At 46.6% G+C, this 288358-nt stretch overlaps 2 protein-coding genes, 2 long non-coding RNA genes and 2 pseudogenes across 4 annotated transcripts; 3 read left to right on the top strand and 3 right to left on the bottom strand.

The window, feature by feature from the left end:
• Nucleotides 1-43613: 43613 nt before the first annotated feature.
• On the bottom strand, nt 43614-63760 carry LOC123184389 (uncharacterized; annotated as a pseudogene).
• A 48449-nt stretch (nt 63761-112209) lies between these two features.
• LOC123191374 (uncharacterized) lies at nt 112210-208496 on the bottom strand (annotated as a pseudogene).
• On the top strand, nt 151788-153502 carry LOC123187136 (putative methyltransferase DDB_G0268948). Its single transcript, XM_044598912.1, has 2 exons — nt 151788-152137; nt 152591-153502. The coding sequence occupies exons 1-2, from the start codon at nt 151988-151990 to the stop codon at nt 153221-153223; spliced, it is 783 nt and encodes a 260-aa protein (XP_044454847.1). The 5' UTR covers nt 151788-151987; the 3' UTR covers nt 153224-153502.
• Nucleotides 197800-198498, top strand: LOC123187138 (uncharacterized). The gene is made up of 2 exons (XR_006493838.1): nt 197800-197844; nt 197964-198498. It is a non-coding gene; the product is annotated as an uncharacterized lncRNA (long non-coding RNA).
• A 17205-nt stretch (nt 208497-225701) lies between the features above and the next one.
• On the top strand, nt 225702-226641 carry LOC123184391 (uncharacterized). The gene is made up of 2 exons (XR_006492961.1): nt 225702-226049; nt 226135-226641. It is a non-coding gene; the product is annotated as an uncharacterized lncRNA (long non-coding RNA).
• Nucleotides 226642-227817: 1176 nt separating this feature from the next.
• On the bottom strand, nt 227818-228656 carry LOC123184392 (defensin Tk-AMP-D1.1). Its single transcript, XM_044596527.1, has 2 exons — nt 228471-228656; nt 227818-228320 (listed from the first exon to the last, which is right to left on the bottom strand). Exons 1-2 carry the CDS (start codon nt 228532-228534, stop codon nt 228148-228150), a joined length of 237 nt encoding a protein of 78 aa, XP_044452462.1. The 5' UTR covers nt 228535-228656; the 3' UTR covers nt 227818-228147.
• Between the last annotated feature and the right edge of the window lie 59702 nt (nt 228657-288358).

A 288358-nucleotide genomic window follows, 5' to 3' on the forward strand; every position in this document is an offset into this window, starting at 1 on the left:
AGATGAGGCCCAGAGACGTGAAAACGCTGTGAGGAGCCGTAGCTCAACGCGTTATATATTATAAAATGGATCATATCAACTAATATGAAAGCACATAATATGATATTATAAGATAACCATTCTCAATGAAGACGGTATTATGCTCCAATTAATGCATTCACAAAGAATAATTTTTTAGATTATTACTTCGATCAACACATACGAGGATGATTTCTGAGTACACACAACTCTTTACAACCATTAAGGATTATACAATGTCAAGACGTTATAAACTCTCACAAACTCTATTAAGGTAGTAGACATTCATATAACAGCACACCAACCTCAGTATTATAGTTGAGCGCACATAAGCTGCCATTTGTGGCTTGCAAAATGGATTGCGATGCCAACTGGATGTCCCTGGTTATGATTCTGTCACACTTCCTCCATGAGTGTAGCAGTTTATCACATTGTCATCATCGACTGGAGTCGAGTTAGTTGTTAACTGCGTTTGGATTTCTGATGATCCCGCAGCCTTCCTCTGGGCTGAAGCTCTTTTCGGTGAAGTGAGGTCTTAGGTTTCAAATTGCTGGGCCTACATAGACAGAATCACGAAAGCATCATGCCAGCGACTGAAAGTTGGAGACTGAAGACGACAATGTTGCTCACGTAAGGAAGATTATAGGCAGATGTTCCCAGTTCTTACCTAGTTCTGCAGGTCCTCCACTTTGAACGTCAATCAGAGTCTGGCATGTGGTTGACTCCAAGACGATTTCTTCAGAGTACAACACATCCTTCACCTCACTGGTGTGTGCAGCAAAATACCCACAATGTAGTGATTTTTGATTAATTTCTTTGTACTGCATCTATATCCAGCAATTCTGAATGTACAATGTGTAGTGAATTGGAGAGGGGCATGTTGCATACGTGACCAGTAGGAGATATTTTGTGAAGGATCCTACCCTTTCGGCGTCAAGCCTAGTTGTTAATGATTTGCAAAGCTTTTTCTGTAATTTCTTTAACCTGCATAAACAAGGTCAATATTTTTTAACAGAACATATTAACAACCAAAATAATAAAGAGCTAGTAAAGCTACTAAAGACGAAGCAAGTAAATTGAAGGAACAATAATAATCTTTGTTATCAGCCTATCTTTGAGAGCTTTAACTGCCGGTTGCTGCTCAGCCTTCTCAAGTTCATTATTCCCTGCAATGCTGAACACTGGACAACACAAAATATTGGTGTTGAGCGAGATATTATCAGTTCACAAGATTATAAGAGAGCTAAGAAGCTGGCAATCGATCTTAAAAGGAGAAGAAACCTCTGTATGTGTGATCTTTTGTTGCTGGCCCTTGGCCTCGGCCTTTTCTTTTCTCTGATCTCCTTTCAGATCCCCATGTAAATAATTTTGCTTACTGATCTAATCGAATGGCAGAGAGAGCGCCTGCCTTAACCCTAGCCTAAAAAAAAGGACGGGCAAGGTTCACGCTCTTTCAGCAACACTAATGGATGAGAAGCTATTTCTCTTTGTGAACTGCCAATGAGGCCCTGAGCTATAGTGGCCATCTAAGACGGTTGAACAATCTGTAGTGCTGCAGGGCCTGTGTCACCTCTTGAAAGCTCTAGCAACAAGAACAATGCAACTTGTCGTATGTTAAATATGGTCACATATGGACAGAACCAGAACATGTTCTTATTTTGCCTCCATCTAGGACAGACTGATTACATTCTTTTTTGCATTTCACTGTATTGTTCTAAGCAACCTGTCGTATACAGTAAAAGGAATACCATGCCATGAATGACAATTAAATGCCCTAAATTTATGGATAACAAAGCATGAACATATGAGATATGGCAGTACACTTGAACTAATTATCTGGCTGGCAGCCATCGCAGATTTTGAGGTTAAGAATTCCATGGAGCAATATATAAGCCTACAAAATTTTCCAATATTGATTGACCACTATCTGTTGAAAACTGTGATTGGGAAAGACATTAACACAGTGAAATCATAGGGTGGAAGAGGGGATTGTAGGGGAGGGGGAAGAGGAGGGGAATTTCCATCAAAGATGAAGATATAGGAAACCTAACCGATAAGCATAGGTGCTCCACGTGATTCTGCCGGAATATGAAGTGAGGTGGGAGAGCGCACGCGACGAACATATATACAGGTGCACAAACTCAAAGGCTGGCGAAACAGAAACTGACCTCCATTAATTTCAGCGGAGGCCGGAGAGATAAACCACAAATGGCCTAGGTAAGTCTGCAGAGTAGCAGCCCAACAGACTCCAGATGAGGCCCAGAGACGTGAAAACGCTGTGAGGAGCCGTAGCTCAACGCGTTATATATTATAAAATGGATCATATCAACTAATATGAAAGCACATAATATGATATTATAAGATAACCATTCTCAATGAAGACGGTATTATGCTCCAATTAATGCATTCACAAAGAATAATTTTTTAGATTATTACTTCGATCAACACATACGAGGATGATTTCTGAGTACACACAACTCTTTACAACCATTAAGGATTATACAATGTCAAGACGTTATAAACTCTCACAAACTCTATTAAGGTAGTAGACATTCATATAACAGCACACCAACCTCAGTATTATAGTTGAGCGCACATAAGCTGCCATTTGTGGCTTGCAAAATGGATTGCGATGCCAACTGGATGTCCCTGGTTATGATTCTGTCACACTTCCTCCATGAGTGTAGCAGTTTATCACATTGTCATCATCGACTGGAGTCGAGTTAGTTGTTAACTGCGTTTGGATTTCTGATGATCCCGCAGCCTTCCTCTGGGCTGAAGCTCTTTTCGGTGAAGTGAGGTCTTAGGTTTCAAATTGCTGGGCCTACATAGACAGAATCACGAAAGCATCATGCCAGCGACTGAAAGTTGGAGACTGAAGACGACAATGTTGCTCACGTAAGGAAGATTATAGGCAGATGTTCCCAGTTCTTACCTAGTTCTGCAGGTCCTCCACTTTGAACGTCAATCAGAGTCTGGCATGTGGTTGACTCCAAGACGATTTCTTCAGAGTACAACACATCCTTCACCTCACTGGTGTGTGCAGCAAAATACCCACAATGTAGTGATTTTTGATTAATTTCTTTGTACTGCATCTATATCCAGCAATTCTGAATGTACAATGTGTAGTGAATTGGAGAGGGGCATGTTGCATACGTGACCAGTAGGAGATATTTTGTGAAGGATCCTACCCTTTCGGCGTCAAGCCTAGTTGTTAATGATTTGCAAAGCTTTTTCTGTAATTTCTTTAACCTGCATAAACAAGGTCAATATTTTTTAACAGAACATATTAACAACCAAAATAATAAAGAGCTAGTAAAGCTACTAAAGACGAAGCAAGTAAATTGAAGGAACAATAATAATCTTTGTTATCAGCCTATCTTTGAGAGCTTTAACTGCCGGTTGCTGCTCAGCCTTCTCAAGTTCATTATTCCCTGCAATGCTGAACACTGGACAACACAAAATATTGGTGTTGAGCGAGATATTATCAGTTCACAAGATTATAAGAGAGCTAAGAAGCTGGCAATCGATCTTAAAAGGAGAAGAAACCTCTGTATGTGTGATCTTTTGTTGCTGGCCCTTGGCCTCGGCCTTTTCTTTTCTCTGATCTCCTTTCAGATCCCCATGTAAATAATTTTGCTTACTGATCTAATCGAATGGCAGAGAGAGCGCCTGCCTTAACCCTAGCCTAAAAAAAAGGACGGGCAAGGTTCACGCTCTTTCAGCAACACTAATGGATGAGAAGCTATTTCTCTTTGTGAACTGCCAATGAGGCCCTGAGCTATAGTGGCCATCTAAGACGGTTGAACAATCTGTAGTGCTGCAGGGCCTGTGTCACCTCTTGAAAGCTCTAGCAACAAGAACAATGCAACTTGTCGTATGTTAAATATGGTCACATATGGACAGAACCAGAACATGTTCTTATTTTGCCTCCATCTAGGACAGACTGATTACATTCTTTTTTGCATTTCACTGTATTGTTCTAAGCAACCTGTCGTATACAGTAAAAGGAATACCATGCCATGAATGACAATTAAATGCCCTAAATTTATGGATAACAAAGCATGAACATATGAGATATGGCAGTACACTTGAAACTAATTATCTGGCTGGCAGCCATCGCAGATTTTGAGGTTAAGAATTCCATGGAGCAATATATAAGCCTACAAAATTTTCCAATATTGATTGACCACTATCTGTTGAAAACTGTGATTGGGAAAGACATTAACACAGTGAAATCATAGGGTGGAAGAGGGGATTGTAGGGGAGGGGGAAGAGGAGGGGAATTTCCATCAAAGATGAAGATATAGGAAACCTAACCGATAAGCATAGGTGCTCCACGTGATTCTGCCGGAATATGAAGTGAGGTGGGAGAGCGCACGCGACGAACATATATACAGGTGCACAAACTCAAAGGCTGGCGAAACAGAAACTGACCTCCATTAATTTCAGCGGAGGCCGGAGAGATAAACCACAAATGGCCTAGGTAAGTCTGCAGAGTAGCAGCCCAACAGACTCCAGATGAGGCCCAGAGACGTGAAAACGCTGTGAGGAGCCGTAGCTCAACGCGTTATACTGTTTTGTAATATCCGCTCTTTCGATGCTCGCTTTTGTTTATTCGGTTTTTGAAACTATGGACCGTGGAGGCGTACCCCCCCCCCCCCCCCCCCCCCCCCTCATGTTGTGTCTTTTGGGTCGCCTGTTCGTGTAGCATATCTTGCTTTGGTGTGTGGGGACGTGGCGGCTATATCTCTCATTAAGCGAGACCATAGGAACTCGCTCTGTGATCTCCAACAGTAACATGCATGTGTTTGACACGAGAAAAATCTTAAAGCAATCCGTTAGAAGGGAAGAGAAGGAGTATGGATTTCTCTCATACACCGGGGAAAGATAATACGTGCGGGTGTGCCAGTGTACCATAGTACACGAAGAAAAGTGGTACGGGAAACAAGTATTTCATTTATCTCTTTGGATGAACAAAATTACAAGATCACATACCATGAATGCGCTCCATGCCCTACTAGCGTACTATCGCGATGTGCGGTCTCCTGGTTCCCGGGGTCTTGAAAAGCTCCTGGTTAATTACTCCCGTGGGTTGCTCCGTGAGATACCTCCGATTAAGCCATGTGGTCGTCTTCTTCGTCTTCGCTTCGCAATCTCCATGCATGATGATGATGGTGTGTGTAGTGTGGGTGGCGGCAAAGCCCGTGTCCTCGTCGGTACACATGCCGCTTAAAACGTGACTTGGTGCTAGCCACGCTTGCCCTTGCTGTCACGCCTCGTCGGTCTTGAAAGCGTTGGTGTTGGAGTTGGAGTAGCATGGGTCTTGCTTGGCTCAGACTTCTTGACGATGTAGCGACTTCATCAGGGTACGCGAGGGGTTCGCCTCGCGGGAGTATCCTTTGGTGGAGACCGGAGTCAGTGTAAAACCAAGGCACACTCGGATCGGCAATGCCGGTGTGGTTGGCGTCTCGTCTCGTCTAGACGTCGAGTTTACGGCGGTCTGCCAAGACAAGGGCGCCGCCTCACGGGGCCACAATAAGATGTTGGCGAAGTTGCGTGGCCTTCCCGCCGTCGCGCCTCATGTTCATGGGCTCCGGGGCATGGACAACCCCATGTGGTAGTGCCTCATCTTGACTGGACGCTGAGTTTACGGCGGTCCGCCAAGACAAGCGCACCACCTCACTGAGCTGTGTTAAGGTCTTGGTGAAGTCTAATCACCTTCCCACCGTCGCACCTCGTCATCATGGGCTCTGGGTTGCAAATAGCATCATGCGGCACCGTCTTCCCCACCGGTTCACGGACAGCACCGTGTAGCTCCACCTTCTTCTCCTCGTTGCGGTCTCCATGTTGCGGGCAGCACCTGGGTGTGCATCCTCTTCGTGGATCCGGGTTGCGGGCTCTGTATTGATGAGGTAGACATCGGTGATGTCGTCCCGCGAGCTCCAAGCCTCCGTCCTCCAGGGCACCACCTTGATGATATTGATGGACATCGTTCTGGCAAGCTCTGTGTCGCCATGCATCGCCACACAGCGGCGGAATCCTCGCGAGCTCCATGATACGTCTCCAACGTATCTACTTTTCCAAACACTTTTGCCCTTGTTTTGGACTCTAACTTGCATGATTTGAACTGAACTAACCCGGACTGACGCTGTTTTCAGTAGAATTGCCATGGTGTTATTTTTGTGCAGAAATAAAAGTTCTCGGAATGACCTGAAACTTCACGGAGAATATTTTTGGAATTAAAAAAAATACTGGCGAAAGAATCAACACCAGGGGCCCACACCCTGACCACGATGGTGGAGGGCGCCCCCACCCCCTGGGGCGCGCCCCTGCCTCGTGGGCCCCCTGAGGCTCCACCGACCTCAACTCCAACTCTATATATTCACGTTCGAGGAGAAACAAATCAGAGAGAAGGATTCATCACGTTTTACGATACGGAGCTGCCGCGAAGACCTAATTTCTCTCGGGAGGGCTGATCTGGAGTCCGTTCGGGGCTTCGGAGAGGTGAATCCGTCGCCATCATCATCAACAACCTTCCTCCATCTCCAATTTCATGATGCTCACCGCCGTGCGTGAGTAATTCCATCGTAGGCTTCCTGGACGGTGATGGGTTGGATGAGATTTATCATGTAATCGAGTTAGTTTTGGTAGTGTTTGATCCCTAGTATCCATTATCTTCTCAGATTGATGTTGCTATGACTTTGCTATGCTTAGTGCTTGTCACTAGGGCCCGAGTGCCATGATTTCAGATCTGGACCTGTTATGTTTTCATGAATATGTGTGAGTTCTTGATCCTATCTTGCAAGTCAATTGTCACCTACTATGTGTTATGATCCGGTAATCCCGAAGTGACGATAATCAGGACAACTCCCGGTGATGACCGTAATTTGAGGAGTTCATGTATTCACGAAGTGTTAATGCTTTGGTCCGGTACTCTATTAAAAGGATGCCTTAATATCTCTTAGTATCCAATAGGACCCCGCTGCCACGGGAGGGTAGGACAAAAGATGCCATGCAAGTTCTTTTCCATAAGCACGTATGACTATATTCGGAATACATGCCTACATTACATTGATGAACTGGAGCTAGTTCTGTGTCACCCTATGTTATAACTGTTGCACGAGGAATCGCATCCGACATAATTATCCATTGTTGATCCTTGCCTACGAGCTTTTCACATATTGATCTTTGCTTACTTACTTTTCCGTTGCCACTGTTACAATTACTACAAAACTGCCACCATTACGTTTGCCACCGTTACCGTTTCTTCCATACTACTTGGCTACTAAATACTTTGCTGCAGATACTAAGTCTTCCAGGTGCCGTTGAATTGACAACTCAACTGCTAATACTTTAGAATATTCTTTGGCTCCCCTTGTGTCGAATCAATAAATTAGGGTTGAATACTCTAACCTCGAACACTGTTGTGATCCCCTATACTTGTGGGTTATCACTCCACGTCTCGATCATCCATGGCGTCGGCTTGATGACGGGCACCGTCCTGGCAAGCTTCGTGTCGCCATCCACCGCGGTAACACGGCGGCATCCACGCGAGCTCCATGCCTCCGGGCTCCACCTTGGTGAAGTAATGTTGGTGGGTTCATGAAGAAGACGATGGGCATCGTCTCGGCGAGCTCCGTGTCACCATCCTCCGTGGCACCATCTTGACGAATTGGACGTCCGCGGCGTCCCTAGTTCCAGGACGCCGTCCTCTGCGGCTCCATCCACGATCTTTCGCAGCACCGGGTTGATGATGTTGGTAATGAGCGTCGTCTTAGCGAGCTCCGTGTCGCCATCTACCACGACACGGCGACGACATACTCGCGAGCTTCGTGTCGTGGGGATGATTCCAACAATAGAGAGGGGTAGTGTAAAGGAGCATGATCTATCGAGATGCAAATGGGTGACATGGTGTTTTAGCGAGTTCGGGCCTCTCGCGGTGGAGATAACAACCCTACGTCTCATGCTTCGGAGAGGCTTTGTTTTGTCTGAGTATGTATCCGGAGATTACAATATGTGTGTGAGAGAGGGTAGAACGGGTCTCCATGCCTGAGCTAAGTCCTGAGACTAATGGCGAGAGAGCCAAATGGAGAAGAATGAGGGCCTGCCCGCTGAGCTACGTGGTGGAGGGTGGCTTATATAGAGTGCGCCACCCCCCCTCTTATGTTACAAAGTAGGGCATGAATGCCATAATGCCAGCCCACTACGAAACCTCCACTATGAGAATGATGCTTTGACTGCCTTGCTGCCTGCCAGTCTTCGCATACCCGAGTGGCGGACTGTCATCCGAGTGGATGGTACGTTTCTTGTCCGAGTGGACAGTATGTTGCTTGTCCGAGTGGATAGTATGTCTGTATGAAATTCGTCTAGACCCACCTGATGTGTGGACCCCATGCTTTAATATATTTTGACCTTTCGTGGGCCTACCTGTTATGTGTGTCCCCAACATTAGCCCCCGAATCGGTTGTGATTTTGCAGAACGAGTTTGTGAAAGACACAATTTGGCCCGAGTGGTTACGGAAATACTCGGTACCTGTCGTGGGTTTGTCACGGCAGATGTCCTAGCAAAAGGACTTAGTCGTGGAGCCATCGCAACGGGTTAACTCGAAGGGGTTAAAGCGAACACAAAGGACACAGGGAGTTTATACTAGTTCGGCCCCTTCGATGAAGGTAAAAGCCTACGTCTAGTTTGTGATGGGATTATAAAGTCTCGATGACTAGGGAGCAAATCGCTTCACCTAGGCCTCGAGTTGTGGTTGTCTGTCCCTGAACCGCTATCGGGTCGTCCCCTTATATACACGGGTGACGCTCGTCGGTTCATAGAGTCCCAACCTCCGGTTTATACTCGTACCTGGGTTGGCCTCTTTCTTATTCCTAACTTACAATACAAGTTATACACAGGCCGGTTCACGGCTTAGGTTTTAAACCGACAACGGCCTTGGGCCTTTACAATGGCTTCTGGGGCTTTAACCTCCTGGAGCTCCTGACGAAGTCAACCCGGCCCAAATGGTCCAGTTTAGGCCCAGCAGTAATATCCCCAACATTAGGCCCCAGGTTGATTTGAATGAGTTCATGTCAACCCTTAGCAGAAATCTTCATCTTCAGCACCTGCTTGTAGTCGCTGAACCGTTGTGTCATCATCTTCTCTGATTGTGGTAAACCGGGATGACGTCAACTGTCACTGTGAAATGATACTTTCTTTATTTAATAGACCTGCGACAATCGAGGCGACTGCTCTACTTCCGAGACCTGCGGCTCCTGGATTCGCGCGCCCGACACATGTGTCTTGCCTCATAAATAGGGGCGAGGGGTCATTTCTTTTTCCCCTTCCTCCCTTTCTTCTTCGTCTTCTCCGTGCCGCCTGCTTCGGAGCTCCGCCGTTGTAGCCGACCTCTGCATCGTCTCGGCCGCTGCATCAACCTGACCGGACCAGAAAAACGCGGCTTACTTCCGCATCCCTCCGAACTCCGGTAAGACCTCCGCCTTTTCCACTTAGATCTGCCACTTAGGGTTTCCTGTGTTCATGGTGTTCTCCGCGTTCCCCACGTTCTTCGCGTTCTTCGCTCGCCTTGAATCTGGACTAGGATGTACCTTCAGATAACCCCCTGACCTTTGCTCCGTCGAGTAGCAGTTTTCAACATCTGTTTCACTATACCTGGCCCATAGATCTGATCCATAACTTGACCTTGCTGTTTTTACACAAGGTATCTTAAGTCATGATTACTTATTTCTTTTACAAAGTCGCTTAGATCCAATATCATACTGAAGTAATGTGAAACCTGTTGTCGCACCCTTGCTCGTTTCCAATTCCATTGTTTCACGGTTTTAGGTCCAGCGGTTTGACTTTGTTTGTAGAAAATCACCCAATCGGTACATACCATTAGTCCCCTTGTTGAACCGCCAGTAAACTCTTGATGAACCGCATTAAATTACCAACATCGGTTTGTAGTTGATCTCCTCCGGTTTGATACCGATAGCACTAACATTAAAAATCTGTGCACAACACAATCCTGAACCGGAATCATTTCTGTTTTGTAGATTTTCTCATGGCCAAGCAAGTGTATGAATGTAGCTGGGCTCCTTCCCGGGTCACAGAGACTCAACTGAACAATCTGGTTCTGACCGGTGCTTTGAGCAGCAAAAATGCTATTCATTGGAGAGTGCCAGGCAAGGAATGCCCCCTACACCTCGAGACGGAGAGGTTGTTGTGTTCGCGAATCACCTAGCCCGCGGTTTCAACCCGCCCGGTTCAAAATTTTACCGTGACGTTTTGGCTGATTTCCAACTCCATCCGCAAGATATTGGTCCCAATTCTATCACCAACATATGCCACTTCCAAGTGCTCTGTGAGGTATTCTTTCAAGAGGAACCTACAGTGGAGTTGTTCCGAGATTGCTTTCACCTAAACCGCCGTACTGAATTTACTGATGGCTCCAACATGGAATTGGGTGGCGTGTCTATCCAAAAGAGGAAAGAGGTCACCTATCCTCACGCAAAACTGCATAGTCACCCCCAAGAATGGAACAACACCTGGTTCTATTGTAAAGACACTTCCCCAAAGAACGAGAACATCTTGCCCGGTTTCCGTCCAGATCGGATCAGCAACACTCACCCTTTTCCTCAGAGGTTGTCTGCTAAAGAGAGAAGTAAATATGCTCCCCAACTGTCCAAACTTAGAGCTTTCATGGCCAACGGTTTAACAGGAGTCGACCTTGCTCGCTGTTGGATTGGCTGGAGTATACTGCCACTCAGTCAGCGCTCTGGTTTATTGTGCGAATATACAGGCAGCGTTGATGAACCGTTGCGTCATTGTAACATCCAGCTTACGGATGATGAGATCACCGAGGCTGTAAAGAAAATTCTAAATGAACCGGGACGCGTCTGCGCACAAACCGGCCTACTTCCCTTTTGCACCATCAATAAACCTCCAGCGGTAAACCGAAATTTCTTCTCATTAAATCTGACGTTATCTTGTATGTTTGACTGATTTCAGTATCTGTCGATATAGGGTGATGATCCATTTTGGAGCAAAAAGCTTCCTCAAGAAAAGGCAGATAAACCGGAGAGATCAACCCGGCCCAAGACGAGGGTTGTCAAGAAGACTGCTCATAAGAGGAAAACTACGGCCTCCTCTAACCCTGCTAATGATGATGTGGGTAAACCGGATCTTGAAGCTGAACTTGATTCTCTAGGTTTACTGTTTATGTAATTTATTGATGATGCAACTTGTCAGGATGATGCTGAAGCGAGCCATGCTGATGACGTAGAGGTAATTACCCTTTCTTCTGATTCAATCCTTCCGCCTTCACCCAAAATCCATCAAGCAAACCGCAAAGTTAAATTTTCCCGTCCTCTTGCTTACCTGGATCCCAACTTTCTTATGAAGACCCATCCGCATGAGGTGCGACGTACAACCCGGCACAGCGGCCAGGTAGTTACCTCCGCCGGTTTACCGAACAGTCCGGTTCGGAGGCGTCGTTCAGAGGTTTCTAATTTGCTTGTCAAAGTTTGTCCTAAAGTGGGCTGTTTTCGTCAACTACTTAATCCGTCTGACTCTGATTATCAGGTCACCTCGCACTCATCCTCTGGCGAGTCAACTGGTACTCAGCTTCCTCCTCTCAAAACCGTGCTTGGGTAAGCTTTTGCCTACCTCATCAAATTTGTCAACTGCTGTAGCTTGCAACATATATTGTTTTTTAACTTGGTGCTTTTTTCAGGGCTAAATTGAGGTCGAGCAAAAAAGCTTGCCAAGAGAAGACTGCTGAAGAAAATGCCCCTCCTGAATCGGACACTGTTCCGAATGTAAAGGCGACCATCCCTGTAGACTTGGCTGATGATCCACCAATAAGAGACGAAATTGTTGCTCGTGAAGAGGGCTCTGTTAACCCCTCCGGGCATACGGATCAGCTTGTTAGCCCAATTCATACTGGGAAGACCATCAGTTCCGCAAAATCGGCTGATAAACCGACCGGGCCAGTTCAAACCGGCGATCCCAAAGATGATGAAGTTATAATAACTGGCATAGGCCGTACTGAACCGGGCAATCCCATCGCTTTAGCCAAGCATACTGCTAAAGAAGATCTTTCTGCTTTAAACAAAGGCAAATGGGATGTTGATCTGGCAACATATTCTGCTCTTAGTGCCCAAGATATTCACTCTGGCTACTTAAACCGGCTATACACTAGCCGTGACTATGAAGCCAATCTTGTGAAGATGATGAAAGACAAGTTCGAGGTAATTTCCATGCCTTCACTCCTGCTTCTTACCACCATAGCCCCCAAGGGTCGGTTTAATTTTAGTATAATTGAATCGAGACTTATAGCCTTCAGATCATAGCATCCAAATTATCATAGGAGCAAATAGCCATTAGCCCCCAAGTGCCAAGTTGAATACTTGTATTGAGCTTGGGACTTTGACGATTAACTTATAGCTGGAGATCAAATAAGCATTAGCCCCCAAGTACAAAGTACCTAACTTGTTATGTGCTTGGTACTTCCTTTATTTAAACCGTATAACTGTCGGACTGCAGGCTGAACTGAAGGTCAAGGAAAGCCAAATCACTGATCTTCAAGAGAATGTGAAGTCCCAACAAGCAGAAACTTCCAAAGCCAAGGAGGAGCTAACCCTCGCTTTAGGCAGTATGGAATAACTGAAGGAGGGCTTTAAAAAGGAGCGTGCTGACTGGGTCACAGAAAAATCCGCTTTAACAAAAAAGGTTGAAGATGCAGAAGCTGCCCTTAAACCGATAACAGAAGAATTAATTGGCGTGAAGCCACAAGTGCACGCAATGACTGCAGCCATCTTTGGTAAGCTTCCTCTGACTTGTTCAATAATCTCAACTTTTGCATAAAAAACAGCTCGGTTTATCATCTGCTAACCATATTTTCAGGCACTCGCGTCCATCACTTGGGATCAGATGTGCGCATGAAGCTGAAAGCCGTCTATACTTTAGTCGAACAGCTGTATACGGGTGCACAACGGATTATCACCACTGCTTCATATAACAATCCAGCGCCTACATTGATCCAAGACACGCTGAAAAGGCTGTCGATGCTGCCTGCCCGGATTGATGAATTAAAAAGATCTGCTGCTCGAACCGGGGCCATTAATGCCTTAATCCAGGCCAAAGCATGGGTGCCCGATTTTGATCCCGTTGAAGCGGCTCAAGGCTACCCGAGCTTGAAGGAGGATGGCTCCGAATTCGATGAAGAAGAATTAAGGAAGATAAACCGGGAAGTACGCCCTCTGGCCTGCCAATTGGTTGAAGAGGCAAACTTGTCTCATTATCAAGCCCAGTATAACGATCAGAACAAGCGGGTGGCTTCACCGATCCCTGAAGCAGAAAATTTAATTCCTCCAATCCGTAAGCACACCTATGCCCCTGATATTGAACCGTCTTCACTGATACATGAGGAAGCTGTTTTTCAAGCATTAATGGGGATCGACTGGACCACTGTTGACTTCCAGTCGCTGGGTAGGGAGGAGGAGGCTGAAGCGGCGCAAGATGATGCCGAACCATCAAACCGGGATAACACGCAGGCATGAACCGAGGGCAGTCTTAATCAGCTTCCTCTTGTTACTCTTGTCAAGAAACAATCATCTTATTTGGGCACCATGTTGCCTTGTAATAGGACAGACCGTACTTTATGCTTCATGAGATGCCTTCGTGCATCAGTATTGATACCATCCTTTGGAAGATCATTATTACCAACTTATATCTCCTGCAATCATGAAATTTTAAACTACCCGGGCGGTTGTACCGTCCTCCGGTTTGTAAATATTCACATAGATACACAAGGAAATTTTGCAAGTATGATCAACCTTTATGATACGAAATACCTGCCATGTAATGGGCATAAAATAGGCGTTCGTGGCCAATGTGGAAGCGGGAGTTGATAACTCTTAAACCGTCATGGGAGAAACAGGCTCCTGGGTATATAACTCCGGTTTACAATGTAAACCGTGATTTGATGATAGTAACCTTTTGTTACTTTTTTAAAAAGAATGATGCTTTAGCACAAAAGAATCAAATCGAGCCAATAATCTCAGTGTTTGAAAAAGAGGGTCGTGTTCCGCCAAATTGGCTATGTTGAACCGGCACAAATACTGTTGGTGCAAGAAAAAAGTGATGAATTATCAACTCGTAAAAAAGGGAAAAGGGCAAAATCAGCAACAAAAACCTTTTGCAAAAGAAGAGCTCTATAGAGCTTGGTCATATGGAATTACCATGGTCAGACGCAACCAAGCCCCCCGAAGGCGTAGCGATGGTGCCGGTCAGCCAGGACACCAAAATGACGCGTGGCATTATGCCGGCCAAGTGGCATTGCTATGGTTCGGGTTCGACCAAGCCCCCAAATGACTCTAGGCCCGGAGGCCGACCAAGAGGCGTGACCGTTTCAGACGTGACCGTGTCCCCAATTGATTCTAGTGGCTTTCGCCTGGCCAAGAGGTATTGCATCGGTTCGGACACGACCGAGCCCCCAAATGACTCTAGGCCCGTAGGCCGACCAAGAGGCATTGCATCGGTTCAAACATGACCGAGCCCCCAAATGGTTCTAGTGGCTTTCGCCGGCCAAGAGGTATTGCATCGGTTCAAATATGACCGAGCCCCCAAATGACCCTATAAAGATAGCTATGTTCTCTTTGGTTCGAATACGACCTATGTTTGAACAGGAAGCTTCAAGCGATCTTGTTAAGACGTGCGAGGGGTAAACCGGATGTTATTTGAAAACAACTCCGTGTAACCACACATGATATAAAAGAAACAGATACCCCGCTTTAGCTGAGGATCCGGTTTATTATAATATATACACTGTCATGATATGTACATAAGCAGAGCCCATGGCTCAAGTATAGTAAGGTCGGAGATGAGCTATGTTCCACGGCCTGTCGGTCTCCTGCCCTGATTTGCGTGAGTCTTTGTGCTCTCGAACATCTATCAGGTAGTATGATCCGTTGTGCAGATTCTTGCTAATCACGAAAGGCCCTTCCCAAGGTGGAGATAATTTATGCATCTCGGTTTGATCTTGAATAAGTCGAAGCACCAAATCTCCTTCCTGAAAGGCTCTGGTCCTGATCCGACGACTGTGGTAGCGACGAAGGTCCTGTTGGTAAATCGCCGATCGGGCAGCTGCTATGTCTCGCTCTTCATCCAGCCGGTCCAAAGCGTCCTGTCGAGAGCTTTCGTTGTCCGCTTCAACATATGCCGCAACACGGGGTGAATCGTGACGGATATCACTAGGAAGAACCGCCTCTGCCCCATAAACCATGAAGAACGGCGTATATCCAGTTGACCTGTTTGGAGTAGTGTTGATGCTCCATAGTACAGAGGGCAACTCCTCAACCCAACAACCCGGCGTCCGCTGCAAAGGAACCAGAAGCCGGGGTTTAATACCTCTCAAGATCTCCTGATTAGCTCTTTCTGCTTGTCCATTGGACTGTGGGTGCGCTACTGATGATACATCAAGGCGGATGTGCTCTCGTTCGCAGAACTCTTTCATGGCACCTTTAGATAAATTGGTACCATTGTCTGTGATGATACTGTGTGGAAAACCAAACCGGAAAATCACTTTCTTGATGAACTGAACCGCGGTGGCCGCATCACACTTGCTAACAGGCTCTGCCTCTACCCACTTTGTAAATTTATCAACCGCCACCAGAAGGTGGGTCTTCTTGTCCTTGGACCTTTTGAAAGGCCCGACCATATCCAGCCCCCAGGTTGCAAACGGCCAAGTAATTGGAATCATCCTCAATTCTTGAGCCGGGACATGAGCACGTCTTGAAAATTTTTGACAACCGTCACACCGTCTGACCAGATCCTCCGCATCAGCATGAGCAGTCAGCCAATAGAAACCATGACGGAATGCTTTTGCCACTAAAGACTTTGAACCTGCGTGGTGACCACAATCTCCCTCGTGGATCTCTCACAATATTTCACGGCCTTCCTCAGGAGACACGCACCGTTGAGATGCCCCTGTCACACTACGATGATGTAGCTCACCGTTTTCAATTACCATGGATTTAGATCGCCACACAATTTGCCTGGACAAAGTCTCGTCCTCTGGTAACTCGCCTCGGTTCATGTACGCCAGATAAGGAAACGTCCAATCTGGGATGACATGTAACGCCGCCACCAATTGAGCCTCCGGGTCAGGAACCGCCAAATCTGCTTCGCCAGGGAGCTGAACCGATGGATTGTACAACACATCAAGGAACAGATTAGGTGGTACCGGTTTACGCTGCGAACCAAGTCGGCTTAAAGCGTCTGCCGCCTCGTTCTTTCGTCGGTCCACATGGTCCACTTGATACCCTTTGAAGTGACCTGCAACCACATCAACCTCACGGCGGTAAGCAGCCATGAGTGGATCTTTAGAATCCCATGTACCAGACACCTGTTGGGCCACCAGATCAGAGTCACCAAAGCACTTAACCCGGCTTAAGTTCATCTCCTTAGCTATCCGGAGACCATGGAGCAAGGCCTCATACTCTGCTGCATTGTTAGTACAAGGGAACATTAAACGGAGAACATAACAAAACTTGTCACCTCGTGGGGAAGTTAATATGACTCCAGCCCCCGAGCCTTCCAATTGACGTGATCCGTCAAAATGAATGGTCCAATATGTGTGGTCCGGCTTCTCTTCAGGGACCTGTAATTCAGTCCAATCATTGATGAAATCCACCAATGCCTGAGACTTGATTGCCGTGCGAGGCACATATTTTAAACCGTGCGGCCCAAGCTCAATAGCCCACTTGGCAATCCGACCAGTTGCTTCCCGGTTTTGGATGATATCCCCCAAAGGAGCAGAACTGACCACCGTGATAGGGTGCCCTTGGAAATACTGCTTCAGCTTCCGACTTGCCATAAAGACTCCATATACCAGCTTCTGCCAATGCGGATATCGCTGTTTGGACTCAATAAGCACTTCACTGATATAATAAACCGGACGCTGAACCGGGTATTCTTTGGCTGCCTCCTTCCGTTCTACCACAATAGCCACACTGACCGCGCGCGCATTAGCAGCAACGTACAACAACAATGGTTCCTTCTCAATAGGAGCGGCGAGCACAGGCGGATTGGCCAACTGTCGCTTTAGGTCTTCGAACGCCTGATCCGCGGCGGAATTCCAGACGAACTGATTCGTCTTCTTCAACAATTGATACAAAGGAATTGCCTTCTCTCCGAGGCGGCTGATAAACCGACTCAGCGCAGCGATTCGGCCTGCAAGACGTTGGACGTCATTAATGCACTACGGTTTAGCAAGAGAGGTAATAGCTGTGATTTTTTCTGGATTAGCCTCAATTCCCCTGTTGGACACCAGGAAACCCAATAACTTGCCGGCTGGCACGCCCAAAACGCATTTGGCCGGATTGAGCATCATCTTATACGTCCTGAGGTTATCAAAGGTCTCCTTCAAATCAGCAACCAATGTCTCCTTCTTCCTTGACTTGACCACAATATCATCCACATAGGCATGCACATTGCGGCCAATCTGTTCATGGAGGCAATTTTGCACACACCGTTGATAAGTTGCCTGGGCACTCTTGAGCCCAAAAGGCATAGACACATAGCAGAAGGCTCCAAAGGGAGTAATGAACGCCGTGATCTCCTGGTCCTTAACTGCCATTTTTATCTGATGATAGCCGGAATAGGCATCCAGAAAACACAAACGCTCGCAACCCGCCGTAGCATCAATGATCTGATCAATACGGGGGAGGGCAAAAGGGTCTGTAGGGCAAGCTTTATTTAAATCCGTATAGTCCACACACATGCGCCAAGTGCCGTTCTTCTTGAGAACCAGCACCGGATTAGCAAGCCACTCGGGATGGAAAACTTCCACGATGAAGCCAGCTGCTAAAAGCCTGGCCACTGATACGTCCAAAACGTATCCATAATTTCTGCTTGCTCCATGCTGAAAGTGCGTTATATCGACTAGAGGGGGGGGGGTGAATAGGCGATTTTTATGAAATTCTTCACTGAGGAATTTGCTCGTGAGGAAATTCCTTAGCGAAGAAATACTAGCAGCGGAATAAGTACTCAGAAGTAAACATAACAGGTTACATACATAGTCATCATGATGAAATGAAGACAAATACGGAGTACAGGAAGCGTAAGCACAAGATAACACTAGATGAAGACAAAACAGACTGAAGAAATTGAAATGAGGAAATTGAGAAAGTCTTCAGTCAAAGTCTTCAAGCACAGATATGAACAACAATGATGAAATGAAAGAGTTGAGGAAATGGAACCAGTAGGCTTGGTGAAGACAATGATTTGGTAGACCAGTTCCAACTGCTGTCTCAGTTGTACGTCTGGTTGGAGCGGCTGAGTATTTAAACTCGAGGACACCCAGTCCCGGACACACAGTCCTCGCCCAATCACTCGTGGTAAGTCTTCAGGTGACTTCCAAACCTTCACAGACTAGGTCACCCAGCAATCCACAATTCCTCTTGGATGCTCTAGACCAATGACGCCTAACCGTCTGGAAGAAGCACAGTCTTCAAAGGTAAGAAGCGTCGGATCCACGCAGGATCAATTTCTTCAGTGATGCTCAATCACTTGGGTTTTGTAGGTGTTTTGGGTTTGGGTTTGTATTTCCTCACTTGATGATTTTCACTCAAAGTCCTCGGAGGATGGGTTGCTCTCAAATGACAAGTGTCAAGTTCTCTCGGAGCAGCCAACCAGCTAGTGGTTGTAGGGGGCGGCTATTTATAGCCTAGGGAGCAGCCCGGCATGATAAGACATAAATGCCCTTCAATGATATGACCGTTGGATGCATAAGATATTTTGGGACAGCTGGCGCGCGGCACAGGTAACGGTCGGAAATTTGGGGTTCAAATTCTTCAGGGCTATCATGTTCCTCACTGTATAGGCAATTCGCACTAGCGAATTCCTAACTCCTCAGTCAGAGCAAAGTCATCAGTGACCAGAAGAACTGCGTCTCTGTCACTGAAGAAATTGACTGAACTGTATGACATTTCCAATGGCTTCACTCGAAGGAATTGGTAGGTGTAGGATTTGAGTTGAGCATCACATGGAAATTTTCTCCTTAGTATTTCCTCGACCCCCTTTAACAGTACGGTGTTTCCTATGACTCAAGAAAGAGAAAATGAAACTACGAAAACAAAAGTCTTCACGCTTCATGTTCCTCGAATGAATATCAAGTCTTCAAGGTCACACCAATTTCTTCACTTTCAAAGTCTTCAGAATATCAAAGTCTTCAGTCGAAGAACTTCATTTTTAGGGGTCGACTTTCACTGTATATATCAAACTCCTCATAGACTTATAGACCTGTGTACACTCATAAACGCATTAGATGCTTAACCTATAAGTCTTCAATACACCAAAATCACTAAGGGGCACTAGATGCACTTACAATCTCCCCCTTTTTGGTGATTGATGACAATATAGGTTAAGTTTTCAACGGGAATAAATATATGAAGTGTAGGAACTTATATTGAGGAATTTGATTGCAAGATATAGAAGAACTCCCCCTGAAGATGTGCATAGTGAGGAATTTGCTTTTGAAGCAATGCACACTTGAAGAGTTGAATCATGGAGATCTCCCCCTATATCTTGTAATTCATACACGCATTTGATATATCATATGAAGAATTTAAAATGCATGATGAAATATGGTGCCTGATGCAATTCAGCATGCGTGTGGTAACATTAATGAGGAATAAGCATGCAGAATAGCGCATCAAATGTATCAGAGCTCATCAAGAGTCAGAGCTCAGGCGTAATAAAGCAGTAGTGCAACAAAGTATCAAAGCACCGAGCACCATAGAGTTTAAGATTACAACTCGATCCAATAAAGTTTCGGAAGAACGAGAGTTGCAACTTAAAAAAGACGCCCTTATAATAGACCCGTTTGAAGACTAACTCAGATTTCTCCCCTTTGTCATCAAATGACCAAAAGGATCGAATCTGAGGACTAGCGCCCCTGAAGAAATCAAGTTGATGGAGGAGCGCCAGCGTTGTTGGGGTCGGTTGTTGAAGTAGGGCCTGCTGCCGTGTCGTTCAAGTCTTCATTCTCATCATTGTCGCGTGATGAAGAATAAGAACTGGCCACCAGAGAAGGAACCTTGACCTTCTTGAATTTCTTCGGCGGAGGCGCGGACCAGTCAAATTCTTCCTTGACACCCATGGTCTCCAAATCTTCAGCACTGTATACTTGAGATAAAACAGCCCAGGTGCGGTTGAAGGTTTCATGAATGAAGTACTGATTTTTCTTCACAGTGTTATATGTAGCAGTCATGTTGTGAAGAATTGAGCCAAACTGACGTTTGACCCATTTATGATTGCGATCAACCTTTTGATGAAGACTGAGGAGTAACTCACGATCAGTCATCACCCTGGGTGCTGTGGCTTGAGGATTTTGCTTGACAGTATTGGCAGCAGAGTCATGAGTGGCAGAATCATCATTGGTGGAGTAAGATGCAGCTTTGCGAAACTGACCATCCAATGGACGAATGCCTTCATCTATCACAGCAGTGGCCTTGCCTTTTTCTTCAGCTGAGGAAAATGTCCTTTTGAGGACTTCAATGGGAGGCAGGTAGCTGCAGTGGTTGAGAGTTTCAGCTCTGTAGTTGAGTGAAGACCTTGCCCTGATGAATCTCATAATCCAAGGTGCGTAAGGCTTCAGCTCAAATGGGGACATAGCAACGTTGGCAAGAGTCCTCATGAAGAAATCATGGAAATTGATAGGAACGCCATGACAGATGTTGAATAGCATATTCTTCATGATGCCAACAATTTCTTCATCAGAAGAATCATGTCCTTTGATTGGACTCATTGTCTTCGTCAGAATGCGATAGACAGTTCTTGGCACGTACATCAGCTCTTTGACGAGGAATTTGGTACGAGGGGTTTGTCCTGGCTTCAGCGGCTTCATGAGCACTTGCATGTAGTGATTTGATAATTCAGGTTCATCATAGACACAGCGTGCATCTTCAGTGGGTGGACTAAGGGAAAGGCAGCGAAGCAATTCTGTTGCTGGAGCCTTGTAGTGAGTGTTCTCGGTCATCCAGTCCAAAACCCATGAGTTAATATCAGCAGGATTTCCAGTGATGTGCACAGTTGCATAGAATTGAAGAATTAGCTCTTCGTTCCAATCACAGATGTCGGTGCAGAAGTTGAGCAGTCCAGCGTTGTGAAGAACACTAAGGACTGGCGTGAAGCATGGCATAGACTCCATATCCACGTGAGGAATATGGGCATGATCGAAGACTTTGTCCTTGTTAAACAGCACTGAGGAATAGAAGTTGGCTTGGCTTGCTGTCCAGAAGCGTCTCTTCCTTATGCGAGCAGAATCATAAGGATTGTATGCAGTGAAGAATACATGCTCGGCATAGAAATCTTCAGCCTTAAACTTCTGTTTCCTTGAGAATGGATCCTTTGGTCTGGGCAGTGGAGTGTCAGTGATTTGCATCACAACCTCTGGAATCACAATCTCAGGTTCTTCATGTTGATGATTTTCAGGAATTTCCTCAGGCTCAGTTTCCTTCTCTGTTGCAGCAGCAGTTTCTTCAGCACTAGTGGCTGGAATTTCTTCATTTACAGAAGCAGCAGGTTGAGTGTCTCCAGAGCCAATTTGCACTGTTGGTGAAGGTGAATGAGGAATTTGCTGCAACGGGGTGAATAGTGGGGAATTAGGATGCTGACTTTCCCAAAAGTCATCGTTCATCACAGGAGTGGTGCATCCAATATCCACATCTTCATTGTCAATTTCTTCAACACCAGCCTCTTCAGCATCAAACTGAGGCATTGGTGAGGAAGCTTGTGGAGGTGAAGGGATAACATCCGCTTCAATTTCTTCATCAATCTGCTCTGAGGGAGCAGCAGATTGAGTTTCTTCATCAGATTCACTTGGAATCACATATTCTTCATCGAAGGGGACGAGGTCCTTGGATGGCATGGAGGCGATAGGAACAACATCAATTGGATTGTCAATAGAGCTTGTCATCGGCTTCATCTTCTTTGGAACTGAAGATTCTGAAGCGGCTGATGCTTTCCTTTTCTTCACAGCAGCACGTTCTGCAGCTTTGGTTTTCTTCACATCAAGAGCGGATGGAAGAATTGGACTTGGAGTTGGTGCAGGTGGAGCTGAGGAATCTGGTTGAGTGACTTGAGGCGCAACTGATGCAGTTGCCCTGGTTACTTCAGTTTCTTCAGGCACATCACTAGTGGATGCCCTGGCAATTTCTTCAGCAGTTGGAGCAGAATCATCAGCCTTGGAGCTGGCATGATCTTCAGCATTGTGACTTTCATCAGCAGTGCTGGCATGTTCTTCAGTCGGCTGAATGGAAGCTTCAGCTTGAGGAATTTGGGGGGAAGCTGTGCCTTTGGTGAAAGAGTCAGTGAGCTTCACAAAGCGGACTTTGGCTCCTTGCCAATCAGCATAGTATGAATCAAATTTGGCGCTGAGGGATTTGATCTCAGCTTGCATCTTGATCAATTCATCAGGATTCATTTTCACAACGTTCTGCTTCAGCAGCTTTTCCTTGCGATACTGAGACTTCTTGATGGCTCTGGCCTGATCATATTTCCACTTCTCCTCTTGGATGAAGTGAGTCAGCATGTGACTTTGGCCAGGTGTGAGTTTGAAATCGGCCAAAGGAGTGTTAGGATCCTTGTGCCAGATGTCAATGTAGTCAAGGATCTCCCTGGGATCCAGCAGCATGGGCACAGGCGTGCCTTTGGCTTTGGCAGCCCTTTCTTGTCTGCTTCTGATGAGGTCAGCCAGTTCTTCTTCATCAGCCTCATCATCATCGTCATCAGACGGAACAGAGAATACCACTTGTTTCTTGGGGCTTGGACGAGTGCCACGACCAGCGGTGGCCTTTTTCTTCAAAAGTGACGGTCCAGCTGAGGACTTTGGTGCAGCTGAAGAACTAGCTGAAACACCAGTTGCAATTGAAATGCCAGTGGTTCTTTGGCAGGTTGCCAAATGCACAGGAGCTGAGGATTTTGACGGAGGTGCTGAGGATTTTGATGGAGCAGGAGCAGTGTGAGGAATTTGCTGTGATGATTTTGAAGCTTCGGGCCGTGAGGGCGCTGCAGAGGAACTTGGCCGTGAGGGCATAGATGGTGAAGCACTTGGCTTACGAGCAGGCTTCTTTATCATGGATTTCCTCGGCTTAGCCGAAACCTCAGTGGCAGCAGCAGCAGCAGATTCTTCATTGAATTTTCTTACTGCTTCTTGTGCCTATTTTTGAAGTTTGCGTTGGCGCTTGGCCCATTCCTTTGGAAATTCCTCACCTCTTCTGATGCTAGAGGGATCAGCGACTTGGCCTGGTGCCAGTGGAGGGCGTCGACATGGAGGATTTACTGCGAATTTCCTCATGTACTTTGGAGTTACATATTTGTACTCCTTCCATTCGCGTGCCCATCTCCTTTCTATCCTCTGGATACGGATTTTGCGCTGATTTCTATCTTCTTCAGGAGGTGTGCAATAGCCACCATAAATGTCATCAGGAATTTCAAATGCTGTCATAACCTCAGGCCTCTTTCCACCTTTCTGTGGTCTTTTGCCATCAACCATTTTCTTCAACTGAGGAATTTGAACAACCGAATTCTCTGAAGATGTATGTAACTTTTCTTCGAGGAACGCTGCAAATGAGTTAAGTTGATGAGAACCAAAAGATTCAGCAGCTGTCTGGTGTACCTGTGAATAGAGTATAGGTGCGAAGAATTTGAAGAGGTCACATGCGTTCTCAGAGGGTTTTTCAAAAAGAACAGGTTTGAGGAATTTGACCAGATTCGTCTTGAGGAATTTCACTAAGCTACATATTAATCTTAGGTTCCAGAGTTGTATAGACCATAGATCCACACAATTGAGGAATCTTGAAGAAATGAGACTTAGGGAAATGAATCAAGAGCAGAGAATATGTGAGCTGTTTTGTTTGTGAGGATTTGAAGAAAGAAACACCTTTGAAGATTTTGCAGTAAAAATTTGGATCAAAGAGGGCAGTAAAAGTAGCTTTTAATTACCCTGAGTGAAGAACACGACGAACTGGGAGTTGTAACAGTGAGGTTCGTCAGTGCAGATCTTCCACGCCCTAACTTGGCGGAGGAAGACGACTACGGCGGCGGCGGAGGTGAAGATTTCCGCGGTCGGCGTGAGTACGTCGGCGAGGAGGTCGAGGCAGTGAAGCTTTTCCTCTCCGGCGACGATGAGGTAGCGGTGGCGCTAGGGTTCTGAAGCTCGAGAAGGGAGGAGAGATCGAACGGAGTAAATGAGTGAGGAAGGCAGTGGAGGGGTATTTATAGCCGCGGTAAAAACTGCCTGTCCGAAGATTTAGGACGAACGTGCCCCTGGCCGTTCTCCTTCGTTCGACATGTGTCACCCACGTACTGTGTAGTGGTGATCGTGTAAGATCGTGGGTGAATAGAATGATCCATCGTGGGAAGCGGAACAGATTGAGCGGCAAATCCAAAAGTTTGGATAAGATCAGTTTTAGGATGCCGTTCGCAATTTCTTCAGCTGACAAGGACACAGTGAAGAATTTGAATGAGTTTCAAATAGAACGCATATGAAGAATTTGTGAATAGACTGGATTGAGTATAGCATAGAGGGGAAGGGTCCGATCACATTCACTTAGCAAAGAAAGATCCAGCTTGAAGAAATAGCTATAAGTGAATGCTTTAGAGGACATAAACTCATATATATATATAGTCAATGAGGAAAAACGACGGCTAAAATGAAGAATTTGCAAAGTTGAAGAATTTGAACAACTGAGGAATTTCAAAAGTGAGGAAAAACTCAAATTGAAGATTTTCAACTTTTTGTGGTGGCGCGACCCACCGTGTAAGAATGATGATTTCAGACACCGCGTACAATTGTCGTAGGGTTCTGAGAATCAAATTCTTCATTGATTTCTTCACACTTAGAGTGTTATTCTTCATTGATTGAAGAAAAACGTTTCTTCATGTGTTGCACATCTAAGTCATCAATTTTGCATTAGTGTTAGGATGAGTGCAATATTCAAAGTACATTCGAAGATTCTAAGATATTTAGCTCACACCGCAACTTGCTAAATCTCTTCTCATCCAAGGGCTTTGTGAAGATATCAGCTAGCTGTTCTTCAGTCTTCACATGCTCAATAGAAATGTCGCCCTTCAACACATGATCGCGAAGAAAATGATGACGAATCTGAATGTGCTTTGTCTTCGAGTGCTGAACAGGGTTGTGAGCAATCTTGATGGAACTCTCATTGTCACAGAGGAGAGGCACATTCTTCACGTTGACGCCATAGTCCTTGAGTGTTTGCTTCATCCATAGCAATTGAGCACAGCAAGAACCAGCAGCAATGTACTCAGCTTCAGCAGTAGACAGTGATACACAGTTCTGTTTCTTCGAGGACCAACAGACCAAGGATCGTCCGAGGAAATGACAAGTACCAGATGTTGACTTGCGATCCACACGGTCACCAGCATAGTCAGAATCAGAATATCCAATAAGTTCAAAATCCGAGCCCTTGGGGTACCATAATCCTAGTGTTGGTGTGTGAGCTAGATATCGAAGAATATGCTTCACAGCCGTATGGTGTGATTCCTTCGGTGCAGCTTGAAATCGTGCGCACATGCAAACACTAAGCATTATATCTGGCCTAGATGCACATAAGTACAATAAAGAGCCAATCATGGAGCGGTATACCTTATGGTCGAAGTCAGTACCATTTTCATCAGTGGTTAGATGACCATTTGTGGGCATAGGAATTTTGAGACCTTTGCAATCTTGCATGCCGAATTTCTTCAGAACATCCTTGAGGTATTTCTCCTGAGAAATGAATATCCCATTGGGTTGTTGACGAATTTGAAGACCTAAGAAGAATTTCAACTCTCCCAACATAGACATCTGATATTCTTCCCTCATCATGTAGGCAAATTCATCACTATATCGTTGGTCAGTACAGCCAAAGATGATATCATCAACATATATTTGGCACACAAACAGTTCACCATCATATATCTTAGTAAAGAGAGTAGGATCGAGTGAACCAGGTGTGAAGCCTTTCTTCATGAAGAATTCCTTCAATGTATCATACCACGCCCGTGGGGCTTGCTTGAGGCCATAGAGAGCCTTGTTAAGTCTGAAGACTTTGTCAGGATGCTTTGGATCTTCAAAACCTGGGGGTTGAGCAACATATGCTTCTTCCTCAATCTTACCATTGAGGAATGCACTTTTCACATCCATTTGGTATAAGATGATATCATGATGGTTAGCATAAGCAAGTAATATGCGAATAGCTTCAAGTCTAGCAACAGGTGCAAAAGTTTCATCGAAATCAATTCCTTCAACCTGTGTGTAGCCTTGAGCTACAAGTCGTGCTTTATTCCTCACCACAACACCATTTTCATCTTGCTTGTTGCGATAGATCCACTTTGTACCTATGATGTTGTGCTTGCGAGGATCGGAGCGATCGACCAGTTCCCATACATTGTTGATCTTGAACTGATGTAATTCTTCTTGATGGCCTGAATCCACTCAGGCTCTAGAAATGCTTCATCTACCTTGGTGGGCTCTGTGATAGAGACAAAAGCAAAGTGCCCACAAAAGTTAGATAAATGTGAAGCTTTTGAGCGTGTGAGAGGACCTGGCGCTCTAATGTCGTCGATAATCTTCTCCACTTGCACTTCTTTTGCAACGCGAGGATGAGCTGGTTGTCGTTGAGGAATTTGATCAGCATTTTCTTCAGCATCAATTCCCTCAGCATTTTCCTCAGGCGCATCAGCTCGACGTTCTTCACGTTCAGGAATGAATTCTTCAGCAGATTCTTCAGTGGGGATGATATCTTCAGTGGCCTTGTGTTTGATCGACTCCTCAGGTGCTGGTTCATCTAACACAGAAGGTAGGTGCTCTCTTTGCGAGCCATTAGTTTCATCGAACCGCACATCTACAGTTTCAACAATCTTGTGAAGAACATTGTTGAAGACTCTGTAGGTGTGCGAGTCCTTTCCGTAACCAAGCATGAAACCTTCATGTGCTTTCGGTGCAAATTTAGAATTGTGATGAGGATTTCTAATCCAGCATTTGGCACCGAAGACTTTGAAATAACTCACATTGGGTTTCTTGTCAGTGAGGAGTTCATAGGCAGTCTTCTTGAAGAATTTGTGAAGATATACTCTGTTGATGATGTGGCACGCAGTATCAATTGCATCAACCCAGAAACGATGAGGTGTTTTGTATTCATCGAGCATAGTGCGAGACATCTCAGCAAGAGTCCTGTTTTTGCGCTCCACGACGCCATTTTGTTGAGGAGTATAAGGAGCAGATAACTCATGAGTAATACCAAGTTCATCAAGATAGTCATCGAGACCCGAATTCTTGAACTCAGTGCCATTGTCACTTCTGATGTGCTTAATCTTCACACCAAAGTTGGTTGAAGCCCTCGATGAAAATCGTTTGAAGACTTCCTGCACTTCAGTTTTGTAAGAAACAAGGTGTACCCATGTGTAACGAGAGTAATCATCAACAATAACAAAACCATATTGAGATGCTTCATTAGAGACTGAAGAATAGTGATTAGGACCGAAGAGATCCATGTGAAGCAATTCGAATGGACGCGTAGTGGTCATGATAGTCTTCGCTGGATGCTTGGCCTTGGTCATCTTTCCAGCTTCACAGGCTCCGCATAAGTGATCCTTGAGGAATTTGACATTCTCAATGCCAATGACGTGCTTCTTCTTCGCAAGCGTGTGCAAATTCCTCATGCCTGCATGACCAAGTCGTCGATGCCATAGCCATCCTTCTGAAGCTTTTGCAAGTAGGCACACGGCAGGTTGTGAATCTGCAGAGAAATCAACAATATACAAGTCTCCTCTCCTAAAGCCTTCATGATCACAACACAACGATACTTGCCAAAGACAACAACCATATCAAGATCACAAAGCATTGAGACAGACATAAGATTGTATCCTAAGGACTCAACCAACATGACTTTGTCCATGTGTCGATCCTTTGTGATAGCAACCTTATCTAGACCCAATACCTGACTTTTGCTCTTGTCAGCGAAGATGATATGCTTCATGTGTGACGCTGATAAGGGAGCATCCATCAACAGATTCTTGTCACCAGTCATGTGATTTGTACAACCACTGTCAAGTACCCATTCAGTGGCTTTGGGTTGATCATCCTGCAGATGAATTAGTGCAACTTACGACCTCATATACTTCAGCAGTGAAGAATATGATTTCACAATTCATCAGCTCAAATTCATCAAACAGTAGCATAGATAAAACAGAGGTAGGACGTGTGAAATGAGAGTTCATTTCATCATGATTAGCCTGCGTCCTTTCAGGCATTTTCGTCAGGTCCCCAGCAAATTCTTCAGACGTCACAGTATGTCTGGAGACCTGACCCTGCAGAAGAGATTAGTTCTTTTTCTTCACCACCCACATCTGAAGGGGTGGCAAAGAGTTCATCATTCTGCGAGCACTATATGAGAATGGTGGCAAAGCAGCCAAACCATTTTGTTTCACATAAGAGGGGTTAGGATAAGCATATGCATAAGCAGAGAAATTCTTCGAGGACTTGTGAACATAATGATTTGAAGAATAATGCTCATAGTCATAGCCCTTGGCTCTTCCCTGCGAAACAAAGTTGTTAGCACGATGATGTTCATATGAGGATTTTGATCCATGTGAGGAATTTGGTCCGTATGAGGACTTGGATCCATATGAAGAATTTGGTCCATATGAAGAATTAGATCTGGAGTTCCTTTTCTTCACAGGTGGTGTCATGAGGACATTCACCTGAAGACTTTCAAGGCAACTTTTGGGAACCCAGATTTTCTTCATGGGAGAACCGTTCCTGCAGTTAGTGCCAACATATCTAGCAAATACTTCACCATTCTGATTTTTGAACAGTTTATAGTTGGAGTCAAAAGACTCATCAGAAGAATGAGAAGATTCACAAGTATAGCCAGATAAATCAGATGGATCAACTGGAGGTCCCTTTGCAGCAACCCATGAGGTTTTGGGGTACTGCTCAGGTTTCCAATAAGTCCCATCTGCATTAAGTTTCCTCTCAAAGGCAATACCCTCTTTCCGAGGGTTCCTGTTGAGGATCTGCTTTTTAAGCACATCACAAAGAGCCTGATGCCCTTTGCGGCTTTTGTACATGCCTGTCATGTACAATTCCTTCAGCCCTGCATCGTCAGTGATACTAGCAATATCCTCAGATGAGGAATTAGTGATAGCAGAGACAGATGAAGAATTTGTAACATTTGAAGCATTTGAACATTCAGGTGAGGAATTAGCAGATTCTCGTTCAATGCATTTTAAGCATGGAGGAATAAATTCTTCCTGAGTTGCGCTGATTTGTTGAGCAAGTAATGAATCGCGCTCCTTCTGAAGATCTTCATAACTCTCTTTCATCTTCTCAAAGTCGGACAAGAGAGAGTTATGCTGACCTAGAAGGGAGTCATACTTGGAATACAGTCTCTGAAGACTTTCACCCAAGGCTTCTGACTGATCCATTTATTTATCCAACATATCATTGCTCTTACTTAGCATATCATTAGCATTTTTTAACGCTCTTTGTTGTTTAGCAGCCAGAGAAGCAAGTTTGACATAACTAGGTCCAAATTCATCACTAGATTCTTCATCACTCGACTCAGATAGGTAGCATTCAGTTACCTGTTCACCATCTGCCATAAGGCATGGTGAAGAAGATGATGATTCTGGTTCGAATGTCATTGATTTGAGAGATTCCTGGAAATCCACAAACCACGGATCTTGGCGGGTTCGATGGCCTTCATAGACCTCAGAGAGACGGTCCCAGATAAGCTTCGCCTGATCGAGATGCATGATGTTTCTGAACTGGTTCCGAGACAGACTGGAGCAGATGACGTCCTTCGCTGTGAGGTTGAGTAGAGTGTACTTGCGAATGTCATCAGCTTCCGCCGTCTTGCATACGTCGGCCAGACCAATCTTAGTGACGGTCCACAGCTCACTGTTCATCACCATGAGACGCTTTTTCATCATGGCCTTCCATTTTGGATACTCGTGACCGTCAAAGATGGGGCAAGGAACTTTCTTCATATTTGCGGTCGACATAACTAAAACTCCAGGTGGTTAAACCAAAATCAAACAGAACAAGGGAGTACCTTGCTCTGATACCAATTGAAAGTGCGTTATATCGACTAGAGGGGGGGTGAATAGGTGATTTTTATGAAATTCTTCACTGAGGAATTTGCTCGTGAGGAAATTCCTTAGCGAAGAAATACTAGCAGCGCAATAAGTACTCAGAAGTAAACATAACAGGTTACATACATAGTCATCATGATGAAATGAAGACAAATACGGAGTACAGGAAGCGTAAGCACAGGATAACACTAGATGAAGACAAAACAGACTGATGAAATTGAAATGAGGAAATTGAGAAAGTCTTCAGTCAAAGTCTTCAAGCACAGATATGAACAACAATGATGAAATGAAAGAGTTGAGGAAATGGAACCAGTAGGCTTGGTGAAGACAATGATTTGGTAGACCAGTTCCAACTGCTGTCTCAGTTGTACGTCTGGTTGGAGCGGCTGAGTATTTAAACTCGAGGACACCCAGTCCCGGACACACAGTCCTCACCGTATTCTCCTTGAGCTAAGGACACACAGTCCTCGCCCAATCACTCGTGGTAAGTCTTCAGGTGACTTCCAAACCTTCACAGACTAGGTCACCCGGCAATCCACAATTCCTCTTGGATGCTCTAGACCAATGACGCCTAACCGTCTGGAAGAAGCACAGTCTTCAAAGGTAACAAGCGTCGGATCCACGCAGGATCAATTTCTTCAGTGATGCTCAATCACTTGGGTTTTGTAGGTGTTTTGGGTTTGGGTTTGTATTTCCTCACTTGATGCTTTTCGCTCAAAGTCCTCGGAGGATGGGTTGCTCTCAAATGACAAGTGTCAAGTTCTCTCGGAGCAGCCAACCAGCTAGTGGTTGTAGGGGGCGGCTATTTATAGCCTAGGGAGCAGCCCGGCATGATAAGACATAAATGCCCTTCAATGATATGACCGTTGGATGGATAAGATATTTTGGGACAGCTGGCGCGCGGCACAGGTAACGGTCGGAAATTTGGGGTTCAAATTCTTCAGGGCTATCATGTTCCTCACTGTATAGGCAATTCGCACTAGCGAATTCCTAACTCCTCAGTCAGAGCAAAGTCATCAGTGACCAGAAGAACTGCGTCTCTGTCACTGAAGAAATTGACTGAACTGTATGACATTTCCAATGGCTTCACTCGAAGGAATTGGTAGGTGTAGGATTTGAGTTGAGCATCACATGGAAATTTTCTCCTTAGTATTTCCTCGACCCCCTTTAACAGTACGGTGTTTCCTATGACTCAAGAAAGAGAAAATGAAACTACGAAAACAAAAGTCTTCACGCTTCATGTTCCTCGAATGAATATCAAGTCTTCAAGGTCACACCAATTTCTTCACTTTCAAAGTCTTCAGAATATCAAAGTCTTCAGTCGAAGAACTTCATTTTTAGGGGTCGACTTTCACTGTATATATCAAACTCCTCATAGACTTATAGACCTGTGTACACTCATAAACGCATTAGATGCTTAACCTATAAGTCTTCAATACACCAAAATCACTAAGGGGCACTAGATGCACTTACACATGCCACTTTTGGGTGATATTGCTATGATATTTATACACTGCCATACAATTTTGATCCTATTTGGACTAACCTATTAACTCAGTGAACCCCAGTGCCAGTTTCTGTTTTCTGCTGTTTTTGTATTTCAGGTTTTTCCATTACGAAAACTGTCAGAAAAATTCCGGAAAAAATATATAAAAAATCAGCGTTTCGGAACCTTCCGGAACCCCGAAGCTCAGCCGGAGGGGGGCCACCAGGGGCCGAGGCGCCCTGGTGGCGCGCCCCCCCTAGGCCGCGCCGTGGGGCCGCCTGGGCGCCCCTGATGCCTTCCGACGCCACCCTTTGGCGTATATTTAAAGCACGTCTCGAAACCCTCGGGACGAGAGCCCTTTTCCACGATCGCATCTCTGTTTCGCCGCCGCCGCGCTTCCAAGATCGGGAGCGCCAGGAGAACTCTTCCCGGCACCCTGCCGGAGGGGAGGATCACCACCGGGACCTTCTCCACCACCATGGACGCCTCCCGGACGATGCGCGAGTAGTCTCCCTTGGACCATGGGTCCATGACCAGTAGCTATGTGATGTTCTCCTCCCGTTCTTGTGCTTCACTAATTAGTCCTCGTGAGCTGCCTTACATGATCGAGGCACATATGTAAGTCTTATGCTGTTGCTATGATGAGTTTGCTGGGATCCGATGGATTGTGAGATTATGTTCAGATTGTGTTTGAGTAATATATTTGATTAATCCCTTTTATATTTTAGTTCGTGAGTAATTCTTGCATGTTCTCCGTTGCCGTTTATTGCTTTGGCCGAGTAGTAGATTGTAACTCCAAGAGGGAACGTAATGCTCGATTGTGGGTTCATGCCCCTCGATGACTAGCTTGAGTGACAGAAACATGAGTCTAGGGGACGCGCTGTTGCCACAAGGGGGAAAACAACGGTGCTTGTGCCCGCGGGCGCAAGGATTGTTTACTTTACGCAAAGTTATTTTAATGCAGTTGTCTGTTGCTTTGAGTTTACACTTTGGGTGGGGCTCGCAACTTAATACCAGTGAGATGTTCTGGATAGATATCTCAAGGTGGATGATTAGTAGTAGATGAAGATGCATTTCGGTCTACTTACCTTGGCGTACTGCCCATGCTCTGAACCTCGACCAATCTTGCAATATAGTTAGCAGTCATAATCCTGTCAATTGCCCAGCTGTAATTTGTTTACCTCGCATAGCTGTTTTATCTTCTTTTGGGAGAGACATCACTAGTCAACGTCATGGCGCCCCGGTCCATGTTCACATCATTGGTCACTTTGCTATTTACTTTCCGTTGCTTTTACTTTCCGCTTTTACTTTCCGCGGCACTATCCATCACCATTACCACTTGCGTTTTAACCCTTTGTAAACTACAAGGCCGGAGGGATTGACAACCTCTCTGTACTCGTTGGGGACGAAGGTATTTGTTTTGTGTGCAGGTCCACGTCGATTGCTAATCCACGGTGCCGTTAGCGATTGACACCTTCTCGTTGAAACTTGGAGTCTCTGGGGATTCGATCCTTGGTATCTTTGCCAAGGGAAAACTTCCGCTACACTGCATCTCAAACCTTACACTTGGGGTAACCAACGAGGGGCGAGAAGCCATCAAGGGTGTTTTCTGGCGCCGTTGCCAGGGACTCCGTTCTTCGAGATAGGGGAGTTGCACGCTTTCCTTTACTTTTGTTTTTTAGTCTTGTTAGTTTACTTTTTAGTTTTTTGCTTTAGTCTCTTGCTTGCTCGCTGCTATGGGTTCCACTGAGAACACCAAGTTGTGTGACTTCACTAGTCACAACAACGATGACTTTATTTGCACGCCTATTACTGCGCCTGCCACCTCAGCATCCTCTTATGAGATTAAACCTGCTTTATTGAACTTGGTCATGAAAGACCAATTCTCCGGTGCTGGAGATGATGCTGCTTTACACTTGAACAATTTTGTTGCGCTCTGTGATATGCAAAAGTACCAAGAACTAGATGGTAATATTGTTAAGCTTAAGCTTTTTCCTTTCTCCTTGAGAGGAGGAGCTAAGATTTGGTTTCAGTCTTTGCCTAGAAATAGCATTGACTCTTGGGACAAGTGCAAGGATGCTTTTATTGGAAAGTACTATCCTCCTGCTAAGATTATCCAACTGAGAAGTACCATTATGAATTTTAAACAATTGGATAATGAACACGTTGCCCAAGCTTGGGAACGAATGAAATCTCTTGTCAAGAACTGCCCTACTCACTGTTTGTCTACTTGGATGGTTATCCAAACTTTTTATGCAGGCTTGAACTTTACCTCGCGGAACTTGCTAGATTCGGCCGCGGGAGGAACCTTTATGTCAACTACACTTGGTGCTGCCACAAAACTTCTCGATGAGATGATGACCAACTATTCCCAATGGCACACCGAACGAGCTCCAACAGGTAGGAAGGTAAACTCTGTCGAGGAGATCTCCTCCCTAAATGAAAAAGTTGACTTGATTATGTCTCTACTTTTGAAGCAATCTTCTGTTGATCCTAGTGATGTTCCTTTGAACTCTTTGATTGCTCAAGAACAAGTAGATGTGAACTTTGTCTCTAGAAACAATTTTAACAACAATGCTTATAGGAGTAATTTTGGTAGCAATCCTAGACCGTTCCCCCCTAACTCTTATGGGAACAACAATGCTTATCCTAGCACCAAGAACTCCACTACTGAACTAGAGATTATGCTTAGAGATTTCATCACTACTCAAAAAGCTTTTAATAAAAGAGTAGAAGAGAAACTACACAAACTTGATGATCTCTCTTCAAAGGTAGACAATTTAGCCCATGAGGTAGAATTGCTTAAGATTAAAACTTCTCCTCTTGAGGAGAGGACGGTCACTCCTATGAATGCTATCCAAGTGCAAATTAATGAAAACATTAGGATGTTGGCTAAACTTAAAGAAAGATGGGCTAGAGAAAGGTAGGAAGAAGAAAGAATTAAGAGCCTTCCTACCCACCACACTGTTGCTACTATTAAGGTTGTTGAAGATACCCAAACTCTTAGCACCCAACGCGCTCCTGGTCCCATTGGACCTATTAATGGTGATGCTATGAACATTGAAACTACCGAACGAGTGAGCCTAAAGGACATCACTACCACTTTACTTGATAGTAGTGACCTTGATTTTGATAATTGCACTCTTACTGAAGTTATTGCGTTCCTTCACAAGATGTCTAGAGATCCCCATACTAGCACGCTTAACCTTGCCTTCACAGAGCATATCACTAATGCTCTCATCAAAGCTAGGGAGGAGAAACTTAAGTTAGAAGCCTCCATTCCTAGAAAGCTAGAAGATGGTTGGGATCCTACGATTAAAATTAAACTGAATAACTTATCTTGCAATGCTTTATGTGATGTTGGAGCTAGTACCTCCGTTATGCCCAAAAGGATATATGACATGCTTAATTTGAAACCTTATGATCCTTGTCCTTTTGGTATTCGTTTTGTTGATTCTTCTTTGAGGAAACCCTTGGGGAAGATTGATGATGTGTTTATTGTTGTCAAGGATAATTATGTTCCCGTTTATTTCATTGTTATGGACATTGAATGTGATCCTTCTTGTCCAATTATTTTGGGACGCCCTTTTCTTCGCACCATTGGTGCCATCATCGACATGAAAGAGAGGAATATTAAATTCCAGTTTCCTCTCAAGAAAGAGATGAAACACTTCCCTCGCAAAAATATTAAGTTACCGTTTGAGTCCGTTACATGGGCTAGCTATGCTCTTACTCTTGATAAGACTTGACCTCTATGCATTATGCCTAGCTCAAAGGCATAAAAGAAAGCGCTTTTTGGGAGGCAACCCAAATGAATAAATTTTATTTTTCTTCTGTTTTTGTTGTGTCTTGATGTTGTTACTACTGTAGCATCATCATTGTATCTTTACTTTTCAGTTTTGTGCCAAGTATAGCCTCTGATTGCAGGAAAGATCAAGAGTTGTGACGTGCTGTCCAGGAAACAGATTCTGTCCTCGTACAGAAAAATTCGCATAAAATCACCAGATCATCTTTTTGGTCTGAATTTTTTCCACAGCGTGCTCTATATAATTGTCTTTCAGGCTTCTGTTCTGAGTTTTTTGATTGGAGTTGCAGAAGTGCCCCGAAAAGATCATTTACTGCCTGCTGGTCTGTTTTTCACAGATTCTGTACTGTTTTGCCTTTTCTTCGTTTTGCGAGCCTTTAGCTTGCTGTTTTCTTGCAAAAACTTTATGGGAGTCCAGAGAAACAGTATGCTTGCAAGAATATATTAGATCATTGATGGCGCGCGTTGCCGCACCCATCCATTTTAAACGAAATATGATAGGGTTAGAAATTTATGTACAACATAGAGTGCTTTCTTATTTTGAAATGAGAGAGTGTAGACTATAAGTTCCATCACGTCTCCATTGGCCTTGTTCTTGGACTTATTTGTTTGCATTGCACATGGAACCCAACACAAACCTTCATGTCGCATGTTGTCTCGCCCATTTATCCATATGAATCTATCTTTAGGATTAAATTAACCAAGAAGCAAGATTAAATAGGTGTTACAGGAAGACAAATTCCTGGCAGATTTGTGACGAAATACATAGATTTGAATTCAAATAAAACTAATGAATCAAATATATATAAGTGAGAATGTAAGTGATAATGGAAGCATCAAGACAGAGTAATCTTCCTCCAAAAGCACCTAAATTTGGCTGTACAATGATATTCTACGAAGTAACTACAGTAGGAGAGGTATTAGAAGTGTACCTGAATAATAGCATGTGTATTGTGGACCAACAGAGAATGCTAGTGAGGTCTGAGACAACTATCCTAGTTCCTCCAACAGATCATGACTATACATGTGTTGTGGAAGTGCTAGAAATTTTGCCAACAGAGAATATAGTAGTTAATCAAGAATAATTGAAACTTGATGCATGCAAAATATAGCTGATGGATTGAAAAATGTCATTGGTACTAAAGAGAAGACAGGGGGCAAAAAACACTCCATAGATAGATACTATACGATACATCAGCGACACCAGTTGTATATTTTTTTAGTAAAATGACAAACAAAGATGTATCTTAGTTACATGGCATAGTTTGGCAGAAAAATAGTAGAATCTCAGATCCTGCATCTGCAAGGCTGAAGTGCTCCTTGTGTAACTGAAAATGCTATCATCATTCAACAAACTAACAACAATCTATAAGTCCACTCTAATAAATCAGATAGCTCCATGAATGCAAACCTCCATTATCACATATTCTGCAACAGAGAACCTTAAAGAAAGAGAGGACAAATATATTCATATATTTTCATGTCTCCACCGGCACATCTCACCATACAAATAATGGCATTCCAATGTACTTTGCATAAGGAAAAAAATGTTGGTCCAGGAGCTTTTCTTTACGCTTCCCCCTTTTTTCTTTTCATTAATTAAAAAAGGGAAATTTAATCCATGTAGAAAAGAGAGACCACATTGACAGAATTTAATTATAGATAGAAATAACCACCGAACCAAATAGTATTGGGTTGGGATTTAATTAAAGAGGTTGCCAGATCAGGAACGACAAAGGCAAGGGATAGGTTGGGATTTACCATGTCTCAAAAATCATTAAGGTCACCCACGCCCATCTCCTCTCCAAAAGCTGTCACTGAGAGAAATGTGACACATTACATGATTTAGAATAAAATTCTACTTATATGTTAACTAAATTCTCCATTACAGAGGGAACGCCGTGCTAACATATGGAATTAGACAGAACTGGAACATTTGCATTTAGCTATCCCTTTTTTTCAGTTGATGCTCAAAACTAACAGTAACAGGAGCCATGTCTGATCAATAGTTGCCTCTTATCATGATTCATGAACCATGTATATTCTATTAATTCTGATTCCTTCTAGTTGATAAATGATAGCACTTGGAAGAACAGAAACGAAGTCAGGCTTAATTTTGTACTTGTAAATAGTACCAGAGTCTTACCAAAGCAAACAATCTGTATTCCATGATGTCTAATTAGCTTTAATAAGGATGTACTTGCATTATCACCCTCCTACAGTATACAGCGGGCAAGCAGCCATTGAGAAATCACACAACTAAAAATACAGTAGATAATAGAAAATATGAATAGTTAATAATGCGTAAATGGATGTTTCGGATTTACTAAACACATTCTTGTAGTGTCCACAATAGGAGCCTCTGGTTCACTTGTTCGCATTGTTGTCGTGTGGCCGTTGCCTTCTTGACCATCAACATCAAGAGGTTCACGCATCCTGAAGGACATCATCACCAGGCCCTGCAAAATCAAATAAACATATCACCTCTGGTGAGAGTCTCACTCGGTATTAATGGCATGAACAGAGCTAGCCGAAGCTAACCAAATCAATCAACCGGACCAGAGAAAATCAATTGACCTATAGAAGCAAGGGGAATCTACAGGCGGAGATGGGTGCGGTGGTGTTAGCAGCCAAGGGAGGGGCGGGGAAGGAACTTATCATGCTGGATCCGTTGTCGTAGCCTCATTCCCCTCACACACACCACCGCCACAGCCACCATATGTCATCACCGAAATTGCCTCCTCCTCTTTGTCGCCACAGGCAAACGCCAATCTCTGCCACCGCCTGCTGCAAGGAAAGGAAAAGGGGAACAAGACCGATTCATGTTCATAAATTTTCATGGTTCAGAAAACTCATTATTTCAGGAATCTGCTTACTCCATATCTAAGACCTTGTTCCAATACATTCGTTTACATATCGGTTTAACTATGGCATGCTGTGTAATAAGATTTGCAATTATATGTCAGTACAACCTTCTTTGTTCTTTCTGAAACATGGTCGGAAAAAGTCGATTGCCTTGGCTAGCTTAGAACCGAGAGCAAAAGATGTATTGAACATGGGAACAATTATACGACATGAATGAACCTGAATGCCTGAATGTCGTACATTACAAAAAATTCAGAATTTTGTAAAACACTATCGTACACATACCAAGTTAGCATGTCTCCGGCACCATGGGCGTGAAGCGTGGAAGGGCTCAGGAGTGTGGACAGACCAGGAAGACGGCGGGGTGGGGCGCTTGTGGCCAAGACACACATGGCCAATGGAGGAGGTTAGGCAAGGAGACGGCAGAGCATTTCTAGGAGAGGGCAGTGCTACATGCTGTTGGAGGAAGTGGAGCGCGGGGCAGCTGCACGATGGGCGAAGCGACAGAGGGAGCAGGGAGGGTACCGGAGACTCCGTTGCATCCCGCGCGGTGGAGGTACTGGTTCGGCCGGGAGCAGGGAGGGCACCGGAGACTCAACGCCGCATCCCGTGAGAGGAACGGGCACCCGCATCGCGCGTCCGCCGGATCCGCTCACGGAAGACGGGACGACGGCGCGTCGGCCGCGTCGCCCGCAGCCACGATTTGTTACTGCTCCACGTTGTCTCTCGCTTCCGTGCCCCATCCGGCCGCATCGCTCGTCGTCCGTGCAAGTGTGCAACCGAATGGCGTCGTTGCGACCGAACGAACCAGGGAGCCGCTGTCCGCCGCGTCCGTGCAAATCCAGCGCAGCCGCCGTTGCAATCCAAGACCCCACGGTGGCCAACCATGGTGAGGCGGCGCGACGCCATGCTGCGAGCGAAGCAGACCAGGGTCGCGTCCGTTCTTGTTTTAGGGTTTCGTGTTCGACAGGATCCTACTAGAGGCCAATTAAGCCAGTAGGGGTCCAGGCCAGTAGGCCCAATTGAATGTCAGATGCCCAAAAAAGTCACCGGAGAAGCGGCCCGAGAGGCTAGCGCACCTCTACACGCAATTTAGGTGCGATTAAGAGAAACTTCTAAAAGTGACTATCCAACGGATAGAAATGCTAATGACCTGAGAGGGCAGGAAAAGTGCTCAGTTATAATGTATTTAAATTTATTTCCAGCAAGGTACAATTATAATATTGTGGGTACTAACCTCGCTAATCAGATTATGATGAGTTTTGTATGAAGGGAGTTTTCAAGTGTGCGAGGGAAGATGATAAAAAGATTCAGGAGTGTCAAGCGCTCAAGCTTGGGGATGCCCCCGCGCACCCCCAAGAAATATTCAAGAAGACTCAAGCGTCTAAGCTTGGGGATGCCCCCCGTGCATCCCCTTCTCCATCGACATTATCAGTTCGTCTCCCGTTCCACTATATTGTTATCACTTCATGTGCTATGTGCTATGCTTGGAGCGTCTTGCTTTTAGTTTTCCTTTTTAGTTTTCCTTTTTAGTTTTCTTTAGCTTTCAGTAACGAGTCGGAACTCAGCTAGCTTTATGTGGGAGAGAAACACGCTCCACTTCTACCTAGAACATAACATGGAGTTTTCATGTCTATCTCTGCCGTGTGTGTTCTTTGTCTTTCAATAGCTACTACCTTGCTCAGCTCTAAGTTGCCATGCTTATCTTTTTAAAGAGCTTTTTCTTAGTTGGTTGCTTGAACTCTCTATACTGTCGTGATTATTATTTTTAGGAGAGTTTGCTTCTGTTGGATTGATTGATATGTCTATGATGAAGATGCTACATGCATGATGTTGCTTGGTAATTCTGGTTGCTTATGGTTAGTTGCAAATAGCTGGAAGGTTTCCAATGTGATATTGGAGTATCAAAGTGATTTTTTTTGAGTATGATGTGGTATGGTTAGTGATATCTTCCTCTGAGAATTTATTTTGATTGACTTGGCGTATGCTCACGCATATTCAAGACTGTAAAGAAAGTCTGTCAAGCCTTGATGATCTTTTATTTCTGAGTAGCGATAGAACTACCATGCCTGATTCAATGTTGCTTTGTCGCTCTGCATGATTATGGCCTTCATTGCTCTCTAAGTTGGTCGCTCCCAGTCTTTTGCTAGCCTTCGCCTGTACTAAGCGGACTGACTGCTTGTGCATCCAAATCCTTTAAACCAGTTTTGCCATTTGAGTCCACCATACCTTCCTATACATGGTATTTACCCGCCATTCCTAACGAAGACTTTCGTGTACCATCTCGAAATATTCAAATAAAGTTCCTATTTTGTGCCTCTGTTGTAAAGTTAATGAGGAAGTAGTGGTTGATTCATTATCTTTTTGAGTTGGACAAGCTTCACCCCTGGGATTGCATGTATAATGTGCAACCTATAATATGAGAAGGAATTGGCATTGAGTGCGCCCGGCTCACTAAAAATTAATATAACCAACGAATCTTCCTTCACGCTTTGTTCATGAGAAATCAAAAAACTTTGGCAGTGATAAACCAAGGAGATTAAGAGGGTGTTATGATCCTCACTCGGAAGCCATTCCTCGAACTTGTCCAGTTCAAGAAGTAATTGGGTTAGCTGCTAGCATTCATTGACGAAACATGCACACCAAAAAATTATTATCCCTGTTTTTAAAACCAAGAGCTCTGGTACATGCTTTGTCTTTGTTTCCGACTACGGATTTTCAACTTGCCAACAAAATCCACGGTTCGAGAGTCTCCACCTTCTTCTAAAAGCACCAACTACTGAGAGCATGGTTGTCATTCTGAGTGTAATGTGCATTGTCCCAAAGTAGCATTGTCTTTTGCATGGTTGTGATATCGTTTATTCTGAAGTGATTGTATCTAGTCGTCACTTAAACCTTGGAGGTGCCCCTGCATTTATGTTTTGCTTCACTAAAGGGGGCAAGCGAGATATCACTTGTCATATTTACTTACCATGTTCATTGTAAATCAGTTTGATGCTTCAGTTTCATGTTGAAAAACTTTTAGTTCTTTGAGATTTTCTTGAGGCAACTAAGTTACTTTAGAAGCATTGTTTGTGAAAGCTTTTATCATGTGACTATGAAAAGTCCTATATGGTTGATAGCATGTCACCACAGAAATTATTCTTGTTGTCACTTACCTACTCGAGGACGAGCAGGCGTTAAGCTTGGGGATGTTGATACGTCCAAAACGTATCCATAATTTCTGCTTGCTCCATGCCACTTTTGGGTGATATTGCTATGAGATTTATACACTTCCATACAATTTTGATCATATTTGGACTAACCTATTAACTCAGTGCACCCTAGTGCCAGTTTCTGTTTTCTGCTGTTTTTGTATTTCAGGTTTTTCCATTACGAAAACTGTCAGAAAAATTCCGGAAAAAATATATAAAAAATCAGCGTTTCGGAACCTTCCGGAACCCCGAAGCTCAGCCGGAGGGGGGCCACCAGGGGCCGAGGCGCCCTGGTGGCGCGGCCCCCCCCTAGGCCGCGCCGTGGGGCCGCCTGGGCGCCCCTGATGCCTTCCGACGCCACCCTTTGGCGTATATTTAAAGCACGTCTCGAAACCCTCGGGACGAGAGCCCTTTTCCACGATCGCATCTCTGTTTCGCCGCCGCCGCGCTTCCAAGATCGGGAGCGCCAGGAGAACTCTTCCCGGCACCCTGCCGGAGGGGAGGATCACCACCGGGACCTTGTCCACCACCATGGACGCCTCCCGGACGATGCGTGAGTAGTCTCCCTTGGACCATGGGTCCATGACCAGTAGCTATGTGATGTTCTCCTCCCGTTCTTGTGCTTCACTAATTAGTCCTCGTGAGCTGCCCTACATGATCGAGGCACATATGTAATTCTTATGCTGTTGCTATGATGAGTTTGCTGGGATCCGATGGATTGTGAGATTATGTTCAGATTGTGTTTGAGTAATATATTTGATTAATCCCTTTTATATTTTAGTTCGTGAGTAATTCTTGCATGTTCTCCGTTGCCGTTTATTGCTTTGGCCGAGTAGTAGATTGTAACTCCAAGAGGGAACGTAATGCTCGATTGTGGGTTCATGCCCCTCGATGACTAGCTTGAGTGACAGAAACATGAGTCTAGGGGATGTGCTGTTGCCACAAGGGGGAAAACAACGGTGCTTGTGCCCGCGGGCGCAAGGATTGTTTACTTTACGCAAAGTTATTTTAATGCAGTTGTCTGTTGCTTTGAGTTTACACTTTGGGTGGGGCTCGCAACTTAATACCAGCGAGATGTTCTAGATAGATATCTCAAGGTGGATGATTAGTAGTAGATGCAGATGGATTTCGGTCTACTTACCTTGGCGTACTGCCCATGCTCTGAACCTCGACCAATCTTGCAATATAGTTAGCAGTCATAATCATGTCAATTGCCCAGCTGTAATTTGTTTACCTCGCATAGCTGTTTTATCATCTTTTGGGAGAGAAATCACTAGTGAACGTCATGGCGCCCCGGTCCATGTTCACATCATTGGTCACTTTGCTATCTACTTTCTGTTGCTTTTACTTTCCGCTTTTACTTTCCGCAGCACTATCCATCACCATTACCACTTGCGTTTTCACCCTTTGTAAACTACAAGGCCGGAGGGATTGACAACCTCTCAGTACTCGTTGGGGACGAAGGTATTTGTTTTGTGTGCAGGTCCACGTCGATTGCTAATCCACGGTGCCGTTAGCGATTGACACCTTCTCGTTGAAACTTGGAGTCTCTGGGGATTCGATCCTTGGTATCTTTGCCAAGGGAAAACTTCCGCTACGCTGCATCTCAAACCTTACACTTGGGGTAACCAACGAGGGGCGAGAAGCCATCAGCCACCTCTTCTCCAATAGCTTTTCTTCTCTCCTCATTGAACCGACGGAGGCCGGTTTGTACTTAGGATCCACATTAAGTGTGTTCTTAGCGAGTCGCCTCGGTACACCTGGCATGTCTGAGGGCTTCCATGCAAAGATGTCCCGATTCTCACGGATGAACTCGATGAGCGCACTTTCCTATTTCGGATCCAGATTTGCACTGATGCTGAATTGCTTGGACGGATCACCAGCTACGAAGTCAACCAGCTTGGTTTCCGCGGCTGATGTAAACTTTAAGGCCGGATCATGCTCTGTAGTAGGTTTCTTCAAAGGGGCCATATCAGTCGGATCAACATTATCTTTGTAATATTTGAGCTCCTCAGTGGCACAAACCGACTCCGCATAAGCAGCATCTCCTTCTTCACACTCCAAAGAGATCCTGCGGCTTCCGTGAACCGTGATGGTTCCCTTGTGACCCGGCATCTTGAGCTGCAGATACACATAACAGGGCCGTGCCATGAATTTGGCATAAGCCGGCCGACCAAACAAGGCATGGTATGGGCTTTGAATCTTTACCACCTCAAAAGTCAGTGTTTCTGATCGGGAATCATGATCATCTCCGAAAGCTACCTCCAACGCTATCTTGCCCACAGGGTATGCAGACTTTCCTGGTACTACGCCATAGAAAACCGTATTTGAAGGCCGTAGATCTTTATCCCCGAGCCCCATACGCCGAAAGGTTTCATAATACAGTATATTGATACTGCTACCCCCGTCCATGAGCACCTTGGTGAACTTATAACCTCCCACCTGAGGTGCCACCACCAGAGCCAGCTGACCCGGATTATCCACCTGAGGAGGGTGATCCTCTCTACTCCATGTGATTGGCTGTTCCGACCATCGTAAGTACCGGGGCACGGCCGGTTCAACATTGTTAACTGCCCTTTTCCGGATCTTCTGGTCCCGCTTGTCCAAGCTAGTGGTAAATACATGATATTGGCCACTATTTAGCTGTTTCGGATTACTCTGGTAACCCGACTGCTGCTGCTGCTGCCTATAGCCCCCTTGGTCATTCTGGTTATGCTGATTATCCTGTCCGTTCAGATTACCATGCCCGTTCGGATTACCGTTAAACCCTGAACCGGAGTTTCCTCCACCGTGGTTTGGCCCGGATCTAGAACCGCCACCAGGATTATGATCATACCGGAAAGCATTGGAATTCTTAAATTCTCGCATGATGCATGTAACAATCCTTCCACAGATGGTTCGCTGGTTCCTCCGTTGTTCCATGCTTTGGGCAGGGTTGGTTCAACAAACTATTCAGACGCTCCGGATTGGGACTGGGCCCGGCACCGCGACCTCTGCCCCTGCGCTGTCGGCTCCCGTTTTGTATGTTGGTGTTGGCCACGAAATCCATGCTGCCATCCGCTTTACGCTTGCTTCCGCTGCTGCCCCCCTGGGTGGTACTGCTGACCTTTGGAGTTGCCGTTCTTCTTTCCCTTCCCTGCCTTTTCATCATCAGAAACGGGATCCTTGGTACTATCAGAATCAGCATATTTTACCAAAGCGGCCATGAGAGTCCCCATGTCGGTGCAATGGCGCTTCATTCGTCCCAATTTCAACTTTAGGGGCCCAAACCGACAATTGCCTTCCAAAGTTACCACCGCCGTGTCAGCATTGATGCGGTCTGATGAGTGCAAGATTTGTGAAACGCGGCGCACCCAATGAGTGGTTGACTCTCCTTCCACCTGGACGCAGGCAGTGAAATCCACTATCGACATGGGCTGCTCGCACGTGTCCTTGAAATTATTGATAAACCGAGCTCGCAATTGGGCCCATGAACCGATGGTATTGGGTGGCAGGCTCTTCAACCAAGTGCGGGCCGTTCCCTCAAGCATCATAGTGAAATACTTTGCACATGCATCTTCATCTACGTCAAGCATCTCCATAGCCATCTCATAGCTCTCCACCCACACCTCCGGGAGTTGATCCGCTGTATAGTTCGGCACCTTGCGCGGCCCTTTGAAGTCCTTAGGGAGGCGCACATTGCGCAAAGCAGGGACAAGGCAAGGCACCCCCAAAGCGCTTGAAGTAAGTCCCGGTTCAACCGAGGTGGTAGGACGAACTGGCGTAAGTGGACGGGTCTGATGTTGCGCAGCTAACTCGGCTTCTCTGCTTGCGCGGGCCCGGTCCACCAATTCCTGGGCATCCGGGGCCGGATTGTTACCACGGGGCACACCACGCCGTGTATTGCTGGATTCAGCCTGCTCTTCCATGTGCCTGCTATAGCTCCGGTTTGGGCGCGGAGTAGAATGAATTCGCTCGCGGCTATACGAATACGTCTCCTGCTGGGCCAGCGCCGTTCTGAGAAGCTCCTTGACCCGGCGCGTTTCTATTGCCTGTAACGAATCTCCCTCGATCGGAATAGCCTCCAGACGCGCCGCCACAACAACCAAGTTATCCAGCGGGTTGGAGTAGTGATCCGGAGGTGTGGTCACGATCCGTGGCTCTGGGTTATGAGGGGGGCAGATCTGTCACACGGGGTTGAACCGGCGCACCTGTACCGGGTACCACAGCTCGGTTTACTACTGGCTGATTACTGGTGCCTGCTCCAGGAGTATTAAAAAGATCCCTTCCTTCAAAAACCGATGGCAGGCGAGATCGGTATTTCCTTCTCATGACTTCCTGTGAAGCGTTCTGATCCAGCATGAGCTTATAAGCTTGCGCATCCAAAGCGGCCCGCTCGGCGGCCATCCTGACCTCCTCAGCTGCCAAATCTGCTTTAGCCTGGTGAATTTGCTCTCTCACCTTTGTAATCTCCGCATTGTGAGCATCCTGATCTGTCGGGTTAGCCTCTGCCATAAGCGCAGCCAATGCATCGAACAGATCGGATAATACTTGAGCCGGCGGGCGCACAGAGCCTCCTGCTCCGGCAGCCGTTGAACCGAAGACTATAGCCGTGGTCATTGATGAGTAAGGAGCTGCCTGGGTACCGGCCATGAATATACCGACCCGGCTTGGCAGATCAGAAGGGTTCGGAATACTGTCGCCATCGGAACAACCCCCGATCCGACCCTCTTGCACTTGATAAAGAGATTCAGTTTCCCCGGTTGATGACTCATCACCGGAATAAACAACGGTTTCGTCATCGTAAGCCGATCTGTCCTCATAGCTTCCTCTATGGATAACTCCCACAAAGGCACGCTTCATGGCTGGCTTAACCCGGGCAGGTTGCGCACGCTGAGCTGCCTCGATGAGGTCGGTGCAGGTGTCCAGCTCAGGGCCCGGTTCACCAATCTTGCCGATGAAAACGTGTATTCCACCAAAGGGGACCCGGTACCCGTACTCAATCGAGCCGGCCTCGGGGCCCCAGCCTGCGTCGTCGATGTAGATCTTGCCGCGACGACTCTTGGTCATCCGGCCCACGGCGTATCCCTTGAGCCCTTCGAAGCAGCCCTCCGAGAACTCGAAACCATCGTGCGATAGCCCCACGGTGGGCGCCAACTGTCGTGGGTTTGTCACGGCAGATGTCCTAGCAAAAGGACTTAGTCGTGGAGCCATCGCAACAGGTTAACTCAAAGGGGTTAAAGCGAACACAAAGGACACAGGGAGTTTATACTAGTTCGTCCCCTTCGATGAAGGTAAAAGCCTACGTCTAGTTTGTGATGGGATTATGAAGTCTCGATGAATAGGGAGCAAATCGCTTCACCTAGGCCTCGAGTTGTGGTTGTCTGTCCCTGAACCGCTATCGGGTCGTCCCCTTATATACACGGGTGACGCCCGTCGGTTCATAGAGTCCCAACCTCCGGTTTATACTCGTACCCGGGTTGGCCTCTTTCTTATTCCTAACTTACAATACAAGTTATACACAGGCCGGTTCACGGCTTAGGTTTTAAACCGACAGTACCCGTCATCATGCTTTCAGACAACGAATGTTTGAACAAAATCTCAATTGATTTTGGCACTGCGCTCCCTTGGGGTAAGTGCTTGCAAGGAGTAACTTGGTGAAATTCGTTCATCTCTCGGAAGAGGTTAACTCGTGATTAGAGTATGGGTGTGTCATTAGATCCGGGCAACAAGATTGACACATAGACTGTTCTCTCGGAGAGATTCCATTCTTATCCCGGAGGAACATCAACACGAGCCGGCTCTAGATCCAAACTTATGAGTTTCAGGATTTGAGTCCTAGAAGAAGGCTCAAAACAGGTCCACAGAGGAGCGTTAAACTCACCTTATAACAATTTTATTTTCGTAGTCGACGGGAGCCTTAGAAATTGTTTGTTTGTTGTTCGTCACTCGGACTGGTCAGGCCATACCGAGTGGAGATTACTCCAGTGGGGGCATGCTGAGTGCACCCACAAGGTGTAGTCCCCGAGGCCGCTGTCGACTGGGGGCAGTCGACGGGGGTCTGCGAGAACTAAAAATCTTCTTAGCTGGTGTTGATCGTATTTGTTCCTCTCCGAGTCACGCAAATGTCGGGCTAACCAACTTCCCCGCAGATGAGTGTGACCAACACCACCTCGTCACGAATTCCTTTGTGCAAAGTTTTCATTTTCTGAGTAGGAACAATCCTCCCGAGGTGCGGTTTAATTTTTATGCTGAAACCCATCAGATACTGTTCACTGAATTTTGCGATATTTGTTTGATTCCCTCTGACGGGGAATTAACAGAGCGTAAACCGACAGAGTTCTAGGTTTTTCTTCTCACTTTGAAAGTGGGGGAGGAGATAGGTGTGTCGAAAGCCACCGCCACAGCTATGATTGGTATTTCCCTCGGTGATGAGACCAAGATTATCGAACCAGTTGGAGAACCACGCAACACTATGTAAACGGTACCTACACACAAAGAACAAATACTTGCAACCCGACGCGTAACAGGTGTTGTCAATCCCTCCCAGGTAAAAGATAGATAAAATTGTAGTAGATTGGATAAATAGATCTCGCGGGAACGCGAGATAAAATGAATAGCAAAAATTGCAACAAAGTATTTTTGGGCTTTGGATTAATAGATTTGAAAATAAAACAGGCAAATAATAGAATGGAAAGCAAATATTATAAAGAAAAGACCCGGGGGCCGTAGATTTCACTAGTGGCTTCTCTTGAGAAAAATAGCATACGATGGGTAAACAAATTACTGTTGGGCAATTGATAGAACTTTAAATAATTATGACGATATCCAGTCAATGATAATCATATAGGCATCAAGTCCAAGATTAGTAGACCGACTCCTGCCTGCATCTACTACTGTTGCTCCACACATTGACCGCTATATATCCAGCATGCGTCTAGTGTATTGAGTTCATGGAAAAACGGAGTAATGCAATAAGAACGATGACATGATTTAGACAAGACCTATTCATGTAGGAATAGGCCCCATCTTGTTATCATTAATAGCAACGATCAATACGTGTCTTTCCGCCCCTTCTGTCACTGGGAAAGAACACCACACGACTGAACCCATCACAAAGCACCTCTTCCCATGGCAAGAAAAATCGATCTAGTTGGCCTAACTAGACACAAGATTTGAAAAAGAAATACGAGGCTATAAGTAATCATGCATATAAGAGATAAAAACTCAAATAACTTCCATCGATAAAATAGATGTGATCATAAACTCAAAGTTTATCGGATCCCAACAAACACACCGCAAAAAGAGTTACATCAAATAGATCTCCAAGAGACCATTGTATAGAGAATCAAAAGAGAGAGAGGAAGCAATCTAGCTACTGCCAACGGAACCGTAGGTCTACAATGAACTACTCACGCATCATCGAAGAGGCACCAATGAGGATGATGAACCCCTCTGTGATGGTGTCTAGATTGGATCTCGTGGTTCTGCAACTTGCGGCGGCTGGAATTGTGTTTCGTCGACTCCCCTAGGGTATTTGGATTTTCGGGGTATTTATAGAGCAAAGAGGCAATGCGCGAGGCCACCGAGGTGGGCACAACCAACCAAGGCGCGTCTGGGCCTGCAGGCGCGGCCAGGTGGGTTGTGCCCCCATCGGGGCACCCCTTTATTACTTGTTGTTCCTCTTGTTCCAGAAAAAATCTCCAAATTTTTTATGCCTTTGGACTCCTTTTGGTATTGAATTTCTGCGAAATAAAAACAAGCAAAAAACAACAACTGGAATTGGGCACTATGTCAATAGGTTAGTCCCAAAACTTATATAAATTTGCTATAAAATGATTGTAAAACATCCAACAATGATAATATAACAGCATGGAACAAGCAAAAAATATAGATACGTTGGACACGTATCAGAGTCACGGATGAGATCACGGACAAGACGAGGAGCTCCGGAATGATCCGGAGGTAAAGATTGCTATATAGGATGATATTCTGACACCGGAAGAGTCCATGATCTCTACCGGTCCATGATCTCTACCTCCGGACCATTCCGGAGCTCCTCGTCATGTCCGTGATCTCATTCGGGATTCCGAACAACATTCGGTTACCAAATCACATAAATCATATAACACTATATCGTCAAAAAATGCTAAGCGTGTGGACCCTACGGGTTCGAGAACTATGTAGACATGACTGAGACACCTCTCCGATCAATAACCAATAGCGGAATCTGGATGCACATATTGGTTCCTACATATTCTACGAAGATATTTATCGGTCAAACTTGGACAACATACGTAATTCCCTTTGTCTTTCGGTATGTTACTTGCTCGAGATTCGCGTCGGTATCTTCATAGATAGTTCAATCTTGTTACTGACAAGTCTCTTTACTTGTTCCGTAATACAACATCTCGTAACTAACTCCGTAGTTACTTTGTTTGCAAGCTTCTTGTGATGTTTATTGCCGAGAGGGCCCGGAGATACCTCTTCGATACACGGAGTGCCAAATCTCAATCTCGATTCACGCCAACAGAATAGACACCTTCGGAGATACCTGTAGAGCATCTCTGTGATCACCCAGTTACTTTGTGACATTTGATAGCATACAAGGTATTCCTCCGGTATCCGGGAGTTGCATGATCTCATGGTCGAAGGAACTTTTATTTGACATTAAGAAAGCAGTAGCAATAAACTACACGATCATATGCTAAGCTAACAGATGGGTCTTGTCCATCACATCATTCTCCTAATGATGTGTGATACGTCTCCAACGTATCTATAATTTTTTATTGTTCCATTTTATTATATTATCTGTTTTGGATGTCTAATGGGCTTTAATATACCTTTTTATATTATTTTTGGCACTAACCTATTAACCGAAGGCCCAGTACAAATTGCAGTTTTTTTGCCTATTTCAGTGTTTCACAGAAAAGGAATATCAAACGGAATCCAAACGGAATGAAACCTTCATGAGAATCTTTTTTTTGGAACAAACGCAATCCAGGAGACTTGGAGTGGAGGTCAAGGAAGCCACGAGGCGACCACGAGGTAGGAGGGCGCGCCCTCGGGGCTAGGCGCGCCCCCACCCTCGTGGGCCCCTCATAGCTCCACCGACCTACTTCTTTCGACTACATATACTCTTATACCCTGAAAACATCAGGGGGGGCACGAAACACCTGTTCCATCGCCGTGACCTCCTGTACCCGTGAGATCCCATCTTGGGGCCTTTTCCGGCGCTCCGCCGGAAGGGGATTCAATCACGGAGGGTTTGTATATCAACACCATAGCCTCTCCGATGATGTGTGAGTAGTCTTCCACAGACCTTCGAGTCCATAGTTACTGGCTAGATGGCTTCTCCTCTCTCTTGGGATCTCAATACAAAGTTCTCCTCGATCTTATTGGAGATCTATTCGATGTAATTCTTTTTGTTGTTTGTTTGTCGAGATCCGATGAATTGTGGGTTTATGATCAAGATTATCTATGAACAATATCTGATTCTTCTCTGAATTCTTATATGCATGATTTAATATCTTTGCAAGTCTCTTCGAATTATCAGTTTGGTTTGCCCTACTAGATTGATCTTTCTTGCAATGGGAGAAGTGCTTAGCTTTGGGTTCAATCTTGCGGTGCTCGATCCCAGTGAAAGAAAGGGAAACAACACGTATTGTATTGTTGCCATCGAGGATAAAAAGATGGGGTTTCTATCGTATTGCTTGAGTTTATCCCTCTACATCATGTCATCTTACCTAGAGCGTTACTCTGTTCTTATGAACTTAATACTCTAGATGCATGCTGGATAGCGGTCGATGTGTGGAGTAATAGTAGTAGATGCAGAATCGTTTTGGTCTACTTATCAAGGACGTGATGCCTATGTTCATGATCATGCCTAGATATTCTCATAACTATGCGCTTTTCTATCAATTGCTCGACGGTAATTTGTTCACCCACCGTAATATATGCTATCTTGAGAGAAGCCACTAGTGAAACCTATGGCCCCCGGGTCTACTTTACAGCATATAAGTTTCCGATCTATAATTCTAGTTTATTATTTTGCAATCTTTACTTTTTCAATCTATACAACAAAAATACCAAAAATATTTATCTTATTATCTTTATCAGATCTCACTTTTGCAAGTGGCAGAGAAGGGATTGACAACCCCTTTATCGTGTTGGTTGGAAGGTTCTTGATTGTTTGTGCAGGTACTATGCGATTTGCGTGTAGTTTCCTACCGGATTGATACCTTGGTTCTCAAAAAACAGAGGGAAATACTTACGCTGCTTTGCTGCATCACCCTTTCATCTTCAAGGGAAAACCAACGCATTCTCAAGAGGTAGCAAGAAGGATTTCTGGCGCCGTTGCCGGGGAGATCTACGCACACGTCAAGACATACCAAGTACCCATCACAAACTCTTCTCCCTCGCATTACATTATTTGGCATTTGCCTCTCGTTTTCTTCTCCCCCACATCACCCTTGCCGTTTTATTCGCCCTCTTTTTTCGTACGTCTCTTTTCTCTTCCTCGTTCTGTGTTTGTGTGTTGGATTGATTGTTTGTCATGATGGCTCAAGACAATACTAAATTGTGCGACTTTTCCAATACCAACAACAATGATTCTATTATCACTCCGGTTGCTCCTATTACCGATGCTGAATCTTGTGAAAATAATGTTGCTCTGTTGAATCTTGTTATGAAAGATCAGTTTTCTGGCCTTCCTAGTGAAGATGCTGCTACCCATCTAAACAACTTTGTTAATTTCTGCGATATGCAAAAGAAGAAAGATGTGGATAATGATATTGTTAAATTGAAGCTATTTCGGTTTTCACTTAGAGGTCGTGCTAAAACTTGGTTCTCTTCTTTGCCTAAAAGTAGTATTGATTCATGGAATAAGTGCAAAGATGCTTTTATCTCTAAGTATTTTCCTCCCACTAAGATCATCTCTCTTAGAAATGATATTATGAATTTTAAGAAACTTGACCATGAGCATGTTGCACAAGCTTGGGAGAGGATGAAATTAATGATACGTAATTGCCCTACACATGGTTTGAATTTATGGATGATTATACAATTTTTTTATGCTGGATTGAATTTTTCTTCTAGAAATCTTTTAGATTCGGCCGCTGGAGGCACTTTTATGGAAATAACTTTAGGAGAAGCTACTAAACTCCTATATAATATTATGGTTAATTATTCTCAATGGCACACCGAAAGATCTACTAGTAAAAAAGTTCATGCGATAGAAGAGATTAATGTTTTGAGTGGAAAGATGGATGAACTTATGAAGTTTTTTGCAAATAAGAGTGCTTCTTCTGATCCTAATGATATGCCTTTGTGTACTTTGATTGAAAATAATAATGAATCTATGGATGTGAATTTTGTTGGTAGGAACAATTTTGGTAACAACGCGTATAGAGGAAATTTTAATTCTAGGTCGTTCCCTAGTAATTCCTCTAATATTATGGTAATTCCTACAACAACTCTTATGGAAATTTTAATAAGATGCCCTCTGATTTTGAGACTAGTGTTAAAGAATTTATGGTTTCACAAAAGAATTTCAATGCTTTGCTTGAAGAAAAATTGCCCAAGATTGATGAGTTGGCTAGGAACGTGGATATAATTTCTCTTGATGTTGATTCTTTGAAACTTCTATTCCACCTAAGCATGGTATCAATGAGTCTCTCAAAGCCATGATAATTTCCATTGATGAGTGCAAAGAAAGAACCGCTAGGATGCGTGCTAAAACATATTACTTTGTAAAAGCACGTTCTTCTAGTTTTCATGATAATAATGATGAAGATCTAAAAGTAATTGATGTGTCCCCTATTAAATCTTTGTTTTCCAATATGAATCTTGATAAAGATGGGACTGGAGATGAGTCAACTTTAGTTAAAAGGCGTCCCAATGTTTCCGAGTTTTTAGATCTTGATGCAAAAATTGGTAAAAGTGGGATTGAAGAGGTCAAAACTTTACATAGGAATGAACCCACTATTTTGGATTTCAAGGAATTTAATTATGATAATTGATCTTTGATAGACTGTATTTCCTTGTGTGCAATCCGTGTTAAATTCTCCTCATGCTTATGATCAAAATAAAGCTTTTACTAAACATATGTTGATGCTTTAATGCAATCTTATGAAGAAAAGCTTGAACTAGAAGTTTCCAACCCTAGAAAACTTTATGATGAGTGGGAACCCACTATTAAAATTAAGATTAAATATCATGAATGCTATGCTTTATGTGATTTGGGTGCAAGTGTTTCCACAATTCCGGAAACTTTGTGTGATGTGCTAGGTTTCCGTGAAATTGATGATTGTTCTTTAAATTTGCATCTTGCGGATTCCACCATTAAGAAACCTATGGGAAGTGAGGGAGTCCTGGATTAGGGGGTGTTCGGGTAGCCGGACAATACCTTCAGCCGGACTGCAGGACTATGAAGATACAAGATTGAAGACTTCGTCCCGTGTCCGGATGGGACTTTCCTTGGCGTGGATGTCAAGCTTGGTGATGCGGATATTCAAGATCTCCTACCATTGTAACCGACTCTGTGTAACCCTAACCCTATCCGGTGTCTATATAAACCAGAGGGTTCTAGTCCGTAGGACAACTCCATCATACAAAAAATCATACCATAGGCTAGCTTCTAGGGTTTAGCCTCCTTGATCTCGTGGTAGATCTACTCTTGTACTACCCATATCATCAAAATTAATCAAGCAGGAGTAGGGTTTTACCTCCATCGAGAGGGCCCGAACCTGGGTAAAAACATCGTGTCCCTTGTCTCCTGTTACCATCCGTCCTAGACGCACAGTTCGGGACCCCCTACCCGAGATCCGCCGGTTTTGACACCGACATTGGTGCTTTCATTGAGAGTTCCTCTGTGTCGTGACTTTTGGGCTCGATGGCTCCTTTGATCATCAACAACGATGCGGTCCAGGGTGAGACTTTTCTCCCCGGGCATATCTTCGTCTTCGGCTGCTTCACACTGCGGACCAATCCGCTTGGCCACCTGGAGCAGATCGAAAGCGACGCCCCTGGCCATCAGGTCAGGTTTGGAAGCCTAAACTACACGGCAGACATCCGCGGAGATTTGATCTTCGACGGATTCGAGCCACAGCCAAGCGTGCCGCACTGTCTCGTGGGGCACGATCTAGCTCTGCCTCCGAACAGCGCCCTGGAGGCCGCAAGCGCACCGGCTCTGGCCCTCAATCCAGAGCCAGCTGCGCCAAGCGAGGATGAGCGGTTGGACGTCACCTCGGGGGCTGCAATCTCAAAGGCGATCGAGCTGAACGCCAGCCCCGCACTCCGCATGATCCATGACTCCGAGGATCCGGATTCCTCTCCGGACTCAGAACCCCTCGCGCCCCTGCCGATCGAAACCGATTGGGCGCCGATAATGGAGTTCACCGCCGCGGACATCTTTCAGCACTCGCCTTTTGGCGACATCCTGAATTCTCTCAAGTCTCTCTCTTTATCAGGAGAGCCCTGGCCCGACTACGGTCAGCGAGGATGGGATACGGACGATGAAGAAATTCAAAGCCCACCCACCACCCACTTTGTAGCCACTGTCGACGATTTAACCGACATGCTTGGCTTCGGCTCCGAACACATAAACGGTATGGACGACTATGCAGTTGACGAACAGGAACCAGCACCTGTAGGGCGCTGGAAGGCCACCTCGTCATATGACATATACATGGTGGATACCCCAAAAGATGGAGATGGCGATGGGACAGCGGGGGATGACACCTCCATGAAACGGCCAAACCGCCGGCGTCAGCGGCGCCGCTCTAAATCCCGCCAAAGCAAAAACGGTGATTCCGGCAGGGGAGATAATACTACCCTGGATAGCGCCGAAGAACACCCCCTCCAGCAAGATTTAGCACAGGAAGATGGAGAGGCCAGCCCTCATGAGAGAGCGGCAGACCGAGAGGTTGAGGATGATAACTATATACCTCCCTCCGAAGACGAGGCAAGCCTCGACGACGACGAATTCGTCGTACCATCAGACCCCGCCGAACAAGAGCGTTTCAAACACAGGCTTTTAGCCACGGCAAGCAGCCTTAAGAAAGAGCAGCAACAACTTAGAGCTGACCAAGACTTGCTAGCTGACAGATGGACTGAAGTCCTTGCGGCCGAAGAGTATGAACTCGAACGCCCCTCCAAGAGTTACCCAAAGCGCAGGCCGCTACCACGATCATAGGAGGAAGCACCTACATCACCAGCGCACGACATGGCCGACCGGCCACCTCGCGGCCGCGACAGAGAGGCCTCTCGGCCCTCCACCCAAGCCATGCCCCGGCGCTGTTCAACTAAGGCACGGGAAAATGCGCCAGACCTGCAAGACGTACTGGAGTACAAGGCAAGACAAACAAGATCGATCTACGGATCGCGCAGGCGCCCCACGACACGTGACGGTGATCTTCATTTCGGATACAACAAATCTGGCCGGGCCGAACACAACAGACATAGCTCCTCCGAGCTGCGTCATGATATAGCCCAGTATAGAGGCGCCGCACACCCACTATGCTTCACAGATGACGTAATGGATCATAAAATCCCAGAGGGTTTCAAACCCGTAAACATCGAATCATACGATGGCACAACAAATCCGGCGGTATGGATCGAGGATTATCTCCTTCATATCCACATGGCCCGCGGCGATGATCTACACGCCATCAAATACCTCCCGCTCAAACTTAAAGGATCGGCCCGACATTGGCTTAACAGCTTGCCAGCAAACTCAATCGGTTCTTGGGAGGACCTGGAAGCCGCATTCCTCGACAACTTCCAGGGCACTTACGTGCGACCACCGAATGCCGATGATTTAAGCCACATAATTCAGCGGCCAGAGGAATCGGCCAGGAAATTCTGGACACGGTTCCTAACAAAGAAAAACCGGATAGTCGACTGTTCGGACGCAGAGGCCCTAGCAGCCTTCAAGCATAATATCGCGACGAGTGGCTTGCCCGGCACCTGGGACAGGAAAAGACGAAATCTATGGCAGCCCTCACGACACTCATGACCCGCTTTTGCGCGGGAGAAGACAGCTGGCTAGCTCGCAGTAACAACTTAGCAAAGAACCCTCGTAATTCGGATACCAAGGACAAAAGTGGCAGGACACGTCAGAATAAGCAAAAGCGCTGCGTTAGCAGCAACATCAATGAATACACGACAGTTAATGCCAGATTCAGAGGCTATAAATCCTGTCAGCGGAAAAAGCCATTCAAAAAGAATACTCAGGGCCCGTCCAGTTTGGAACGAATACTCGACCGCTTGTGCTAGATACATGGCACCCCTGAAAGGCCAGCCAATCACAGCAACAGGGACTGTTGGGTGTTCAAGCAGGCAGGCAAGCTAAGAGCCGAAGATAAAGACAAGGGGATGCATAGCGATGACGAGGAGGAGCCCAGGCCGCCGAACAGTAATGGACAAAAGGGTTTTCCCCCACAAGTGCGGACGGTGAACATGATATACGCAACCCACATTCCCAAGAGGGAGCGGAAGCGTGCTCTACGGGACGTATATGCGATGGAGCCAGTCGCCCCAAAGTTCAACCCATGGTCCTCCTGCCCGATCACTTTTGATCGAAGGGACCACCCCACTAGCATCCGTCATGGCGGCTTCGCCGCATTGGTTCTCGACCCAATCATCTACGAATTTCACCTCACAAGAGTCCTCATGGACGGCGGAAGTAGCCTGAACCTGCTTTACCAGGATACAGTGCGGAAAATGGGCATAGATCCCTCGAGGATTAAACCCACAAAAACGACCTTTAAAGGCGTTATACCAGGTGTAGAGGCCAACTGTACAGGCTCAGTAACGCTTGAAGTGGTCTTTGGATCTCCAGACAATTTCCGAAGCGAAGAGTTAATCTTCGGTGTAGTCCCGTTTCGCAGTGGCTATCACGCCCTGCTCGGACGAACCGCATTTGCAAAGTTCAATGCGGTGCTGCACTACGCATATCTCAAGCTCAAGATGCCAGTCCCTCGAGGAGTAATCACGGTCAATGGAAACACCGAACGCTCCCTCCGTACGGAGGAGCACAGGGCAGTTCTCCAGTCCGTCCATTAAAAAGACAGACACTGCCAAGCGCGCCCGGAGTAACCTACAACAAGACCGCCTGGCACGTTCTGAGCAGGCGTAGCAATGCGGCCCCAACCCCAGCCTTCGCAACATAGCGAAACCAGTGCCTCGCGTACATAACTACGCTCTTGAAATACCATGGGCGCAGGGGAAGGGGCACAATAACGGCACGCCCAAAATATGGCTTAAAACATACTAGGGGCTGTCGGATTCTTCGGACTCCATACTTCGGACGGCCTGTTCGGCAATTCAACTGCCGCACAAACGATGCAAGATCCAGGGTGGCAGACAAGCCATGCCGCATTATGGAACCCCCAAGTGGTCTCTGTTACGAGCAGTATACCTGTTTTGAATACAATTCTGCGGCCTGCCCCTGGCCAGGACATGTTTAATAGTCCAATATCTTTTGCTTATCATACCACTTGTATCGTTCTGCTCTCATAGCAGCCTTTTTATAAACAATGCATAGCTTTCTGTCTATTTTTTACATTATCCTATTTTCATACATATGTTTATGACATGTTGCACCCGTACACCATGGTACGGCAAACACGCCAGGGGCTTCCGTACCCCTCAATATGGTGTGAGAAGCCCGTACACTTTCACAAGTGCGGCACCCCGAACTTATAGCACTATATGCATCGGCTCCGAATCATGATTTGGGTCAATAGTTGGGTTTGCCTGGCTCCTATGTTTTGGTGCCTTACGTTCCGCTATATCGGCTAAGGTAGCACTAGGAGAACCACTGCGATTGTGCCCCGGTTGAGCTGGGTTAAGCACCTCAGTGGAGAAAGCTAAAACTGACTGTCATGATAAGGCGAGAGACCGATCGCTGTTCGAGAGGTTTTTCGAGTCCCTAAAGACTCTTGCCGCTTCGAGCGAGGAGCCGGCTTTGTCCGGCCAAGGCGTGGATAGCGCCCCGAACTCGGTCTTCCGAACTAGGGGCTTCGCCGAAATTTAAAATTATAGAGTTCTATGGCTAAGTGAGAGTGTTCAAGCATTATAGTCCGATTGCCTGGTTCGTTGTGCTGAGCGCCTCCCTCGAAGGACCCAACTATGGGGAAAAGAGCGCTCAGGTTTATCCCGAACACCCTAGCACTAGTGGCATGGGGGCAGAAGCCGACGACTGGCCATCTCTCAATATTTTTTTGATAAACAGACGCAAAGAAAGTAATATTTTAAATTCAACAAGCATTGCTTAGCGCCTATGAACAAGTTTTCAGCGCACAGGATAAACACGAGCGAGTTCATTCAAAAATTACATCCTTGGTACATTCATCCGCCACAAGGCGGGCACCCGCAAGAACATCCTTGTAGTAGTTCTCAGGCTTGCGATGCTCATTCCCCGGCGGCGGCCCATCCTTCACAAGCTTCTCACCGTCCAGCTTACCCCAGTGCACCTTTGCACGGGCAAGGTCCCTACGGGCACCTTCGATGCAGACGGAGCGCTTGATGACCTCGAGCCTTGGACAGGCCTCCACCAGCCGCCGCACCAGCCCGAAGTAGCTCCCAGGCAGGGCCTCTCCGGGCCACAGCCGAACTATGAAGCCCTTCATGGCCTGTTCGGCCGCCTTGTGGAGCTCGACCAGCTGTTTCAACTTGTCGCTCAAGCACTACAGGAAACAGGTAATTTGTCGTCTGTGGATCACAGACGGCAAAGACCTAAATCAAGACGGCAAAGACTTTGCCGTCAGGAAGCAGACGGCAAACTCAGACGGCAAAGATAAGTCGGCAAAGAATAATTTGCCTTCAGCTTTTTTATAGAGAAGACGGCAAAGACTTTGCCGTCTGCCAATCGTAATAGCACACGGCAAAGCAGTATCTTTGCTGTCAGCCGAAACACAATCTTTTCCGTCAGCTGATCTAATTTAGAGACGGCAAAGAATTTTTTAATTTAAAAGAAAAATCACTGGAGATTTTCTAAAACATTTCTCATGGCATTCTTCTTAGATCAATTTACACAACAAGTCTATTACAATCTGTTCGCAGAACACCTAACCATTAAACATTGGTAGTTACAACATTGTTTGTATATCCATTTACACAACTCAGCATCAATATTTTTCATAATCAAGAAATACATTCATGATACAGAGAAAAACGGCCAAGAAACTATGACGCCCTGCAACAGACCGCACCGGGCACGGGGCAGCCCCTGTCGACAGCCGCTCGGTGTCTTGCACCCGATGGAGACGAGCAGCGGCGGCCCTCCGCGCCCGGCGCTGCTCCCTGCGACGGCCGGTGAGTGGAGTGAGGCGGGCTCCGGCAGTCGGCCAGCACGGGCGGAGGCAGGCACACGCGGGCGGCGCTCAGTGGCGCGGGCGGAGGCAAGTTCCGGCGGGCGGCGCCCGGTGGCACGAGCAGAGGCAAGCTTCGGCAGGCGGCAACCGGTGGCGCGGGCGGAGGCAAGCTCCGGCGGGCGGACATGGGCGGAGGCGGACGCGGGGGAGCAGCACCTCCTTGTCCTCCTGGCCGTGGACGTCATCGTTGGCGCCGTCGTTGGAGAGCGCTGCTCCCGGTTGGCCTTGGCCAGCGCGGCGTCGAGGAGTGCCCTCATTCCGGCGAGGGGACGCCGCGGGGTCCGGCGAGGGGACGAGGCGGGGTCCGGCGTGGGGACGCCGCAGGGTCCGACGTGGGGACGACGCAGGGTCCAGCGGGGGGACGTCGTGGGGTCCGGCGAGGGGACGAGGCGAGGTCCGGCAAGGGGACGAGGCGGGGTCTGGCATGGGGACGCCGCGGGGTCCGGCGTGGGGACGATGTGGGGTCCGGCGGGGGGACGCCGCGGGGTCCGGCGAGGGGACGAGGCGAGGTCCGGCGAGGGGAAAGTGGATGGGGCCGGCAGCGAGGTGGTGGCTGGCGAGGCGAAGCAAGGTGGTTGCGGGCGCTGCCTTCTCGATTTGGATCACGGAGAGAGAAACGAGAGAGAGAGAGAGAGATCGTGGTGGGGGTGGGCCGCTCGGGTGGATAAGGGCAGAGGAGTGGAGCCCGTGGGTGCGTGGCTGCGTGGTGCATGGGGCGCTGGGGCGCTGGGGCGCGTGGGGCGTGGGGCGCTAGGGATGTGTGGCTCAGATCCTGCCATCTCATCGATCCATGTGATCGATCCGTGTATTGTGTTTCTTCTTTGCCGTCTGTGTTTTTTAATACAGACGGCAAAGAGCATACTTTGCCGTCTGTAATAAAAAACGTAGACGGCAAAGATCTTTGCCGTCTGCGGTTTTTACTACAGACGGCAAAGAGCATGCTTTGCCGTCTATAATAAAAAATGCAGATGGCAAAGATCTTTGCCGTCTGTGTTTTGTATTATAGACGGCAAAGAATGCTCTTGGCCGTCTGTATTTTTTATTTGCAGACGGCAAAGTCTTTTTTGCCGTTAGTTTTTCTTTGCCGTCTTCTGATGACGGCAAATCCACTCTTTGCTGTCTGCTCGACGAAAAGCTGACGGCAAAGACGCCTCCTGACGGCAAATTAGCAGTTTCCTGTAGTGAAGGGCACAGGGTGTCCGGCCTCAGCATACTGAGACCAGAACACCTTCTCCGTCGAGCCGCCCTCTTCGGCTCGGTAGAATGCGGCAGTGTCGGATACGCTGCGGGGAAGATCTATGAATGCCCCTGGAGAGCTCCGGATTCGGGTAAGTGACAAGTAGTTTACTTTTATATTTCTGCTTTGCATAAAGAATGCCTTACCCGCCTCTATCTTTATCATCTCCTCCAACTCTTGGAGAGCCTTTTGGGCTTCGGCCTTGGCAGACTTGGCAGTCTCAAGGGCCGCCGCGAGCTCGGATGCTTGCGTCTTTGACTCAAGGTCCAAACTCTCATGTTTTTTCATGAGAGCCTAAGGCTCTTGCCGCACCTCGCCGACCTGGGCCTCAAGTTTCTCTCGCTCGGTGCGCTCCGCGGCCGCTTTCTTTTTGGCCTTGGACAGCGCCTGCTTGAGGGTCGCCACCTCAGTCGTGGCCCCTATAATAAGCAGTACAATCCTGTTATTTTTTGCAATCACGCCTTTTTATAGGCACTTTTACTGTAAGGTATTTCTTAAATTCTTTCTCCTCGAGCTGCCGCTTGGCAAGGCTGAGCTCTTGCTCGGTCCGCTCGAGGTCCTGTTTCAAGACACCCACCTCCGCAGTCACTGCAGCGGTGGATAGCAGCGAAGCCTGCATACGCATATTGACTCTTTATTGTTAGACTCCTGCGAAATTTAATAGATCATCTATTCGGCTTTTCTTTCCGAACGCCAAACAGAGCATCAGGGGCTACTGTCTATGCGGTAATATTTTTACATATTTTTACTTACCTCGAAGCTTGTTAGAAGGCTAGCGCAAGCTTCAGTCAGTCCGCTCTTGGCAGACCGAACCCTCTGGATCACCGTACTCATAATAGTACGGTGCTTCTCGTCGATGGAGGCGCCGTCAAGCACCTCCAGCAGATTGTCCGGCGCCTCCGGTTGGACGGAGGCTGCCGGCTCAGAAGGCTTGCTCTTCTTGGAAGGAGTTCCCCTGCCGCGGTCCGGAACTGTTGAAGATTCCGGCACGGTGTGCGGCTCAAAGACGGACTTGGAGCCCTGGGGGGTCTTGTCCCCTTTACTTCTGGAGTCCGGGAGGTTGTCCTGCGGCTCCTCCAGGACCACCTCCTCCTGCCCTAGAGCTTGTCGCGACGCCACTTCGGTGTCGTCCGCAGTGCGGGGGGAGACAGCGGGCGGAACTGAGTTCACGTCCGATGAATCCAGGGAGCCGCTCGACGACTCGTCGAGTCCGGCCCGGGGCGGGCTGCATAATTATGTTCGACATTAGGGAAAGCTGTGCCACAAAGGAACGTCATGAGTTACTCTGATATCCGAACTTACGATTTCGCCAGACGCTTGGCCCTGTCTGGCCACTCCTCTTCGTCCTCTTCGGCGTCGGGGGAGTAGTCTGGCGGAGGGGTCTTCCTCTTCTTGGACCCTTCGGCAACCCCCGTTGGGGCGGCCTTCCTTTTCTTTCCTCCCCCCGCTGGAGGGGGAGAGGTTTCTTCCTCCTCCTCGTTCTCACGGGAGGAGAGCGTCTCGGACTCGTCAGACGACGAGTCCGACACCACCACATTACGGGCACTCTTTCGAGTCCCCATGGCCTTCTTCTTCTTGGCCTTCTTCTCCGGCACCACATAAGGCGCCGGAACCAGCAGCTTCACTAGGAGAGTAGGGGCTAGGTCTTCGGGCAAGGGAGCCGGACAATTGATCGGTCCGGACTTCGCCTGCCAAGCCTGTCAAAGGCAAGGTAGTTTAGATCCCGCATAGAGTCAAACTATGAAAAAACTTTACATCCTGTAAAAGGTGAAAATAGCTTACCTCGCTAGTGTGACGCTGCGAGCTGTATCCGCGGTCCTCGGAAGCGGATGCGGGAGCCTCGGCGCCTTTGGTTAGCACCTTCCAGACGTCTTCGTACGTCGTGTCGAAGAGCCTGTTAAGGGTTCGGTGCTGCTCCGGGTCGAACTCCCACAGATTGAAGTCGCGTTGTTGACACGGGAGGATCCGGCGGATGAGCATAACCGGGACTACATTAACAAGCTTGATTGGCTTGTTCACCAGGGACTGGATGCATGACTGCAGTCCGGTCACCTCTTTTTCGTCGCCCCACGACAGGCCCGTCTCTTTCCAGGACATAAGCCGCGTGGGGGTCCGAATCAGAACTCGGGGGCTGCGATCCATTTCGGATCACGTGGCTCGGTGATGTAAAACCACCCGAATTGCCACCCCTTCAGGGTCTCCACACAGGAGCCCTTGAGCCATAGGACGTTGGCCATCTTGCCCGCCATGGCGCCTCCGCACTCCGCCTGGCTGCAGCGCACCACCTTGGGCTTGACGTTGAAAGTCTTGAGGCAGAGGCCGAAATGGGGGCGGACGCGGAGGAAAGCCTCGCACACGACGATAAACGCCGAGATGTTGAGGATGAAGTTCGGGGCCAGATCATGGAAATCCAGGCCGTAGTCGAACATGAGCTCCCGGACAAATGGGTGGAGTGGAAAACCCAGTCCGTGGAGGAAGTGGGGAAGAAATACTACCCTCTCATGGGGCCTTGGGGTGGGGAGAATCTGCCCCTTTTCGGTAAGCCGGTGTGCGATGTCGTTAGACAAGTATCCGACCTTCCTTAGCTTCTTGACTTGGCCCTCCGTGACGGAGGAGACCATCCACTTGCCTCCCGCTCCGGACATTGCTGGAGAAGGTTGAGGTGGGAAATGCGGGCTTGGGCACTGGAGCTTGAGTGCACAGGAAATGGATAGGCAAAGGAGGAAGAAGGCGTAGGTAAAAAAGGTGGAACCTTATCCCCTTATATGGGTGGATGCAGCTGTGCGTCCCCACCAGCCTAGTAAAACTCGCTTGCCTCCCAAGCGCCGTGATAAATGGCGCGGTTGGGTTACCCACGTCCGTATTGATGAGAATCCCGTAAAGGGGGGGACACGATCTCTGCTTTGACAAGACGTGCCAAGGAAACCACCTCGCAAACCGTGCTGAGGTGGAAAAGTAAAAACGATTCGAGTAAAGGACTTGGCCGTAGTGTGATGACGCACTACGGAATACGTCGGCAGATTTGATTTGTGTTAATATTATTCTCTCTATGGCAACATGTGGAAGCTTATTTTGCAGAGCCAGACACTATTCTTGGTGTTTATAATCTTCTTGAAGAACTTGGAGGAGGAACCCGCCTTGCAATGCTGAAGACAAACTGCGCGCCGGACTCGTCGTCATTGAAGCTTGGTTCAGGGGCTACTGAGGGAGTCCTGGATTAGGGGGTGTTCGGGTAGCCGGACAATACCTTCAGCCAGACTCCAGGACTATGAAGATACAAGATTGAAGACTTCGTCCCGTGTCCGGATGGGACTTTCCTTGGCGTGGAAGACAAGCTTGGCGATGCGGATATTCAAGATCTCCTACCATTGTAACCGACTCTGTGTGACCCTAACCCTATCCGGTGTCTATATAACCCGGAGGGTTCTAGTCCGTAGGACAACTCCATCATACAATAATCATACCATAGGCTAGCTTCTAGGGTTTAGCCTCCTTGATCTCATGGTAGATCTACTCTTGTACTACCCATATCATCAATATTAATCAAGCAGGAGTAGGGTTTTACCTCCATCGAGAGGGCCCGAACCTGGGTAAAAACATCGTGTCCCTTGTCTCCTGTTACCATCCGTCCTAGACGCACAGTTCGGGACCCCCTACCCGAGATCCGCCGGTTTTGACACCGACAGGAAGGATTAATGACATTCTTATTGTTGCAAATAGGATTTATGTGCCCATACATTTCATTGTTCTTGATTTAGATCTCAATCCTACATGTCCTATTATTCTTGGTAGACCTTTCCTTAGAACAGTTGGTGCAATTACTGATATGAAAGAAGGAAATATTATATTCCAATTTCCATTAAGGAAAGGCATGGAACACTTTCCTAGAAAGAAATTAAATTACCTTATGAATCTATTATGAGAGCCACTTATGGATTGCAAACCAAAGAAGACAATGCCTAGATCTATTCTATCTTTATGCCTAGCTAGGGGTGTTAAACGATAGCGCTTGTTGGGAGGCAACCCAATTTTATTATTGTTCCTTGCTTTTTGTTCCTGTTTAGTCATAAATAATTCATCTAGCCTATGTTTGGATGTGTTTTTATGTTTTAATTAGTGTTTGTGCCAAGTAGAACATTTGGGAAGACTTGGGTGAAGTCTTTATGATCTTGCTGTAAAAAACAAAAACTTTAGCCCTCATGAGATTAGCTGCCATTTTTTACTGGAGAGTGCTTGTAGGTTGATTATTTTTGGAGATGATTAATCGAAAAATTCCTCACGTCCACCGAGTTATTTCAGAATTTTTGGAGTTACAAAAGTATATGTTTGATACAGATTACTACAGACTGTTTTGTTTTTGACAGATTCTGTTTCTCTTGTGTTGTTTGCTTATTTTAATGAATCTATGGCTAGTATAGGGGCTATGAACCATAGAGAAGTTGGAATACAGTGGGTTTAACACCAATATAAATAAAGAATGAGTTCATTACAGTACGTTAAAGTGGTGATTTTTTTCTTATACTAATGAAGCTCGTGAGATTTTCTGTTGAGTTTTGTGAAGTTTTCAAGTTTTTGGGTAAAGATTTGATGGATTTTGGAATAAGGAGTGGCAAGAGCCTAAGATTGGTGACGCCCAAGGCACCCCAAGGTAAAATTCAAGGACGAGCAAAAGCCTAAGCTTAGGGATGCCCCTAAAGGCATCCCCTCTTTCGTCTTCGTCCATCGGTAACTTTACTTGAGGCTATATTTTTATTCACCACATGATATGTGTTTTCCTTGGAGCGTATTGTATGATTTGAGTCTTTGCTTGTTAGTTTACCATAATAATCCTTGCTGTACACACCTTTTTGAGAGACACACATGAATCGGAATTTATTAGAATACTCTATGTGCTTCACTTATATCTTTTGAGCTAGATAATTTTGCTCTAGTGCTTCACTTATATCTTTTAGAGCACGGTGGTGGTTTTATTTTATAGAAGTTATTGATCTCTCATGCTTCACTTATATTATTTTGAGAGTCCTTTAGAATAGCATGGTAATTTGCTTTGTCTATAAAATTAGTCCTAATATGATAGGCATCCAAGATGGGTATAATAAAAACTTCCATATAGAGTGCATTGAATACTATGAGAAGTTTGACACTTGATGAGTGTTTTGAGATATGAAGATGGTAATATTAGAGTCATGCTAGTTGAGTAATTGTGAATTTAAGAAATACTTGTGTTAGAGTTTTCAAGTCCCGTAGCATGCACGTATGGTAAACGTTGTGTGACAAATTTGAAGCATGAGGTGTTTCTTTGATTGTCATCCTTATGAGTGCCGGCCGGGGACGAGCGATGGTCTTTTCCTACCAATCTATCCCCCTAGGAGCATGCGTGTAATTCTTGGTTTTTGATGACTTCTAGATTTTTGCAATAAGTATGTGAGTTCTTTATGACTAATGTTGAGTCCATGGATTATACGCACTCTCACCTTTCCATCATTGCTAGCCTCTTCGGTACCGTGCATTGCCCTTTCTCACCTTGAGAGTTGGTGCAAACTTCGCCGGTGCATCCAACCCCCATGATACGATACGCTCTATCACACATAAACCTCCTTATATATTCCTCAAAACAGCCACCATACCTACCTATTATGGCATTTCCATAGCCATTCCGAGATATATTGCCATGCAACTTTCCGCCGTTCCGTTTATTATGACATGCTTCATCATTGTCATGTTGCCTTGCACGATCATGTAGTTGACATCATATATGTGGCAAGGCCACCATGCATATTTTCATACATGTCACTCTTGTTTCATTTCCCATCCCGGCAAACCGCCGGAGGCATTCATATAGAATCCGAAAGTGCCTTTCTGCTCCCGAGCTCATTTGAGCTCGGTGAACAGTAAAATAAAAAAAAAATCAAAAAAATTCAACAAATTCCACATTTTTTTGGGAGAAACATTGACAAAAGTTCTAAGTGCTTGCAAAAATTCATCATGAAATCACATTCCTATAAGGCGCAGCAAAAAAAACAAATTAAGTGCTCCAAAATGCTTTCGAAAGTAGCTTTTTCAGAGTACTGATTTTGTTTTTTTTTGACACGCCTTCTAGGAATGTGATTTCATGACGAATTTCTGCAAGCACTTAGAATTTTTGTCAGTGTTTCTCCCCAAAAACATTTGGATTTTTTTGAATTTTTTTGATTTAGTTTTGATTCTACTGTTCACCCGAGCTCATTTGAGCTCGGGTGCAGAAACTCCACGTCCTATAGAATCATACTTTGTTCCAGTATCGAGTTGTAATCTCTGAGTTGTAAATAAATAGACATGTGATGATCATCATTAATAGAGTATTGTCCCGAAAAAAAGGAAAAAAAGAAAGGTCAGATATATAAAAGGGAAGGCCAAATAAAAATAAATAAAATAAAAGGGACAATGCCACTATCCTTTTTCCACACTAGTGCTTCAAAGTAGCACCTTGATCTTCATGTTAGAGTCTCTTATATTGTCACATTCATATACTAGTGGGAATTTTTCATTATAGAACTTGGCTTGTATATTACAACAATGGGCTTCCTCAAATGTCCTAGGTCTTCGTGAGCAAGCAAGTTGGATGCACACCCACTTAGTTTCTTTTGTTGAGATTTCATACATTTATAGCTCTAGTGCGTTCGTTGCATGGCAATCCCTACTCCTCGCATTGACATCAATTGATGGGCATCTCCATAGCCCGTTGATGAGCCGCGTCAATGTGAGACTTTCTCCTTTTTTGTCTTCTCCACACAACCCCCATCATTATATTCTATTCCACCCATAGTGCTATGTCCATGGCGCACGCTCATGTTTTGCGTGGAAGTTGAATTTTTTTTGAGAATACTAAAGTATGAAACAATTGCTTGGCTTGTCATCGGGGTTGCGTATGATGAGAGCATTTTTGTGTGACGAAAATGAAGCATAGCCAAACTATATGATTTTGTAGGGATAAGATTTCTTTAGCCATGTTATTTTAAGAAGACATAATTGCTCAGTTAGTATGCTTGAAGTATTATTATTATTATGTTAATATTAAACTTTTGTCTTGAATATTTCGGATCTGAACATTGATGCCACAATAAAGAAAATTACATTGAAATTTATGTTAGGTAGCATTCCTCATAAATTCTGTTTTTATCATTTACCTACTCGAGGACGAGCAGGAATTAAGCTTGGGGATGCTTGATACTTCTCCAACGTATCTATAATTTTCGATTGTTCCATGCTATTATATTACCTGTTTTTGATGTTTATTGGGCTTTAATATACCTTTTTATATTATTATTGGACTAACCTATTAACCGAAGGCCCAGTGCAAATTGCTGTTTTTTTGCCTATTTCAGTGTTACGCAGAAAAGGAATATCAAACAGAATGAAACCTTCACGAGGATCTTTTTTGGAACAAACACAATCCAGGAGACTTGGAGTGGAGGTCAAGGAAGCCACGAGGCGGCCACGAGGTAGGAGGGCGCGCCCAGGGGGGTAGGCGCGCCCCCACCCTCGTGGTCCCCTCGTAGCTCCACCAACCTACTTCTTTCGCCTATATATACTCTTATACGCTGAAAACATCTGGGGGAGCCACGAAACACCTTTTCCACTGCCGCAACCTTCTATACCCGTGAGATCCCATCCTGGGGCCTTTTCCGGCGCTCTGCCAGAGGGGGATTCGATCATGGAGGGCTTCTACATCAACACCATAGCCTCTCCGATGATGTGTGAGTAGTCTACCACAGACCTTCGGGTCCATAGTTATTAGCTAGATGGCTTCTTCTCTCTCTTTGGATCTCAATACAAAGTTCTCCTCGATCTTCTTAGAGATCTATTCGATGTAATTCTTTTTGCGGTGTGTTTGTCGAGATCCGATGAATTGTGGGTTTACGATCAATATTATTTATGAACACTATTTGATTCTTCTCTGAATTCTTATATGCATGATTCAATATCTTTGCAAGTCTCTTAGAATTATTAGTTTGGTTTGGCCTACTAGATTGAGTTTTCTTGCAATGGGAGAAGTTCTTAGATTTGGGTTCAATCTTGCGGTGATCGATCCCAGTGACAGAAAGGGAAATGACACGTATTGTAATGTTGCCATCGAGGATAAAAAGATGGGGTTTATATCATATTGCTTGAGTTTATCGTTCTACATCATGTCATCTTGCCTCTAGATGCATGCCAGATAGCGGTCGATGTGTGGAGTAATAATTGTAGATGCAGAATCGTTTCGGTCTACTTGTCACGGACGTGATGCCTATGTTCATGATCATGCCTAGATATTCTCATAACTACGTGCTTTTCTATCAATTGCTCAATAGTAATTCGTTCACCCACCGTAATATATGCTATCTTGAGAGAAGCCAGTAGTGAAACCTATGGCCCCCGGGTCTACTTTACATCATATAAGTTTCCGATGTATAATTCTAGTTTATTATTTTGCAATCTTTACTTTTTCAATCTATACAACAAAAATCCTAAAATATTTATCTTATTATCTTTATCAGGTCTCACATTTGCAGGTGGCCGTGAAGGGATTGACAACACCTTTATCGCGTTGGTTGCAAGGTTCTTGATTGTTTGTGCAGGTACTAGGCGATTTGCGTGTAGTCTCCTACTCGATTGATACCTTGGTTCTCAAAAACTAAGGGAAATATTTACGCTACTTTGCTGCATCACCCTTTCCTCTTCATGGGAAAACCAACGAATGCTGAAGAGGTAGCAATGTGATCCCATTATGAAATAACAACTCAGTCTATGGTTAGGGAACCTTAACCATCTTTGATCAACGAGCTAGTCTATTAGAGGCTCACTAGGGACACAGTATTTGTTTATGTATCCACACATGTATTTAAGTTCCGGTCAATACAATTTTAGCATGAATAATAAACCTTTTTTATCATTAAGTAAATATAGTAATAACCATTTTATTATTACCTATAGGGCATATTTCCATCATGTTCATGACCGTTTTCGCTCTCTAGCAGGCCTCTTCTCAATCTATTTGCTAGTCTTCGCCTGTACTAAACGGGAATACTGCTTGTACATCAAAATCCTTAATCCAAAGTTTTTCCAGATGAGTCCACTATATCTACGTATACGCGGTATTACCCTGGCGTTCCAAGTAAATTTGCATGTGCCACCTCTAAAACTTCAAACAAACATCTGTTTTGTGTGCCTGGATTGCTCAGAGAGCGACAAGGGGTAGTCGGCATCTTCCATGATAAGAGGGTTATTCTCATGATGAGTTTTTATTCACTTGTCCTAGCATGAGAGGGGCTGGTAATAGGGATGCCCAGTCCTGAAATAAAAAATTGCAAATAATTAAACAAAACTCCCCCAGGACTATTGTTGGTATGGTGGTACCCGTTGATTCTGCTAGCCGTGGATTGTGATTACTAGTGGAGGGGGTGTAAACCTTTACATTTACAGCTTGGGAACCACCGCTAATGTGTTTAGCATGGAAGATATTGATAACTCTTGGTTGTGACGTAAACAGGAAGGGTGCACCTCCCAAAATGTCATATATCTTTGATTTAAGCTTTGAGCTCTGGCACCTCTACAAATCCCTGCTTCCCTCCATGAAGGGACTTTCTATTTAATTTTATGTCGAGTCAGCACCTTCTCATATAAGCGCCAGACCTGAGAGCACTATTGTCATCCTCATGCATTTTGTATAGTTAATGTTGAATGCATCATGACCGGATCTCTTCTACCATGGATTGCAATGTTTAGTTGCTGCTTGAACTTTGGAGGTGCTCTGCATTTATGTTTTGCGATCTCACAAAGGGATAGCGAAATACCACTATTGTCATATTATATCATGATTGTTTTGACAAAGTATTGGCATTTGAGATATTTTATTATTGCTCGCTAGTTGCTTATGCTATTGATACGAGTTAATATAATCTTTAAGAGTTACAACTGACATGGTTAGTCATGTTCTTTGCTGAAACATGGGTGCTACTTAAGCATATATATATATATATATATATATATATCCTAGTAGAATGCCCGTGCGTTGCTACGGGCCTTTTAATTTATTTTTTCTCATTGCATACATTTAATATTTGGTGGATTTTTGGCACATTCGCACCACAACGCCTTGGGACCCTTGTCGATGAATTCTTTTTGATCGTCGACATAGTCCTCTTAGTTAATTTTTTTCTGTTTTATTGTGCTACACACATTGAACTATGATGATGTGTCTTGGGCTCATCTAGATACAAATGCCTACGCGTTGCACCGGGCGATAAAAGGGGCACAACCTGCTTCATGTGTCATTTTAAACCATTTTTCGTATCCAATTTTAATAAACATCGATAATAATGTCTAACATGGAAATTTCCTAATTTTTAATAAAATTTAATGTATTCATTAAAAATGTAACACCATTTGAAGAATAGTTAACATTTTCATGAAAATTGGAAAATTTCTTTGTAAATTAACATTTTTAACATATTTTTGTTTGGTAATTTTTACACGTAGTTGGTTGTTTGGTTGGGAAGAGTTTTTTTTTAACTATTCGGGTTGGACCAAACAAAATGGTTAACGTACACAGATGGACCCACAAACTCATCTTCCTACCCCTGCTCTAGTACTCCTTGTGTTCTAAAAAAAGCAATAGTACTCCCTATGTGCCGCTATGAGGGCACTTCCTTTTCTTTCCCCATTCTGCAGTACTCCCTTGTGCACCTCCGCCACCTGCGTAGACGATTCACACAAGGTGAGATGTGGTCTGCTTTCCGAGGCCGTTGCGTCCGACGCACCTAAGTGGGGGAGAGTACTATTGTTTTCATTCGTTGCTCATGTCAACTCCATTTATTTTCATTTTTCACCTAGTTCATGATCAACTTCCACTCATATCCAAACCCATCTTCTTTCTTGCCTATGGAACCTTCTAAATCTCCAATGCAACTTTTAACTTCATTTATTTTGAATTCTGGACATTTGAGTCACATTTTAGTTGCTCAAATAAATGTTACATGTGTGCCCATAAATCATATTAATTATATTGAGCCACATCCTTAAATTCCAGCCCATTTGATTCCATCTAAAGGGTCCACAAAATCCTCCAAACCAATTTCATAAAAACCTACAATTTTTTGAGAAATACATTTTTTCAGAAACAAATATGTTTTTATATGGATACATTTTTTCCCGAGTCCATAATAATGTCTCCTTGTGCAAAATCCTATGCAGCCCAGCAAACCGGATGCCTAGCCGGCCCAATTGGCCCAAACTGGCTAGCCTATTTTGGCCAGCCAGCCACCGTATCGAACCCTAGCCCCGAAACCAATCTTTCTCTCCCTCCCGATCCTTTCCCTTGTGGCGCCGTCATGGAGGCCCCCCCTCGCCGGCCGCCTCTCGCCCGCTCCGACAAGCCGCGCCCTTCCTCCTCGCCCACGCGCCTCCCCTTCCCTTCTTGCTCGCCGCCGCCCAGGTGGGTTCACCGGCGAGGTGAGTGAACTCGGGCTCCGTTGCCACGCCTCTCCTCCCTCCGCTCCCTTTTTGTCTTTTCTCTCTCTGATCCCCGCTCTATCTCATATCTCAGGTCCGTGTGCCGCTGGAGTGGCGTGCTCTATCTCATATCTCAGGTCTCATATCTCATATGCCTGAGCGGTGTGGCCATCCCTACTGAGGCCTCGTTGTTGCACGAGAACCAGCTGGCCCGCCCCATTTCCCTCATTTGTGAATCCTCGTGTGCTCGCTGCTAGTACTTGATATTGCAGAAAACTTGTGCTTGTATTTAAATTGGCAAGATTTCATTCAATGAAGCAAGGTGGTACTATTCTAGGATTTGATTAGTGGTGTGTTTGATTCTACAAAATTTTTACCACGGGCGCAGGCCCAGCCAGGCCCGTATGAGCGACGGAAGAGGTCGTGGTAGCCAAAAATCTATAGGGCGGGTTAGTTATGTAAAATAACAGGGACGTTTTTATAAAAACGCCGTGACGGTGAACCCGACAGATTCACACCGTGCTTTATTATTAGGGATATATATATATATATATATATATATATATATATATATATATATATATATATACACATGTAAACAAGAACAAAAGAGTTCATAATTTTTTTTCTTTATCACTTTCAGATTGTTAATTGAATTGCTTGAGGACAGGCAATGTGTTAAGCTTGGGGGAGTTGATACGTCTCCAACGTATCTACTTTTCCTAACGCTTTTGCTCTTGTTTTGGACTCTAATTTGCATGATTTCAATGAAACTAACCCAGACTAACGCTGTTTTCAGGCAATGTGTTGTTTTTGTGTAGAAATAGAAGTTCCCGAAATTGCACGAAGCTTTTTGGAGAATTATTTCGTAATAAAAGAAAATTATTGGAACCAAGAACCATAAGAGGGGGTCCCTGGCTGCCCACGAGATACCAGGGTGCGCCACCCCCTGGCGTGCCTTGGTGGGGCCCTAGGGGCTCCCCTGACCCTAATTCCAATAGTATAAAATCATATTTTCCCAGAAAAAATAGGAGAGGAAGTTTCATCGCATTTTACGGTATGGAGCCGCTACCGCCTCCTGTTCTTCACCGAGAGGCCGTATTTGGAGCCCGTTCGGGGCTCCGGAGAGGGGAACCTTTGGTCTTCATCATCACCAACCCTCCTACATCACTAATTCCATGATGCTCCCCACCGGGAGTGGGTAATTTCTTCGTAGGCTCGCTGGTTGGTGAGGAGTTGGATGAGATTCATCGTGTAATCGAGCTAGTTTTGTTAGGGCTTGATCCCTAGTATCCACTATGTTCTGAGATTGATGTTTGTATGACTTTGCTATGCTTAATGCTTGCCAATAGGGCCCGAGTGCCATGATTTAAGATCTGAACCGTTTATGTTTTCACCATTATATGTATGTTCTAGATCCAATCTTGCAAGTATATGCACCTATTACGTGTTACGATCCATAAACCCCAGGGTAACAATAAATGGGATACTTTCCGGTGATGACCGTAGTTTGAGGAGTTCATGTATTCAATATGTGTTAATGCCTTGTTCCGATTCTTTATTGAAAGGAGGACTTAATATCCCTTAGTTTCCTTATGGACCCTGCTGCCACTGGAGGGTAGGACAAAAGATGTCATGCAAGTTCTTTTCCATAAGCATGTATGACTATTTACCGAATACATGCTGATAACCCACAAGTATAGGGGATCGCAACAGCTTCCAAGGGTAGAGTATTCAACCCAAATTTATTCATTCGACACAACGGGAGCCAAAGAATATTCTCAAGTATTAGCAGCTGAGTTATCAATTCAACCACACCTGGAAACTTAATATCTGCAGAAAAGTGTTTAGTAGGAAAGTAATATGATAGTGTTGGTAATGGAAACAAAAGTAAAGAAAGCAAAAGTAATATTTTTGGTATTTTGTAGTGATTGTAACAAGAGCAACGGAAAGTAAATAAGGGTAAACCAGTATATGGAAAGCTCGTAGGCATTGGATCAGTGATGCATAATTATGTCGGATGCGGTTCATCATGTAACAGTCATAACATAGGGTGACACAGAACTAGCTCCAATTATGAATGTAATGTAGGCATGTATTCCGAATATAGTCATACGTGCTTATGGAAAAGAACTTGCATGACATCTTTTGTCCTACCCTCCAGTGGCAGCGGGGTCCTAATGGAACAAAGGGATATTAAGGCCTCCTTTTAATAGAGAACCGGAACAAAGCATTAGCACATAGTGAATACATGAACTCCTCAAACTATGGTCATCACCGGGAGTGGTCCCGATTATTGTCACTTCGGGGTTGCTGGATCATAACACATAGTAGGTGACTATAGACTTGCAAGATAGCATCAAGAACACACACATATTCATGAAAACATAATAGGTTCAGATCTGAAATCATGGCACTCGAGCCCTAGTGACAAGCATTAAGCATAGTAAAGTCATATCAACATCAATATCAGAACATAGTGGATGCTAGGGATCAAACCCTGACAAAACTAACTCGTTTACATGATAGATCTCATCCAACCCATCACCGTCCAGCAAGCCTACGATGTAATTTCTCACGCACGGCGGTGAGCATCATGAAATTGGTGATGGAGGATGGTTGATGATGATGACGGCGACGAATCCCCCTCTCCGGAGCCCCGAACGGACTCCAGATCAGCCCTCCCGAGAGGTTTTAGGGCTTGGCGGCTGCTCCGTATCATAAAACGCGATGATTTATTCTCCTCTCTTTTTTTCTCCACGAAAGCAAATATATAGAGTTGGAGTTGGCATCGTAGGAGCTCCAGGGGGCCCACGAGGTAGGGGGCGCGCCCTGAGGGGGGGCACCCTGGTGGGCAGGGTGTGGGCCCCCTGGTCTTCATCTTTGGTGAGGATTTTTTATTATTTCTAACTTGACGTTGCGTGGAGTTTCAGTTCATTCCGAGAACTTTTGTTTTCTGCACATAAAACAACATCATGGCAATTCTGCTGAAAACAGCGTCACTCCGGGTTAGTTCCATTCAATCATACAAGTTAGAGTCCAAAACAAGGGCAAAAGTCTTTGGAAAAGTAGATACGACGGAGACGTATCAACTCCCCCAAGCTTAAACCATTGCTTGTCCTCAAGCAATTCAGTTGACAAACTGAAAGTGATAAAGAAAAAAATTTGCAAACTCTGTTTGCTCTTGTTGTTGTAAATATATCAAGCCAGCATTCAATTTTTCAGCAAAGATCATAACTAACCACATTTGCAGTAATTCTCATGTCTCATGATTACTCACATCAATAGCATAATCAACTAGCGAGCCATAATAATAAATCTCAGATGACAACACTTTCCCAAAACAATCATAATATGATATAACAAGATGGTATCTTGTTAGTCCTTTCTGAGACCGCAAAACATAAATGCAGAGCACCTTTAAAGATCAAGGACTAACTAGACATTGTAATTCATGGTAAAAGAGATCCAATCATAGTCATACCCAATATAAAATATCAGTAATGGATGTAAATGACAGCTGTGCTCTCCAGCTAGTGCTTTTAATAAGAGGGTGATGACTCAACATAAAAGTAAATAGATAGGCCCTTCGCAGAGGGAAGTAGGGATTTGTTGAGGTGCCAGAGCTCGGTTTTGAAATAGAGATAAATAATATTTTGAGCGGCATACTTTCATTGTCAACATAACAACCAAGAGATGGCGATATCTTCCATGCCACACACAGGCGGTTCCCAAACAGAATGGTAAAGTTTATACTCCCCCTCCAGCAATAAGCATCAATCCATGACTTGCTCGGAACAACGAGTGTCTCCAACTAACATCAGGTCCCAGGGGGAGTTTTGTTTGCAATTAATTTTGATTTAGTTTGCATAAAGCATGGGAATGGGAATCCCGGTGACCAGCCATTTTCTCGTGAGTGAGGAGCGGAGTCCACTCCTCTTGTGAATAACCTGCCTAACATGGAAGATAAGGGCAGCCCTAGTTGATACATGAGCTATTCGAGCATACAAAACAAAATGTTTATTTGAAGGTTTAGAGTTACGCACATACAAATTTACTTGGAACGGCAGGTAGATACCGCATATAGGAAGGTATAGTGGACTCATCTGGAATAACTTGGGGGTTTAAGGGATTGGATGAACAAGCAGTATTCCCGCTTAGTACAAGTGAAGGCTAGCAAAAGACTGGGAAGCGACCAACTAGAGAGCGACAAAAGCCATGTACATGCATTAAAATTAATAAACATTGGATGCAAGCATGAGTAGGATATAATCCACCATGAACATAAATATAGTGAAGGCTATGTTGATTTTGTTTCAACTACATGTGTGAATATGTGCCAAGTCAAGTCACTTAAATCATTCAAAGGAGGATAGCACCCCACTATACCGCATCATAACCATTTCGATAGCATGTTGGCACGCAAGGTAAACCATTATAACTCATAGCTAATTAAGCATGGCATAAGCAACTATGATCTCTAATTGTTATTGCAAACATGTTTATTCATAATAAGCTGAATCAAGAACGATGAACTCATCATATTTACAAAAACAAAAGAGGTCGAGTTCATACCAGCTTTTACCATCTTAGTCAGTCCATCATATATCATCATTATTGCCTTTCACTTGCACAACCGAACAATGTGAATAATAAATAGAGTGCACGTGCATTGGACTAAGCTGGAATCTGTAAGCATTCAATAAACAGGAGAAGACAAGGCAATATGGGCTCTTGGTTAAATCAACAATAATGCATATAAGAGCCACTTCAACAATTTAATCATGGTCTTCGCCTATCGACCCCCAAAGAAAAGAAAAGAAATAAAACTATTTACACGGAAAAGCTCCCAACAAGCAAAAGAAGACCGGGAAATATTTTTGGGTTTTCTTTTTAATTATTACTACTACAGCAGAAAAATAAACTACTACTAATTTTTTAGTTTTTTAATAAAGTTTATTAAACACAAAAGAAGAAAGCAGAAAAAGAAAATAAACTAGTATGGATAATACAGTGAAAGAGTATGAGCACCGACATCTGGCAATGAGTGTGTGAACATAAATGTAATGTCGGTGAGAAATACGTACTCCCCCAAGCTTAGGCTTTTGTTCTAAGTTGGTTTATTGCCAGGGATAGCCTGGCTGATACCTGTAGGTGTAGCTGGGGTCGTACTGTGATGCACCAGCTATCGCCTCCTGAGCTGCAGCGTGGCGTCGGGCTGCCTCTGCTTCCCTTTCGTACTCATCTGCCTCCTCTCTGGTAATGGTATATATTCCTTTTGTCTGAGAATCAAAGAAGGGAGGAGCAGGGAGAGTCATACGAACAACATGCCGTTTGTTAAAGATTAGTCGATACTGGAGAGGTGATTCAGTCCTCTCGACAAACTGGTGGGAGGCCATAGAATCAAAATCTAAATAAGCAGGAGGCAACTCCATATCTCCCTCACAAACGTCTATCTCAAGAAAATTAGCTAAGCGGGTTGCATAAATTCCTCCAAAGAAATGTCCATTATATCTATTATGATGCAACCTATGAGCTACAATGGCTCCCATATGATAAGATATGTCCCCTAACATAGCACTCCTGAGAATGCTAAGGTCAGGGACACACATGTGACATGCTTCATCCTTACCATTTATGCACCTACCTATGAAGAGAGCAAAATAATGTATAGCAGGAAAATGATTGCTCCCTATGGTAGCTTGCGTTATATCTCTAGATTCCCCTACATTTATACTAGCAAGAAAGTTTCTAAATTCAGATTTATGGGGGTCAATAGTACTACCCCATTCTGGGAGTTTGTAGGCAAAAGTAAAATCCTCTAAGTCCATGGTATAAGATTTATCATAAAGATCAAACATGACTGAAGGAGAATTACGAGAAGATGAAAACTCAAACCTCCTAACAAATGAACTAGAGAGATCATGATAATGTGGGCATTTGTCTGCCTCAAAGTCCACAAGATCGGCGTTACGCAAATATGCATTAAATTCTTCTTTGATTCCCACTCGATCCATAAAAATTTCCAACGGCCATTCACAGGGCCGCACTGGAACATCCCTTGGAGGCTCCTCATCAGCATCACGCATTGCAAGCCTGGGGCCTTGCTTCCTTGAAGAACCACCTGGGAACATCTTCCTAAGCATATTGTTTTTCTCTGAAATTTTTTTGAAATTTTTATTAACTTCAAACAAAAGTAAACAAAGCTCAACAAAATAGATAGCAACTACTCCTACAAGTGCCTAGAGCCTATATCGAGCATTAGAACTACTGGGAATCATATACATTTGACATGCAAGCTCGAGAACATGGTCACCTATGCAACACAAATTTGCAATGAATAAAGCACTAGAACAAAAACTAAATAGACCAATGGAGGAGTCACATACCAAGGAACAATCTCCCCAAGCAGTTTTGCGAGAGGTGCTTTGAGCAAGGAGATCGAAAATCGTAGCAAGGTGAGCTAGAACTCGTGCTTAAGCTAGTTATTCGTGTTTGTGGGAGGAAGAAGAAGACGATGGGTGCATGAATAAGTGGAAGAAGGCCACCGTGGGCCCACGAGGCAGGGGGCGCGCCCTCCACCCTCGTGGCTGTTGGGTAACGTAGTAATTTCAAAAAATTTCCTACGCACACGCAAGATCATGGTGATGCATAGCAACGAGAGGGAGAGTGTTGTCTACATACCCTTGTAGACCCGAAGCGGAAGCGATCACAACGTAGAGGAAGTAGTCCTACGTTCTCCTCGCGATCCGACCGATCCCGGCGCCGTTACTCCGACGCCCCCGAGTTCTTGGCACACGTTCAGCTCGATGACGCTCTTCGGGCTCCGATCCAGCAAAGCTCCGGAGAGAGAGTTCCGTCAGCACGACGGCGTGGTGACGATCTTGATGATCTACCGGCGCAGGGCTTCGCCTAAGCACTGCAACGATATATTCGAGGTGTAATATGGTGGAGGGGGGCACCGCACACGGCTAAGGAACGATCACGAAGATCAACTTGTGTGTGTATGGGGTGCCCCTTGCCTCAGTATATAAAGGATGGAGGAGGAGGAGGCCGGCCAAGGGTTTGGCGCGCCAGGGTGTGGAGTCCTACTAGGTTTCCAAGTCCTAGTAGGAGTCCACCAAGAGGGGAGGAAGGGAGAAGGAATAGGAGGAGTAGGAAAGGTGGCCGGCCCCCTTTTCCCTAGTCCAATTCGGACCAAAGGGGAGGGGGGGCGCACCAGCCTTTTCCTCTTCCCACTAAAGCCCATCAAGGCCCATTACTTCTCCCGTAATCCCGTAACTCCCCGATACTCCCGAAAATACCCGAATCACTCAGAACCTTTCCGATGTCCGAATATAGTCGTCCAATATATCGATCTTTACGTCTCGACCATTTCGAGACTCCTCGTCATGTCCCCGATCTCATCCGGGACTCCGAACTCCTTCGGTACATCAAAACTCATAAACTCATAATAACTGTCATCGAAACCTTAAGCGTGCGGACCCTACGGTTCGAGAACAATGTAGACATGACCGAGACACTTCTCCAGTCAATAACCAATAGCGGGACCTGGATGCCCATATTGGCTCCTACATATTCTACGAAGATCTTTATCGGTCAGACCGCATAACAACATACGTTGTTCCCTTTGTCATCGGTATGTTACTTACCCGAGATTCGATCGTCGGTATCCAATACCTAGTTCAATCTCGTTACCGGCAAGTCTCTTTACTCGTTCCGTAATACATCATCTCACAACTAACATATTAGTTGCAGTGCTTGCAAGGCTTATGTGATGTGCATTACCGAGAGGGCCCAGAGATACCTCTCCGACAATCGGAGTGACAAATCCTAATCTCGAAATACGCCAACCCAACATCTACCTTTGGAGACACCTGTAGTACTCCTTTATAATCACCCAGTTACGTTGTGACGTTTGGTAGTACCCAAAGTGTTCCTCCGGCAGACGGGAGTTGCATAATCTCATAGTCATAGGAACATGTATAAGTCATGGATGAAAGCAATAGCAACACACTAAACGATCAGGTGCTAAGCTAATGGAAATGGGTCATGTCAATCAGATCATTCAACCAATGATGTGACCTCGTTAATCAAATAACAACTCTTTGTCCATGGTTAGGAAACGTAACCATCTTTGATTAACGAGCTAGTCAAGTAGAGGCATACTAGTGACACTCTGTTTGTCTATGTATTCACACATGTATTATGTTTCCGGTTAATACAATTCTAGCATGAATAATAAACATTTATCATGAAATAAGGAAATAAATAATAACTTTATTATTGCCTCTAGGGCATATTTTCTTCAGTCTCCCACTTGCACTAGAGTCAATAATCTAGATCACCATGTGATTAACATCGATAGTTCACATCATCATGTGATTAACACCCATAGTTCACATCGACATGTGACCAACACCCAAAGGGTTAACTAGATTCAGTAATCTAGTTCACATCGCTATGTGATTAACACCCAAAGGGTACTAAGGTGTGATCATGTTTTGCTTCTGAGAGAATCTTAGTCAACGGGTCTGTCACATACAGATCCGTAAGTATTTTGCAAATTCTATGTCTACAATGCTCCGCACAGAGCTACTCTAGCTAATTGCTCCCACTTTCAATATGTATCTAGATCGAGACTTAGAGTCATCCAGATCAGTGTCAAAACTTGCATCGACGTAACCCTTTACGGCGAACCTTTCTGTCACGTCCATAATCGAGAAACATATCCTTATTCCGCTAAGGATAATTTTTGACCGATGTCCAGTGATCTACTCCTAGATCACCATTGTACTCCCTTTCTTAACTCAGTGTAGGGCATACAATAGATCTGGTACACAGCGTGGCATACTTTATAGAACCTATGGCCAAGGCATAGGGAATGACTTTCATTCTCTTTCTATCTTATGTCATGGTCGGGTTTTGAGTCTTACTCAACTTCACACCTTGTAATACAGGCAAGAACTCTTTCTTTTGACTGTTCCATTTTGAACTACTTCAAAATCTTGTCAAGGTATGTACTCATTGAAAAAAACTTATCAAGCGTCTTGATCTATCTCTATAGATCTTAATGCCCAATATGTAAGCAGCTTCACCGAGGTCTTTCATTGAAAAACTCTTATTCAAGTATCCTTTTATGCTATCCAGAAATTCTATATCATTTCCGATCAGCAATATGTCATCCACATATAATATCAGAAATGCTACAGAGCTCCCACTCACTTTCTTGTAAATACAGGCTTCTCCAAAAGTCTGTATAAAACCAAATGCTTTGATCACACTATCAAAACGTTTATTCCAACTCCGAGAGGCTTGCACCAGTCCATAAATGGATCGCTGGAGCTTGCACACTTTGTTAGCTCCCTTTGGATCGACAAAACCTTCTGGTTGCATCATATACAACTCTTCTTCCAGAAATCCATTCAGGAATGCAGTTTTGACATCCATTTGCCAAATTTCATAATCATAAAATGCGGCAATTGCTAACATGATTCGGACAGACTTAAGCATCGCTACGAGTGAGAAACTCTCATCGTAGTCAACACTTTGAACTTGTCGAAAACCTTTTGCGACAATTCCAGCTTTGTAGATAGTAACACTACTATCAGCGTCCGTCTTCCTCTTGTAGATCCATTTATTCTCAATAGCTTGCCAATCATTGGGCAAGTCAATCAAAGTCCATACTTTGTTCTCATACATGGATCCCATCTCAGATTTCATGGCTTTAAACCATTTTGCGGAATCTGGGCTCATCATCGCTTCCTCATAGTTCGTAGGTTCGTCATGGTCAAGTAACATGACCTCCAGAACAGGATTACCGTACCACTCTGGTGCGGATCTCACTCTGGTTTACCTACGAGATTCGGTAGTAACTTGATCTGAAGTTACATGATCATCATCATTAGCTTCCTCACTAATTGGTGTAATAGTCACAGGAATAGATTTCTGTGATGAACTACTTTCCAATAAGGGAGAAGGTACAATTACCTTATCAAGTTATACTTTCCTCCCACTCACTTCTTTCGAGAGAAACTCCTTCTCTAGAAAGGATCCATCTTTAGCAACGATTTTGTCTTCGGATCTGTGATAGAAGGTGTACCCAACAATCTCCTTTGGGTGTCCTATGAAGACGCATTTCTCCGATTTGGTTCGAGCTTATCATGATGAAACCTTTTCACATAAGCATCGCAACTCCAAACTTTAAGAAACGACAACTTTGGTTTCTTGCCAAACCATAGTTCATAATGTGTCGTCTCAACGGACTTAGATGGTGCCCCTTTTAACGTGAATGCAGTTGTCTCTAATACATGATCCCAAAACGATATTGGTAAATCGGTAAGAAACATCATAGATTGTACTATATCCAATAAAGTACGGTTATGACGTTCGGACACACCATTATGCTGTGGTGTTCCAGGTGGCATGAGTTTGTGAAACTATTCCACATTGTTTTAATTGAAGACCAAACTCGTAACTCAAATATTTGTCTCCGCGATCAGATCGTAGAAACCTTATCTTCTTGTCACGATGATTTTCCACTTCACTCTGAAATTCTTTGAACTTTTCAAATGTTTCATACTTATGTTTCATCAAGCAGATATACCCATATCTGCTCAAATCATCTGCGAAGGTCAGAAAATAATGATACTTGTCGCGAGCCTTAATATTCATCGGACCACATACATCAGTATGTATGATTTCCAACAAATCTGTTGCTCGCTCCATTGTTCCGGAGAACGATGTTTTAGTCATCTTGCCCATGAGGCATGGTTCGCAAGCATCAAGTGATTCATAATCAAGTGATTCCCAAATTCCATCTGCATGGAGTTTCTTCATGCGCTTTACACCAATATGACTTAAACAGTAGTGCCACAAACAAGTTGCACTATCATTATTAACTTTGCATCCTTTTGGCTTCAATATTATGAATATGTGTATCACTACGATCGAGATTCAACGAACCATTTCGTTGGTGTGTATAACCATAGAAGGTTTTATTCATGTAAACAGAACAACAATTGTTCTCTTACTTAAATGAATAACTGTATTGCAATAAACATGATCAAATCATATTCATGCTCAACGCAAACACCAAATAACACTTATTTAGTTTTAACACTAATCCCGAAAGTATAGGGAGAGTGTGATGATGATCATATCAATCTTGGAACCACTTCCAACACACATCGTCACTTCACCCTTAACTAGTCTCTGTTTATTCTGCAACTCCCGTTTCGAGTTACTACTCTTAGCAACTGAACCAGTATCAAATACTGAGGGGTTGCTATAAACACTAGTAAAGTACACATCAATAATCATGTACATCAAATATACTTATGTTCACTTTGCCATCCTTCTTATCCGCCAATCACTTGGGGTAGTTCCGCTTCCAGTGACCAGTCCCTTTGCAGTAGAAGCACTTAGTCTCAGGCTTAGGACAAAACTTAGGCTTCTTCACTTGAGCAGCAACTTGCTTGCCGTTCTTCTTGAAGTTCCCCTTCTTCCCTTTGCCCTTTTCTTGAAACTAGTGGTCTCGTTAACCATCAACACTTGATGTTTTTCTTGATTTCTACCTTCGTCGATTTCAGCATCACGAAGTGCTTGGGAATTGTTTTCGTCATCCCTTGCATACTATAGTTCATCACGAAGTTCTACTAACTTGGTGATGGTGACTAGAGAATTCTGTCAATCACTATCTTATCTGGAAGATTAACTCCCACTTGATTCAAGTGATTGTAGTACCCAGACAATCTGAGCACATGCTCACTACTTGAGCGATTCTCCTCCATCTTTTAGCTATAGAACTTGTTGGAGACTTCATATCTCTCAACTCGGGTATTTGCTTGAAATATTAACTTCAACTCCTGGAACATCTCATATGGTCCATGACGTTCAAAACGTCTTTGAAGTCCCGATTCTAAGCCGTTAAGCATGGTGCACTAAACTATCAAGTAGTCATCATATTGAGCTAGCCAAACGTTCATAACGTCTGCATCTGCTCCTGCAATAGGTCTGTCACCTAGCGGTGCATCAAGGACATAATTATTCTGTGCAGCAATGAGGATAAACCTCAGATCACGGATCCAATCCGCATCATTGCTACTAACATCTTTCAACACAATTTTCTCTAGGAACATATCAAAATAAACAGGGAGCAAAAACGCGAGCTATTGATCTACAACATAGATATGCTAATACTACCAGGACCTAGTTCATGATAAATTAAAGTTCAATTAATCATATTACTTAAGAACTCCCACTTAGATAGACATCCCTCTAATCTCCTAAGTGATCACGTGATCCAAATCAAACTAAACCATAACCGATCATCACGTGAAATGGATTAGTTCTCAATGGTAAACATCATCATGTTGATCATATCTACTATATGATTCACGCTCGACCTTTCGGTCTCCGTGTTCCGAGGTCATATCTTATATGCATAGCTCGTCAAGTATAACCTGAGTATTCCGCGTGTGCAACTGTTTTGCACCCGTTGTATTTGAACGTAGAGCCTATCACACCCGTTCATCACGTGGTGTCTCAGCACGAAGAACTTTCGCAACGGTGCATACTCAGGGAGAACACTTCTTGATAATTTAGTAAGGGATCATCTTATAATGCTACCGTCAATCAAAGCAAGATAAGATGCATAAAGGATTAACATCACATGCAATCAATATAAGTGATATGATATGGCCATCATCATCTTGTGCTTGTGATCTCCATCTCCGAAGCACCGTCATGATCACCATCGTCACCGGCGCGACACCTTGATCTCCATCGTAGCATCGTTGTCGTCTCGCCAAACTTATGCTTCTACGACTATCGCTACCGCTTAGTGATAAAGTAAAGCATTACAGGGCGATTGCATTGCATACAATAAAGCGACAACCATATGGCTCCTGCCAGTTGCCGATAACTCGGTTACAAAACATGATCATCTCATACAATAAAATTTAGCATCATGTCTTGACCATATCACATCACAACATGCCCTGCAAAAACAAGTTAGACGTCCTCTACTTTGTTTGTTGCAAGTTTTACGTGGCTGCTACGGGCTTAAGCAAGAACTCATCTTACCTACGCATCAAAACCACAACGATAGTTCGTCAAATAGACTCCGTTTTAACCTTCTCAAGGACCGGGCGTAGCCACACTTGGTTCAACTAAAGTTGGTGAGATGTCTCCCGCAAGCCATCTGTGTGCAAAGCACGTCGAGGGAACCGGTCTCGCGTAAGCGTACGCGTAAGGTTGGTCCGGGTCATCTCATCCAACAATACCGCTGAACCAAAGTATGACATGCTGGTAGGCAGTATGACTTGTATCGTCCACAACTCACTTGTGTTCTACTCGTGCATATAACATCAAACCATAAAAACCTAGGCTCGGATGCCACTGTTGGGTAACGTAGTAATTTCAAAAAATTTCCTACGCACACGCAAGATCATGGTGATGCATAGCAACGAGAGGGAGAGTGTTGTCTACATACCCTTGTAGACCCGAAGCGGAAGCGATCACAACGTAGAGGAAGTAGTCGTACGTTCTCCTCGCGATCCGACCGATCCCGGCGCCGTTACTCCGACGCCCCCGAGTTCTTGGCACACGTTCAGCTCGATGACGCTCTTCGGGCTCCGATCCAGCAAAGCTCCGGAGAGAGAGTTCCGTCAGCACGACGGCGTGGTGACGATCTTGATGATCTACCGGCGCAGGGCTTCGCCTAAGCACTGCAACGATATATTCGAGGTGTAATATGGTGGAGGGGGGCACCGCACACGGCTAAGGAACGATCACGAAGATCAACTTGTGTGTCTATGGGGTGCCCCTTGCCTCAGTATATAAAGGATGGAGGAGGAGGAGGCCGGCCTAGGGTTTGGCGCGCCAGGGTGTGGAGTCCTACTAGGTTTCCAAGTCCTAGTAGGAGTCCACCAAGAGGGGAGGAAGGGAGAAGGAATAGGAGGAGTAGGAAAGGTGGCCGGCCCCCTTTTCCCTAGTCCAATTCGGACCAAAGGGGAGGGGGGGCGCAGCAGCCTTTTCCTCTTCCCACTAAAGCCCATCAAGGCCCATTACTTCTCCCGTAATCCCGTAACTCCCCGATACTCCCGAAAATACCCGAATCACTCAGAACCTTTCCGATGTCCGAATATAGTCGTCCAATATATCGATCTTTACGTCTCGACCATTTCGAGACTCCTCGTCATGTCCCCGATCTCATCCGGGACTCCGAACTCCTTCGGTACATCAAAACTCATAAACTCATAATAACTGTCATCGAAACCTTAAGCGTGCGGACCCTACGGTTCGAGAACAATGTAGACATGACCGAGACACTTCTCCAGTCAATAACCAATAGCGGGACCTGGATGCCCATATTGGCTCCTACATATTCTACGAAGATCTTTATCGGTCAGACCGCATAACAACATACGTTGTTCCCTTTGTCATCGGTATGTTACTTACCCGAGATTCGATCGTCGGTATCCAATACCTAGTTCAATCTCGTTACCGGCAAGTCTCTTTACTCGTTCCGTAATACATCATCTCACAACTAACATATTAGTTGCAGTGCTTGCAAGGCTTATGTGATGTGCATTACCGAGAGGGCCCAGAGATACCTCTCCGACAATCGGAGTGACAAATCCTAATCTCGAAATACGCCAACCCAACATCTACCTTTGGAGACACCTGTAGTACTCCTTTATAATCACCCAGTTACGTTGTGACGTTTGGTAGTACCCAAAGTGTTCCTCCGGCAGACGGGAGTTGCATAATCTCATAGTCATAGGAACATGTATAAGTCATGGATGAAAGCAATAGCAACACACTAAACGATCAGGTGCTAAGCTAATGGAAATGGGTCATGTCAATCAGATCATTCAACCAATGATGTGACCTCGTTAATCAAATAACAACTCTTTGTCCATGGTTAGGAAACGTAACCATCTTTGATTAACGAGCTAGTCAAGTAGAGGCATACTAGTGACACTCTGTTTGTCTATGTATTCACACATGTATTATGTTTCCGGTTAATACAATTCTAGCATGAATAATAAACATTTATCATGAAATAAGGAAATAAATAATAACTTTATTATTGCCTCTAGGGCATATTTTCTTCAGTGGCTTGGTGGCAGCTCCCCCCGCGGTGCTTTCAGTACCATAAATCCTCAAATATTCCCGAAAAAATCATATTAAATTGGCATGGCATTTGGAGGACTTTTATTTTCGGGATATTTTTATATTGAAGGGATAAATCAGGAAACAGACAGAAAATACTATTTTTACTTTATTTCAACTAAATAACAGCAGGTATAAAGAGGGTACAGAAGGTTGTGCTTCTAGTTTCATCTGTCTCATGCTCATCAAAAGGAATCCACTAACAAGGTTGATCAGGTCTTGTTAACAAACTCATTCCGATTAACATGGAACCGGAGAAATTTCGAATAACACTATGCTACCTCAACGGGGATATGCACATCCCCAATAATAAGTATATCATATTTCTTCTTGACAGTAGGAAGAGGAATTTCAAAACCTCCAAATATAATCGATGGAATTTTTCCAATAGAGTTGATACTATGAACTTGAGGTTGTTTCCTCGAAAAGTGTACCGTATGCTCATTACCATTAACATGAAAAGTGACATTGCCTTTGTTCCAATCAATAACAGCCCCTGCAGTATTAAGAAAAGGTCTTCCAAGAATAATAGACATACTATCGTCCTCAGGAATATCAAGAATAACAAAGTCCGTTAAAATAGTAACGTTTGCAACCACAACAGGCACATCCTCACAAATACCGACATGTATAGCAGTTCATTTATCAGCCATTTGCAAAGATATTTCAGTAGGTGTCAACTTATTCAAGTCAAGTCTATGATATAAAGAGAGAGGCATAACACTAACACTCGCTCCAAGATCACATAAAGCAGTTTTTAACATAATTTCTTTTAATAGAGCATGGTATAGTAGGTACTCCTGGATCTCCAAGTTTCTTTGGTATTCCACCCTTAAAAGTGTAATTAGCAAGCATGGTGGAAATTTCAGCTTCCGGTATCTTTCTTTTATTTGTAGCAATATCTTTCATGTACTTAGCATAAGGATTCATTTTCAGCATATTAGTCAATCACATAATCAAAAAGATAGGTCTAATCATTTCAGCAAAGCGCTCAAAATCCTCATCATCATTTTTCTTGGATGGTTTGGGAGGAAAAGGTATGGGTTTCTGAACCCATGGTTCTCTTTCTTTACCATGTTTCTTCTAGCAACAAAGTCTCTCTTATCATAACGTTGATTCTTTGATTGTGGGTTATCAAGATCAACAGCAGGTTCAACTTCTTCATCATTATCATTACTAGGTTGAGCATCATCATGAACATCATCATTAACATTTTCACTAGATTCATGTTCATTAACAGATTGTGTTTCAGCATCAGACATAGAGATATCATTTGGATTATCAGGTGGTTCAGCAATAGGTTCACTAGAGGGTTGCAAAGTCCTATCATTTTTCTTCTTCTTCCTTTTAGAAGAACTAGGTACATCAATATTATTTCTCTGAGAATCTTGTTCAATTCTCTTAGCATGGCCTTTAGGGTACAAAGGTTTCTGCGTCATTCTACCAATTCTAGTAGCCACTCTAATAGCATAATCATTTTTCTTACTATTCATTTCATCGAGCAATACTTTTTGAGCCTTAAGTACTTGTTCTACTTGAGTGGTAACCATAGAAGCATGTTTGCTAACAAGTTTAAGTTCACCTCTAATATTAGCCATATAATCACCCAAGTGTTTAATCATACAAGCATTTTTTTAATTGTCTACCAAAATAAGCATTGAAATCTTCTTGCTTAAACATAAAGTTATCAAACTCATCCAAGCACTGACTAGCAATTTTAGTAGGAGGGATTTCAGCTTTATCATATCTATAGAGAGAATTTACCTTTACTACCTGTGTCGGGTTATCAAGATCAGGAGGTTCTTCAATAGGTAATGGATCAAGATCATATGTTTCTTCAATAGGCGGTAGATTAAGACCATGTATTTCTTCAATAGGAGGTAAATTCTTAACATCTTCAGATTTAATACCTTTTTCTTTCATAGATTTCTTTGCCTCTTGCATATCTTCAGGACTGAGAAATAGAACACCTCTCTTCTTCGGAGTTGGTTTAGGAATAGGCTCGTTAATTGGAGCGGGAGCTGGCTCAGGAGGTGCCCAATTATTTTCATTTGTCAACATATTATTCAATAGAATTTCAGCTTCATCTGGTGTTATTTCCCTGAAAAGAGAACCAACACAACTATCCAGGTAATCTCTGGAAGCATCGGTTAGTCCATTATAAAAGATATCATGTATTTAATTTTTCTTAAGAGGATGATCAGGCAAAGCATGAAGTAACTTGAGAAGCCTCCCCCAAGCTTGTGGGAGACTCTCTTCTTTAATTTGCACAAAGTTGTATATTTCCTTTAAAGCAGCTTGTTTCTTATGAGCAGGGAAATATTTAGCTGAGAAGTAATAAATCATATCCTGGGGACTACGCACACGACCAGGATCAAGAGAATTAAACCATATCTTAGCATCACCATTTAATGAGAGCGGAAATATTTTAAGTATATAAAAGTAACGAGATCTCTCATCATTAGTGAAAAGGGTGGCTATATCATTTAATTTAGTAAGATGTGCCACAACAGTTTCAGATTCATTGCCATGGAAAGGATCAGATTCAACCAAGGTAATTATATCAGGATCAACAGAGAATTCATAATCCTTATCGGGAAGAAAAATAGGTGAAGTAGAAAAAGCAGGGTCAGGCCTCATTTTATCTCTAAGAGATTCTTTACTCCATTTAATTAATGACCTCTTAAGTTCATGACTATCTCTGCAAGCTAAAATAGCGGCAGAAGATTCCATATCAAAAACATAACCTTCAGGAATAACAGGCCTACCTTCATCATCACTTTCATCAATATACTCAGATTCAATAATTTCTTTCTCTCTAGCCCTAGAAATTTGTTGATCAAGAAATTCACTAAGGGGCACAATATTATCAGGCATAGAAGTAGTTTCATCATAAGTATCATGCATAGCAGACGTGGCATCATCAATAACATGCGACATATCAGAACAAATAGTAGAAGCAGGTTTAGGTGTCGCAAGCTTACTCATAACAGAAGGTGAATCAAGTGCAGAGCTAGATGGCAGTTCGTTACCTCCCCTCATAGTTGAGGGATAGATATTTGTTTTCTCGTCTTTCAAGTTCTTCATAGTGTCCAGCAGATATAAATCCCAAGTGACTCAAAGAATAGAGCTATGCTCCCCGGCAACGGCACCAGAAATTAGTCTTGATAACCCACAAGTATAGGGGATCGCAACAACTTTCGAGGGTAGAGTATTCAACCCAAATTTATTGATTCGAAACAAGGGGAGTTGAAGAATATTCTAAAGTATTAGCAGCTGAGTTGTCAATTCAACCACACCTGGAAACTTAATATCTGCAGCAAAGTGTTTAATAGCAAAGTAATATGATAGTGTTGGTAACGGTAACAAAAGTAAAGAAAGCAAAAGTAATATTTTTGTATTTTCTAGTGATTGTAACAATAGCAACGGAAAAGTAAATAAGCGTAAACCAGTATATGGAAAGCTTATAGGCATTGGATCAGTGATGGATAATTATGCCGGATGTGGTTCGTCATGTAACAGTCATAACATAGGGTGACACAGAACTAGCTCCAATTCATCAATGTAATGTAGGCATGTATTCCGAATATAGTCATACGTGCTTATGGAAAAGAACTTGGATGACACCTTTTGTCCTACCCTCCCGTGGCAGCGGGGTCCTAATGGAAACTAAGGGATATTAAGGCCTCCTTTTAATAGAGAACTGGAACAAAGCATTAGCACATAGTGAATATATGAACTCCTCAAACTATGGTCATCACCGGGAGTGGTCCCGATTATTGTCACTTCGGGGTTGCCGGATCATAACACATAGTAGGTGACTATAGACTTGCAAGATAGGATCAAGAACACACATATATTCATGAAAACATAATAGGTTAAGATTTGAAATCATGGCACTCGGGCCCTAGTGACAAGCATTAAGCATAGCAAAGTTAGAGCAACATCAATCTCAGAACATAGTGGATACTAGGGATCAAACCCTAACAAAACTTACTCGATTACATGATAAATCTCATCCAACCCATCACCGTCCAGCAAGCCTACGATGGAATTACTCACGCACGGCGGTGAGCATCATGAAATTGGTGATGGAGGATGGTTGATGATGACGACGGTGACGAATCCCCCTCTCCGAAGCCCCGAACGGACTCCAGATAGGTTTTAGGGCTTGGCGGCGGCTCTGTATCGTAAAACGCGATGATTTCTTCTCCTCTATTTTTTTCTCCCCGAAAGCAAATATATAGAGTTGGAGTTGGCATCGGAGGATCTCCAGGGGGGCCACGAGGTAGGGGGCACGCACTAGGGGGGGCACCCCCCACCCTCGTGGACAGGGTGTGGGCCCCCTGGTCTTAACCTTTGGCGAGGTTTTTATTTTATTTTTAACTTGACGTTCCGTGGAGTTTCAGGTCATTCCGGGAACTTTTATTTTCTACACATAAAACAACATCATGGCAATTCTGCTGAAAACAGCGTCAGTCCGGGTTAGTTCCATCGTATATACTTTTCCAAACAGTTTTGCCCTTGTTTTGGACTCTAACTTGCATGATTTGAATGTAACTAATCCGGACTGACGCTGTTTTCAGTAGAATTGCCATGGTGTTATTTTTGTGGAGAAATAAAAGTTCTCAGAATGACCTGAAACTTCACGGAGAATATTTTTGGAATTAATAAAAATACTGGTGAAAGAATCAAGACCAGGGAGACCACACCCTGTCCAAGAGGGAGGGGGGCGCGCCCCTGCCTCGTGGGCCCCCTGGAGCTCCACCGACCTCAACTCCAAATCTATATATTCATGTTCGGGGAGAAAAAAATTAGAGTGAAGGATTCATCCTGTTTTACGGTACGGAGCCGCCGCCAAGCCCTAATCTCTCTCGAGAGGGCTGATCTGGAGTCTGTTCGGGGCTCCGGAGAGGGGAGTCCGTCACCATTGTCATCATCAACCTTCCTCCATCACCAATTTCATGATGCTCACTAATACGTCTCCAACGTATCTATAATTTATGAAGTATTCATGCCATCTTTACAATAGTTTAATATGATTTTGCTATGATTTGATTAGAACTAACCCGGACTGACGTTGTTTTCAGCAGAACTACCGTGGTGTTGTTTTTTTGCAGAAATAAAATTTCTCGAAATGCGCTGAAAATCAACGGGGAATTTTTATGGAAAATATGCAAAATACTGGAACAAAAATCTACCGGAGGGGAGTCCCGTGGGCCCCACGAGGGTGGGGGTGCGCCCACCCCCTGGGCGCGCCCCTGTGCCTCATGGACTATCTGTGGGGCCCCCTAACATGTTCTCGACGCCAACCTCTCCTATAAATACCCAAACCACAAGAAATTAACCTAGATCCAAAGTTCTGCCACGGAAAGCCTCTGTAGCCACGAGAAATCAATCTACGCCCTCTCCGACACCCTGCTAGAGGGGGCCATGATCACCGGAGGCCATGGAGGAGGATCCCGGAGGGGCCAACATCGCCATGAAAGTACAAGGACTAGAGCGAGAACCTCTCCCCATCTAGGGGGAGGCCATGGAGGAGGAAGCACAAGGGGGAGAACCTCTCCTTTTCTGTCTCGGTGGCGCCGGAGTGCCATCGGGAGGGGAATCATCGTCGTGGTGATCGTCTTCATCAACATCACCATCATCATCACCATTCTCATCTATTTTAAGCGGTCCACTCTCCCGCAACCCGCTATATCCCTACTTGAACATGGTGCTTTATGCCACATATTATGATCCAATGATGTGTTGTCATCCTATGACGTTTTTAGTAGATATCCTTTGTCTTTGGGTTGATTGATGATATAGATTGGTATGAGTTGTATGTTTTATTTTTGGTGTTGTCCTATTGTGCCCTCCTTGTCGCGCAAGCGTGAGGGATTCCCGCTGTAGGGTGTTGCAATATGTCCATGGTTTACTTATTGTGTGCGTTGCTTGAGTGACAGAAGCATAAACACGGATAAGTGGGTCACGGCGTATGGGATAAATGGGACTTGATGCTTTAATACTATGTTTGGGTTTTACCTTAATGATCTTTAGTAGTTGCGTATGCTTGCTAGAGTTCCAATCATAAGTGCATATGATCCAAGATGAGAAAGTATGTTAGCTTATGCCTCTCCCTCATATGAAATTGCAATAGTGATTAACGATCTTGTTAACAATTGCCTAGGACAATTCCGCACACCGACCCATCATTATTCCACACTCTCTATTTATAATATTTAGTAATATATTCTAACTTTATGATAACAACACCTACTTTTATATTTTAGCTCACGGATATCATGCAAAGTTATCCTCTTCATACCCACAATGTAGTTTTATTTCTCGTATCTAGTTGGAAGAAAACGTACGGTGTACATAGAGTCGTATGAGTGGCAGATAGGACTTGAGAGAATATTGATTTTACCTCTAGCTCCTTGTGGGTTCGACAGTCCATACTTATCACTTCCACCTTCATAAATTGCTATGATGATTCCCTGCACTTGGGGATTATCAAGCTCTTTTCTGGCGCCGTTGCTGGGGAGCAATAGCGTGGGGTTGATATTCTCGTGTGTGCTTGTTTGCTTTCTTCACTAAGTAGATTTATTTTTACTTTTAGTTTCTGTTTAGTTGTGTGTGAAACATAAAAAAATTAAAAGAATGAATATACAAAAAAATTGCCTCTCATGCCTGAAAAGTTTTTCAAAAAGAGAATTGATTGGAAAGTTATGCATTGAAGAAGTGAGGGTCGACTTTGAGCACTTGTGTTCATGCTCACGGAAACAATGTAGAATTTTTCATGGAAGTTTCTCTTTAAATAATTATCCCCTTGCTTATATCCATTGTATTATAAAAATAATGTGCCAAGCTTTGGTTTTAGGATGATTAGATTGCTTGTTTACTATGTGCAGAAGAAAAACAGAAACTTTGGCTGTAGCGCGTGATTTTATATTTTTTACTGGAAGGTCAAATGGGTATGAAACTTTTTACAAATTACTTATGTACAAAATTTACAAATTTGCAAATTTATTTCATAATTTATGAAGATACAGAAGTTTACCAAACTTCCATATTACTACAGACTGTCATGTTTTTGACAAATTCTGTTTTTCGCGTGTTGTTTGCTTAGTTTGATGAGTCTATGGCTAGTATCGGGGGGTATGAACCATAAAGAAGTTGGAATACAGTATGTTTAACACCAATATATATAAATTATGAGTTCATTACAGTACCTTAAAGTGGTAGTTTGCTTTATTACACTAATGGATCTCACAAAGTTTTTGTTAAAGTTTTGTGTGGATGAAGTGTTCGAAGATGGAGGAGCTATCAATATGAGAAGAATAAAGAGAGGCAATAGTTCAAGCTTGGGGATTCACAAGGCACTCCAAGTAAATATTTCGAAGGATACTCAAGCGCCTAAGCTTGGGGATGCCCCGAAAGGCATCCCCTCTTTCGTCTTCAAAACTATCGATATACCTTACTCGGAGCTATATTTTTATTCGTCACATGATATGTGTTTTGCTTGGAGCGTCTTTTCAATTTTACTTCCTATTTGAATAAAATAATTGGATCTGAAATATTGAATGAAAAAGAATCCTCCCATGGCTAGTTAATTATTTGACTACTCAGTGTTCTTCACTTATATCTTTATGGAGTAGTTTGTCATTTACTCACGTGCTTCACATATATCCTATGAGTAAATGGTTGAATGAATTGAATATCATAAATCTGAATTTATATATGTTTCATATGCTTATAACATGGGGAGTAATGACTTCACACAGAATAAGTATACGTAGTAAACTTATTGAAAGTTAGCAAACATAGAATTTGTCACTTGAACAATTCATGAAAGAATATTGAAGGACGAGAGATTTCACATATAAATATACTATCTTGGACATCTTTTGTAATTTTGAGCACTCATTAAAATATGACATGCTAAAAAGTTGATCTTAGACAAGGAAGACAACTTAATGTGTTATGTTTTCCTATATCTGAAATGTTATATTGTCTTGGACCATCCAACATGTTGAGCTTGTCTTTCCCTCTCATGCTAGCCAAATTCTTTGCACCAAGTAGAAATACTAATTGTGCTCCCAAACATCCCTTAAAACAAGTTTTTCCATGAGATTCCACCATACCTACCTATGGATTGAGTGAGATCCTTCAAGTAAGTTGTCATTGGTACATGCAATAAAAATTGCTCCCTAAATATGTATGATCTATTAGTGTGGAGAAAATAAGCTTTAGACGATCTTGTGATATGGAAGCAATAAAAGCGACAAACTGCAATAACAAAGGTCCCTATCACAAGTGGAAATATAAAGTGACGTTCTTTCGCATTAAGATTTTGTGCATCCAACCTTAGAATCGCATGACAACCTCTGCTTCCCTCAACGAAGGGCCTATCTTTTACATTTATCTTCTACCTTATGAAAGAGTCACGGTGATCTTCATCTTTCCTTTTTACATTTTATCCTTTGGCAAGCACATTGTGTTGGAAAGATCCTGATATATATATATATATATATCCAATTGGATGTAAGTTATCATGAACTATTATTGTTGACATTACCCTTGAGGCAATAGGTTGGGAGGCGAATCTATAAGCCCTATATTTCTCTGTGTCCGATTAAAACTTTTAACCCATAAATATCATGTGAGTGTTAGCAATTGTGAAAGATTAAATGATAGTTGAGTACGTGGAGTTTGCTAAATCAAAGCTCTGACATAGTCCCTTCCTGAAAATAAGATGAATTGCAATTGTTTGATGACTGAGAATATAGTTTGTTAGTTTCAAGAAAGTTTATGATCTATACTTTAACATGTGAATACCTTGTTACTATATCATGAAAACTTTTATGAGATGAGCTACTGTTATGACATATAATGATGCTAGAAAAGGTGATTGAAATTATCATTGATCAAACTTGTGCACTTGCTAGCATTCACACTTCATAAATTATTTCTTTTTTCAGTTGCCTACTCGAGGACGAGCAGGAATTAAGCTTGGGGATGCTAATACGTCTCCAACGTATCTATAATTTATGAAGTATTCATGCCATGTTTACAATATTTTATATGATTTTGGTATGATTTGATTAGAACTAACCCAGACTGGCGTTGTTTTCAGCAGAACTACCATGGTGTTGTTTTTGTGCAGAAATAAAAGTTCTCGGAATGTGCTGAAAATCAACGGAGAATTTTTCTGGAAAATATGAAAAATACTGGAACAAAAATCTACAAGAGGGGAGTCTGTGGGCCCCACGAGGGTGGGGGGGCGCCCCTGTGCCTCGTGGACTACCCGTGGGGCCCCCTGACTTGTTCTTGACGCCAAACTCTCCTATAAATACCCAAACCTCCAGAAATTAACCTAGATCGGAAGTTCCGCCGCCTCAAGCCTCTGTAGCCACGAGAAATCAATCTAGGCTCTCTCCGGTTCCCTGGCAGAGGGGGCCATCATCACCGGAGGCCATGGAGGAGGATCCCGGAGGGGCCATCATCGCCATGAAGGCCAAGGACCAGAGGGAGAACCTCTCCCCATCCAGGGGGAGGCCATGGAGGAGGAAGGACAAGGGGTAGAACCTCTCCTTCTCGCTCTCGGTTGCACCGGAGTGCCATCGGGAGGGGAATCTGTTGGAGATCGTAGCATAAATTAAAATTTTCCTACGCATCACCAAGATCTATCCATGGAGTATTCTAGCAACGAGGGGATATGAGAGCATCTACATACCACTTGTAGATCGCAACGGAAGCGTTCAAGAAGAACGTGGATGATGGAGTCGTACTCGCCGTGATCCGAATCACCGATGACCTAGTGCCGAACGGACATCACCTCCGCGTTCAACACACGTACGGTCGGGATGACGTCTCCTCCTTCTTGATCCAGCAAGATGAAGGAGAGGTTGAAGAAGATCCAGCAGCACGACGGCGTGGTGGTGGATGCAGCAGAATTCTAGCAGGGCTTCGCCAAGCGTCTACGGAGAGAGGGAGAGGTGTAACAGGGGAGAGGGAGGCGCCAAGGCTGCAGGGTGCGGCTGCCCTCCCTCCCCCCTTTATATAGGCCCCCTAGGGGGGGCGCCGGCCCTGGAGATCCATCTCCTGGGGGGGGGGGGGCGGCCAAGAGGGTGGATTGCCCTACAAGGCAAGTGGGGCACCCCCTCTCCTAGGGTTTCCAACCCTAGGCGCATGAGGGGGGCCCATGGGAAGGTGCACCAGCCCACTATGGGCTGGTTCCCTCCCCACTTCAGCCCATGCGGCCCTCCGGGATGAGTGGCCCCACCCGATGGACCCCGGGACCCATCCGGTGACCCCCGAATCCTTCCCGATGGCCGAAACGACACTTCCTATATATAATTCTTTACCTCCGGACCATTCCGGAACCTCTCGTGACGTCCGGGATCTCATCCGGGACTCCGAACAACCTTTGGTTTGCTGCATACTAATATCTTTACAACCCTAGCGTCACCGAACCTTAAGTGTGTAGACCCTACGGGTTCGGGAGACATGCAGACATGACCGAGACGATCTACGGTCAATAACCAACAGCGGGATCTGGATACCCATGTTGGCTCCCACATTCTCCTCGATGATCTCATCTGATGAACCACGATGTCGAGGACTTAATCAATCCCGTACTCAATTCCCTTCGTCTATCGGTACGATACTTGCCCGAGATTCGATCGTCGGTATACCGATACCTTGTTCAATCTCGTTACCGGCAAGTCTCTTTACTCGTTCCCGTAACACATCATCCCGTGAACAACATCTTGATCACATTGAGCTCATTACGATGATGTCTTACCGAGTGGGCCCAGAGATACCTCTCCGTCATACGGAGTGACAAATCCCAGTCTCGATTCATGCCAACCCAACAAACACTTTCGGAGATACCTGTAGTGCACCTTTATAGTCACCCAGTTACGTTGTGATGTTTGATACACCCAAAGCACTCCTACGGCATCCGGGAGTTGCACAATCTCATGGTCTAAGGAATGATACTTGACATTCAGAAAAGCTCTAGAAAACGAACTATACGATTTTTGTGCTATGCTTAGGTTTGGGTCTTGTCCATCACATCATTCTCCTAATGATGTGATCCCGTTATCAATGACATCCCCATGTCCATAGTCAGGAAATGATGACTATCTATTGATCGACGAGCTAGTCAACTAGAGGCTTACTAGGGACACATTGTGGTCTATGTATTCACACATGTATTATGATTTCCGGACAATACAATTATAGCATGAACAATAGACGATTATCATGAACAAGGAAATATAATAATCCTTTTATTATTGCCTCTAGGGCATATTTCCAACAGAATCATCGCCGTGGTGATCGTCTTCATCAACAGGGATTTCAAGACATCCACCCACGGACCACGGGTAATGGACCACGGGTAGGCTAACCCGAGGTCCAGAGCCTTTCAAGACATCGGGGCCGGCTTCGCCCCTCAGAAGACTCCAAGAGGAAGGGCCGACTTTGAGGGCCGGCTAGAACAGCGCCGACCACCCACCCACGGACGAATCCCGAAGACGGCTACGACCTGGGCCGACTCCCGGTTGGCGACTCCAGGAGAGCCGGCTATGGGGAGTCGGCCCGCGACTTCATCACTTTCCGCCTTCTGGAGGAAGGATGGGACGGGGGATGGCCGGAGTACGGCCCTCCCCTACCCCGATTACCAAGGGCAAGTATGGCTACAGTGCGACGTACCGGAGGTGATCTTCGGTACGACGCAGCACTGTGGCCATACCGGCCCTGACACCCGCCCTAGCGGCGGAACCCTGTTCCCACATCGGCCCGCCAGTACGGCCAGAAGACGGCGGGCCCCGCCAGTCAGCGGGAGAAGCAAAGACGGCAAGATTTCCCGAAGACGGACCCCGTGGGAGTCGGCCCCTGAGAGTCGGCCCGCCCCTCCCACGGGTCCCGCACGCCATTAACCAGATAAGACGGGGAGTGGCCACAGTGGTCGCCCGCCGGACGGCGGCACTGTTGCCACGACCCCCTGACCAACCCCACGTCGTCAGAGGCATGGCTACAACGACCAGGCTCGTCGGCGGGACCCACCGGAGGTGGGCCCCAGGAGTCGGGGAGAAGGCGGCCGCTAAAGAGACTGACAACTGGGACCCGCGCCAGGCCAGATTACCGTTGTACCCCCGGGGGGTAAGCCTATATAAGCCCCCCGGGGCACCCATGCAAAGGGTTCAGACTTTTAGACCCCAGACCAGATACACAGAAGGGAGAGAGCTAGCCTTGCCCCCTCCTTCCCCTAGAACACAGCTCGAGGAGCAACCTTGTACACCTATCACCATAGTGATCATGCGGAGACCCCGCAGAGCAGCAGCAGGGGTATTATCTCCTCAGAGAGCCCTGAAGCTGGGTAAGATTCGCCGGCGTGCATGTCTACGCCTCATCCCGTTTCCAGGCACCGGCGACGTTCTACTCGCCCCCACCATGATAAGCCATCCTTTGGCATATGTCGTATCCAACCCCCGACAGCGTGCAATGCGTGTCACTGCAGAAAGCACGGAATGTTAAAAGAAAAACGATCGAAATCTAAGAATTCATATGTTACGGGGCGGTTGAGGGGAGGACTTACTCGGGAAAGTAAGGCACGAGGAAGTTATCCTTATCTTGGTTTGGCAGAATGACGCCTTCGAGGTAAGAACTCGCAACTTGCCGGTCCCCAGCGCTGCCCAAGATCTTGGCACGCATGTAGAAGGGCTCGACTATCACGATGTACGGGGTCTTGTCGCGAATGATCCGCATCTCCATGCTCAGCGAAAATAGCCGAACGAAGAGCAGCGGATGAAGGTTCAACATAGCGTGGATGTCATCAAACCGCAGGACGATCGTACCCCCGATGGAGTTATCCGCAAAGCCCTTTCCCTCTGGCACCTTGGCCGCGAAAATCGGGTATGCCACATCCTTGTCTCTGAGACGCCGCTTCTCCAAAGAAAGAACACTGTCATGCAGACTCCGCATAGCACCGGTTGCAGCATCGAGCATATTTCTCGGTAGCATCGGCCTACCCGCCACATGCACCCTCCTCATTAAATCCTTAGGTGAAGGTGGCCCATCCTGAGCACGGATTGTACTCGGTGCCGGCTGGTGTCGGTGTCAAAACCGGCGGATCTCGGGTAGGGGGTCCCGAACTGTGCGTCAAGGTCGGATGGTAACAGGAGACAAGGGACACTTTGTTTTACCCAGGTTCGGGCCCTCTCGATGGAGGTAAAACCCTACTCCTGCTTGATTAATATTGATGATATGGGTAGTACAAGAGTAGATCTACCACGAGATCAAGGAGGCTAAACCCTAAAAGCTAGCCTATGGTTACGATGATGAATAATAATCGAGGTCCTACGGACTACAACCCTCCAGTTTATATAGACACCGGATAGGGTTAGGGTTACACAGAGTCGGTTACATTGGTAGGAGATCTTGAATATCCGCACGCCTAGCTTGCCTTCCACGCCAAGGAAAGAACCTTCCGGACACAGGACGAAGTCTTCAATCTTGTATCTTCATAGTCCTGGAGTTCGGCCGAAGGTATAGTTCGGCTAACCGAACACCCCCTAATCCAGGACTCCCTCAGTAGCCCCCGAACCAGGCTTCAATGACGACGAGTCCGGCGCGCAAATTGTCTTCGGCATTGCAAGGCGGGTTCCTCCACCAAATCCTGTGTACCTGTTCGAACAATGTTTCGATTTCCGCAGTGCTCCTCGGCTCCTATGCCCAATAATGACCGTCTTCCATGTGAATGCGAAAGGCCCGAGGCATCTTTACATTTATACCCCTAGCCATACGAACGAGCCTCCTATTTAACGGGACGGGGATTTAGATCCAAACCACATCTCCTCCTCCTCGCGAGTTATCATCGGAGCGCCTCCAACAAAGGTCCATTCCAACATGGCCAGCCGTCGCAACTCCTCCCCTCGCCCCTCCGGTTCCAAACCCGGAGACTGGGAGAGTTGCACCATCCCGCACAGCGAGTTAGTGTCGCTGCAAGCCAACGGATTTCTCCCCCGGGCGTACATGGCCTCGGTCCGAGCCGGTCTCGCCACCTATAAGGGCGGAAAGCAGGCGGAGGGCACTCCTAATCCCTCTAAGGGAGAAAGGGTATGCTGTGTCCCTTGTTTACTAAGGGGACTAGGATTTCCGATTCATCCATTCCTCCGCGGGCTTCTGAAGTTCTATGGCGAGCTTTCTTGCTCTCTACGAGCTGTTCCTGGGCATAGAGGCCCACTTCGCGCTGTGGAAAAGGCTATTCTGCTTGGTACCCCGTTCTCAAGAGGGGACCATATATCAAGTGGGCGGCGCCGAAATATGGCGCGTCGCAGGGACCGGATATCCACCCGGAACCCCAAAGAAGGCGTCTGAGGACTGGCCTTCAGAATTGTTTTATATAGATGATGTCCCGTTGCTGGACCCTATCCGGTCCGGCCTCCCTGAGTTCAGCATGGCTCCCTTGAGAAAACGCCTAAGTTGGCGTCCGCGGAGCTCTCAGGGAGAGGATAATAGAGACGTCCGCTACCTAATGAGCCGGATAAGACTATTAGTTCACTCCGGACTAACCATGATCGGAGTCATGGCCGTATGCATCATGCGGGGGGTGCAGCCACTTCAATACAGAGGCCACCCCATGTGGGAATTCAACGGAGAGGACGACGCTACTCGTTATGGTCGTAAAGGACCAGCCTCCACTGCCGCTCTAACAAAGATATTAACGTCTTTGTACAAGGGAGAAAAGGAGGATTTCCTCCGCGTCAACCCGCGGGCCGGATTCTCCATGCAAGAACCTCCAAGCTAGGTAAGCGATCAATCGCGCTCGCCCATCTTCTTTAATATTCCCATGTTTAGTCTTGCTGTCTGACAATTTTAGCGCAGGGACTGCGGCAGGAAGTGAAGGACATCGACAGCCGCCCTCCCCAGCCCGAGGACCCAGAACGGTCCCGCAATCTGGACTCCGAAGAAGATCCGGACATAGCAGTGGAGCTCATTGATGGGGTGTTCCATCAACTGAGCAAGAACAATACCTTGGTAGCCATTACGGCTGATTACCCTGGATTAATCCCGGCCTCCCAGGTGACGGAAACTGGAGTGTTTTATTCCCTTAAAAGAGATTCCGTCCTAACATATTTCGGCGTTTCTGATGACAATCATATTTTTCAGGGGAGATTCCCGAGGAGGGAGGCCGAACCTGCGGTGGCTAGCCAACGAGGAGCCGCCGGACCCCGTGGGGTAAAAAGGAATGAAGTCTGGACTGAAAATCCGGCACAAAGGTAGAACTAGCCCTCTGTCTCTCTGGTGTTATTCTGTCAAGGCATGTCAACATCCGTACTGTTTTTTAGGACGAAGAAGCCTCACCGGACTATATCCGGAGGAGCCGCCAACCGCGCCTCTACCATCCGGACTCCAACGTCCGGTCCAGAAGCGGGGACGAACACCAGTCTTGCGCCGGACGCTCCTCCGACAGAGGATGCGGACTGGCTATCTGCCACTAATTCAGAAGTGGAGAGCGCCATGAACCATAGGCGTCGCCGGACAGTTCTACGCGACGCTTGTTTCTCCCGATAGGCTTTAAATGCCTTTAATTCGGGAGATGCATACCTTCGTGCCGCTCAAGACGGCTTAGCCAAAGCCACGGAGCAATACGTGAAAGACATACGGGTAAGAGAATTTTGGTTAAATACATATGTACCAGTAGCCCCCGAGACTTGAAACAGTTAAAGTGACTGATTTAAGGATCATATGCAGGTTCTTTCAGAGAAGAACACCGCGCTGTCCCAGGAGCTGGAAAAGTGCAAGGCCCAACTAGAGGTCGCACTAGCCGCGACAGGGGAGCCCAAAGGGACCCCCGCAAGTATAATATACTTCGAGAGTAGTATTGTACGGCTTCTATATTAATCTGACAAATAATGTTGCAGATGACGCCGGACTAGATCCGGATAAACAACAACTCATATGCCAGTTAAAGGCTGGCAAGAGTATATTGACAAGGGTGAGGCAAGAGAAGAATGATCTTCAAGATGCCAACACTAAATTGGATGTCGAACTAAAAGATGTTCGTGCCCAATTGTCAGACTCCACAAAGGAGAATCGGCGACTTCGACGCGGCATCTTTAGTAAGTGCTAGAACGAACTCTCGAAAAAAAAGTTCGGCGAGGAAGTCGATTAACAGCTTTATGTCTGTAGGTATGCTTACAGGTCGTCCTGTAGAGGAGATGCCCGGTTCTACGGGCGACCTTCTTCCCGAGCTCTCGCAGCTGCACAATAGAGTTCGGCAGGCGATGCAAGGCGTCGTTCGGGCATTATGGCCTTCCTACTCCGTGCCCGAAGGTCTTGGAGATCTTGCAGAGAAGCTGAACGGAGCTCGGCGGCGCTTCCAGTTGTGGAAGAAATCAGCCTGCCGGCAAGGTGCTAGGGAGGCCTGGGCCATGGTGAAGACGCGTTATACCAAGTCTGACCCGAACCATATGGCCGAGGTCGGACCTGTAGGGCCTGATGGGAAGGAGATCCCTGTAAGCTTATTATACGGCCAAGTAGAGTTGGCCGCAAAGTATTCCCAGCAGGACTATAAATTAGACAGCCTGTTAGATGGTATAGAAGAGGAATACAATCAGTCATAATGACTGTGTGATTAAAATTGACATATGTAATGCCTTCTAGCTGGATTGTAGATCGTTTGTCGTTGCCGACCTTTTCGCTTCGACCTCGGGACCTGACGGTCCGGAGTGTGTCCGAATACCATAACGGTTAAAGAAAAACCACGGTATGCATGGAGACCAGGCGTAGGGGTCATTAGTGCTTTATCAGACAAGTGCCCAACTAGTTATGTTATATTACATGGTTAGTAAGAAACATCTTCCAGAGAGAATAGTTCCGTTAAAGGTTCCTTTCGCTGGGGTGGCGTGCCCTAAGGTGCACGTCCGGACTGCAAGTGCAGAAATCATCTGGGGGCATGTAATAAAAAAGGTTCATCTTTAGTTCACCGACCGAATATTCCCTTAAGAACGCTAGCTTTCGGCTTCACCCAGTCTGAGGTACACATCCGGCTTATCCGGAAGTAACAATCGCAGAGGTGCTCCCTTTACCACCTAGCCGAACAATCTGGAACGTAGGGGTAAGCACAGGAGCCAGGCAACCCAACTTGGCCAAAACTTAAGTCATATCGATGCATATAATGGTGAAGAAAAAGGTGCATGCGGAAGTCTGACGCATGCGTTAGGTGTGAAACCCATATAAACAAGCTTCTGTTAAAGCCCCAGGTTTAAGGTGCGCGGGTAGCGCATCACTTTAATGAGCCCTTAAGGGCTAAAAAAAGAAAAGAGTAGGAGACAAAGTAAAGAAAAATGTATGAATGTAAAAATGGACAGAGGAAGGAGACAAACACGGAGTCCGGCGCTAGGCGTATAATCTTCGGAGACGTGTTGCGTTCCATGGGTTCTGCTCGAGTCGGTTGTCCGACGCGTCTCGCAGGCGGTACGCTCCACCGGTTAGGACTTGATCAATGATGAATGGACCTTCCCATTTGGGCTTGAGTTTGTTCTTTTGCTTATCCGGCAGGCGTAGAACTAGTTCACCAACATTATAATTTTTGGCCCGTACTTCTCTGCTTTGATATCTTCGAGCTTGCTGTTGATAAAACACGGAACGGGCTTTAGCCACATCTCGCTCCTCTTCTAGAGCGTCCAGGTTGTCCTGCCGATCGAGCTCGGCTTCTCTTTCTTCATACATGCGCACTCGAGGTGAGTCATGAATTATGTTGCAGGCAGAACAGCCTCAGCGCCGTACACCATAAAAAATGGTGTGAATCCGGTGGTACGATTTGGCGTGGTTCGCAGCCCCTAGAGTACGGAGTTGAGCTCCTCTACCCAGTGCATATTGGATTCCTTAAGGGACCGCACTAATCTGGGTTTGATGCCGCTCATGATGAGACCATTTGCACGTTCGACCTGACCGTTAGTTTGTGGGTGATAGACAGAAGCATAGTCGAGCTTAATGCCCATGTTTTTGCACCACAGCTTTCCTTCATCAGAGGTGAAGTTTGAGCCATTATCGGTGATAATACTGTGGGGGACACCATAACGGTGTACGACCCCGGATATAAAGTCTATCACAGGTCCGGATTCGGCCGTCTTGACAGGCTTGGCTTCTATCCATTTGGTGAATTTATCCACCATGACCAATAGGTATTTTTTCTTGTGGGTTCCACCTTTAAGGGGTCCCACCATGTAAAGCCCCCAGACCGCAAAAGGCCAAGTGATGGGGATAGTTCGGAGGGCATTAGGTGGCATATGGCTTTGGTTGGCGAAGAGCTGATAACCGACACATCGTTTGACTAAGTCTTGAGCGTCTGCTCGGGCCGTCGGCCAATAGAAGCCTGTACGGAAAGCCTTGCTTACAAGGGACCGAGCTGCAGCGTGGTGACCACCGAGTCCAGCGTGAATTTCGGCCAATATACTCCGCCCTTCCTCTTCGGAGATACACCTTTGAAGGACTCCTGTAGCGGTTTTCTTATATAGCTCTCCCTCGTGGACTCTATAGGCTTTAGACCGCCGTACTATGCAGCGCGCCTCATTTTGGTCCTCAGGGAGTTCCTGCCTAGTAAGGTAGGCTAGGAATGGTTCTGTCCACGAGGGGATGATCGCCATTATGACGTGGGCTGATGGTGTGATTTCGGTGGAAGGGCCACCGATTATATCTGATTGTTTGGCATCGGGTTGTGCGGTTATGTCCGGGCTGTTGTCCGAAGGATCCCCCTCCCATGTCACGGATGGTTTGAATAATCTTTCGAGGAAGATGTTGGGGGAGACTGATGGCTTCTCGCCCCTCGTTGGTTACCCCAAGTGAAAGGTTTGAGATGCAGCGTAGCGGAAGTTTTCCCTTGGCAAAGATACCAAGGATCGAATCCCCAGAGACTCCAAGTTTCAACGAGAAGGTGTCAATCGCTAACGGCACCGTGGATTAGCAATCGACGTGGACCTGCACACAAAACAAATACCTTCGTCCCCAACGAGTACAGAGAGGTTGTCAATCCCTCCGGCCTTGTAGTTTACAAAGGGTTAAAACGCAAGTGGTAATGGTGATGGATAGTGCTGCGGAAAGTAAAAGCGGAAAGTAAAAGCAACGGAAAGTAAATAGCAAAGTGACCAATGATGTGAACATGGACCGGGGCGCCATGACGTTCACTAGTGATGTCTCTTCCAAAAGACGATAAAACAGCTATGCGAGGTAAACAAATTATAGCTGGGCAATTGACAGGATTATGTGCGCAAACCACTGCTAACTATATCGCAAGATTGGTTGAGGTTCAGAGCATGGGCAGTACGCCAAGGTAAGTAGACCGAAATCCATCTGCATCTACTACTAATCATCCACCTTGAGATATCTATCCAGAACATCTCGCTGGTATTAAGTTGCGAGCCCCACCCAAAGTGTAAACTCAAAGCAACAGACAACTGCATTAAAATAACTTTGCGTAAAGTAAACAATCCTTGCGCCCGCGGGCACAAGCACCGTTGTTTTCCCCCTTGTGGCAACAGCACATCCCCTAGACTCATGTTTCTGTCACTCAAGCTAGTCATCGAGGGGCATGAACCCACAATCGAGCATGACGTTCCCTCTTGGAGTTACAATCTACTACTCGGCCAAAGCAATAAACGGTAACGGAGAACATGCAAGAATTACTCACGAACTAAAATATAAAAGGGATTAATCAAATATATTACTCAAACACAATCTGAACATAATCTCACAATCCATCGGATCCCAGCAAACTCATCATAGCAACAGCATAAGAATTACATATGTGCCTCGATCATGTAGGACAGCTCACGAGGACTAATTAGTGAATCACAAGCACGGGAGGAGAACATCACATAGCTACTGGTCATGGACCCATGTTCCAAGGGAGACTACTCACGCATCATCCGGGAGGCGTCCATGGTGGTGGAGAAGGTCCCGGTGGTGATCCTCCCCTCCTCTAGGGTGCCGGGAAGAGTTCTCCTGGCGCTCCCGATCTTGGAAGCGCGGCGGCGGCGAAACAGAGATGCGATCGTGGAAAAGGGCTCCCGTCCCGAGGGTTTCGAGACGTGCTTTAAATATACGCCAAAGGGTGGCGTCGGAAGGCCTCAGGGGGGCCCAGGAGCCCCCCCGGCGCGGCCTAGGGGGGGCCGTGCCACCAGGGCGCCTCGGCCCCTGGTGGCCCCCCTCCGGCTGAGCTTCGGGGTTCCGGAAGGTTCCAGAACACTGATTTTTTATATATTTTTTCCGGAATTTTTCTGACAGTTTTCGTAATGGAAAAACCTGAAATACAAAAACAGCAGAAAACAGAAACTGGCACTGGGGTGCACTGAGTTAATAGGTTAGTCCAAATATGATCAAAATTGTATGGAAGTGTATAAATATCATAGCAATATCACCCAAAAGGGGCATGGAGCAAGCAGAAATTATGGATACGTTTTGGACGTATCAACATCCCCAAGCTTAACGCCTGCTCGTCCTCGAGTAGGTAAGTGACAACAAGAATAATTTCTGTGGTGACATGCTATCAACCATATAGGACTTTTCATAGTCACATGATAAAAGCTTTAACAGACAATGCTTCTATAGTAACTTAGTTGCCTCAAGAAAATCTCAAAGAACTAAAAGTTTTTCAACATGAAACTGAAGCATCAAACAGATTTGCAATGAACATGGTAAGTAAATATGACAAGTGATATCTCGCTTGCCCCCTTTAGTGAAGAAAAACATAAATGCAGGGGCACCTCCAAGGTTTAAGTGACGACTAGATACAATCACTTCAGAATAAACGATATCACAACCATGCAAAAGACAATGCTACTTTGGGACAATGCACATTACACTCAGAATGACAACCATGCTCTCAGTAGTTGGTGCTTTTAGAAGAAGGTGGAGACTCTCGAACCGTGGCTTTTGTTGGCAAGTTGAAAATCCGTAGTCGGAAACAAAGACAAAGCATGTACCAGAGCTCTTGGTTTTAAAAACAGGGATAATGATTTTTTTGGTGTGCATGTTTCGTCAATGAATGCTAGCAGCTAACCCAATTACTTCTTGAGCTGGACAAGTTCGAGGAATGGCTCCCGAGTGAGGATCATAACACCCTCTTAATCTCCTTGGTTTATCACTGCCAAAGTTTTATGATTTCTCATGAACAAAGCGTGAAGGAAGATTCGTTGGTTATATTAATTTTTTAGCGAGCCGGGCGCACTCAATGGCAATTCCTTCTCATATTATAGGTTGCACATTATACATGCAATCCCATGGGTGAAGCTTGTCCAACTCAAAAAGATCATGAATCAACCACTACTTCCTCATGAACTTTACAACAGAGGCACAAAATAGGAACTTTATTTGAATATTTCGAGATGGTACACGAAAGTCTTCGTTACGAATGGCGGGTAAATACCATGTATAGGAAGGTATGGTGGACTCATATGGCAAAGCTGGTTTAAAGGATTTGGATGCACAAGCAGTCAGTCCGCTTAGTACAGGCGAAGGCTAGCAGAAGACTGGGAGCGACCAACTTAGAGAGCAATGACGGCCATAATCATGCAGAGCGACAAAGCAACATTGAATCAGGCATGGTAGTTCTATCTCTACTCAGAAATAAAAGATCATCAAGGCTTGACAGACTTTCTTTACAGTCTTGAATATGCGTGAGCATACGCCAAGTCAATCAAAATAAATTCTCAGAGGAAGATATCACTAACCATACCACATCATACTCAAAACAAATCACGTTGGTACTCCAATATCACATTGGAAACCTTCCAGCTATTTGCAACTAACCATAAGCAACCAGAATTACCAAGCAACATCATGCATGTAGCATCTTCATCATAGACATATCAATCAATCCAACAGAAGCAAACTCTCCTAAAAAGAATAATCACGACAATATAGACAGTTCAAGCAACCAACTAAGCAAAAGCTCTTTAAAAAGATAAGCATGGTAACAAAGAGCTGAGCAAGATAGTAGCCATTGAAAGACAAAGAACACACACGGCAAAGATAGACATGAAAACTCCATGTTATGTTCTAGGTAGAAGTGGAGCGTGTTTCTCTCCCACATAAAGCTAGCTGAGTTCCGACTCGTTACTAAAAGCTAAAGAAAACAAAAAAGGAAAACTAAACGCAAGACGCTCCAAGCATAGCACATAGCACATGAAGTGATAAAAATATAGTGGAACGGGAGACGAACTGATAATGTCGATGGAGAAGGGGATGCACGGGGGGCATCCCCAAGCTTAGACGCTTGAGTCTTGTTGAATATTTCTTGGGGGGCACGGGGGCATCCCCAAGCTTGAGCGCTTGACACTCCTGAATCTTTTTATCATCTTCCCTCGCACACTTGAAAACTCCCTTCATACAAAACTCATCATAATCTGATTAGCGAGGTTAGTACCCACAATATTATAATTGTTCCTTGCTGGAAATAAAGATATTCTTGCAAGCATACTGTTTCTCTGGACTACCATAAAGTTTTTGCAAGAAAACAGCAAGCTAAAGGCTCGCAAAACGAAGAAAAGGCAAAACAGTACAGAATCTGTGAAAAACAGACCAGCAGGCAGTAAATGATTTTTTCGGGGCACTTCTGCAACTCCAATCAAAAAACTCAGAAAAGACGCCTGAAAGAAAATTATATAGAGCACGCTGTGGAAAAAATTCAGACCAAAAAGATGATCTGGTGATTTTATGCGAATTTTTCTGTACAAGGACAGAATCTGTTTCCTGGAAAGCACGTCACAACTCTTGATCTTTCCTGCTATCAGAGGCTATACTTGGCACAAAGCTGAAAAGTAAAGATACAATGATGATGCTACAGTAGTAACAACATCAAGACACAACAAAAGCAGAAGAAAAATAAAATTTATTCATTTGGGTTGCCTCCCAAAAAGCGCTGTCTTTTATGCCTTTGAGCTAGGCATAATGCATAGAGATCAAGTCTTATCAAGAGTAAGAGCATAGCTAGCCCGTGTAACGGACTCAAACGGTAACTTAATATTTTTGCGAGGGAAGTGTTCCATCTCTTTCTTGAGAGGAAACTGGAATTTTATATTCCCCTCTTTCATGTCAATGACGGCACCAACGGTGCGAAGAAAAGGGCGTCCCAAAATAATTGGACACGAAGGATCACATTCAATGTCCATAACAATGAAATCAACGGGAACATAATTATCGTTGACAACAATAAGCACATCATCAATCCTCCCCAAGGGTTTCCTCAAGGAAGAATCAACAAAACGAATACCAAAAGGACAAGGATCATAAGGTTTCAAATTAAGCATGTCATATATCCTTTTTGGCATAACGGAGGTACTAGCTCCAACATCACATAAAGCATTGCAAGAGAAGTTATTCAGTTTAATTTTAATCGTAGGATCCCAACCATCTTCTAGCTTTCTAGGAATGGAGGCTTCTAACTTAAGTTTCTCCTCCCTAGCTTTGATGAGAGCATTAGTGATATGCTCTGTGAAGGCAAGGTTAAGCGTGCTAGTGCGTGGATCTCTAGACATCTTGTGAAGGAAATCAATAACTTCAGTAAGAGTGCAATTATCAAAATCAAGGTCACTACTATCAAGTAAAGTGGTAGTGGTGTCCTTTAGGCTCACTCGTTCGGTAGTTTCAATGTTCATAGCATCACCATTAATAGGTCCAATGGGACCAGGAGCGCGTTGGGTGCTAAGAGTTTGGGTACTTTCAACAACTTTAATAGTAGCAACAGTGTGGTGGGTAGGAAGGCTCTTAATTCTTTCTTCTTCCTCCCTTTCTCTAGCCCATCTTTCTTTAAGTTTAGCCAACATCCTAATGTTTTCATTAATTTGCACTTGGATAGCATTCATAGGACTGACTGTCCTCTCCTCGAGAGGAGAAGTTTTAATCTTAAGCAATTCTACCTCATGAGCTAAATTGTCTACCTTTGAAGTGAGATCATCAAGTTTGTTTAGTTTCTCTTCTACACTTTTATTAAAAGCTTTTTGTGTAATGATGAAATCTCTAAGCATAGTCTCTAGTTCAGTAGTGGAGTTCTTGGTACTAGGATAAGCATTGTTGTTCCCATAAGAGGTAGAGGGGAACGGTCTAGGATTGCTACCAAAATTACTCCTATAAGCATTGTTATTGAAGTTGTTTCTAGAGACAAAGTTCACATCTACTTGTTCTTGAGCAATCAAAGAATTCAAAGGAACATCACTAGGATCAACAGAAGATTACTTCGAAAGTAGAGACATAATCAAGTCAACTATTTCATTTAGGGAGGAGATCTCCTCGACAGAGTTTACCTTCCTACCTGTTGGAGCGCGTTCGGTGTGCCATTGGGAATAGTTGGTCATCATCTCATCGAGAAGTTTTGTGGCAGCACCAAGTGTAGTTGACATAAAGGTTCCTCCCGCGGCCGAATCTAGCAAGTTCCGCGAGGTAAAGTTCAAGCCTGCATAAAAAGTTTGGATAACCATCCAAGTAGACAAACAGTGAGTAGGGCAGTTCTTGACAAGAGATTTCATGCGTTCCCAAGCTTGGGCAACGTGTTCATTATACATTTGTTTAAAATTCATAATGGTACTTCTCAGTTGGATAATCTTAGCAGGAGGATAGTACTTTCCAATAAAAGCATCTTTGCACTTGTCCCAAGAGTCAATGCTATTTCTAGGCAAAGACTGAAACCAAATCTTAGCTCCTCCTCTTAAGGAGAAAGGAAAAAGCTTAAGCTTAACAATATTACCATCTAGTTCTTGGTACTTTTGCATATCACAGAGCGCAACAAAATTGTTCAAGTGTAAAGCAGCATCATCTCCAGCACCGGAGAATTGGTCTTTCATGACCAAGTTCAATAAAGCAGGTTTAATCTCATAAGAGGATGCTGAAGTGACAGGCGCAGTAATAGGCATGCAAATAAAGTCATCGTTGTTGTGACTAGTGAAGTCACACAACTTGGTGTTCTCAGTGGAACCCGTAGCAGCGAGCAAGCAAGACACTAAAGCAAAAAACTGAAAAGTAAACTAACAAGACTAAAAAAACAAAAGTAAAGGAAAGCGTGCAACTCCCCTATCTCGAAGAGCGGAGTCCCCGACAACGGCGCCAGAAAACACCCTTGATGGCTTCTCGCCCCTCGTTGGTTACCCCAAGTGTAAGGTTTGAGATGCAGCGTAGCGGAAGTTTTCCCTTGGCAAAGATACCAAGGATCGAATCCCCAGAGACTCCAAGTTTCAACGAGAAGGTGTCAATCGCTAACGGCACCGTGGATTAGCAATCGACGTGGACCTGCACACAAAACAAATACCTTCGTCCCCAACGAGTACAGAGAGGTTGTCAATCCCTCCGGCCTTGTAGTTTACAAAGGGTTAAAACGCAAGTGGTAATGGTGATGGATAGTGCTGCGGAAACTAAAAGCGGAAAGTAAAAGCAATGGAAAGTAAATAGCAAAGTGACCAATGATGTGAACATGGACCGGGGCGCCATGACGTTCACTAGTGATGTCTCTCCCAAAAGATGATAAAACAGCTATGCGAGGTAAACAAATTACAGCTGGGCAATTGACAGGATTATGTGCGCAAACCACTGCTAACTATATCGCAAGATTGGTTGAGGTTCAGAGCATGGGCAGTACGCCAAGGTAAGTAGACCGAAATCCATCTGCATCTACTACTAATCATCCACCTTGAGATATCTATCCAGAACATCTCGCTGGTATTAAGTTGCGAGCCCCACCCAAAGTGTAAACTCAAAGCAACAGACAACTGCATTAAAATAACTTTGCGTAAAGTAAACAATCCTTGCGCCCGCGGGCACAAGCACCGATGTTTTCCCCCTTATGGCAACAGCACATCCCCTAGACTCATGTTTCTGTCACTCAAGCTAGTCATCGAGGGGCATGAACCCACAATCGAGCATGACGTTCCCTCTTGGAGTTACAATCTACTACTCGGCCAAAGCAATAAACGGTAACGGAGAACATGCAAGAATTACTCACGAACTAAAATATAAAAGGGATTAATCAAATATATTACTCAAACACAATCTGAACATAATCTCACAGTCCATCGGATCCCAGCAAACTCATCATAGCAACAGCATAAGAATTACATATGTGCCTCAATCATGTAGGGCAGCTCACGAGGACTAATTAGTGAAGCACAAGAACGGGAGGAGAACATCACATAGCTACTGGTCATGGACCCACGGTCCAAGGGAGACTACTCACGCATCATCCGGGAGGCGTCCATGGTGGTGGAGAAGGTCCTGGTGGTGATCCTCCCGTCCGGCAGGGTGCCGGGAAGAGTTCTCCTGGCGCTCCCGATCTTGGAAGCGCGGTGGCGGCGAAATAGAGATGCGATCGTGGAAAAGGGCTCCCGTCCCGAGGGTTTCGAGACGTGCTTTAAATATACGCCAAAGGGTGGCGTCGGAAAGCCTCAGGGGGGCCCAGGCGCCCCCCGGCGCGGCCTAGGGGGGGGGCGCCACCAGGGCGCCTCGGCCCCTGGTGGCCCCCCTCCGGCTGAGCTTCGGGGTTCCGGAAGGTTCCGGAACGCTGATTTTTTATATATTTTTTCCAGAATTTTTCTGACAGTTTTCGTAATGGAAAAACCTGAAATACAAAAACAGCAGAAAACAGAAACTGGCACTGGGGTGCACTGAGTTAATAGGTTAGTCCAAATATGATCAAAATTGTATGGAAGTGTATAAATATCATAGCAATATCACCCAAAAGGGGCATGGAGCAAGCAGAAATTATGGATACGTTTTGGACGTATCAGGGACCGCATCTCGTTTTGCTCTGATGCGTGCCAGGACATCCGCTGCCTGATTATTTTCTCGGGCGATGTGATGGAACTCCAGTCCCTCGAACCGAGCTGATATTTTTAGCACAGCGTTGCGATAAGGTGCCATCTTTGGGTCTTTGGCGTCGAAGTCGCCGTTTATTTGTAATACTGCGAGGTTTGAGTCCCCTCGTACATCTAGGCGTTCGATTGCCATGGATACTGCCATCCGGAGACCATGTAAGAGGGCCTCGTATTCGGCTGCATTATTGGAGTCCGTGTACATAATTTGGAGTACGTATTGGACTGTATCTCCCGTAGGGGACGTCAGAACAACGCCAGCCCCCAGTCCGGCCAACATTTTGGAGCCGTCGAAATGCATGATCCAGTTTGAGTACGTGCCGTACTCTTTAGGGAGTTCGGCCTCTGTCCATTCGGCGACGAAGTCGGCTAGGACTTGTGATTTAATGGCTCGCCGTGGCTTGTAGGTTATATCAAATGGGAGGAGCTCTATGGCCCACTTCGCTATCCGGCCCGTTGCATCGCGGTTGTTAAGAATATCGTTGAGTGGTACTTCCGAGACTACTGTTATAGAACACTCTTGAAAGTAGTGTCGTAGCTTCCGGGATGCCATAAACACCGCGTATGCGATCTTTTGGTAATGCGGGTACCATGATTTGCATGGTGTGAGGACAGTGGACACGTAGTAGACTGGCCTTTGAAGGGGTAGTTTGTGTCCGTCCGCTACCCGTTCGACGACGAGTACTGCGCTGACAAATTGATGAGTTGCGGTGATGTATAAAAGCATGGGTTCGCCGGTATTTGGCGCGGCCAGGACGGGATTTGTTGCCAAGATGACCTTTATTTCCTTGAGTCCGGCCGTGGCTGCGTCCGTCCACTCGAAGTGTTCGGTGCACCTTAAAAGGCGGTAAAGGGGTAGTGCCTTTTCTCCCAAGCAGGAGATGAAGCGGCTTAAGGCCGCCACACATCCGGTAAGTTTCTGAATTTGTTTGAGATCTTTTGGGACATCCAATTGTGACAGAGCCCGGATTTTAGCTGGATTTGCTTCAATTCCTCTACTGGATACAATGAAGCCCAGGAGCTTTCCGGCTGGAACGCCAAAAACACATTTTTCCGGATTGAGCTTGATGTCATATTTTCGTAGGTTGTCGAATGTAAGTCTCAAGTCGTCTGCTAGAGATTCGACGTGTCTTGATTTAACGACCACATCATCTACGTACGCCTCCACTGTTTTGCCGATTTGATTTGCCAGACATGTTTGAATCATGCGCTGATATGTTGCGCCGGCGTTTTTGATCCCGAAGGGCATTGTGTTGAAGCAGAATGGTCCGTACGGCGTGATGAATGCTGTTGCAGCTTGGTATGATTCGGCCATCTTTATTTGATGGTAGCCGGAGTATGCGTCGAGGAAACACAGGGAATCGTGTCCTGCAGTGGCATCGATGATTTGATCAATTCGGGGGAGGGGAAAGGGATCCTTTGGGCAGGCCTTATTAAGGTCTTTGAAGTCGACACACAGGCGCCGGGATTTGTCCTTCTTTGGTACCATTACCAGGTTTGCTAGCCAATCTGGGTGTTTTATATCTCTAATGAATCCGGCTTCCAATAGTTTGGCTAGCTCCTCTCCCATGGCCTGTCTCTTTGGCTCTGAAAAACGCCGAAGGGCTTGTTTGACAGGTTTGAATCCTTTCTGGATATTTAAGCTATGCTCGGCCAGCCTGCGTGGGATTCCTGGCATGTCTGAAGGGTGCCAAGCGAAAATGTCCCAGTTCTCTCGTAGGAACTCGCGCAGTGCGGCGTCTACATCAGGGTTCAGGTGTGCCCCGATGGAGGCTGTTTTATTAGGGTCCGTTGGGTGGACCTGGAATTTGACTATTTCGTCCGCTGGTTTGAAGGATGTGGATTAGGATCTCTTATCGAGTATCACATCATCCCTATTAACCGTGGATCGCAGCGCCGTCAGTTCTTCGGCCGCTAAGGCTTCAGATAGTGCCTCGAGGGCCAATGCGGCTGTCTTGTTTTCGGCGCGGAGTGCTATGTCCGGATCACTAGCGAGAGTGATGATTCCGTTCGGCCCGGGCATCTTAAGCTTCATACACCCGTAATGGGGTATAGCTTGGAAGACTGTGAATGCCTCTCGTCCTAATATAGCGTGATATCCGCTTTTGAACGGGGCCACTTGAAACGTGATTTGTTCGGACCTGTAATTATCTGGAGTGCCGAATACCTCATCCAGTGTGATTTTTTCGGTGTAGCGCGCTTCCTGACTGGGGATTATACCTCTAAAGGTTGTGCTGCTTCGCTCAATGCGGTTCCAGTCTATTTCCATCTTTTGGAGGGTTTCCTCGTATATGAGGTTCAATCCGCTGCCTCCGTCCATGAGTACCTTTGCGAGGCGACAGCCGTCCACTATGGGACTGAGAACCAATGCGGCTGGTGCTCTAGCTGTTCGGAATTTAGGTTCGTCACTCGCGTTGAAGGTGATGGCTGTTTTGCTCCATGGATTTATTGTCGCCACTTGGTGGACTTCGGTGAGGCTGCGAAGTGCTCTTTTTCGCATATTATTTGATGCGAAAGTCTCAGAGATTGTAAGAACGGTACTGGAATTCTCGGGCTGGTTATCTTCGACCTCTGGAATTAGGAGATCTTCGCCAATTTTGGCCACCTGCCGGAGTATCCAACATGCCCTGAGGCTATGTGTTGGTGTTGTGTCCACTGCACTATGAATTTTGCAGGGTCCATCTAGCCACCTTTCTAGTACAGCTCCATGTCCCCTAGAGGGTTTTGATTTTTTGTTTAATCTGGACGTCTTACTGTAGTGCGCCCTTTTGATTCGGACGGGATTGCTATTCAGGGCCGGATTATCCAAAAATTTAATTTCGGTTTTCCAAGCACTTTCCATTGCGCAGTATTTCTGCACTATGGATGCCAAGTCAGCAAAACGTGTAATATTACGGCGGCTTACGGCGTTGAGTATCCCCTTGTCCGTGCAGTTATTGCAGAAAATTGAAATCGCGCCTCCCTCGTGGCAATACTTTATCCTGTGCATAAGCAGGAGGAATCTGGCCCAGTAATGATGTACTGTTTCTTCTGGCCTCTGCTTAACTTGGGAGAGATCGCTTGGGATTGGGCGAGCGGATCCTTTTAGATCTGATATCTCGCCCTGTTTGCTGTTCGGAAGCCGAACAACCTCCGGATTCGAAGATCCGGAGCCTCGGATGTTATCCGGTTTGCCTGGTTTTAAGTTCAGGTCTTGAACTGCACCCTCCCCTCCGTGTATATCCATCGTGGAGGGTTCCGGGATTCGGATGTAACTAGTTCTTAAGATCGATGAGGCGTCGCCGCATTGTGTCTCCGCCACAGCAACATAGTGGGTGGCCTGGGGGGAGTTGATTTCCCTTAGATCGGGTTTAAGCCCAACCTGGTCGTAATTTGTGGCGACCCCCAGGACAGCAATACGATCCAAGAGCTCGTTTACGGAGGAGAGCTCATCCGGATCCAGCTGTTCGGCAGATGCCGGACTCACGTGGAGATTGTTTTCGATGACCCGAGAGGTCATCGTCGGCGCAACGGCCGTTGGGGCGGTCATGAGGAAACCACCCAGCCGGAGGGTCTGGCGGGTAGCCAAAGCTCCCTAAGTGACGGCGCCGTCTTTAAAGACGGGAAAAGGCATCCTTCCTGATCGGGACGGCACAGAGGAACTCTCAATGAAAGCACCAATGTCGGTGTCAAAACCGGCAGATCTCGGGTAGGGGGTCCCAAACTGTGCGTCAAGGTCGAATGGTAACAGGAGTCAAGGGACACTTTGTTTTACCTAGGTTCGGGCCCTCTCGAAGGAGGTAAAACCCTACTCCTGCTTGATTAATATTGATGATATGGTTAGTACAAGAGTAGATCTACCACGAGATCAAGGAGGCTAAACCCTAAAAGCTAGCCTATGGTTACGATCATGAATAATAATCGAGGTCCTACGGACTACAACCCTCCGGTTTATATAGACACCGGATAGGGTTAGGGTTACACAGAGTCGGTTACATTGGTAGGAGATCTTGAATATCCGCACGCCTAGCTTGCCTTCCACGCCAAGGAAAGAACCTTCCGGACACGGGACGAAGTCTTCAATCTTGTATCTTCATAGTCCTGGAGTTCGGCCGAAGGTATAGTTCGGCTAACCGAACACCCCCTAATCCAGGACTCCCTCAGCTGGCCCGCACCCTTGTTAGTCTTTCTTTTGCGTGCCTTCTTCATCTCCTCTAATGGGACCGAGTTCTGCTCACAGACCGCCTTCTTGAGTGTGTTGGGGCTGATAATATTTCGCACCTCGCCTATCTGAGGCTCGGCGAAGTCGGTAGCTGGAGGAGTCTCTTGAGAGCTGAACTGCAGACGACGCCTGTTGCAACTTGGCTTCTCCGTGGTACCAGCTAGATCGCGCACGTCTTTTGTTGGGTTGAGTTCTTGAGAAGGAGGCCCCATGTAGTCGCCACCGTACCCATGATCGGCAAAGTACTGATCGACGTTGCCAAATGTATCGTCGTCGTCGTCGCTCTGATCCTGTGCCATATGCATGTTTGGATCCAGTGGCATAGGGATGTCCGGCACCGTTGCGGCGGTCTTGCCATGGGGCCGACTTGGCGCCGGCACGACTGGCGGTGTTGTCTTTGGGGTGGTGTCCCCCGCCCCCAAACGAATCTGGATCTTCGGCCAAAGCAGGGGCCAGCTCAGGCAGGCGCTGAGGGTCATCACGTCATCATCGTCGGCCCCGACGGGTCGAATCGGAGGTAACAACTCGTCGCAGCCTGGCAGCACCCGAACCAGTTGAACCCTAAACAAGTTGGGTGGCATCTGGGTACCGTGGAACAAGGGGTTGCCCGGTTGAACGATTTTTCCCTTGGCAACATCGACCAACTCGTTGTTCACGAAGTGCAGGAGAGTGCACGGAACGTCGGCGGCGCCCTGCGAAAACATGTAGGGCGTCAGGGATGCCCAGTCAAAGGCAAGGAGATGAAGTCCTCGGTCGAGAGAGGCTTAAATTAGTTACTGTGATGATGGCGTCGAGCTCGGCTAATGTCGAGGCACCGCCAACGGCGGGCGTGCAGTTGACGGAGGGGCCGCTTGCTGCAGAGGTGCCGGCCGGCGTACACCCGGGTGCATTAAGCTCCCGTGCCGGCATCGGAGACACCAATGCCGCCTGCGCCGGAGACACCAATGGCCCCGGCATCGCGTTCGGCGAGTTGCTGGCCGTGAAGCTAGGAATCGGGGGCGGCCCCTGTTGGCTGCCCGCAATCCACGCACTCAACCCCGAGATCAAGGTAGGCACAATGGTGGTGATCGTCGCTCCGAGTTGTTGTTGCATTTGCTCTTGGACAATCTCCGGAATCCGCACCACCTATGCCTTGAGTTCTTGAACCTCGCGCGCCTGGCTTTTCGAGCTGGTCTTTTTCTCCTTTCGCCCACCAGTGTTATAGTATGACGACCATTTTGTCGACAAGCCTTTGTCGGCCACACGACCAGCTGACGTCGGCTTACTGAGCTTCTCATTGTTCTTCATTACATTCAACGCCCTATTTAGAGTTGTGTCCCAAGGGTTGCTCTTAGTCGACCCTGCGCTACTGCTTTTAGTCGCCTGCGGAAGGAATGTGAACCATTTAGAAATTTGGCTTCATTAATTAGAATGCAACCATATGGAGCTAATTACGCGGGGGTGTATTCCTTACCAGAACAAGCTCAACCGCCCTGGTCTTCGGATCCGTGGTAAGCTCCTTTGTTTTCGGGTCCTTCTTGTACCGGGCCCTGACAAAGTTCCTGGTCTGCTTGTCACCGTATTTATCGAAGAGGGGCGGTAGGCCTTGCTCGACACGGTCCGCCTCCTCCTTGTCCCATATAGGCTCCGCCACTCTGTAACCGCCGGGACCGAGTGTGTGTTCCCCTAAGTTCAGCTCCTGCATTTCTTTCCCCCACTGACTTGATTCAGAGTTTGCGGTGCTCGAGCAATTGATCTTGAAGTCGTTGTAGTCATCTTCGGTGATCGAAGGATTTTTCTCCTTGATCTTCTCATAACTCTCACCTTTCTCGATCATTCTCTTCACATTGCTTTTCCAAGTAGACAGGGCCTTCCTCATCTTCGTGAGGGCAGCATTGTTCACTTTATTCCCTTTGAGGCTTGTGTTTTCAAATTCAGCGGGGAACTTGTATCGTTCGTGCAGCTTCGTGAAGAGGAGGTTGCACAAATTCCCTCGGTCAGGATGCCACAGGTTCTCGGTGTTGATCGAGACGGTGCTCCGGAGAATGCACCCGAGCTGAAGCGAGTACCCCTTGACTATTCGTTCGGGCGCCGTTGGATTCCCGACGGAGTCCACTTCAGTAACTTCCTCCTTGAGGGTGCGGAGCACGGTCGGGCGCCAGTCCTTTCGTTGCCTCTTCGGTTGGCTGCCATCTATGCATGCGCTGCCATCATCAGTGGTGGCATCCTCGGCGGCACCATCAGTGGTGGCATCAGTGGGGTCATCCTCGGCGGCACCATCAGTGGCTCAGGATCGGTGGGGAAGGCGGCGTCCTCATACAAGTGAGGTTATTCCTCCATCTCCTGGGACAGCTCCCAGAAAGCCTTGCCGCCCGAACCCCCGGCCTCATCGTTGTTGGCCATGTTTCTCTCTAAATAGGAACAAAGTTTGGTCAAAAAGTTCGTTATTGTCAAGGAACAAGATCATGGTCTCATCATTTAGGGTTTGTCGACACCGAGGCGTCCTAAAAGCTAAGCTTTTATCATTCAGGGTTTTTCGACGCCGAGGCACCCTAAAAGCCTAAGCTTTCATCATTTCGGTTTTTATCGACACCGAGGCACCCTAAAAGCCAAGGTTGTATAATTAATGGTTTGTCGACACCGAGGCATCCTAAAAGCTAAGCTGGGAAGGAGAATTCTAAGTTGAGCCTAATCACTTGGCTCTATTGCCGCCTATGCTTTAATGCAGCTAGAATAAAGGGGCACTTGATCCTACTTAATTAACTACTAAGATACCCCGGCCCATGCATTAGTCACAAGTACCCCATATGTCCTATTTTTAGCAAAGTCATGCTAAAATTCACGGAAAATTTCAGCATGACCTTTGCTGAAAATAGGACATATGGAGTACCCGAATTTGCCGGAACGTAAGTTAATCGACATTCCAGCAAACTCAAGGGCCTCTCGGGTGGACAAGGCAAAAAAGGCCTCCATCACAACATGGAAAATACATTGGCATGTAAAGAGGTGAAACAATATATGCATCTCCAAGTAGTATCATTCAACATTTTGGACAAACCACTACAAGCAATACCGGATCAGATACAAGAAGAATGTGAGAAAACAACAATCCCATGGCCTGGACAGGACCATGGTATGGATCCTGAAAAGTAGACAATCTGCAACATGAGACACTGAAAACAATTGCTACCAATGAATCTACACTTTTATAAGAAAATAAATCAGAAACTTAGTCTGGCATCATTAGGCAGCCACCATTAGTTATTCCGTTATGTTAAAGCAGAAATAGAAAAAATAGACTGAAAACACTAAAATCAGAAACTTAGTGCATGATACAGATGCAAAGTAGGTTCAAAGACAAATGAAGACCATATGGTAAGTACAGCAAGCGAAATAGGATCACGAACTAATAGCTGAATGAAAGGCATATATATGACAGGCATATTTTCCGGCTACAAAGTGTTGTGGCAAATATGCCAGGCACCACAATGTGATCACACAAACAAAATAGCCTCAAACCAGTTATTCTCGCATGATAATATGAAAATGCATATGGCACTTCCAAATTATACTATCCATATTTCGGTATAATGTCATTATTCCATACAGCAGGCAGCACTGTCACCACAAATCAGTTATTCTAGCATAATATAAATACGCAGAACAGAAGCAACAATTTACATTTCTGCATACGGCGTTGCCAATTTTTTTCTATCCATGTTTCAATTTGATGCCATCACTACATTCAGCAAGCAGCTTTGTAACAAAAAGAAATTCTAGGCGCAAATTTCTTCAAAATGAAATTTAATTAGTGAAACTGTCACACATTTCTTCACAATGAAAATGAAGCAGCAGGTGAACAAGTACAGGATTCATAGACTTGAGTGGCTTGGTATTTGGGTACCTGGCCGATGATGACGGCTTTGACGTTGTGGAAGGGGGTGGTGTGGAGCGCGTGGAAGACGAGGTGGGGCGGCGGGTAGACGGGCACCTTGGCGTGCAGGCGCTCGTGGGCGACGAAGCGGCAGAGGTCGAGCGCGTAGGGCTTGCGCAGCTCCCCGGACAGCGCCTCCAGCCACGTCTCCTCCACGAGCAGCTCCTCCAGCTTCGCAACGCCGCCGGCCGCTAGATGCGAACCCCCCAGCAGTTCAGCTAGAACCCTAGCCAGGGTCCGGGGAGCGGGGGCGTGGAGAAAGAGGGTACCTTTGGACTCGGCGAGGCGGAGGTTGCACCGCGCGCGGGCGAGGCGTCGAGGCGGCGTCGGGGCGTCGAGGCGGCGTCGAGGAGTCGAGGCGGCGTCGGGGAGAGGAGAGGGGAAGGGGATCGAGGGCGAGGGCGAGGGAGAGAGAGGGGATTGGTTTGGTCCGGGGAGGAAATATGGATGGGGGCGGCACAATACTAATGGCGCACCACCCCTCGGTGCGCCATAAGTACATCCATACTAATGGCGCACCTCACCCTGGTGCGCCATTAGTATTTTTTTCTTATTTCAACTCGAGCCAACAGGTTATCTTCCACCTGACCTGATCCACATCAAGTTCCCTCTACTAGCTTGACTGGTCAGTAGCCAATTCTCACACCAGGAGGTCTTGGGTTCGATTCCCAGGCTCCACAATTTTTTTTATGCATTTAAAATGTTGTTTGATACTTATTTGTGTTTAAATACGTTCAAACTTTTTTAAATCATAACAGTAATATTTTTTTATAAGACAGTAATAATTTTGTAAAAAATATCATCAAACAGTAATGCCGGTGGAGCGGGGGAGGGTGCGGGGCGTGCGGGGGGTCGGCGGCGACGGTTGAGTAGGGGAGGGGTCGGCGGCGGTGGTTGAGTAGGGGAATCGAGGGTGCGGGGGGTCGGCGGCGGAAACCGGTGGACCGGAGGGTGCTCGGCAGCGAGGGGGACCGGATCTGGCGAGGTGGGATAGCGATCGAGATGGAGGGGGATCGAGATCGAGTGTCCATGAAATTTAAAATTATTCATGATAGTTCAAAAAGTGCCCATGAACTACAATCGAGAAATGAAGGCTATGATTTAAATACAATCAATCTTAGCTAGCTATCTGTTCACAATCTTCTTGCCCTTCTTTTTCGCAAATGGAGTTCTTCTATGGAACAGACGTCCTTTAGGTAGGGTGGTCCTGCTTCTTCTTGTGGTGTATGCTGCTACTTCATCGTCGTCGTCATGTCCGATCCTTGGGTCGTCGTACTTGTCAAAGTCTTGCTGAGGGAGTCCTAGATTAGGGGGTGTTCGGATAGCCGGACTATACCCTCAGCCGGACTCCAGGACTATGAAGATACAAGATTGAAGACTTCGTCCCGTGTCCGGAAGGATCTTTTCTTGGCGTGGAAGGCAAGCTAGGCGTGCGGATATTCAAGATCTCCTACCATTGTAACTGACTCTGTGTAACCCTAACCCTATCCGGTGTCTATATAAACCGGAGGGTTGTAGTCCGTAGGACAACCATCATTATTCATCATCATACCCATAAGCTAGCTTCTAGGGTTTAGCCTCCTTGATCTCGTGGTGGATCTACTCTTGTACTACCCATATCATCAATATTAATCTAGCAGGAGTAGGGTTTGACCTCCATCGAGAGGGCCCGAACCTGGGTAAAATAAAGTGTCCCTTGTCTCCTGTTACCATACGACCTTGACGCACAGTTCGGGACCCCCTACCCAAGATCCGCCGGTTTTGACACCGACATTGGTGCTTTCATTGAAAGTTCCTCTGTGCCGTCGCAATCAGGAAGGATGCCTTTTCCCGTCTTTAAAGACGGCACCGTCACTGAGGGAGCCTTGGGGGTCGCCACAACTTACAACAAGGTTGGGCTTAAACCCGATCTAAGGGAAATCAACTCCCCCCAAGCCACCCACCATGTTGCGGTGGTGGAGACACAATGTGGCGACCCTTCATCGATCTTAAGGACCAATTACGTCCGAATTCCGGAACCCTCCATGCCGGATATCCACGGAGGGGAGGATGCAATTCAAGACCTGAACTTTGAATCAGGCAAACCGGATAACATCCAAGGCTCCGGGTCTCAGGATCCGGAGGTTGTTCGGCTTCCGAACAGTAAACCGGGCGAAGTATCAGATTTAACGAGCTTCGCCCGCCCGATCGTAAGCGATCTCTCCCAGGTCAGGAAGATGCCAGAAGAAACAGTACATCATTACTGGGCCAGATTCCTCCTGCTCATGAACAGGATAAAGGACTGCCACGAGGGAGACGCGATTTCAATTTTCTGCAATAACTGCACGGACAGGGGGATACTCAACGCCGTAAGTCGCCGCAATATTACGCGTTTTGCTGACTTGGCGTCCATAGTGCAAAAATACTGTGCGATGGAAAGTGCTTGGAAAACCGAAATTAAATTTTGGGATAATCCGGCCCTGAATAGCAATCCCGTCCGAATCAAAAGGGTGCACTACAGTAAGACGTCCGGATTAAACAAAAAATCAAAACCCTCTAGGGGACATGGAACCGTACTAGAAAGGTGGCTGGATGGACCCTGCAAGATTCATAGTGCAGAGGACGCCGCACCAACACACAGCCTCAGGGCATGTTCGATACTCCGGCAGGTGGCCAAAATTGGCCAAGACCTCCTAATTCCAGAGGTCGAAGGGAACCAGCCCGAAAATTTCAGTACCGTTCTTACAATCTCTGAGACTTTCACATCAAATAATATGCGAAAAAAGCGCACTTCGCAGCCTCACCAAAAACTACCAAGTAGCGACAATAAATCCATGGAGCAATACCGCCATCACCTTCAGCGCGAGCGATGAACCTAAATTCCGAACAGCCAGAGCACCAGCCGCATTGGTTCTCAGTCCCATAGTGGACGGCTGCCGCCTCGCAACGGTACTTATGGACGGAGGCAGCGGATTGAACCTCATCTACGAGGAAACCATTCAAAAGACGGAAATAGACTGGAACCGCATTGAACGAAGCAGGACAACCTTTAGAGGTATAATCCCCAGTCAGGAAGCGCGCTGCACCGGAAAGATCACACTGGATGTGGTATTCGGCACCCCGGATAATTACAGGTCCGAACAAATCACGTTCCAAGTGGCCCCATTCAAAAGTGGATATCACGCTATATTAGGACGAGAGGCATTCACAGTCTTCCAATCTATACCCCATTACGGGTACATGAAGCTTAAGATGCCTGGGCCGAATGGAATCATCACTCTCGCTAGTGATCCGGACATTGCACTCCGCGCCGAAAACAAGACAACCGCATTAGCCCTCGAGGCACTATCTGAAGCCTTAGCGGCCGAAGAACTGACGGCGCTGCGATCCACGGTTAATAGGGATGATGTGATACTCGATAAGAGATCCAAATCCACATCCTTCAAACCAGCGGACGAAATAGTCAAATTCCAGGTCCACCCAACGGACCCTAATAAAACATCCTCCATCGGGGCACAGTTGAACCCTGATGTAGATGCCGCACTGCGCGAGTTCCTACGAGAGAACTGGGACATTTTCGCCTGGCACCCTTCAGATATGCCAGGAATCCCACGCAGGCTGGCCGAGCACAGCTTAAATATCCAGAAAGGATTCAAACCTGTCAAACAAGCCCTTCGGCGTTTTTCAGAGCCAAAGAGACAGGCCATGGGAGAGGAGCTAGCCAAACTATTGGAAGCCGGATTCATTAGAGATATAAAACACCCAGATTGGCTAGCAAACCTGGTAATGGTACCAAAGAATGACAAATCCTGGCGCCTGTGTGTCGACTTCAAAGACCTTAATAAGGCCTGCCCAAAGGATCCCTTCCCCCTCCCCTGAATTGATCAAATCATCGATACCACTGCCGGACACGATTCCCTGTGTTTCCTTGACGCATACTCCGGCTACCATCAAATAAAGATGGCCGAATCCGACCAAGCTGCAACAGCATTCATCACGCCGTACGGCCCATTCTGCTTCAACACAATGCCCTTCGGGCTCAAAAACGCCGGCGCAACATATCAGCGCATGATTCAAACATGTCTGGCAAATCAGATCGGCAAAAAAGTGGAGGCGTATGTAGATGACGTGGTCGTTCAATCAAGACACGTCGAATCTCTAGTAGACGACTTGAGACTTACATTCGACAACCTGCGAAAATATGACATCAAGCTCAATCCGGAAAAATGTGTTTTCAGCGTTCCAGCCGGAAAGCTCCTGGGCTTCATCGTATCCGGCAGAGGAATTGAAGCAAATCCATCTAAAATCCAGGCTCTGCCACAATTGGTTGTCCCAAAAGATCTCAAACAAATTCAGAAACTCACCGGATGCGTGGCAGCCTTAAGCCGCTTCATCTCCCATTTGGGAGAGAAGGCACTACCCCTTTACCGCCTCTTAAGGCGCACCGAACACTTCAAATGGACGGACGCAGCCACGGCCGGAATCGAGGAAATAAAGGCCATATTGGCAACAAACCCCGTCCTAGCCGCGCCGAATCCCGCCAAACCCATGCTGTTATACATTGCCGCAAGTCATCAAGTTGTTAGCGCAGTACTAGTCGTGGAACGGGTATCGGACGGACACAAATTTCCCCTTCAAAGGCCGGTTTACTACGTGTCCACTGTCCTCACACCATGCAAATCACGGTATCCGCATTACCAAAAGATCGCATACGCGGTGTTTATGGCATCCTGGAAGCTACGACACTACTTTCAAGAGTGTTCTATAACAGTAGCCTCGGAAGTACCACTCAACGATATTCTTAACAACCGCGATGCAACGTGCCGGATAGCAAAATGGGCCATAGAGCTCCTCCCATTCGATATAACCTACAAACCACGGCGAGCCATTAAATCACAAGTCCTAGCCGACTTCGTCGCCGAATGGACAGAGGCCGAACTCCCTAAAGAGTACGGCACATACTCAAACTGGATCATGCATTTTGACGGCTCCAAAATGTTGGCCGGACTAGGGGCTGGCGTTGTTCTGACGTCCCCTACGGGAGATACAGTCCAATATGTACTTCAAATCATGTACACGGACTCCAACAATGCGGCCGAATACGAGGCCCTTCTACATGGCCTCCGGATGGTCGTATCTATGGGCATTCAACGCCTGGAAGTACGCGGGGATTCAAACCTTGCGATATCCCAAATAAATGGCGACTTCGACGCCAAAGACCCAAAGATGGCAGCTTATCGCAACGCCGTACTAAAAATGTCAGCTCGGTTCGAGGGACTGGAGTTCCACCACATCGCCAGAGAAAATAATCAGGCAGCGGACGTCCTGGCACGCATCGGAGCAAAACAAGATGCGGTCCCCCCCCAACATCTTCCTAGAAAGATTATTCAAACCATCCGTAACATGGGAAGGGGAACCCTCTATCGGTGTACTAAAGTAGGGGTACCTCAGTACCCCGAACTTGTGCACGGGCAGTCGCAGCACCCCGCGGCAAGGCTTGCCAGGGGAACGCCAAGACCCTCCACGGTCCCCTTCTGGACCGTTCAAGAACAAAGTACCGGGCCGAAGAGACAAGACCCCGGCAAGAGGAGCTTGCCGGGACAACCAGCTGAAGAACAAAGACCCCGGCAAGAGGAGCTTGCCGGGAAGGCCAACCAAGGCATCTCAAGAAAGCTCACCGCGACGCGCCACGTGTCCCGGCCAGGCCTGGCGAGCGGCAAGATCCCAGGCGCGGCAAGACAGCCACCGCGGCAAGCCACTTGCCGCGGCAAGTCACCACCTCGGGCCTGCGCTCCAGCTCACCCACCCACGCGTCACTCTAGGGCTCTCCCAGAGGCACGTGGCAGGGCACTACGCAGCCGGAGGCATGCGGTGGCTTGCGACGCTGACAAGATTGCCATCGTGGCAAACGGGGGCGCCCCTAATGGTCCACTTCGGCACTGTTCGGGCGACCCAGACGGGCATTTAATGCCCTTGTCCCCTGCCGTCAGAGTTACGTGCGATAGTACTGTGCAGCCACTGTACGCACAGTTCTTTACCATTTTTACCCTCATCTGCGCTGCCACCTGTGGGTGACCCCTTGTGCATATAAAAGGAGGCCCATGCGCACGTAGAGAGGGAGGAATAACCCAGTGGACATCCATCAACGTCCAGCTCCAAGCTTACTGTAGCATCTTGTATTCTCAAGAAAGAACCCAATACAATCAGACAAGCAGCAGTAGGGTTTTACGCATCCGTGCGGCCCGAAGCTGGGTAAAATCGTTTGTGTGTGTGTCGCCTCGATCCGCTCTTCGCGCAGCCTCCGCCCCCCGCCGAACCGAGAAGGGGCTCCGTCCCCATAGGTGTTCGACGAGGCCGATTTCCCCCGACACCCTCGGAAAACAGCCCGGACATAACCGCACAACCCGACGCCGAACAATCAGACATAGGCGGTGGCCCTGCCACCGAAATCACACCCTCCGCCTACGCGATCATGGCGGTCATCGCCCCGTGGACGGAACCATTCCTAGCCTACCTTACCAGGCAAGAACTCCCTGAGGACCAGAATGAGGCACGCTGCATAGTGCGGCGATCTAAAGCCTATAAAATCCACGAGGGAGAGCTATATAAGAAAAGCACTACAGGAGTCCTTCAAAGGTGTATCTCCGAAGAAGAAGGGCGGAGTCTGTTGGCTGAAATTCATGCCGGACTCGGTGGCCACCACGCCACAGCTCGGTCCCTTGTAAGCAAGGCTTTCCGTACGGGCTTCTATTGGCCGACGGCACGTGTAGACGCTCAGGACCTGGTCAAACGATGCGTCGGTTGCCAGCTTTTTGCCAACCAAAGCCATATGCCACCCAACACCCTCCGAACTATCCCCATCACTTGGCCTTTTGCGGTCTGGGGGCTTGATATGGTGGGACCCCTTAAAGGCGGAACCCACAAGAAAAAATACTTATTGGTCATGGTGGACAAATTCACCAAATGGATGGAAGCCAAGCCTGTCAAGACGGCTGAATCCGGACCTGTGATAGACTTCATATCTAGGGTCGTACACCGTTATGGTGTCCCCCACAGCATTATCACCGATAACGGCACAAACTTGACGTCTGATGAAGTAAAACTGTGGTGTAAAAACATGGGCATTAAGCTCGACTATGCTTCTGTCTACCACCCACAAACTAACGGTCAGGTCGAACGTGCAAATGGTCTCATTATGAGCTGCATCAAACCCAGACTAGTGCGGTCCCTCAAGGAATCTAATATGCACTGGGTAGAGGAGCTGGACTCCGTACTCTGGGGGCTGCGAACCACGCCAAATCGTACCACCGGTTTCACACCATTCTTTATGGTGTACGGCGCGGAGGCGGTTCTGCCCTGCGACATAATTCATGACTCACCTCGAGTGCGCATGTACGAAGAAAGAGAAGCCAAACTCGATCAGCTGGACGACTTGGATGCTCTGGAGGAGGAGCGAGACGTGGCTAAATCCCGTTCCGCATTCTATCAACAGCAAGCTCGAAGATATCAAAGCAGAGAAGTACGGGCCAAATATTACAATGTTGGTGAACTAGTTCTACGCCTGCCGGATAAACAAAAGAATAAACTCAAGCCCAAATGGGAAGGTCCATTCATAATCGACCAAGTCCTAACTGGTGGAGCGTACCGCCTGCGAGATGCGTCGGATATCTGACTCGAGCCAAATCCATGGAACGCAACGCGTCTCCGAAGATTCTACGCCTAGCGCCGGACTCTGTGTTTGTCTCCTTCCTCTATTCATTATTTACATTCATACATCTTTCTTTACTTTATCTTTTGCTCTTTTCTTTTCTAGCCCTTAACGGCTCATTAAGTGACGCACTTTCCGCGCTCCTTAAACCTGGGGGCTTCTTTAACAGAAGCTTGTCTATATGGGTTTCACACCCAACGCATGCGTCAGACTTCCGCATGCACCTTTTCTTCGCCATTATATGCATCGATATGACTTAAGTTTTGGCCAAGCTGGGTTGCCTGGCTCCTGTGCTTACCCCTACGTTCCCGATTGTTCGCCTAGGAGGTAAAGGGAGCACCTCTGCGATTGTTACTGCCGGATAAGCCGGATGTGTACCACAGACTAGGTGAAGCCGAAAGCTAGCGTTCTTAAGGGAATATTCGGTCGGCGAACTAAAGAAGAAGCTTTTAATTTTTTTTACATGCCCCCAGATGATTTTCTGCATTTGCAGTCCGGACGTGCACCTTAGGGCACGCCACCCCAGCGAAAGGAACCCTTAACGGAACTATTCTCTCTGGAAGATGTTTCTTACTAACCATGTAATATAACATAACTAGTTGGGCACTTGTCTGATAAAGCACTAATGACCCCTACGCCTGGTCTCCATGCATACCCCGGCTCTTATATAGCCGTTATGGTATTCGGACACACTCCGGACCGTCAGGTCCCGAGGTCGAAGCGAAAAGGTCGGCAATGACAAACGATCTACAATCCGACTAGAAGGCACTACACATGTCAATTATAAATTACATAGTCATCCTGCCTAATCATATTCCTCCTCTATACCATCTTACAGGCTGTCTAATTTACAGTCCTGCTGGGAATATTTGGTGGCTAGCTCCACCTGTCCATACACTGGTCCGACCTCGGCCATATGATTGGGGTCAGACATCGTAAAGCGAGTCTTGACCATGGCCCAGGCCTCCCTCGCGCCTTGTCGGCAGGCTGATATCTTCCACAAACGGAAGCTCCGCCGAGCTCCCTTCAGCTTCTCCGCGAGCTCTCCAAGGTCCTCGGACCTGGAGTGGGCAGGCCATAAGGCTTGGACAACCCCTTGCATTGCCTGCCGAACTCGTTCGTGAAGTTGCAGGAGATCGGGGAGAAGGTCACCCGTGGAACCGGGCATCTTCCCTGCAGGACGACCTGTGAGCATACCTACAGACAGTACTCTGTTATTTGACTTGCTCGCCGAACTCTTTTTCTTTCGAAAGGATCGTTCAAGCACTTACTAAATATGCCGCGTCGAAGTCGCTGATTCTCCTTTGTGGAGTTCGACAGCTGGCCACGAACGTCTCTCAGTTCGACATCCAGCTTGGTGTTGGCATCCTAAAGATCATTCTTCTCTTGCCTCACCCTTGTCAACATACTCTCGCCAGCCTTTAACTGGCGTATGAGTTGTTGTCTATCCGGATCAAGTCCGGCAACATTTGCAACATTAATTGTCAGATTGACATACAAGCCGCACAATACTACTCTCGAAGTATATCATACCTGAGGGGGTCCCTTTGGGCTCCCCTGTTGCGGCTAGTGCGGCCTCTAGTTGGGCCTTGCACTTTTCCAGCTCCGGGGACAGCGCAGTGTTCTTCTCTGTAAGAACCTGCATATGATCCTTAAATCAGTTACTTTAACTGTTTCAGGTCTCGGGGGCTACTGGTATACATATATAATTAAGCCAAAATTTTCTTACCCGCATGTCTTTCACATACTGCTCTGTGGCTCTGGCTAAACCATCTTGAGCGGCACGAAGATACGCATCTCCCGAATTAAAGGCATCTAAAGCCTCTTGGGAGAAACAAGCGTCGCGCAGAACTGTCCGGCGACGCCTATGTTTCAGGGCGCTCTCCACTTCTGAATTAGTGGCAGAAAGCCGGTCCGCATCCTCTGTCGGAGGAGCGTCCGGCGCAAGCCTGGTTTTCGTCCCCGCTTCGGGACCAGACGTTGGAGCCTGGCTGTTAGAGGCGCGGTTGGCGGCTCCTCCGAATATAGTCGGGCGAGGCCTCTTCGTCCTGAAAAATAGTACGGATGTTAACATGCCTTGACAGAATGACACCAGGGAGACGAAGGGCGCGTTTTACCTTTGTGCCGGATTTTCAGTCCGGACTCCATTTCTTTTTACCCCACGGGGCCTGGTGGCTCCTCGTTGGCCAGCCGCCGCAGGTTCGGCCTCCCTCCTCGGAAATCTCCCCTGTAAATATGGTTGTCATCAGAAACGCCGAAATATGTTGGGACGGAATCTCTCTTGAGAGGATAAACACTCCGGTTTCTGTTACCTGGGAGGCCGGGATTAACCCAGGGTAGTCAGCCATAATGGCTACCAAGGTATTGACCTTGCTCAACTGATGAAACACCCCGTCGATAAGCTCCACTGCTATGTCTGGATCTTCCTCGGAGTCCGGATTATGGGACCATTCTGGGTCCTCGGGCTATGGAGGGCGGCTGTCGATGTCCTTCACTTCCCGTCGCAGTTCCAGCGCTAAAGTTGTCAGACAACACGACTAAGCATGGGAATATTAAAGCAAATGGACGAGTGCAATTATTCGCTTACCCAGCTTGGAGGTTCGTGCATAGAGAATCCGGCCTGCGGATTGACGCGGAGGAAATCCTCCTTTTCTCCCATGTACAAAGATGCTAATATCTCTGCCAGAACGGTAGTTGAAGCTGGTCCTTTACGACCATAACGGGTGGCGTCGTCCTCCCCGTTAAATTCCCACATGGGGTGGCCTCTGTATTGAAGTGGCTGTACTCCCCGCATGATGCATACTGCCATGACTCCAATCATGGTTAGACCAGAATGAGCCAACAGTCTTATCCGGCTCATCAGGTAAGGGACGTCTCTGTCGTCCTCTCCCTAAGAGCTCCGCGGACGCCAACTTAAGCGTTTCTTCAAGGGAGCCATGCTGAACTCAGGAAGGCCGACCCGGATAGGGTCCGGCAGTGGGACGTCATCTATGTAGAACCATTCTGAGGGCCAGTCCTCGGATGCATTCTTCAGGGTTCCGGATGGATATCTGGTCCCGGCGATGCGCCATATTTCGGCGCCGCCCACTTGATATATGGACCCTTCTTGGGAACGGGGTACCAGATAGAACAGCCTTTTCCACAGCGCGAAATGAGCCTCTACACCTAGAAATAGCTCGCAGAGGGCAACAAAACCTGCGATATGAAGTACGGAGCCAGGCGTAAGATCAGGTAACTGGAGGTCGTAGAACTCCAGAAGCCCGCGGAGGAATGGATGAATCGGAAATCCTAGTCCCCCTAGTAAATAAGGGACGAAGCACACCCGCTCTCCTTTAGAGGGATTAGGGGTGCCCTCCGCCTGCTTTCCGCCATTATAGGTGGCGAGTCCGGCTCGGACCGAGACCATATACGCCTGAGGGAGAAGTCCGTTGGCTTGCAGCGACACTAGCTCGCTGTGCGGAATGGTACATCTCTCCCAGTCTCTGGGTTTAGGTCCGGAGGGGCGAGGGGAGGAGTTGTGACGGCTGGCCATGTTGGAATGGACCTTTGTTGAAGGAGCTCCGATGATAACTCGCGGGGAGGAGAGGATGTGGTTTGGATCTAAATCCCCATCCCATTAAATAGGCGGCTTGTTCATATGGCTGGGAGTGTAGATGTAAAAACGCCCCAGGCTTTTCGCATTCGCTCGACGCGTGGAAGATGGTGATTCTGGAGCGCAGAAGACGAGGAGCGCTGCGGAAATCGAGGTATTATTCGTACAGGTACACAGGATTCGGAGGAGGAACCCTCCTTGCAATGCCGAAGACAATTTGCGCGCCGGACCCGTCGTCATTGAAGCCTGGTTCGGGGGCTACTGAGGGAGTCCTGGATTAGGGGGTGTTCGGATAGCGGGACTATACCCTCAGCCGGACTCCAGGACTATGAAGATACAAGATTGAAGACTTCGTCCCGTGTCCGGAAGGATCTTTTCTTGGCGTGGAAGGCAAGCTAGGCGTGCGAATATTCAAGATCTCCTACCATTGTAACCGACTCTGTGTAACCCTAACCCTATCCGGTGTCTATATAAATCGGAGGGTTGTAGTCCGTAGGACAACCATCATTATTCATCATCATACCCATAGGCTGGCTTCTAGGGTTTAGCCTCCTTGATCTCGTGGTGGATCTACTCTTGTACTACCCATATCATCAATATTAATCTAGCAGGAGTAGGGTTTTACCTCCATCGAGAGGGCCCGAACCTGGGTAAAATAAAGTGTCCCTTGTCTCCTATTACCATCCGACCTTGACGCACAGTTCGGGACCCCCTACCCGAGATCCGCCGGTTTTGACACCGACACTTGCTCATTGGCTACTCCATCCATTCTGATGATCTTCCTTTTGCCTCTCCTCACGACAACATGACTGGGCTTTGACGGGTCGGTAATGAAGAAGCATTGGTCCACTTGGGAAGCCAGTACCCATGGCTCATTTTTCACGGTGACGTTTGCACCTGCGGTCTTGGATTTGGCTTCGGGTATAACCATGGTGGTGAAATACCGGTCTTCTTTTAGGACGCTCTTTGGCCCATCTGACATGGAACATCGGGACCTTCTCTCCAGCGTAGCTCAGCTCCCAGATCTCCTCGATCCTTCCGCAGTATCTGTCCTTGTCGTTACCAGTGTAGGATTCCATCGTTACCCTGGAGTTCTGATAACTATCGCTCTTCATGTCCTTGGCCTCGGTGTAGAATGTGTAGCCGTTGATATCGTATGCCTCATAGGTCATCAGGTTGTGCTCGGCGCCCTGTGACAAGGCGAATATGAGTTGTTCTTCCACGGAAGAATCCTCATGTAAAGGGTACGACAGTAGCTTCTGCTTGAACCAACGCGTGAAACATGAGTTGTGCTCTTTGAGTATATCTCCGTCCTTCCTCTGTTGGCCTCGGTCATTGTACGTCTTCTTAATAAAGGTTTTGTGCTGTACCACCCAAGGATTTACCACGTCTATGTGTTGTAGCGCGACTAGGTTTGCTCTTTCAAAGTCGGCGACTCGACCCTCGAAGTCGACATGCATTTCGCGGCAACCCTCACGGTGACCCCATCCAGCGAGCCTGCCGAGGTGCCTGTTGACGGGCAGACCAACGGGGTTCTCGATGCCTAGATAATTCGTGCAGTAGGAGACGCACTCTTCGGTCAGAAAGCCCCTGGCTATGCTTCCCTCTGGACGTGACATGTTGCGAACGTATCCTTTGATGACACCATTCATCCTTTCGAACGGCATCATGCTGTGCAGGAACGTCGGCCCGAGTTGGATGATATCCTCCACTATATGGACCAGCAGATGCACCATAACGTCGAAGAATGCGGGCGGGAAGTACATCTCAAGCTCGCATAGTATCACCACGATCTCTTCCTGTAGCCTTCTGGGTTGCCTCATGCCAATCGACTTCCGAGAGATGACGTCGAAAAAGTTGCATAGGCCAAACAGCGTTTCACGGACGTGCGCGTACATGATCCCACGGATTGCAACTGGAAGTATCTGCGTCATCAGCACGTGACAGTCGTGAGACTTCATCCCGCTGAACTTCTGCTTCGCTGGGTCTAGGTATCTTCTTATCTTCCCCGCGTAACCGTAAGTAAGTTTTACTCCTAGGAGGCAGGTGAAAAACCGCTCGATCTCCTCCTGACTAAGAGTGAAGCACGCGGGAGGGTAGTCATTTCCGGTCTTCTTGGCCTTTTTGCCTTTGCGACGACTTTCTGTGTCCTGCTTCGCCTCATCATCATCATCATCATCATCATCATCATCATCATCATCATCATCATCATCATCATCATCATCATCATCATCATCATCATCATCATCATATATAGCGTGAAGCTCCTGCCTGATGCCCATTGATTTCAAGTCTGCCCTTGCTTTCGGCCCGTCTTTGGTCCTCTCTGGCATGTTGAGCAGAGTACCAAGCAGACTATAGCACACGTTCTTCGTGATATGCATGACATCAAGGCTGTGAGGCACACGGTGGATCTTCCAGTACGGCAAGTCCCAGAAAACAGACCTCGTTTTCCATACCTTCAGCAGCGGCTCTGGCGCCTTTCGCTTCTTTTCCGGCTCTGGCGCCTTTTGCTTCTTTCCCAGCAGTGGGCAGTCTTTCCAACTTTTCAACAGCTTGTCTATTTCCTCGCCGATCCTCGTACACGGGCGTTTTCGGGGTTCGGTTTCACCATCGAACAGATCCTTGCGTTTCCTCCACGGGTCATCGTCGCGAAGCCACCTTCGATGTCCCATGAACACGGTTTTCGAAGACCCGGGATCTCTATCTAGCTGGCGATACGTTGTGTCATCCATGCACCTTACGCATCCAGAAAATCCGTGGACTACCTGCCCCGCGAGATATCCGTAACCGAGATAGTCGTGCACCGTCGTGAGCAGTGCGGCTCTCATAGGGAAATATTCTTTCTCTGCGGCGTCCCACGTATTGGCTGGCGTTTTCCACAGTGTGTCTAGCTCCTCCTTCAGCAGCCCCAGATACAGATTGATGTCGTTCCCTGGTTGTTTTGGCCCTTCAGTTAGCATAATCATGTGAATGTACTTCCTCTTCATGCACAACCAGGGGGGAAGGTTGTACATCCACACAAACACAGGCCAGGTGCTATGTGTGCTTCTCTGGCTGCCAAACGGATTGACTCCATCGGTGCTCGCGCCCAGCACGATGTTCCTTGGATCCTTCCGAAATTCTGGGTATTCGAAGTTCAACGCTTGCCACTGGCTCGCATCCTTAGGGTGACTCAGCATCTTGTCTTTTTTATCTATCTCCGGATCATTTGCGTCATCTTCTGGCTTCTTCTCCTCCCTATCCGCGTGCCAACGCAGGAGCTTTGCTACCTTAGGGTCCGTGAAATACCGCTGCAGACGAGGAGTGATCGGAAAGTACCACACCACTTTTCGAGGAGCTTTCTTCCTCTTCTTGTATCGAGTGACGCTGCACACCGGACATATGGTAGACTCCGCGTGCTCGTCCCGATAAATGATGCAATTGTTCATGCACACATGGTATTTCACGTGCGGTAAATCTAGAGGACACACGATTTTCTTCGCCTCCTCCAAACTGGTCGGGCACTTGTTCCCCTTGGGAAGACGTTCGTGCCAGAATGACATGTTCTCATTGAAGCATGCGTCGGTCATTTTGTGTTTTACCTTCGTCTCCAGAGCCATGAGCGTTACTTTCAGGTGGGTATCCTCGGGCCTGCATCCTTCATACAATGGAGTAACCGCGTCTAACTCAAGTTGATCCATCGATGGTCCACCGTCGTCTGCTCCGCCGGCATCATCATCTTCATGATCATGCCCGTCGTCCGGTCCGGCATCTTCCTCATCATCATGTCCTGCATCTTCTACATGATGACTGTGTACAGCATCACCGTCGTGATCATCTCCTGGGGATTCTTCGTCTTCTCGCGCGCCCGAGCCGCGGTGGTTGTCTTGCTGCCCTTCCTCATTTCTTGCCCGGCCCCCATGGACGACTTCGTAGTCATCTTCATCACCTTGCCACCGATAGCCATCCATGAAACCACGCAAGAGCAGGTGGTCTCGCACCTGCCCGGAATCCGGGTCCGCAATAAGGCTCTTCAGCTTGCATCTTCGACACGGACATCTTATCTCCGTCTTGTTCTTTTGAAGCATCTCGGCCTTCGCGGACCTCAAAAACCTCTTCACGATGCCTTCGGTCATCGTGCGGACCATGGTCGCCTGCGGGGTAGAGCAAAATGATATTTTAGAACCAAGAAAAAATTTGGCATGACTTTCCCTAAAAATACGACCAAAAAGAATGCTTAATGCCAAAATTCTCGCCGAAACGGAAATGAATCAACATTCCGGCAAAATATTGGCAACTATCGCATTTCAAATACGGGTACACCTACAAACACAAACACATATGCAACACCACAAGCATATGCAACACCACGAACATACATAGATCTAGCTAGGCCATAAAAAGTGCATGTGCACATTGTTGTAGGGAGAACAACATAAATATAGCTTCCCCCCTGACTTACCTATCAAAACAAGGTAATTTAACCACTTAATTTGAATGAATCTATGGTGGAAACGAGGTGAAAAAGAGGAGGCACCCGAGACAAGGAGGAGGTGGAGAGAATGAAGTGGGGAGAAAGTGAGTGTGGGTAGGAGAGGCTGTCCAAAATATCTTGTTGCTGCCCACTTACTAATGGCGCACCAACTCTAAATGCGCCATTAGTAATCCAAGTTACTAATGGCGCACCTTCTGGTGGTGCGCCATTAGTAGTTTTGCAAAAAAAACATACTAATGGCGCACTGTTCCACAGTGCGCCATTACTAGTTTAAACTAGTAATGGTGCACGGTGGAACAGTGCGCCATTAGTAGTTTTGCAAAAAAAAGAATAAAAAATATAATAAAAAAACAACATTAGTGGCGCACTTTCCGATAGGTGCGCCATTACTAGTTACAACTAGTAATGGCGCACTGTGTCTGGATGCGCCATTAGTATGTTTGGACAGGCGCACTAGTTCAAAAAAAATTTGATACTAATGGCGCACCCTGGGCCAGGTGCGCCATTAGTAGTTTCAACTCTAATGGTGTATCAGAAGGTGGTGTGCCATTAGTATATACTAATGGCGCACCGCTTGTCTGGTGCGCCATTAGTGTCAATCCCATCTATAACCCTTTTTCTAGTAGTGTATGATTAGTTCATCATTCTTGATTCAGCCTATTATGTATGAAACATGTTTGCAATGACAATTAGAGATTATAGTTGCTTATGCCATGCTTAATTTACTAGGAGTTTATAATGGTTTATCTTGCGTGTCAACATGCTATTAAAATGGTTGTGATGTATTATGATAGGGTGGTATCCACCTTTGGACGATTCGAGTGACTTGACTTGGCACATGTTCACGCATGTAGTTGACACAAAATCAACATAGCCTCCACGATATTTATGTTCATAGTGAATTATATCCCACTCATGCTTGCACTCAATGTTTATTGATTTTAATGCATGTTCATGACTGTTGTCGCTCTCTAGTTGGTCGCTTCCCAGTCTTTTTCTAGCCTTCACATGTACTAAGCGGGAATACTGCTTGTGCATCCACTTCCTTAAACCCCAAAGTTATTCCATATGAGTCCACCATACCTTCCTATATGCGGTATTTTCCCTCCGTTCCAAGTAAATTTGTATGTCCCAAACTCTAAACATTTAAATGAAATTTTGTTTTGCATGCTCGAACTGCTCATGTATCAACTAGGGATGTCTATATCTTCCATACTAGGCGGGTTATTCTCAAGAGGAGTGGATTCTGCTCCTCACTCACGAGAAAATGGCTGGTCACTGGGATGCCCAGTCCCATGCTCAAATCAAATCAAAATAATTGCAAACAAAACTCCCCCAGGGCTGTTGTTAGTTGGAGGCACCCGTTGTTTCGGGCCAGCCGTGGATTGATGCTTGTTGGTGGTGGGATAGTATAAACTTTACCATTTTGTTTGGGAACCGCCTATAATGTGTGTAGCATGGAAGATATCAAGATCTCTTGGTTGTTATGTTGACAATGAAAGTATGCCGCTCAAAATATTATTCATCTCTGCTTTAAAATCGAGCTCTCGCACCTCTACAAATCCCTACTTGCCTCCGCGAAGGGCCTATCTATTTACTTCTATGTTGAGTCATCACCCTCTTATCAAAAAGCACCATCCGGAGAGAACCGCTGTCATTTGCATTCATTAGCATTAGTTTACATTGAGTATGACTATGACTAGATCTCTTTTACCAATAATTACAATCTTTAGTCAGTCCTTGATCTTCAGAGGTGCTCTGCATTTATGTTTTGCGGTCTCAGAAAGGGCTAGCGAGATACCATCTTGTTATATCATATTATGATTGTTTTGAGAAAGTGTTGTCATCCGAGATTTATTATTATTGCTCGCTAGTTGATTATGCCATTGATATGAGTAAACATGAGACCTAAGTGTTATTGTGAATATGGTTAGTTCATAATCTTTGTTGAAAACTTGAATTCTAGCTTTACATATTTACAACAACAAGAGAAAACAAAGTTTGTAAAAGTTTTTCTTTATCACTTTCAATTTCTCAACTGAATTGCTTGAGGACAAGCAAAGGTTTAAGCAAAGGTTCATACTCACGAAAGATATTAAAAAGATGAAGCGTATGAGGTAAACTCAATTCCATTTTTTTGTAGTTTTCTTTTATAAACTAAACTAGTGCTAAAACAAGAAACAAAAAGATTCAATTGCAAGATCTAAAGATATACCTGCAAGCACTCACCTCCCCGGCAACGGTGCCAGAAACTGCTTGATGTCTACTACGCAGCCTTCTCCTTGTAGACGTTGTTGGGCCTCCAAGTGCAGATGTTTGTAGGACAGTAGCAAATTTCCCTCAAGTGGATGACCTAAGGTTTATCAATCCGTGGGAGGCGTGGGATGAAGAGGGTCTCTCTCAAACAACCCTGCAACCAAATAACAAAGAGTCTCTTGTGTCCCCAACACACCCAATACAACGGTAGATTGTATAGGTGCACTAGTTCGGCGAAGAGATGGTTATACAAGTGCAATATGGATGGTAGATATAGGTTTTTGTAATATGAAAATATAAAAACAGCAAGGTAGCGAGCGGTAAAAGTGAGCGTTAACGGTATTGCAATGATAGGAAACAAGGCCTAGGGTTCATACTTTCACTAGTGCAAGTTCTCTCAACAATAATAACATAGTTGGATCATATAACTATCCCTCAACATGCAACAAAGAGTCACTCCAAAGACACTAATAGCGGAGAACAAACGAAGAGATTATGGTAGGGTACGAAACCACCTCAAAGTTATTCTTTCCAATCAATCCATTGGGCTATTCCTATAAGTGTCACAAATAGCCCTAGAGTTCATACTAGAATAACACCTTAAGATACAAATCAACCAAAACCCTAATGTCACCTAGATACTCCAATGTCACCTCAAGTATCCGTGGGTATGATTATATGATATGCATCACACAATCTTAGATTCATCTATTCAAACCAACACAAAGTACTTCAAATAGTGCCCCAAAGTTTCTACCGGAGAATCAAGACGAAAACATGTGCCGACCCCTATGCATAGGTTCATGGGCGGAACCCGCAAGTTGATCACCAAGACATACATCAAGTGAATCACGTGATATCCCATTGTCACCACAGATACGCATGGCAAGACATACATCAAGTGTTCTCAAGTCATCAAAGACTCAATCCGATAAGATTACTTCACAGGGGAAACTCAATCCATTACATACTTCTAAGGGGAAACTCAATCCATTACAAGAGAGAAGAGGGGGAGAAGCAACATAAGATCCAACTATAATAGCAAAGCTCGCGATACATCAAGATCGTGCCAAATCAAGAACACGAGAGAGAGATAGAGGATCAAACACATAGCTACTAGTACATACCCTCAGCCCCGAGGGTGAACTACTCCTTCCTCGTCCTGGAGAGTGCCGGGATGATGAAGATGGCCACCGGTGAGGGTTCCCTCCTCCGGCAGGGTGCCGGAACAGGGTCCCGTTTGAATTTTGGTGGCTACAGAGGCTTGTGGCGGCGGAACTCCCGATCTATTCTGTTCTATGAAGGTTTTAGGGTACATGGGTATATATAGGAGGAAGAAGTACGTCAGGGGAGCCACGAGGGGCCCACGAGGGTGGAGGGCGCGCCCAGGGGGTGGGCGTGCCCCCCTACCTCGTGCCTTCCTCGTTACTTTCTTGACGTGGACTCCAAGTCTCCCGGGTCGCTTTCCTTCTAAAAATAATTTCTCCAGAAGGTTTCATTCCGTTTCGACTCCGTTTGATATTCCTTTTCTTCGAAACACTGAAACAAGGGAAAAACAGAAACTGGCACTGGGCTCTGGGTCAATAGGTTAGTCCCAAAAGTAATATAGAAGTGTTTAATAAAGCCCATAAACATCCAAAACAAATAATATAATAGCATGGAACAATCAAAAATTAAAGATACGTTGGAGACGTATCAGTTCCACATAATGAGGAAAGTACACAGTCACTTGGGCTCGAACACTTCCTCCTCTACACCTTCCAACACGCAGTCTAACTTACAATCCTGTTGGGAATATTTAGCGGCCACCTCTACTTGGTCATATACTAAACTAACGGGAATTTCTTCCCCATTCGACCCTAACGGTCCAACCCGGGCCATGTGATTTGGATCCAGCTTGGTATATCGCGTTTTCACCATGGCCCAGGCCTCTCGTGCACCCTCTCGGCAGGACGATATCTTCCATAGTCGGATACGCCGCCGCGCTCCCTTGAACAGCTCTACGAGCTCCTCCATACTTCCTGGAGGGGAGGCGGATGGCCATAAGGCCTTGGAAACGCTCCGCATGGCCAATCGGGCATGCTCGTGAACTTGCGACAGTCATTGCAGCAGATCACTCGATGAACCGGACACCTCCTCTTCAGGACGGTCCGTCAATATACCTGCAAACATGACTATATCAGTCCCATTTATCTCTGAACTACTTAAAAAATAGTTCGGACACATACCGAAGATGCCGCCCCGCAACTTCTTGTTCTCCTTCACGGAATCGGCTAGCTGGGCTTGAACATCTTTCAACTCTTCACCCAATGTAGTGTTGGATTCCTGTAGCTTGTTTTTCTCGTCTCTGACGCGGGTCAGCACACGCTCGCCTGCGGCGTGTTGCCTTTTCGCCTCTTTTTCTCCCTCTTGGGCGATCTTCAGCTTCTCTTCAAGTTGATCAGACGACCCTTTTATGCGATCAGCAGCAGCATTAGCACAATTGGTACACAATTATTGTTCCTCGGTGGAGGGGAACATTACCAGAAGACGACTTCTTGACGTTTTCCAGTTCGGTAGTAGCAGCATTTAGCTGCGCCCGGCACTGCTCCAGCTCTTGGGCTAGCAAGCAATTCTTCTCTGTAAGTACCTGGTCGTACAACGATCCTTAAATCAGTTGTGCCAACTGCTTTTAGTCTCGGGGGCTACGGGTATATGGTTGTCCTTTTTTTGACAAATAAAACATACATGCACATCTGTCAGATACTGCTTCGTGGCTCTTCTAAGCCCATCTCGGGCAGCTCGGATGTATGTGTCGCCCGAGCTAAAGGCATTAAAAGCCTCCTCCGAGAACTTGGAGTCTCGTAGGACAGCCGTGTAGTGCAGATGGTTCATGGCACTCTCTACCTCCGAGTTGGTGACGGACATATTTTCCGAACTCTCGGCCGAAGGGCAGTCCGGCGCTGTTCCTGCACAGGCCCCAGTCTCCCCGATTGGATATAAATCCCGGTTGTCGGGAACACCACCGACCGGGCCCCCGTACACAGTTCGGCGCACCTTCTTCCTGTAACCAAACAAACACACGAGTCACAGTCGGATGCGGCTGCTGAAAAGCATGTTTATCTGTACCTTCCTAATGAAGGTCTGGTTGTGTCTTCACCCGTCTTCCTCTTTGAAGGTTTACCCGGCGCGGGAGTCGATCTCTTCGGAATCGCCGAATGTCTCCCCTGTGAAGCACGATACAGTGTGGTGGGTGAGGCAGAATAAGAGAACTCTTTTAGAGAGGGTGTGTCTTGATTATTTACATGTGAAGCAGAAAGAAGGCCAGGGTAGTCGGTGGTGTTGGCCACTTATGTGCCGTCATAGCTTGTCTGGTAAAACACTCCCTCCGCAAGCACCTCGAATATATCCGGATCCTCTTCAAACCCAGGATCTAGCTCCCGGTTGTGGATCTCCGACTGTGGGGCAGGACTATGACGTCCTTCGGTGACCTTCCGCCATAACAAACAGACTTAAGATTTATCGAAAGTAATCCGGATGTGGAATGAGTGGAACAGAGGGGTTGAGGCTTACCCAACTGGGAGGATCATACATAGAATACCCATCTCTGCACTTAATGCGAAGAAACTCCTCCTCCTGCCCTTTAAACAGCTCGGCCAATATTTTGGCGAGAGCGACGGGGTAACCGGACCCTTCCGGCCATAGCGGGAGGCGTCATCCTCTCTGTTATAGTGCCACATGGCAGCCCTCTGTATTGCAGCGGCTGAACCCCCCGCACTATGGAGGTCACCATTACCTCGATTATTGTAGCGGGCATCTTTATCTTGCTCATGAGCTGGCGAACTTCTGTGCTGTCATCCTCTTCAAGGCTCCGGGGACGCCAACTGTGGCGTTTCTTCAGCGGAACGCTCGCAAATTCGGGAAGACCCTTTCGAACTGGGTCAGGAAGCGCGACATCCTCGATATAGAACCATTCGGAAGGCCATTCTTCGGGTGCCTTCCTTGGTGTGCCGGACAGATATCCGGTATCGGCGATACGCCATACTTCGGCTCCGCCCACTTCAAATATTGACTCCTCGTGATTACGCAGGACAAGAAAGAACAACTTCCTCCACAGCTCGAAATGAGCCTCGATGCCTAGGAATAATTCGCATAAAGCGACATAACCCGCAATGTGCAGAATGGAGGCAGGGGTGAAGTTGTGCAACTGGAGGCCATAGTATTCCAGAAGCCCTCGGAGGAACGGATTGATGGGAAATCCAAGGCCCCTTAGCAGGTAGGGGATGAAACATACTCGCTCTCCCCCGGATGGATTGGGAAATTCCTCTGCCTGAGTCTCACCATTGAAGGGATCTAGCCCCGCTCGAACAGGAACTAGATCTGCGGGGGGAAGAAATCCCTACGTCTGCAACTTCGTCAATTGACTGTGGGACACTAAACACCTCTCCCACTCGCCTTTCTCTGGGCTGGAATGGGTGGAGGAGCTGGGGGCACTAGCCATGCTGGAATGGTTTCTCCTAAACAGTTTCCGGGGATTTCCTCTACGTGGTGCCAAATGGATCTAGGATCCAATCTCTTTAATAGGCGCTCTTCCTTGCATGGACGGGGTGTTATCTGTAAAAATACCCTGACCTTCCGCCTTCGCTCGACACGTGGAAGGCGAAGTTATTTAACGCGTGGAAGCCGAGGGGATCGACATTGAATCGATGGCCGAATACATTACTTGGAGATCATTAAAGGAGGAACCCGCCTTGCAATGCCGAAGACAATTTGTGTGCCGAACACCTCGGTATTGAAGACTAGTTCGGGGGCTACTAAGGGAGTCCTGGACTAAGGGGTCCTCCAGCGTCTGGTCTATTGTCCAATGGGCCGGACTGATGGGCTGTGAAGACATGAAGGCCGAAGACTGTACCCGTGTCCGGATTGGACTCTCCTTGGCGTGGAGGGCGAGCTTGGCGACTGACTATGAAGATTCCTTCTTATGTAACCGACTCTATGTAACCCTTGATTCCCCTGTGTTTATATAAACCGGAGGGGTTAGTCCGGAAAGGATATATTCATTAGTCATATAGGCTAGACTTCTAGGGTTTAGCTATTATGATCTCATGGTAGATTAACTCTTGTAATATTCATATTCATCAAGATCAATCAAGCAGGAAGTAGGGTATTACCTCCATAGAGAGGGCCCGAACCTGGGTAAATATCATGTCCCCCATCTCCTGTTACCATCGATCCTAGACGCACGATTCGGGACCCCCTACCCGAGATCCGCCGGTTTTGATACCGACAGGGGTCGCTTCTCGTTCGTTCCCGTGAGCTAGACATTTTGGTGTAATGCACTCGGGGATGAAGGGAGGAGCGACCATCACCGATGGTCGAATATATACACCACGTGAGCTGAGAGTTTTCAAGAAAAGACTCGGTAGACCGATAGTCAACCCGCGATGAATAATAATGATCTAATTTAGTTTTTGTAGTACATATATTTAATTGTACAAGTTTAATCTTTGAATTATGAACATAGGAAATGTCGTCATCGGACGATGAATGTCTCCCGGGGGAGTGCGACTGGTGCAACGACGACCGAGGTCAGTGCGACAGGCCTCACATGGACGAAAGTCGGAGCTTCAACTTTAAGCTCCAGGAGACCTTCAATGTTGAAACGGTACGTAATGACGACAAGTGTTTTTTATCGTAATTAAGCACGACTTCAACTACTTCAACGTGTAATTTTCGTCTTTTACAATTCGACTAGGTTATCCCATGCCATGCAAGATGTTATGTCTTGGACAGGATGGATTTTGAAGATCATGAAAGTATGGAAAAAAGTGTATTGGAGAGGATGGTATGGATTTTGAAGTAAATCTGTAGAATTCTGAGAGTGTAACCCATTTTGGTTGCTCGAATTGGGAAGCACTTTGCAAGATGTATGATTTTCATGACCATATGCTTGTCACCATGGATCTTGGTGATCCTGACATCGCCCAAGACAATATGGACATTTGGGTCCTTGTTGATACGCTTCCAATTCTACTGCTATGTGAGTTTCTCAAACATAGTTATTAAGTAATTTATAATGTTTATTTCAAAATAGTTGACAACTTTTTCATTCTTCAAAGAATGTGCGGAAGATGGTAGACAGAACCTACTACACCGATGGCTCAAAATTAACTTATCAGGAGAAAAATCATCTGATCTCATTTATTACCGATCTTGAGAATTACAATATCTATTATCAAACTACTCCACATTATGCTCAATACGCGTCACTAGTGCATGTGTTGAACTACGTAACATCCATGGAGATGCATTGGTAAGATTTTTTACTATTGCGACATCCATGCACCTTTTGCATAAATTCTTCTAAAACTGAACTACATAGCTAACTACGAAGTTATTACTATGTTTTTCAATAGAAAATCCCGAAGGATTGTGTGCCTCATCTGATGTTTCAGAAAGGTCGCCCTGATGTTTTGAACATACGGCCAGGTCATCCTACGAATCACTCCTGTCCATATCAGATTTCTAAAACCGATGAAGACATGACAATCAAAGATTGGAAAAAAATGTATGGTCAATCGTAGGGAGCTACTTGGAAGCAACATAGTGCGAAGAGCAAGAATTGGAGACAGGATAATCTCCATTCTCCATAATGGAGAGTCAGGGCGTATCTTGTTTTATGCTATTTTACCTAAGAGAAGGTAGTAGGTCCTATGAGAGAGAAGTAGGTCCTAGGTACAATGTGTTATTATGTGGTACAATGTGTTCGAGTTGATGATGATGAGGAGGAGTTATGATTATGACTAGTAACCAACTTGCTATATGATGTCTCATTGATGAAAATGATGGTCATGAGGAGGTGTTATATGACAATGATGTATTATGATGATAAGTTGTAAATGATATGATGACGATGATGATGATATTTATTATATCATTGGGTGAAAGAACCGCGGATTAGTTTCAAGTGGATGTCCATCCACTTGAAACCAGTCCACGGTTCTTTTCCCCCAGTGATGTAATAACTCATTATGATGTAAAAACAATCTCTAAATTGTTGTTGTATGGAAACTTCTATAAGGGTGTATGAATACAACATGAAATAAAAAAGAAATATACTACGGAATAATAGTAGTAGCGCGGGCTGCGATAAGCGCTACTAGTAATTTCCAGTAGCGCCCTTTCCAGGAAGCGCTATTACTAAGTGGATATAGCAGTAGCGTGGGTAACCTTTAGTTGTAGCTCGCGTATGAGTAGCGCTGCCACCCGCGCTACTGGTAGGCCAAAATCTCGCGCTACTGCTAGGCTTTTCCCTAGTACTGTGTTGTTGTGTGTCTGAGCCTAGCTAGGTGTAATCCAGCTGCTACGTGCCTTGTTGGGTGTAGTCCAGCTGCTACGTGTCTTGCTGGGTGTAGGTGCCAGACTGGGTGTACCTCTATATGCCCGGCTGGTTGTAGGTGCCGGATTGGGTGGACTTTGAGTCATCTACCTGCCCGTCCTCATAGGAACCTCCACCTCCACACTCCCTCGTGGATGGTCTCATAGATCTCCCTACCCGCTCGGTCGTGCACTGCCTCTCCCGCTTTTGGCATACTAGCGAACAACGTGTGGGCACTCATCTGCTTCATGCCCGTCATTCGGACAAGTGACAAAGATGAACACTCAGAGAAACACAGTAGCACCGTGTTGACGTTGATGATGAATGACACAACGGGGGATGCTGGACACTGCCTACCCAACTGCTTGGCCGCATAGTAGTATACACTATTGTAATGTTTCGGCCATGGCGGCGGCTGCATGGTCGGCGGGGGAGGTGGGCCCCCTGACACTGGCCCCGACCTCCACCGCATCCGCAACCAGCACGCCCGTTGCCTTGTCTGCCACCAACACACCCTCCGTCGGCCTTCTGCCTCCTAGCGTTTCCGCCTTTGCCTTCGCTTTGATGCGACAATTTTGCCACGTCGCCGAGTTGATCTTCCGGGCGAGCGTGATGTTCAGATCCTCCACCGCCTCCATCTCTGGTAGGGTCTCCTCCGGGTCCATGTGTCGGCGGCAAGAGTGAATAAGAGAGTGGGGTAAAAGGAAGGAATTTGATGGAGGGCGCATGGATGGAAGAAGAGTGGGGGATTTTGCCACAAAAATAGTGCCGCCAGCTAGAAAAGCGCGGGCTCCGCCACAGTTTTTGGTGGGCCGGTGGTGTCGGAGTCCTACGTGGTTCGTGACCGGACTCCGGCAAAGCCCCCACCCCCCTTCTAGTTTGTTTTGACTTTTGCGGGAAACTGTGGTCCGGACTGCTCCACGGACCGATGGTGGTCAGGGTTGGATGGCTTGCAGGGTCCGGACAACTGTGTCCAAACGGATACCGCCAGTTTGAGGGTCGGAGGTGGAGAAGCCCTTAGGACCCATGTGCTTTGGTTGGTGGTTGGTGTTGGCTGGGAGGGGGACTGGTTCTTGTTTAACTCGTTGGGTAATAACATGTCGGTTGCTCGCTTGTTTCGTTCTCCACACCTGCCTGGCCCCTATGTAGTGCGTAACGTCTAGTCTAGCCAGTTGTTTGTTGACATTGGGTCATTTTCTGGGCCGTTGTGTCAGCGTGTTGGGTCGATGACTTGAATGTGTGAGGGCGTTCATTGGGAAATTTCCTATTTAACCCGGTTGGAAAAAGCACGCAGTGTTTTTGAAGAATTTCATGAACTAAACTGTTATTCCATGCACCGTGCTAGTTCATGTTTGCTGCTGGTTTTTATATTTCTGGAAAAGAAAATATTTACATACCTCAAAGAATATGGAAAAATCCAAAAGTTTTTAGGATGTCAGAGCAAACACAACATAGGGCCAGGCCAAGGGGAAGCTCACAACAACTGGACACCCACCCTACATGCGCCCAGCGTGCTAGCGTGCTCCAGCAGAGCATTTGTGAGTCCTAGGTCTCCCATTGTGCCCTCCTTTGGTTGCAACACTACTTATACCCACTGGACCTCCATCGTATTTATCGCGTAGTTTTTCTTCGCCGAGATCTTGCATTCTGAGGAGATTTATTACAAAAATTATTGAACTACGTGAAATGAAGATCACCTAAAAAACTATTAGATATCCTTACCAAGTCACCTTCCTGAAGGGGCGGTTTATTCAGTGCCAGCGGGATGAAGATGATATGTTGTTGATGGGATTATGGTGCTTCATGATATTGTTCAAGAGGTTAAGGTTAAGTGACAGAGGGTTGTGTTACGTAGGTAGGGTTTCAGAGGACTTATGAACGCTTGGACTGCTCTTTACTCCACAAGGTTCTTGAGTAGAGGGGGCTCCGTCATCATTGTTGTTGTTGTTGGATCATGCAGATCATCATGATTAGCGACGCTATCAACATTAATGGGGAATTAGGCCCTTGCATTATCTATTTGCGTAGGGTGAGGCAGGGGGGCCCTATCTCTCCCTCTTCTATAACCTTGTGGTAGACTCTCTCATGGCTATTTTGGAGATGGCCAAGATAGCTGAACATGTCTTAGGTGTGGTTGGACATATTATCCCTAGAGGTGATGTGATCTAGCTAGCTACAGTATGCGGACAACACCATGATCCTGGTGGATCGGTCAGATCTTGCAATCATCAATCTCAAGTTCCCACATGTCGGCTTTGAGGCCATGTGGGGCCTCGAAATTAACTTTGATAAAATCGAGGTAGTGCTCATGGGGTAGTAGCCCCCGAGGACCAGCAGCGAATCGTATACAACCTTAATTGTAAGTTGTCTAGGACCTCGATATGATACTTTGGCCCGCCCATGGGGCAGGCCAAGGCCAGGGCAGAGCAATAGAAGGTTCTCCTCAAGGCGACAAAATTCATGCTCATCGACTCTACCTCTGTAGCCTCGCCATGTATATGATGGGGTCAATACATTCTGCCAGAAGGAGTGCATAGCTCCTTCATAAGGATCTACCATACTTTTTCTGGCAGGTGGTCAATGGGTGCCCAAGGTAGCATATGTCGAAATCGGATGATATGTACCTTCATAAGGACGAGGGGGTATCGGTATCCCGGTGTCTAGATGCACGAATGTCTCCCTGATTGGAGGTGGCAAAGCGGCATGGGCCCGACGATGGCCCTTGCCCCCTTTGCATGGTTCCCGAATTTGGGACCCACAAATTATTTATTTTTCATTCCCGCGTCTTATGGAGCTTTGTATTTGAATCACTAGAAGCCAGGTGGCGGGCCCCACACCTAGCAGTGCTCTTGCAGTCTGAGGCCGCAACTGCACCGGTAGGAGGAGGTGCCTCGTCTGGTTAATGTTTGTGACAATGACATGGACCATGTGGACTACGCGTAACAAAATGGTTATCTAGTGGATCTTTCTGCTGCGCCATATTTCTGACTCTATGTTTAAGATTTTGGCTTTCTTGCAGCAGCAACGGTACCCACTATGTAGGCAACGGACAAGGATCAGCTAGGCGGCGTGATTGATGATCTTCGAGTGGCAGGCTGCCAAGTCGCTTCACCCACCAGCCGTTGAGCCCTTAGCTCCAAGGAGTATTGCATCACCATTTTTCTTGTGTTTGTGGGCATGTTTGTCTTGTTGTCTCATTAGACCTATTTTCTCTTCATGCACTTCTATTTCTTGTGTGAATATGGTGCTTGCTTTAATTATAAAGTGAGATGAAAGTGTGCTATGAAAGGATAAATGTTTTGCGGTTGAACTACATAAAAATTTAGAGTTGTGAACTCTAGGATAAATTTTCACCCGCAAAAAGAAAAGGAAAAACTCTTAAGGGTAAATTTAGGGAGCAATTTGGACTTCCGTGGAGCCGGAGAAAAGGATGCAGCGGCGGCGCGGATGTGATTCGGTGAGAGATAGCAAGAGTTTGCCTGGGCCGCAATGCAACGAGTGGGAGGAAAAAAGACTGGGCCAGGGCGGGGCGTATCCGAGGAGAAACCAAGAGGAAGTTCGCAGGAACTTTCCTGTGACAACACAAGACACGTGCGAGCGAACACAAGACACGTGCGAGCGAACTTGTCCTATTTCTCCACGACGCTCCAACCAACCGGAGCCAGTGAGGAGTGAGGAGGAACCATTCAACAGCAGATAGCTTGGGAAGAAAGCATGGCACGTATTTTCCATGAAAGCACGTCCACGCCGAAGCTCTCTATAAAGTACGTGCAGTGCACAGAAAGTATCATCATATCATAGAAAAACAAGCATCCATCTCCTCGGTTCAGCCCACAGCCAACGAACACACGCGAGCGCACGAGTGAGCGAGCGAGAGAGAGAAAGATGGCGAATCTGTTCCTGAAGCAGGCGAAGCACTACGCGGCGGCGCGGCCGGACTACCCGGCGGAGCTCTTCCACTTCATCGCGTCCAAGACGGCCCGCCACGACCTCGCGTGGGACGTCGGCACCGGCAGCGGCCAGGCCGCAGTCTCGGTGAGTCTCCCTCCCCAAGTCCGACCTCCCTCCGAGTTGTCAAAAAAAAAAAAAGTCCGACCTCCCTCCATCCCTGCCGCTCCCGTCCATGAGTTTCTCTTCATCTTTGCTTTCTCCATAGCGAAGCCACGGTAGAAAAGCATTTTTTTAGTGTATAGATTTTGACTCTTTAAATCTTTGATTGACTAGTCTCGAGAAATTTACAATCACCATATATGTGCCTTTTTATGCCGACGTCCCTTTCCATGGACCCATTCTGAGCTTCCTGGTTCGTTTCGACCACTCGATCAGCATCCCCTTTTTAGCTAGCTAGTTGGAATCTTACTATCTCACTACCTCCAATCGTTTTTCTTGCATTCAACATCAGCAATTTCTAGTGGAATTCAGATACACTTTGTTGTACAGCAACTGACTTGTCCTGGTCTCGTGTGTGTGTGGCTGCAATGCATGTAGCTGGCGAAGCTGTACAAGAACGTGGTGGGCACGGACACGAGCGCGCAGCAGCTGGGCTACGCGCGGGAGCTCCCCAACGTGCGCTACGCCCACACCCCGGCGGACCTGCCGCTCGACGGCATCCACGCGGCCGTCGCGCCGCCGGGCTCGGTTGACGTGGTCACCGTGGCGCAGGCCTTCCACTGGCTCGACCTGCCGCGCTTCTACGCGCAGGTCCGCTCCCTCCTGCGCCCGCACGGCGTCCTCGCCGCATGGTGCTACACGGAGCCCCGCATGGGGGCCGCCGTCGACGCCGTCTTCTGGCGCCTCTACGACGGCTCGCAGCCCCACTGGGCGCCCAACCGGAAGATGGTCGACGACGAGTACCGCAGCGCCGACTTCCCCTTCGACCCCGTCGACGGCGAGACCCACACGGGCCCCTTCGAGTTCTCCACGGAGCGATGCATGAACCTCGACGACTACTTCACCTACATCAAGTCCTGGTCCGCGTACCAGACCGCCAAGGACAATGGCGTCGAGCTGCTCGACGCCGAGACTGTGCTGGACTTCGCCGACGCGTGGGGCGGCGACCGCGAGGAGGTCAAGACGGTGAGGTACCCCATCTTCCTCAGGATCGGCAAGGTGAGGCCTTAAGAATCAGATGCAGCATGATGCAATGCAAGTGGCCTTGAGAAAGGGACGCTTTCATGTCTGCACGTCACGATCGAAGTGACGATGGTGCAAAATGCCGAGCAGCGTACGTGTGCCGCCGCTGGACCATTTTATTTGTATTCCCCTCCTATTCCTATTCCAAATTCAGCGTGTAACAAATGGTATTCCTAGTATCCATCCCATTTTAGACAAATAATTGTAAGTTGTGGATGTTACCTTTGTCTATCATATATGAATGTTATTTTTGCGGTGTTGCTAAAACTGAGTCCGTTGTGTTAGTCAATTTACCACCTTGACAATTAATGAATAGGTTGAAAGTTATTCTCACAAAAAACAAAATGCCGGCCGTATGATTTAGAGCGTCAAGGTTCGTGCGTTGGCTTTTTGGCTGCTTTTTTCCTTTGAGAAAATCTTGGCTACATATTTGGAATATCGGACGTGGGGCAGCAGGACCTGTTCGGCCACTGGGCATTGTTCTCTTTGTTTCTACTGGCAAAAGAGCCCGTGCGTTGCAACGACAGAATTTTTTTTCATAATCTTCAACGGCCATGGCCACATTTTGTTGCATCATCGAGATACACTATCACTTTCAATTTCGTGGAACCATGAACAATTTTTAAAATTATGATCATTTTTTAAAACTCGTGCACATATTTGAAAGCATGAACATATTTAAAATTTATGAACACTTTTTCAAAGTTTTTAACATTTTCCAAAATCATGAATATTTTTTTGAATTCATGAACATCTTATACTATTTGCAAACATTTTTTAAAATTGTGAAAATATTTTATTTTATTTTTTATTTTATGTGCAAATGGACGAACCAAATGATGGATGAAAATCTGGTAATAAGCAACATATAAAAAAAGGAGTAAGAAACATCCATGTCCTTAATAGAAAAAGGAAAGTACCAATTAAGGGTGCAACATAAAAATAATTTTAAAAATAATTAACATGAAGGATAACATTGTAATTAGAATCTACAAAATTTTCTGGGCGATTTTCATATTTAGCATGCTAAATTTGAAGTTGGGGTTTGAAAGACATGAATATTTAAAAAAATACTTGAATCTGCAAAAGAATACATGAAGGATAACCCCTCGCGTGTCTAGCATTACTCGTAGGATGGGCTTGTCTATTTGCCTCAGTTATGAGTTGTGTGTAGGGAACATAAAACTACCGTAGGTGACTAGAGTTTCTTACTCCGGCGACTCCTTGTCGACGTTGAGTTTCTTCCTACCCACCGCCCCCCCCCCCCCCCCTCCCCTCCCCCAGCGTCGCTGTGTTTGGGCTGACCAGGGGGACAACACCGGCCTTGACAATGTTGTCTTAGTTAGGCGGCGGGCGGCCTCTTCATCTGCTGGACAGGGTGGATCAGCAACCAGCAGAAGAAAAGGAAGGACAGTGGTTGATCTAGAGACTGCCATGAAAAACATGAAGCTTGGAATCGGAGCTGGGTGATGTTTTTTTTTTGGCGAGGAAGAGATCTCCAAACCGGTAAAATCAACGCGGTGGCTCTTAGAGAACCCAACGGTTGAGAGGCACGAACCGTGGGATGGCATGTTCGACACTTTGCAGAGTGTCTCTTCAAAAGCCCTCGGCAAACACGTTTTTTTTTTGTTTTACTTTTCAAGCAGGGGGCTCTGCCCTTTAAACCCCGGGAAAATATGGGCAAGAAAAAAAGCCTAGAAATGTACTTAACGCATTAAATGCCTAGGAATGTACTTAGTATATCAAATATACAAAATGAATACAGAAATATGTCCAGTTTTGACATGTAACATATGTTGATTGTAGAATAAAAATATCGAGGTCAAAGGATAAAGCAACAGTCAATTTGTCATCAAGCTGGACTAAGGAGTAGACTTTACTCTTATTTAAACTGGATATTCTCAGATATATTTTTTGTATTGTCACTTTGATTTCCCCACAGATGACTAATAAATGTAAATGTTTGTAAATCCCCTACTTTATTTTGTTCCCTGTAAAAATGAACGTTATTAGGTGAAAGATCGAGCTATATATGGGATAATCCGGAGTTCCATAAAAATGTCAAAGAAAAAGGGCCTAGAAATACGGGCTAAGGTTTTGCGGGATCACAATGCAGCGTTTCTGGCCAGAGCTTGCCACTATTTTCCACACTTTGATCATCCTCAGATAGTCGAGATTTGGGCAGGCAAAAAGATGCTTCAGTTGGCGATGGAGGAGAATGTGCACAAGATCCCTATCGAACTCGATAGCCAGGCGGTGGTGCACATGATCATGAATCCGGCAAAAAACTTTCTGCGGTGGGTTAGGCGTTCTGCTAATATTGTCGCGCATAAGTTAGCTAGAGTAGGTGTTGCTCAGGAAAGATGTCAAGTGTGGCATGGGGTTGGAGGTTCTCTCGGATGATATTCCAAACTTTGGGTTTCAAATTAAGCGGGAATTCACTACTAAAAAGGGGGTTCAGGACTAGCCTAAACATCATGTCACTAGTAGAAAACAGGGCTTTGGTTGAGGCCAAGATAAGTGCATTAATCCCGGTTCACTCACGAGTCGGGACCAAAGGGTGCATATCAGTCCCGGTTAAGGACACCAGGGTGCCGGCCGGGCCTCGGGGGCCATTGGTCCCGGTTCATCTGACCCCTTTGGTCCCAGTTCCAGACACGAACCGAGACCAATGGGCCTTGCTCCTCGCCCAACACCTTTAGTCCCGGTTGGTGGCTATAACCGGGACTAAAGAACCTTTAGTCCCGGTTATAGCAACCAACCGGGACTAAAGAGAAGCCTATATATACCACCGCCCCTGCCGGCGAACAGAGCCACTGCTCTGTTTTCTCGGGCCGCCGTTGGAGAGGTGTGTGTTGCTCTAGCTCACCTCCTATCCACACGAGGTGTTCGCTGAAATGCCCGAGCCACACTTAAACTTTCTCCTCTCCAACCTTCTTGTCCAACCTCCATTTTCCTCAAGATTTGTCTAGATTTGGCGGACCGTCCTGTCCCGTCCCCTGATAACCCACAAGTATATGGGATCGCATTTGGGGAACGTAGTAATTTCAAAAAAAATCCTACGCACACACAAGATCATGGTGATGCATTGCAACGAGCGGGAGAGTGTTGTCCACGTACCCTCGTAGACCGTAAGCTGGAGCGTTATGGCAACGCGGTTGACGTAGTCGTACGTATTCACGATCCAACCGATCCAAGTACCGAATGTACGGCACCTCTGAGTTCAGCACACGTTCAGCTCGATGACGTCCCGCGAACTCCGATTCAGCAAAGCTTCACGGGAGAGTTCCGTCAGCACGACGGCGTGATGATGGTGATGATGTTGCTACCGACGTAGGGCTTCGCCTAAGCACCGCTACGATATGACCGAGGTGGAATATGGTGGAGGGGGCGCCGCACACGGCTGGGAGAGATCAACATATCAACTTGTGTCTCTAGAGGTGCCCCCCTACCCCCGTATATAAAGGAGCATGGGGGGAGGCGGCCGGTCAGGAGGAGGGCGCGCCAAGGGGGGAGTCCTACTCCCACCGGGAGTAGGACTGCTCCTTTCCTTGTTGGAGTAGGAGAAGGCAAGGAAGAGAGAGAGGAAGAGAAGGAAAGGGGGGCGCCGCCCCCACCCCCTCCTTGTCCAATTCGGACTAGAGGGGGAGGGGGGGCGCGGCTGCCCTTGGCCTACCCTCCTATTCTCCCACTAGGGCCCATGAGGCCCAATTAACTCCCCGGGGGGTTCCGGTAACCCCCTGGTACTCCGGTAAATGTCCGAAATCTCCCGAAACACTTCCGGTGTCCGAACATGGTATCGATCTTTACGTCTCAACCGTTTCGAGACTCCTCTTCATGTCCGTGATCATATCCGGGACTCCGAACTACCTTCGGTACATCAAAACACAAAAACTCACAATACCGATCATCACCGAACTTTAAGCGTGCGGATCCTACGCGTTCGAGAACTATGTAGACATGACCGAGACACGTCTCCAGTCAATAACCAATAGCGGAACCTGGATGCTCATATTGGTTCCCACATTTTCTATGAAGATCTTTATCAGTCAAACCGCATAACAACATACGTTGTTCCCTTTGTCATCGGTATGTTACTCGCCCGAGATTCGATCGTCGGTATCTCAATACCTAGTTCAATCTTGTTACCGGCAAGTCTCTTTACTCGTTATGTAATGCATCATCTCGCAACTAACTCATTAGTCACATTGCTTGCAAGGATTATAGTGATGTGCATTACCGAGAGGGCCCAGAGATACCTCTCCGACAATCGGAGTGACAAATCCTAATCTCGAAATACGCCAACTCAACAAGTACCTTCGGAGACACCTGTAGAGCACCTTTATGATCACCCAGTTATGTTGTGACGTTTGGTAGCACACAAAGTGTTCCTTCGGTAAACGGGAGTTGCATATCTCATAGTCATAGGAACATGTATAAGTCATGAAGAAAGCAATAGCAACATACTAAACGATCAAGTGCTAAGCTAACGGAATGGGTCAAGTCAATCACTTCATTATCCTAATGATGTGATCCCATTAATCAAAGGACAACTCATGTCTATGGCTAGGAAACTCAACCATCTTTGATCAACGAGCTAGTCAAGTAGAGGCATACTAGTGACACTATGTTTGTCTATGTATTCACACATGTATTATGTTTCCGGTTAATACAATTCTAGCATGAATAATAAACATTTATCATGATATGAGGAAATAAATAATAACTTTATTATTGCCTCTAGGGCATATTTCCTTCAATCGCAACAGTTTTCGAGGGTAGAGTATTCAACCCAAATTTATAGATTCGACACAAGGGGAGCCAAAGAATATTTGCAAGTATTAGCAGCTGAGTTGTCAATTCAACCACACCTAGAGATTTATTATCTGCAGCAACGTCATCAGTAGGAAAGTAATACGATAGTTTTGATAATAGTGACAACATCAATGGGAACAGTAATAGTGATAGCAGTATTATTGTAGCAAGTGCAACAGTAATGATAACAGTAGTAACTTAGCAAGAACAATATAAGATAAATTCGGAGGCATTGGATCGGTAATTTGTTGGATGATATTCATCAAGTGACAGTGATGACCTAGGGCGATACGGCACTAGCTCCAGTTCATAAATATAATGTAGGCATGTATTCCATAAATAGTCATATGTACTTATGGAAAGAACTTGCATAACATCTTTTGTCCTACCCTCCCGTGGCAGCGGGGTCCATATTGGAAAGTAAGGGATATTAAGGCCTCCTTTTAATATAGAACCGGAACAAAACATTAACACACGGTGAATACATGAACTCCTCAAACTATGGTCATCACCGGGAGTGGTCCCGACTATTGTCACTCCGAGGTTACCGGATCATAACACGTAGTAGGTGAATATAACTTGCAAGATCGGATATAGAACATGGATATAATGGTGATAACATAAACGGTTCAGATCTGAAATCATGGCACCCAGGCCCAAAGTGACAAGAATTAAGCATGGCAAAGTCATAGCAACATCAATCTCAGAACATAGTGGATACTAGGGATCAAGCCCTAACAAAACTAACTCGATTACATGATGAATCTCATCCAACTCCTCACCGCCCAGCGAGCCTACGAAGGAATTACTCACTCCCAGTGGGGAGCATCATGGAATTGGCGATGGAGAAGGGTTGGTGATGACGAAGAATGAAGACCCCCTCTCCGGAGCCCCAAAGGGACTCCAGATCTGGCCTCCCGATGAAGAACAGGAGGTGATGGCGGCAAGATCTCATGGAACACGATAATTCTTTCTCCCTTATTTTTTTCTAGAAAAAATAGGATTTTATAGCGTCGGTTTCGGGGTCTGCGGGTCCACCAGGTGGGGACAACCCACCTGGGTGAGCCTGGGATGGCAGGCGCACCCCGGTGGGTTATGCCCACCCAGGTGCCCCCTCTGGTGGCTCTTGGCTCCGTAAATTCTCTTTTATTGTATAAAAATTCCTCGCAAAGATTCGTTCCATTCCGAGGACTTTTATTTCTGCACAAAAACAACACCATTGTAGTTCTGCTGAAAACAGCGTCAGTCCGGGGTTAGTTTCATTCAAATCAAGCAAATTAGAGTCCAAAACAAGAGGAAAAACATTAGGAAAAGTAGATACGTTGAAGACGTATCAACCCCCCAAAGCTTAAACCATTTCTTGTCCTCAAGCAATTCAGTTGATAAACTGAAAGTGAAAAAGAAAAACCTTTACTAACTCTTTTGCTCTTTTTTGTAGAAATAAGCTTAAACGACACCCAGGTTTTCAGCCAACATTATAACTAACCATACCGACAATAACTCTTAAAAATTATATTAACTCATATCAATGGCATAATCAGCTAGCGAGCAATAATAAGGTATCTCAAACAGCAACACGTTATCAAAACAACCATGATATAATATGACAGTAGTGGTATCTCGCTAGCCCTCTCTGAGACCGGAAAACATAAATGCAAAGCACCTCCAAAGTTCAAGCATCGACTAAACATTATAATTCATGGTAGAAATGATCCAGTCATGATGCACCCAACATTAGCTACACACAATGCATCAACATGACAGCAGTGCTCTTAGGTTCTGGCGCTTATTTTAGAAGCTGACGACACAACATACAAGTAAATAGATAGTCCCTTCGTAGAGGGAACCAGTGATTTGCAGAGGTGCCAGAGCTCAAGTTTTTAAAACAGGAGTAAATGATATTTTGAGACATGCACCCTTCTCATTTACTTCACGACTATCAGTTATCAATATCTTCCATACTAAGCACGCTAGTGGCGGTTACCAAGCGATAAAAGTAAAGGTTTACTCCCCCTCCACCATCAGTCACACTCCACAGCTTGTCCAAAACAACGGGTGCCGCCCATACCAACAACAGTCCTGGGGAATTTTTGTTTAATTTTTTGTATTTTTGAGTTCGCGACTGGGAATCCCTATTATCGCCCTTTTCTCATGCGATAGCCAGTGAATAAGCAATCTACCTGAGAATAACCCGCTTAGCATGGAAGATGCCGACCACCTCCTTTCGTTCCATGAACGATCCAGGCACACAAAAAGGATATTTATTTGCAGTTTTTAGAGGTGGCACATGCAAATTTTAATAGGAAGGCAGGGTAATACTGCATATAGGTAGGTATGGTGGACTCATCTGGAATAACTTGGGTTCAAGGTTTTTGATGTACAAGCAGAATTTCCACTTAGTACAGGCAAAGCCTAGCAAATAGGTTAAGAAGCGCCCAACTAGAGAGCAACAACGGTCATGAACATGCATTATGCGTAAGTAACACTGGACACTAGCATGAGTAGGATATGAACACCATGAACATAAATATCATAGAGACTATGTTGGTTTTGATTCAACTACATGCATGAACATGTGCAAAGTCAAGCCACTCGAGCATTCAGAGGAGGATACCATATCATCATACTACATCACAATCATTTTAATGCAATGTTGATATCCAAGATAAATCGTTATCCACTCCTAGCTACTTATGCATGGCATGAGAAACTCTAATCTCTAATTGTTATTGCAAACATGTTTAATCATAATGTGCTGAATCATGGATAATAGGTTAAACATATTTACAAAAATAGAACAGGTCGAGTTCATACCAGTTTTTCTCTGCCACAGCCAGTCCATTGAATATCATCATTATTGACTTTCACTTGCACGATCGAACGATGTGAAAATAATAATAGTGCAAGAGTGCCATGGACTAAGATGGAATCTGCAAACATTTTATTCGACATGAGAACACAAGGTAATATGGGCTCTTTGCTAGATCAACAATAATGCAAATAAGAGCCACTCAAAATTTTCATCGTGGTCTTCTCCTCAGTACGACTCGAATAAAAAAGAAAAGATATTCAGAGAAACACACTGAAATAGTTTTGGAGTTTTTGGTTTTCTTGAACAAGCAAATAAAGGAAAAAAGCAAAAACAAGAAAAACTATTTACACGGGAAAGCTCCCAACAAGCAAAAGAAGAACAAAGAAATCTTTTTGGGTTTTCTTTTAATTATTACAACTAAGCATGCAAAGAAAGTAAACTAACTACAACTAAATTTTTGAGGTTTTCTAAGGTTTTTCAAACACGCAAGAAGAAAGAAAGAAAATAAATTTAAGCATGGATAATACAATGAAGAAGTGTGAACACCGACAACTTAAATGATATGTGTGAACATGAATGTAATGTCGGTGAAAAAACGTACTCCCCCAAGCTTAGGCTGTTGGCCTATCTTGGTAAGCAGTCAGTAGCCTGGATAGTAGTTGGGGTGCTGAGCAGCAGGCATCCACGCATCCCACTACTGAGGCCTGATACGTCTCCAACGTATCTATAATTTTTTGTTGTTCCATGTTATTATATTATCAATCTTGGATGTTTTATAATCATTTTATATCATTTTTGGTACTAACCTATTTAAATAATGCCAAGTGCCAGTTGTTGTTTTCTGCATGTTTTTTACATCGCCGGAAATCAATACCAAACAGAGTCCAAATGCAACGAAACTTCACGAAGAATTTTTATGTACCAGAAGACACGTAATGGGCCAAGGCAGCGCCTGGGGGGGGGTGCTCCGAGGGGAGCACAACCCACCAGGGCGTGCCAGGAGGCCCAGGCGCGCCTTGGTGGGTTGTGCTCTTTAAATACCACAATATTCCAGAAACTCCAGGGGAGTCGACGAAAATCAATTCCAGCCGCCGCAAAGTCCAGAACCACCAGATGCAATCTAGACACCATCATAGAGGGGTTCACCACTTACATTGGTGCCTCTCCGATGATGCGTGAGTAGTTCTTTGTAGGCCTTCGGGTCCGTAGTTAGTAGCTAGATGGCTTCCTCTCTCTCACTGAATTCTCAATACAATGGTCTCTTGGAGATCCACATGATGTAACTCTTTTTGCAGTGTGTTTGTTGGGATCGGATGAACTTTGAGTTTATGATCAGATCTATCTTTTTCTATCCATGAAAGTTATTTGAGTTTCTTTGATCTCTTATATGCATGATTGCTTACAACCTCATATTTATTCTCCGATATTTGGGTTTTCATTGGCCAACTTGATCTATTTATCTTGCAATGGGAGGAGGTGCTTTGTAGTGGGTTCGATCGTACGGTGCTTGATCCCAGTGACGGAAGGGGAACCGACACGTATGTATCGTTTCTACTAAGGATAAAACGATGGGGTCTATCTCTACATACATAGATCTTGTCTATACCATGTCGCCATTCTTATTGCATTACTCCGTTTCTTCAGGAACTTAATACACTAGATGCATGTCGCATAGCAGTCGATGTGTGGAGTAATAGTAGTAGATGCAGGCAGGAGTCGGTCTACTAATCTTGGATGTGATGCCTATATAATGATCATTGCTTGAATATCCTCATGATTGTTTGAAGTTCTATCAATTGCCCAACAGTAATTTGTTTACCCACCGTTTGCTTTTTTTCTCGAGAGAAGTCACTAGTGAACCTACGGCTCCCGGGTCTCTTTCTCTTATGTTTGCCTTTGCGGTCTACTTTTCCTTTGCTTTTCTTTTTAGATCTAATAAACCAAAAATACAAAAATACCTTGCTACGTTTTATTCTTATTTATTCTATTTGGCGTTCGATCTATCAATCTACTACAATTTTCTCACGTTCGTTTGCCAGTTTCTGGCGCCGTTACCCAAGAGGGATTGACAACCCCTTTAACACGTCGGGTTGCGAGTAGTTGTTATTTGTGTGCAGGGGATGTTTACGTTGTGTTGGATGGTTCTCCTAATGGTTCGATAACCTTGGTTTAATCACTGAGGGAAATACCTACCGTCGATGTGCTGCATCATCCCTTCCTCTCTGGGAAAATACCAACGTAGTCCTAGCAGACACCAAAAGGAATTTCTGGCTCCATTACGGGGAGGATCTTCAACATATGCCGGGTTCCTAATCACAAATCTCATCTCCTCGCAATTTACATTATTTGCCATTTGCCTCTCGTTTTCCTCTGCCCCACTTCACAAAAATTTGTTGTTTTATTCGCCCTCTTTTTTGTTCGCCATTTTCTTGCCAGATCTATCTGTGTTCTTGCTTCCTAGTCATAATGGCTAGTGTGCCTACTCCTCCTTTGTCACCAGATTTTGGAGTTCTTTACTTCAAGTAAAAACAAGGAGAAAATTTAAAAGATGCCTGGTATAGGCTTATGGAATCTTATCTTATTTGCAATTAAAGGGGGACGCTAAGATTTTGCTTCGTAAATTTTACATAGGATTGGCTTTGCATCATAGGCAACTTCTAGATTTTGCTGCCAAAGGGAATTTTATTGAGCTTGATGCCAATGCTTCCTATGAAATTTTGGAAGGAATTTTGGGAGTTCCACCTTAAAAGAAGGGGTTTTCTTTCACCCCTGAGAGAGCTTAAATGTTGGACAAACTTGGTGATTTGCATAAACATATGGTTGTTATACAAAAATATAAGGAACCCCTCAAACACCTCAATGGTAGTATAATCGCATGAAAAACCATGATTACTCTTTGCAACAAGCGATTGGATATTTTGGATCTAAAGATGATTTCTTTCCCGGAGAATTTAGGGAAGCGTAAAGAGCCTCCCGGGTTGGAGAAAACCCTTACAAAAGTTGCCAAAACTTCGGATGACAAAACTTAGATCCTTGCTTTATGCCTAGCTAAGGGCGTAAAATTATAATGCTTGTTGGGAGGCAACTGTCGGGGGAAATCGGCCTCCTCGAACACCTATGGGGACGGAGCCCCTTCTCGGTTCGGCGGGGAGCGGAGGGTGCACAAAGAGCAGATCGAGGCGACACACACAACGATTTTACCCAGCTTCGGGCCGCACGGATGCGTAAAACCCTACTGCTGCTTGTCTGGTTGATTCGGGTTCTTGCTCTGGAACGCAGGAAGCTACAGTAAGCTTGGAGCTGGACGTGGATGGATGTCTACTGGGAATCCCCCCCTCTACGTGCGCATGGGCCTCCTTTTATATGCTCAAGGGGTTACCCACAGGTGGCGACGTAGGTGAGGGTAAAAATGGCAAAAGACTGGGCGTACAGTGGCTGCACAGTGCTATCATACCTAACTCTGACGGCGGGGGACAAGGGCATTAAATGCCCGTCTGGGTCGCCCGAACAGTGCCGAAGTGGACCATTAGGGGCGCCCCCGTTTGCCACGATGGCGATCCTGTCAGCGTTGCATGCCACCGCATGCCTCAGGCTGCGCAGCGCCCTGCCACGTGCCTTTGGGAGAGCCCCAGAGCGACGCGTGGGCAGGTGAGCTGGAGCGCAGGCCTGAGGTGGTGACTTGCCGCGGCAAGTAGCTTTCCGCGGCGGTTGTCTTGCCGCGCCTGAGAGCTTGCCGCTCGCCAGGCCTTGCCGGGGCGACAGGCGCGCCGCGGCGAGCTTCTCTTGGGGTGCCTTGGTTAGCCTTCCCGGCGAGCTCCTCTCGCCGGGGCCTTGGTGCTTCGGCTTGGTCATCCTGGCAAGCTCCTCTTGCCGGGGTCTTGTCTCCTCGGCCCGGCAAGCTCCTCTTGCCGGGGCCCCGGCTTCTCGGCCCGGCAAGCTCCTCTTGCCGGGGCCTCGGCTTCTTGACTCTAATACTTGGTCTTCGTTTGGCCCAAAAATGGCCGTGGAGGTTCTTGGCGCTCCCCTGGCAAGCCTTGCCGCGGGGCGCTACAACTGCCCGTGCACAAGTTCGGGGTACTAAGGTACCCCTACTTTAATACACCGACAGGAGCCCCCGGGCCTCGGCCATACACGGTGCCGAGCGTTGTTGGGCCAGGCCCAAACAGTGCACGGGCACGCGTGGCCTGGGTCGCGCTGCATCTTAACTCCGTGCCCGTCGCGCCTTCCCAAAGTGGCGCGCGTTTAACGCGGCGTCGTGGGGGCGAGGCGTGCGTGACGTGGGTAGCGTGCGCGGGGCTGAGCCTCGCAGGCATGCGTCACGTCACAATAAAGAGGGTGATTCGTGCTTCCGCCATAAATGGGGGGAGGCGTGGAGGCGCGGTTCGGTGAACGAACGGGGTCGAGGCGCGGCTTTCGGGGCGCCCGCTCCCCACGATCACGGGGTGGGGAGAGGTCGCCTCACCCGTCGCCTCGGCTCTGCGTGCCTGCCACGCGGTCTCCATGCACTTGGGGTCGCGGCGGTGGAGGCAGGAAACCGGACCGACGCGGGTCGAGGTAGTGGGTCGGCCCCCGTCGCCTGCTCTTCCTCCGCTTCGATTGGCTGAGCGGGGCGGCCGAGCCCCCATGCCGCTTCTTTATAAGGAGCGAACGGGGGCGACGGAAATCCGCACTCCTTCATCTTTCCTTCTTTTTGGCTTCTGGTTTCCTCCCCCCATTAACTATGGAGGAAGGGAACCCTGGTTCTTCGTCGGTAGAGGCAAGAGTCGCCGCTAGGCAGCGCGCCCCTCCTCCCCTTGCACCCGTGGTGGCGGAGCTAGCCGTAAGGGGAAGGGGGAGGGGGCGAGGTCGTGGACGAGGCCGTGGACGGGGCCGAGGCACTCGAGGACGAGGTGGACGGGGCGACGCGCCGGCCTCGCCTCCGCCGGTGGCTCCCCTTCTCACGGCGGTTCACCTTGGGGACGACCCCTGCGAGTTCATCATCAGGCTGCGCCGGGCGCCTCGCCGTCGCCTCCATCTCCCAGCTCCCTTCGTGAGCGTGCTGGAGGCGGAGCAACCCGAGACGCTGAGACTGCGCATGAGGTGCTGCGGGATCAGTGGTACGCGAGTCCACGTCAAGTCCCGAGCCCCCGACGTGATGTATCTTGGCCGAGGGTGGAAGTCGTTCGCCCGGATCCACAGCTTGATGGAGGGGTTCACCCTCCATTTTAAGCTGATGGAGGGTGACCTCCTCTCCGTCAAGGTCTTCGGGGACTTCGGCACCCGGGCCCGGTGCTGCGTGGATAGCTCCTCCGACAGCGAAGGCTCCTCCTCGAGCGAGAGTGATGAGTAGGGGAGCGACAGCGACGACGAGGGCTGTGGTCGTCGGGATGACGGGTCCGACTAGGCGCCGGTCGCGGCTCCGTGTGGCACCGACGACCCCATTCATCCGCGTCGCTGGCTCCGTGAACTCCCCGGGGTCGTTTCCTTGGGCGGCTGGCGTAGGGAGGCTGCGAAAGAGGAAGAGGGCGGGCGGCAAGGCCGCGAAGTCAGAGTACGCGCCGGCTTCGTCAGCGTGCTGACGTTCCGCTGCCTTATCTTCCAGCTTCGCTCCAGACGCCGTCATCACCCTTGCTCGCGGCGACGGCCACCGGGGTCTTCTCTCTGGCCCGGCAAGCTCCTCTTGCCGGGGCTTTGTCTTCTCGGGTGGCCGGAGCGGCGAGGCTGCGGAAGGGGAAGAGGATGGCGGCAAGGCCGTCAACTCGGATTACGAGGGCTAGATGCCCTCGACAGCATGTTGACGTCCCGCTGCCTCATCTTCGAGCCCCACTTCCAGTGCCGCCGTCTCCATCCAGCCTCCGGAGCCCCCGGTCGGAGCCCCGGACGTTCTCTTGGTGTCTTCTGCCACCCGTAGCTCGCCTAGGCGCCCCTTTTGCCTTCTCACCTCCTTGCCCTACCTCCTGAGGAGAGAGACAAGAAAGGGATTACGGGCACCTTATCTCTTTTTAGCTTGTAAGCCCTCGGGCCTTAGTTGCGTTTAAATCTTGTAATCCCATCTTTCATATTTTTCATTCTCTCTGAACTGTACCTGAGTGGAATGTTTTTAATGAAAAGGGGATGTTTGCCGGACCATTTGTCTCGCGGGATACAACCCGCGGCAAGGAGCGAACCCTTTGCATCTTTAAGATAGACACTTCCCCGCCCGGCAATAGGCCCTGCCATCTTCCCGCGCCCCTCGACCCTCCTCGCGCTCTAGGCGGAGGTAGGGGGAAGGCGGGTTCCGGCCCCTCGCTCCCTCCTTCTGCCGCCGCTACTACTATCAGAAACGGGCCCCGGGAATGCGCTCCGAGCCTTGTCGTTTAAGAGAGCACGGTAGCTTTAAGAGGAAGCAAGGTTTTCGTATTCCGCAGTCCATAAGAGAATGCATGATAAGGGATGTGAAGACTTATCTGATGTTGCAGCCCCCGGCAACTCTGGATTGCCGCGGGAGAACCCTCGCACTTGTAGCCCTCGGCGACTTCAGCTTGCCGGGGTGTAGGTGCTAGCTCGTCCTTCTCCCCTTCTTCGTCCTCGAGCGGCTCGGCTAGGATATGCAATTCCTACGAGCCAAAGGGTAAGGACGGGAAAAAGACGCAGACTCGACCTCTAAGTTAGGCGTTAGCGACTGTTAGGCAGTATCAACCCTAACCAAGGATGAGACTCGACTCAGCATGCATGCTAAAACTTAGGGCGCCAGCGCTTCATTATCTGCTGCTCAGGGTTTGCGCCTGGCTTTGTACAAAGGATTACATGCAACAGCGGCAAGACTTGTACAAAAGGTTGGTTGCCGGACGGGGTCCGACAACCGCGCCTTACGGGTAAAACTTACGAAGATGCTCAATGTTCCAGGAGTTGCTCACCGGAGTGCCATCTTCTGTCTCGAGGCGGACGGCGTCGGGCCTCGTGACTCGTTTCACCCGGTAAGGGCCTTCCCACTTCGGCGTCAACTTGTTGTGATTCTTGGCCGACTGAACGTGCCGAAGAACAAGGTCGCCTTCCTCGAAGCTCCCGGCTTTAACTTTGCGGCTATGGTAGCGACGCAAAGCTTGCTGGTAGTGAGCGGCTTGCACAGCAGCCTGGAGACGATCTTCCTCAAGGAGCAGCGCGTCATCTTCACGCGACCGCTCTTGCTCAAGCTCATCATAAGCGAGCACTCGAGGTGACCCGTATACGAGTTCCGTGGGGGTAACTGCTTCTGCTCCATAGACTAGAGCAAATGGTGTCTGGCCAGTGGCTCGATTTGGCGTCGTTCTGATCGACCAAAGAACCACCGGCAGCTCCTCGATCTAGTTCCGTCCGCGCGTGAGCAGCCTGTCAAAACTTTTGGTCTTGAGCCCACGCAGCACCTCGGCGTTGGCCCTTTCCGCTTGACCGTTGCTCCTGGGATGAGCAACAGAAGCGAAGCAGACCTTGGCGCCGAGATCTTGGATACACTGCATGAAGGCGTGGCTTGTGAACTGCGTACCGTTGTCGGTGATGATCCTGTTGGGGATCCCGAAGCGGCAAACAATCGACCTGAAGAATTTGATCACGGACTGGGCCGTCACCTTCCTCACTGGTTCCACTTCCAGCCACTTTGTGAACTTGTCGATTGCAACGTACAAGTACTCAAAGCCCCCGACAGCTTGGGGGAAGGGGCCGAGGATATCGAGCCCCCAGACCGAAAAGGGCCAGGATAAAGGGATCGTCTGGAGAGCTTGAGCTGGTTGGTGTATCTTCTTGGAATGGAACTGGCACGCTTCACACTTGGTTACTTGTGCAGTTGCATCCTGGAGGGCTGTTGGCCAGAAGAAACCTTGCCGTAATGCTTTGCCGGCAAGTGCTCTGGCGCCAATGTGATGTCCACATATGCCTCCATGTATCTCCGCCAACAGCTTCTGTCCGTCTTCCCGGTGGATGCACTTCAATTTCACCCCATTGCGTCCTCTTCTGTACAGTGCGCTGTCTACGAACTGGTACATACAGGACTGCCGGGCTACTCTTTCTGCTTCTTCTTGTTCTTCGGGAAGATCTCCCGTCCGGAGAAAACGGACGATCTGCTGCGCCCATGTCGGAGCTTGTGGCTCGACGACAAGGACTAAAGGCATGTCTGCGGCTGCGGGAACATCAGCTTCTACGGCGAGGATTTGGGGCTCGGCCGGAGCTTGACGTTCCCCGGCAAGCTTGCCGGGGCAGAGCTTGTCGGGATCGCCTGCTTCGTCGGAACAAACCCTGGGGCTTGCCGGAGCAGGCTGCTCCTCAGCACTCTTGGCGTCGATCTTGGGGACTCTCTTGGCGGCGGCTTCGGGAAGCTCTGCGGGGAGATAGTCGCCTGAGACCGACTTCCTCTTCTTGCTTGGCCCAGTTGACGGTGTCACGGATGGCTGAGTCAGCTTGAGCACAAAAGTCCCTGGTTCCACAGGTAGCTTTAGTGCGGCGCACTTTGACAGGCCATCGGCAATGTCGTTCTCTGCTCTTGGAACGTGTTCCATTTGCAGGCCGTCAAAGCGCTCTTCCAGCTTTCTCACTTCATCAACGTAAGCCTCCATCAACGGGCTCTGGTAATCCTTGTTCACCTGGCTGACGACGAGCTGCGAGTCACCCCTGACAATAAGCTTCTTGATCCCAAGTCCCGCCGCGATCCTGAGACCGGCGAGCAAACCTTCATACTCTGTTGTATTGTTGGTTGTCTGCTCCTTGGGAAAGTGCATTTGGACGATGTATCTGAGGTGCTCTCCGGTGGGTGCGATAAGCAGCACGCCAGCACCGGCGCCTTGCAGCGAGAAGGCACCATCAAAGTACATCAGCCACTCTTTGCTTGCTTCCTTGCCGGGGATGCCCGTCTCGGGAATTTCTTCGTCCGGTGTCGGCGTCCACTCTGCTATGAACTCCGCCAATTCTCTGCTCTGGATAGTCGAAGTGCTCTCGAACTTGAGGCCAAAGCTTGATAGTTCTAGTGCCCACTCGACAATCCTGCCTGTTGCTTCGGGATTCCGCAGTATCCTCTTAAGCGGAAAGCGAGTGACCACTGTGATCTCGTGTGCTTGGAAGTAATGGCGCAACTTCCTCGAGGCCATAAGGAGGCCGAAAAGCAATTTCTGCACACTAGAGTACCTCGATCTAGCCCCCTGCAGGAGGGAACTGACGAAGTAAACTGGGCGCTGCACCATTTTATTCTTCCGCACCTCCTCTTGCGCTTGCGCGGATCCATCCTTGTCGAGGCCAGAGCTTGTCGGGGAAGCCCCCTGCTTGTCGTTGGACGTGCTTGCCGCGGTTGCTGGCTCATCATCGACCTCCCTCTCCGCTACTAGCGCAGCACTAGCCACTTGATTGGTTGCCGCCAGATAGAGCAGCAACTTCTCTTGTGGTCTAGGAGCGACAAGTATTAGAGCGGAGGACAGGTATTTCTTCAAGTCCTGCAGCGCAGCCTCCGCTTCCGGAGTCCATTTTACTAGACCTGCCTTTTTCAAGATTTTGAAAAACGGCAGGGCGCATTCCGCAGACTTGGAAATAAACCTGTTGAGAATCGCTACGCAGCCGGCAAGCCTTCGCACATCCTTGACACGTGTTGGTGCTTCAATCTGCTCGATGGCCTTGATCTTGTCGGGGTTGGCTACGATCCCACGCTGAGACACGAAGAAGCCGAAAAGCTTGCCGGAAGGGACGCTGAACACGCACTTCTCGGGGTTGATCTTGAGGCTGATCTTGCGCAAGTTCGCAAAGGTCTCTTCTAAGTCTTGAATCAGGGTTGCCTTGTCTTTGCTCTTGACCACTATGTCATCCATGTAGGCCTCCACATTACTGTGGATCTGTGGCTCAAAAGCGGTGTGGACAACCCTTGCAAATGTTGAGCCAGCGTTCTTCAATCCGAAAGGCATCCGTACAAAGCAGTACGTGCCACACGGGGTGATGAACGCGGTCTTCTCTTCATCTTCTTCAGCCATGAAGATCTGGTGGTATCCGGAGTAGGCGTCAAGAAATGAAAGCAGGTCACATCCGGCCGTGGAGTCAACAATCTGGTCAATGCGCGGCAAAGAAAATGGATCTTTGGGGCAAGCTCTGTTAACATCGGTGAAATCGATGCAAAGCCTCCATTTTTCGTTTGCTTTGCGCACGACGACAGGATTGGCCAACCACGTCGGATGGAGCACGCCTCTGACGAGGCCTGCTGCTTCCAACTTCCTGATCTCCTCCGCGATGAACTCTTGGCGCTCCACTGCTTGTTTCCTGACTCTTTGCTTGACGGGCCGCGCGTGAGGAGAGACGACAAGGTGGTGCTCAATCACTTTCCTGGGAACGCCGGGGATGTCATATGGTTGCTAGGCAAACACATCGACATTCGCCCGCAGGAAAGTAACGAGCGCGCTTTCCTATTTGGGGTCGAGAGTGGCGCTGATGGTGAAGGTACCACCAGTGCCATCCTCCTTGGCGGGCACCTTCTTGGTCGCTGGCGGAGCAGCCATTGTCTTCTTGCACTTGCCGGCGGGGCTCGATGGTGCGTCCTCGACGGCAGCGCAGCACTCCGAAGAGGCGCGCTTGCCGGAGTGGGCACCAGAGCACTTGCCGGACTTGGTCTTTCTACCGGTGGAGCTCGACGGTGCGTCCTCGACAGCAGCGCAGCACTCCGAAGAGACGCTCTTGCCGAAGTGGGCACCAGAGCGCTCGTCGGACTTGGTCTTCTTCTTTCCCCCCGGAGCTCCAGCGGCAAGTGGGTCGAGGACCGTTGCCACTGTTGCGTCCCTGTATATCTTGTCGGCACAGATAAGGGCATCCTTCTTGTCGCCGGGGACACAGATGACGCTTATCGGGCCAGGCATCTTGAGCATGTTGTATGCAAAGTGAGAGGCCGCCATGAACTTGGCGAGCGCTGGACGGCTGAGGATTCCATTGTAAGGTAATGGAAAATCGGCAACATCAAAGGTGACCCTCTCAGTCCTGAAATTCAACTCGCTCCCAAATGTTACTGGCAGTGTGATCTTCCCCTTCGGCTTGCTCCTTCCCGGGTTGATTCCTTGGAATGTGTCGGTCTCTTCGAGATCGCTGTCGGAAACTTGGAGTCTCCGGAGAACAGCGGAGGAGATCAGATTCAAGCCGGCCCCGCCGTCAACTAGCATCTTAGTGACCTTGAGGTTGCGGACCGTTGGGGAAACCAACATCGGCAAGCACCCGACCGCGGTTGTGCGATCAGGGTGGTCCTCAATATCAAAGATGATAGGCGTGCTGGACCATTTTAGAGGCCTGCGTGACTCGACGGGCGGTTCCGCTGCATTGACTTCCCGCGCCCACTGTTTAAGCTGGTGGCGAGAAGTGTGCAGAGAAGCACCACCGTCTACACACAAAACCTCAGTGGCTTTCTGAAACTCCTGCTCGCTGGTCTCGGGGTCTTCCATGTCTTCGTCTTCGTCGTCGTCTTCGTCTTTGTCGCGGCCTCGGGGAGGCCTATCTGCTTGCCGCTGCTTGTCCTTGCCGCGGCGCTCCCCCGGGCCGGGACGCTTCGTGCCGGATCCCCCGCCGCCTGCTTGGGCTCTCTCCTTGTCGCGCCGTTCGTATTCGGCCTTCTGCAGCTCGTCGAGTCGCTCGACCTGCTTGCAACTCTGGAGGTCATGGCCCTTGGTGCGGTGGATCTTGCAGTACTTCTTGTCGGTACCGTCCCGCTTATCAGCAACCGCCACTGCCTGGCAGTTGGCGCATCCGGCAACCTCCTTGCCGGAGCCACCAGCCTGGGCTTTCTTGGCGGCGCCCTCGCTGCCGGACTTCTCGACAACCAGCACCTCTTGGTTCTTCTTCTTTTTGCCATTCCGCCGCCGGCCTTTCCTCGCCGGGGCGGTACCTTCACTGTCGGATTCACCTTCTCCAACATTTTCTCCGGGGAGTTTCCTCCCCTCTTCAGCGCGCGCACATTTGTCGCCCAGGGCATAAAGCTCGCTGACCTCCTTGATTTTGCACATCGCCATCTCCTCCCGCATCCTGCAGTTACGCACGTTCTGATGGAACGCGCTGATTACAGCGGCGGGGTGGACGTCTGGGATGTTGTAGTGCACACGGCTGAATCTCTGGATGAACTTGCGCAAAGACTCCCCTTCCTTCTGAGCGAGCAGATGAAGGTCGCTCGCCTGGCCATGGGGTTTGTGGCCGCCCGTGAAGGCGCCAACAAACTAATGGCATAGGTCTGGCCAGGAGGATATGGAGTTGTCAGGCAAGTGCATGAGCCAGGATCTGACGTTGGGTTTGAGTACCAGCGGGAAGTAGTTGGCAAGGATCTTGTCGTCTCGTCCCCCGGCAGCTTGCACCGCAATGGTGTAGATGCTGAGGAACTCCGACGGATGCGACTTGCCGTCGTACTTCTCGGGTACGTCAGGCTTGAAGTTCTTTGTGCTGGGCCACTGGACTTGCCGCAGATCGCGGGTACACGCAGGGCAGCCTACCGAATACGGCAGGTCGCCTGGTTCCCCCGGTGCATGCATGTCGCCAGAGGGCCCAGCGCGCTGGTCTGATTGACGCTACGCTTCTCTTCTGCGCTCGATGCGAGTTCGGGCGTCTTCCTCCTTTCGTTCGTGAAGAACTTGGCGCTGGTCGCGACGGGTCCGCGGATTCGACGACGCGGTGGAGTCGTTGTCGTGGTGGGTCCGGCGGGTCGGCTACCGTTGCCTCTGGTGTGGGGAGTGTTCGGTAGTCGCACCTCCACCAGTCTTGGCGCCATCGGTTCGCGCCTGGGTGACCTGCCGCGGCTGCGGTGCACTGGGCTGCCGCGGAGTGTCGCCGTTGGCAAAACCGATGAGGCTCTGAATGGTGGCCCTCCAACCGTCGAGCTTGTCCGCCGTTGGAGGGTAGTCTAGGAGTAGCTGAGCTCGCGCGAGAGCTTCCGCTGGGGTGGCGGGCAGAGGCGGTGAGTGGCGCGTGGAGCGGGATGTGCTCGAACTCCTAACCACGTTAGAAGGAGCAGCACCCGGTCCAGGCAGCCATGCCACGCTCGTTCCGGCACGCTGGTGCGCATGCTGGCCCTAAGCGCCTTGGGACCCACCAGCTCGATCTGGGTCCAGCGAGCGTATGGTACCGCGGGTACCAAGACGCTGCTGGTTCCGCGCCTCCTGCGAGGGGCGCGGAGCGAGTTCGGACGCCGCGGGACCATGAACTGGTTCGACGACGCCCGTTCCTCCGCCGGCGTCTTCCCCACCACCCGCCTGCTCCAGGGGCAGTGGGTTCGACGCAGACGGGCCGGTCGCCTCCGAAGCTTTCTTCTTCGGCGGCATGTCGATGAAGACGATGAAGATTTGGCTTGCGCGAACGCCGGATCTGGTTCACACAACCTCGACGCCCCCTACCTGGCGCGCCAAAGATGTCGGGGGAAATCGGCCTCCTCGAACACCTATGGGGACGGAGCCCTTCTCGGTTCGGCGGGGAGCGGAGGCTGCACAAAGAGCAGATCGAGGCGACACACACACAACGATTTTACCCAGCTCCGGGCCGCACGGATGCGTAAAACCCTACTGCTGCTTGTCTGGTTGATTCGGGTTCTTGCTCTGGAACGCACGAAGCTACAGTAAGCTTGGAGCTGGACGTGGATGGATGTCTACAGGGAATCCCCCCCTCTACGTGCGCATGGGCCTCCTTTTGTATGCTCAAGGGTTTACCCACAGGTGGCGACGTAGGTGAGGGTAAAAATGGCAAAAGATTGTGCGTACAGTGGCTGCACAGTGCTATCATACCTAACTCTGACGGCGGGGGACAAGGGCATTAAATGCCCGTCTGGGTCGCCCGAACAGTGCCGAAGTGGACCGTTAGGGGCGCCCCTGTTTACCACAATGGCGATCCTGTCAGCGTTGCATGCCACCGCATGCCTCAGGCTGCGCAGCGCCCTGCCACGTGCCTTTGGGAGAGCCCCAGAGCGACGCGTGGGTAGGTGAGCTGGAGCGCAGGCCTGAGGTGGTGACTTGCCGCGGCAAGTAGCTTGCCGCGGCGGTTGTCTTGCCGCGCCTGAGAGCTTGCCGCTCGCCAGGCCTTGCCGGGGCGCGAGGCGCGCCGCGGCGAGCTTCTCTTGGGGTGCCTTGGTTAGCCTTCCCGGCGAGCTCCTCTCGCCGGGGCCTTGGTGCTTCGGCTTGGTCGTCCCGGCAAGCTCCTCTTGCCGGGGTCTTGTCTCCTCGGCCCGGCAAGCTCCTCTTGCCGGGGCCTCGGCTTCTTGACTCTAATACTTTGTCTTCGTTTGGCCCAAAAAGGGCCGTGGAGGTTCTTGGCGCTCCCCTGGCAAGCCTTGCCGCGGGGCGCTACAACTGCCCGTGCACAAGTTCGGGGTACTAAGGTACCCATACTTTAGTACACCGACAGCAACCCAATGAATAAAATTTATTTTTTCTTTTTGCTTTCTGTTCTTGAGTGTTTGCACAATTATGCTACTGTTATGATTGGGTTTTTTGTGTTTTAATTAGTGTTTGTGCCAGGTAAAGCATTTAGGATCTTCTTGGATGATAGTTGTTTGATCTTGCTGAAAAAAGAAACTTTTGCGCTCACGAAAACAATTGTTAGTAATCACCAGAGCGTGATAAATGCCAATTCTTTTTGCAGAAGATTAATATACAAAGTACTCAGGTCTTCCTAATTTTTCAGAATTTTTGGAGTTACAGAAGTATTCGAAATAGTCAGATTGCTACAGACTGTTCTGTTTTTGACAGATTCTGTTTTCTTTGCGTTGTGTGCTTGTTTTGATGGCTCTATGGTTTTCTTTGATGGGTTTTTTCCATAGAAAAGAAGGAATACAGTAGATATAATGCAAGAACAAAATATAAATTGGTTTGATACATCACTTATAGTAGTGATTTGCTTTCTTATACAAACGGATCTCGCGATGGATGAAGGAATAAGGAGTAAAAAGAGCCTAAACTTGGGTATGCCCGGGCATCCCAAGCTATTGTCCAAAAGAGAGAAAGCAACTAAGCTTGGGAATGCCCCGAGTGGCATCCCTTCTTTCTTCTAACGACCATCGGTTTTTTACTCGAAGCTATATTTTTATTCGTCACATATGTGTTTTCCTTGGCGCATCTTGTATGATAAGAGTCCATGCTTGTTTATTTTGTGTTTTAAGTCTTGATTCCTTGCTGGACACACCTATTTGAGACGGGAGGTACGACGCTGGGTTGGTTTCGTTCGCGAACAGATGCACATGCTATCCCAATGCCCAGCGATGTCGAGCACACACGCTCCGAATTGGGCCATCAATTTTGTGCGTTAGTGACGGACCACCCAATATCGAGCCCGAATGCCGCAACTAAATGCCAAGACCAACCAAACTGTGGCATTCAGGATGTTAGGCCCAGACAAATGCCAATACCCAATACTAGGCCTCTAACTTTTTCATATATTCGTCTCAAAGCTTTTAATTGAGAGATGATCTCTTAGCAACAATTGTCTCGCCACATATTTAGGGATATATAGTTATTGGAGACAAGACTAAGAATAACCCATTGTACATCACTTTTTATTGTCTTATCTAGAATACAATGGCGGGCATAAGATAAGACATCCCATGTACAATGGTACTATCTTATGTGTGCCACGTAGGATAATTGTTGAGGTGGAGGAAAGAGAATCCATAAAAAAAGGATTGTCTTCTCTTATTTAAGAGATGATTTCTTAGCCCAATATATGTCACCATGATTTTAGAAATGGCTAGTTATCTTATAGTAGTATAAGGCTAAGAGATACCCCATTGTATACATGTTTTATTGTCATCTTTAAATTACATGCAAAGTCGGTTTTGGGCTTTATCCCGTTTGTTTTGTCCCGGTTCCAGAACCGGGACTATAGGCCCTCTAAAACTGGGACTAGTACCCTGTTTTCCACTAGTGTGTCAGGCTCGGCGGGCAGTAGCACAAGGCGATGGGACGCACACGAGGGTCGGCAGGCGGTAGCGCAAGGTGAGGCATAAGGTTGCGCACAAGCAACTCGTGTGGCGTCCCCTCATAAGCACGAAGGATCATCAATGACCAACTTACACCCCCCGCGCCACCCCCCCTGTCAGTAGATAATTTCCACACCGGAGTATTTGATGGTGCAGATATGCATAGTCCACATCCATGGAACTAGAAAAACGTATTAGTACTCCAGTTATTGCCTATTGCCGTCACAATGCAGCGGAACAATGCCCCTAGCTAACAGCAATTTGCTACGTATAGGTCGCCAAATGCATCTGTACAGAAATTCCATCAGTCCATCACCTGTCCTTTCTGCAATCTATCGAGCCAGAAAATTCCTGCAAAGCACTTTAGATTGTCGATCGTTCATGCAAGTTGCATACCTGATCTTCTTAGTGACGACGATTCTACAGATAAAAGCTGAATACTACTGTATATCAACTCCCTATAAATACCACAAACCCATCCCATTAAAGAATATCCAACTTAGATCGAGATAAACACAACTAACCAAGCCACTTCAGGTTCAATTCAAGAATATACCTAGTCATAAACCCTTTGAAACCCTTTGTTATAATTTGTAGCTTTACCATAAGCCCATTTACTCAATTTTTAGTTTCTTTCCCACACAGATCCACATACCGCGACTTGTGAAGCATGAAGGCAGCTACAGTCCTTGTGTTCATCCTACTGGTCATTACGGCCTCTGCTGCAGCAGCTCCGGCGAGGAAGTTGGCAGGAGATGATGGGCAGCAGACGGGCAAAATGGTGACGCAGACGGAGGTAAACGTACTTAATGGGAAGCAATCTGATGGCTACGGTGAACATCAGTGCTCAATGAAGAAGTTCCCTGCTTGCAAACAAGGTCCGTAAGATCATGCTTATAATCGTCGTGGATGAATGGAGAATTACCTAAGCCAATGACGGATCCAGAAGTACTGCAGTGAAAGGTTTATATACGAATAAAGGGACTGATGCTCTACAGTAAAAAGGTCGTGTATTTTCGAAATAAATGAATACTAGTAGCACATCGTTTGTAATCAATTGAAATAACGCATAGTGTTAACGTGTAATATTGCTCTTTAGACCATGAGAGTATCATGGTCACTTCTTACCATATGATGAACTTTCGGGTTTCTCAAATGTCACCTGTAACACGGTGATTATAACGACAACTTACAAACACATCAGAAAGTTTTACAAGTGGTCGGATAGCTCAAGAGAAGGATTTGCTTCTCCGACGATGGAGAGATGTTCTTAGGACCCTCTCGATGTGATGGCGTCCATCATCGCCTGGTCAGACACAGGTGACTACATTACGAGGATGCGGGAACACAATAACAAAAAATAAGAACAAAACCGGTAACGAGGATTTCGGTATAATGAGCATAGTGATGACTCAGGAGGATAACGATACATTCTGGATTTTGTGAGAATCATGAAGCAAAGGGAAGATCGCATGATAACCAAAGGTTTACTCGAATATCATTATGTGCTCATAGGGATCGATATGGACGTCCACGGTCCCGCTATCGGTGATTGAACGAATGGTTCATTCATGTCTATGAGTTACCGAACCTATGAGGTCACAAGCTTAAGGAAATCACGATTTTTTGAGTGTTAGTAGGACGGGAATAATGATAATATATTTGTGAAGTTGTTTCATTAATATTCGGATATAGTTTCGAGAGGATCCGGAAGCGTTTTGGGGTCACTAGAAGGGTTTCAGTGAATATCGGGTAATACCATAGTTTTAAATAGCGCGCTAAGCATCTTAGCGGCGGACCTCTTCCATATGCTATAGCGTGCTATAGCGGAGCTATAGCGCGCTATTTAAAATGTTTGTTCATTTGTTTGGACCAAAGTCTCTTAGCGCAAGACCTTTTATAAATGCTATAGCGTGCTATAGCGAAGCTATAGCGGGCTATTTAAAACAGTGGGTAATACAAGGTATTACCAATATATATAATGTTTCCGGAGATGTTAAAATGTATATATAATTATCTAAAAGTGTTTATAATATTTTATATTTAATTTAAATACCAACGGGCCTAAAAAGACCAGGAGGTGGAGGAGTCCAAGTAGAGGTGCCCCCCCCTTCCATGGGGGGGGGGGGGGGGGAGTCCTACTAGGGGAGGAGTCTCCAACTCCTCCCTCAAGGCCAGCGCACCAAGGAGGGTCTTTCCCTCCTTGGTAGCTGCCGTATCCCTCTGCTCCCGCCTATATATATACTAGGGGATTTTGTCCGTTGAGACATACAATTTTTGGAGCCACCTCGATCTAGTTCTCCATGGACGGTCAAGGAGTTCGCTGACGCATGGGTAGCGACCACAAGGAGGCCAAGACCGTGAGGTACCCCATCTTTCTCAGGATCGGCAAGGTCAGGCCAGAATCAACAGATGCGACATGATGATGCGAGTGGTCCTGAGGAAATGATGTTGTTGAGCCAATCATCAAAAATAAAAACCATTTTCTAGCCAAATTAAATTATTCGGCAGCTCTAAATTGGATTATCATTCGACTTATAATACAATTTCAAGTATGGACTTGTAATTTGTGGATGTCACTTTTGACTGTCATATGGATACTATGCAAACGAGTCTTCAATTTATTTCTGGATGTTTGCTACTCCCGCCAGGTAGGACAAAATGTAATGCCATAGATATTGATTTGGAATGGAAAGAGTATTTGTAAGTGTTGACTGTTGACCAAATGCCTAATGTCTTCAAGGTTCACTACTTGATTAAGAATAGAGGCATGTTCATCATCATGCACCAAGTTAGCATGTGATTTGCCAGAGTTGATATATGTTATTTCATACTTAATGTCTATGCCCGAAATTCGTGTGACGCGTATATGAAATGGAAACTGTATATTCTAGGGCAACATAAGCATCTCACAATGGTAGTGAAGGTGATGAAGCACAATGTACCCAAATCCAAACAACATAGGTGGGTAAAAATCTTACTTCCTACTTTTGTGTGGATCTCCTATTATCTCAAAATAAATCACTCCCTCTGATTCACATTAATTATCGTTGGTTCACTATAATGTTGTTTTTAGTACCAAGTTGTACTAAATCAACAACAATTAATATGTATCGAAGGGAGTACAAGAGTATGGTGGCTAGGCTAAAGGCTAAAGTGATCTATGGGTCTTGGTTGTTTGGCAATGTAGATAGCTTCAAACCAATGTCTAATCTCAACCAAAAATATGATCTATCTTCTTGCTCAGGCATCCGGGTCCTTATACGGTATCCATGTCAGGCTTCACTCCAGACTCCAGCTCTTCCCTAGATAAGGAAAAGGGAGATATCCTTAGTCAAGGTAAACATATTTCCGCATCTGGTTTGCTTACCATGTATGCTATGGGATAAAAGATTATAGAACACTTTGTCTTGTGTATGGATAAACCCTCCATTGTTCTCCATGCCTCATACACATAATGTATCCATATAAATACTATTTCCTCCTTTCCAAAATAGTTTTCATAATTTATTAGTTCAAATTTGACTAAAACCATGACAAGTATTTAGGAATGGAAGTAGTAGCACACATGTCGACAAGGCCCCCACAGTACGTGAGGATGAGTTCAACTAAGTCGGGAATCTATCCAACATAGTCGGACTCATACCCAGACTATGTCTTTGAAGAATTCAGTTCCTAGAACTTACCAAGTTACTCGCCAAGAATATTGGTCTCTACTCGAGTTCTAGTCTTAATATCTACTGCAAGGAAGCAAAAAAGGACAATGACCTCAATACGTAATTTCATTCTCTAAGATAAATCCCGATTAAGGTATTTGAACCATCACCTTCTATCTGTTAGTTATGTGTTGCTGTGCATGTGCCACACAATTTCTATAATATTCGCTATGTTGATACGCTAATTTCACGTAGTGATGAAGCAATCCCAACTGGGACCAGTTAAGGGGCATGACGACCACACCTCCATAACATTTTGGTCATGCATCACACACAAGCGCATTGGCACCACGTTATTCATGTCCAATCCTTCTACTCTCACCATAGTTATCTGTGAATTAACCGTCAAGGATACTGAATCTATGTAACAACATGAAGTAATGGGACAAACTCAAAGCGCCGCCTCTGAAAACTATTGTCTTGACCTTCAATATTATAAAGGGCTCAATGGCCCAAGAACAATATGTATTGTTTGAGCCTCAAAATCTTCATCATTTTTGTCTTCTTCCTTATGCTCATTCTAAAAGGAAACTCCTCTAGTGGCTAAAAATCCCAACACCAATGGCTGCCAAGTTAGTGTGTGAATATTTGCTTCTTGTTTCCTTACTTTCGAAGTTGTTGGGCCTGCAATCATAGAGGATTGTAGGCCAACATAGATTTCATCAATTGGATGACATATGGTTTATCAAACCATGAGAAGTTCTTCGACTGCACCCAATAATCAGTTTCTACACAGAATCGGATAACTTCTTCTTGGTCATCAATGAAACTAGTGAGGTTGTCAATCTCACAAGCCTTGCTAGTTACAAGGATATGTATAGTGTGGATGAAATTGATGATTGAAACTAAAATAAAAAAAACACTTACTGTAAGCAATAAATAATTTTTTTGATCAAGATTGAAAGCAATAAGGATGAATGGACTGACATCCATAACAAGACTAGGGCCATCTCTCCATATAGCATAGCATAAGTGTGGTGAACAAATGATAGTTTTATATCTATTAAATTGGAGTTTTGTAATTATGATTATACATCGAATGATTGGATAATGGGCATTAATCCTTAGGGCATTTACAACGCTATAAATCAAGCCGCTCGTAAATGTTTGGACCATGTTCGGACACTTTGTGCCCTGCCACTAGTAGAAAACCGGCCTTTTGTCCCGGTTCGTAAGGGCCTTTAGTCCCGGTTCCCGAACCGGGACTAAAGGGTCGTTACTAATACCCTCACCCTTTAGTCCCGGTTCAAACCAGAACCGGGACAGATGGGCCTCCACGTGGCCTGCGCGCCGAGCCCAGGCAGGAGGGCCTTTGGTCCCGGTTGCACTACAAGAAATCTGTTAATCCATGACGGATTTCTCATGACGTTCTCCTGAACCGTCACGGCAACCGTCATGGATCTACAAGATGCGAATGGGCCACAAGACGATAACCCCATTATGATGGACATTGAAGGACCGTCACAAAAACCGTCATGGATTAACGAGATGGGCCTGGTCGGGCCTAACTTTTTTTCTTCATACACCATTCAGACCGTCACGAGTGGCTCCTGCTGTGCGTGCTATTTAGATTGGCCTACATGTCAGTCAAATGCAACAGTGAATAGGAGAAAAAAGTGAAGAGTAAAACGAACAGAGCGCGCGCTAGAAGGGCAATTTTAAGTCCCAAGCGCGGGGAGTGAAAACTTTCGAGCCAGCCCATTTAACTATAGAGTCCACACCACCCTAACCCTAATCGCCCTTTTCTCGTCTCCTCCCATACCCCGCCGCCGCCACTCCACCTTCCCTCCTCACGTCGCTCCCTGTTGCCGCCGGCGGCGCCGGCGTTGAACCATCGTGCGCCAGCCCCCTCCCATCTATCCCACAGCAGACCCCTCCCGTCTACCTCACTCCATGGCCCTTCTGTGTAGATCGCGCCCTCGACCTGCGGCAGCCCAGTCCCGCATCTCGAGCTGATGCGGCCACGGTGGCGGCGGGACTGACTGCCGGGTTTGGAACCCCCTGATGTTGCCGGCGGCGGGCACGGATCCAGCTCCATCCGGTGGCGAGACACACACACGCGCTTCTCCTCGAATGGTCAGCCGCAAATCTGAGACGCACGACGACGCATTGGCCACATCGATTTCAACTGGTGAGTGCAGCTCGGCAAATCGCTTGCTTTTACTTGAGTTCCAGATTTGTACTTTTGTTTGGATTCCATTGCTGGATGTTGGTTCTAGGATTTGTCCATTGCTGCAACTTCAATCTTCACTGGATGGATATATTGCTGGTTGTTAGTACGACAGAGCAAGAAATCCAGTAATGTGAATTAAACCTGCAGGTTCATAACCATCTCTTGTTGATTTCAGGTATTGCTGAAGCTATCCATGAGAACCATTTCCTCTCCTAAGCAATTCCTGCTATAGGAACTGAATATCTCATGAGAAAGTCACGCACAGGGGGTAGTACTCTCCCTCACCCGGCTTTGCTTAACCACACTCTACCGTTTTTTGCTTAACAATTTCTTCTGTTGGCATCACAAAGCATGCATTTCTCATTAGGGAAGCTGAACATTGCATAAACTTCTGAATTTTTTAGCCACATCTTGGCATTATTCTGAACTGAGTCATGACAAGAACACATGACTTGAATTTCTCAGTACACGTCTGCACCATCAATCACAACAAAAAGGAAAAAAACTGTCACATAACACATATATACAACAGAATGTTATTTTACACAGCCTGGCGACTTCACTAGTTAGACGGCTTGTGAATGTGAACTTATATAAATTTTATGTATTGTAGGCAGCTCCTTGCAATGTACAGTGCAGTGCCTGATCTAGTACATATGTTGTTCCAATGGATATGGGCATTTACAACTGATTTGAGATCCTTTCATATAACTACTATCAGTATCACCAGGAGGATAGTTTCTAAAATGAAGCCTACTAGGTAACTATCATAGTGCTGTATCAGATTGCTGGGATGAGTTTGGTCCTCAATATGCTTTACTGCACAACATATTCTTGGCTGCATAAATGTGATTTCCTTTTGTCCTTTTATCAATAATATGCACAAGTGAGTTGTTTTATACCGATGTTATGATACTGAATTGGTGCTCTCGCGAAGACTTCTAAACCAGTTCTGATGTATATTAGGGTGTTATCATGCAATTCTCTATCATGTCATGTTATTCCTGAAGTTAAAGCTCCTTCGTATTTATGTTGCTTTGGTCTCCCATAATTTCTGAAGCATACTGTGTGCTTAGCATGCATGTATCTGATGTTTACTAATTATGGTTTGAATATGACTTGTTCAGTTAACAAATTGATTCTGCATATAACCATAATTTTTACTTATGATGCAGCTAGTACTCTAGATGATTATTGTTTACTATTGTCACTGCTTTAAGATTAACTGGCAGCATAAACTTTGAGTTTCATGTGTAGCTTGTTTTCGCTGACCGGGTCGATGCGCAGCGGCTCAGTGTCATGGATATTGTTAGTTAGTGATGCCATTTTTTGGCGTATTTATATGGCCTTAACTGTTCCTGCTGCAGTACTTGGAGTTCTGTGATGTGTGTTTTGTTACTATCACTTATACGTTAACTTGAGGATTTATAGGTTCTTTAGTTTAGATCAATGTTATTCTCATTCGTAGGCACTGCAAGATTTAAGAATTTTGTACAACATATAGTTCATTTTCATTTTTGTTGTAATTCTCTTATTTTTATGATCTATTCATATGTACAAATATCTAACAAGGTTCTTGTAAATATGTGAGGTAAGATTAGGCAGCGAGCTACTTGGTGCTGCCATCACAATCAGCCACGACATGATAGTTGCCACAAGAGGACCGACGGCAAGAACATGAATAACAACCTCAATAGTTTATATGCTATGTTGATGTAGAATGGATTGTACTGGTTCAAGATGATTTTATAAACTGCTATGTTGTATTTACATACGGATGGCTGCAGACTGGATCAATTATGTAATGTTCTGACACTTTCCATATGCTTCCTCTTGGGCCAAAATTGGCATTTGCATTTGTGAGACACATTATGCTAAAAACATGCTTGGTCAAAATTAGGCAGAAATAAATAGGCTAATGAGGCAGAAATGAATGGGCTAATGCGCTCGTCCAAATTTAAATTGTGCCTAAATTGATGACGAATTTTGTGACGGAAAATATTATCCACGTAGGCAGACATGTCATTCGAACTGGTCAATCAAAATCCTACGTGGCGTTAGTCCATGACGGATTGTTCCCGTCACTGATGTTTGGGCTTGGGCGGGCCTGGCGCAGATCCATGACGGTCAAGAACCGTCAAGGAAGGTATGATGTCAAATTATGACGCGATATACATGACGGATTTCAGGTCCGTCATGTAAGGGCACCCATGACAGTTTTCCACTGATCCACGACGGACTAGATCCGTCATGTATTAACAGATTTCTTGTAGTGTTGGTGGCACCAACCGAGACCAATAGACCTCCACGCGTCAGCATTTCTGTGGCTGGGGTTTTTTGTTTTTTTTGAAAGGGAAGGGGGGTTTGGGGGGTTAATTTAGGTATTTCATATATTGTGTTAGATAGCAAATTAGTAGAGAGAAGTGTCCACTCTTATGTCCGTGCTTGGTCGATGGTACGTACTATATATACATACGTATAGAGAGGACTAGGCACGCTACGTAGCTAGTAAGCAAACGAAAGAAACAGAAGATCGTCATGCACATATATGCATACAGAGAGAAGTGATATCGACCACCTCTCCTTCTCCGAGAGATTGGTCGAACAACAAGTTCTCGTATATCTATCGTCTGACACTACCGGCTACGTATATACAATAATTATCTTTTACAAATATAATCTCTTAAAATATGGACGCCTAGTCCACATAGTATTCTCCGTCTTCAGCGATCACGTGGTCAAGAAAGAATGTCGCCAATTCCTCTTGAATTGCTCGCATGCGATCTGGTGCTAGGAGTTCATTCCGCTGCCGAAACATCTAATTTGAAGAAGGGGGTCAATACACACACACACACACACACACACATATATATATATATATATATATATATATATATATATACATATACATATATATATATGTATATATATATGAATGAATGAATGAAACTCTACACAAATGATGGTAATAAACAAAAGTTGTGAATATTATTTCTTATGCACTTCAAATTGTTTGTCAGAGTACCCGCCCCGCTCACAGGTCGTGTGGCGGATGGACTCACAGATGTAGTATCCACAGAAATCATTCCCTTGTTCCTACCACAACCACTTTACAAGAAATAGAGGTCAATCAAACTTATAAGCAAGAATGCCAAATGGTATTGATGAAACTAGCGCTTGAATCAATAGCTAGGAGACGCGCGGAACATGGTACTATAGTACTTACTTTCGGGTATCTAAGTTGCAGCTCCTTCGGGAGTCCCGGGGATTTTGTGCTGAATTTTCTCCAAACACTGCCATACAAAAGAAAACAATTACTTGATATCACGAAATGAACAAATTTGCTGATATGGTGGATAATGATCGATTTAACTTACTTCTTTAGGATTTTAATCATGTCCGCATACTCCTCGGGATCTTTTCGTCTCGAGTCCAAGACAGTTACTACTCCCTTCTCAAGCCTAATCTCCAGGAGAATATAGTGCAAACTGCGCATGCATGCATAACTCATCAATTACAGTACTATACCTGGACTAATATATAAGGGAAACCGAATATGCACAAGACAACACTCACTTGAAGTTGTAAGGAAAGAGTATTATATCTTTGTGTTCATTTATTTCGAATGATCGTAGCAAGTTGGCCTCGGTTTCTGCGGCATGAGCTTTAACCTGAACTGCATCTATGAGATTTGTGTTAATGAACCCAATATCACCGATTTGTCTTTTCTTCAATTCGGCGATCTTCAATCTGCATAATATAGTGAGGATAATTATAAATACATGCAATGAAAGAGCTGAGCTATATAGAGAGCCTTAATGACAGAAGTAGTAGTACTTACAGACAGTAGCAGGTGACCGTTGTTTTATCGAGGGCTAATTGATTGAAGAACTGATAGAAATCCTCAAATGGAACATGCAACAGTCCAATTCCAACGAGGTCATGCTCCGGTTTAACTCTCACATACAAAGTACTCCTCCCTCCTGACTCTCTGCAGGTTTTCATGTACCAATCATGCAATCTTTGCATCATCGTTGTTAGAGATCTTTCATCTTCGACGAGAGGCTTCCCGTACTCGTATCTTTGTATCTGCACGTCCAGGAAACCAAAATCTACATCGTCGGGCAGGTAATCGTCAGGATTATTATAACCGGGCGCCATCCTCGGATCGACGCTAGGCACATTGAGCGGGGGGCACGATTGCTTTGCTTGTTCGCCGAGCTGGGTAATTTGTTTCCCAGCTTCTCGTCGTTCTTTCAGCCTTTGATTACTGACTGTACTTCCCGACCGCGATGCTTCGACCCATGTCTTTGCAATAATGCGCTCATAGTTGCCTTTCGGCGGAGACTTAGGTGGTTTTGCCAGGGCATCCAGAGTGCGCTTCACTTTCGCCTGATCTAGCTTCTCCTTCGGAGGTGGATTTCTCTTTGCTTTCAACCCTTCAAACCAGTCATCCACCTCGGTTTGCGCGATCCTCGCGTTCTCCTCCACGGTCCTCTCGTATGGTAACTTCTCTGGAGTCTTCAGAGAAGGACCGTATCTGTATTTCCTCCCGCCTCTGGCTGTACTGCTAGACGCCGGCAGAGCAGACGGAGCGGCAGTCTTCTTGACTTGCTTACAAGGCGGAGGAGAAGGACTACGACGCGCCGGAGGAGCTGCCGGAGCGGCGGCGGGTCTCTTCCGCCCTTGCTGACGAGGCGGAGAAGGAGGAGGCTGGCTGCTCGGGCGCGCCGGCGCAGGCGGAGAAGGCGGAGTGCCGCCACGCGCCGGAAAAGGAGCCGGCCGAGGGCCCTGGTCGTCACTCGCCGGAGGAGGAGGCGGTGGAGGAGGCGGAGTGCCCTGACTCGCCGGAGGAGGTGGAGGAGGCGGAGGCGTCCAGTTCGGAAGGTTGATGAGCTGCTTCTGCCATAGGCATGGAGTCTTCAGAGAAGAACCCAGCCGAGTCTCCCCTTCTCCGGTAGGGTGGTCAAGCTGGAGGTCCTCAAATCCCTCCGTTATTTCATCCACCATGACCTTAGCATATCCTTCTGGAATCGGCCGGCAGTGAAAAGTTGCGCCGGGTTCATTAGGAAAAACAGAGCCAATAGCCGCCTTGACCTTCAAATTCATCCATTGCGTCATAAGGTGGCAAATTTGAGCCTCCGTGATAGCATCCACGGGATAGCTGGCAGGAGCCGTCAAGACAAGCTCTGGCTGAAGCAGCTCGGTGGAAGCCACGCTGCTTCTCCGCTGAGATGGCGGGGTAGCTTCAGGGGAAGCTTCGGCAGTTCAGTTGCTGCGATTTGCTTCTCGTTCCTCTATCCCGAGTACCCTTGCTTTAAGCGCCTGCAGTTCGGACTGTTGCACTTGCTTCCTCCTCTCCTGGCTTTTGTAACCGCCTGCGTCCGGTAACCCAAACTTCCAGGGAATGGAGCCTGGCGTGCCTCGTGTCCGTCCGGGGTGCTCAGGATTCCCGAGGGCCTTTGTGAGCTCGTCGTTCTCTCTGTCTGGAAGGAACGTCCCTTCCTGCGCTGCTTTGATATAGTACCGAAGCTTCTTCAAGGGAATGTCACGTTGCTCGTCCGTCCAAATGCACTTCCCTGTTACAGGGTCCAAGGTTCCGCCAGCCCTGAAGAACCAAGTCCAGCAACGGTCTGGCCAGCTCATTGTCTCTGGTTCGATCCCTTTTCGAACCAGATCATTCTCAGCCTTGGCCCACTTAGGACGGGCTACCAGGTAGCCACCTGACCCCGTGCGATCGTGATGCTTCTTCTTCGCAGCATTTTTCTTGTTTGTCTCCGACATCTTCTTACTCTTTTCTGATGTCTTGTGGGCCACAAATGCAGGCCAGTCGTCTCTGATCTTCTCATATATGCCCTTGAATTCTGGTGTCTCTTTTTTGTCGACAAACCTATTCAGGTCTTTCTTCCACCTCCTGAATAGGTCTGCCATCCTCTTAAGAGCAAAAGACTTGATTAATTCCTCTTTAACTGGCTTCTCCGGATCATCCTCTGGCGATAGGGTGAAATTTGTCATCAGCTCATTCCAAAGATCATTTTTTTGCATATCATTGACGTAAGACACCTCAGGGTCTTCAGTAGCCGGCTTGAACCATTGTTGGATGCTAATCGGGATCTTGTCCCTAACCAGAACCCCGCACTGAGCAACAAATGCCTTCTTTGTTCGGATGGGTTCAGTAGGTTGGCCGTCGGGCGCGATTGCTATGATCTCAAACCTTTCATCCGACCTCAACTTTCTCTTCGGGCCTCGTCTCTTTACCTCAGTTGTGCTCGATCCGGAGGGATAGAAAAAAGAACAAAGACTTAATTAATATGTGTACATACCAAAACAATGAATGCATCAATTGGCTAGTCAGCACAGGCTTAACTAATATATATACCTGGCCGGACTCGGTTCGGTCACCGGAGCCGTCATCACGGTCTCCTTCTTGCACCAGCATTGGGTCACCGGAGCCGTCCTCACGTTCTTCTTCTTGCACCAGCATTAGGTCACCAGAGCCAGCTTCTTCACCCTCTTCTTCTAGAGTACCATCGGTGTCGTTGAGATACAACGAGACGGCAACAATTCCTTCTGCGATTATGTCCCTCAACATCGCTTCTTTTGCTTCGTCTCGGGTGGTGTCCATAGTTTCTACAAATATTTAAAACATGGCAATTATTATTCAAACATGACAGATGGATATATTAGTGGCAAACGTAGAAGGTTCTAGCTAATCATAGTAAGGAATCATATATATTAATTAGTGGCCTCGACGCTGCTTCTCTAGGGTTTGGGGTGGCCTCGACAACGCTTCAAGGGCTTGGGGTGGCTATCGGGGAGGTTGCCTAGTGTCAAAGGATTCAACAAAAGTTCAGCAAGAACCCGCGTTCACGATAAAAAAAGAGGAAGAAGAAGAAAAAAAGAGGAGAAGAAAAAAAAGAGGGTCGCCGAACGGTAGAGGAAACCCTAAATAGCAAGTATCGTGGGTGTGAGATACAAGTGGCCGTCGGTGTCGGACACTACATCCACGTCCCACAAGTGACGTGGGCGTCGAAGCCCGCGTCACTTGTGGGACATGGATGTAGTGTCCGACACCGACGGCCACATGATCTCACACCGACGATACTTGCTATTTAATTAGGGTTTCCTCTACCGCTCGGCGACCCTCGTTCACGATAAAAAAAGAGGAAGAAGAAGAAAAAAAAGATGAGAAGAAAAAAAAGAGGAGAAGAAAGAATAGAGGAGAAGAGATTCTCCTCTATTCTTTCTTCTCCTCTTTTTTCTTCTTCTTCCTCTTCTTTTTTTATCCTCTTCTTCCTGTCATGTTCGACGACCCTCGTTCCCGATAAAAAAAAGAGAAAGAAGAAGAAAAAAAAGAGGAGAAGAAAGAATAGAGGAGAAGAACTCCTCTATTCTTTCTTCTCCTCTTTTTTTCTTCTTCTTCCTCTAATTCTTTTTTATCCTCTTATTCCTCTCATGTTCCACGACCCTCGTTCCCGATAAAAAAAAGAGGAAGAAGAAGAAAAAAAAGAGGAGAAGAAAGAATAGAGGAGAAGAACTCCTCTATTCTTTCTTCTCCTCTTTTTTATTCTTCCTCTTCTTTTTTATCCTCTTCTTCCTCTCATGTTCGACAACCCTCGACCCCGATAACATTTTTTTCCTCGATAACATTTTTTTCTCCGAGAGAGTTAGTGTTCCCAAGTGAACCGGAGGGGGATTGGTCATATCGGATTCGTCATATTTTCTACGAATGTTATATATACATACATCCATTGATATCATTCCATACATACATAGACATCTACATTATATATGAACAAAAAAATATCAAAATTCATCATACATACATCTATAGTATATATGAAAAAAAATTATAAACTTTCTCCCCAACTCATACATACATACATATATTTTGCAAATGAGCTATATTTTGCAAAGGAGCAGGGGGAAGGAAGGAAGGGGGGGAGGATGGGGCGGTAGCTACCTCTCCTGGCGGGATCGGGGAGGACACGAGGGCGGCCGGCGTCGGGGGCGACGGCGATGAGGACGGGCCTTGTGCTGCCCCGCGCCCAAATGTTTAGTCCCACCTCGCTAGTTGAGAGGGAGCCGCACCTGTTTATAAGGTGCGGTGCGCCTTATCTCTCGAGCTCCTCTCTAAAGCAGGCTTTCGGGCCTAACCGTTCAATGTGTGCCTGTGGGCCTACTGGGCCTCCCACGGGCCTGAATCCTGGCCCATGGTAGGGTTTCTAGTTGTATTCAGGCCGTGGGCCCTAGTAGGTGGCATTTTTTTGTTTTTTTTTCTACTTAGAACTAAATACTTAAAGTTTTGTAGTGATTTCTTTTTTATTTTAGGTCACAAAAATTATAAACTTTCTGTTAGTGCCATTAGTTTTCAAATTTGAATAGTTAAAAATTGAATTCTTTGAAATTTGTGTGAATCACAAGTTTGTGATTAACTTTAATAAAAAAAATTAACGTAGATGCACCTACTCGTCTGTTTTCAAATGAACTCTAAAATACTTGGCATAACATACTCGTCTGTTACAAATTTGGCATGATATCATCATAATAGTTGCGGGAGAAAGTCTTCACTTTTTCTTCGCTTGTGTCATTTGCTTATTGCGTTGTAACCATGGATAATCTTCAGCGTTTATCAGGATGCTTGGGTTAGCCTTGACATTGAAGGGAGGAATTTCATGAAACCTTTCATAATCTTCAGACATGTCTATCTTGCCATCCACTCCCCTGATATCCCTTTTTCCTGAAAGAACTATGTGGCGCTTTGGCTCATCATATGATGTATCCGTTTCCTTATCTTTTCTTTTTCTCGGTCTGGTAGACATGTCCTTCACATAGATAACCTGTGCCACATCATTGGCTAGGACGAACGGTTCATCAGTGTACCCAAGATTTTTCAGATCCACTGTTGTCATTCCGTATTGTGGGTCTACATGTACCCCGCCTCCTGACAGATTGACCCATTTGCACTTAAACAAAGGGACCTTAAAATCTTGTCCGTAGTCAAGTTCCCATATGTCCACTATTTAACCATAATATGTGTCCTTTCCCTTCTCGGTTGTTGCATCAAAGCGGACACCGCTGTTTTGGTTGGTGCTCTTCTGATCTTGGTCAATCGTGTAAAATGTATTCCCATTTATCTCGTATCCTTTGTAAATCAATACAGTCAAAGATGGTCCTCTGGACAACAAGTAAAACTCATCACAAACAGTGTTGTCACCTCTGAGACGTGCTTCCAACCAACTGCTGAAAGTCCTGATGTGTTCACATGTAATCCAGTCGTCGCACTGCTCTGGGTGTTTGGAGCGCAGACTGTTCTTGTGTTCATCGACATACGGGGTCACCAAGGTAGAGTTCTGTAGAACTGTGTAGTGTGCTTGAGACCAAGAATGCCCGTCCCTGCATATTATTGAGTCCGCTCCTAGCGTGCCTTTTCCAGTCAGTCTCCCCTCATACCGCGATTTAGGGAGACCTATCTTCTTAAGGCCAGGAATGAAGTCAACACAAAACCCGATGACATCCTCTGTTTGATGGCCCATGGAGATGCTTCCTTCTGGCCTAGCGCGGTTACGGACATATTTCTTTAGGACTCCCATGAACCTCTCAAAGGGGAACATATTGTGTAGAAATACGGGCCCCGGAACGACAATCTCGTCGACTAGATGAACTAGGACATGCGTCATGATATTGAAGAAGGATGGTGGGAACACCAGCTCGAAACTGACAAGACATTGCGCCACATCACTCCTTAGCCTTGGTACCATTTCTGGATCGATCACCTTCTGAGAGATTGCATTGAGAAATGCACATAGCTTCACAATGGCTAATCGGACGTTTTCCAGTAAAAGCCCCCTCAATGCAACCGGAAGCAGTTGCGTCATAATCACGTGGCAGTCATGAGACTTTCGGTTCTGGAACTTTTTCTCTGGAATATTTATTATTCCCTTTATATTCGACGAGAAGCCAGTCGGGACCTTCATACTGAGCAGGCATTCAAAGAAGATTTCTTTCTCATCTTTCGTAAGAGCGTAGCTGGCAGGACCTTCATACTGCTTCGAAGGCATGCCGTCTTTTTGGTGCAAACGTTGGAGGTCCTCCCGTGCCTCGGGTGTATCTTTTGTCTTTCCATACACGCCCAAGAAGCCTAGCAGGTTCATGCAAAGGTTCTTCGTCACGTGCATCACATGGATTGAAGAGCGGACCTCTAGGTCTTTCCAGTAGGGTAGGTCCCAAAATATAGATTTCTTCTTCCACATGGGTGCGTGTCCCTCAGCGTCATTCGGAACAGCTAGTGCGCCGGCACCCTTTCCAAAGATTACGTGTAAATCATTGACCATAGCAAGTACGTGACCACCGGTACGCATGGCGGGCTTCTTCCGGTGATCTTCCTCGCCTTTGAAATGCTTGCCTTTCTTTCGACATTGATGGTTGGTCGGAAGAAATCGACGATGGCCCAAGTACACGTTCTTCCTGCATTTGTCTAGGTATATACTTTCAGTGTCATCTAAACAATGTGTGCATGCGTGGTATCCTTTGTTTGTCTGTCCTGAAAGGTTACCGAGAGCGGGCCAATCGTTGATGGTCACGAACAGCAACGCCTTTAGGTTAAATTCCTCCTGTCCGTGCTCATCCCACGTACGTACACCATTTCCATTCCACAGCTATAAAAGTTCTTCAACTAATGGCCTTAGGTACACATCAATGTCGTTGCCGGGTTGCTTAGGGCCTTGGATGAGAATAGGCATCATAATGAACTTCCGCTTCATGCACATCAAAGGAGGAAGGTTATACATACATAGAGTGACCGGCCAAGTGCTGTGATTGCTGCTCTGCTCCCCGAAAGGATTAATGCCATCCGCGCTTAAAGCAAACCATACGTTCCTTGGGTCCTTTGCAAACTCATCCCAGTACTTTCTCACAATTTTTCTCCACTGCGACCCGTCAGCGGGTGCTCTCAACTTCCCGTCTTTCTTACGGTCCTCACTGTGCCATCGCATCGACTTGGCATGCTCTCCGTTTCTGAACAGACGTTTCAACCGTGGTATTATAGGAGCATACCACATCACCTTCGCAGGAACCCTCTTCCTGCGGGGATCACCGTGAACATCACCAGGGTCATCTTGTCTGATCTTATACCGCAATGCACCGCATACCGGGCATGCGTTCAGATCCTTGTATGCACCGCGGTATAGGATGCAGTCATTAGGGCATGCATGTATCTTCTCCACCTCCAATCCTAGAGGGCATACGACCTTCTTTGCTGCGTATGTACTGTCGGGCAATTCGTTATCCTTTGGAAGCTTCTTCTTCAATATTTTCAGTAGCTTCTCAAATCCTTTGTCAGGCACAGCATTCTCTGCCTTCCACTACAGCAATTCCAGTACGGTACCGAGCTTTGTGTTGCCATCTTCGCAATTGGGGTACAACCCTTTTTTGTGATCCTCTAACATGCGATCGAACTTCAGCTTCTCCTTTTGACTTTCGCATTGCGTCCTTGCATCGACAATGACACGGCGGAGATCACCATCATCGTGCACATCGTCTGGTTCCTCTTGATCTTCAGCACCTTCACCCGTTGCAGCATCATTGGGCACATCGTCCGGTTCCTCTTGATCTTCACCAGCTCCCCCCGTTGCAGCATCACGGTATTCAGGGGGCACGTAGTTGTCATCGTACTCTTCTTCTTCATCGTCTTCCATCATAACCCCTATTTCTCCGTGCCTCGTCAAAACATTATAATGTGGCATGAAACCCTTGTAGAACAGGTGGGTGTGAAGGATTTTCCGGTGAGAGTAGGACTTCGTATTCCCACAATCAGGGCATGGACAACATATAAAACCATTCTGCTTGTTTGCCTCAGCCGCATCGAGAAACTCATGCACGCCCTTAATGTACTCGGTGGTGTGTCTGTCACCATACATCCATTGCCGGTTCATCTGCGTGCATTATATATAATTAAGTGTCCAAATTAATAGAAGTTCATCATCACATGCATTAAAAGCAAAGTACATACATAGTTCTCATCTAACAACATATAGCTCTTCAGAGCATCTAATTAATTAAACCATACATTGAAACTATGTAAAACATTTTAATGCGAAAACAAAGGCGATCATAATCGCAACCAAGGTGACAATTGATCCAACGGCATAATGATACCAAGCCTCGGTATGAATGGCATATTTTCTACTCTTTCTAATCTTCAAGCGCATTGCATCCATCTTGATCTTGTGATCATCGACGACATCCGCAACATGCAACTCCAATATCATCTTCTCCTTCTCAATTTTTTTTATTTTTTCCTTCAAGAAATTGTTTTCTTCTTCAACTAAATTTAACCTCTCAATAATAGGGTCGGTTGGAATTTCCGGTTCACATACATCCTAGATAAATTAAATCTATGTCACGTTGGTCCGCATAATTATCATAAACAATAAATGAACCAATAGTTATAAAGATTAATATATATACCACATCCGAATCATAGACAGGACGAGGGCCGACGGGGGCGGATACAAAAACCATCGCACTATATAAGATGCAATAGTAAAAGTAAGAAAATGATACAAGTATCTATCTAAACATGCAAGTAAGAATATTTTCCCTTTCAGAAAGAAGATAAGAGCAAGAGGCTCACCACGGTGGTGTCGGTGATGAGATCGGCGCGGGTGATCGACGGCAGTGAAGACAGGGGTGGGGCGTGACGGACCGCTAAATCTAGACAAATCTCGAGGAAAATGGAGCTTTGAGGTCGAGCTTCGAGAGGAGAAAGCTTAACTAGTGTGGCTCGGGCATTTCATCGAACACCTCATGTGCATAGGAGGTGAGCTAGAGCACCTAAAGCCCCTCCTCTCGCCGGCCCAGAAAAACAGAGCACTGAGTGCTCTGCTCCGGCGTGAGGGGTTTATATAGGCTGGACCACTGGTCCCGATTCGTGGCATGAACCGGGAATAAATGGGAGCATTTGGTCCCGGTTCATGCCACCAACCGGGACCAATGATGGTGGGCCAGGAGCGAGGCCCATTGGTCCCGGTTGGGACGAACCGGGACCAAAAGGTCCAGACGAACCGGGACCAATGGCCCACGTGGCCCGGCCGGCCCCCTGGGCTCACGAACCGGGTCCAATGCCCCCATTGGTCCCGGTTCTGGATTGAACCGGGACTAATGGGCTAACCCACCCTGGACCATTGCCCCCTTTTCTACTAGTGTGCAATTAGTAGTATAGATCCGAATAGCACATACCCCTCATTAATGACGGTCCATTGAGTCCCACACGTTCGTGATGAGCCTTAACACTAACGGGCCTCTACTACGGCGTCAGTGATATTAATTTATGGGCTCAGTAAAATGGTTATCATCGACCAGTCTAAAAACTAGTTGGGCAGTGGTAGCTTTTCCCGATGATAAAAAAGGACCAAAGGTAATCACTGACCAACCACTATATTTGACACGTCTGTGTAGTCCATTCAAACCAGACCCTCTATCTTTTCCACCGGTTGGTACTACGTAGTTCCTTGTCTGATATTTTCAATCATTCATTGCCCCTCGACAATGGAAACCCTCACTGCCCATGACTGTTGCCGGCCACAAGTATTCTTTCCTCTTTTACTTCTGCTTTGTCCCAGCTCCGTCGGCCCGAGATAGTCTGGTGTCGCGGTTCGGCACCTTGCGGCGCAAAGATGCAGATCGGCCATTGCCCGGTGCCACCATCACCACACTCGTCGATGCCGCCGCCATCCTGTCCCGTCATCTTTTGGATCTGATAATTGCATTCCGCCCCGTCGAACGTCGCGTCTGGCATGTGCTTCGGCATTCCTCGGTCACAGCCGCAGCCACCATGGTGAGCTTTGTTTCTTTCTATTAGTGTTCAAATTTGAAGTTAGCTATGCATCTTGTGGATGATTGATTATTATTACGCTATAAATTTGTATGTTAGTTTATTATGCAAATAAGCATGTTATTTGTGCGCATTAAGACTAGATTTCGAACCTTATGGCCTGATTACGAATATTTTATTTGTATCACGACGATGAAAGGCATGACTAGTTGACTACAAAGGTTTTATTCATATCACCCATGGTGAAAAATCTGAAAATATATGTCTTTGTAACTTTGTGCAAATGATTTCCTACATAGCTTAAACAAACTAGTATGTGATATTGCTTGGGTGATATCTGAGACAAGTAATAGCTACTATGTATTGTATTTTTTGTCTTCACATTAATATTACACTTTATACTATCACTTTTATTAATATGTATTTAGCTATCAAGTATAGCAAATAAACATGTTCCATGTTTTGAGCCTGTCACTGATAAAGATGTCTTCACTAACCCAGAGGCGCAAAAGGGCCCTTGCGCATCAGTGATGATATAATTTGACCGAACAGTGTTGTTCGCGCCTGTAGTGGTGAATGTTTTGCATCAAACGTCCGTAAACTGGTCTCCACATCTGAATTCCCGCAATCCGGAAGCAAAGCCGGGTATGTATATGGGTGTCCGGACCTCTACCATGCATGCGTCCGACATCCCCAGCCCACACAAAACCATTTCTCTTGTTCCACTCCAACAGCCACTCGACTCTCCCTGCCGCATTCATGCTGGTCTAGAGCGGGCGTGACCTGTCACTGGCTCATTGCCAGCCGAACGGTGCGACATTGATGTTTGTTGTGTTAGTTGTGTGCATCTTAGCTATACAGAGGCCGGGTATCGCTCATCATGCATTGTATCCAATTCATGCTACATTTTAAGTTAGTAAAAGAATCATTTATGATAATAAAAACTAGATAATTACCGCATTGGATTGATCCATGATACAGATATTCTAATCTCCAGATGCATGCGATGCAACTAGAAAACTGTACTTGTTCTCCAGATATTGCTCGTTGCCGTCACAATGCAATGGAACAGTACCCCTAACTACAAATTGCTATGGATATATAGGTCGCAAAGTGAGGATACACAGATATTCCACACGTCCATCTCCTGTCATTTCTGCAATCGATCGAGCCAGAGAATTCCTGCAAATAAACCACTTCACATTGTCGATTGATCATGCTAGTTGCATATCTGATCTTGCTAGTGGCGAAGATCTACACAGAAGAGCAGTATACTACTGTATGCCAAGTTGCCAACCCGCTATAAATATCACAACTCCACCGCATTGAGAAAACATCCAACTTAGCTCAAGATTAAACACAATTAAGCAAAGGTACTTCAGGTTCGATCCAAGAATATTCCAAGTCATTCATCCTTCGGATTCCTCTGTGTTCTAATTTGTATCTTTTCCGTAAGCCCATTTCCTCAATTTTTGGATTCTTTGCCACGCAGATCTATACCACGACTTCTGAAGCATGAAGGCGGCTGCGGTCCTTGTGTTGGTCCTACTGGTGATTACATCCTCTGCTGCTGCAGCTCCGGCCAGGATATTGGCTGGAGATGACGGGCAGCAGACAGGCGAAATGGTGAAGAAGATGGAGGTGAACGTACTTACCGGTCTGCCATGTTCTGACTACGGTTGCCATACCCGCAACAGAAACAAATCCCCCTGAAACTGAGGTTTAAAAAGTGTGCTTACAGTTCGTCATAGCTCAATGAAGAATTATCTGTGCCAATGACGGATCCGAAAGTACTTAAGTGAAAGGTTTATATATGAATAAACAGACCGTTGCTCTACAAGAAAAAAGGTAGTTTCTCAATGAACCGAGAAAAAAGCGGTGTTTCGGTGAAGTATACTACATGAAAGTAGTATAACTGGCAACTATTGTGCCAGAAAGGATATAATATCATGTACGTAATTTCCTTGCATTAAAAAATGCATGATGTATTATGTATACATTCGGATTGTAAGTGTATTATGAATACCTGGGATTGTAGAGTCTGAACTTGTGGCACTCGGGTGCTGGTGCCCGATATGCAAAAGTAATTTACTAATTTGAAAAGTTCAACAACAACAAAAAAACCTTGAAAATACATACATACCAGATGTTGTACCGTAGCGAACCAACCTGTGATTGGATGGTTAGAGGGTAAATATCAAGATGATATGCCGACTCAGTCTCTCGAAGGTGTTCATAGTGGTAGGGTGTACATGTGCGTGTTCATAAGGATGAGTGTATGCGGTGTATGTATGAGTGTTTGCGTCTGTACTGTGTTAAAAAAAGATGTTGTAGCTGTATACCATGTTTTCTGAAGAAGTACCTGGCAGCGTTTTTTTTTTGCGAAAAACTTTCGATCTATTCATCTTCAATAATGGCAGTACAACGAACACCAGAAATAATAAAAATTACATCCAGGTCCGTAGACCACCTAGCGACGACTACAAGCACTGAAGCGACCCGAAGGCGCGCCGCTGTCATCGCCCCTCCCTCGTCGTAGTCGGGCACAACTTGTTGTACAACTTGTTGTAGTAGACAGTTGGGAAGTCGTCGTGCTAAGGCCGCATAGGACCAGCGCACCAGAACAGCAACCGCCGCCGATAAAGGATAACGTAGATCAAAAGGATCCAATCCGAAGACACACGAACATAGACAAAAAGCAACCAGATCCGAGCAAATCCACCGAGGATAGATCCGCCGGAGACACACCTCCACACACCCACCAATGATACTAGACGCACTACTGGAACGGGGGCTAGGCGGGGAGAACTTTATTCCGGAGCAGGACACAAATCCTAACAAATCTGAAAGGAACGACTAACAACGGAGCCCTCTCGCCGGCCCTTGCCATGATCCACCTCGCCTCCATGGCTCTAGGGCCACCGGAGACGAGGCAGACCTGCAGCGGAGCCGGCAAGAGGCACAAACCCTAACTTTTTTGGTGGAGGAGGAGGAGGCGGTTCATGTGAGCGACTTTTTCGGTTACCGTTACCTGGCAGCGTATTGTTGACGAAAACCAAATTCAAGACTATGCAAGTAATTACTGTTTATTAGTTTTCTATAATTTGTTTTTTTTTGGCCTGAGATGAATGGAAGTTTATTCATGTGCTAAACTTTTTATACGGATAAAAATGTAGGTCAACTTTGTTTAATATAAATAGTTACGGAATTTTCTGGCTTTTTCTGTAAGTAATAAATTATTTTTTCCTTATCAGATGCACCTGCGCTCGAGTGCATCAGGGTATTACCCTTGGATTGTATACGTATTACGGTACGAAAATGGCTAGCAATTCGTAGTATAATCAATAATTACACAGCCACTCAAGATTGCACAGGACTGGCCTAAAATTACAAGAAAAATAAGGTTGGCTTTCATGTGGTTTATTTAGAGCATCCAATAGAAGATGTAGATGCAAAAATACCTAATTTTTGCATCACCGAGGCCCCAAAACCACTCTCCAACAGATGATGTAGAGGCAAATTTTATTACATTTTCGTCCCTCGAAAATGTAAAATACAACACATCGCGTTACAAATTTGTATCTCCGGCTGCAGGAGATGCAAAAGCCAACCACCAACCGCTGTTCATTTCATTTCCCCCACCCCATTCTTCTTCCTCCCGCCACCTTGCCATCGCCCCGTGATTCGGCGGCCGCCCATCGCAGCGCGCCGCCGCTACCCCGCGACAGATCTGCCATCTCCTATGCCCCCGCCGCCAATCCTGCCGCGTTTCGACCGCTGCCCTCCAACCGACGCCGCAAATCGATAGATTTTCCACCCGCCGCTGCCCCGCGATCCGCCCGCTGCCCGCCACTCAATTCGGCTTTGTAGCCTTATCCGCCGCTGCCGCAGCCTCCGTTGTCGCCTCAACCTCTCCCTCACTGCCGCGTCGCCGCCCCGCCGCAGCCTTCGCCAACCACCACCATGTCGCCTCCCTGCCGTCGCCAACTGAGGGAGTCCTGGATTAGGGGGTGTTCGGCTAGCCGGACTCCAGGACTATGAAGATACAAGATAGAAGACTCCGTCCCGTGTCCGGAAGGTTCTTTCCTTGGCGTGGAAGGCAAGCTAGGCGTGCGGATATTCAAGATCTCCTACCAATGTAACCGACTCTGTGTAACCCTAACCCTATCCGGTGTCTATATAAACCGGAGGGTTTTAGTCCGTAGGACGAACATTCATTATTCATCATCACAACCATAGGCTAGCTTCTAGGGTTTAGCCTCCTTGATCTCGTGGTAGATCTACTCTTGTACTACCCATATCATCAATATTAATCAAGCAGGAGTAGGGTTTTACCTCCATCGAGAGGGCCCGAACCTGGGTAAAACAAAGTGTCCCCTGTCTCCTGTTACCATCCGACCTTGACGCACAGTTCGGGACCCCCTACCCGAGATCCGCCGGTTTTGACACCGACATTGGTGCTTTCATTGAGAGTTCCTCTGTGTCGTCGCCTTTGGGTCTGATGGCTCCTTCGATCATCAGCAACGACGGGGTCCAGGGTGAGACTTTTCTCCCCGGACAGATCTTCGTCTTCGGCGGCTTCGCTCTGCGGGCCAATTCCCTTGGCCATCTGGAGCAGATCGAAAGCTATGCCCCTGGCCATCAAGTCAGGTTTGGAAGCTTAAACTACACGGCGGATATCCGAGGAGACTTGATCTTCGACGGATTCGAGCCACAGCCAAGCGTGCCGCACCATCTCGAGGGACATGATATAGCTCTGCCCCCGAATAGTGCCCTGGAGGCCGCACACGCTCCGGCCCCGACCCTCGATTCGGAGCCCGTTGCGTTCGTTGAGGATGAACGGTTGGACGTCACCTCAGGGGCTGCGATCTCAAAGGCGATCGAGCCGAACGACAGCCCCGCACTCCGCATGGCCCATGACTCCGAGGAGCCGGACTCCTCCCCGAGTCCGGAAACTCCCTTGCCCCTGCCGATCGAATCAGATTGGGCACCTGTAATGGAGTTCACTGCCGCGAATATTTTTCAGCATTCACCCTTCAGTGATATACTGAACTCTCTCAAGTCTCTCTCTTTGTCAGGAGAGCCCAGGCCGAACTATGGCCTGCGAGGTTGGGATTCGGACGACGAAGAAATTCAAAGCCCGCCCACCACCCACTTAATAGCCACTGTCGACGACTTAACCGACATGCTTGACTTCGGCTCCGAAGACTTCGACGGCATGGACGACGAAGGAGGAGACGAACAAGAATCAGCACCTGTAGGGCGCTGGACTGCCACCTCGTCATATGACATATACATGGTGGACGCTCCGAAAGACGGAGATGGCGATGGAACAGCGGAGGATGGCACCTCTAGAAAGCCTCCCAAACGCCGGCGTCAGCGGCGCCGCTCTAAATCTCGCCAAAGCAAGAACGATGATTCCGGCACAGGGGATAATACTACCCCGGATAGCGCCGAAGAGCACCAAGCCCAGCACGACTCGGCACAGGAAGATGAAGAATCCATCCCTCATAAGAGGGCAGCAGAAGAAGAGGTCGAGGATGATAACTATATGCCTTCCTCCGAAGACGAGGCAAGCCTTGGCGACGATGAATTCGTCGTACCATCAGACCCTGCCGAGCAAGAGCATTTTCAACGCAGGCTTATAGCCACGGCGAACAGCCTAAATAAAAAGCAGCAACAGCTTAAAGTTGATCAAGATTTGCTAGCTGACAGATGGACAGAAGTCCTTGCGGCCGAAGAGTATGAACTCGGACGCCCCTCCAAGAATTATCCTAAGCGCAGGCCGCTCCCCCTATCCGAGGAGGAAGCACAAGACATGGCAGATCGGCCACCTCGTGGCCGCGACAGAAAAACATGCCGAACAACCAAACAAGCCATGCCCTGCCGCCGCTTTACCAAGGCACGGGAAAACGAGCCAAACTTACGGGACGTGCTGGAGGATAAAGCAAGGCAAACAAGATCGATCTATGGATCGCGCGGACACCCAAACTTTCAGTCCGCACAACGTAAATCCGGCCGGGCCGAACACAACAAGCACAGCTCTGCCGAGCTGCGTAAGGACATAGCCCAGTACAGGGGTGCCGCACACCCGTTATGCTTCACAGACGAAGTAATGGATCATAAAATCGCAGAGGGTTTCAAACCCATCAACATAGAATCGTACGATGGTACGACAGATCCGGCAGTCTGGATCGAGGATTATCTCCTTCATATCCACATGGCACGTGGTGACGAACTACACGCCATCAAATACCTCCCACTCAAGCTTAAGGGACCAGCCTGGCATTGGCTTAACAGCTTGCCTGCAGATTCGATCGGTTCTTGGGATGACCTGGAAGCCGCATTCCTTGACAACTTCCAGGGCACCTATGTGCGACCGCCGGACGCCGATGACCTAAGCCACATAATCCAGCAGCCAGACGAATCGGCCAGGCAGTTTTGGACACGGTTCTTAACAAAGAAAAATCAGATAGTCGATTGTCCGGATGCGGAGGCCCTAGCGGCCTTCAAGCATAATATCCGCGACGAATGGCTGGCCCGGCACCTAGGACAGGAAAAGCCGAAATCCATGGCAGCCCTCACGACACTCATGACCCGCTTTTGCGCGGGCGAAGACAGCTGGCTAGCTCGTAGCAACAACCTATCGAAGAAAACCGGCAATCCGGACAACAAGGACAAAAGTGGCAGGTCACGTCGAAGTAATCAAAAGCGCCGCGTTAGCAGCGACAGCAATGAGGATACGGCAGTAAATGCCGGATTCAGAGGCCATAAATCCGGTCAGCGGAAGAAGCCATTCAAAAAGAATAACCAGGGCCCATCCAGTTTGGACCAAATACTCGACCGCTCGTGCCAGATTCATGGCACCCCCGAAAGGCCAGCCAATCACACCAACAGAGACTGTTGGGTGTTCAAGCAGGCAGGCAAGATAAATGCCGAACATAAAGACAAGGGGCTAGATAGCGACGACGAGCAGGAGCCCAGGCCGCCGAACAACAAAGGACAGAAGGGGTTTCCCCCACAAGTGCGGATGGTGAACATGATATACGCAACCCACATCCCCAAAAGGGAGAGGAAGCGTGCACTACGGGACGTATACGCGATGGAGCCAGTCGCCCCAAAGTTCAACCCATGGTCCTCCTGCCCGGTCACTTTCGATCGAAGGGACCACCCCACTAGCATCCGTCACGGCGGTTTCGCCGCATTGGTTCTCGACCCAATAGTCGACGGATTTCATCTCACAAGAGTCCTCATGGACGGCGGCAGTAGCCTGAACCTGCTTTATCAGGATACAGTGCGGAAAATGGGCATAGATCCATGAAGGATCAAGCCAACAAGGACGACCTTTAAAGGCGTCATACCAGGTGTAGAGGCCAATTGCACAGGCTCTATAACACTTAATGAGGTCTTCGGATCGCCGGATAACTTCCAAAGCGAAGAGTTAATCTTCGACATAGTCCCGTTTCGCAGTGGCTATCACGCCCTGCTTGGACGAACCGCATTTGCTAAATTCAATGTGGTGCCGCACTACGCATATCTCAAGCTCAAGATGACAGGCCCTCGAGGCGTAATCACGGTCAGCGGAAACACCGAACGCTCCATCCGGATGGAGGGGCACCCGGCGGCACTCGCAGCGGAGGTTCAGAGCAGCCTTTTAAGGCAACTCTCCAGTCCGGCCGCTAAAAAGCCGGACAATGCAAAGCGCGCCCGGAGCAACCTGCAGCAAGACCAACTGGCGCGTTTGGAGCAAGCGTAGCAATGCGGCCCCAACCCTGGCCATAGCTTCATAGCAGAGCTAGTACCTAGAGTACACAACTACGCCCTTAAAATTCCATGGGCACAGGGGAAGGGGCATATTCCTGGCATGCTTACAGTACGGCGTCAAACGCACTAGGGGCTGCAGGATTCTTTTTTTTTACTTTCAGGACTCCAAATTCTGGACAACCCGTTCAGCGACAACGCCGCACAGACGATACAAGACCGAGGAAAGCAAACAAAGCAACGCCGCATTATGGAACTCTCAGGTGGTCTCTATTTTGAGCAATATAACTGTATCTAAATTCCGCAGCCTGCGCCTGGTCAAGACATGTCATATGGTCTAAAACGTTTTTTGCTTATTGCACTCATTGTATCGTTCGGCTTGAGTAAACAACCTTCTTATAAACAATGCATAGCTTTAGTCTATTTTTTGCATTATGATTTTTACATATATATGTTTATTTCATAACATGATGGCACCCGTACACCATGGTACGGCAAACCACGCCAGGGGCTTCATCACCCTTTTTATCTGGTCGTGAGAAGTCCGCACACTTTACCAAGTGCGGCACCCCGAACTTATAGCACTATATGCATCGGCTCCGAGTCATGATTTTGGTCATATGTTGGGTTTGCCCGGCTCCTATGTTTTGGTACCTTACGTTCCGCTCTATCGGCTAAGGTAGCACTAGGAGAACCGCTGCGATTTGCGCCCCAGATCAGGTGGGTGAGCGCCTCAGTGGAGAAAGCTAAAACAGACTGTCATGATAGGGCATGAGACGGGTCGCTGTTCGAGAGGTTTTTCGAGTCCTTAAAGGCTTATGCCGTTTTCGAACGGAGAGCTGGTTAAATCCGGCTAAAAGGCGTGGATAGTGCCCCGAATTCGGCCTTCCGAACTAGGGGCTTCGCCGAAATTTAAAATTATAATGTTCTATGGCTAAGTGAGAGTGTTCAAGCATTATAGTCCGATTGCCTGGTTCGTTGTGCTGCCGGCCTCCCTCGAAGGACCCAACTATGGGAACAAGAGCCCGCAGGTTTATCCCGAACACCTCAGCACTAGTCGCATGAGGGCAGAAGCCGACGACTCGCCATCTCTCAGTTATTGATAAACGGCCGCACAGAAAACAATATTTTAAATTCAAAGCATTGCTTAAAGCGCATACGAACAAGTTTTCGGCGTACAGGATAGAAACGAACGAGTTCATTGATAGATTACATCATGGGTACATTCATCCGCAATGAGGCGGGATCCGACAAGAACTTCCTTATAATACATCTCGGGCTTGCGATGTTCCTTCCCCTGCGGTGGTCCTTCCGTCACCAGCTTCTCGCCGTCCAGCTTACCCCAGTGTACCCTTACACGGGCAAGGGCCCTCCGGGCACCTTCAATGCAGGCAGAGCGCTTGATGACTTCAAGTCGCGGACAGGCCTCCACCAGCCGCCGCACTAGCCCAAAGTAGCTCCCTGGCAGGGCCTCTCTAGGCCACAGCCGAACTAGTAAGTCCTTCATGGCCTGTTCGGCCGCCTTATGGAGCTCGGCCAGCTGCTTCAGCTGGTCGCTCAAGGGCACAGGGTGTCCGGCCTCAGAATACTGAGACCAGAACACACTCTCCGTCGAGCTGTTCCCTTCGCTCCGGAAGAATGCGGCGGCGTCGGATGCACTGCGGGGTAGATTGAAGAACGCCCCTGGAGAACTCCGGATCCCGGTAAGTAACAGGTATTTTACTTTTATGTTCCTACTTTGCATTGAGAATGTCTTACCCGCTGTTATCCTTCTCATCTCTTCCAACTCTTGGAGGGCCCTTTGGGCTTCGGCCTTGGCATTCTTGGTGGCCTCAACGGCGGAGGCGAGTTCGGTGGCTTGCGCTTTCACGTCAAGCTCCAAACCCTCATGTTTTTCCATGAGAGCTTGCAGCTTCTGCTGCACCTCTCCGTATTGGCCCCCGAGCCTCTCTCGTTCAGTGCGCTCCTCGGCCGCCTTCTTCTCGGCCTCGGCAAGCGCCTGCTTTAGGGTCTCCACCTCCATGGTGACCCCTACAATAGGCAGTTCAATCCTGTTATTTTTTGCAATCAAGCCTCTCTATAGGCATATTTTATTATTAAGGGGGTTATCTTACCTTCCTTCTCCTCGAGCTGCCGCTTGGCAAGGCCGAGCTCATGCTCGGACCGCTCGAAGTCCTTCTTCAGGACCTCCACCTGCGCAGTCAATGCGGCGCTGGATAGCAGGGAAGCCTGCGTACGCATATTTGACTTTTCATAGTTAACCTCCTGCGAAAATTATTAGATCATCTATTCGGCTGGTCTTTCCGAACACCGAACAGAGCATCAAGGGCTACTGTCTATGCAGTAATTAATTCAGCATATTTTTTGCTTACCTGGTAGCCTGTTAGAAGGCTGGTACAAGCTTCATTCAGCCCGCTCTTGGCGGACTGAACCTTTTGGACCACCGTACTCATAACAGTACGGTGCTCCTCGTCGATGGTGGCGCCTTCGAGCGCCTCCAGCAAATTGTCCGGCGCCTCTGGTTGGACAGAGGTCGCCGGCTCGGATGGCTCACTCCTTTTGGAAGGAGTTTGCCCACCGTGAACCCGGACGGTGGAGTCCGGCACGGCGTCCGGCTCGACGCCGGACTGGGAGCCCTGGGGAGTTTTGCCCCCTGTACTCCTGGGGTCCTGAGGATTGCCTTGCGGCTCCTCCAGGACCACCTCCTCCTGCCCCATTTGACGAGACACCACTTCGGCATCCTCCGCCTTGCGGGGGGAGACCGCGGGAGGAACGGAGTCCATCTCCGATGGATCCAGGGAGCCGCCCGATGAAATGTCGAGGGTATCCCGGGGCGGCCTGCACAATTATGTTTAACATAAGGAAAAACTGTAAATGGTATCATGAGTTGTTCTGGTGTCCGAATACTTACGACTTCACCGGACGCTTGGTCCTTTCCGGCACTCCTCCTCGTCCTCGTTGACATCGGGGGAGTAGTCCGGCGGAGGGGTCTTCCTCTTCTTGGACCCCTTGGCCGCCCCAGCAGGGGCAGCCTTCCTCTTCTTTCCTTCCCCCGTTGGAGGGGGAGGGATTTCTTCCTCCTCCTCGTCTTCACGAGCGGAGGGCGTCGCAGACTCGTCCGATGACGACTCCGACATCACCACATGATGGGAACTCTTTCGAGTCCCGGTGGTCTTGATCTTCTTGACCTTCTTTTCCGGCACCACGTACAGCGCCGGAGCCAACAGCTTCTCTAGAAGAGCTGGGGCTTGGTCTTCTGGCAGAGGAGCCGGACAGTTGATCGGTCCGGCTATCTTCAGCCACTTCTGTTAAAGACAAAAGGGAGTTTTTAGGAAATCCCGCATAGAGTCAATCTATAAAGAGGAGCTTGATGAACCTATAAAAGGGACGAATAGCTTACCTCCTTAGCATCGCGCTGCGAGCTATATCCGCGATCTTCAGAAGCGGATGTGGGGCAATCGGCGCTTTTTGTTAGCACCTTCCAGACGTCCTCGTACGTTGTGTCGAAGAGCCTGTTGAGGGTTCGGTGCTGCGCCGGATCGTATTCCCACAAAGTGAAATCCCGTCGTTGGCACGGGAGGACCAGACGAACGAGCATAACCTGGATTATGTCAACATGCCGGGTCGGCTTGTTCACCAGGGACTGGATGCAAGTTTGCAATCCGGTCACTTCGCTCTCGTTGCCCCATGATAAGCCCGTCTCTTGCCAGGACTTGAGACGCATGGGGGGTCCGGATCGAAATTCAGGGGGCGCGGCCCATGTTGCGTCGCGTGGCTCGGTGATGTAAAACCACCCAGCCTGCCACCCCTTCAAGGATTCCACAAAGGAGCCCTCGAACCAGACGGCGTTGGCCATTCGGCCAGCCATCGCACCTCCGCACTCCGCCTGGGTGCCGGACACCACCTTGGGCTTGACGTTGAAAGTCTTGAGCCAAAGGCCGAAGTGGGGGCGGATGCGGAGAAAGGCCTCGCACACGACGATAAACGCCGAGATATTGAGGACGAAGTTCGGGGCCAGATCGTGGAAATCTAGGCCGTAGTAGAACATAAGCCCCCAGACAAAAGGATGGAGCGGAAAGCCCAGTCCGCGGAGGAAATGGGGGAGGAAGACCACCCTCTCCTTAGGCCTAGGGGTGGGAAGGAGTTGCCCCGCCTCAGGGAGCCGGTGCGCGATGTCGTTGGACAGGTATCCGGCCTTCCTAAGCTTTTTGATTTGCCCCTCCGTGACGGAGGAAGCCATCCACTTGCCCCCTGCTCCGGACATCGCTGGAGTAGATTGAGGGCTAAAGGGCGAACTTGGGCGTTGGAGCTTGATTGCGCAAGAGATGGATAGGCAGAGGAGGAAGAAGGCGTAGGTGAGAAAGGAGAATCTTTATCCCCTTTTATAGGCTGATGCTGTTATGCATCCCCACCTGCCTCATAAAACTCGCCTGCCGCTCAAGCGCCGTGGTAGATGGCGCGGTTGGGTTACCCACGTCCGTATTAATGAGAATCCCGTTAAAGGGGGCACACGATCTCTGCTTCGACAAGACGTGCCAAGGAAACCGCCTCGTTGAACGTGCTGCGGTGAAACGGTAAAAATAACCCGTACAGAAGGCTTGGACGCAGTGTTATGACGCACTGCGGAATACGTCAGCAGATTTGATTTGTGCTTATATTATTCTCTATATGGCAATACGTGGAAATTTGTTTTGCAGAGCCGGACACTATTTCTTGGTGTTAATTATCTTCTTGAAGAAACTTGGAGGAGGAACCCGCCTTGCAATGCCGAAGACAATTTGCGCGCCGGACTCGTCATCATTGAAGCCTGGTTCGGGGGCTAGTGAGGGAGTCCTGGATTAGGGGGTGTTCGGCTAGCCGGACTATACCTTCAGCCGGACTCCAGGACTATGAAGATACAAGATAGAAGACTCCGTCCCGTGTCCGGAAGGTTCTTTCCTTGGCGTGGAAGGCAATCTAGGCGTGCGGATATTCAAGATCTAGTCACTACAAGAAATCTGTTAATACATGACGGACCTGATCCGTCACAAATCAGTGGAATACTGTCATGGGTACCCGTCCATGACGGACTTGCAATCCGTCATGTATATCGCGTCATAATTTGACCTCGCGCCTTACATGACGATACTTGTCCGTCATGGATCTGCCCGAGGCCCGCCAAGGCCCAATCTGTCGTGACGGAATAAACTGTCATCGATTAGCGCCACGTAGGATTTTTGAGTGTCCAATTCAAATGACATGGCTGCCTACGTGGACACTACATTCCGTCACAAAATTCGTCATGGTCTAGCACATTAACCCATTTTTTTCGGTCCAATTTTTACTTGATACATTTTTAGCATAATGCGTGGCCCAATAACAAGTATTTGCAAGGTGTATAACATTACACAGTTCAACCAATATGCGGCCAACCAATATTCAGCCATCTGTATATATTTACAATGTAGCAGTTTACAAAATCCTCTACAAAATGATAAATTACAATATAGATTGAATAAAAAATCACACATCACAATTAGGGACGAGTACAATTCATTTACATCAACAAAACATACAAACTATCGAGGTCGATATTTAGGTTCTTGCTATCAGCCCTCCTGATGGCAACCATCATGTCATGGCTAACTGTGATGGGCAGCATCAAGTAGCCAGCTTCCCAATCTTACCTGCATATTTACAAGAACCTTCTATTTTTTAACAGAGATGAATAGATAGTAGAAATGATATAATTGCAACAAATATAAAAATGAATTAAATGTCCAAAATTCTTAAATCTTACAGTGCCTAGAAATGAGATAAACATCCACTATAAAACGAGAGTAAACATGAGGTTTCTTAAAATTATTCCAAACAAAAGTGTGTCAAATGTAAGTCAAATGGCAAAGTAACAAAACACACAGCACAAAACTGATTACTATAGCAGCAGTAGTTGAGGCCATATAAACCTGTCAACGAAATTTGGTATAATCATTTCATACCGTAAGTAACCCCTACTAATGATGCCTGGACTCAAGATATTCCATTTCATATGCTCATTATTATTCGAACAAATGAAAATGAACAATTTTATCTTACAGCCAATGCACCAACACTCACTGAAGGATAAAAGCTACAAAGACCATATACCTAGGTTTATAACATTACCAAATGTTGGGCACCATATGTAATTAAGAGGAAAAATCTTCAAGCACTACACGTATTTAACTCTACACCAGTTTCTATTATAAACACATAAAACAGAGTAAAGGGCGGCAGAAAGTTTATGTTTACAACTGTTCTGGATGGAGGCATTTAGTACGTAACATCCTGAACATGGTGACATGTACTGGGAACAAGAAATTCATCATTGTGATATATATTAAATTGAGCAAAGATCAGGAGCTACTTGTACGCATCAATTATATAAGCTGATAAAGTAAAAGGACACCAGGTACTTCTAGTTACGCATATAAAAAAATAATACCAACGATTGTATAAGAAGCTTGGCATAAATCCAGGAACAATCGAGAGTGACTTGTACCAGATTTTGATGTTAACAATAACCGAGAAATCAGGGGGCTGTTTGGTTTGTGCTCCAACATGCCCTGCCAAAATTTTGGCATAGCCAAAGCGAGGGCATGACAATTTTTTTGGTGTGGTATTGTTGTTTGGATTATAGCCGTAGCATCTACCAATTTTTGGGCAAAATGGTTGGGTCGCTGTTTGGTTTCTAGCCAATTAACATGCCACATATCTGTATCTTATGTGTCTTTTCTTTTTCTTTATCAAACCAGCATTTGAGGTCCTAACTTGAAATGTTTATATAAGGAGCCAATAAATCATGATGACCAAACAGAAAAGGGGCAGAAAAAAGGTTCAATGAAGCAGCATGCACGCATGTTTGCCGAGTGAAACACACACGTACTAGCCGGCTGGATCGATACGATCCATGGAGGTGTAAGCATACAGGCTAGCTAATTAATTTTCTGGCTCATGTAACAGCCAAGCATAGTACGTGGGGATGCTGGCAGTAAGGCCAGCTTTGGCTCAAAACAAAACAAACCCCAGAATAAATAGTCGTCAGCTATTTTGGCTTCCCCTTTTTCTTCAAGTAGTGTTTTTCTTCCAAAGGGAAATGTCTTTCATAACAAAAGATACAAAAAAACAACACATATATTTGCAGATAACAAATGTGATCAACCAAGAATTCCATGGCAACGAGCACCACCATCATCTCGGTACAATAGCATGAAAATTCATGTGGCATAAATTGGAAATCAATATGACGGCTATTTTCACCACATAACAGAGAAGCAATGTAATAGCAGGCCTAGTTAAGAAACAATCTACTCTTGGTCAATGGATTCAGTGAGATAAATGAATTACTTTCCCCCCATAAACAAGAAAATTCCAAGCTAGGGACCAACAGGAACATCTTATTAAACTAGTAGTCTCTTAATAAACTAGCAGATCTCACAAATTTTACACTGCTAGACTCGCACGGTCAGAGAAGAAAAAAAAAATAGCCAGCAGTGCTAGTCTATCTGGCTGTAACATGCGGGTATCAGGAACGGAAGTGACCACGTTTTCTGCATCAGGTTCAGTCCAAGAAAATTTGAGAGCCCCTGGGGAACTATGCTAGAGTAGAACAATCATCACTTGGAAAGAAAAGAAAAAACAGATCGAGAGGGTCAACCTTCTTGTTCTGTGCACAATCATGGTGGGCGGGGCGGACGACCTGGCTGTCCAGCTCGCCCAGCTCGTCGGGCTCGAGCGTGGGATCCCAGTCGTCGCCGTCCATGGAACTAGAGAGGCGGAGAGCTCCTGTTCATCTGAATCGAAGCAAAAGAAATCGATTGGGGATGAGAGAGAGAGAATGAAGGAATCAAGCAGAGATGAGACGAGGGGGAAAGTAGGGAGGGACCTTGTGCGGGGCATGGTCGTCGCCGGCGAGGTCGAGCTCGGGCCTCCCGTAGGTCACGGCCGTCGTCTCTGCTAGTCCGTCGCTTGCTGTTCTGAATCTCCGGATGGCGAGGCAGCTTCGCGGCCTGGGAGACGAAGGAGGGAAGCCCTTGGTGAGATCCATGGTTGGCCGCCGCTTCCATGGGGCCGCTGCAACTGCCGTCGCCATGGATCTCGGGCCGCCATCATCGGTTGGAGGTGGGGAGGTGGAGGCGGAGGACGGGGACGAGGAGATGAGAGGCTTGGCGGCGGAGGACAGGGATGAGGAGAGGCAACGTGTGGCGGCGGCGGATGGAGAAAGAGACTGGGGAAGGGGAAGTGTGTTAGGGTTAGCTTTTATATGGGGAAAAGTTTAGGGCTTTGGGTGGGCTTTTCGCGGGCTTGCGGAGCTGTAGTGGGCTGTTCATGACGGTTTTCAAAACTGTCAACAGAAATCCGTCATGTATTAACAGGTTTCTTGTAGTGTACCAATGTAACCGACTCTGTGTAACCCTAACCCTATCCGGTGTCTATATAAACCGGAGGGTTTTAGTCCGTAGGACGAACATTCATTATTCATCGTCACAACCATAGGCTAGCTTCTAGGGTTTAGCCTCCTTGATCTCGTGGTAGATCTACTCTTGTACTACCCATATCATCAATATTAATCAAGCAGGAGTAGGGTTTTACCTCCATCGAGAGGGCCTGAACCTGGGTAAAACAAAGTGTCCCCTGTCTCCTGTTACCATCCGACCTCGACGCACAGTTCGGGACCCCCTACCCGAGATCCGCCGGTTTTGACACCGACACCAACCATCACTGCCCCCCCCCCCCCCCCCCCCCCCCCACCGATCGACACCATGTCGTCGAAGAAGACCTCGAAGAGCACGACGGGGTTCTTCGGTGTGAGGGCGAAGCCCTCCGGCAACTTCAGACTGGTGTTCAGTGACGTCGGCCACCTTTTTTGGCTCGGCACCTACCCTACCTTCCACGAGGCCGTGCGTGCCTATGAAGTGTTGGTGTGGCTTGCCGGGAGGCCAAGGATGGACCTTAACTTCTCGGAGATCGAGACACGGGCGGATGCGGAGTTGCTCGTGCCAGGGGGCATTCGTATGGAGCAGATCATGACAAAAAAGACGAAGAAGATGAAGAAGAGACCCACCATTGTTGTTAGTCTTGGCAATAGCGATGAGGCGGTGATGGCAAGGTTCATCTGGGAGCATCCAAAGTATGTGCAGGCCGAGAAGGAGTACCTTTGGAAGCACAACGTCGAGCAGAAGAAGAAGGAGGACCAGGCCGGCCCCTCGACGGTGATCCCCATCATTTCTTACTCGTCAGACTGGGGTGAGTCGATGGAGGTGTACGAGGGGTGCGACTACCCTAGCAAGGATGAGGTCTGGGAGCAGTTCAAGTGCTCCGACAAGGAGTAGTTTCATCTTCGAGTAGTAGTCGTTGGAGTAGTAGTTTGATGGATGTAGTAGTTTGAATTAGTAGTAGTCCTTCAAATTAGAATTATGTTTTAGTTAGAACTATGTTTAATTATGTTGGAAATGAAGTACTAGTTGAACTTACTATGCTTCAATTATGTTTGAAATGAAATAGTATTTGAAGTTTCCAAGTTTTACATCTCCATTTACATGACCTATTGGACTTGCACTTTACATCTTCGTTTTGCATCATCTATTGGAGTTGGCCCTTTTTTGGAGATGTAAAAAAGCACATTTTGGAGATCTATTTTACATCTCCTATTTTACATCTCCAAATTTGCATCTTCTATTGGAGATGCTTGGGGCAACTCTTCTCTTCTTGTGTTGAATGTGAGAGCTGGTCCGTTGTTTTGGAAAAGAAGTAATATGAAAAAAAAATCGATTAAGGGTGCATTTATTATCTCAAAATATAGCATCAAGTCAATACAAATCATGATGAGTAATACCCGGCCTCTGCATAATTAAGATGCATACAACCAATCCAAAATGTCAGACAAAAGGAAGAAAAAACCAACATGCGGGCAACAGTAGAGTCCTATAGACCAAGACTAAGCCTATGTGGAGAGGGTTGGTGGACTCGTCCGGAGATTATTCCACCACACATGTTGGATAAAAATCTCCGTAGCCATCTCCTCAAACCGTGTACACACTACCTTGATCAACGGTTGGTATTCTGCTTGTTGTAGCGTAGACCACATACGAAGCGAGTGCGGACAACGAAAAATTACCAACATAGGAGAAGTAGGCTTGTCACTGAAAACCAGATCATTTCTACATAGCCAAATGTGGCACCTCGGCTCAGAGAGACCGGAACATCTTGTATTCCATCCTAGAGATCAAGTCTTCTGGAATACAGCAATGCTTGGCATAGAACAAATCAGCTCGTATTACAAATGATATGGATACAATGGTTCCGATATTACAGCGAATTACATCGGCACGGCGACACGCCTGCTCAGGTTGCTCTATGCTAGAAGCAGAACAACTCGTAGCAGCGGAAAAACGACGGTAGCGATGGACTGCACTCCGCAGCGACTCTGGTTGGAACGCGTATCCTAGCTCGCATACTCGGGAACCTCGACAAGCAATCAATCACGGCATGACCTGCAAACTGGGCACGCCAGATGGGTACTTTGAATGTATTCGCAAGCTCACATCAACTACAGCAATCAAGACAAACAACAACTTGGCATTTATAGGTTAAAGATCAATGATGGACATGATATTATTAGAACAACATAAGCATGGCATGAACATATGAACATGATGATACTAGCAAGTAGCATGTTTACTCCGCGTACAGTGCACTTATAGACTCACATATTCCAGTGAACAATAATAAACAAATATAGAAGTCAGAGATACAACTAAAAATTAAGATTTTCATGTGGTATCATCAAATGGGAGTTGTGCTACGTAGACAGGCTCGCTCGTCACAACTTGCATGGGAGTAAGAAGTGTAGTTTTATACTCACGGTAAGACAATCAACCATCTATTCTTCCATTCTAAGTTTGCGTGTTCTACGTGGTCAGTCATCCAAATAGTATCCAATTTATATCCCGATACAAGTGTTGCCAATATTAATGGTCACTGGCTGGACATATACCAAATAGGTTTAGAACACTATAAGGGTGGGAGTGCTTGTATTATTATGGTCGATTTGGCTATGTAGAAATCACATTGTTCAGGTCGTTATTTACCTTGTATGCACTAGCTTCATATACGGTCTATATTAAACAGAGTATCAATCATTGTTCAAGGTGGTTTGTATGCAAATGAAACGGATGACCATTCCACTACCTCCTTCGACATGGCCATATATAGTGTCGGTCCTATATGACTTTACTGCTGTCGATATGTCATATTTTTTCGTTGTGTCAGACCGGTTATGTTGACTTTATGCATCTTAGCTACGCAGAGGCCTGGCGTTGCTCATCATGCTTCGTATCCGTTTGATACTTTATTTTAAGTTAATAAAAGCTTCATTTTATAATAGTAAAAACTAGATAATTACTACATTGGATTAATCCATGATACAGATATTTTGATGTCCAGATGCATGCAACTAGAAGACCGTAGTAGTACTCGAGATAATGCTCGTTGCCGTCACAATGCAATGTAACAGTGCCCCTAACTACAAGTTGCTATGTATGTATAGGTAGCCTAGTGAAGATACAGATATATTTCATCAGTCCATCACCTGTCATTTCTGCAATCGATCAAGCCAGAGAATTCCTGCAAACCACTTCATATTGTCGATTGATCATGCTAGTTGCATATCTGATATTGTGAGTGGCGAAGATCTACATAGAAGAGCAGAATACTACTGTATGACAAGTTGCCAACCCCATATAAATATCACAACTCCAACGCATCAAAAAATGTCCAAGTTAGATCTAGATTAAACATAATTAAGCAAGGCATTTCAGGTTCAAAATATTCACAAGTTCATTTTATTACACCATCATTTTTGTTGAGTTTTATTCATATATATGTATTAACCCCCTTCTTCAAATTAGACGTGGTAGATGCGGAATGAACTCCTACCACAAGATCGCATGAAAGCAATTCAAGAGAAATTGGCGGGATTCTTTCTTAACCACTTCATCAATAAAGCCGGATAATACCATGTGGTAGTTGAGTTCAAATTCTAGGGGGTTGTAAGAGATCTTACATATTGTATATGTATGTAGCCAGTAGCGTCGGATAGATAATACGAAAACTTGTTGTTCGACCAATCTCTCGGAGAAGGAGAGGTCAATCACTTCTCTCGGTATGCATGATGAACTTCTGTACTTAATGGTTTCCTTCATTTTCTTACTAGCTAGCATGTCGAGGGCCTCTCTATACGTATAGTACGTAGCGTTGACCAAGCACGGAGATAAGATAGTACACTTCTCTCTATTAATTAATTAGCTGCCTAACACAATATATGAAACACCTTAATTAACAATACAAAACTCCCAAATCCACCCCCCTTTCAGAAAAAAAAACAAAAACTCTAACCCCTGAACAGCTGACGCGTGGATGCCTATTGGTCCCGGTTGGTGCCACCAACCGGGACTAAAGGGCCTCCTGCCTGGGCTCGCAGCACCGGCCACGTGGAGGCCCATCTGTCCCGGTTAGTATAAGAACCGGGACTAAAGGCCTAGGCATTAGTAACGACCCTTCACTACTAGGGAAAAGGCTAGCAGCAGCGCGGGTTTTAGGTGTATCAGTAGCGCGCGAAGAGGCGCTACTAATAAGGCGCTACAGCTAACACGTAGCAGTAGCGCGCGCTCACCAGCGCTACTGCTACACAAGTGTAGCAACAGCGCGCTTAGTGGAAGCTCGCTACTGCTAGTAGCCCTAGCGCGCTTTGCCTGGACGCGCTACTGCTATCGTGCCACTGCTGCTAACTTTTATGCACTCGCTACTGCTATCGTGCTGCTGCTGCTAACTATCGTGCCTCCGCCATGTCCGGCCCCTTCTCCTCCGCCATGTCCGGCCCCTTCTCCGCCGCCATGTCCGGCCTCTTCCCCGCCGCCATTATCGATCATCTCTTCGTCTTGCCCCGTGTCATCATTGCCTGCCCCGTCGGCATCCTCAACATCGTCATCCTCATCTTCAATTATCCATCGAGTATAGCCATCCATGAAACCAGTCATGAGCAGGTGCGCTTCGACACGACCATCGTCATGGGGGTCGAGCCAAACTATTCCTTTGCATTTTCGACACGGACATAAAACCTCTGTCCGGTTATTTTCCTTCATGTCCTGCACCGCCGACCGCAACCACCTGTCTACCATCGTTCCACTGACCATCGTCAACTCTGCACGGTAATAATAAACAAATTGTTTATAAAAATGTGTGCATGCATCAAAGTCATACAAAAATTCGGCATGACCTTCCTTAAAAATAGGACATATATAGATCTGGAGTTTGCCCGGAATTCGCCGAAACGGAAATAAATCGACATTTCGGCAAAACATAGGCAACTCAAATGCACAATTATATTTGGCGTCAACTCATGCCACACACACAATTTCCATAAACATATCACACACACATAAACATATTTTCATTTTGCAAAAGCATGAAATTTTAATCACCTCTATCTCGAGATCGAGCACACGGTGGAGATGATGTAGTAGGGAGATCAAAAGTGCACAAAGCTCTTCTTGACAAAGATAGATCTAGTTAGGGGGCAAATAGGTCACTTAACTAAATGCTGCATCTACCTAGCTACCTAATTTGGGAAGAGACAACTTCAACTAGTGGAGGGGGAAGGAAAAAGAGAAAGGAGATGCATTAATGGAGGTGGTGTAGTTAGGTAGGAGTAATGAAGAGAGAGAAAGGTAGATAAAAGAGGGAGAGTAATGGGGGAGAAGTATTGAGGAAGAAGAAGAGTGAGAGTGGGAGCATGTGGGAGGTAGGGGAAGGGAAGAGAGGAGGGGGAGGGACGCGTGGGGAAAAGGTGATGGGTTGGTGCGAATTAGCAGTAGCGCGGGAACTAATACGCGCTGCTGCTAAGGATGTAGCAGCAGCGCGGTTTAGGCAACGGCGCTACTGCTAACCGGGACAAAAAAGTGCGCCAATTTGAAATTTAGCAGCAGCGACTTCAGAAAAAGCGCGCTACTACTACATCCATAGCAGTAGCGCGGCTCGCGGCACCGTGCTGCTGCTAAATGGAGTTTGAGGGACACTGCCAGTCGATATTTGTTAGCAGCGCGGTTTACACCGAGCGCGCTACTGCTAAAAACTTATCAGTAGCGAGTTTCCCGTACCCTCGCTACTACTAATTAGCAGCAGCGCTCCTTTTTGAACCGCGTTGCTGCTAAGATTCTGTGTATAGGGTTTTCCTTATTAGTGCTTTAGTCCCGGTTCCCCAACCGGAACAGATGGGCCTTATGAACCGGGACAAATGGCCCTTTTTCTACTAGTGCAAGACCATGTAACAGTATCAGGCACATTTGAAGCCGGCTCCCAATTAGCTACCCTCTACCACAACATGAAAATTTCTTGCAGGGCAACCATCCCTAGGTTTGGGTCAATATATGTCGCCCACATCCCATTCTGCACTACCTGGCCAACCAACACAGCTGCTTGTATGCGCATGTAGATCATGGCATAGAGCACTGGTGCAAGCTCCTGCATATGCATCCCGTCCAACCATCGGTCCTCCCAAAAAACAGTTGTGAGTCCATTTTGCGCCTTGCTCCTCGTTGCCTCTTGGAAAGGAGCATTGATTCCTTGGGCACTTGAATTGGGAACTCATTCCATGATCTGCTCGTATCAGTCTGCTTAAGCAAGGGCCAGCTAGCTTGCATGGCCACATTCATCCTCCGTAGGTTAGGCAACCCTAGTTCTCCTGCTCATTTCGGTGTACACACAGCTTCCCATGCAACAACACAATAACCACCGTTTGTTTCCGCCTTCCGGCACTACAAGAACCCCCTGCACACCTTGTTCATTGGTTCTAGCGTTTTCATGGGAAGGTATAAGGCCATCATCGCATGGAGCATGGCGCGTGGTACCAAGGTAAGTCTTCCACTTTTGGGCATTAGAGCCGCCTTCCACCTTGGCAAACTATTCACCATTTGATCAACAATGTACTTTAACTGCGCAACTGATTGCTTCCTCAACGACAACAGCAAGCCAAGGTATTTTATTAGAAACGAGCCCACTGGGCACCCGAGCTCAGCACTTACCATGGTGATGTCTAGCTCCGAGCACCTTATCGGTAGCGCTGCCGATTTATTCATGTTGATGCACAGCCCTAACGCCTCACCAAATAGTTCAAAGATGCACTTGCAAACAGCGTGGTCCACCGGTTTAGGCTTGACAAACAATACCACATCATCGGCAAAGATAGATAGCCGCTTCCCCATATACCCACCCATGCCAAGGGCTCCAAAATACCTCTGTTGGAGGCCAACTCGAACAATCTTTGCAGAGGCTCCATGGTGAGAATAAACAACATAGGCGATATGTGGGATTGCCTTGACGCAGGCCTTTGCAATTGTATATAGTGTCACCCGGGTTCCCATTCACCATAATCTTTGTAGTAGATGTTGCAAGAATTCCTCAAATCCATGATCTCCACCTAGGTCCAATCCCAAGTTGCTGCATTACCTCGAGTAAAAAGGGCCATTGGCCCGAATCAAAAGCCTTAAAAAGGGCCGAGTGTCACTCATCATGCATTGCACCCACTTCATGCCACATTTTAAGTTAATAAGATCATCATTCATAATAAAACAAACAAGATAATTACCACACATTAGATTAATTCGTCATAAAGATATTCCGATGTCCAGATGCATGCGATGCAACTAGAAAACTGTATTTGTCCTCCAGATATTGCTCATTGCCGACTTGCCGTCACAATGCAATGGAACAAGGCGCCTAACTACAATAGGCTATGTAAATATAGGTCGCCGAGTGAGGATACACAGATATTCCTGCAAATAAACCACTTCATATTGTTGATCGATCATGCTAATTGCACATCTGATCTTGCTAGTGGCGAAGATCTACACACAAGAACAGTATACTACTGTATGCCAAGTTGCCAGCCCCCTATAAATATCAGAAACTCCACCGCGTTGAAGTATATCCAACTTAGATCAAGATTAAGCACAATTAAGCAAGGCACTTCAGGTTCGAGCCAAGAATATAACAAGTCATTCATGGTTTGTTATAAATTATAGCTTTTCCATAAGCCTATTCCCTCAATTTTTAGTTTGTTTCCCACGCAGATTGGTACCTTGACTTGTGATGCCTGAAGGCAGCTACAGTCCTTGTGTTCTTCCTACTGGTGATTACATCCTCTCCTGCTGATCCAGCCAGGAAGTTGGTGGGAGATGATGGGCAGCAGACGAGTGAAATGGTGACGCAGACAGAGGTTGATGTACTTAACGGGAGGCAATCTGATGGCTATGGTAATCGTCAGTGCCCAATCAGCAATATCCCCACTTGCAAACAAGGTCCGTAAAATCTTGCTTATAATCATCGTGGTTGAATGGGGAATTACCTGAGCCAATGACGGATCCAGAAGTACTGCAGTGAAAGGTTTATCAAAAAAGAGAGTGATGCTCTACAAGAAAAATTCGCGAATACGCAAAGCTTACTTATCATTCGTTGATAGAAGGAGTTAGAATAAGTACACATAGGGGCACAACACACTACACATACGCAAGGAGGAGTGGACATGGCACCCCAGTACAAAGCTAAACCCACTAAGGCCTGAGCAACCGAACAAGTAAGTCAAACCAAACAACCAAGACATCCAACATCTCCAAAGCCAACACAGGGGACACCACGAGCGACAAGATAGCGCGTTCAAGAAGGAAAACCACACCACGACGCCGTCGCCATCAGATCAGAGAACCGGACCTAGGGTTTTCCCTGAGCTCGAAGATGGGTGTAGATGAAGACCATGACAGCGCCTCCAAGAAGGAAAACGACACCCATGAGCATCGCCACTGCCAGGAAAAAGGTCGTGTATTTTCGTTAAATTATGACTAGCAAAAATGCCCGTGCGTTGGAACGGGAAAAAAATCCACTCATATCTCTAGCTGGGTTAGTTGAACAAACTATGCGTGGCCGGCTGGCAGGTTATGAGATCGAACCCTCTCATTGGCAATTTTATTTTTCTCCGGACCTGGAACACAGTGCGCCGCCAGATGGGCTTCCTCCGTTGGGCCAATATGGGTGGCAAATAACAAAACCAAATAGGATACGTGAAATTAATTAAAACGGGACCAAACAAAGTGGAACGAAACCAAGAATATCACCTCCCTTTAATAATAGGTATAGATAAGTGAGTAATAGTACAATTGGCAGTTATATATAGTGCCAGAAAACTGGATGTAATTAGCAGGTCTATATTATCCACGCAGATGTATTATACCTTTGGAGTGTAGATGTATTATGAATATCTTGGGACTATATATGTATTGTGTACAAAGATAACTGCTAATTGATAGTAAAATTTTGGGGCAACTCTCTTCTAATTATATGAATGTCACAACTCCTACCCTTGTTTTAGCAAAAGAAAAAAAATACTCTGGGAATTTCTATGATATAGGTCCACTGCGCTCCTTCGTTTCTGTGGATAGGCAGCCCGGCCTGAAAAACATAAGTCGTAGTTGGCATTTGGGCTGGGCTTGGGCCTCATTTTCCAGCCCAGAAAGTAGTTTGGGATGGGCTTGAGCTTCTGTTTTCATGATTTTGGGCCAGGCTTGCGTGTGGTGGTGGTGAAATAAAAAGTGTCATGGGGATGTCCATGGCATAGGTCAACGTCACTCGTTCACAAGTTTGTGTAGACTCCCCTTAAAAAAATGTGTAGACTCGAGCACTTCAAAAAAATCATCGATTATTTTTTTTTATTATGACATTAATTTGACTCCATTTGAAAAAACCCGAAAAAGATGATCATTTATCTCTTTATTTTATTTTATTGCGAGAAAACTTTTGTTCTATTCATCAACTGTCAAGGTAGTACAAAAAACACTAGCTAGAAGTAAAATATTTACATCCAGGTTCGTAGCCCCTCCCTTATCAGAGTCAGGCAAACATTGTTGTAGTAGACACTCCTAAAATTGTAGTGCGAAGGCCCCTTAGGACCAGCAAACTAGAACAGCAACCGCTGCCGATGAAGAGAAGCGTAAATCGAACGAATCCAACGTGCGCACGGGCGCACCCACACAAATGTAGACGAAGGGAGACCGGATGCAAGTGGATCCAGTGAAGATAAATACCGGCCGGATCCGTGAGATCCGCCGGAGACACACCTCCACACATCCTCCGGCAATTCTAAAAGCACCACCGAGACGGGGCCTAGGCAGGGTGGACCCTATTCCATCTTCAGAAACTGTCGCTACCTCATCTTCCTGAGCATGGCACAAAGCCTAACAAACCTTAAAAAAAGCCTAAAACCATAGCCCTCCCACCGGCAAGGGTCAGGATCCACCACGCCTCAATGGTCCAAGAACCATAGGAGACGAGGCGGACTGACGGCGGCGGCGCCGCAAAGAGGAAGGAAACCCTAGATGAGCACCTGGGTCTTGCAGGAGCGAAGGGGTACGAAATCCTCCAATTATGATGGCCTTGGATCATTTATGTATGCTGTTAATATCAAAGAGGTCTTTTATCTTTCTGTATAATAGGAAAAATATTTATGTAAAAAAGATGATAACCTATGGCTCTACATCCACTGATGCACACAACTATATATTATTTATTATTGAAAAGTTCAAGAAATTACACCAGACAAATTGGCTTAAAAAGACCCAGGGACATTTACATAGGACATGACCCACGGCAACATATCTAAAATCATGAAACAACCCGAGGACCATTGACCATCCGGTTGCAATTTAAGAGCCTTCTCGTGGGTGGATTGACCAGCACATATAAAAGTAAGGCACAAGTTATTTCCACTATATTTCCACACAGTCGCCAATGGGTGGCATAGGAAGAAGTGTATGTTTAGTCTCCAACGGTGCGAGGGGTGAATCGAAGGTTAGGAAGAACTCAAAACGATATATCACAAAATACTACAAATCTTTGCTTGGGGCTTCGGGCAAAGGGAACTTCACCATAGATGAGACCCAAACGGATCATATTCCACAAGTCACGGCATAAGAGAATGATATCCTTATGACACCTTTCTCTAAACAGGAGGTGATATTTGTGGGTTCGAAAAGGAGCATGACAAAGATCCAAGCCTGGATAGCATCCATTTAGAGTCAATAAGAAATTATGGGATGCCATCAACTAATCTATTGGAGTTGTTTCATTTTCTTCATGCTGTCCAACTTGACATATCAAAGCTTAATTTTGAATATTTTTTGCCGAAGATACAGAGGCTGGGCACATCCATCAATATAGACTAATATGCCTCCTTTATGTGAGCTTCAAAATATTCACCAAAGTTACTACTAGTAGGCACAATGCGATTTCTGACCATGTCATTCAGCCATCCCAAACGACATTCATACAAGGAAGGAATATACTTGATGGAGTAGTGATCCTACATGAGACCATGCACAAGATGCATCGGAAGAACATGAGTGGAGTAGTATTCAACACTGTTCTAGAAGGCATACAATAAATCCAAATGGTCGTTTCTCCAATAGACCCTGAGATGAAAGGTTTCTCTGACAAATGGCGCAAGTGGATCAAAAAAGTTTCTTAACTAGAGGCAATGTGGCTGTCAAATTCCAGGATGACATGAGCCATTACTTCTAGATGGAAAAAATATTATGTCAAGGTGAACCTCGTTCTCCAATGTTATTTAACTTTATTGTTGACATGTTGGCTATTTTTATTGAACGTGCCAAACAGGACGATCAGATTGCAGGAGTAGTGTCCTACCTTATGGATGGGGCCTCTCTATCTCGAAATATGTCGATGGTATGATTCTTTTTATGGAACATGGCATACATAGGGCTAAGAGTCTAAAGCTATTGGTTTCAGCTTTTGAATAAATGTGAGGTCTTAATATTAACTTCCATAAAAGTGAATATTTTTGTTTAGAGAAGCCAATGAGACGGCTGCATAATACAATGACATGTTAGGTTATTCACAAGGATAATTCCTGATTAAATATTTTTGAATTCCAATTAATTATCGGCGTCTCACTAATGCAAAGTGGAAACTTGTACATGAGCACTTAGATAAACGCGTGAGCTGTTGGAAAGGCAAGTTGCTCTCCGTCAGAGGACGGTCTTGATCAATTTCTCTACATGATTTTATTTTTGTTTGACTTTCAAAAGGGGTACTGCAAAAGGCCAGATTATTTTAGATCTGAAACAATAGGGTCTAACCAAATGGATTGTGGTTTGTTGACTAAAAGACCAGAAATGTTTGTGCACTTAGGACCTCCAGGTCAACAATGATGCCTTACTTAGTAAATGGTTGTTCAAGCTGCTTACTGGATGGCGTTTGGCATACCATGTTTCGAAGAAGTATCAAGGCCAAAAAATTGTATCTCATGCATATTGGAAGCCTAGAGATTCACATTTTTGGGCCCGTTTGATGGTAGCAAAGAAACATATTTTTCACTTTGATCTTTCCCGGTAAAGGATGGCTCAGAGATACATTTTTAGGAGGAAAAGTGGCTAGAAGATGGCACTCTCTGGGAACAATATCCAACCTTGTACTGAATTCACTCGATAAGAATGATATTCTAGTGCACGTGCTCAGTTCCTCCCTTTCGGATGTATGACAAAAGGGCAGGATGTGTTTCGCTGGAATCTTACTACATTTGGGTCCTTCATAGTTTATTCTGCGTACAGTGCACTCATAGACTCACATATTCCAGTGAACAATAATAAACAAATATAGAAGTCAGAGATACAACTAAAAATTAAGATTTTCATGTGGTATCATCAAATGGGAGTTGTGCTACGTAGACAGGCTCGCTCGTCACAACTTGCATGGGAGTAAGAAGTGTAGTTTTATACTCACGATGAGACAATCAACCATCTATTCTTCCATTTTAAGTTTGCGTGTTCTACGTGGTCAGTCATCCAAATAGTATCCAATTTATATCCCGATACAAGTGTTGCCAATATTAATGGTCACTGGCTGGACATATACCAAATAGGTTTAGAACACTATAAGGGTGGGAGTGCTTGCATTATTATGGTCGATTTGGCTATGTAGAAATCACATTGTTCAGGTCGTTATTTACCTTGTATGCACTAGCTTCATATACGGTCTATATTAAACAGAGTATCAATCATTGTTCAAGGTGGTTTGTATGCAAATGAAACGGATGACCATTCCACTACCTCCTTCGACATGGCCATATATAGTGTCGGTCCTATATGACTTTACTGCTGTCGATATGTCATATTTTTTCGTTGTGTCAGACCGGTTATGTTGACTTTATGCATCTTAGCTACGCAGAGACCTGGCGTTGCTCATCATGCTTCGTATCCGTTTGATTCTTTATTTTAAGTTAATAAAAGCTTCATTTTATAATAGTAAAAACTAGATAATTACTACATTGGATTAATCCATGATACAGATATTTTGATGTCCAGATGCATGCAACTAGAAGACCGTAGTAGTACTCGAGATAATGCTCGTTGCCGTCACAATGCAATGTAACAGTGCGCCTAACTACAAGTTGCTATGTATGTATAGGTAGCCTAGTGAAGATACAGATATATTTCATCAGTCCATCACCTGTCATTTCTGCAATCGATCAAGCCAGAGAATTCCTGCAAACCACTTCATATTGTCGATTGATCATGCTAGTTGCATATCTGATATTGTGAGTGGCGAAGATCTACATAGAAGAGCAGAATACTACTGTATGACAAGTTGCCAACCCCCTATAAATATCACAACTCCAACGCATCAAAAAATGTCCAAGTTAGATCTAGATTAAACATAATTAAGCAAGGCATTTCAGGTTCGACCTTAGAATCCCCCTTTGTGATAATTTATAGCTTTTCCATTATCCCATTTCCTCAATTTTTAGTTTCTTTCCCACGCAGATTGGCACCACCACTGTGAAGCATGAAGGCCGCTACAGTCCTTGTGTTGGTCCTACTGGTGATTACATACTCTGCTGCTGCAGCTCCGGCGCGGAAGTTGGCAGGAGATGACGGGCAGCAGACAGGCGAAATGGTGACGAAGACGGAGGTGAACGTACTAAACGGGAGGACAGGTTCTGGCGACGGTGAGCATAACTGCCGAATGAGCTGGTTCGTCCCCGCTTCTTGCAAACCAGGTCCGTAAAAACCTGCTTATAAATCGTCATGGTTAAATGGAGAACTCCGTGAACCAACGAGGAATCAAGAAGTACTGCAGGGAATGGTTTATATATGAATAAAGAGACCAATGGTCTACAAGAAAAAGGCAGTCTATTTTAGGTTATACTAGTATAATTGGCAGTTGTACTGCCAGAAACATGGATGTAATTAGCAGGTATAATATACTATCCTCGCAGCCATAAAAGCATGGTATGTTTATGTATACCTTCGGATTGTATGTATTATGAATTACTGTATATGTATACCTTTGGACTTTATATGTGTTATGTACAAAGAAAACTATCAATTCATAGTAGAATTGTAGGGCAACTCAATATTGCACAGGACCAGCCTAAACATTACAGTCAAAAGTAATACATGTTGGTTTTCGCCATTAATTTACTGGACAACTCTCTTCTACTTATTTTGAATGTCAGAGCTCCTGCCCTTGTTTTAGCAAAAAGAAAAAGGTATTATCGGAATGTCTATGACATATGTCTACTGCACTCCTCGCAGGTTCATATGTAGCCTCGAGCACTTCAAAATCACTGGTTAAAATTGTGGTACTATGAAATTAATGTAAGTGCATTTCCAAAATCTGACAAATGTGATCATTTATATAACTAAGAGATGTGTTTCTTGTACTACAGAAAAGTGATCATATCTTCTCCTGAAATTTCTTGCATGTACGTACCTACATCAATATTCACCAATGCTCTCATTCCCCGATAAAAATATAGAAAAACCCTAGCCCCAAGACAACCTCTCATCCTCCTCCCCGCTGTTCACAGCAGTCTCTCTCGCCTCAGACAGTAGGTATCGGCACCGGGAGACGGGGGAGACCATGGATCTTTGCGCTCGCGTGGAGTTCTGCTCTAGTTTCTCAGATTTTTTGTGTCCTCATGCCGTTCATCCAGATGGTGTAGAGACGTGTGGAGTTCTGCTCTAGTTTCTCAGGTTTTTTGTGTCCTCATGCCGTTCATCCAGATGGTGTAGAGACGTACGGCATCACAATAGAATAACTAAAAACCAGATCATTTTCTTATCAAAGAAAATGAATAAGAGATGTCAAGTGGTTATAATAACAAAGAGATGTTCTTTATATTTAGTTATTTACAAATAGACAGATGATCTTTTTCTCTCGTATTTTCATGCATAAAAAACTCATGTTCAGAAATTCTCTTTGTAAAGGAATACAAAAAGGACTCGTTCTTTGTTCAGGAAAGTCACTGTAGATCCTAGTGTCCATAATTTAACATACAGATCAATTCTGAATTGATTTTATACATGGAGCGGAAAGGAAATGCGGATGGTTGGATATGCACCCAAAAACGAGACAGGTTTTCGTAAACCTGGGGGCATTGCACCCGCAATGAACAGTAAAGTCTGAGTGCAATTTAAGAAATCTCAAACAGCATATACATATGGTGAGATAAAGGGAGCTCTCTTATAACTGTTATTACGACAAGAAATCAAATTGATCAGCAATAAAAACTGTAATAACATAGAGAAAAGGGTAAAAAAATACACATATAATAGAATACAATGAACACTTGCATGCTTAGACCATACATCTTCTAGCTTGTTGAAAGAAATAAAATTATATCCTTCATAGTAACTGAAGAAAGAACATCGCGACGCCGTGAACCTGGAGTATGTCAGAGGAATGGACGGCACATCGATGTGACTCAGACCATCCTGAGAACAGATCTATGGGTATTTACGGTCATTCCCATCCACGTTTTATCAGTCTAGCTAGCATGGTTTGGTGCAAATGCACTTCCTCTTCAAGCCGGAGCACTTGCCGCTGGTGAAGCCCTCGGTGAGGCAAATGTTGGCGCAGTTTGTGCCAACCATGCATATCCCCTTGAACCGAGTGCTATCCGTCTCGCACACCCTCGCCTCCTCCGACTGCGCCGGCGCCACCTCTGAACACAAAACGTCGATTGCCCGTCATTATTTTGAAGCATAAATCATTGGGTAGCATGCATATTGATTCGTATGAGCATAGATTTGATACACACCAGAAAGAAATATATTAGCAGATAATAAACCATAAAACGTGCCTAGTTGCTTACCCATGGCGACAACCAGCAGCAGGAGGACGAGGACGGCATGGAAGAACTTGTGTGATGACGCCATTTTTGGTAGGTGGTAAAAGGGTTAAAGGGGGATGTGAACTACACTTCCTTAGGGCTGGGAAAAACCGAGTGACGGATTAGAAACCCAGTGCGAGCTTGAGGTTATATACGAACGCCAACAGCTAGCAGCATCCATGGAATTGCGTTATTGAGCACCACCACAAGGCTTGTATGTGCAGAACCACACAGCACCGACGTCATGCAAGGAGATGCATTCAGCACCAGACATATGTAACTAACTGCTATTATTAGGAGTAAACCAGGGCCATACAATTGCCAAATGTCCTCTATCATAAACGTACCACTTTTTCATAGAAATCCATAGTGCTGAAACATGAAAATGAGGTTGTTTGTTCTACTGGTGGAGTTCGGTGGCAAAATAAAAAAGGTGCAACATGTTTCTTTTCTTTTTTGAGAAATCACCGGGGGTTCAGTTTTTTTTTTTAATCATTGAGTTCATCACTCAACGTAGTCTAGCAGTTCAGTTCGACTCCCCTACCTGAATATATTATCAAGTTTTGCAATCCATCGTTTGACAGATTACAAAAGGGATTATATAAGCATGTGTAAGTGTGATAAGAGGTATGAACGCCACAAGGAGGCGACTTGCTTTTCTTCAGCTTCTTTATCGGGTGAATGATAGCATTAGATCTCAACTGGCGAGCCTGAGAGTGGTAATGCTGTGGTGGTTCTCATGACTGAAAGTCATGGCATTTCGAGAAGCCAAAATCTTCCATAGAATAATCAGAAGCATTGTGTGCCATATCCTTGGGTCGACAGTAGCAGGAAGGTAGCAGTTCCGGAGAACGTGGAACGCTGAGTGAGCGGGCATGAGATGAAGATGTCTGCAATGTCTTCGCCTTCAAAACAGCATCTGGAATAAATGGTATCAGCAGCAATGTGATGGTGCAACAAGTTAGCCTTTGAGTTCAGTTATCCACGAAAGAGCAGCCATGCAAATTCTTCACCCTGTCGGGCACTCGAGAGGACTACATCATCTTTCCGCATGGTTAGGTTGTAGGCAGCTATGGTTGATAAATGAATACCACCGAGGAGGAAGCGCTTATCTGGACATGTGACGGCTGGAAGTCCCACAACAACGACAAATGGAACCCAACTCGGTAGCAGCAGTAGACCGAAATTCAAAACGGTAGCCACCCTAGCTAGGGGCAGTATAGTGTGAGAATGTAGACAGGGAAACAGTACTGCTAGTAGATTATGGTGCAGCCAAGTATCGAGCAAGAAGTAAGTGTTAGTGCCAGCCTTTGTTAAGACAAAGGTCATGGATTGTAGAGCTGGCATTTGCTGGTTTATAGTTTTACAGAGAAAGCATTGGTTGTTGTTTGGCGTGATAAAGGAATTTGGGTGTTGAAGAGCTGGTCAATCAAGCCAGGGTTTAGAGTCTGGTACAAGAGATTTCATAGCAAACTTCATAATTAGACAACTATTTTGTTGTCATAGGTTTCTGAGACCAAGACCATGAAACTTTTTGGCTTTACACGCGTTGTTCCAGGCAACGAACCATTGTGCACCAGTGCATGTGTCTTTGGCAGCCCCAAAGAAAGCATGGACGATCCACTACAGGAACCATTTAATATGCCGACGGTTACCGTCGGCATAGATTGAGCTAAGTTGATAGACAAATCGAAACCGTCGTCATATCATGGCCGTCTGCAAAGCTGAAGCTATGCCGACGGGCCCCGTCGGCAGAAGTACACCATAGGCAAATAGCATAAATAAACCTATGGTCCCCGTCGGCAAAGCTCCGATCTACAACGTCGGTGACCGTCGGCATATCTATAACCTTCAGCATACATTCCATTGGCCGACGGATGGCTAATGTCGTTAAGTCTATGCCAACGGCACAAACGACGGCCGTCAGCGCATAAATAATTACAGTTTAAAAATACAAAAATATATATTAAACTGATTATAAAAGTAATTATATAAACATAAATATATGATTATAAAAATAATAATAGGATAATTATTACTTACAAGTATAAATGATTTAAAGAACTATGTCGACGGTTACCGTCGGCATAGGTGGACATGCGGCATATATGCCGATGGCCACTGTCGGCATAGAATTTTTTAGAAATTTATTTTCTGCTATTAGAAAAGGATTCAATGTGAGTTATTTAAACTTAAATATAGACAAATTATATTTCAATTTGGGGTAGAATTTTTCATAAAGTAAATACACTCTTTGTTTATGTTTTTGAATTTTTTTAAAGTGTTACCTCATGTACTTTCGCAAGTAGGTCTTTATACTTTGTAAAAATCACAATTAATTCATAATTGTGTCGATTTTCATAAACTTTATATGTTTTTCGATCAGAATCTAAGAATTTTGTAGGTATACTATCTTTTGAAATTTGAACAAATTAAAGTCATGTTTGTTTTACAAATTTCACATAACACCCTCTTGTTTTGATTTTTTTGTATATTTTTTAATCCTTGGCCAAATGAGAAAAAATTATATCTGTTTCTATTAAAAAGTTTCATGGATTTTAGAATTCATGTGTTTAGTTTGAAATGCATAATTATTGCTTTGATGCTTTCCGGCAGTAGAGAAAGCTACGCCCCCTAGATTTCTGGGTCAACCGACCCAGTGTGTGGCCGCTCGGAGGCCTCCAAAGAGCAGCAATCCCACCCAAACTTGCACTGCCCTCATACATGTCTCAAAGTGTGGTGGTAGGTTCAAACACACAACATGCAACTTCGAAGTGTGACCCCCTTCACAGACGACACTATCGCCAGCACTTAGAGGGGGAAACTGTGACGGAGGTTCAACCAGGAGGGGAATCTTGTAATAGGTTGGGCCCAAATTTTGTTTTAAAACGTTCCTATGGGATAAAATATGACAACCAGGTGGAAAATCCCATTGCTGGAAGGCCCTATGATGAAAGTCAAATGGCTAGATCGCCAGGTCAACTAGGTCAGGGTTAGGCCGCTCGGGGGACTTCAGGGTGTAGCAATGCCACCAAATCTTGTGTTGGGTCCTCTTACATATCTGAGAATGTGGTGGTAGGTGTACACACCCAACACATAGCTCCGAAGTGTGACCCCCTTCACGGACAACACTGCCGCCGGCACTTAAAGGGGGAAGCTGCGATGGAGGTTCAACCTGGAGGGAATCTTGTGATAGGTTGGGCCTAAAATTTGTTTTCAAATGTTCATATGGGCAAACCTACGACAACCAAGTGTAAAAGCCCATTGGTGGAAGGTTTTCTGATGAAAGTCAAAGGGCTAGATCGTTGGGTCAACCGGGTCAGGGTTAGGTCGCTCGGGGGCTTTCAGGGTGTAGCAATGTGACCAAATCTTGCGTTGGGTCCTCTTTCATGTCTGAGAGCATGGTTGTAGGTGTAAACACCCAAAATACTGCTCTGGAGTGTGACCCCCATCACAGATGGCACTTCCACCGGCACTTAGAAGGGGAAACTGCGATGGAGGTTCAACCCGGAGGCAATCTAGTAATAGGTTGGGCGCAAACTTTGTTTTCAAATGTTCCTATGGGCTAACCTACAACAACCAGGTGGAAAAGCCCACTGGTGGAAGGCCGACCGATGAATGTCAAACGGCTAGATCGTCAGGTCAACCGGGCCAGAGTTAGGCCGCTCGGGGTCCTTCGGGGTTAGCAATGCCACCAAATCTTGCGTTGGGTCCTCTTACATGTCTGAGAGTGTGGTGGTAGGTGTAAACAACCAACGCGCAGATCCAAAGTGTGAACCCTGATACATCTCCGTCGTATCTACTTTTCATAACGCTTTTCCTTTTGTTTTGGACTCTAATTTGCATGATTTGAATGAAACTAACCCGGACTGACGCTGTTTTTAGTAGAACTGCTATGGTGTTGTTTTTGTGCAGAAATAAAAGTTCGCTAATTGGAACGAAACTTTTTGGAGATTTATTTTAGAATAAAAGAAAAATACTGGAGCCAAGAACCACCGGAGTGGGGCCCTGGGTGAGCACAACCCACCAAGGCGCCCCCCCCCCCTCCAGGCACGTCCAGGTGGGTTGTGCCCACGTGGTGGCCCTGTAGACCTTGATTCCAACTCCATAAATACCTATTTTTCTAGAAAAAAAAGGGAGAAAGAATTATCGTGTTTCACGAGACTGAGCTGCCGCCACATCCTGTTCTTCATCGGGAGGCCAGATCTGGAGTCCGTTTGGGGCTCCGGGGAGAGTGATCTTCAATCTTCGTCATCACCAACCCTTCTCCATCGCCAATTCCATGATGCTCCCACCGGGATTGAGTAATTCCTTCGTAGGCTCGCTGGTCGGTGAGGAGTTGGATGAGATTCATCATGTTATCGAGTTAGTTTTGTTAGGGCTAGATCCCTAGTATCCATTATGTTCTGAGATCGATGTTGATATGACTTTGCCATGCTTAATGCTTGTCACTTTGGGCATGGGTGCCATGATTTCACATATGAACCGTTTATGTTATCACCATTATATCTATGTTCTAGATCCGATCTTGCAAGTCATATTCACCTATTACGTGTTATGATCCGTAAACCCGGGAGTGACAGTATTCGGGATACTTTCCGGTGATGACCGTAGTTTGAGGAGTTCATGTATTCACTATGTGTTAATGCTTTGTTTCGGTTCTATATTAAAAGGAGGCCTTAATATCCCTTAGTTTTCCTATGGACCCCACTGCCACGAGAGGGTAGCACAAAAGATGGCATGCAAGTTCTTTCCATAAGCACGTATGACTATTAACGGAATACATGCCTACATTATATTTATGGACTGGAGCTAGTTTTGTATCTCCCTAGGTTATGACTGTTATATGATGAATATCATCCAACGAATCTACTGATCCAATGCCTATGAATTTCCTACAATTGATATCGTTAAGTTACTACTCCTACTATTACTTCTACACTTGCTACAAAATCACTGCTATCATTGTTACCGTTACTATTGCTACTACCATTACTATCAAAACTGTCATATTATTGTGCTACTCATCATATTGCTTCAGATATTTAATCTCCAGGTGTGGTTGAATTGACAACTCAACTTCTAATACTTTCGAATATTCTTTGGCTCCCCTTGTGTCGAATCAATAAATTTGGGTTGAATACTCTACCCTAAAAAACTGTTGCAATCCCAAATACTTGTGGATAATCAAGACCTTTTTCCCACGCCTTTGCCAGGGAGCATAGCTATATTATTTGAGTCACTAGGGATTATTATTTATTTATCATTATGAAGAATCTGAAAGATACCGAGACTGAGATTTTTTTTTCCTTTAAGGCGATGGGAGGTAAGGAACTCCATCTAGCTCTGCACTTGATTCACCTTCTATTTCGAGTAGACTTGCAACACCACCACATGCTATTAATCCTGATATGTCGCAAGTTATTGATGATGCTACTTCTATGAATGCTACTCACAATGATGCTAGTACCTTGTGATACGTCTCCAACGTATCTATAATTTTTGATTGTTCCATGCTGTTATATTATCATTCTTGCATGTTTTACAATCATTTATAGCAACTTTAAATCATTTTTCGGAACTAACCCGGACTGACGCTATTTTCAGCAGAACTACCATGGTGTTGTTTTTTGTGCATAAATGAAACTTCTCCAAATGAGCTGAAACTTTTTGACGATTTTTTTTGGAACAAAAGAGACCCCCCGAAGCTTCATGGGAGCACCAGAAGAGCCACGAGGAGGGCACAACCCACCAGGGTGCGCTTGGTGGGCCTGGCTTTCCCGGGTGGGTTGTGCTCACCTCGAGGCCCATCTTCGCGTGAAACCGACGCCAAAAAATCCTATAAATAGAGAAACCATTAGAAATACACCAAGATCAAAAGTTCCACCGCCGCAGGCCTCTGTAGCCACCAAAACCAATCTAGTCCCCGTTCCGGCACCTTGTCGAAGGAGGTAATCATCTCTTCATCATCCCGGCGGCCACCACGATGAGGAGGGAGTAGTCCACCTTCGGGGCTGAGGGTTTTTACCAGTAGCTATGTGTTTAATCTCTCTCTCTCTCTCTCGTGTTCTTGAGATGTCAAGATCTTGATGTATCGCGGGCTTTGTTAATATAGTCAGATCATATGGTTTTTCCCCTCTCTATCTTGTTGTGATGAATTGAGTTTCCCCTTTGAGTTTTCGTTTTATCGGATTGAATACTTTTATTACTTAAGAACACTTGATATATGTCTGGCAATTGAATACTCGTGGTGACAATGGGGTATCGTGTTGATTCACTTGATATATATTTTGGCACTCAACTCACGGATTCCCGAGGTGACATATTGGGGTAATCTATGCATAGGGGTTGATGCAAATTCTTGTCTTTGTTTCTCCGGTAGAAATCTTGGGGCACTCTTTGAAGTTCTTTGTGTTGGATTGAGTATTATGAGTATGAATTTGCTTTGGTGTTATTTTAGTACAAACTCTAGGATAGATCGAACGGAAAGAATAGCTTTGTATTATTTTAGTACAAACCCTTGAATAGATCGAATGGAAAGAATAGTTTTGAGGTGGTTTCATACCCTACAAACAATTTATTCTTATGTTGCCCGCTAGATAGGAACTTTGGAGTGATTCTTCATCGCACTTGGAGGGGTGGTTATATAATCCAATTATATTAGCATTGTTGAGAGAATGCACTAGCGAAAGTACGGACCCTAGGCCTTGTTTTCAAGCATTGCAATACCGTTTTTGATCACTTTTGTTACTTGCTACCTTGCTGTTTTTATTGTTCCTATTACAAAAATCAATATCTACTATCATTACTACACTTTTATCACCATCTCTTCGCCGAACTAGTGCACCTATACAAATTGCCATTGTATTGGGTGTGTTGGGGACACAAGAGATTTCTTGTATTTGATTGCAGGGTCGTTTAAGGGAGACCATGTTCATCCTATGTTGGGGAACATAGTAATTTCAAAAATTTCCTATGCACACACAGGATCATGGTGATGCATAGCAACGAGAGGGGAGAGTGTGTCCACGTACCCTCGTAGACCGAAAGCGTAAGCGTTAGCACAACGCGATTGATGTAGTCATATGTCTTCACGATTCGACCGATCCAAGTACCGAACGCACAGCACCTCCGAGTTCAGCACACGTTCAGCTTGATGACGTCCCACGAACTCCGATCCAGCAAAGCTTCGAGGGAGAGTTCCGTCAACACGATGGCGTGATGACGGTGATGATGATGCTACTGATGGAAGGACAGAAAAACTGCCGGGAGAAGTCGCTTAGAAGGGCAGGTGGACTGCCGAGAATGGTTTTCTCCCGGCAGATAGAACTGCCACAAGAACGGCTTCCGGGGATTCTTATTCCCGGCAGATAGAGATCTCCCGGCAGTTTATATGCCGTCATGTTCAGATGTCTCCCGCAGTTTCTATTCTAGCGGTAGTCCTATTCTCCCGGCAGTTAATAGCTTTCTTGGCAGATAATGTGCCAGTGCTACCGGATACCCCAAGGTTTTTTTTGAAAATTTTGGAAAAAATTGATTTTTTTTATTTTCAATTTTCTGAATTATTTGATGATTTAGTCTCTAATCACCCCTCTTAACTGCTCAAGTGTGGATCACTCATTCCAAATCGTCTAACTTCCCGGCCGGTCACCCATCCTCTCACTACCCCAGCCTGAGCATGCTTAACTTTGGAGTTCTATTCCCCCTACTTTCCAAGTCTGCACTTGTTGTTTTCTTGACAAATGTAAGTTGTCAATCCTATTAACCCTCAGGAGTTTAGCTTGAGCATTAGGTCACACGTTTCACCATTTGAGTTTGAAACTATTATTCTAAAAAACAGTAATTATTTAGTAACACTAATATTTCTTGAATAAGTAGTTTGACCATAGTTTGACCATAGTTTGACCAGATTTGAGCAAAATTCAAAAAACAGAAATAATTATTTAGTAACACTAATATTCTTGAATAATTATTTAGTAACACTAATATTTCTTGAATAAGTAGTTTGACCATAGTTTGACCAAAATTCAAAAAACAGAAATTTGAGCATATCTTTTTTTCCTTTTAGCATTTGAGAATTCTAAAATTTTGCAAACAGGCCGTAGGCGGTCAAAATCGGATGCGAATTTTCGTGCTGAACATTTTGATATATTATACGTATTTCCCGACATCGTATGCAAAATTTATAGCCATTTTACTTTTTCATAACACTTTGGCAAAACATGTCCAAATTTAAGTTTTTAAATTTTCCTAACATATGTAGTAATATAACTACATCTCGAAGAATTTTATTTTTTGAACTTTTTATCATTTTCTTTTGTATATTTCAAAACTGAAATGGCCATACACAAGGGGATAGAGTTTGAAAATTGCCCTATAGTCCCGGTTTGTGTCCCCAACCGGGACTATAGGTCAGACCCCTTTAGTCCCGGTTCGTGGCACGAACTGGTACTAAAGGTTAGCCCTTTAGTACCGATTTGTGCCATGAACCGGGACTAAAGGGGCTCATGGGGCCCCGGCCTGACGCAAGCCTGCCACCACCCCTTTAGTACCGGTTCATGGGTACTAAAGGTTCAACACGAACCGGCATTAATGCATAGTCGTTCGAACTGGGAATAATGGTACCATTAGTACCGGGCCAAAATCGAACTGAGACTAATGTGTCCCACATAAGGTCCTTTTTCTACTAGTGAATCATGGCACCCGGGCCCAAAGTGACAAGCATTAAGCATGGCAAAGTCATAGCAACATCAATCTCAGAACATAATGGATACTAGGGATCAAGCCCTAACAAAACTAACTCGATTACATGATCAATCTCATCCAACTCCTCATCGACCAACAAGCCTACGAAGGAATTACTCACTCCCAGTGGGGAGCATCATGGAATTGGCAATGGAGAAGGGTTGGTGATGACGAAGAATGAAGACCCCCCCCCTCTCTGGAGCCCCAAACGGACTCCAGATTTGGCCTCCCGATGAAGAACAGGAGGTGACGGCGGCTCCGTCTCGTGGATCGCGATAATTCATTCTCCCTTATTTTTTCTGGAAAAATAGGATTTTATAGCGTCGGTTTCGGGGTCTGCGGGGCCACCAGGTGGGGACAACCCACCTGGGTGCGCTAGGAGGGGGCGCGCTCTGGTGGGTTGTGCCCACCGAGGTGCCCCTCTCTGATGGGTCATGGCTCCAGAAATTCTTATAAAAAATCCTCGCAAAGTTTCGTTCCATTTCGAGAACTTTTATTTCTACACAAAAACAATACCATGGTAGTTCTGCTGAAAACATCGTCAGTCCAGGGTTAGTTTCATTCAAATCATTGAAACTAGAGTCCAAAACAAGAGGAAAAGCATTAGGAAAAGAAGATACGTTGGAGACGTATCAACAATCTGTTATGAATGAAGCTGACAGACGTGCACCCATGTGGAAGAAGAAATCTATATTTTGGGACCTACCCTATTGGAAAGACCTAGAGGTTCGCTCTGCAACTGACGTGAGGCATGTTCCAAGGATTCTTTGCGTGACCCTGCTTGGCTTCTTGGGCTTGTATGGGAAGACAAAAGATACACCGGAGGCACGAGAGGACAAGCAACGTATGCATGGAAAAGACGGCATACATCAGGGCCATGCCAACTACGCTCTTACCAAATAAGAGAAGGAAATCTTCTTTGAATGCCTGCTCGGTGTGAAGGTCCCGTCTGGCTTCTCATCGAATATAAAGGGAATAATAAATATGGCAGAGAAAAAGTTCCAGAACCTAAAGTCTCATGACTGCCACATGATTATGACACAACTACTTCCGGTTGCATTTAGGGGGCTTCTACCGGAAAACGTTCGATTAGCCATTGTGAAGCTATGTGCATTCCTCAATGCAATCTCTTGAAAGGTAATCGATCCAGAAATCATACCAAGGTTATAGAATGATTTGGTGCAATGTCTTGTCAGTTTCGAGTTGGTGTTCCCACCATCCTTCTTCAACATCATGACGCACGTCCTAGTTCACCTATGCGAAGAGATTAACATTCTGGGTCATGTATTTCTACACAATATGTTCCCCTTTGAGAGGTTCATGGGAGTCTTAAAGAAATATGTTCATAACCGTGCTAATCCAGAAGGAAGCATCTCCAAGGGCCATGAAAATGAGGAGGTCATTGAGTTTTGTATTGACTTTATTCCTGACATTAAGCCGATTGGTGTTCCTGAATCACGGCATAAGGGTGGACTGGGTGGAAATGACACGCTAGGACCAAAAAAATAATATGTATGGATGGGCATTCACTCAAGCACACTACATAGTTCTACAAAATTCCGCCTTAGTGGCTCCGTATATGGAGGAACACAAGAATATTCTATGCACCAAACACCCGGAGCAGTCTGGCGACTCGATTACACGTGAACAAACGGGGACTTTCGTCGGTTGGTTGCAGACACGTGCCATGCATGACAATGTTGTTGAAGATGACCTGTACTTGTTGTCCCAGTTACCATCTTCGAATATAATGACTTTCAAAGGGTATGAGATAGATGGGAATACATTTTACACGACCGCCCAAGATAAGAAGAGCACCAACCAAAACAGTGTTGTCCGCTTTGACGCGGCAACCAAGAGGGGAAAGGACACATTGATACGTCTCCAACGTATCTATAATTTTTTATTGCTCCATGTTATATTATCTTCTGTTTTGGACATCATTGGGCTTTATTATTCACTTTTATATTATTTTTGGGACTAACCTATTAACCGGAGGCCCAGCCCAGAATTGCTGTTTTTTGCCTATTTCAGAGTTTCGCAGAAAAAGAATATCAAACGGAGTCCAAACGAAATGAAACCTTTGGGAACGTGATTTTCGGAATGAACATGATCCAGAGGACTTGGACCCTATGTCAGGAAACAAAGGAGGAGGCCACGAGGTAGGGGGCGCACCTACCCCCCCCCCCAGGCGTGCCCTCCACCCTTGTGGGCCCCCTGTTGCTCCACCGACGTACTCCTTCCTCCTATATATACCTACGTACACCCAAACGATCAGATATGGAGCCAAAAACCTAATTCCACCGCCGCAATCTTCTGTACCCACGAGATCCCATCTATGGGCCTGTTCCGGAGCTCCGCCGGAGGGGGCATCGATCATGGAGGGCTTCTACATCAACACCATAGCCCTCCGATGATGTGTGAGTAGTTTAACTCAGACCTTCGGGTCCATAGTTATTAGCTAGATGGCTTCTTCTCTCTTTTTGGATCTCAATACAATGTTCTCCCCCTCTCTCGTGGAGGTCTATTCGATGTAATCTTCTTTTTGCGGTGTGTTTGTTGAGACCAATGAATTGTAGGTTTATGATCAAGTTTATCTATGAACAATATTTGAATCATCTGAATTCTTTTATGTATGATTGGTTATCTTTGCAAGTCTCTTCGAATTATCAGTTTGGTTTGGCCTACTAGATTGATCTTTCTTGCAATGGGAGAAGTGCTTAGCTTTGGGTTCAATCTTGCGGTGTCCTTTCCCAGTGACAGTTGGGGCAGCAAGGCACGTATTGTATTGTTGCCATCGAGGATAACAAGATGGGGTTTTCATCATATTGCATGAATTTATCCCTCTACATCATATCATCTTGCTTAAGGCGTTACTCTGTTCTTATGAACTTAATACTCTAGATGCATGCTGGATAGTGGTCGATGTGTGGAGTAATAGTAGTAGATGCAGGCAAGAGTCGGTCTACTTGTCTCGGACGTGATGCCTATATACATGGTAATACCTAGATATTCTGATAACTATGCTCAATTCTGTCAATTGCTCAACAATAATTCATTCACCCACCGTAAAATACTTATGCTCTTGAGTGAAAGTGCGTTATATCGATTAGAGGGGGGTGAATAGGCGATTTTTATGAAATTCTTCACTGAGGAAGAACTACTAGCAGCGGAATAAGTACTCAGAAGTAAACATAGCAGAATACATGCATGGTCATCATGATGAAATGAAGACAAACACAGAGTACAGAAAGCGTAAACACAGGATAGCACAAGATGAAGACACACAGACTGAAGAAATTGAACTGAGGAAATTGAGAAAGTCTTCAGTCAAAGTCTTCAATCATAGATATGAACAAACACACAACATAGTAATGAGGAAATGAAAGTGTTGAGGAAATAGAACCAGTAAGCTTGGTGAAGACAATGATTTGGTAGACCAGTTCCAACTGCTGTCTCAGTTGTACATCTCTTTGGAGCGGCTGAGTATTTAAACTCGAGGACACTTAGTCCCGGACACACAGTCCTCACCGTATTCTCCTTGAGCTAAGGACACACAGTCCTCGCCCAATCACTCGTGGTAAGTCTTCAGGTGACTTCCAAACCTTCACAGACCAGGTCACTAGGCGATCCACAATTCCTCTTGGATGCTCTAGACCATGATGCCTAACCGTCTGGAAGAAGCACAGTCTTCAAAGGTAACAAGCGTCGGATCCATGCAGGATCAATCTCTTTAGTGATGCTCAATCACTTTGGGTTTGTAGGTGTTTTCGGTTTGGGTTTGGATTTTCCTCACTTGATGATTTTCGCTCAAAGTCCTCGGAGGATGGGTTGCTCTCAAATGACAAGTGTCAAGTTCTCGCGGAGCAGCCAACCAGCTAGTGGTTGTAGGGGGCGGCTATTTATAGCCTAGGGAGCAGCCCGACATGATAAGACATAAATGCCCTTCAATGATATGACCGTTGGATGGATAAGATATTTTGGGACAGTTGGCGCGTAGCACAACAACGGTCGGAAATTTGAGGTACAAATTCCTCAGGGCTATCATGTTCCTCACGGTGTAGGCAATTCGCACTGGCAAATTCCTAACTCCTCAGTCAGAGCAAAGTCCTCAGTGACCAGAAGAACTGCGTCTCTGTCACTGAAGAAATTGACTGAACTATATGAGATTTCCAATGGCTTCACTCGAAGGGATTGGTAGGTGTAGGATTTGAGTTGAGCATCACATGGAAATTTTCTCCTTAGTATTTCCTCGACCCCCTTTAACAGTACGGTGTTTCCTATGACTCAAGAAAGAGAAAATGAAACTATAAAAACAAAAGTCTTCACACTTCATGTTCCTCAAATGAATACCAAGTCTTCAAGGTCACACCAATTTCTTCACTTTCAAAGTCTTCAGAAAGTCTTCAAAATATCAAAGTCTTCACTTGAAGAACTTCATTTTTAGGGGTCGACTTTCTCTGTAAATATCAAACTCCTCATAGACTTATAGACCTGTGTGCACTCATAAACGCATTAGATACTTAACCTATAAGTTTTCAATACACCAAAATCACTAAGGCGCACTAGATGCACTTACAATCTCCCCCTTTTTGGTGATTGATGACAACATAGGTTAAGTTTTCAACGGGGATAAATATATGAAGTGTAAATACTGATATTGAGGAATTTGATTGCAAGTTATAGAAGAACTCCCCCTGAAGATGTGCGTAGTGAGGAATTTGCTTTTGAAGCAATGCACACTTGAAGAGTTGAATCATGGAGATCTCCCCCTATATCTTGTAATTCATACACGCATTTGATATGTAATATGAAGAATTTGAAATGCATGATGAAATATGGTGCCTGATGAAATTCAGCATGCGTGTGATAATATTAGTGAGGAATAGGCATGCAGAATAGCGCATCAAAAGTATCAAAGCATGGTGCAACAAAAGTATCAGCGCACCATCGGGTTTAAGATTACAACTCGATCCAATAAAAGTTTCGGAAGAATGAGAGTTGTAACTTAAAAAAAGCCCTTATTATAGACCCGCTTGAAGACTAACTCAGATTTCTCCCCCTTTGTCATCAAATGACCAAAAGGATCGAGACTGAGGAATAACGCCCCTGAAGATATTCAAGTTGATAAAGGAGCGCCAGCATTGTTGGGGTCGGTCGTTGAAGTAGGGCCTGCTGCAGTGTCGTCCAAGTTGTCGTTGGGGGACTGGCCTCCATGAACACCTATGGGGCCGGAGCCCCTTTTCGGTTCGGCGGGGAGCGGGGACTGCACGAAGAGCAGATCGAGGCGAGGCACACACGCAAACACGCAGAGATTTTACCCAGCTTCGGGCCGCACGGATGCGTAAAACCCTACTGCTGCTTGTCTGGATTGAGTTGGAGTGCTTGGGAGCTTGAAGAACTAGCTACCCCCGAGCGTATCAGCCTTCGAACCCCCTCTACGTTGTGCTCGGGCCTCCTTTTATAGTGCAAGGGGTCACCGACAGGTGTCAACGTAGGAGAAAGGGTAAAAATGTAAAAGGGGTGGTAGTTGTAACAGTGCGGGAATAGTGGAGCTACAGTGTGCGAACAGTGGTCGCTACCTACTTTGACAGTGGGGGACAAGAGCATTTAATGCCCGTCGCCGTCGACCCCAAAAGCGCCTGCCCTTGCGTCTCCGTTTGCCACGGCGATGGCTTCACCACCGTGGAGTGCTAACGTGTCCCCCAGGCAGCACAGCCACCCGCCACGCGTCCCAGGAACGGCCCCCAGCGCGACGCGTGGTTCGATGAGCTGGAGCGCGGGAACACAGCACAGCTCTCCCCGGCAAGTGCCTTGCCGGGGTCTTGACCTTGCCGGGCCCGGGAACTTGCCGGGCTCTGAAGCTTGTCGTTCCCCGGGCCCTGCCGGGGCGCGTATAGCGCCGAGGCGTGTCTCCTGCGATGTGATCTTCTAGTCTTCCTGGTAAGCCCCTCTTGCCGGGGTCTCGTGTTCTTGAAATAATCTTGAGCCTGGAACGGCCTTCCCGGCAAGCTCCTCTTGCCGGGGTCTCGATGCTTTGGCTCGGCCGTCCCGGCAAGCTCCTCTTGCCGGGGCCTTGCCTCCTTGGCCCGGCAAGCTCCTCTTGCCGGGGCCTTGTCTTGAATGCTTGGTCCTTGCTCGGTCCCAAGGGGAGCCGTGGAGACCCTTGGCGCTCCCCTGGCAAGCCTTGTCGCACGGTGCTACAACTGCCCGTGCACAAGTCCGGGATACTAAGGTACCCCTACTTTAGTACACCGACGGGAGCCCCCGGGCCTGGTCCATACACGGTGCCGAGCGTTGTTGGGCCAGGCCCTAACAGTGCACGGGCACGCGTGGCCTGGGTAGCGTTGCTCCTTAACTCCGCATCCGTCGCGCCTTCCCCAGGTGGCGCGCGCTTATCGCGGCGTCGTGGGGGGCGAGGCGTGCGAGGCGTGCGTGACACGGGCGGCGTACGCGGGGCTGGGCTGCGCAGGCATGTGTCACGTCGCGCATGATTCCTTTTCTCTGAGAAAAGGAGCGAGACGCCCGTTCCCTCTTTAAGTGGATGGGGACGTGGAGGCGCGGTTTTCGGGGCGCCCGTTCCCCACGATCACGGGTGGGGAGAGGCCCCCTTCATCCGTCGCCTCGGCTCTGCGCGCCTGCCACGTGCTCTTCATGCACTTGGGGTCGCAGCGGTGGAGGCAGGGAGCCGGGCCGACGCGGGTCGAGGTAGTGGGTCGGCCCCAGTCGCCTGCGCTTCCTCTTCTTTGATTGGTGGAGCGGGGCGGCCGTGCCCCCCGCTCCGCCCCTTTATAAGGGGCGGACGGGGGCGACGGAAATCCGCACCCCATCTCCTTCCTTCTCCAACCTTTGGTTCACTTCCCCCATCTGCAATGGAGGGGGGGAACCCCGGTCCTTCTTCGGTAGCGGCAAGGGTGTCTGCTAGGCAGCGCGCCCCTCCTCCCCTTGCGCCTGCGGCGGCGGAGCCGGTCGTTAGGGGAAGGGGGAGGGGGCGAGGTCGTGGCCGAGGCCGCGGACGGGGCCGAGGCGCTCGAGGAGGACGGGGCGGCGCGCCGGCCTCGCCTCTGCCAGCGGCTCCTCTGCTCCAGGCGGTTCACCTTGGGGACGACCCCTGCGAGTTCATCATCAGGCTGCGCCGGGCGCCCCGCCGCCGCCTCCGCCTTCCTGCTCCGTTTGCGAGCGTGTTGGAGGTGGAGCAGCCTGAGATGCTGAACCTGCGCATGAGGGGCTGCGGGATCGGTGGTACGCGAGTCCACATCGAATTCCGAGCCCCCGGCGTAGTGTATCTTGGCCGAGGGTGGAAGTCGTTCGCCCGGATCCATAGCCTGATGGCGGGGTTCACCCTCCACTTTAAGCTGGTGGGGGATGACCTCCTCTCCGTCAAGGCCTTTGGGGACTTCGGCACCCGGGCTCGGTGCTGCGTGGATAGCTCCTCCGACAGCGAAGGCTCCTCCTCGAGCGAGAGCGACGAGGAGGGGAGCGACAGCGACGACGAGGGGAGCGGTCGCCGGGATGACGGGTCCGACTAGGTGTCGGTCGCAGCTCCGTGTGGCACCGGCGGCTCCATCATCCGCGTCGCTGGCTCCGTGAACTCCCCGGGGTCGTCTCCTTGGGCGGCTGGCGTAGGGGGGCTGCTGAGGAGGACAGAGGGCGGGCGTCAAAGGCCGCGAAGTCGGAGTACGAGCCGACTTCGACAGCGTGCTGACGTCCCGGTGCCTCGTGTTCCAGATGTACCCCAGACGCCGTCATCACCCTTGCTCGCGGCGACGACCACCGGGGTCGTCTCTTCGGCCCGGCAAGCTCCCCTTGCCGGGGCTTGGTCTCCTCGGGCGGCCGGAGTGGCGAGGCTGCGGAAGAGGAAGAGGCTGGCTACAAGGCCGCTGCCTCATCTTCCAGCTCTACCTCCGGCGCCTCCGTCTTCGTCCAGCCTCCGGAGCCCCCCCCCCCCCGGGTGGAGCCCCCGGATCTTCTCTTGGTTCCTTCTGGCACCCGTAGCTCGCCTAGGTGCTCCTTCTGCCCTTCTCGCCTCCTTGCCCTACCTCCTGGGGGGAGATACAAGAAAGGGATTACGGGCACCTAATCTCTTTTTATCTTGTAAGCCCTCGGGCCTTAGTTGCATTTAAATCTTGTAATCCCATCTCTCATGTTTTTCATTCTCTCTGAACTGTACCTGAGTGGAATGTTTTTTAATGAAAAGGGGATGTTTGCCGGACTATTTGTCTCGCGGGTACAACCCGCGGCAAGGAGAGAATCCTTTACATCGTTAAGATAGACACTTCCTCGTCCGGCAACAGGCCCTGCCGTTTCCCCGCGCCGCCCGACCTCTCTCACGCCCTTGGCGGAGGCAGGGAGAAGGCGGGTTCCGGCCCCTCGTTTCCCCCTTTGCTGCCGCGGCTACTATCGAAACGGGCCCCAGGAACGCGCTCTGGGGCTTGTCGTTAAGAGAGCACGGTAGCTTTTTAGGAGGAAAAGAGGCATTCATACTCCACAGTCCATAAGAGAATGCATGATAAGGGATGCAAAAACTTATCTGAGGTTGCAGCCCCCGGCGACTCTGGCTTGCCGGGGCGTAGGCGCTGGCTCGTCCTTCTCCTCTTCCTTGTCCTTGAGTGGCCCGGCAAGGACATGCAACTCCTGCGAGCCAAAGGGGAAGGACGGGAAAAAGACGCGGACTCGACCTCTAAGTTAGGGGTTAGCGACTGCTAGGCATTATCAACCCTAAACAAGGATGAGACTCGACTCAGCATGCATGCTAAAACTTGGGGCGCCAGCGCTGCATTATCTGTTGCCAGGGTCTGCGCCTGGCTTTGTACAAAGGATTACATGCAACAGCGGCAAGACTTGTACAAAACGTTGGTTGCCGGACGGGGTCCGACAACCGCGCCTTACGGATGAAACTTGCGAAGATGCTCAATGTTCCAGGAGTTGCTCACCGGTAAGCCTTCTTCGGTCTCGAGGCAGAGAGCGCCGGGCCTCGTGACTTGTCTCACCCGATAAGGGCCTTCCCACTTTGGTGTCAACTTGTTGTGATTCTTGGCCGACTGAACGCGTCGAAGAACAAGGTCGCCTTCCTCGAGACTCCTGGCCTTGACCTTGCGGCTATGGTAGCGACGCAAGGCTTGCTGGTATCGAGCAGCTCGTACAGCAGCCTGGAGACGTTCCTCCTCAAGGAGCAGTGCGTCGTCTTGTCGCAGTTGCTCTTGCTCGAGCTCATCATAAGCGAGCACTCGAGGAGATCCGTATACGAGTTCCGTGGGGATAACTGCTTCTGCTCCATAGACTAGAGCAAATGGTGTCTGGCCAGTGGCTCGATTTGGCGTCGTTCTGATCGACCAAAGAACCACCGGCAGCTCCTCGATCCAGTTCCGTCCGCGCTTGTGCAGCCTGTCAAAACTTCTGGTCTTGAGCCCGCGCAGCACCTCGGCATTGGCCCTTTCCGCTTGACCGTTGCTCCTGGGATGAGCAACAGAAGCGAAGCAGACCTTGGCGCCGAGGTCTTGGATATACTGCATGAAGGCGTGGCTTGTGAACTGTGTACCGTTGTCGGTAATGATCCTGTTAGGGATCCCGAAGCGGCAAACAATCGACCTGAAGAATTTGATCGCGGACTGGGCCGTCACCTTCCTCACTGGTTCCACTTCCGGCCACTTTGTGAACTTGTCGATAGCAACGTACAAGTACTCAAAGCCCCCGACGGCTCGGGGGAAGGGGCCGAGGATGTCGAGCCCCCAGACCGAGAAGGGCCAGGATAAAGGGATCGTCTGGAGAGCTTGAGCTGGCTGATGAATCTGCTTTGCATGGAACTGGCACGCTTCACACTTGGCTACTAGTGCAAATGCATCTTGGAGGGCTTCTTGCCAGAAGAACCCTTGCCGGAAAGCTTTCCCGGCAAGCGCCCTTGCGCCAATGTGGTGGCCGCATATGCCTCCGTGTATTTCTGCCAACAGCTTCTGTCCATCTTCCCTGGAGATGCACTTCAACCTGACACCGTTGAGTCTTCTTCTGTACAGCTCGTTATCCACGAACTGGTACATACTTGACTGCCTGGTTATCTTCTCTATTTCTTCTGGATTGTCGGGAAGTTCTCCAGTTTGCAGAAAACGGACGATCTGCTGTGCCCATGCCGGAGCCCGGGGTGAAGGAAATATGCCCTAGAGGCAATAATAAAGTTATTATTTATTTCCTTATTGCATGATAAATGTTTATTATTCATGCTAGAATTGTATTAACCGGAAACATAATACATGTGTGAATACATAGACAAACAGAGTGTCACTAGTATGCCTCTACTTGACTAGCTCGTTAATCAAAGATGGTTATGTTTCCTAACCATGGACAAAGAGTTGTTATTTGACTAACGAGGTCACATCATTGGTTGAATGATCTGATTGACATGACCCATTTCCATTAGCTTAGCACCTGATCGTTTAGTGTGTTGCTATTGCTTTCATCCATGACTTATACATGTTCCTATGACTATGAGATTATGCAACTCCCGTTTACCGGAGGAACACTTTGGGTACTACCAAACGTCACAACGTAACTGGGTGATTATAAAGGAGTACTACAGGTGTCTCCAAAGGTAGATGTTGGGTTGGCGTATTTCGAGATTAGGATTTGTCACTCCGATTGTCGGAGAGGTATCTCTGGGCCCTCTCGGTAATGCACATCACATAAGCCTTGCAAGCATTGCAACTAATGTGTTAGTTGTGAGATGATGTATTACGGAACGAGTAAAGAGACTTGCCGGTAACGAGATTGAACTAGGTATTGGATACCAAAGATCGAATCTCGGGCAAGTAACATACCGATGACAAAGGGAACAACGTATGTTGTTATGCGGTCTGACCGATAAAGATCTTCATAGAATATGTAGGAGCCAATATGGGCATCCAGGTCCCGCTATTGGTTATTGACTGGAGACGTGTCTCGGTCATGTCTACATTGTTCTCGAACCGTAGGGTCCGCACGCTTAAGGTTTCAATAACAGTTATATTATGAGTTTATGAGTTTTGATGTACCAAAGGAGTTCGGAGTCCCGGATGAGATCGGGGACATGACGAGGAGTCTCGAAATGGTCGAGACGTAAAGATCGATATATTGGACGACTATATTCGGACATCGGAAAGGTTCCGAGTGATTCGGGTATTTTCGGAGGTACCGGGGAGTTACGGGAATACGGGGAAGAGTATTGGGCCTTGATGGGCTTTAGTGGGAAGTAGAAAAGGCTGCTGCGCCCCCCCTTCCCTCTAGTCCGAATTGGACTAGGGAAAAGGGGGCCGGCCACCTTTCCTACTCCTCCACTTCCTTCTCCCTTCCTCCCCTCTTGGTGGACTCCTACTAGGACTTGGAGTCCTAGTAGGACTCCACACTTGGCGCGCCAAACCTATGGCCGGCCTCCTCCCTCCCTTGCTCCTTTATATACGGGGGCAGGGGGCACCCCATAGACACAAGTTGATCTTCGTGATCGTTCCTTAGCCGTGTGCGGTGCCCCCCTCCACCATATTACACCTCGAATATATCGTTGCAGTGCTTAGGCGAAGCCCTGCGCTGGTAGAACATCAAGATCGTCACCACGCCGTCGTGCTGACGGAACTCTCTCTCCGGAGCTTTGCTGGATCGGAGCCCGAGGAGCGTCATCGAGCTGTACGTGTGTCAAGAACTCGGGGGTGCCGGAGTAACGGCGCCGGGATCGGTCGGATCGCGAGGAGAACGTACGACTACTTCCTCTACGTTGTGATCGCTTCCGCTTCAGGTCTACAAGGGTATGTAGACAACACTCTCCCTCTCGTTGCTATGCATCACCATGATCTTGCGTAAAAGAACCTAAGTATTACCAAATTGAATATAATGATAAAACACACTGATATTAAACAACGGAAAAAAGAGTTACTGAAAATCTATTTTTAAAGTAAAGTTATTCACACACTAGTGATTCACACAAAATTCAAATAATTCAAATTTAAAAAACACTCGCACTAACAAAAGTTTTTATTTTTTTTACCTAAAGCAAAAAGATTCACAAAGAAACTCTAAACAAAGCAAAAAACAACTCAGAAATAAAAGAAAATAAATAAAGCAGAAAAGAAAAAAAGAAAACAAAATTAAAAAAAGCCCGACTATTGGGCTACCACGGCCTACATACGACTAAAAACCCAACCTCTAGTTGGGCCAGGATGCGGGCCCGTACGGCCCAGTAGAACCCACAGGGAAGAAGAGTTGCAATAGGCCCACCAAGGCCTACTTAGAGAGGAGCTCAACACGGTAGCCGCGACGGGGCTTATAAACCGGTGCGAGCTCCTCTCAACTAGCGAGGTGGGACTAAACTTTGTGTACCATGGGTGGTAGCGCACCACCTTTTGTACCGGCTAGTGGCTCCAACCGGTACTTAAGGGGGGTCTTTAGTACGAGTTGGAGTCACTAACTGGTAATAAAGGCCCGCGCTTCCTGCCGCTTGGCCTGGCCAAAACAGAGCTTTAGTAGCGGTTGGTGGCTCCAACCGGGACTAAAGGTCCCTCCTGTATATACGACTACTTCCTCTACGTTGTGATCGCTTCCGCTTCAGGTCTACAAGGGTATGTAGACAACACTCTCCCTCTCGTTGCTATGCATCACCATGATCTTGCGTGCGCGTAGGAAAATTTTTGAAATTACTACGTTCCCCAACAGTGGTATCAGAGCCAGGTTTTTATGGTTTGATGTTATATGCACGAGTAGAACACAAGTGAGTTGTGGACGATACAAGTCATACTGCCTACCAGCATGTCATACTTTGGTTCAGCGGTATTGTTGGATGAGATGACCCGGACCAACCTTACGCGTACGCTTACGCGAGACCGGTTCCCTCGACGTGCTTTGCACATAGATGGCTTGCGGGAGACATCTCACCAACTTTAGTTGAATCAAGTGTGGCTACGCCCGGTCCTTGAGAAGGTTAAAACGGAGTCTATTTGACGAACTATCGTTGTGGTTTTGATGCGTAGGTAAGATGAGTTCTTGCTTAAGCCCGTAGCAGCCACGTAAAACTTGCAACAAACAAAGTAGAGGACGTCTAACTTGTTTTTGCAGGGCATGTTGTGATGTGATATGGTCAAGACATGATGCTAAAATTTTATTGTATGAGATGATCATGTTTTGTAACCGAGTTATCGGCAACTGGCAGGAGCCATATGGTTGTCGCTTTATTGTATGCAATGCAATCGCCCTGTAATGCTTTACTTTATCACTAAGCGGTAGCGATAGTCGTAGAAGCATAAGATTGGCGAGACGACAACGATGCTACGATGGAGATCAAGGTGTCGCGCCGGTGACGATGATGATCATGATGGTGCTGCAGAGATGGAGATCATGAAGCACAAGATGATGATGACCATATCATATCACTTATATTGATTTGCATGTGATGTTTATCTTTTATGCATCTTATCTTGCTTTGATTGACGGTAGCATTATAAGATGATCTCTCACTAAATTATCAAGAAGTGTTCTCCCCGAGTATGCACCGTTGCCAAAGTTCGTCGTGCCCAGACACCACGTGATGATCGGGTGTGATAAGCTCTACGTCCATCTACAACGGGTGCAAGCCAGTTTTGCACACGCAGAATACTCGGGTTATACTTGACGAGCCTAGCATATGCAGATATGGCCTCGGAACACGGAGACCGAAAGGTCGAGCGTGAATCATATAGTAGATATGATCAACATGATGATGTTCACCATTGAGAACTAATCCATTTCACGTGATGATCGGTTATGGTTTAGTTTGATTTGGATCACGTGATCACTTAGAAGATTAGAGGGATGTCTATCTAAGTGGGAGTTCTTAAGTAATATGATTAATTGAACTTAAATTTATCATGAACTTAGTCTTGGTAGTATTAGCATATCTATGTTGTAGATCAATAGCTCGCGTTGTTGCTCCCTGTTTATTTTGATATGTTCCTAGAGGAAATTAAGTTGAAAGATGTTAGTAGCAATGATGCGGATTGGATCCGTGATCTGAGGTTTATCCTCATTGCTGCACAGAAGAATTATGTCCTTGATGCACCGCCAGGTGACAGACCTATTGCAGGAGCAGATGCAGACGTTATGAACGTTTGGCTAGCTCAATATGATGACTACTTGATAGTTTAAGTGCACCATGCTTAACGGCTTAGAATCGGGACTTCAAATACGTTTTGAACGTCATGGACCATATGAGATGTTCCAGGAGTTGAAGTTAATATTTCAAGCAAATACCCGAGTTGAGAGATATGAAGTCTCCAACAAGTTCTATAGCTAAAAGATGGAGGAGAATCGCTCAACTAGTGAGCATGTGCTCAGATTGTCTGGGTACTACAATCGCTTGAATCAAGTGGGAGTTAATCTTCCAGATAAGATAGTGATTGACAGAATTGTCTAGTCACCATTACCAAGTTAGTAGAACTTTGTGATAAACTATAGTATGCAAGGGATGACGAAAACAATTCCCAAGCACTTCGTGATGCTGAAATCGACGAAGGTAGAAATCAAGAAAAACATCAAGTGTTGATGGTTAACGAGACCACTAGTTTCAAGAAAAGGGCAAAGGGAAGAAGAGGAACTTCAAGAAGAACGGCAAGCGAGTTGCTGCTCAAGTGAAGAAGCTCAAGTCTGGTCCTAAGCCTGAGACTAAGTGCTTCTACTGCAAAGGGACTGGTCACTGGAAGCGGAACTACCCCAAGTGATTGGCGGATATGAAGGATGGCAAAGTGAACATAAGTATATTTGATATACATGATTATTGATGTGTACTTTACTAGTGTTTATAGCAACCCCTCAGTATTTGATACTGGTTCAGTTGCTAAGAGTAGTAACTCGAAACGGGAGTTGCAGAATAAACAGAGACTAGTTAAGGGTGAAGTGACGATGTGTGTTGGAAGTGGTTCCAAGATTGATATGATCATCATCACACTCTCCCTATACTTTCGGGATTAGTGTTAAAACTAAATAAGTGTTATTTGGTGTTTGCGTTGAGCATGAATATGATTTGATCATGTTTATTGCAATAGAGTTATTCATTTAAGTTAGAGAACAATTGTTGTTCTGTTTACATGAATAAAACCTTCTATGGTTATACACACCAACGAAATGGTTCGTTGAATCTCGATCGTAGTGATACACATATTCATAATATTGAAGCCAAAAGGATGCAAAGTTAATAATGATAGTGCAAATTGTTTGTGGCACTACTGTTTAAGTCATAATGGTGTAAAGCGCATAAAGAAACTCCATGCAGATGGAATTTTGGAATCACTTGATTATGAATCACTTGATGCTTGCGAACCATGCCTCATGGGCAAGATGACTAAAACGTCGTTCTCCGGAACAATGGAGCGAGCAACAGATTTGTGGAAATCATACATACTGATGTATGTGGTCCGATGAATATTAAGGCTCGCGACAAGTATCATTATTTTCTGACCTTCACAGATGATTTGAGCAGATATGGGTATATCTGCTTGATGAAACATAAGTCTGAAACATTTGAAAAGTTCAAAGAATTTCAGAGTGAAGTGGAGAATCATCGTGACAAGAAGATAAGGTTTCTATGATCTGATCGCGGAGACAAATATTTGAGTTACGAGTTTGGTCTTCAATTAAAACAATGTGGAATAGTTTCACAAACTCATGCCACCTGGAACACCACAGCATAATGGTGTGTCCGAACGTCATAACCGTACTTTATTGGATATAGTACAATCTATGATGTTTCTTACCGATATCGTTTTTGGGATCATGTATTAGAGACAACTGCATTCACGTTAAAAGGGGCACCATCTAAGTCCGTTGAGACGACACAATATGAACTATGGTTTGGCAAGAAACCAAAGTTGTCGTTTCTTAAAATTTGGAGTTGCGATGCTTATGTGAAAAGGTTTCATCATGATAAGCTCGAACCAAATCGGAGAAATGCGTCTTCATAGGACACCCAAAGGAGATTTTTGGGTACACCTTCTATCACAGATCCGAAGGCAAAATCGTTGCTAAAGATGGATCCTTTCTAGAGAAGGAGTTTCTCTCGAAAGAAGTGAGTGGGAGGAAAGTAGAAAACTTGATAAGGTAATTGTACCATCTCCCTTATTGGAAAGTAGTTCATCACAGAAATCTGTTCTTGTGACTACTACACCAATTAGTGAGGAAGCTAATGATGATGATCATGTAACTTCAGATCAAGTTACTACTGAATCTCGTAGGTAAACCAGAGTAAGATCCGCACCAGAGTGGTACGGTAATCCTGTTCTGGAAGTCATGTTACTAGACCATGACGAACTTGCGAACTATGAGGAAGCGATGGTGAGCCCAGATTCCGCAAAATGGCTTGGAAGCCATGAAATCTGAGATGGGATCCATGTATGAAAACAAAGTGTGGACTTTGATTGACTAGCCCAATGATCGGCAAGCCATTGAGATTAAATGGATCTTCAAGAGGAAGACGGACGCTGATAGTAGTGTTACTATCTACAAAGTTGGAATTGTCGCAAAAGGTTTTCGACAAGTTCAAAGTGTTGACTACGATGAGAGTTTCTCACTCGTATCTATGCTTAAGTCTGTCCGAATCATGTTAGCAATTGCCGCATTTTATGAAATCTGGCAAATGGATAACAAAACTGCATTCCTTAATGGATTTTTAAAGAAGAGTTGTATATGATGCAACTAGAAAGTTTTGTCAATCCTAAAGGTGCTAACAAAATATGCAAGCTCCAGCGATCCATCTATGGACTGGTGCAAGCATCTCGGAGTTGGAATACACGCTTTGATAAGTTGATCAAAGCATATAGTTTTATACAGACTTGCGGTGAAGCCTGTATTTACAAGAAAGTGAGTGGGAGCACTACAACATTTCTGATAAGTATATGTGAATGACATATTGTTGATCGGAAATAATGTAGAATTATTCTTCAAAGCATAAAGGAGTGTTTGAAAGGAGTTTTTCAAAGGAAGACCTCGGTAAAGCTGCTTACAAATTGAGCATCAAGATCTATAGAGATAGATCAAGACGCTTGATAAGTTTTTTCAATGAGTACATACCTTGACAAGATTTTGAAGTAGTTCAAAATGGAACAGTCAAAGAAAGAGTTCTTGCCTGTGTTACAAGGTGTGAAGTTGAGTAAGACTCAAAACCCGACCACGACATAAGATAGAAAGAGAATGAAAGTCATTCCCTATGCCTTGGCCATAGGTTCTATAAAGTATGCCATGCTGTGTACCAGATCTATTGTATACCCTACACTGAGTTAAGCAAGGGAGTACAATGGTGATCTAGGAGTAGATCACTGGACAGCGGTCAAAAATTATCCTTAGTGGAATAAGGATATGTTTCTCGATTATGGATGTGACAGAAAGGTTCGCCGTAAAGGGTTACGTCGATGCAAGTTGTGACACTGATCTGGATGACTCTAAGTCTCGATCTAGATACATATTGAAAGTGGGAGCAATTAGCTAGAGTAGCTCTGTGCGGAGCATTGTAGACATAGAATTCGCAAAATACTTACGGATCTGTATGTGACAGACCCGTTGACTAAGATTCTCTCAGAAGCAAATCATGATCACACCTTAGTACTCTTTGGGTGTTAATCACATAGCGATGTGAACTAGATTACTGAATCTGGTTAACCCTTTGGGTGTTGGTCACATGTCGATGTGAACTATGGGTGTTAATCACATGATGATGTGAACTATCGATGTTAATCACATGGTGATGTGATCTAGATTATTCACTCTAGTGCAAGTGGGAGACTGAAGGAAATATGCCCTAGAGGCAATAATAAAGTTATTATTTATTTCCTTATTTCATGATAAATGTTTATTATTCATGCTAGAATTGTATTAACCGGAAACATAATACATGTGTGAATACATAGACAAACAGAGTGTCACTAGTATGCCTCTACTTGACTAGCTCGTTAATCAAAGATGGTTATGTTTCCTAACCATGGACAAAGAGTTGTTATTTGATTAACGAGGTCACATCATTGGTTGAATGATCTGATTGACATGACCCATTTCCATTAGCTTAGCACCTGATCGTTTAGTGTGTTGCTATTGCTTTCATCCATGACTTATACATGTTCCTATGACTATGAGATTATGCAACTCCCGTTTACCGGAGGAACACTTTGGGTACTACCAAACGTCACAACGTAACTGGGTGATTATAAAGGAGTACTACAGGTGTCTCCAAAGGTAGATGTTGGGTTGGCGTATTTCGAGATTAGGATTTGTCACTCCGATTGTCGGAGAGGTATCTCTGGGCCCTCTCGGTAATGCACATCACATAAGCCTTGCAAGCATTGCAACTAATGTGTTAGTTGTGAGATGATGTATTACGGAACGAGTAAAGAGACTTGCCGGTAACGAGATTGAACTAGGTATTGGATACCAACGATCGAATCTCGGGCAAGTAACATACCGATGACAAAGGGAACAACGTATGTTGTTATGCGGTCTGACCGATAAAGATCTTCGTAGAATATGTAGGAGCCAATATGGGCATCCAGGTCCCGCTATTGGTTATTGACTGGAGACGTGTCTCGGTCATGTCTACATTGTTCTCGAACCGTAGGGTCCGCACGCTTAAGGTTTCGATGACAGTTATATTATGAGTTTATGAGTTTTGATGTACCGAAGGTGTTCGGAGTCCCGGATGAGATCGGGGACATGACGAGGAGTCTCGAAATGGTCGAGACGTAAAGATCGATATATTGGACGACTATATTCGGACATCGGAAAGGTTCCGAGTGATTCGGGTATTTTCGGAGGTACCGGGGAGTTACGGGAATACGGGGAAGAGTATTGGGCCTTGATGGGCTTTAGTGGGAAGTAGAAAAGGCTGCTGCGCCCCCCCTTCCCTCTAGTCCGAATTGGACTAGGGAAAAGGGGGCCGGCCACCTTTCCTACTCCTCCACTTCCTTCTCCCTTCCTCCCCTCTTGGTGGACTCCTACTAGGACTTGGAGTCCTAGTAGGACTCCACACTTGGCGCGCCAAACCTATGGCCGGCCTCCTCCCTCCCTTGCTCCTTTATATACGGGGGCAGGGGGCACCCCATAGACACAAGTTGATCTTCGTGATCGTTCCTTAGCCGTGTGCGGTGCCCCCCTCCACCATATTAGACCTCGAATATATCGTTGCAGTGCTTAGGCGAAGCCCTGCGCCGGTAGAACATCAAGATCGTCACCACGCCATCGTGCTGACGGAACTCTCTCTCCGGAGCTTTGCTGGATCGGAGCCCGAGGAGCGTCATCGAGCTGTACGTGTGTCAAGAACTCGGGGTGCCGGAGTAACGGCGCCGGGATCGGTCGGATCGCGAGGAGAACGTACGACTACTTCCTCTACGTTGTGATCGCTTCCGCTTCAGGTCTACAAGGGTATGTAGACAACACTCTCCCTCTCGTTGCTATGCATCACCATGATCTTGCGTGCGCGTAGGAAATTTTTTGAAATTACTACGTTCCCCAACACGGGGCTCAACGGCAAGTATTAAAGGCATGAGGGCCGCTGCGCGGACCTCGGCTTCTACGGCAAGAACCTCCGGTTCCGCCGGAGCTGGTGATCCCCCGGCAAGCTTGCCGGAGCGAAGCTTGTCGGGAACACCTGCTTCGACTGCACAGATCCTTGGATCTGCGGGAGCAGACTGTTCCTCAGCGTTCTGATTGTTGATCTTGGGGACCTTTGCGGCGGTTTCAGGAAGATCCGCCGGCAAGCAATCGCCGGAGACCAACTTTCTTTTCTTGGACTGCCCAATTGATGGTGTAACGGATGGTTGAGTCAGCTTGAGCACGAAGGTCCCTGGTTCCACAGGTAGCTTCATCGAAGCGCACTTTGAAAGGCCATCTGCTATCTCATTCTGAGCTCTCGGGACGTGCTCCATTTGCAGGCCTTCAAAGTGCTCCTCCAGCTTCCTCACTTCATCTACATAAGCTTCCATCAAAGGGCTCTGGTAGCTCTTGTTAACTTGCCGGACCACCAACTGAGAATCTGCCCGCACGATTAGCTTTCTGATCCCAAGTTCGGCCGCAATCCTGAGGCCGGCAAGCAAGCCCTCATACTCAGCAGTATTGTTTGTCGCTTGCTCTCTCGGGAAGTGCATCTGGATAACATACTTGAGGTGCTCCCCGGTGGGCGCGATGAGTACCACGCCGGCACCGGCGCCTTGCAGCGAGAAGGCACCGTCGAAATACATTACCCATTCACTTGTCGCTTCTTGTACGGGTGCACTTGTTTCTTGGACTTCTTCATCAGGTGTTGGGGTCCACTCAGCTATGAATTCTGCCAAAGCTCGGCTCTGTATGGTTGAAGTACTTTCAAACTTGAGTCCAAAGCTTGACAGCTCCAGTGCCCACTCGACGATCCTGCCCGTTGCCTCTGGATTGTGCAATATCCTCTTCAGCGGAAAGCGAGTGACCACCGTTATCTCATGTGCCTGGAAGTAATGGCGCAGCTTTCTCGAGGCCATGAGGAGGCCGAAAAGCAACTTCTGCACCCCGGAGTATCTTGATCTAGCCCCCTGCAAGAGGGAACTCACAAAATACACCGGGCGCTGCACCATCTTCTTCCGCACTTCATCCTGTCCCTGCGCAGAGTTGTCCTTGTCGGGGCCAGAGCTTGTCGGAGCAGCCCCCTGCTTGTCGCTGGATTCGCTTGCCGGTGGCGTAGACTCCTCGTCGGCCTCCCTCTCCGCTACTAACGCAGCACTAACCACCTGGTTGGTTGCCGCTAGGTATAGCAACAACTTTTCCTGGGGTCTGGGTGCGACAAGTATTGGAGTGGAGGATAGGTACCGTTTCAAATCTTGCAGCGCTGCCTCCGCTTCTGGAGTCCACTTCATGGGACCTGCCTTCTTCAAAATTTTGAAGAAAGGTAGGGCGGGTTCTGCAGACTTCGAAATGAACCTACTGAGGGCAGCCACACAGCCTGCAATCCTTCTGACGTCTTTGACGCGCTTCGGGGCCTCGATCTGCTCGATGGCTCTAATCTTGTCGGGGTTAGCTTCAATCCCCCTCTGTGACACAAAGAACCCGAGAAGCTTGCCGGAGGGGACTCCGAAGAGGCACTTCTCGGGGTTCAACTTGAGCTGTATCTTGCGCAGGTTCTGAAATGTCTCTTCCAAATCTTGGACCAGGGTTTCCTTGCTCCTGCTCTTCACCACGATGTCATCCATGTACGCTTCTACATTTCTGTGGACCTGTGGCTCGAAAGCAGCGTGCACTACTCTTGCAAATGTTGATCCCGCATTCTTCAGTCCAAATGGCATACGTATGAAGCAATAAGTGCCACATGGAGTGATAAATGCGGTCTTCTCTTCGTCTTCTTTGGCCATAAAGATCTGGTGGTAGCCTGAATATGCATCAAGAAAGGAGAGTAGCTCACATCCGGCAGTGGAGTCAACGATCTGGTCAATGCGCGGCAAGGGGAATGGATCCTTGGGACATGCTTTATTCACATCGGTGAAGTCTATGCACAGTCTCCACTTCCCATTGGCCTTGCGCACGACGACTGGGTTTGCCAACCACGTCGGATGGATCACACCTCTCACTAGGCCTGCTGCCTCTAGCTTCTTGATTTCTTCGTTGATGAATTCTTGGCGCTCCACGGCTTGCTTCCTCACCTTCTTCTTGACGGGCCGCGCATGAGGACAAACGGCAACCTTGCGCTCAATTACCTTCCTGGGAACACCGGGGATGTCAGATGGTTGCCATGCAAACACATCGACATTCGCCCGCAAGAAGGCAACGAGCGCGCTTTCCTATTTGCTGTCAAGTGTGGCACTGATGGTGAAGGTACCATCAGCGCCGTCCTCCTTGGCGGACACCTTCTTGGTTGCCGGAGGAGCGGCCATCCCCTTCTTACACTTGCCGGTGGAGCTCGATGGAACGTCCTCGACGGCAGCGCAGCACTCTGAAGAGGTGCGGTTGCCGGAGTGGGCTCCAGAGCATTTGCCGGACTTGGTCTTCGTCTTCTTCATCCCGGGAGCTTCAGCGGCAAGTGTGTCCTTTTCTGCCGCAGCTGCTGCATCCCGGTAGATCTTGTCGGCGCAGACAAGCGCATCCTTCTTGTCGCCGTGGACAGTGATGACGCTTATCGGCCCCGGCATCTTGAGTACGTTGTAGGCGTGGTGGGAAGCTGCCATGAACTTGGCGAGGGCGGGACGGCCGAGTATCCCGTTGTATGGCAACGGGATATCGGCGACGTCGAACGTGACGCGCTCAGTTCTGAAGTTGAGCTCCTCGCCAAAGGTCACCGGCAGAGTGATCTTCCCCTTGGGCTTGCTCCTCCCCGGGTTGATTCCTTGGAAAGAACCGGTCTCTTCGAGCTCGCCATCTGGGATTTGGAGTTTCTTGATCACGGCGGATGAGATCAAGTTCAGCCCGGCCCCGCCGTCAACCAACATTCTAGTAACCTTGAGGTTGCGGATGGTGGGTGAGACCAGCATCGGCAAGCACCCGACCGCGGTTGTGCGGTCAGGGTGATCCTCAAGATCAAAAATGATGGGCGTGCTGGACCATTTGAGGAGCCTGCGCGATTCCATGGGCGGCTCTGCTGCGTTCACCTCGCGCACCCACTGCTTGAGCTGGCGGTGGGAGGTGTGCAGAGAGGCGCCACCGTCGACGCACAGGACCTCTGTGGCCCTCTGGAACTCCTGCTCGCTGTTATCCTCATCCTCCATGTCTTCGTCGTCATCTGCTTCATCCTCGTCGCGGCCCCGGGGAGGTCGATCGCCTTGTCGCGGCGTCCTCCCCGGCCGATGAGTGGCCGCTTCTTGCTTGGTTCCCCACCACCACCTTGGGCCTTCTCCTTGTCGCGCCTTTCGTACTCAGCTTTCTGCTGCTCGACGAGGTACTCGACGCGTTTGCAGTTGGAGAGGTCCTGGCCCTTGGTGCGGTGGATCTTGCAGTATTGCTTGTCGGAGCCGCTCTGCTTGTCGGCTGCCGCCACAGGGGCAGGCTCCTCGGCGGAGTCGCCAGCCTGTGTTTGCTTGGCGGGAGCCTCCTTGCCGGGCTTCTCGACGGCAAGCACTTCCTTCTTGTTCTTTCTCCTGCTACTCCGCCGTCGGCTCTTCTTTGCCGGGGCGGAGTCGTCGCTGTCACTTCCTCCTGCGCCAGCATCCTCCCCGGGGAGTTTCCTCCCCTCTTCTGCGCGTGCGCACTTATCAGCCAGAGCATAGAGCTCGCTGACATCCCGAATCTTGGTCATGGCCATTTCTTCTCGCATGCGGCGGTTACCCACGTTCTGGTGGAATGCGCTGATAACCGCGGCAGGGCGGACGTCGGGGATGTTGTGGTGCACACGGCTGAAGCATTGAGTGTACTTGCGCAGGGATTCTCCTTCCTTCTGGGCCAGAATGTGGAGATCGCTCTCCTGGCCGTGGGGTTTGTGGCCGCCTGTGAAGGCGCCGACAAACTGATGGCAAAGATCTGCCCAAGAAGAAATGGAGCCTTCCGGCAAGTGCATAAGCCATGAACGAACGTTCGGCTTAAGCACGAGCGGGAAGTAATTCGCCAATATCTTTTCGTCGCGCCCCCCGGCAGCTTGCACAACGATAGTGTAGATGCTGAGGAACTCCGAGGGGTGCGTCTTGCCGTCGTACTTCTCCGGTACGTCGGGCCTGAAGTTCTTCGTGTTGGGCCACTGGGCGCGCCGCAGCTCACGGGTGAACGCAGGGCAGCCTGCCGCGTACGGCAAGTCGCCTGGTTCACCGGGCGCGCGCGCATCGACAGCGTCCCCAGCTCTCTGGTCTGATCGTCGCCGAACTTCTCGGCGGCGCTCGATCGTTGTTCGAGCGTCTTCTTGTCGCCAGTCGTCAAGGACCTGGCGCTGGTCCCGACTAAGCCGCGGGTCCGACGACGCCGTGGAGCCGTCGTCGGCGTTGTTCCCCCGGCGGTCTTCTGCTTCTGCGTCGGGAGTGCACCCCGGCGGTCTTGTTGCCGTCGGCCTTCGTCTTCTCGACTTGCCGCGGCCGCGAGGTCGTCGGCCGCTGCGGCGTATCGTTATTGGCGAAGGCGATCAGGCTCTGGATGGTGGCCCTCCAGCCTTCGGCCTTGTCTGCCGCCGGAGAGAAGTCGAGGAGCAGTTGCGCTCTTGCGAGCGCTTCTGCTGGAGTGGAGGGGAGCGGGGGCGAGCGGCGCGAGGAGCGGGATATGCTCAGACTCCTAACAGCGTTAGAAGGAGCAGGGTCCCCCCTGGCGTCTTCGCTTTGCTTGTGCCCGGACGGTGGTCTGGGGCGTCCCGCGAACCTCCGGATTGCCCTTGGCCCAGCAAGCGGATGCCACCTCCTGTGACATGGCGCTGCTGGGTTGTCGTTTGCTGGGACGGACGCGGCTCGTCCACGGAGACCGAGGCTCGATCGTCCGTCCTGTCCTTGGATTTGGTGGCGCCACGAGCGTCCTTGCCAGCGACCACCCTTCCGATGGCGTCTCCCCCGCCCACCGTTGGCTCTGGCAGCGGCGGATGAGACGCAGACGGGCCTCCGACCTCCGAAGCCTTCTTCTTCGGGGCCATGGTGCTGTTGTTGATGAAGCCGACGAATTCGGAGAGGTTGATGAAGAATGCGACCGCGCGAACGCCGGATCAGGTTCGCACAACCTCGACGCACCCCCTACCTGGCGCGCCAAAGATGTCGTTGGGGGACTGGCCTCCACGAACACCTATGGGGCCGGAGCCCCTTTTCGGTTCGGCGGGGAGCGGGGACTGCACGAAGAGCAGATCGAGGCGAGGCACACACGCAAACACGCAGAGATTTTACCCAGCTTCGGGCCGCACGGATGCGTAAAACCCTACTGCTGCTTGTCTGGATTGAGTTGGAGTGCTTGGGAGCTTGAAAAACTAGCTACCCCCGAGCGTATCAGCCTTCGAACCCCCTCTACGTTGTGCTCGGGCCTCCTTTTATAGTGCAAGGGGTCACCGACAGGTGTCAACGTAGGAGAAAGGGTAAAAATGTAAAAGGGGTGGTAGTTGTAACAGTGCGGGAATAGTGGAGCTACAGTGTGCGAACAGTGGTCGCTACCTACTTTGACAGTGGGGGACAAGAGCATTTAATGCCCGTCGCCGTCGACCCCAAAAGCGCCTGCCCTTGCGTCTCCGTTTGCCACGGCGATGGCTTCACCACCGTGGAGTGCTAACGTGTCCCCCAGGCTGCACAGCCACCCGCCACGCGTCCCAGGAACGGCCCCCAGCGCGACGCGTGGTTCGATGAGCTGGAGCGCGGGCACACAGCACAGCTCTCCCCGGCAAGTGCCTTGCCGGGGTCTTGACCTTGCCGGGCCCGGGAACTTGCCGGGCTCTGAAGCTTGTCGTTCCCCGGGCCCTGCCGGGGCGCGTATAGCGCCGAGGCGTGTCTCCTGCGATGTGATCTTCTAGTCTTCCTGGTAAGGCCCTCTTGCCGGGGTCTCGTGTTCTTGAAATAATCTTGAGCCTGGAACGGCCTTCCCGGCAAGCTCCTCTTGCCGGGGTCTCGATGCTTTGGCTCGGCCGTCCCGGCAAGCTCCTCTTGCCGGGGCCTTGCCTCCTTGGCCCGGCAAGCTCCTCTTGCCGGGGCCTTGTCTTGAATGCTTGGTCCTTGCTCGGTCCCAAGGGAGCCGTGGAGACCCTTGGCGCTCCCCTGGCAAGCCTTGTCGCACGGTGCTACAACTGCCCGTGCACAAGTCCGGGGTACTAAGGTACCCCTACTTTAGTACACCGACACAAGTCTTCATATTCATCAGTCTCACGCGATGAAGACTATGAACTGGCCACCAAAGAAGGAACCTGGACCTTCTTGAATTTCTTCAGAGGAGGTGCAGAGCAGGCAAATTCTTCTTTGAGACCCATTTTCTCCATATCTTCAGCACTGTAAACGTGGGACAGAACAGCCCAGGTGCGGTTGAGGGTTTCATGAAGGTATTAATGGTTTTTCTTCACTGCATTATGGGTGGAAGTTATGTTGTGAAGAATTGAACCAAACGGACGCTTGACCCATTTGTGATTGCGATCAACCTTTTTATGAAGACTGAGGAGTAACTCACGATCAGTCATCACCCTGGGTGCTGTGGCTTGAGGATTTTGCTTGGCAGTGTTAGCAGCAGAGTCATGTGTGGCAGAGTTATCATTGGTGGAATAAGAAGCAGCTTTGCGAAATTGACCATCCAATGGACGAATGCCTTCATCTATCACAGCAGTGGCCTTGCCCTTTTCTTCAGCTGAGGAAAATGTCCGTTTGAGGACTTCAATAGGAGGCAAGTAGCTGCAGTGGTTGAGAGTTTCAGCTTTGTAGTTGAGTGAAGACCTTGTCCTGATGAATCTCATATCCAAGGTGCATAAGGCTTCAGCTCAAATGGTGACATAGCAACGTTGGCAAGAGTCCTCATGAAGAAACCATGGAAGTTTATGGGAACGCCATGAATGATGTTGAAAAGCATATTCTTCATGATGCCAACAATTTCTTCATCTGAAGAATCGTGTCCATTGATTGGACTCATAGTCTTCGTGAGAATGCGATAGATAGTCCTTGGCACATATAGCAATTCCTTGACGAGGAATTTGGTCCTGGGTGCTTGCCCTGGCTTCAGCGGCTTCATGAGCACTTCCATATAGTGATTTGACAGTTCAGGTTCATCATACACGCAACGCGCATCTTCAGTGGGTGGACTAAGAGAAAGGTAGCGAAGCAATTCAGTTGCTGGGGCCTTGTAATGTGTGTTCTCTGTCATCCAGTCCAGAACCCATGAATTCACATCGGCAGGGTTGCCCGTGATGTGCAGTGTTGCATAGAACTGAAGAATAAGCTCTTCATTCCAATCGCATATATCTGTGCAGAAGTTGAGCAGCCCAGCGTCGTGAAGAACACTGAGGACTGGCATGAAGCACGACAAAGACTCCATATCCACGTGAGGAATATGTGCATGGTCGAAGACTTTGTCTTTGTTGTACAGCACTGAGGAATAGAAATTTGCTTGGCTGGCTGTCCAGAAGCGTCTCTTCCTTATGCGAGCAGAGTCATATGGATTGTATTCAGTGAAGAACACATGCTCGCCATAGAAATCTTCAGCCTTGAATTTCTGCTTCCTTGAGTATGGATCCTTTGGCCTTGGCAGAGGGGTGTCAGTGAGTTGCATCACAAACTCAGGAATCACAAACTCAGTTTCTTCAGGCTGAGGAATTTCAGGATTTTCCTCAGGTGCAGTCACCTTTTCTGTTTCACCAGCAGTTTCTTCAGCGCTGGTGGCTGGAATTTCTTCATTCACAGAAGCAGTGGGATGAGTGTCTTCAGAGCCCAATTTCACTGTTGTTGAAGGCGAATGAGGAATTTGCTGCAGGGGAGTGAAGAGTGGTGAATTGGGATGCTGACTTTCCCAAAAGTCATCATTCATTACTGGAGTGGTGCTTCCAATGTCCACGTCTTCATCAATTTCTTCAACACCAGCCTCTTCAGCATCAAACTGAGGCATTGGTGATGAAACCATCGGGGTTCAAGGGATGGTATCCACTTCAATTTCTTCATCAATCTGCTCGGAAGAAGCAGCAGACTGAGTTTCTTCATCAGATCCGCTTGGGATCACATATTCTTCATCAAAAGGAACAAGGTCCTTTGATGGCACGGATGAGATAGGAATAGCATCAATGGGATTTGTAACAGAGCTTGTCATTGGCTTCATCTTCTTGGTTTTTCTTCACTGCATTATATGTGGCAGTCATGTTGTGAAGAATTGAACCAAACTGACGCTTGACCCATTTGTGATTGCGATCAACATTTTGATGAAGACTGAGGAGTAACTCACGATCAGTGATCACCCTAGGTGCTGTGGCTTGAGGATTTGGCTTGGCAGTGTTAGCAGCAGAGTCATGTGTGGCAGAGTCATCATTGGTGGATTAAGAAGCAGCCTTGCGAAATTGACCATCCAATGGACGAATGCCTTCATCTATCACAGCAGTGGCCTTGCCCTTTTCTTCAGCTGAGGAAAATGTCCTTTTGAGGACTTCAATTGGGGACAAGTAGCTGCAGTGGTTGAGAGTTTCAGCTTTGTAGTTGAGTGAAGACCTTGTCCTGATGAATCTCATAATCCAAGGTGCATAAGGCTTCAGCTCAAATGGTGACATAGCAATGTTGGCCAGAGTCCTCATGAAGAAATCATGGAAGTTGATGGGAACGCCATGACAGATGTTGAAAAGCATGTTCTTCATGATGCCAACGACTTCTTCATCAGTTGAGTCGTGGCCTTTGATAGGACTCATTGTCTTCCTCAGAATGCGATAGACAGTCCTTGGCACATACAACAATTCCTTGACGAGGAATTTGGTTCGAGGTGCCTGCCCTAGCTTCAAAGGCTTCATCAGCACTTGCATATAGTGATTTCAGAGCTCAGGTTCATTATACACACAACGTGCATCTTCATTGGGCGGACTCAGAGGTAGGGCATGAAGCAATTCAGATGCTGGGGCCTTGTAGTGAGTATTTTTAGTCAGCCAGTCCAAAACCCATGAATTCACATCTTCAGAGTTGCCGGTGATGTGCAGTGTTGCATAAAACTGAAGAATGAGTTCTTCATTCCAATCGCATATGTCAGCGCAGAAATTGAGCAGCCCAGCGTCGTGAAGAACACTGAGGACTGGCGTGAAGCACGGCAAATACTCAATATCCACGTGAGGAATATGTGCATGGTCAAAGACTTTGTCCTTGTTGAAAAGCACTGAGGAATAGAAATTGGCTTGGCTTGCAGTCCAGAAACGCCTCTTCCTTATGCGAGCAAAGTCATATGGATTGTATTCAGTGAAGAACACGTGCTCACCATAGAAGTCTTCAGCCTTGAATTTCTGTTTCCTTGAGAACGGATCCTTTGGCCTTGGCAGAGGAGTGTCAGTGAGTTGCATCACTACCTCAGGAATCACGATCTCAGGTTCATCAGGCTGAGGAATTTCAGGATTTTCCTCAGGTGCAGTCACCTTTTCAGTTTCAGCAGCAGTTTCTTCAGCACTAGTGGCTGGTATTTCTTCATTCACAGATGCAGTGGGATGAGTTTCTTCAGAGCCCAATTTTACTGTTGGTGAAGGAGAGTGAGGAATTTGCTGCAGGGGAGTGAAGAGTGGGGAATTGGGATGCTGACTTTCCCAGAAGTCGTCATTCATCAACGGAGTTGTGCTTCCAATATCCACATCTTCATTGTCAATTTCTTCAACACCAGCCTCTTCAGCATCAAACTGAGGCATTGGTGATGAGACTATTGGGGTTGAAGGGATTGCATCCACTTCAATTTCTTCACCAATCTGCTCTGAGGAAGCAGCAGACTGAGTTTCTTCATCTGATCCACTTGGGATCTCATAATCTTCACCATAAGGAACAATGTCCTTTGATGGCATGGATGAGATAGGAATGGCATCGATGGGATTTGCAAATGAGCTGGTCATCGGCTTCATCTTCTTGGGAGCTGAAGATTCTGAAGCATTTGATGCCTTCCTTTTCTTCACCGCAGCTCGCTCTGCAGCCTTGGTCTTCTTCACATCTGACGCAGATGGAAGAATAGGAGTTGGAGTAGGTGCAGGTGGAGCTGTGGAATCTGGTTGATTTTCCTTAGGCGTAACTGATGCAGTTGCCCTGATTTCTTCAATTTCTTCTGGCGCACCACTAGTGGATGCCCTGGCAATTTCTTCAGCGGCTGGAGTAGTGACATCAGCCCTGGAACTGGCATTTTCATCAGCAGCCTGAAATTCATCAGCGGTGCTGGCATGTTCTTCAGTTTGCTGAACAGATGCTTCAGCGTGAGGAACTTCTTGTAGTATTGAGGCTGCACCCTTGGTGAAGGTATCAGTCAGCTTTACAAATCTGACCTTGGCTCCTTGCCAATCAGCATAATAAGAGTCAAAGTTGTCGTTGAGGGCTTTGATCTCAGCCTGCATCTTGACAAGTTCTTCAGGAGTCATCTTGACAACATTTTTCTTCAGCAACTTTTCTTTGCGGTACTGTGATTTCTTGATCTCTCTGGCCGTATCATATTTCCACTTCTCCTCTTGGATGAAGTGAGTCAGCATGTGACTTTGACCAGGTGTCAGCTAGAAGTCGGGCATAGGTGTGTTGGGATCCTTATGCCAGAGATCAATATAATCAAGGATCGCCCTTGGATCCAATAGCAGGGGCACAGGTGTGCCTTTGGCTTTAGCAGCCCTTTCTTGGCGGTCCCTGATGATTTCAGCAAGTTCTTCTTCATCATCTTCATCATCATCAGATGGAACAGTGAAGACTACCTGCTTCTTCTGAGGACTTGGGCGAGTGCCGCGTCCAGCAGTAGCCTTTTTCTTCAGCAGAGAGGGTCCAGCTGAGGAATTTGGTGCAGCGCTGAGGAACTGGCTGAGACACCAGAGGCGAGATGCCTGTAGTCCTTTGGCATGAGGCCAGATGCACAGGTGCTGAGGACTTTGTCGGGACAGCTGAGGACTGTGGAGGAGGTGCTGAGGACTTTGGTGGAGCAGGAGAAGCATGAGGAATTTGCTTTGAAGATTTTGAAGTTTCTGGCCGTGAGGGCGCAGCTGAGGAACTTGGCCGTGAGGGTATTGATGTGGAAGCACTTGGCTTTCGAGCGGGCTTCTTGATCATTGCTTTCCTCGGCTTGGCAGAGGCCTCAGTGGCAGCAGCAGCAGCAGCAGAGTCTTCATTGAATTTCCTCACTGCTTCTCTGGCTTGCCTTTCCAGTTTAGCTTGGCGCTTGGCCCATTCCTTAGGAAAATCCTCACCGCGTTTGATGCTGGTGGGATCAGCCTCTTGGCCAGGTGCCAATGGGGCTCTTGGGCATGGAGGGTTTAGTGCGAATTTCTTCATATACTTAGGAGTGACGTATCTGTACTCCCTCCATTCACGTGCCCATCTCCGTTCAATCTTCTGTATGCGCACCTTGCGCTGATTTTTATCTTCCTCAGGAGGTGTGCAGTACCCAGCATAAATGTCCTCAGGGATTTCAAAGGCAGTCATGACCTCAGGCTTCTTTCCCCCTTTCTGTGGCCTTTTACCTTCAGCCATTTTCTTCAGATGAGGAATTTGAACAATGGAATTCTCTGAAGAAGTATGCAACTTTTCTTCGAGGAACGCTGCAAATGAGTTAAGTTGATGAGAACCTAATGATTCAGCAGCGGACATGTGTACCTGTGAATAGAGTATAGTTGCGAGGATTTGGAGAGGTCATATGCGTTCTCAGAGGGGTTTTCATAAAGAACAAGTTTGTGGAATTTGACCAGATTCGTCTTGAGGAATTTCACTAAGCGCTATATATCTTAGGTTCCAGAGTTGTATAGATCGAGGATCCACACAATTGAGGAATCTTGAAGAAAATGAGGCTAAGGGAAATGAATCAAGAACACATAACATGTGAGGTGTTTTGTGTGTGCGGATTTGAAGAATAAAACACCTTTGAAGATTTTGTAGAAAAGTTTCAAATCAAAGAGGGCAGTAAAAATAGCTTTTAATTACCCTGAACGAAGAACACAACGAACTGTGAGATGAAACAGGGAAGTTCGTCGATGCAGATCTTCCACGCCCTAACTTGGCAGATGAAGACGTCTACGGCAGCGGTGAAGGTGAAGATTTCCGCAGTCGGCGCGAGTACGACGGCGACGAGGTCGAGGCAGTGAAGCTCTTCCTCACCGGTGACGATGGAGTAGCGGCGGCGCTAGGGTTTGGAAGCTCGAGCGGGAGAGTGATATCGAGCGGGGTAAAAGAAGTGAGGATGGCGACAGCGTTATTTATAGCCACGGTGAAAAACAGTTCGCCCGAAGATTTAGGACGAACGTGCCCCTGGCCGTTCTCCTTCTCTTGACATGTGTCACCCACGTACTGTGTAGTGGAGATCGTGTAAGATCGTGGGTGAGTAAAATAATGCATCATGGGATGCGGAATGGTTTGAGCGGCAAAATCGAAAGTTTGGATAAGATCAGTTTTAACGTTCCGTTCGCAATTTCTTCAGCTGACAAGGACACAGTGAAGAATTTGAACGAGTTTCAAATAGAACGCATATGAAGAATTTGTGAATAGATTGTATTGAGTAAAGCATAGAGGGGAAGGGTCCGATCACATTCACTTAAAAAAATCCAACTTGAAGAATTAGCTATAAGTGAATGCTGTAGAGGACATAAACTCATATATATATATATATATACAGCCAATGAGGAAAAACGACGGCACAAGTGAAGATTTTGCGAGGTTGAAGAATTTGAAAAACTGAGGAATTTCAAAATGAGGAAAACTCAAATTGAAGATTTTCAACTTTTGTGGTGGTGTGACCACCGTATAAGAATAATGATTTCAGACACCGCGTACGATTTGTCGTAGGGTTCTGAGAATCAAATTCTTTGTTAATTTCTTCACACTTAGAGTGTTATTCTTCATTGACTGAAGAAAAACGTTTCTTCATGTGTTGCACATCTAAGTCATGAATTTTGCATAAGTGTTAGGATGAGTGCTTTTTCAAAGTACATTCGAAGATTCTAAGATATTTAGCTCACACCGCAACTTGCTAAATCTCTTCTCATCCAAGGGCTTAGTGAAGATATCGGCTAGCTGTTCTTCAGTCTTCACATGCTCAATAGAAATGTCGCCCTTCAACACATGATCACGAAGAAAATGATGACGAATCTGAATGTGCTTTGTCTTCGAGTGCTGAACTGGGTTGCGAGCAATCTTGATGGCACTCTCATTGTCACAGAGGAGAGGCACATTCTTCATGTTGATGCCATAGTTCTTGAGTGTTTGCTTCATCCATAGCAGTTGAGCACAGCAAGAACCAGCATCAATGTACTCAGCTTCAGCAGTAGATAGTGATACGCAGTTCTGTTTCTTCGAGGACTAACAGACCAAGGATCGTCCGAGGAAATGACAAATACCAGATGTTGACTTGCGATCCACATGGTCACCATCATAGTTAGAATCAGAATATCCAATGAGATCAAAATCCGAGCCCTTGGGGTACCATAATCCTAGTGTTGGTGTGTGAGCTAGATATCGAAGAATATGCTTCACAGCCTTATGGTGTGATTCCTTCGGTGCAGCTTGAAATCGTGCACACATGCAAACACTAAGCATTATATCTGGCCTAGATGCACATAGGTACAATAAAGAACCAATGATGGAACGGTATACCTTATGATCGAAGTCAGTACCATTTTCATCAGTGTATAGATGACCATTTGTGGGCATAGGAATTTTGATGCCTTTGCAGTCTTGCATGCCGAATTTCTTCAGGACATCCTTGAGGTATTTCTCCTGAGATATGAATATGCCATTGCGCTGTTGACGAATTTGAAGACCTAAGAAGAATTTCAACTCTCCCATCATAGACATTTGATATTCTTCACTCACCATATAGGAAAATTCATCACTATAACGTTGGTCAGTACAGCCAAAGATGATATCATCAACATATATTTGGCACACAAACAGTTCACCATAATATGATTTAGTAAAAAGAGTGGGATCGAGTGAACCGGGTGTGAAGCCTTTCTTCATGAAGAGTTCCTTCAATGTATCGTACCACGCCCGTGGGGCCTGCTTGAGGCCATAGAAGGCCTTGTTAAGTCTAAAGACTTTGTCAGGATGTTTTGGATCTTCAAAACCTGGGGGTTGAGCAACATATACTTCTTCCTCAATCTTACCATTGAGGAATGCACTTTTCACATCCATTTGGTATAAGATGATATCATGATGGTTAGCATAAGCAAGTAATATGCGAATAGCCTCAAGTCTAGCAACAGGTGCAAAAGTTTCATCGAAATCAATTCCTTCAACCTGTGTGTAGCCTTGAGCTACTAGTCGTGCCTTATTCCTCACCACAACACCATTTTCATCTTGCTTGTTGCGGTAGATCCACTTTGTGCCAATGATGTTATGCTTCAGAGGATTGGGACGATTGACTAGTTCCCAAACATTGTTGAGCTTGAACAGATGTAATTCTTCTTGCATGGCCTGAATCCACTCAGGCTCTAGAAATGCTTCATCTACCTTTGTTGGCTCTATGATAGAGACAAAAGCAAAGTGCCCACAAAAGTTAGATAGATGTGAAGCTTTTGAGCGGGTGAGAGGACCTGGTGCTCTAATGTCATCGATGATCTTCTCCACTTGCACTTCTTTTGCAACGCGAGGGTGAGTTGGTTGTCGTTGAGGAATTTGATCAGCATTTTCTTCAGCATCAATTTCCTCAGCATTTTCTTCAGGTGCATTAGCTCGACGTTCTTCACGTTCTGGAATGAATTCTTCAGCAGATTCTTCAGTATGAATGACATCTTCAGTAGCCTTGTGCTTGATAGAATCCTCAGGTGCTGGTTCATCTAACACAGAAGGTAGGTGCTCTCTTTGCGAGCCATTAGTTTCATCGAACCGCACATCTACAGTTTCAACAATCTTGTGAAGAACATTGTTGAAGACTCTGTAGGTGTGCGAGTCCTTTCCGCAACCAAGCATAAAACCTTCATGTGCTTTCGGTGCAAATTTAGAGTTGTGATGAGGATCTCTAATCCAGCATTTAGCACCGAAGACTTTGAAATAACTCACATTGGGTCTCTTGCCAGTGAGGAGTTCATAGGCAGTCTTCTTGAAGAATTTGTGAAGATATACTCTGTTGATGATATGGCACGCAGTATCAATTGCATCAACCCAGAAACGACGAGGGGTTTTGTATTCGTCAAGCATAGTGTGAGCCATCTCAGCAAGAGTCCTGTTCTTGCGCTCCACGACGCCATTCTGTTGAGGAGTATAAGGAGCAGATAACTCATGAGTAATACCAAGTTCATCAAGATAGTCATCGAGACCCGAATTCTTGAACTCGGTCCCATTGTCACTTCTGATGTGCTTGATCTTCCCACCAAAGTTGGTTGAAGCCCTCGAAGAAAAATCGTTTGAAGACTTCCTGCACTTCAGTTTTGTAAGAGACTAGGTGTACCCATGTGTAACGAGAGTAATCATCAACAATAACAGCATATTGAGATGCTTCATTTGAAACAGAGGAATAATGATTAGGATCGAAGAGATCCATGTGAAGCAATTCGAATGGACGAGTAGTGGTCATGATAGTCTTCGCTGGATGCTTGGCCTTGGTCATCTTTCCAGCTTCACAGGCACTGCATAAGTGATTCTTGAGGAATTTGACATTCTCAATGCCAATGACATGCTTCTTCTTCGCAAGTGTGTGCAAATTCCTCATGCCTGCATGACCAAGTTGTCGATGCCATAGCCATCCTTCGGAAGCTTTTGCAAGTAGGCACACGGCAGTTTGTGAATCTGCAGAGAAATCAACAATATACAAGTCTCCTCTCCTAAAGCCTTCGAAGACTTTGGATTTGTCAGCTTCCATAATCACAACACAATGATACTTGCCAAAGACAACAACCATATCAAGATCACAAAGCATTGAGACAGACATAAGATTGTATCCTAAGGACTCAACAAGCATGACTTTGTCCATGTGTCGATCCTTTGTGATAGCAACCTTACCTAGACCCAATACCTGACTTTTGCTTTTATCAGCGAAGATGATATGCTTCATAGGTGACGATGATAAGGGAGCATCCATCAACAGATTCCTGTCACCGGTCATGTGATTTGTACATCCACTATCAAGTACCCATTGAGTGGCTTTGGGTTGATCATCCTTGGCACCCTTTGCCATGAAGCAATAGGTGGGAGCGTAGTCATCACTGCCTTCATCAGCCTTGTTGGAGAGATCACTTTCTTTAGTGTTGAAGATAGACTTGCTGACGAATGCAGTAGCGAGGGCTAGGCTCGCCACACCAGATTCAGAGTCCTTAGAAGCCTCCTCTTCCTCTTGTTCCTCAGATTCAGCTTCAGAGTTCATTTCCTTGCCAATGAATGCCCGAGCCTTCTTGGAGTTGCTCTTCTTGTGAGATGAGGACTTTGAGGATTTTGACGATGAAGATTTTGAAGACTTCTTCTTTTTCTTCGCATCATCAGAACTGTAATCCTTGTATTTCTTCTTCTTTGATTCCTTTTCCCACTGAGGACAATCTTGAATGTAATGTCCTGGTTTCTTGCACTTGTGACAAAGCCTCTTCTTGTAGTCACCGGATGAGGAATCATTGCTCCTTGAGGGTTTTCCAAAACGACCACGTCTTGAGAACTTTTGGAATTTCTTCACAAGCAGTGCTAGATCATGGCTCAGTTATTTAGGATCACCAAGGCTGCTACCAGAATCTTCATCTTTGGATTCTGATACTGCCTTGGCCTTCAGTGCACGTGATCTGCCATAGCTCGAACCGTAGAGATCTCTCTTTTCAGCAAGCTGGAACTCATGAGTGTTAAGCCTCTCGAGGATATCAGCGGGGTAAAGTGACTTGTAATCAGCACGCTCTTGAATCATCAGTGCCAGAGTGACAAATGAGGAATCAAGCGATCTCAGCAATTTCTTCACCACTTCATGGTCGGTGATGTAAGTGGCGCCAAGTGCTTGAAGCTCATTTGAGATGTCAGTGAGGCGATCGAAGGTTTGCTGAACATTTTCATTGTTGAGTCTTTTGAAGCGGTTGAAGAGATTGCGAAGAACATCAACTCGAGAGTCATGCTGAGTTGAAACTCCTTCATTGACCTTGGACAGCCTATCCCAGATAATCTTAGCAGTTTCCAAAGCACTCACTCTACCATACTGTTCTTTACTCAGATGGCCACATATGATATTCTTTGCTTGGGAATCGAGTTGCTTGAATCTCTTCACATCGGTAGCGTTCAGTCAGGGTGAGACGGAGGGAACACCATTTTCCACAACGTACCAGAGATCGTTATCAATTGCCTTAAGATGCATGCGCATCTTGTTCTTCCACTAGGGGTAGTCTGTCCCATCAAAGGTAGGACACCCAGCAGAGACCTTGATCATACCTGCGGTCGACATAACTAAAACTCCAGGCGGTTAAACCAATATCACACAGAACAAGGGAGTACCTTGCTCTGATACCAATTGAAAGTGCGTTATATCGACTAGAGAGGGGGTGAATAGGCGATTTTTATGAAATTCTTCACTGAGGAATTTGCTCGTGAGGAAATTTCTTAGCGAAGAACTACTAGCAGCGGAATAAGAACTCAGAAGTAAACATAGCAGAATACATGCATGGTCATCATGATGAAATGAAGAAAAACACAGAGTACAGAAAGCGTAAACACAGGATAGCACAAGATGAAGACAAACAGACTGAAGAAATTGAACTGAGGAAATTGAGAAAGTCTTCAGTCAAAGTCTTCAAGCACAGACATGAACAGACACACAACACAGTAATGAGGAAATGAAAGTGTTGAGGAAATAGAACCAGTAAGCTTGGTGAAGACAATGATTTGGTAGACCAGTTCCAACTGCTGTCTCAGTTGTACATCTGGTTGGAGTGGCTGAGTATTTAAACTCGAGGACACTTAGTCCTGAACACACAGTCCTCACCGTATTCTCCTTGAGCTAAGGACACACAGTCCTCGCCCAATCACTCGTGGTAAGTCTTTAGGTGACTTCGAAACCTTCACAGACCAGGTCACTAGGCGATCCACAATTCCTCTTGGATGCTCTAGACCATGACGCCTAACCGTCTGGAAGAAACACAGTCTTCAAAGGTAACAAGCGTCGGATCCACGCAGGATCAATCTCTTCAGCGATGCTCAATCACTTTGGGTTTGTAGGTGTTTTGGGTTTGGGTTTGGATTTTCCTCACTTAATGATTTTCGCTCAAAGTCCTCGGAGGATGGGTTGCTCTCAAATGACAAGTGTCAAGTTCTCGCGGAGCAGCCAACCAGCTAGTGGTTGTAGGGGGTGGCTATTTATAGCCTAGGGAGCAGCCCGACATGATAAGACATAAATGCCCTTCAATGATATGACCGTTGGATGGATATGATATTTTGGGACAGCTCGCGCGTAGCACAGCAACGGTCGGAAATTTGAGGTACAAATTCCTCAGGGCTATCATGTTCCTCACGGTGTAGGCAATTCGCACTGGCGAATTCCTATCTCCTCAATCAGAGCAAAGTCCTCAGTGACCAGAAGAACTGTGTCTCTATCACTAAAGAAATTGACTGAACTGTATGACATTTCCAATGGCTTCACTCGAAGGGATTGGTAGGTGTAGGATTTGAGTTGTGCATCACATGGAAATTTTCTCCTTAGTATTTCCTCGATCCCCTTTAACAGTACGGTGTTTCATATGACTCAAGAAAGAGAAAATGAAACTATAAAAACAAAAGTCTTCACGCTTCTTGTTCCTCAAATGAATACCAAGTCTTCAAGGTCACACCAATTTCTTCACTTTCAAAGTCTTCAGAAAGTCTTCAAAATATCAAAGTCTTCGCTTGAAGAACTTCATTTTTAGGGGTCGACTTTGTCTGTAAATATCAAACTCCTCATAGACTTATAGACCTATGTACACTCATAAACGCATTAGATACTTAACCTATAAGTCTTCAATACACCAAAATCACTAAGAGGCACTAGATGCACTTACATTGAGAGAAGCCACTAGTGAAATCTATGGCCCCCAGGTCTATTTTCTATCATATTAATCTTATAACACTTAGCTATTTTACTTTGCTTTTATTTTACTTTGCATCTTTATCATAAAAATACCAAAAATATTATCTTATCATATCTATCAGATCTCACTCTCGTAAGTGACTGTGTAGGGATTGACAACCCCTTATCGCGTTGGTTGCGAGGATTTATTTGTGTTGTGTAGGTGCGAGGGACTCGCGCGTAGCCTCCTACTGGATTGATACCTTGGTTCTCTAAAACTGAGGGAAATACTTACGCTACTATGCTGCATCACCCTTTCCTCTTCAAGGGAAAACCAACGCAGTGCTCAAGAGGTAGCACGCATATTATGGTTACATAGAGGAGATATAGGAACTTGAATATGGATGTGGTTTGAAGGTCCCTTTGTTTCAGTGCAAATGGGTCAATATGACACGAGGCGGGGTAACAGAAGACCCATAGTACGGAATGACAATAGTGTATCTCAACAAGCTTGCGTACGCAGACGAACCATTCGTCCTAGCCAATGATGTGGCGCAAACTTTCTACGTGAAGGACATGTCTACCAAGCCGAGAAAAAGGAAAGATGAGGAAGCGAATACATCATACGATGAGCCAAAGCACCACATAGTTCTTTCAGGGAAAAGAAACATCGTGGGAGTGGATGATAAGACAGACATGTCAGAAGATTATGAAAAGTTTCATGAAATTGCTCCATTCACAGTTTGCCCTGAGCATCCAGTTAAATGATGAATATTGTCCATGGTTACTGCGCAAAGGGACACACGCGAAGAAAAAGTTGCACAACCAAAGATCCCACTCTGGGATGTGACCGGCTTCACTGTCATCACTTTCTTCTCTAGTGAGTTTGGGCTTATATATCTCGAAAGTCCCACTTTGGACAAACCGTAGGGAATCTTTGTAATAGTTAGGGTGCTTATGTGTTTTCGCATTTGAAACGTGTACTTTTGTGCTTCGAACAAATGTCATCAATTTCCAACCCTTTCTAACTTCATTTTCTATTTTTCAGCTCATTTACTAAAAATTTTTAGCTAAAAGACCCTGAAATTGTAAAGCACTACAGAAATAACTCTAAAAAGGTTGAAAGTTGGCATGGTATCATCATTTCACCCACATAGCATGTGCTAAAACGTTGAGAGGGTTACGGCAAAAACTGGATGCACTTCTTGTACAAAATGGACAATCTCTTTCAAAGTATCAGGTTTTCGGACGAAAACTCATCCGTTACAAAGGCATTTCATTTTTTTAAACTTACTTCAACTCTAGACTTTTTCTGCGTTCAGTATGCACCATTCAAAGGCACGTTACCAACTTTCAACCCTTTCTGACTTTATTTGCTATTTTTCATGCATTTACTGATTTTTTTAGCTAAATGACCCTGAAATTGAAAAGCACTACAAATGAACTCTGAAAAGGTTGAAAGTTGGCATGGTATCATCATTTCACCCACATAGCATGTGCAAAAGAGTTGAGAGGGTTAAGGCAAAAACTTGATGCACTTCATGTACAAAATGGACAATCTCTTTCGAAGTATCAGGGTTTCGGACGAAAACACATCTTTTACAAAGGAATTTCATGTTGTAAAAGAACCTAAGTATTACCAAATTGAATATAATGATAAAACACACTGATATTAAACAACGGAAAAAAGAGTTACTGAAAATCTATTTTTAAAGTAAAGTTATTCACATACTAGTGATTCACACAAAATTCAAATAATTCAAATTTAAAAAACACTCGCACTAACAAAAGTTTTTATTTTTTTTACCTAAAGCAAAAAGATTCACAAAGAAACTCTAAACAAAGCAAAAAACAACTCAGAAATAAAAGAAAATAAATAAAGCAGAAAAGAAAAAAAGAAAACAAAATTAAAAAAAGCCCGACTATTGGGCTACCACGGCCTACATACGACTAAAAACCCAACCTCTAGTTGGGCCAGGATGCGGGCCCGTACGGCCCAGTAGAACCCACAGGGAAGAAGAGTTGCAATAGGCCCACCAAGGCCTACTTAGAGAGGAGCTCAACACGGTAGCCGCGGCGGGGCTTATAAACCGGTGCGAGCTCCTCTCAACTAGCGAGGTGGGACTAAACTTTGTGTACCATGGGTGGTAGCGCACCACCTTTTGTACCGGCTAGTGGCTCCAACCGGTACTTAAGGGGGGTCTTTAGTACGAGTTGGAGTCACTAACTGGTAATAAAGGCCCGCGCTTCCTGCCGCTTGGCCTGGCCAAAACAGAGCTTTAGTAGCGGTTGGTGGCTCCAACCGGGACTAAAGGTCCCTCCTGTATATACAACTACTTCCTCTACGTTGTGATCGCTTCCGCTTCAGGTCTACAAGGGTATGTAGACAACACTCTCCCTCTCGTTGCTATGCATCACCATGATCTTGCGTGCGCGTAGGAAAATTTTTGAAATTACTACGTTCCCCAACAGTGGTATCAGAGCCAGGTTTTTATGGTTTGATGTTATATGCACGAGTAGAACACAAGTGAGTTGTGGACGATACAAGTCATACTGCCTACCAGCATGTCATACTTTGGTTCAGCGGTATTGTTGGATGAGATGACCCGGACCAACCTTACGCGTACGCTTACGCGAGACCGGTTCCCTCGACGTGCTTTGCACACAGATGGCTTGCGGGAGACATCTCACCAACTTTAGTTGAATCAAGTGTGGCTACGCCCGGTCCTTGAGAAGGTTAAAACGGAGTCTATTTGACGAACTATCGTTGTGGTTTTGATGCGTAGGTAAGATGAGTTCTTGCTTAAGCCCGTAGCAGCCACGTAAAACTTGCAACAAACAAAGTAGAGGACGTCTAACTTGTTTTTGCAGGGCATGTTGTGATGTGATATGGTCAAGACATGATGCTAAAATTTTATTGTATGAGATGATCATGTTTTGTAACCGAGTTATCGGCAACTGGCAGGAGCCATATGGTTGTCGCTTTATTGTATGCAATGCAATCGCCCTGTAATGCTTTACTTTATCACTAAGCGGTAGCGATAGTCGTAGAAGCATAAGATTGGCGAGACGACAACGATGCTACGATGGAGATCAAGGTGTCGCGCCGGTGACGATGATGATCATGATGGTGCTGCAGAGATGGAGATAATGAAGCACAAGATGATGATGACCATATCATATCACTTATATTGATTTGCATGTGATGTTTATCTTTTATGCATCTTATCTTGCTTTGATTGACGGTAGCATTATAAGATGATCTCTCACTAAATTATCAAGAAGTGTTCTCCCCGAGTATGCACCGTTGCCAAAGTTCGTCGTGCCCAGACACCACGTGATGATCGGGTGTGATAAGCTCTACGTCCATCTACAACGGGTGCAAGCCAGTTTTGCACACGCAGAATACTCGGGTTATACTTGACGAGCCTAGCATATGCAGATATGGCCTCGGAACACGGAGACCGAAAGGTCGAGCGTGAATCATATAGTAGATATGATCAACATGATGATGTTCACCATTGAGAACTAATCCATTTCACGTGATGATCGGTTATGGTTTAGTTTGATTTGGATCACGTGATCACTTAGAAGATTAGAGGGATGTCTATCTAAGTGGGAGTTCTTAAGTAATATGATTAATTGAACTTAAATTTATCATGAACTTAGTCTTGGTAGTATTAGCATATCTATGTTGTAGATCAATAGCTCGCGTTGTTGCTCCCTGTTTATTTTGATATGTTCCTAGAGGAAATTAAGTTGAAAGATGTTAGTAGCAATGATGCGGATTGGATCCGTGATCTGAGGTTTATCCTCATTGCTGCACAGAAGAATTATGTCCTTGATGCACCGCCAGGTGACAGACCTATTGCAGGAGCAGATGCAGACGTTATGAACGTTTGGCTAGCTCAATATGATGACTACTTGATAGTTTAAGTGCACCATGCTTAACGGCTTAGAATCGGGACTTCAAAGACGTTTTGAACGTCATGGACCATATGAGATGTTCCAGGAGTTGAAGTTAATATTTCAAGCAAATACCCGAGTTGAGAGATATGAAGTCTCCAACAAGTTCTATAGCTAAAAGATGGAGGAGAATCGCTCAACTAGTGAGCATGTGCTCAGATTGTCTGGGTACTACAATCGCTTGAATCAAGTGGGAGTTAATCTTCCAGATAAGATAGTGATTGACAGAATTCTCTAGTCACCATTACCAAGTTAGTAGAACTTTGTGATAAACTATAGTATGCAAGGGATGACGAAAACAATTCCCAAGCACTTCGTGATGCTGAAATCGACGAAGGTAGAAATCAAGAAAAACATCAAGTGTTGATGGTTAACGAGACCACTAGTTTCAAGAAAAGGGCAAAGGGAAGAAGAGGAACTTCAAGAAGAACGGCAAGCGAGTTGCTGCTCAAGTGAAGAAGCTCAAGTCTGGTCCTAAGCCTGAGACTAAGTGCTTCTACTGCAAAGGGACTGGTCACTGGAAGCGGAACTACCCCAAGTGATTGGCGGATATGAAGGATGGCAAAGTGAACATAAGTATATTTGATATACATGATTATTGATGTGTACTTTACTAGTGTTTATAGCAACCCCTCAGTATTTGATACTGGTTCAGTTGCTAAGAGTAGTAACTCGAAACGGGAGTTGCAGAATAAACAGAGACTAGTTAAGGGTGAAGTGACGATGTGTGTTGGAAGTGGTTCCAAGATTGATATGATCATCATCACACTCTCCCTATACTTTCGGGATTAGTGTTAAAACTAAATAAGTGTTATTTGGTGTTTGCGTTGAGCATGAATATGATTTGATCATGTTTATTGCAATAGAGTTATTCATTTAAGTTAGAGAACAATTGTTGTTCTGTTTACATGAATAAAACCTTCTATGGTTATACACACCAACGAAATGGTTCGTTGAATCTCGATCGTAGTGATACACATATTCATAATATTGAAGCCAAAAGGATGCAAAGTTAATAATGATAGTGCAAATTGTTTGTGGCACTACTGTTTAAGTCATAATGGTGTAAAGCGCATAAAGAAACTCCATGCAGATGGAATTTTGGAATCACTTGATTATGAATCACTTGATGCTTGCGAACCATGCCTCATGGGCAAGATGACTAAAACGTCGTTCTCCGGAACAATGGAGCGAGCAACAGATTTGTGGAAATCATACATACTGATGTATGTGGTCCGATGAATATTAAGGCTCGCGACAAGTATCATTATTTTCTGACCTTCACAGATGATTTGAGCAGATATGGGTATATCTGCTTGATGAAACATAAGTCTGAAACATTTGAAAAGTTCAAAGAATTTCAGAGTGAAGTGGAGAATCATCGTGACAAGAAGATAAGGTTTCTATGATCTGATCGCGGAGACAAATATTTGAGTTACGAGTTTGGTCTTCAATTAAAACAATGTGGAATAGTTTCACAAACTCATGCCACCTGGAACACCACAGCATAATGGTGTGTCCGAACGTCATAACCGTACTTTATTGGATATAGTACAATCTATGATGTTTCTTACCGATATCGTTTTGGGATCATGTATTAGAGACAACTGCATTCACGTTAAAAGGGGCACCATCTAAGTCCGTTGAGACGACACAATATGAACTATGGTTTGGCAAGAAACCAAAGTTGTCGTTTCTTAAAATTTGGAGTTGCGATGCTTATGTGAAAAGGTTTCATCATGATAAGCTCGAACCAAATCGGAGAAATGCGTCTTCATAGGACACCCAAAGGAGATTTTTGGGTACACCTTCTATCACAGATCCGAAGGCAAAATCGTTGCTAAAGATGGATCCTTTCTACAGAAGGAGTTTCTCTCGAAAGAAGTGAGTGGGAGGAAAGTAGAAAACTTGATAAGGTAATTGTACCATCTCCCTTATTGGAAAGTAGTTCATCACAGAAATCTGTTCTTGTGACTACTACACCAATTAGTGAGGAAGCTAATAATGATGATCATGTAACTTCAGATCAAGTTACTACTGAATCTCTTAGGTAAACCAGAGTAAGATCCGCACCAGAGTGGTACGGTAATCCTGTTCTGGAAGTCATGTTACTAGACCATGACGAACTTGCGAACTATGAGGAAGCGATGGTGAGCCCAGATTCCGCAAAATGGCTTGGAAGCCATGAAATCTGAGATGGGATCCATGTATGAAAACAAAGTGTGGACTTTGATTGACTAGCCCAATGATCGGCAAGCCATTGAGATTAAATGGATCTTCAAGAGGAAGACGGACGCTGATAGTAGTGTTACTATCTACAAAGTTGGAATTGTCGCAAAAGGTTTTCGACAAGTTCAAAGTGTTGACTACGATGAGAGTTTCTCACTCGTATCTATGCTTAAGTCTGTCCGAATCATGTTAGCAATTGCCGCATTTTATGAAATCTGGCAAATGGATAACAAAACTGCATTCCTTAATGGATTTTTTAAAGAAGAGTTGTATATGATGCAACTAGAAAGTTTTGTCAATCCTAAAGGTGCTAACAAAATATGCAAGCTCCAGCGATCCATCTATGGACTGGTGCAAGCATCTCGGAGTTGGAATACACGCTTTGATAAGTTGATCAAAGCATATAGTTTTATACAGACTTGCGGTGAAGCCTGTATTTACAAGAAAGTGAGTGGGAGCACTACAACATTTCTGATAAGTATATGTGAATGACATATTGTTGATCGGAAATAATGTAGAATTATTCTTCAAAGCATAAAGGAGTGTTTGAAAGGAGTTTTTCAAAGGAAGACCTCGGTAAAGCTGCTTACAAATTGAGCATCAAGATCTATAGAGATAGATCAAGACGCTTGATAAGTTTTTTCAATGAGTACATACCTTGACAAGATTTTGAAGTAGTTCAAAATGGAACAGTCAAAGAAAGAGTTCTTGCCTGTGTTACAAGGTGTGAAGTTGAGTAAGACTCAAAACCCGACCACGACATAAGATAGAAAGAGAATGAAAGTCATTCCCTATGCCTTGGCCATAGGTTCTATAAAGTATGCCATGCTGTGTACCAGATCTATTGTATACCCTACACTGAGTTAAGCAAGGGAGTACAATGGTGATCTAGGAGTAGATCACTGGACAGCGGTCAAAAATTATCCTTAGTGGAATAAGGATATGTTTCTCGATTATGGATGTGACAGAAAGGTTCGCCGTAAAGGGTTACGTCGATGCAAGTTGTGACACTGATCTGGATGACTCTAAGTCTCGATCTAGATACATATTGAAAGTGGGAGCAATTAGCTAGAGTAGCTCTGTGCGGAGCATTGTAGACATAGAATTCGCAAAATACTTACGGATCTGTATGTGACAGACCCGTTGACTAAGATTCTCTCAGAAGCAAAACATGATCACACCTTAGTACTCTTTGGGTGTTAATCACATAGCGATGTGAACTAGATTACTGAATCTGGTTAACCCTTTGGGTGTTGGTCACATGTCGATGTGAACTATGGGTGTTAATCACATGATGATGTGAACTATCGATGTTAATCACATGGTGATGTGATCTAGATTATTGACTCTAGTGCAAGTGGGAGACTGAAGGAAATATGCCCTAGAGGCAATAATAAAGTTATTATTTATTTCCTTATTTCATGATAAATGTTTATTATTCATGCTAGAATTGTATTAACCGGAAACATAATACATGTGTGAATACATAGACAAACAGAGTGTCACTAGTATGCCTCTACTTGACTAGCTCGTTAATCAAAGATGGTTATGTTTCCTAACCATGGACAAAGAGTTGTTATTTGATTAACGAGGTCACATCATTGGTTGAATGATCTGATTGACATGACCCATTTCCATTAGCTTAGCACCTGATCGTTTAGTGTGTTGCTATTGCTTTCATCCATGACTTATACATGTTCCTATGACTATGAGATTATGCAACTCCCGTTTACCGGAGGAACACTTTGGGTACTACCAAACGTCACAACGTAACTGGGTGATTATAAAGGAGTACTACAGGTGTCTCCAAAGGTAGATGTTGGGTTGGCGTATTTCGAGATTAGGATTTGTCACTCCGATTGTCGGAGAGGTATCTCTGGGCCCTCTCGGTAATGCACATCACATAAGCCTTGCAAGCATTGCAACTAATGTGTTAGTTGTGAGATGATGTATTACGGAACGAGTAAAGAGACTTGCCGGTAACGAGATTGAACTAGGTATTGGATACCAACGATCGAATCTCGGGCAAGTAACATACCGATGACAAAGGGAACAACGTATGTTGTTATGCGGTCTGACCGATAAAGATCTTCGTAGAATATGTAGGAGCCAATATGGGCATCCAGGTCCCGCTATTGGTTATTGACTGGAGACGTGTCTCGGTCATGTCTACATTGTTCTCGAACCGTAGGGTCCGCACGCTTAAGGTTTCGATGACAGTTATATTATGAGTTTATGAGTTTTGATGTACCGAAGGTGTTCGGAGTCCCGGATGAGATCGGGGACATGACGAGGAGTCTCGAAATGGTCGAGACGTAAAGATCGATATATTGGACGACTATATTCGGACATCGGAAAGGTTCCGAGTGATTCGGGTATTTTCGGAGGTACCGGGGAGTTACGGGAATACGGGGAAGAGTATTGGGCCTTGATGGGCTTTAGTGGGAAGTAGAAAAGGCTGCTGCGCCCCCCCTTCCCTCTAGTCCGAATTGGACTAGGGAAAAGGGGGCCGGCCACCTTTCCTACTCCTCCACTTCCTTCTCCCTTCCTCCCCTCTTGGTGGACTCCTACTAGGACTTGGAGTCCTAGTAGGACTCCACACTTGGCGCGCCAAACCTATGGCCGGCCTCCTCCCTCCCTTGCTCCTTTATATACGGGGGCAGGGGGCACCCCATAGACACAAGTTGATCTTCGTGATCGTTCCTTAGCCGTGTGCGGTGCCCCCCTCCACCATATTAGACCTCGAATATATCGTTGCAGTGCTTAGGCGAAGCCCTGCGCCGGTAGAACATCAAGATCGTCACCACGCCATCGTGCTGACGGAACTCTCTCTCCGGAGCTTTGCTGGATCGGAGCCCGAGGAGCGTCATCGAGCTGTACGTGTGTCAAGAACTCGGGGGTGCCGGAGTAACGGCGCCGGGATCGGTCGGATCGCGAGGAGAACGTACGACTACTTCCTCTACGTTGTGATCGCTTCCGCTTCAGGTCTACAAGGGTATGTAGACAACACTCTCCCTCTCGTTGCTATGCATCACCATGATCTTGCGTGCGCGTAGGAAAATTTTTGAAATTACTACGTTCCCCAACACGGGGCTCAACGGCAAGTACTAAAGGCATGAGGGCCGCTGCGAGGACCTCGGCTTCTACGGCAAGAACCTCCGGTTCCGCCGGAGCTGGTGATCCCCCGGCAAGCTTGCCGGAGCGAAGCTTGTCGGGAACACCTGCTTCGACTGCACAGATCCTTGGATCTGCGGGAGCAGACTGTTCCTCAGCGTTCTGATTGTTGATCTTGGGGACCTTTGCGGCGGTTTCAGGAAGATCCGCCGGCAAGCAATCGCCGGAGACCAACTTTCTTTTCTTGGACTGCCCAATTGATGGTGTAACGGATGGTTGAGTCAGCTTGAGCACGAAGGTCCCTGGTTCCACAGGTAGCTTCATCGAAGCGCACTTTGAAAGGCCATCTGCTATCTCATTCTGAGCTCTCGGGACGTGCTCCATTTGCAGGCCTTCAAAGTGCTCCTCCAGCTTCCTCACTTCATCTACATAAGCTTCCATCAAAGGGCTCTGGTAGCTCTTGTTAACTTGCCGGACCACCAACTGAGAATCTGCCCGCACGATTAGCTTTCTGATCCCAAGTTCGGCCGCAATCCTGAGGCCGGCAAGCAAGCCCTCATACTCAGCAGTATTGTTTGTCGCTTGCTCTCTCGGGAAGTGCATCTGGATAACATACTTGAGGTGCTCCCCGGTGGGCGCGATGAGTACCACGCTGGCACCGGCGCCTTGCAGCGAGAAGGCACCGTCGAAATACATTACCCATTCACTTGTCGCTTCTTGTACGGGTGCACTTGTTTCTTGGACTTCTTCATCAGGTGTTGGGGTCCACTCAGCTATGAATTCTGCCAAAGCTCGGCTCTGTATGGTTGAAGTACTTTCAAACTTGAGTCCAAAGCTTGACAGCTCCAGTGCCCACTCGACGATCCTGCCCGTTGCCTCTGGATTGTGCAATATCCTCTTCAGCGGAAAGCGAGTGACCACCGTTATCTCATGTGCCTGGAAGTAATGGCGCAGCTTTCTCGAGGCCATGAGGAGGCCGAAAAGCAACTTCTGCACCCCGGAGTATCTTGATCTAGCCCCCTGCAAGAGGGAACTCACAAAATACACCGGGCGCTGCACCATCTTCTTCCGCACTTCATCCTGTCCCTGCGCAGAGTTGTCCTTGTCGGGGCCAGAGCTTGTCGGAGCAGCCCCCTGCTTGTCGCTGGATTCGCTTGCCGGTGGCGTAGACTCCTCGTCGGCCTCCCTCTCCGCTACTAACGCAGCACTAACCACCTGGTTGGTTGCCGCTAGGTATAGCAACAACTTTTCCTGTGGTCTGGGTGCGACAAGTATTGGAGTGGAGGATAGGTACCGTTTCAAATCTTGCAGCGCTGCCTCCGCTTCTGGAGTCCACTTCATGGGACCTGCCTTCTTCAAAATTTTGAAGAAAGGTAGGGCGCGTTCTGCAGACTTCGAAATGAACCTACTGAGGGAAGCCACACAGCCTGCAATCCTTCTGACGTCTTTGACGCGCTTCGGGGCCTCGATCTGCTCGATGGCTCTAATCTTGTCGGGGTTAGCTTCAATCCCCCTCTGTGACACAAAGAACCCGAGAAGCTTGCCGGAGGGGACTCCGAAGAGGCACTTCTCGGGGTTCAACTTGAGCTGTATCTTGCGCAGGTTCTGAAATGTCTCTTCCAAATCTTGGACCAGGGTTTCCTTGCTCCTGCTCTTCACCACGATGTCATCCATGTACGCTTCTACATTTCTGTGGATCTATGGCTCGAAAGCAGCGTGCACTACTCTTGCAAATGTTGATCCCGCATTCTTCAGTCCAAATGGCATGCGTATGAAGCAATAAGTGCCACATGGAGTGATAAATGCGGTCTTCTCTTCGTCTTCTTTGGCCATAAAGATCTGGTGGTAGCCTGAATATGCATCAAGAAAGGAGAGTAGCTCACATCCGGCAGTGGAGTCAACGATCTGGTCAATGCGCGGCAAGGGGAATGGATCCTTGGGACATGCTTTATTCACATCGGTGAAGTCTATGCACAGTCTCCACTTCCCATTGGCCTTGCGCACGACGACTGGGTTTGCCAACCACGTCGGATGGATCACACCTCTCACTAGGCCTGCTGCCTCTAGCTTCTTGATTTCTTCGTTGATGAATTCTTGGCGCTCCACGGCTTGCTTCCTCACCTTCTTCTTGACAGGCCGCGCATGAGGACAAACGGCAACCTTGCGCTCAATTACCTTCCTGGGAACACCGGGGATGTCAGATGGTTGCCATGCAAACACATCGACATTCGCCCGCAAGAAGGCAACGAGCGCGCTTTCCTATTTGCTGTCAAGTGTGGCACTGATGGTGAAGGTACCATCAGCGCCGTCCTCCTTGGCGGACACCTTCTTGGTTGCCGGAGGAGCGGCCATCCCCTTCTTACACTTGCCGGTGGAGCTCGATGGAACGTCCTCGACGGCAGCGCAGCACTCTGAAGAGGTGCGGTTGCCGGAGTGGGCTCCAGAGCATTTGCCGGACTTGGTCTTCGTCTTCTTCATCCCGGGAGCTTCAGCGGCAAGTGTGTCCTTTTCTGCCGCAGCTGCTGCATCCCGGTAGATCTTGTCGGCGCAGACAAGCGCATCCTTCTTGTCGCCGTGGACAGTGATGACGCTTATCGGCCCCGGCATCTTGAGTACGTTGTAGGCGTGGTGGGAAGCTGCCATGAACTTGGCGAGGGCGGGACGGCCGAGTATCCCGTTGTATGGCAACGGGATATCGGCGACGTCGAACGTGACGCGCTCAGTTCTGAAGTTGAGCTCCTCGCCAAAGGTCACCGGCAGAGTGATCTTCCCCTTGGGCTTGCTCCTCCCCGGGTTGATTCCTTGGAAAGAACCGGTCTCTTCGAGCTCGCCATCTGGGATTTGGAGTTTCTTGATCACGGCGGATGAGATCAAGTTCAGCCCGGCCCCGCCGTCAACCAACATTCTAGTAACCTTGAGGTTGCGGATGGTGGGTGAGACCAGCATCGGCAAGCACCCGACCGCGGTTGTGCGGTCAGGGTGATCCTCAAGATCAAAAATGATGGGCGTGCTGGACCATTTGAGGAGCCTGCGCGATTCCATGGGCGGCTCTGCTGCGTTCACCTCGCGCACCCACTGCTTGAGCTGGCGGTGGGAGGTGTGCAGAGAGGCGCCACCGTCGACGCACAGGACCTCTGTGGCCCTCTGGAACTCCTGCTTGCTGTTATCCTCATCCTCCATGTCTTCGTCGTCGTCTGCTTCATCCTCGTCGCGGCCCCGGGGAGGTCGATCGCCTTGCCGCTGCTTGGTCTTGTCGCGGCGTCCTCCCCGGCCGATGAGTGGCCGCTTCTTGCTTGGTTCCCCACCACCACCTTGGGCCTTCTCCTTGTCGCGCCTTTCGTACTCAGCTTTCTGCTGCT

This window comes from Triticum aestivum, chromosome 2A (genome assembly GCF_018294505.1).
Source record: "Triticum aestivum cultivar Chinese Spring chromosome 2A, IWGSC CS RefSeq v2.1, whole genome shotgun sequence".
NCBI classification, from domain to species: domain Eukaryota; kingdom Viridiplantae; phylum Streptophyta; class Magnoliopsida; order Poales; family Poaceae; genus Triticum; species Triticum aestivum.

Bases quoted from the DNA above. Each gene is read 5' to 3' on its own strand.
- LOC123187136 (XM_044598912.1), top strand. From the start codon at position 151,988: ATGGCGAATCTGTTCCTGAAGCAGGCGAAGCACTACGCGGCGGCGCGG. The intron at 152,138-152,590 runs GTGAGTCTCCCT...CAATGCATGTAG, and splicing joins GCGGCCAGGCCGCAGTCTCG to CTGGCGAAGCTGTACAAGAA.
- LOC123184392 (XM_044596527.1), bottom strand. From the start codon at position 228,534: ATGGCGTCATCACACAAGTTCTTCCATGCCGTCCTCGTCCTCCTGCTG. The intron at 228,321-228,470 runs GTAAGCAACTAG...TTTTGTGTTCAG, and splicing joins GCTGCTGGTTGTCGCCATGG to AGGTGGCGCCGGCGCAGTCG.